A 284573-nucleotide genomic window follows, 5' to 3' on the forward strand; every position below is an offset into this window, starting at 1 on the left:
GTTAAAAAGACATTTGTGGAGTGGTTGAAAAACAAGTTTTAATGACTCCAACCTAAGTGTGTGTACACTTCCGACTTCAACTGTATATCTAGTGACAGCGGATGGTTTTAAGGCTGGGTCTTAACTGCTGAAAACAGCAGGATATGCCTCCCTCCCTGAGGCTTGCTTTCAGCGCTACCGAGCACTCTTCAGGAGGGTAAACATCGATGTATAATGTATGCAGAAAAATCACAGTATATTTTATACTCTTACTGTATGCAGAGAAACAACAGTATGTTGTATACTGTTACTGCATGCAGAGAAACCACAGTATGTTATATACTTTATGCAGGAAAATCACAGTATGTTGTATACTTTATGCAGGAAAATCACAGTATGTTGTATACTTTATGCAGGAAAATCACAGTATGTTGTATACTTTATGCAGGAAAATCACAGTATGTTGTATACTTTATGCAGGAAAATCACAGTATCGAGCAATCTGGCCTGCGAGAGCAGGCCTCTAGAGCTTAGGAACACCAGCTACTGTCGCTCTGCTGAGGTATAATATATTATAATATATGCCATTTACCAGACGCTTTTTGCCAAAGCGACTTACAGTAATATTGGTATACATTTCCGTATGGGTGACCACAGTGGGGATCAAACCCACGATCATGAGAGAAATTACCTTGGGAAGCAGAAAGAGAGTATGGGGTGCTAAACACTCAGCGTCATTCCAGATGTTCCTACTGTATGACTACCCAGATGGTAGAGGACTGCTGTAGTGGCACTAATTAAGGGGCACATGGTAATGGCATGTGCTTTAGTACAGTGCAACTTCAGATCGAAGTCTTTGTGCCCTGGACAATTACAGCTCTACCAAGTTGTGTTATCCCAGAATACATGATTAATAAAAAAGGGGGCAACATCTCAACTTAAAGCCTTTCATCAACTAACACTCTCAATTTACTTATTATTTTCTTACTAGCTCTGACTTTGCTGAAATCTACTTTATTGAGGAAAAATGTACTTACTATGACTGTGATATGTGGTTGTCCCACATAGCTATCTTAAGATGGACGCACTAACTGTAAGTCGTTCTGGATAAGAGCGTCTGCTAAATGACTAGAATGTCAATGTAAATGATTAACTCATAGCTTTCCGATAAATAGGGTTTTTAGAAGGTAAGTGGATATGACTTTTCAGAACTGGTCATTAGCACTGTTAGAAATTTAGCCCGTTTCTGGTTAACACTGATATACTGATTCTTGCAAAGGTCAGTAGGAAACGACAGGCATAAAGGAAATAAGAGAAGGTGAGTCTCTCACATTGGCACATGAGATGGCCATGTTTTACATCTTCCCCTGCTGACAAAGAGGTACATTGGGAGGGTGATCTAAGTCAAGACAAAAATAGATAGTCATCCAGAGATGTAATGTTTCTGAATGATGGATAGTAAGAGGAACCTAGAGTGATTATTGGCAGTATGCAAAAAATATATAGGCCTACAAGATGTTGGTTGTGTACGATGTGATGAACTCTCGTATAAGGAAGACCTTTCAGTCTTCTGTCACCAAATGAAAACATTATTGTTGCAACAGATGTACTACAAGACTGCCCTTTTAGATACAAAAGATAAGGAAACATAGATATTTTTTATAAAGGATTTAATAGATACAGTATAAAATCTCTGCTCATTGTATAAAAGCGATAATAAATAATATTCAAGTAAATAAATAAGACAAATTATTTAACTTATAAAGTGATAATGCTTGTGAGCGGAAGTTCAACGTCCCCCAGAATATAGTCTCTTTTCATAGTGGACATTTTATTGACTATTTTAAATCTCAGGGAGCTTTGGCAGAGGTCCTCCTCTGAGATGGCATCAAAGAAGAAATCCTCATTGAAGATGGGGTTACGACTCTTCCTGATGACTGTGCTACGCTGCTTCTGGACCTTTCCAGGCACCAGGGAGAGGCTGACACTGCAGTTGATACTCTTGGGGTCCACCGAGTGAGTGTATAGTCCCTCAGCACTGATGAGCCGCACCCGCAGCCTCTGGTTATCAGGACAGTACTCTGCAGAGAGGCGCAGGGTGCCGTCCTTCCCTATAGGGACCATGCTCTCCCTCATCACCCTTTCCCTGTGCAGAACCAAGTCTATAGGGAAGATGGTAGGAGGGGCCAGACTGAAGCTTGGTGGAAGGCCCTCTACCAGCCCATCTGACGCCCTCCTCATGAAATTGGGACTATTGTCTGTGGAGCTGCCCTCGTCTGTCGACAGAGAGTTGTTTCTGGACACCACAGTCTTCCTGATGTTTCTGGAAAGAAGCCTTTCATGACTCAGTGTTTTGAAGAGGGAAGACTTCGGTGGGGACCTGCTCAGCATTGGGGAGCTGAAAGGGGAGGACTCAGCTGAGGAGGTGGTGTCACTGTCCATTGTGCCCTGTCTGTTGAGTGTATACCCTCTGGGCGAGAGTCTGGAGGTCAGGGTGTGGAGACTGAAGGAGGAAGGGGAGGAGGATGGGGAGGTAGAGTGGGAGACTCTGGAGCAAGTGTTGGACCTGCTCCTGGGGAACAGTAGCGGTATGCCACAGGAGCCAGGGTCGTTGTGGAACAGGGACTCCTTCCTCCTGGTGTGGGGGCTCTCCAGCAGGGTACAGAAACCGTAGCAGGTCTGGGCTTTGGCCATGTGGGGCAAGGAGAGTGCTGCCTGGCTCTGAGGGTCTGCGTTGGTGGTCTCCTCATCACTACAGTCATAGGGGCTCTCGTCCACATTCTCTACCTGGATGATGTGTGGGCTGATGATTTTTCGTGTTGGCGCCTCCCTCTTAGGGCTCCCCCTCTCCCATTCACACAGGGACACTCTGATGATGGGGGCCTGGCGGCTCTGCTCTGTACCCTTCGGCTCCTGGAAGGACGGGATCTTAGGAGGGATGCAAAACTCTGGGATAGTGTCTGGGGTGATAATATTAGGACACAGGGAAAGTCTCTTGTGTTTGTCAGCTTTCTCTCCAAACATGTCTCCGATCCTGAAGCTGTATTCCGTTGAGGGGAGAGGCAGGTTGGTTCTCTCCACGGACACACGGATCTTCTCCACCACCCACATGAGTTCCCTGATAGGGCTTGGTAACTGGAAAAGTAAAAGTAAATCCTTGTTAGACAACACAAATCGAAACAAATCACAGGCAATCACATTTTTTAACACATGAAAAAGGAATTTAACTTTGCATTGAAAACATTGAGAAAAGGTCAATTATTCTCAAGTCATGATTATGATGTGATGCGTACCTTGTGTAAATGAGATGTCAGTAAATCCAACACTGTGTCCTTACAGACAGGCTTGTGAGATAGATAACGATGGTAGTAGTAAAGGTCTTGTAAACGATAGCTGAGGCTCTCTATAAGTAGCAGGCTCAGAATCTCTCTTGTTAAGAACAGCTCCTCTGTAAGCGACTGACTGAGAGAGCTGCAGGCTGTTTAAATATGGCCGGGTGGTGGGGAGGAGACCAGGACGACTTCCACACACCCTTCAGTGCTCTGACAGGAACCTCCCTTTCTCCTTGGCCACCCGTTCCCATGGAGACACCCAAGCCACAACACAGCGCTGTGTGCCCACAGCATGGGGAAGGACCAGCCAGATAAGCCAACTGAACTACTTTGAAAGTGAACATATGTATCTGACCAAAGGAAAACATGTTCATTGGTTTGTTTGATTTTCCATTTATGCATATGAGAGGGGGGACGTAACCTTGGGTTGTTCACACAAATAAAGTGAAATGATAAGATTATGGCTGAGGCCTGTTGGTGACCCTAGGTTGGCAGTGCTTGAAATGCTGGGACAACATTGGCTTCTGTTGAATAGAATGTGGATCAAACCTCTCTAAATCAACTAATTACAGGAAGAAACTCTTCCTTGCTTGAAAAATGTAAATGTTTACTTGACTTATTATTGACGTCAATACCTATTCATTGAGTCAAGTGAATCATTGTCCATTTATGTTGCTGAGAATATTTGTTAAATCCATATGCACATGTCCCTTTGGTCTTAATACTACTTACAGTATTGCTACGAATGAACTGTGACCTACTGTAAAAATAGCCTAAGGATGTTGCAAAGCCACACACTGAAATGGCAATATCCAACAAGTTTGTTTGCCATTCTCTTTTAGGGATTTTGAATGCAATGCACTTGAATAGTAGTATAATTTCACATCACATGAATACTCAATAGCCTGCTATAAGTATTTTCTATACAGGTACCCACCCTACTGTTGCCTATGTATAATGACTGTGATATTGACAAGAGGATTACAACAGTTACAACCAGACTAGTTGAGCAACTCTAAAACACAATGCTGCTTTGAAGACAAAACAGTGCACGTTCTCACATTATTTTAGACACTTTTAAATGAAAACACAAGCCCAATAGGTCTACACTCCACACAAAACAACGTCTTAATTCATGCCAACGGTACCCTCTTGTGGTGGGAGAAGGATCAGCTTTTCAGTCACAACGACAATTATATTTTGGACAGTAAAAAAATAAGAGTGCCAGTGGAGCACAGGCATGGACACCTCTAATACTTTACCCAAAGATCACTGATAAATCAATAAATATATGGAGTTCATTCTCACATCAATATAAATTTTTTCAACAACTCAATCCATACAAAAATCATGTCACACCTCACAGTAAAAGGCATGGTGTTAAATTCATGAGTCATATGGTAAATTGACATTGTGTAGGTGGATTAGTGTACAGTATAAAGCTACAGTACCGCTTGGATGTTCCCTTTGACGTTCCTCTCTGGGTTTCCTTTAGAAAAAGCTCAGTAATGGCCAAAGTTCAAGTTGACCATCTTAGTAACCCTGTGCAACCACACCATTAGACAGATGGTGAAATCATACCTAATGCTATCTCAAGAGAAAACATTGCAAGAGTGGAAGTTCTCAGAAATGTTGTTTTTAATCGTCCAAACTAATGGTTATTTCATCAGCTGAGAAAAAAAAAGGAGAGAAAGTTGCTTGAAAATGTTTCAACTTCAAGATAAAAAGTCAACATCCCTTATGATCTGTTCAGATTTGCGTTTGAGTTTATAAGCCTTTAATTTTCAAAGTCTCATCCTATTCGATTTTCTTTAGCTGAACTGAGGTTAAGGAGGGTTTTTTGACTCAGAAACTGAAGTGCGTGACCAGTTGTCTTATTAGCTGGATCTGGTATCAATAATCCTCCAGTGCTGCCATGTAATGAGGTACATGTGTTTAAGGGTCACCTCAAAACATATACCCCTCCACTTCAAACAGGGGGTCACATTTCAGTAGGATGATGTATTCCCCCTTCAAAGGGAAGATCTCAATTGCATAATCCTCACATCCTCTCTCCTTGTCTCCTTCTCAAAACCCATTGTAGAAGAAGGTCAGAGGGAAGGGACCTCTGGCTTTCTCATCCAATTGGTTTTGAGAAGGAGGAGAGGAGAGCAGAGAGGCCATAAGGAGGATGCCATTGAGATCTTCCCAGAGTGTGTAGCAGGCTGTCAGTCACCAGGTGGTGTATGTGTTAATTCATTGCAGCCAACAGAGGGCAGCATCTAGCTAGGTAGAAAACATAAATTTGCCTTGGATTTGACTGACTAAATTGAGATACTGGCTGTTATTCCGTCTATTACCCAATTTCAAATAGACTCCAAGTCGGTTGTAATTCCCATCTTCCAATACACTAGTAGACCTAACATAAGGACTGTAGATCTGAAGTCATGTGGTCACTGACGAACTTACCATTAGGCAGAAAAGTCAATTACCTCAGGCATCACGTCATTAAGGGGCCTTGTGAGCTGGGCATAATAATAATAACAAAATAAAATATAAATGTAACCGCTTGAGGCCCCCCCATGCTCCACTTGAGGCATAATAAAAAATAAAATAATAAAATCCCCATCAAAATGTGTCTGTTAAAGCTAGAGATTTCTGCTAGAGATATCTGCTGTGGAAGGTGTCAGAGCTACAGCGGTGTTTGTCAGACCAGGAGACATCCCAAAAATCAATCTTCTCACGAAGACGCCTGTAGCGTCTGAACGGTTTGGAAAGATGAGTCTCTCACGAACTGTCAGGGCGTGTTGTAGGTGTAATGTAGGAATCAAACGCAGGACTCAGACTGAACGTTCCAAAGGCTGTATTACTGGCCAAACTAAGGCAACAGGACAACTTAGCCCGAAAGCGAAAAACACGCACGAAGGCGAAAGGTAAATTGCGCACAAACAGGTGCGACAAAAATGTACTGTGCACACACAGGTGCGAAACTGCTCCAGCGCAGTGGAGAATAAGCTCAACCGAGCAAAACACAATACTGACGGAAATAATTACACACAACACTAGACAAACACAACGAGAAACTTATAGGACACTAATTACGCCAAAACAGAAACAGGTGTGGAAACAAACAGACAAAAGCAAACGAACATGAAACATACAGCGGTGGCAGCTAGAATTCCGGAGACGACGAACGCCGAAACCTGCCCGAACAAGGGAGAGAGGCAGCCTCGGCCGAAACCGTGACAGTACCCCCCCCTTGACGCGCGGCTCCAGACGTGCGCCGACTCCGGCCTCGGGGACGACCAGGAGGACGCGGAGCAGGGCGCGTCGGATGCACCCGATGGAATTCCGTCAGGAGCGACGGGTCCAAAACGTCTCTCCTCGGCACCCAGCACCGCTCCTCCGGACCGTACCCCTCCCACTCCACTAGATACTGGAGACCCCCCATCCGACGTCTCGAATCCAAGATGGATCTCACGGAGTACGCCGGTGCCCCCTCGATGTCCAACGGGGCGGAGGAGTCTCCAAGATCTCATCTTCTTGGAGTGGGCCCGCTACCACCGGCCTGAGAAGGGACACATGGAACGAGGGGTTAATACACTTATACTCCACAGGTAGCTGTAATCTATAACATACCTCGTTCAACCTTCTCAGGACTTTAAATGGCCCTACAAACCGCCGACCCAGTTTCCGACAGGGCAGGCGGAGGGGCAGGTTTCTGGTAGAGAGCCAGACTCGATCACCAGGTGCGTACACCGGTGCCTCACTGCGGTGGAGATCAGCGCTTCGCCTTCTGACGTCGGAGGGCCCGCTGCAGGTGGACGTGTGCAGCGTTCCAAGTCTCCTCCGAGCGCCGCGCCCACTCATCCACCGCAGGAGCCTCGATCTGGCTCTGCTGCCAGGGTGCCAGAACCGGCTGGTAACCTAACACACATTGAAATGGAGTTAGGTTAGTGGAGGAATGGCGTAGGGAATTCTGGGCCATCTCGGCCCAGGAACGTACCTTGACCACTCCTCCGGCCGGTCCCGGCAGTATGTTCTGAGAAACCTACCCACATCCTGGTTTACGCGTTCCACCTGCCCATTACTCTCCGGGTGGTAACCCGAGTGAGGCTCACCGAGACCCCCAACCGCTCCATAAACGCTCTCCAGACTCTGGAGGTGAATTGGGGACCCCGATCAGCCACAATGTCCTCGGGTACCCCGTAGTGCCGGAACACATGGGTAAACAGTGCCTCGGCAGTTTGTAGGGCAGTAGGAAGACCCGGCATGGGGAGCAAACGACAGGCCTTAGAGAACCGGTCCACAACGACCAGGATGGTAGTATTCCCTTGGGAGAGGGGAAGGTCTGTTATAAAGTCCACTGAGAGGTGGGACCATGGTCGTTGTGGAACGGGCAGGGGTAGCAACTTACCCCTAGGTAGATGTCTAGGCGCCTTACACTGGGCGCACACCGAGCAGGAGGAAACATAAACCCTCACATCCCTTGCCAACGTGGGCCACCAGTACTTGGCACTAAGACAGTGCACTGTCCGGCCGATACCCGGATGTCCAGAGGAGGGTGACGTGTGAGCCCAATAGATCAATCGATCCCGAACCTCGAGCGGAACGTACTTCCGACCCTCCGGGCACTGTGGTGGACTAGGGTCGGTGCGTAACGCCCGCTCGAGTTCAGCATCGACCTCCCACACTACCGGTGCCACCAGACACGACTCAGGCAGTATGGGAGTGGGCTCCACGGACCTCTCCTCCGTGTCATACCGCCGAGACAGCGCATCTGCCTTGCCATTCTGTGACCCAGGGATGTACGTGATCTTAAAAGTAAACCTGGTCAAGAACATACTCCATCTTGCCTGGCGAGGGTTCAGCCTCCTCGCCGCCCGGATGTACTCCAGGTTACGGTGGTCCGTCAAAATGAGGAAAGGGTGTTGAGCCCCCTCAAGCCAGTGCCTCCACACCTTGAGAGCCTGTACCACGGCTAACAGCTCCCTGTCCCCTACGTCATAGTTCCGCTCCGCCGGACTGAGCTTCTTAGAATAAAAAGCACAGGGGCGGAGTTTAGGTGGCGCGCCAGACCGTTGGGAAAGCACGGCTCCTAAACCGGCCTCCGACGCGTCCACCTCTACCTGGAACGGCAAAGAGGGATCCGGATGCGCCAGCACCGGGGCCGAGGTAAACAGGTCCTTCAGCCTCCCAAAAGCCCTGTCCGCCTCGGCCGACCACTGCAGACGCACCGGACCCCCCCTTCAACAGAGACGTGATGGGAGCTGCCACCTGTCCAAAACCCCGGATAAACCTCCTGTAGTAATTTGCAAACCCCAAAAACTGCTGCACCTCCTTCACAGTGGTTGGTGTTTGCCAATTACGCACGGCCGACACCCGGTCTACCTCCATCTTCACCCCCTGACGCAGACAACTGATAACCCAAAAAGGAGACCGACTCCTGGAAAAACAGACACTTCTCTGCCTTCACATACAGGTCGTGCTCCACCAGCCTCCGCAACACTCTGCGCACCAGGGCCACATGCTCGACACGGGTAGGTGAGGACACGAGAATGTCATCAATGTACACCACCACCCCCTGCCCCTGCATGTCCCTGAAGATCTCATCCACAAATGATTGGAAAACTGACGGAGCGTTCATCAACCCGTATGGCATGACCAGATACTCGTAATGGCCCGAGGTGGTACTAAAGGCTGTTTTCCATTCATCACCCTCCCTGATGCGCACCAAGTTGTACGCGCTCCTGAGATCTAATTTCGTGAAGAAACGCGCCCCATGCAACGACTCAGTCATGGTCGCAATCAGCGGGAGTGGATAACTATACTTCACCGTAATCTGATTGAGACCACGGTAATCGATGCACGGGCGCAAACCACCATCCTTTTTCTTCACGAAAAAGAAACTCGAGGACGCGGGGAAGTGGAAGGCCGTATGTATCCTTGTCTCAGTGATTCGTCTATGTAAATCTCCATAGCTTTCTTCTCCTCCTGAGACAGAGGATACACATGGCTCCGTGGGAGCGCAGCTCCTGCCTGGAGGTCTATCGCACAATCCCCCTGCCTATGGGGTGGCAACCGCGTCGCCCTCGCCTTACTAAACGCAATAGCCAAATCCCCATACTCAGGTGGAACGTGCAATGCGGGCACCTGGTTTGGACTCTCCACCGAGGTAGCCCCTACGGAAACGCCCAAACATCTACCCACACACTGAGCAGACCACTCCATCAGAGCCCTCTCTTGCCACGAAATAGCTGGGTTATGGGTACTCAACCAGGGCATGCCCAGCACCACCGGATACGCAGGAGAGTCAATCAGGAACAGCTGAATCATCTCCTGATGATCCCCCCTGCGCACACATCCTAAGTGGCGCCCGTGACCTCCCTGATTAAGCCCGTACCCAACGGACGACTATCTAGGGCGTGAACGGGAAAAGGAACATCAACAGGAATGAGGGGAATCCCTAACTCTAAACAAAACTTTTTATCAATAAAATTCCCAGCCGCGCCTGAATCTACCAGCGCCTTATGCTGGGAATGAGGTGCTACCTGTGGAAAACGTACAGGCATACAAAAATGGGCAACAGTGAGCTCTGGGTGAGTGGGGCGCCTACTCACCTGGAGGGAATCCCCAGTGCGGGACCTGTCGTCATCTCCCCTAGGAGGCCATCCCCAGCACCTAGCCGCGGTGTGTCCTCCCCGACCACAGTTGGTGCAGTGGATGGACCCCCTAGCCTGCCGACTCCTCCTCTCTCTAGCGCCAGCGCCCCGAGCTCCATAGGACACGGCTCGGAGGCGCTGGAGGGTGAAATGGGTGGACCCTCCGCAGGGACGTCCCGCGGGTAGCCAGTAGGTTATCCAGCCTGATGGACATGTCAACCAGCTGGTCGAAGGAGAGGCTGGTGTCCCTACAAGCCAGCTCCCGACGGACGTCCTCTCGTAGGCTACATCTGTACAGATCGATGAGGGCCCGATCATTCCACCCTGCATCTGCCGCTAGCGTCACGGAATTCGAGCGCGAATTCCTGGGCACTTCTCCTCCCCTGCCGGAGGAAGACCAGACGCTCCCCCGCCGCTTTCCCCTCCGGGGATGGTCAAACACCGCCCTGAAGCGGCGGGAGAACTTCGTTGTAGGTAATCGTCGTGGCGTCGATCTTCCTCCACTCCGCGTTGGCCCACTCCAACGCCTTTCCGGCCAGGCAGGAGATCAGGGCGGACACGCTCTCATGCCCTGAAGGTGCCGGGTGCACTGTGGCCAGGTATAGCTCCACCTGGAGTAGGAATCCCTGACACCCAGCCGCGGCTCCGTCGTAGGCCCTCGGGAGAGATAGTCGGACTCCTCGAGGTTCCGGCGCTGGAATGGGCGGGCTGGCCGATGGTGCTGGCAGGGCGGGAGGCGGTGGAGGCGGACCCCAGCCTCGGATGGTGGAAATCACCTCCTGCAGGGGCGGTCCCCATCTGCAGGAGCTGATCTTGTTGGTCCCGAACCTGGGCCTCCAGTCTCGTCTGGGCTGCTTCGGCTCCTGCTGATTCCATAGAAGGTGTGTAATTCTGTCAGGGCGTGTTGTAGGTGTAATGTAGGAATCAAACGCAGGACTCAGACTGAATGTTCCAAAGGCTGTATTACTGGCCAAACTAAGGCAACAGGACAACTTAGCCCGAAAGCGAAAAACACGCACGAAGGCGAAAGGTAAATTGCGCACAAACAGGTGCGACAAAAATGTACTGTGCACACACAGGTGCGAAACTGCTCCAGCGCAGTGGAGAATAAGCTCAACCGAGCAAAACACAATACTGACGGAAATAATTACACACAACACTAGACAAACACAACGAGAAACTTATAGGACACTAATTACGCCAAAACAGAAACAGGTGTGGAAACAAACAGACAAAAGCAAACGAACATGAAACATACAGCGGTGGCAGCTAGAATTCCGGAGACGACGAACGCCGAAACCTGCCCGAACAAGGGAGAGAGGCAGCCTCGGCCGAAACCGTGACACGAACACGATGGTGTTCTCGGTTTTGATCTACGACCCACACAAGTGTCACAGGACTGGACTGAATGTAACCCAGTACTGGGCCGAAAATGTTATTGAAGTGAATAGGGCATTTCCACATAAAGGTATAAGGCTAATTCCACTGTAAAAATGATATATTAATTCTCCTGAGCTTTCTTATATCACTCAGATATACGACAGACACTTCAAAACATACTTCCTTTTGATTACATTTTTGGCGTTCTGTTTTTCTATGAATCTGTTGCATTTCTATGGGCGTTTTTTTATATATACCTACAGGGGTCCTAAAATTCCAAATCAAATAGCTAAATGATCCTTGGTATGACCACCCTAAAACTATTCCATATGTTAGCTTAGTAGAAACCCAGCCGGGGCCCTTGAAGTCTAGGGCAGTGGTATTCAAAGTCCCTAGTGGGATCGTGGGGGAATTGCAGTGGGATAGCCAAACTTAAGAGTACTATTGTATGGGACAATATACAAATGTTTTTGAGAAAGATAATGAGAAAAATACAATTTTATTGACCACATGTATTTATTGGTTTCTTTTCATTTTGATAAGAGATGAGAAAGCAATGAAAGGTTAGTTGTTGATGTAAAAATCGAAATTTACAGATTTTAAGGTTGTGTCATTAGCTTTGGGGTGGGGTGGGGTTTGCGAGAAATTCTTGGGGAAAAAATGGGGTCCCCAGAAATTCTTGGGGAAAAAATGGGTACCCCGCTGAAAAAGTTTGAATACCACTGCTCTAGGGAGGATAAAGTACGCATCGTCGTCGTGGCAGATGCAGAGTACGTATCAGAATGTATCGGATGCTGTCTGGCAAAGAATAGTATGGCATGTCATACTCTTTTTGGCCAGACAGCATCAGATACATGCTCTATATATAGTAAGAGAGAGGGGCATTGTTTTGCTCGCTCGGATGCTTTCTCCGGTGAGGAAAGTTGGAGGGTGCACAGTGCACTGTTCGGATGCTGGAATAATTTCTGATGTACTGATACTTTTTTAAGTGATTTGTTTGACACTCAGATGAAAACATAATGACTGGTTGTGTTCATGGCACATTAAAAGGTAATACATTTTTACAGTTAAATTACATGTCTTTAATATAAAACCCATGAAAAGGGTGGTCGCTTACCTTCTCTTTGCCTTTTGATGAGGACAGGAAGAGCCATCCAGTAGAACAATCTCATATTCTGTATGTGCCATTAATCTCAATCTGGCATTCATTCAGGTTCTCTCCATTGATGCCTTCTTCACTTCTCTGTAAGGTACTCCTCACTGCCCAGAGCTACAGCTACCTCCTGTAGAGGAAGCAAAACGAGTTCAGAGGGGAAAAGAACATCTTCAAATACAGCTGAATATCCTTTCCAATGCATCATGTTTTAAAGTGTCTATGTTAAGTGGTAGGCCAGGCCTAAGCCAACTTGCAGTTGGGCGGTTTTTATTTCAGATGTAGGATCGTAATTTGAGCCAGTTTGCTAAAGCAGGAAAATAATCCTGCAGCAACTGCAGCAACAGGAAATGTGAATTATTATGTGGATTATAATTTATATACATTTTTTGTAGGGCTTGATACATTTTTTGTAAGGACAATTCCAGTCTGACATTTTAAAGTGGAAATTACAAACTTTAGAAGCCTTTTTAAACCTCGAATACACTACAAGTTTTTATTTCCTACTGTGTAGGAAAATTCTCAGAAACAAAATAGTAATCTATTTAAGATCCTACATCTGTAGGCTACACAAGTGGAATAGGGATTGTGTAATCCATCACCACCACTTGCGTGCGCAGCATTTCAAATTTGTGCTAATTCTCCTCCAATAATCCCCCTACTGTTTTTTTTAACTTCCTCAATAGATGGCTCATCTGTTAACTTCCTCTTCACTTCTCTTCCCTCTAGTTCCTTATACTGTCCCTCACTCTTTTGTCTCTCTCTCTGCTCTCTCTAGGTCTTCATTACATTCTGATGGGGATGAGTGCCCCCAACAAAAAAAGAAACACTTTTATTTATTTTTATTTTTAACCTCTTAAATGTAACTAAATGTAATCAAAAACATAATCTACGTAATCCCCCAAAAGTAATTATTTATCATGAGAAGGCCATAAACAATAACTAGTAATGCTGCATCCTACAAGAAAGGTTAAAATCTCACCTTTCTGGTAAAAATAGTTATAAATTGCTGAGGTGTAGTCACTTTTGAGGACACAAGCTCAAGTACACAGCACAAATATGATAAAATATGAAAATATGAAATATTTTATATGATGTACAGTATTTCCTATTCAACAAAACTGTATGAATAACACTTGAAATGACTTATATTTTTTCTAAATAGAGAATAATCCATTTATAAAATGACTAACTATAAGATTTCACCTTCCTTATAACTGTAAAATACATATTTGTTTATTTAGTGTTAGAGAAAATGTGCATATTTCCTAAAGGTCTCTCTTCATGAAAATGTCTGCCCCCATCGCTGTGAACGAATTAATTGGTATATACAGCCTGAAACGAATGACTGCAAAATCTTGTAAATGTTCCTTACAAGCCAGAATGTTTAATAAAATTACATTTGAACTTATTCTACCGGTTGTCTGTGAGGTTTGTCCTTCAGCCCCTCAAAATTTCAGACAAAATATCCACAGGAAAGTATTGTTTACGAGACTTTTTAGAGCGCGGGTACTGAAGTTGACATTTCTATCACCCGGCACATGCGCAAAACCATGTAAATACCTGCTGATTTCAGTTAATATGCATATACCTGCTGACTTCTCTGTCAGTGAATTCAATTTTGAATCATGTTTTGGCATAGCTGCAGGCTTAAATAAACATTAAATCATATAATTTGCATAGAAACCCAAATAAAGCATGTAGATAATGTCATGTATGCTAGAATGGAGGTTTAAAAACGACAGCTGCATATGCATATTAGCCAATACATACTATGAAACTATACTATGAAACAAAGATAAATTATATAAAGTTGATAGGAATGATAGTAAAAAGCGATGGAGCACCTTAAATGGCATTTTGGGCAAAAAGTCAAACTCAGCTCCATCATTCATTGAATCAGATGGCTCATTCATCACAAAACCCACTGATATTGGCAATTATTTTAAGGATTTTTTCATTGGCATGATTAGCAAACTTAGGCATGACATGCCAGCAACAAACGCCAAAACTACACATCCAAGTATAACTGACCAAATTATGAAAAGACAAGCATTGTAATTTTGAATTCCGTAAAGTGAGTGTGGAAGAGGTGAACAAGAAATACATATTTTTGTCTATCAACAATGACAAGCCACCTGGGTCTGACAACTTGGATGGAAAATTACTGAGGATGATAGTGGACGATATTGCCACTCCTATTTGCCATATCTTCAATCTAAGCTTACAAAAAAGTGTGTGCCCTCAGGCCTTGAGGGAAGCAAAAGTCATTCCACTACCCAAGAATAGTAAAGCACCCTTTACGAACCCTTAGTAAACTTTTGGAGAAAATGGTGTTTGACCAGATACAATGCTATTTTACAGTAAATAAATTAACAATAGACTTTCGGCACGCTTATAGGGAAGGGTATTCAACATGCACGGCACTTACACAAATGAAGGATGATTGGCTGAGAGGAATTGATAATAAAAAGATTGTGGGAGCATGATTTGTTAGACTTCAGTGCGGCTTTTGACATTATCGATCATAGTATGCTGCTGGAAAAATGTATATATTATGGCTTTACACCCCCTGCTTTATTGTGGATTGAGAGTTACCTGTCTAACAGAACACAGAGGGTGTTTTTTAATGGTAGCATCTCCAACATAATCCAGGTAGAATCAGGCATTCCCCAGGGCAGCTGTCTAGGCCCCTTACTTTTTTCAATCTTTACTAATGACCTGCCACTGGCTCTGAGTAAAGCCCATGTGTCTATGTATGCGGTTGACTCAACACTATACACGTCAGCTACTACAGCGAGTGAAATCACTACAACACTTAACAAAGAGCTGCAGTCGGTTTCAGAATTGGTGGCAAGAAATATATTATTATTTTTTAACTAAAAGCATTGTATTTGGGACAAATCATTCACTAAACCCCAACCAAATATTGTAATGAATAATGTGGAAATTTAGCAAGTTGAGGAGACTAAACTGCTTGGAGTAACCCTGGATTGTAAACTGTTACTGTCAAAATATATTGATGCAACAGTAGTTAAGATGGGGAGAGGTCTGTCCATAATCAAGTGCTGCTCTGCCTTCTTATCAACAATATCAACAAGGCAGGTCCTATAGGCCTGAGTTTTGTTGCACCTGGACTACTGCCAAGTGGTCAGGTGCCACAAAGAGGGACTGGTCCAGAACAGGGCATTACGGCTGGCCCTTAAATGTACACGTTAATAACATTAATAATATGCATGTCAATCTCTCATGACTCAAAGTAGAGGAGAGATTTACTTCATCGCTACTTGTTTTTGTAAGAAGTATTGACATTTTGAATGCACTGAGCTGTCTGTTTAAACTACTAGCACACAGCTCGGACACCCATGCATAACCCATAAGACATGCCATCAGAGGTCTTTTCACAGTCCCTGAGTCCAGAACAGACTATGGGAGGCGCACAGTACTACATACAGCCATGGCTACATGGAACTCTATTCCACATCAAGTAACTCACGCAAGCAGTAAAATCAGATTTAAAAAACAGCGAGGACTGTGAAGAGTCACACACACAGGTACAAACACACACATACAAACACAAATAATATACACACTATACATACACGTACACCTGGATTGTGTGTAGTAGAGTAGTGGTAGGATGGCACACACTTAATGTCTTATGAAATCTGTTGTAAAATGTTTCTAAATGTTAAGAAATTGTATTATAATGTATATTACTGCCTTCATTTTTGCTGGACCCCAGGAAGAGTAGCTGCTGATTTGGCAGGAACTAATGGGGATCCCTAATAAATACAAATACTGCATAGGCTAAACATATAGCATACATTGCAATACAATCTTCTCTAAAATAACTGTTGTACAATTTGCTCTGCAATAAGATAACCAGAGTTTGATTTCTAAACCAGATGATTTCAGTTCTCAAATAGCAGCTGCCCAAAACCATGGTGGGCATGCATAATGTTGGATGCATTGGAATATAAAGTATGGAGAATGATAAAGAGCCTGTAGGATTATAGAAAAAGTTGAGAAATGAATGTTTGAGTTTCAAATACTAAGATAAATGTTCAGTGTATGTGAGTATATTTAGATGGTTTGAATTATTAACTTTTCTACTAACCTTCTAAAACTTGACGGTGCCAGAATTTTGCCAATCCATTCATTATTCTACTAACTATGACTGAGTGTGAGACATGTTTTCCATAATGTACATTTCATGCATATACAGTACATTTGAACAAAGAACACCATCACAAATAGTGTTTCGCCATTTATTGAGTACGGAGACAAATAGCAAAGGTATGTCAGGCAGTATTTGAAGTATCTAAATATAGTGTTACCTACCAATCAAAATACAGTGCCTTCGGAAAGTATTCAGACCCCTTGACTTTTTCCACATTTTGTTACGTTACAGCCTTATTCTAAAATGAATTTAAAAAATAATAATCCTCAGCAATTTACACACAATATCCCCTAATGACAAAGCAAAAACAGGTTTTAGAAATGTTTGCTAATAAATAAAAAATAAAAAACAGTAATACCTTATTTACATAAGTATTCAGACTCGAAATTGAGCTCAGGTGCATCCTGTTTCCATTGATCATCCTTGAGATGTTTCTACAACTTGGTTGGAGTACACCTGTGGTAAATCCAATTGATTGGACATGATTTGGAAAGGCACACCCTAGTCTGTATAAGGTCCCACAGTTGACAGTGTATGTCAGAGCAAAAACCAACCCATGAGGTCGAAGGAATTGTCCCTAGAGCTCAGAGACAGGATTATGTCGTGGCACAGATCTGGGGAAGGGTACCAAAAAATGTCTGCAGCATTGAAGGTCCCCAAGAACACAGTGGCCTCCATCATTCTTAAGTGGAAGAAGTTTGGAACCACCAAGACTCTTCCTAGAGCTGGCTGCCCGGCCAAACTGAGTAATCGGGGGAGAAGGGCCTTGGTCAGGGAGGTGACCAAGAACCCGATGGTCACTCTGACAGAGCTCTAGAGTTCCTCTGTGGAGATGGGAGAAACTTCCAAAAGGACAACCATCTCTGCAGCACTCCACCAATCAGGCCTTTATGGTAGAGTGACCAGACGGAAGCCACTCCTCATTAAAAGCCTCATGACAGCCCGCTTGGAGTTTGCCAAAAGGCAGCTAATGACTCTCAGACCATGAGAAACAAGATTCTCTGGTCTGACGAAACCCTGATTGAACTTTTTGGCCTGAATGCCAAGCATCACGTCTGGAGGAAACCTGGCACCATCTCTACGGTGAAGCATGGTAGTGGCAGCATCATGCTGTGGGGATGTTTTTCAGCGGCAGGGACTGGGAGACTAGTCAGGATTGAGGCAAAGATTAATGGAGCAAAGTACAGAGAGATCCTTTTTGAAAACCTGCTCCAGAGCGCTCAGACTGGGGTGAAGGTTCACCTTCCAACAGGAGAACGACCCTAAGCACACAGCCAAGACAACGCAGGAGTGGCTTCGGGACAAGTCTATGAATGTCCTTGAGTGGCCCAGCCAGAACCCGGACTTGAACCCGATCTAACATCTCTGGAGAGACCTGAAAATAGCTGTGCAGCAATGCTCCCCATCCAACCTGACAGAGCTTGAGAGGATCTGCAGAGAAGAATGGGAGAAACTCTCCAAATACAGGTGTGCCAAGCTTGTAGCGTCATACCCTAGAAAACTCGAGGCTATAATCGCTGCCAAAGGTGCTTCAACAAAGTACTGAGTAAAGGGTCTGAATATTTATGTAAATGTAATATTTCCGTTTTTTTAATATAATATTTATAAAAACCTGTTTTTTCTTTGTCATTATGGGGTATTGTGTGTAGATTGATGAGAAGAAAAAAAAACTATTTAATCAATTTTAGAATAAGGCTGTAACATAACAAAATGTGGAAAAAGTTAAGGGGTCTGAATACAAGTGTCGTGAAGGGCACAATCTTACAATGTTGCGGTCCAGAAATGAGACCTTTACCATCTATACCAAAAGCCTGGGCTTCTCTCTAGGAGCATTTGTGTGCCCAGGCCCCATAGGCGTATCGAAAGAATCCCACCCTAGTCACCAATGTAGCTGACCGATGTAGAGAGAGACAAGTGCCTTAGCAGAATGCAATCTAAAGACTGTGTGGTCCAGAGACGAGAACTCTACCATCTATGGCAAAAGCCTGGGCTCCTGACGGGGACAATATAATTCTCACCACTGCATGTTACAATAGTAAAATAATCTGTGTGTCACCTGTCAAACAGATTTCTATATTGAATTTAGTCTGGGCCGGACTTAGTGATTTGGAGGCAGAGGCAGTCTGAAACAAATAGGAACCTTCTCACTATGTCTGTTATGTCCATTTTGTTTTATGGGTTTTATATTAAAGACGTGTAATTTAACTGTAAAAATGTATTACCTGTTAATGTGCCATGAACACAACCAGTCATGATGTTTTCATCTGATCATACAAATCACTTCAAAAAGTAGGTTACCTTCGCACGTCCATCCAAAATACTTCCAGCATCCCAAACAGTGCACTGTGCACCCTCCAACTTTCCTCACCAGAGAAAGCATCTGAGCGAGCGAAACAACGCCCCTCTGTCTTACTATATGTAGCCCATGTATCTGATGCTGTCTAGCCAAAAAGAGTATGACATGCCATACTATTTTTGGCCAGACAGCATCAGATTGATAGACTACATATACTGTATATGTCCTCTGCCTCTGCCTCGATGACGATGGCAGTATTATCAGCAGCTCCTGTCTTTTCACTAAAGAAATGCGTATTGTATCCCCCTAGAGCAGTGGTTTTCAAACTTTTTCAGCCAGAGTTTCTTGGGACCATCAAAGCAAAGGAATATAGTTTGTGAGCTAGAAAATGAACATCCTGACAGTCTGAGGTAGGGTGCTCTGTAATCATCCTACTCCCAACTATTGACAGGGATAACGTGGCATTTGTCAGTATGAATGAAATGAGTTGGTCCTGCCTTGACTGTATTAGCTTGACACTACTTGTCCTATATATTTTTGTAGTCTTAAATTATTACTTGGAATAAACTAATAGCTAAACCACTTATTGTCCCGGAATGACATGCTAGCTAGTGATATCTGCTCCTGCGAGCTAGCAACAGATCTACTTGTTGTAACTAGCTAGCTAACTAGCAAGCCAGCTACATTACTAAAGTTGCTGTGTTCTAAATTGGGAGTCATTTTACATCTTGCATTGATGGTATCACGGTTCTATAACTAAATAGTTAGCTAGATTACAAATAAATAAACAATTATTTACCAGAGGGGTATACTACAAAGCAGGATCAATGAGTTAGCCAGCGAACTTTGATAAACAATTAGAAATAACCACACATTTTCTGGTTCATTAAGAATACTAAACATATATTGTCGGATGGAGAGCTCTCTCTGTCATCAGCTGTCTGCTACCTTAGGTATGGACAGTGTTGCCAACTCCTCAGTAAGGAAAGTAGCTATTGGCTGTCCTAAAAGTCACTAGAAGTCGCTAAATGACGTCATCACCTAATTTGCATAATTGGCCATGTGCATGTAATTGTGATGGACGCTGTAGGAAAGAGGAATAACGTCGTGGGAGAGACAAAAAGTGAGTAAAAAACATCCTAAATATGTTTAGAACTACAAATGAACTTTCTTCTGTCGATTCTTGTTTTTTTTTATGTTACAATTCCAACCCTTCTCCTTTATCCGGGCTTGGGACTGGCAAAAGTGACCCAAAAGAGACAGTTTTTATTTATGTATTTATTTTTAGTTTAGTTTTCTTAAGTTTGGTTTGGTGTGGTTTTTAACTTTATGGTCCACTTAGGAGCCTACAACAAGTCACAGTAAAACATTTACATTTTTAACCATAACATTTGTAAAAAAATATATATATATACAATCTACATTAACAATCTAAATGGACCAAAAAGAGACAATAGAAAAAACTGTCAATGGCAATGTGAGAAAATGATGGTAACTAGTCTGGCCCTAATTCAGGTTAATTGTTTTTAAAAGGATCTACTTGCTCTCCCTCAAAAGCCTTGATGGCCTGACTTCAAAAAATTCAGATACAATATGTTTTGAGGATCACTGTACATGGAGTATAAACCCTCAGCCATGTAGCAGTGTTCACTGGACTTGGTAACTACGAAATGCAGCCTAAGCTTCTCCCACTGGTCCAAAATGCGTGAAACTGCAGGTTCAATGGAGAGCCAACGTGTGGCAAACACCTTGGTTATCTGTAAAGGTTTCTCCCCACAGTTGATGGTCTCATATATGGCCTTGTAGGCCTCCCTGCGCTTTGGAGACACTGAAAACCAGTTATAAGTCTCTCGTACCAAGTACTCCACACTACAGGGGATGATGTCATTGGAAGCATGACTTACAGCAAGTTGCAGAGAGTGGCACACACAGCGAAAAAGAACCAGATGTTTGAAGCCATACTCCTCCTTCAGCACTTTATGGACCCCATTGTTAATCCTCGTCATAACAGAGGCATTGTCAGTCCATATCCCCAGGAGTTTCTATTTTTTAAGACAACACTTCTCGAGGAAAGCCACAACAGCACGGGCTATAGATTTGGCATCTCCTCCCTCCAACTCAACATGCCCCAGAAATGTTGATACAATTGTCTGCTTGGTGTCACTAAAGTACCTTATCACAACCCCCAAGTACTTAGAAACACTTACATCTGTGGACTCATCGAGGAGGAGGCTGAAACGCTGGTCACCCACATCTGCGACCAACTTTTTCAGAAAGTATGGTGCTAGAACACCATTAATCATTTCTGTGCACTTTGTCCTGTGCATTTTGAAGTGGGTAGCAGCAGTGGAGTCTGAGAAAGTAGCTCTACATGCTTGTCCAATGTGATCACATGCCAGCATGGAACAGTGTTCAGCGATAGCTAATGCCATGGTGGCCTCAGCCTTTTTTGCAGAGTCAATTTTTTTAACCATAAATGGCAGCTTGTTTTGGGTGGAACTGTTATAAAGCTTTGCCTTTTGAGTATGTTTTTGAGTTGTCATGTGTTTTTTTACATCACTAAGTTTGGCGTAGAAATCAGCCTTACAATACAGGCAGTATGCCCGCGTATCATCTCCAATAAACGCCTTCATCCAGCCTTTGAATTCAGGGTTTGATTCCCACTCCTTTCTGTATTTTTGAGTGTACAGTTTAGACTGAGACCCCGCTGCTCGTTGAGAAGAGTAAGAACGATACGTGCTTTCACGTCAGTCTCCAAAAGTCTCCAATAACACCAGAAAAAGTCGCTAGATTTGTCGCTAGTCGATTTTTTGAAAATGTGTCGCTAGAGGGGTCTGAATACTCGCTAAATATAGCGACGTTTTTTTGGGGGGGTATGTGCAAGAATTGACATTGCCAACAAACGGAAATGTGTTCAGAATAAATAAATAAACACAATATGTTAAAAGTAGCTCATCTCGGAAAATAAAGCAAATAGCTTGCAACGGCTCACCACCTAGTTACTTCCTGGATCTGAACAGCTATTCTTCCGCACACTGCCAAAGGGTGTCTTCTTTTCTTCTTCTTCGGTGGTATTTTAGGGCGGACTACACTGGAAACGGTGTATTGTCGCCCACTACTGTCCAAAACGGAAAAGGGAAATAAACGAAAACATTTAATCCACTCAAACATCCGAAAATAAAATACTAAACAAAAACCCTCAGCCTTCAAAATACACTCAGAGCTCTATTCAGATGCAGTGACCTGAGAGGACGGAACTGCTGCTCCAGTCAGTAGGCGTACAACATGCAGCCCCTCACTCGTTACATCCTTCATTCCTAGAAGGGTTCAGCTGCAGATACCAATCTTTCTTGAGTTTTTATCCACTCCTGCAGTGCCCAAAATGTACATTCTTCACGACAAGGGTATCTGGATCCTGCACCTTGCGAACGGCACCCACAGCACTGGACTGCGGTGTCTCCACAGCAACAGAACCACTAGAACATTCTTTAACTTTTCTTGCTGCCTCTTCATAGGAGACAAGCTGAATAGCTCTTATCATTGCAATCTCTGCCTCCTTCACCCTTACAGGACATGATGGGAACTCATGTGCATGCTTCCCACCACAATTGGGACATTCCACATCATCATCTTCTACAGTAAAATAATCGCTCAAGTCATGCTCTTTGCAAACAATTGACACATGCCCAAATGCTTTTCAGTTGGAACACTGCAGTAACCTACTCTTACGCCTACTAGACAGCATTTTAACTTTTTAGTTTTTGAATTTTAGTTCTCTTTGGCTGTCTTTTAGCCACTGTAGTCCATCCAGTATTCTCATCACCTTCATTCTCACTCTCATCATTTCTAGCGCATGGCCATCAGATTCTAACTCAGCATCCGCTTCCGCCATTCTCTCGACGTGAATCCTCAGCACCTCCCACTGAGGTACACTATTAATACAAAAGTATGTGGATACCTCTTCAAATTAGTGGATTCGGCTATTTCAGCCACAACCGTTGCTGACAGGTGTATAAAATCAAGCACACAGCCATGCAATCTCCACAGACAAACATTGGCAGTAGAATGGCCTTACTGAAGAGCTCAGTGACTTTCAACGTCATAGGATGCCACCTTTCCAACAAGTCAGTTCCTCAAATGTCTGCCCTGCTAGAGCTGCCCCGGGCAACTGTAAGTGCTGTTATTGTGAAGTGGAAACAGCTAGGAGCAACAACGGCTCAGCCACAAAGTGGTAGGCCTCACAAGCTCACAGAACGGGACTGCCGAGTGCTGAAGCGCGTGGCGCGTAAAAACCGTCTGTCCTCAGTTGCAACACTCACTACCGAGTTCCAAACTGCCTCTGGAGGCAACGTCAGCACAATAACTGTTCGTCGGGAGCTTCATGAAAGGGGTTTCCATGGCCGAGCAGCCGCGCACAAGCCTAAGATCACAATGCGCAATGCCATGCGTCGGCTGGAGTGGTGTAAACCTTGCCGCCATTGGACTCTGGAGCAGTGGTTAATCACAATTTACCATCTGGCAGTCCGACGGACTAATCTGGGTTTGGCAGATACCAGGAGAATGCTACCTACCCAAATGCATAATGCCAATTGTAAAGTTTGGTGGAGGAGGAATAATGGTCTGGGGCTGTTTTTCATGGTTCGGGCTAGGCCCCTTAGTTCCAGTGAAGGGAAATCTTAATGTTACAGCATACAATGACATTCTAGACGATTCTGTGCTTCCAACTTTGTGGCAACAGTTTGGGGAAGGCCCTTTCCTGTTTCAGCATGACAATGCCCCCGTGCACAAAGCAAGTTCCATACAGAAATTGTTTGTTGAGATCAGTGTGGAAGAACTGGACTGGCCTGCACAGAGCTCTGACCTCAACCCCATCCAACACCTTTGGGATAAATTGGAACGCCGACTGCGAGCCAGGCCTAATCGCCCAACATCAGTGCCCGATCTCACTAATGCTCTTGTGGCTGAATGGAAGCAATCCACGCAGCAATGTTCCAACATCTAGTTGAAAGCCTACCCAGAAGAGTGGAGGCTGTTATAGCAGCAAAGGGGAGACCAACTCCATATTAATGCCCATATTTTTGGAATTAGATGTTCGCAGGTGTCCACATACTTTTGGTCATGTAGTGTATGTCCAGCCTAGGGGGCCTGAAGCACGCTCTCAACGAATCCTCCAAAGGGCCTTCTAACAGGTGCACACTGTTATTGATTGGTGTGGCACTTCGCCTAATATTCAATTATGTTGATTATTGGTTGTGTATTGGTAAATATGAATACTGAAGGCATAAATATTTACAGGAGATATTTTGAGATGATTACTGTTTATTTATCATTGATATAGGCTACTTACCTGTTATGAGGTTTTATGAAATGTACCCGTTATTGAACCAGATGGTATTGCCCAGGGAAGGGATAGTTGCCCTTATGATTTAAATTTTTTATTAATCATACATTCGAAATATGTGCTTACATTTTGTTTTTACTAGAAAGCTGGTGAATCTCTCTCTCTCTCTCTCTCTCTCTCTCTCTCTCTCTCTCTCTCTCTCTCTCTCTCTCTCTCTCACACACACACACACACACACACACACACACACACACACTCTCTCTCTCTCTTTCTCCCCCCTCCCTTCCTTCCTCCCTCCCTCCATCCATTCCTCCCTCACACACACATAGCGATTGCTGTATAATTAATGCTACTGAATATGCGCCAAGTCCTTTGGTATAGGCCTACATATACTGCATTAATGTCAACGTACTGTATGGTAAAGACAGGCTGGAATTGTATGGCGTGCGAGTGTGTGACTCACTTCCTATTTTCTGCGCACAGAAATCTGATTTTTTTTCTCTTCGGTCGTTAACGATTCCCCAAACTAGGAGGGGCTTGATACTGTGGAGGCATGACTGCTGCTGCTTACACCGTGACTCTGTGTACAACCAATTCAGCCCGCATGCACTAACGACTGACAGATTTCAGGTAGGATTTCAGGTTTTTTATCGTTCCAATGTGTTTTTAACACTGACGTTTTAGGTTAGTATGTATATTTTATTAGGCTAGGGTTTATTCACTTGTTTTCACTTAGGCTAGTGTGTTAATTTCATATGTCGTTTGCCCATAATTGAATGATGGTTGATTTCATTGCACCTGCAAACACGTAGGCTATTTAATATGGGACAATCTTATTACTTCATTAAACATAACTGCCTATTTTGAGTAAATATTTGGACTATAGTTTCCAGAACCTTATCTTGCTAATGAGAAATATTCAGGCCGTTATCCGAAGGATGTGCGAACTTGTGAGGCAATCCCCTATTGACCGGTGTTACCTTGTAACGTTTGATATTATGTAGGCTACATTGTAGGTTCCACAATCCACGGTCACTGCTGTCATCGCTAAAGGGTGAATTTGCAGTCATATTTTAATGGTATGCCCTAAACCTATCAATGCCACGGTCATGTTCCCAAAACTAATAGAATTGGGCTACTGTAGCCTAACCGAAAATGTCAAGCCACTACCCCACCACTACTACTGCTAAATGGCATATTATATTATTATACTCTACTACTTCTAGCCTACATCAAGACAACCATTTCTCAGATGATGAGATTGGGCTGTAACCTAATAAATGGTGTCCTTGGGCTATTTTAGAGCATCAGTGATTTAAAATGAGAACCGGAAGAAAAATATATTTATAAATGTTGCGTGTTTTACTTTAGACTGCATGTAGTTACATTGCAGGATAGCTATAAACGACGAGCCTCCCTCCCCCTCATATCCCTACATAAGCCAATAGCTTACATTAGTAGCCTATGATGCTGAGTGCATGTCGGAAGCAGCAAACCGGTTGCGATTCCTGCTGCTCCTGCCTTCTTGTTCATGTAGTTACAGACCCGAGTTGCGTCCAGATTTGGTCTCAGAAGGCTACGGGTTAGAGTCCTTCAACCATCGCCAGTGGCACTGCATGTTAATACAGCTGCATTGTATTTGAAAGACATCGTAGTAGCAGGTGTCCAAAGGCGCATCCCAACATGGGGTCATAATAGCGGCCCAAATTTACCAGTCGGAGATCTAATTTATATTTTTCTAGACGAAACCATTTGGAGTGGTAGGAGGACCCATATTAGCATGCTCCAAATATCAATACATGGTATTATAGACATAACTTGTTCATGCAAATGTGTAACTTGGTCAGACATCAAATAAATTAAATATATTGATAAGTGTGATAGCTTGTGGTCAGCTTTTGTCAACACACACACTGCTTAATAGTTGATATGCCTAAGGCATTCTGCTCCACAGTAAGCTTCCTTGTTAGGTAGCCTATATGTGGACCATTCATTTTAGTCGTGACAAGTTTTGTGCTAACTGGGATCCTTGGAACTTCCCTAACCTAAACCTTAACCCTTCCCAAACCCTAACCTTAACCCTTACCTTAACCATTTGAAATGTTAAATGGACTTGGACAGCATGGACCCCATCTGATATGCTGAATTCCAAATGTACCCTTAATTAACCCTTTCCCCCTAGGCACTCCTGTAGATCTGAAAGGATTGCTTATGTGTAATGGCAAGATTTCAACTAAGCCAATCAGATGGCAAGTTGAATAAAGTTTATATGAGCATATCACATTTGCTGTCAAATGAAAGATAATCTATATATTTGGGAAATGAAGGCATAGATACGTTTTAAAACAATTTTCCAACCAAAAAATTAGGAATAAGCAAAGGCTTTGATTTCTGGTCACACAGATGAAAAAGGGGTCTTAAAAAACATCTACTAGAAAAAGTCTTAAAAAGGTATTAGAAATACATCAAAACACAATAATGTGGAAGTAAAGGCCCCTGCTAACTAATATCAACATTTATATTTAGTTTTGCAGAAATTATTCTGCCTTTTATAAGTTTAAGAAATATTGCCTAGTGTCTTGTCATTCTGTTACCAAAACCCCACATATCTTTAAAATGTTTTCTAATTTCTCTCCCTCATGAGGAGGGAATATGATGAAAGTAAACAGAATTAGCAAGTCAAGGTAGACCTATCAATTAGTTAGTGTTTTTACTGATAACAATTTTCTTTATGAATTATTAAGTGATTAATATGCGTCACTCTGTTACCAAATCGGTAACAGAGTGACTGAAAAATAAGTAAGAATGACTGCAATTGAATTGGCCACAATGGGAAATCATAGTAGTCACAAACCACAGTTGCAGTAGAGCACAGTAGGGTAAAGTACAGTAGAGCACAGTAGAGAACAGTCCAGTAAAGTAAAGAGAAGTAGAGGTCAGTACAATAGAAATACATGAGTAGAGTACAGTATACTGTAATATACTCTACTCTACTGGACTCTACTGTGCTCTTCTGAACTGAACTATACTCTACTTTTCTTTCTTTCTTTACTGTACTCTACTGTACTGTGATGTACTGTACTATGCTCTACTCTGCGGTACTGTGATGTTTAAAACTTGTGAAACATAGACGTCCAACCACATTTGGTCTTGTTTGGGGTCTGAGCTCATTAGAATAATAGCCAGTGTGTGGAATAATATCCAAACATGCAAAGGAGAATATTACATTTTTCTACCTTTTGTGTACCTATTCAGGATACATCACCATGAAGAGAATGACGTTCATAACTATGCATTTCTGTATAGTACAGATCATTGACCCATGATGTCATTCTGTTACCCGGTGTTGAGCCACTTCACTTTCTGTAGTTCAATAACCAAAATAGATTTTTCAAAAATCTTTCTGCAGACATCTTTGAATCTGAATGCGAAGTAGATATTTAAGAGTTTTTGGAAAATGTGGTCACATAAAAACTGAGGGAGATTTTACTGTCATTCTGTTACCTTTGCATCTGCACTGTTCCTCAAGTAAATGTGTTTCAGGAAAATGTTCAGTGGCAATTGTTAAATGTAGACTTCTGCATATAGGTGTATGGTTTATTAAACTTTGCCAATCCCTGGTTTATGGTTGGCATACATTTTAAAGTGAAAAAGTGAGTCTCAGTGTCACTCTGTTACCGTGGAATTGTCCATATTGCCCTATCCAGCCCTTTCAGAGCTACATGAGCGCCTTGGGCTAGGGGCTCTGGTTTTTAATAAGGCCTAGACTAAGATGTCTATAGTACAACATTTTTGGCTTTACCAATCACATACATTCCATGCAGATTCTCTGCCTGCCCAGTGCCCAATCCCAATCCCAATGTCAGTTGGCAGTTTGCAGTGTGCCTCCCTAGTCCTGTGAGTCAGCTGTCTGTCTCTGCAATGCCACTTGAGGAGCTGGGACACAAGTCGTCAATAATGTATGTCAGTCACTGTTGGTGGCCAGAGAAAGGGCTCCCTGAAGATCACATTGACATGAGGTGCCAAGAAAGAGTATGCTTAAGACTTTGCTGCTGGAAAGGGTTGAAGAATTCTAAACATATTTCTGCAAAGGGATTGTTCTGGGTGGGTCAGTTGATGAGAGTGTGTTTTAATTTTACACTAGCCACTAGAGCAGGGATCATCAACTAGATTCAGGCGCAGGCCAATTTTTTTTTTTTCTGGAGCCAATGGTCAGGGGGCCTGAACATAATTACAAATAATTTGTAGACTGCAAATTGACTGCCCAAACAAATATATTTGACTAAAACATAATAATTTTAAACATTGCTTACATTTGTGTACGATCACATATTTCTCTCTATTATGCGTGGGAATACTTTGGAAAAGATTTCCAAAATTAAAATCACTTGGAGCTGATTTGCTGGTGTTTTTACAGTATTTTATGTCCAACAATTAAAAAATATATATTTATATTTTTTCTCCTAAAACTTGAGGGGCCAAATAAAAACACCCACGGACCAAATTCGGCCCTTAGGCCGCCAGTTGGGGAACCCTGCACTAGAGACTGTGTGCCATAATCAGACTTAAAATACACTGTAGGACTTTGCATAAAGTAATGATATCTGAATGTCATATACTGTTTGAAGAACAGGATGGTAAAGGCAAGCGAATGTCAACAGTGTTCAGGTGTTATGCATCCATACTGAACTGTTCCAGAGTTAACACTTGGCTAGTCCATGTTCAGAGCTAGAGTGGGTTCTCCCCATGATCCTACAGTACAGAGCATCTGTGCTCCATCAGTCTATCATGTACCCAGTTATAATTAGCTCACATTACCACAAGTGTCACAAGCTCAGATGGAGCATGCACTTGCCAACGGCAACCGATAAAATCCTATACAGTTAATCTAACATCACCTCATGGAAAACACTGAGGGGAATTTAGCAGCTTCCGATCCAGTGGTTACATCAGCAGGATGACCAGAGGTTACTATATCAGCAGCACTGTACCACTTTTAAAACTGGCTGAGCTACACAGCATATTTCTGGATCCTTCCAACAGAGTTAGCTAGTCAGATCCATGTGGGTGGCTCACAGGTAGAAACTCAATGTTCCTTACTACTGGATGGCTTTCATGATATTCTATCAGTTGTTGATGTAGTCATCACAATATGCAAGATATAGGCCTACCTACAGTAGTAGACTACCTGGTTTAGACAATAAACAAGTGAAGTCCTCCTGTCTCTGTCATGTGTGCAGTATCAGATTATATTCAACATACACTCAGTACAGTCAATACACACTGAAACCTGATATCAGGTCAGACAGTATGGCTTATTATATGTTTACCTCTTATTGTCATTTCCCCAACTGTATCGTAATCTAGCTGGAGTAATTAAACTTCAGCTCTCTCGTTAATGGTTTGTACATTGACTTTGCCTGATCACAAGCCACCCATTTAAGAGCATTATGGCTGTGTTTACACATGCAGCCCAATTCTGATCTTTATCAAAAGACCAATAAGTGGAAAAATATCAGAATTGGGCTGCCTGTATAAATGCAGCCTATGAAAATTACTCGGAATTATGGGAAGCTATTAAGGTCCCTGTTAAAACAAGCTCCAATTCATGCAAAATTGCCCTCTCTGTGTAAATTATTCAACTTGGAGGTTTATTGTATTTTGTGGAATTACTAGTACTTGAGATCCCATATGGCACGGGAAATGGCACACTTCAATTACCAGTGATCCATGCTAGAGCAATATTGTATTTTAATTTTAATTTTGGCAAATGAATGTGTTTTGTGGCATGTGTGTTAGATAAACAGGTGCTAATGACAGGCTAATGAACTGTGCTACTCTCTCTTCATCACTCATGATCAAAAGGATTTAATAAATCCAATTAATTACCCCTTCTGTGTTTACTTCCTTAGAGTAGGCCTCTGCTCCAGCAGAGCCATTCTGATTCTCTGGCTATTCTCCGGGCCATAGAGGAAGGACAGGATCCCATCAGTCAAACACATTTGAAGCGCAATGTCAGTTTGAGGAGAAATATGTGGGATAAGACTAATGTGCTTAGACATCGATAGGAGAGTTTTTTTGCAAAAAGAATATGATCATAGTGACAAAGGTCACTCAGTCAAAGGTTCATTAGAAACAGTCAGTTGTTCTTGATCTAATGTACAGTGCCAGTGAAGAGGACAAGCTGCTGTTTACAGTGTGTGAGATAAGGCCTATGTTTCCCTGTCATCCGTTAGAAAGTAGTTTTCCTCCCAGCTGTTGTAGTTGCTCCGTCACTAACATAACATTCCTGGACGGAATTCCCCAGGAAATGTTTAGTCAGAGGATTTGGAAGTAAGGGGTTGGGTAGGATTGGGGAAGTGAGGGTTTTGGAGTCATCGGAGAGTGTGATTGTTGAGCCATATGAATGCAAGATGATGAGTGTGTGGGAGTTGGAAACTGCAACACACCCTGTGCTATACTGTGCTACTGTGGCTCTGACCCTGCCTTTGTGCTCTCTGTTTACCACTGAAATAGATCTGTACTGCTTACTGCTCTCTATATGGTCACAGCACATCAGACTCCGTAGGGCTTGCTTGTTTTTTAAGGAACACAAGGCAGCTATCTTATTCTTTCTTCCTATGCTTTGGTTCAACCATATATACAGTGCCTTCGGAAAGTATTCAGACCCCTTGACTTTTTCCACATTTTGTTACGTTACAGCCTTTATTCTAAAATGGACAACAAAAAAATTACCCCATAATGACAAAGCAAAAACAGGTTTTTAGAGAGTTTTGCAAATTTATACAAAAACAGAAATACCTTATTTACATAAGTATTCAGACCCTTTGCTATGAGACTCCAAATTGAGCTCCGGTGCATTGATTATCCTTGATGTTTCTACAACTTGATTGGAGTCCACCTGTGGTAAATTCAATTGATTGGACATGATTTGGAAAGGCACACACGTCTATAGACAGTGGCTTGCGAAAGTATTCACCCCCCTTGGCATTTTTCCTATTTTGTTGCCTTACAACCTGGAATTAAAACAGATTTTGGGGGGGTTTGTATCATTTGATTTACACAACATGCCTACCACTTTGAAGATGTAAAATATTTTTTCTTGTGAAACAAACAAGAAATAAGACAAAAAAAACAGAACTTGAGCGTGCATAACTATACCCACCTTTTGCAGCAATTACAGCTGCAAGTCTCTTGGGGTATGTCTCTATAAGCTTGGCACATCTAGCCACTGGGAATTTTGCCCATTCTTCAAGGCAAAACTGCTCCAGCTCCTTCAAGTTGGATGGGTTCCGCCGGTGTACAGCAATCTTTAAGTCATACCACAGATTCTCAATTGGATTGAGGTCTAGGCTTTGACTAGGCCATTCCAAGACATTTAAATGTTCCCCTTCAACCACTTGAGTGTTGCTTTAGCAGTATGCAAAGGGTCATTTCCTGCTGTAAGGTGAACCTCCGTCCCAGTCTCAAATCTCTGGAAGACTGAAACAGGCTTCCCTCAAGAATTTCCCTGTATTTAGCGCCATCCATCATTCCTTCAATTCTGACCAGTTTCCCAGTCCCTGCCGATGGGAAAAACATCCCCACAGCATGATGCTGCCACCACCATGCTTCACTGTGGGGATGGTGTTCTCGGGGTGATGAGAGGTGTTGGGTGTGCGCCAGACATAGCGTTTTCCTTGATGGCCAAAAAGCTCAATTTTAGTCTCATCTGACCAGAGTACCTTCTTCCATATGTTTGGGGAGTCTCCAACATGCCTTTTGGCGAACACCAAACGTGTTTGCTTTATTTAACTAATTATGTGACTTCTGAAGGTAATTGGTTGCACCAGATCTTATTTAGGGGCTTCATAGTAAAGGGGGTGAATACATATGCACGCACCACTTTTCCATTATTAATTTTTTTCGCATTTTTCACTTCACCAATTTGGACTACTTTGTGTATGTCCATTACATGAAATCCAAATAAAAATCCATTGAAATTACAGGTTGTAATGCAACAAAATAGGAAAAACGCCAAGGGGGATGAATACTTTTGCGAGGCACTGTAAGGTCCCACTCCTCAGTAAATGGCACATAACAGCCCGCTTGGAGTTTGCCAAAGGGCACCTAAAGACTCTCGGACCATGAGAAACAAGATTCTCTGGTCTGATGAAACCAAGACTGAACTCTTTGGCCTGAATGCCAAGCGTCACGTCTGGAGGAAACCTGGCACCACCCCTACGGTGAAGTATGTTGGTGGCAGCATCATGCTGTGGGGATGTTTTTCAGCGGCAGGGACTGGGAGACTAGTCAGGATCGAGGCAAAAATGAACAAAGTACAGAGAGATCCTTTATGAAAACCTGCTCCAGAGTGCTCAGATGAAAACCTGCTCCAGAGTGCTCAGGGCCTCAGATGGGGCGAAGGTTCACCTTCCAACAGGACAATGACCATAAGCACACAGCCAAGACAACGCAGGAGTGGCTTCGGGACAAGTCTATGAATGTCCTTTTTTTTTTTTAGGTCATTTAGCAGACGCTCTTATCCAGAGCGACTTACAGGATCAATTAGGGTTAAGTGCCTTGCTCAAGGGCACATCGACAGATTTTTCACCTAGTCGGCTCGGGGATTAGAACCAGCGACCTTTCGGTTACTGGCACAACGCTCTTAACCACTAAGCTACCTGCCCCTTGAGTGGCCCAGCCAGAGCCGGGACTTGAACCCGAACTAACATCTCTGGATAGACCTGAAATAGCTGTGCAGCAATGCTCCCCATCCAACCTGACAGAGCTTGAGAGGATCTGCAGAGAAGAATGGGAGAAACTCTTGTAGCGTCATACCCAAGAAGACTCGAGGCTGTAATCGCTGCCAAAGGTGCTTCAACAAAGTACTGAGTTAAGGGTCTGAATAGTTATGTAAAAATGATATTTCCGTTTTTTATGGTGAATAAATTAGCAAAATTTTCTAAAAACCTGTTTTTTCTTTGTCATTATGGGGTATTGTGTGTAGATTGATTTGAAAAACAACAACAATTTAATCAATTTTAGAATAAGGCTGTAACGTAACAAGATGTGGAAAGTCAAGGGGTCTGAATACTTTCCGAAGGCACTGTATTTCTAGGATGGTGGATGGGTTTATCAATGACTAACAATGGGTACTATGAACTATCCCTTTGATTCAGTGGCAGTGAAAGGCTTGGATGTGGATTTTTAAATTAAGTTAACATGTTCTGTGTGGTTGTTGGCTTGGGTGGTTGTTGGGTGTATGTGTGTGTTCAGGTGAAAATAGCGAAACATTATTAGACTTAGACAGTGAAAGAAAGATATTCGATATTGTTCTGTCCACTAGATTTTGAGTATGGTGCATAATGGCATGTGGCTTGTCTCATTAGTCTCATGTGAGACACTGGTGGAAAAACGCGATCATAACCTTTCAGTTGAGCAGCAGATCTGTCAGGTGTAATTTCTTTACTCCAGTGGCTTTTCCATGGCATTTTCTAGAATGTCTATGCATGTTGAATGGAATGAAGTAAAAGTGAGTTCTACAGAACTAGGAGTGAGCTCACCTTGTCTCCTGGGAGGAATGAACTGAGTGGGGCTCATTGTTGGAACTATTCAGTCCTCATATACACATTTTCCAGAATCACTCTCCTCACTTCCTCTCTCGCAGTGTGTCAGAGCTTTTCCAGGGGAAGTCCTGGTAGAGGTCAGAAGGTAACAGAGTTAAAGGACAAGTACAGTAGAGAGAATGTTCCAGTGATTAAGAGGCCACTTACTCACTCTACACAACAGCCGAGCAATCGACCTCCACTTTCACTCTTACTTTGATATTATTGATGATGCAAAATTATAGCTACAGTCAAATGGAACACATCTTGCTACCGGAGTCTAAGATGTCAGAGGGGCCAAGGGACTGTTTTTGACCACTGCTGATGTGTGGTTGATTTTCTGGCGCTTTACTGCAGCCGAAGCGTCACCCGGGTGGGTGCTACGCTGTCGGCAATGGAGGATCAGCTACCTACGGAGGAGCGGCTACTATGGGGGAACTGGGAACGTCAGACAAAGCGATGGGCCCTGATGAAGAGCTCCTGGCCTGTCTGACAGACTGACTTTCTCCCTGGCTGTACTGTACCATAGATGTGCCCTCTGCTCAAGCCATACTGACTTTTACAAACTGCCTCAACTCCATTCTTCCATCTTTAATTTGTTGTTCATTTATGAATAAGGAATTTAGTTAACAAGAGGACCACGATGGAAATAAGTATCTAAACTTTTTGTGTTATCCACTGTGATTTAAAAAAAATGTGTTGTGTGGTTGTATTGTGTTTTTTTAAATGGTCAAATAATCATATAACACAAACATATTTTGATGTGGCTCCGCATTTCAAGAAAGACAGGGTCCTTGCTTTTCGGATGAATATAGAGATATATTTGAGTGGCATGACGAAGAAGAATAATCTATAGCTGATGATGAAACATGTTATTATCTGTATGTATATCAGTGACAGTAGTGAGTGGAGCTGTGGTAAACTCCGCCATAGCAGACATATGACAAGTAGGTCATACTGACTCCAGTATGGTAGGGCCCAGGTCAGGGCACTGGTACGTGCCATGCTGCCAGCCTGCTCATCTATGGGTCAAACAGGGTGCCCGTCTGAGCCAGCGGCCAATGTGACAACACTTGATATGTTCCCTCAAAGGCTCCGTGGCCATGTTTGTGTTCTCGCTAATGTGTTCTCTCTTTGTGTAATAACTTGAAGTAAAGTTGAATATAGCAGTATGCATGGTATCTTGAGGTGGGCTTCCAATAGGCAAGGATACAATTTTAATATTGAAAATGGAGAAGCTTTATTCTTTTTAAGATTCGGAAACTTGGAGGATGGTTGGGAACTGAGTGAATAATTTAATGACTTTCTGATAAGCACTTCTTCAGTATATATTTTCTATTTTTTTTGGGTCATTTAGCAGACGCTCTTATCCAGAGCGACTTACAGGAGCAATTAGGGTTAAGTGCCTTGCTCAAGGGCACATCGACAGATTTTTCACCTAGTCGGCTCGGGGATTAGATCCAGCGACCTTTCGGTTACTGGCACAACGCTCTTAACCACTAAGCTACCTGCCGCCCGCCCTATTGTTAATATTGTTAATTCATCAAGAATTATATATTTTATAGAATTGAATACAGCAAACTGTCATTTAACTTAAACTAGTTTTTGACAGTAATTATGCATGGCATTGTATGCAGTCATCATTGGTAAATATTTTCATTTTTTTTTTTTATCAACCTGATGTCAGAGGGAGAATTATTAACATGTTGTTAATGTGTGTATGTTTGTTTATAAAGATGCTGATTGTTGCTAGATAGAGGCAGTACTTATAGAGAGTTTCTCATGGGAAAAACTGGATCAATATATCTGTTGTGGTATGGAAAAGGAAAGGAATGCCTTTGGACATGGTTCTGCTCCCCTACAGGGAAATGTATTATCTGTGGTAAGGATCATGAGATGTCTTCTATTCAGCTGCATGTGAAAAGGGTGAAAGTTGAAAAGATCAACTGATGCTCCTCAGGGTTTTATATGCTTGTTTCTACCGCTAACGATTTGAATGAGTACTATTGAGTATCTGGCCACAGAATCACTGTGGTCAGTTATGGAGCCACTAACCAGAGCACATACATTTTACATTTACATTTTAGTCATTTAGCAGACGCTTTTATCCAGAGCAACTTACAGGAGCAATTAGGGTTAAGTGCCTTGCTCGAGCACATCGACAGATTTTTCACCTAGTCGGCTCGGGGATTAGAACCAGCGACCTTTCGGTTACTGGCACAACGCTCTTAACCACTAAGCTACTGTTCACCTAACATACACAGTTACTAGGGCATGATGTCTAAAGGACAGTGCTTTGCAATTCATAGAACAGAACAAGGTACTTGGCCCGCTTTGTTGGGTGGCAGGTAGCTTAGTGGTTAAGAGTGTTTTTGGCAGTAACCTGAAAGGTTGCTGGTTCTAATCCCGAGCCGACTAGGTGAAATATCTGTCTGTGCCCTTGAGCAAGGCACTTAACCCTAATTGCTCCTGTAAGTCGCTCTGGATAAGAGCGTCTGCTAAATGACTAAAATGTAGATGTAAATGTTGTATCCCGTAATGACTGTTTGTTCCCAGTGAATAATAGTCATCTTGTTGTGACCTGCCTGGGCTTTTTGTTCTTTAAGTATAGTGGACAAGACTCATGGCCTACTGTAACTCTGTTAACTCCTCTAATACTTGTATTATCTACGTAAGGACAAGGATTATATTTGACTCATGTTTACACTAAATAATTTATAGGAGTCTTCATTACACATGGGGCAATATTTGTGCTATGCTGTTGGAGCACAGAGTGTTTGTGACTGGGCCAACATGACCATGAGTGTACATTAGGAGAATTGAGTGAAAAAATACCATGATTTGGGGGATGTTCACAAAATGTGGTGTCATATGAAGCTTTGCAACTCGCTCTGTAATATGAGTAGTATTTTGATACCAATAACTGTTTTCTTTTTACATTTATTTATGAATATTGACATATAAACAAAAATGTTATTTGGCAAAAAAGAAGTATATATTGTTGAACATAATATACTCTACAGGTATATCAAAGTTCCAGTGGGATCTCTGCTACTGTTAGAGTTATGATCCAATTTGTAAGCATTACCAAGTGAGTGAATGTGAAAATGGACTCAAAATGGTAGCCCTCTGCTGGTGATTGGCAGGATGTGCAATGATGCATGTAAAAGGAGGTCTGTGATTGGTTACATTGCCTACTATGACAATTTCTCTGTATGAAATGGGCCATAACTCTAAAAGTAGCAGAGATCCCACTCTGGAACTTTGAAATGCCTGTAGAGTATATTACAGGAGGCCTGGGTATGGCCAAAATGTCATAAATATGTCAACTTTGATACATTATTTCTCAATGCTTTTAGATACAAATGTCAAATATATACAGTATGTCAACAATCCTTCCTCCAAAGGACCATTCTATGGATTACATTTAGTGAAATTCCCCTAAATCATGTTCTTGTTTTGTCCTGGTTTCCTGAGGAATCACTCAATTTTAGCAGCAGGCTCTGTGGGGTCCTGATGGCATTGCCTCCCTCCCTACATCAGCATGCTAGGAGTGCTCTGTGTTGGCAGGGTCTCCCACAGGAGCCCATAGTAGCCATAGGAGTGGGATGCTGAGACTGCTGATCGAGTCACTCATCGATCCGCATTAATAAAACATCACAGCTCAATATGGCAGAGCAGGAGAGCTGCTGGACATAGTCAGTTAGATTTGATTCATTTTAATGAATGTTGTTCTCTCTATTCTAAATGACATTGTCTATCAGACTTTCAAAATGTAAATACTGTATAGTTTGAAGTTCAGCCCACTGTTAGTGTGTCATTATGGCAGTGGGCCAGTGACTTTAAAGGCAGACTCACTGGACAACAGATGAGGCCAAGGGCTGGGGGAGCAGAGAGCTTGGATGGAAATACAACGAAAAATGAACCAACAACACAATTATATTGTTGTTGAACTGCACAGTTGATCTTATTTAGCTAGGGAAAATTGACAAGCCAATGCTTCCGGATCAGATCAAGGTCAATAGGTTCCTGCTTATCAGGCTCCTGGTGCAGGTCAGCTGTCAGGATATTTACATGGCTGTTTGTCTGCTGGAGACGACCCTCCTGTCTAAAGAGCACCACTGAAAATACTGCTGTCCTCTACTAAGATCCTCTGTATCGTGCTGCTCACTGTGATGCTGACCCAGTGACACCTTCAGGCTCCAGCCCTCTCTCTCTCCTCTCCAGAGCCCTGTGTCTCCCCCAGGCCAGCCCAGCCAGGCAGCCACTTTGCTCTGGCTCACGGCTACGGCGTCAGAACCTTGACTCACAGGGAGAGAGGAGCGTGGGCCACTTCGGCAGACAGCAAACAATTTTACATTTGGGAAGGAAATGCACTTGGCTGCCAGAAGCTGTGTTGAGTTGAATGCCTTGCTTTAGTCCTGTGCATTCAGCATATCATCAGTAACCTTGTCTTAAGGTCAGAGCCATTCTCAGGTTACCCACTGGGGAAAATGATATCTAGAATCACATCAGTAGCTTTGATCTGTAACAGTGACTAATGAAAGAGACTGATAAGACCTTTTTAATGATTTTATAAGCAATGAATTCACATATCATAAAAATATTACCATGTACCACCAATTTGAAACATTTGCTGGAAAATAGTATTTAATTAAGCCATAGTTTCTATCTTGTGTTGTTGGAGTGTTCAGCTTGTTTGTTGCTACCACTCCAGCTCTGGTGTTCATCATAGTTGTACTCACTGTGTGGTCTTCTCTCTCTAACAAAGGAGCATTCGTTGCCTTGTTTTGTGCGGCTTTGGTCTGACAGTCATTGAAGAGCTGGTTGGCAGTTTGTCTGTATTGTGTACCATGTGTTCTGTTCTTTTCTGTCTCTAATTGTGTCAAAAGGGCTCCTAGATAGAGCAGGAGCCCCCACAGCAGGCCCTGATTTAATCTATCAATCCTATTACTTATCCCCTCCATCCCTCCATCCGTATAGCCAGATACTATTAGCAACATCACACTCCTCTCAATTTGTTGTGTAGCTGAGGAACTGGATTGAGTGTTAATTTCTAGTAACCTGCCTGGGTATTTGGTGCATCTCTGGTAGGATTTGCTGTATTATTACTGAACTATGATCCAAGTTGGAATCACAACAGCTGTAAGGAAGTTAAGATCAGTACTGTACTATACTGTCAGTATACTGTAGGCCTATATCCACAGAAGCATGGGACTCTTCTAGTCTTCTGACCTATGTAGGAAAAAGAGATTGATTATTTAGAGCTAATGTTCAACAATGCTTGCATATCATATTACTCTACATTCTATTGTGCTCCCCAATGGCTATTTTTTGTTACATTTATTTGACATGCTTATTAGAAACTGTGGAGCTTCTATGGTAGATACGTGTTATTTATAGATTCTTTATTGCATTTTAAACCATAAATACCATTATTGATTATCATCAAAACAAAACAATTTTCATTTAGACCATTTTCTATCTAAAGCAGAGCTACTGCATTCATGCACTGTTCAGCACAATGTATTGAGCTCTATGAGCTGTGCTTTCTACTCTGTGAAACATAACAGCAGACCTGTTCTGGGAAATGATGACCTCTCTAGTGTACTTAACCTCCCAGCACAGCACCATGAACATGTCCCAATTAAATAGCTTCATCCTCAATTCCCACTTCAATCATGTCCATGCTTACACTCTGTCTCCTGTTCATCCTCTTGTGTGTGTGATGGTCTGCTCTTTCACTATGCAATATTTATGGGATGAAGCAGCCACAGCGTCGCTTTGAGCACTTTCCACATGTCCTATATGAACAGACGGGAATTCGCTAGAGACACTACAGCTCTCTATGTCTATCAGTTTGTTAGAAGTAGTTTATTTACAATGTCAGGATCTACTTACTTTGGTGCCAGATGCATTCAATAATGAGAAAATATCAAAGTAGTGAAGAAAAAAAAAAGACCTGTTCATGTTTGAGTTATATCCATTTATACAGTTCTGTAATGGGTGGGAAAGGTACAATTTGAATACCTACAGTAAGACACTGACTCAGTGCAGTCATACTGTCATTGTAGGGTTTTGAGTGCACAGTTGGGTACAGGGATATGTAATGTACTATGATGGATCATGCTATTTCATCATAATCTTGATGGAAGACATGTTCATTAGTCTGTTTTTTGTTCATCACTGCATGCATTTAATCATGGCTTTGAATTAATCATTAGTTACATAAATCCCCCCTTCTCTCGTTCCCTCTGTGTCTCTCTCTCATAATCTTTGTAATGTACACAAACTCAAATGCAATATTTGAAGACTATCTAATAAGGACGAAAATAAATTCATATTTAAGTAAAGGGCATTAAAAGGTACATTCAGCAACCAACCATTGCCTCACTGTAGATATCCACCCTGTCAAAGTAAATGCTTGTGTGCAGCAGAGCAGTGTGCTAAAAACAGCTTCAGTGGACATAGTGACAATGGCATGGTGTCTGTACGGTAGCTGTCACTGTGGAGAGCCTGTTCACACAGCACTTTACTGTACCAATAAACATTACCACTGCTTTCTCATGCACAACCTGTAATGCACAAACTACTGAGACTGCCTGGAGGGTTTTCTCCAGAAGACAATATCTGGGTTGTTCCAACGAAATGAGTGCCTTGTGAGTCACTTTTGATATTTTAAGAAATTGTGCACCAATATTGAATTTTTAAAAGCCTGTTATATTAAATGAAGTGCCCTTTAATATAGACGACATGGAGAATTCAATCAATCAGATATTATATATGAATAAAGACTTGCTAAAGTGCTAAAATTCAGCATTTTGACATGTCCCTCCGTGCACCCTCTGTGACTTCTAGGAAGATTTAAACCCACTTAACCCCAAATTGTCACCATTGTAAAGCCCTAGTTATTTTGTTGCCTTGACAGTCATATCTGAAGATTATTATTTATGTGATTAGTGATTCATATAAATGTCCCTCATTTTAAAGTCAACCCTGTTATGTCAACTGAACTCTCGTTAATAAGGTGAAGCTATTCCTTTAAAAATATTTTTTGCAAAAGAATCATTGAACTGGTTCTACTCTTTTTGGCCATTTGCTGGTATTTTGTGGTGGAAAACTGAACGGATCGAGTATAACACATTAACACTGTCACGTATAGACAGACAGGCTAGAAATGTTAACAATGTAACACTGTGAAGCTTGCATTCAATTGCCACTCCCTGTTCAGCTTCCATTCCCCCTGTCACAAGGGTATTTACGGTCAACCCTGTTTCTTTATTTGGCCCCAAATAGGCACTTACTATTGTCATTTTTCTATTTAACCTATTGAGAACATGTTTGTTTTTTTGTTGAACATGTGCTCTTTATGACAGAATATTACAATTAGGTGAAATCAAGTTACACTTCTCTAAAGGCACCGCATTGGTGGAACGACTCATCTAATATACAGCAGCCGACTGGCAATGCAAGGCGTAGTCAGAAGAGTAACTTTTTTAAATCTATGAATAGAAAAAAAGTAAATGCAAGCACTTTTTGTCTATTACCCAAATGGAAATGCTGTGTGTAGGTTTAAGATGATACTGTGTTAATTTCTTGCCTCCTTCTTGCCACCTGTTCAGTTTGCAACATGGCAGCTGCAGTCTATCCCATGTGGGTCTTCAGTTTCCACAGACGTGAGATGGCCCTTTACCCAGTGGTGGGTGGTGGGCCACCCGGGGTGGACAGGCTATCCTCTACCATCCCCAGGAGATGGCTCCTATCCACCCTGAGTCGTTCAGGGCCAGAAAGTGTAATGTAACACCGCCAGGTGCCAGTCTTAGGTCAAAGGTCATACCATCACTATGACCACTGTTGGTCTCCCGTTTTGATATACACTCATTGGCCAGTTTGTTAGGCACACCGTTCATGAAAATGGTTAGCTCCTACAGACCGTGAGTCAAGTGGTCGTGGCTTGTTATATAAAGCAGGCAACGAGGCATTCAGTTACTGTTCGATTGAATGTTAGAATGGGCAAAACTAGTGACATAAGCGACTTTGAGCATGATATGATCATCATGCCAGGCACGCCAGTTCAAGTATCTAAAATGTAAATGTAAATGTAAAATGTATCTCAGAAACGTCCGGCCTCCTGGGCTTTTCACGCACAATAGTGTCTAGGTTTTACAGAGAATGGTGCAACAAAGAAAAAACATCCAGTCAACGGCAGTCCTGTGGGCGAAAACAGCTTGTTGATGAGAGAGGTCGAAGGAGAATGGCAAGAATCGTGCAAGCTAACAGGTGGGCCACAAACAGGCAAATAACGGCGTAGCACAACAGTGGTGTGCAGAACGGCATCTCGGAACGCACAACTTGTCAGTCCTTGTCACGGATGGGCTATTGCAGCAGACAACCACACCGGGTTCCACTCCTATCAGCTAAAAAGAAGAAGCGGCTCCAGTGGACAATTTAAGGACTGCAAAAACATCACCTGGTCCGACGAATCCCGGTTGCTGTTGTGTCATGCTGATTTCAGAGTCAGGGTCAGGTGGTGTTATGGTGTGGAGAATGTTTTCCTGGCACACGTTGGGTGCTAGCTGCTGTGCTGGAGGCTTACCGTAAAGGGTAGCTGCCTCTTCTTGTCATGCGACAACAAAGGAACCATGGCAGTTCGCTCTGTACTTTGATGGCCGTAGCATGCAATCTGTTCACCTTCACAGGCTTAGGTTGTCAAGGTGGCAGAACAGAGTTTTTCAGAGCTTGTGTTTACCGCCTGGGGATCTATAGTATGTTAGACTGGCTTTAATGCTCACCACCGTTGCCTGCGACATTGATGCCAGTTGTCCTCTGTGTACCAGTAGCGTAGACAGAAATGTGTTGGTGGGTGGGCCAAAAGAACAGCTAACTTCCTGCAATTCTACACATTTTCTCATAGGGCAGAGAGGAAAATGTGCAGTTGATTAGCTCATCTCATGCTATTCTACACATTTTGTCATGAGGCTGAGAGAAAATATTGAATTTTTAAAGCTCAAATATAGGTGTGTTGACTGATAAAGGCACTGGATTATGAGCTGTCTTGTTTGCTAAATGAACAAATGAAGTAGGCAGTGGCATGGTGCATATAGCCATAGAAGCACCGTGACATACAGTATGCCCCATTGCGGTCATATTCATGGCTTATTGGGGGTGTGGCTTTCAGTTAGTTATTTTTGGCCACACAACCCATGAGAGTGAATGTCGTTCCAGTTAATCAGAATCTCATTCCAGTGTACTGCTTTTATATGAATTCCATCTGATGGTGTGTGCATGTTTAGGTAAAAAGACTAAGGTCCTGTTTGTAGAGGTGGGTACAGCACTGAAAATCTGTACTTAAGTAAAAGTACTGTTACTTAGATTGTAATTTACTCAAGTAAAAGTAGGTTTCTTAAGAAACTACTCAAGTAACAGTAAAAAAAAGTATCCAGTCAGAAAACTACTTAAGTAGTTACAAATTTAGTTTGGTAATTTTTTTACACCTAAAGGTAAACTGTGACAGTAAACAAAAACAACAACTTAGTGCAATTGATTTTACATAAATGTATTATTTAAGCCTGCCAGCACCATCTTGTGGACCCCAGGAATAGTAGCAGCTGCATTAGCAGCAGCTAATGGGGATCCTAATAAAAATAATAAATTACAGGTGTCCTCCAGCACAGGTAGTCTCCAATGAAGACTGACATTAAACAAAGTCCTTAGGCTGTCCAGTTTCAATTACAGTCTTATTCAAAGTTGATCTTAATATTGATCAATGTGCTCAATTTCATAAAAAGGTCAATGGTACTCGAGACATTGGAATAATTTCACAATTTCAATAGCATTAATGAACATTTATTTCACAATATAATTTCAAGTACATGTGATGGTGAATGCATACTAAAAAGATTTACAGCAAGTGTGATGTTTCATTTTTTTACTCAAAATGAAATATCAAGGATGATCAGGTAAGTTTTACAACAGTCAAACTATCAATCACGTTACTAGTATGCAAATCAGACACATTTCAGCATGGAATTAAACATCAAGGTAGGTATTCAGGTAATAAATAATCAAACAGTGCGGTTATCAATTGCCATAGTCAACTCAATCATCTTTTTGCTGCCAAGGTAGGATTTACCCTCCATCCTCCTTCTCTTCCGAACCTATCCTTTACACTTTGAAGGGTATTTTCTTTTCTTGGTTGGCCCATTCTCCTCCCCTTCGGTTGTGCCACTACAAGCAAAAATGTACTTAAGTACATGTAACGTGTTACTTGTAGCAGGATACTACCCACCTCTGCCCATTTGGAACACTGACAAGTAGAGAGCATTTTTTTGCTATAACTGATTGGGTGGGCCTGGCTCCCCAGTGGGTGGGAACGGGCCCACCCATGCCTACGCGGCTGCTGTGTACACTAGATCCAGTATAATGTAATATAATCTACCTCAGTGAGATGGATATGTCTGATTCCCTTCACAGCTCAGCACTGGTGCAGAGCTGAGAGGCTAATTGAATTACCCCCATCCCTATCCTTCTTTATCCCTCTCTGTCCCACGGGAAGGCACAACTAATCATTTGGGATCTATTTTTTTTCCAGGAAAGGGGGGTGGGACTGGAAGGGTGTGTATTTCTGCAGTGAGCAGGGGGGCAGGCTCAATGTGACCCTTGGTTCAATTTTCATGTTGGGATTAGATGGTGTCTCTCCAGAAGGCTGCTAACCTACTGACCTCTAAAGACGGCTGGGCCGGGACAGGTTGGCAACAGCTGCTCCCCAGATGTGCCCAACTTCTAGTTCTCTTATGAAAGACGATTTGAAAGTTAGAACTTGATAGAAAGAGCCTCTTGATGCCTCTTATGACACAATTCCTAATGGCTCATTTCACATGTCAGTCTGAGCATTTAAATGGTGGTTTTGGTGTGTTTTGTTCAGAAGTATTATTCGAGTGCTCTGCTCAGTTTTAATATTTGACCATGTTATTTGTATTTGTTTGATTAATTTATATAATGTGTCCTGTACCCTCTGTGGTTTAGAGAGCTGTTATAAGTACTCTACATTCTGAACTCACTTGTAAAGGAACACATACAAAACAATTTGGAGTTCCCATGATGTATTCTAATTGCTACAATTGGGATAAAAAACACCCAGGCTGGAGTGTGCTTCTTTATCCTTGACCTTTTTGCCTGAAGCTGTTAAAGCTGTGGCTAAGCATCAGTCGGCTATTATTGTTGCTAACATCCTAACATTTAGCAGCAGGTAATTTCCATGTAAAAGGACCCATGAGCACCAACATCTGATAGCATTTCAAATTTGCTGTCAAATGAAAGCAAATAGTCTATACCTTGGGGAAATGAAGGCATTTCCATCCCCAGAAATGTGGAACAAAACAAAGGCTTTGATTTCAGGGGTCTTTAAAAAAATCTACTAGAAAAGTCTTATAAGGTATTAGAAATACATCAAAACATAATAATGTTGAAGTAATGCCCCCCTGCCCACTAATATCAACATTTACTGTATATTTAGTTTTGCAGAAAGGATTTGCCTTCTGTAAGTGTCTTGTCATTATGTTACCAAAAATTCATCAAGTCAAATACATTTGTATTTGTCACATGCGCCGAATACAACAGGTATAGACCTTACTGTGAAATGCTTACTTACGAGCCCTTAACCAACAATGCAGAGTTTTAAAAAAGTAAGTAAGAAAAATATGCTAAAAAAACTAAAGGAAAAACAGGAACACAATAAAATAACAATAATGAGGCTGTATACAAGGGATACCGGTACCGAGTCAATGTGCAGGGGTACGGGTTAGTTGAGGTAATGAGGTAATATGTACATGGAGGTAGGGGTAAAGTGACTATGCATAGATAATAAGCAGCAGCTTATGTGAAGGAATGTGAATGTACAGTGCATTCGGAAAGTATTCAGACCCCTTAACTTTTTCCACATTTTGTTACGTTACAGCGCTATTCTAAAATTGATAAAATTGTTGTTTTTCTCATCAATCTATACACAATATACCCCATAATGACAAAGCAAAAATTAAAAATACAAAACTGAAATATGTAAATATAATAAGTATTCAGACCCTTTACTCAGTACTTTGTTGAAGCACCTTTGGCAGCGATTTAAAGCCTTGAGTTTTCTAGGGTATGACGCTATAAGCTTGGCACACCTGTATTTGGGGAGTTTCTCACATTCTTCTCTGCAGATCCTCTCAAGCTCTGTCAGGTTGGATGGGGAGCGTCACTGCACAGCTATATTCAGGTCTCTCCAGAGATGTTCGATCGGGTTCAAGTCCGGGCTCTGGCTGGGCCACTCAAGGACATTCAGAGGCTTGTCCCGAAGCCACTCCTGCGTTGTCTTGGCTGTGTGCTTAGGGTCGTTGTCCTGTTGGAAGGTGAACCTTCGCCCCATCTGAGGTCCTGAGCGCTCTGGAGCAGGTTTTCATCAAGGATCTCTCTGTACTTTGCTCCATTCATCTTTCCCTCGATCCTGACTAGTCTCCCAGTCCCTGCTGCTGAAAAACATCCCCACAGCATGATGCTGGCACCACCATGCTTCACCGTAGGGATGGGGCCATGTTTCCTCCAGGCTTGACGCTTGGCTTTCAGGCCAAAGAGTTCAGTCTTGGTTTCATCAGACCAGAGAATCTTGTTTCTCATGGTTTAAGAGTCCTTTAGGTGCCTTTTGCCTAACTCCAAGCGGGCTGTTATATGCCTTTTACTGAGGAGTGGCTTCCGTCTGGCCACTCTACCATAAAGGCCTGATTTGTGGAATGCTGCAGAGATGGTTGTCCTTCTGGAAGGTTCTCCCATCTCCACAGAGGAACTCTGGAGCTCTGACAGAGTGACCATCGGGTTCTTGGTCACCTTCCTGACCAAGGCCCTTCTCCCCTTATTGCTCAGTTTGGCCGGGCAGCCAGCTCTAGGAAGAAGCTCTAGGAAGAGTCTTGGGGGTTCCAAACTTCTTCCATTTAAGAATGATGGAGGCCACTGTGTTCTTGGGGACCTTCAATGCTGCAGACAGTTTTTGGTACCCTTCCCCAGATCTGTGCCTTGACACAATCCTGTCTCAGAGCTCTATGGACAATTCCTTTGACCTCATGGCTTGGTTTTTGCTCTGACATGCACTGTCAACTGTGGGACCTTATATAGACAGGTGTGTGCCTTCCCAAATCATGCCCAATCAATTGAATTTACCAAAGGTGTACTCCAATCAAGTTGTAGAAACATCTCAAGGATGATCAATGGAAACCGGATGCACCTTAGCTCAATTTCGAGTATCATAGCAAAGGGTCTGAATACTTATGTAAATAAGGTATTTCTGTTTTTTATTGTTAATACATTTTACAAAAATCTCTAAAAACCTGTTTTTGTTTTGTCATTATGGGGTATTGTGTGTAGATTTGATGAGGTGAAAAAATAATTTAATCAATTTTAGAATAAGGCTGTAACGTAAAAACATTTGGAAAAAGGGAATGCGTCTGAATACTTTCCGAATGCACTGAGTGTGTGTGTGTGTCCCCGTGTGGGTTTGTGTGTTGGAGTGTCAGTGTAGTATGTGTGTGTGGTTAGAGTCCAGTGAGTTTACATCGAGCCTGTGCAAGAGTCCGTGCAAAAAATTATAATACATAAGAATAAAATAAGGGTAGTCCGGGTAGCCATTTGATTAACTCTTCAGCAGTCTTATTGCTTGGGGGTAGAAGCTGTTAAGGATCCTTTTGGTCCCAGACTTGGCGCTCCGGTACAGCTTGCCGTGTGGTAGCAGAGAGAACAGTCTATGACTGGGTGGCTGGAATCTTTGACAATTTTTAGGGCCTTCCTCTGACACCGCCTGGTATAGAGGTCCTGGATGGCAGGAAGCTCGGCTCCAGTGATGTACTGGGCCGTACGCACCACCCTCTGTAGCACCTTGCGGTCGGATGCTGAGCAGTTGCCATACCAAGTGGTGATGCAACCAGTCAGGATGCTCTCAATGGTTTAGCTGTATAACTTTTTGAGGATCTGAGGTCCCATGTCAAATCTTTTCAGCCTCCTGTCGTGTCCTCTTCACAACTGTCTTGGTGTGTTTGGACCATGATAGGTCCTTAGTGATGTGGACACCAAATCCACGATCAGCTCCTTTGTCTTGCTCACGTTGAGGAAGAGGTTGTTGTCCTGGCACTACACTGCCAGGTCTCTGATCTCCTCCCTATAGGCTGTGGGTTAAGGTGTGGTTAAGGTTAGATTGAAAATCTGATTGTATGGCTTTGTGGGTGTGCCAGCTAGTGACCACTCTGCGGAGCTGCCTCAACAAGATTAATGGTAAAAAACGCTAACCTGCACCTCTTAAGGGGAAAGTAATCAGATTACTGAGTTTGGGTAATCCAAAAGTTACATTACTGATTACAATTTTGGACCGGTAACTAGTAACTGTAACAGATGACATTTTCAACGTAACCTACCCAACCATGAGTATACAAAAGTACCGGAGAATCTCTTTAAGAGCGAGAGGGCCGGGAAAATGTTTTCCTGTACACGCATAACCTAACCTCAGCCTACAGTTTGAAGTATGGTGTGGCAGGCTCCTCTCAGCTCCACTCGTCTGGACCATGGAGGCCATCTGATAGTGTCGGCTAATCCCTGTCAGGGATCTTTCCCCTCACAGCTCTGAGCTGGGCCTCACTGAGGCCGGTCCAGTTATTATAGGCCATTGGTAGAAACAATTCACTGCCTGTCTACCCGTTCTGATGTAGCTAGGGGAGAAGGGCAGGCTTGGCAGAGCACTTCTCCACAGCTCCAGTGGCCTCTGCTCTGATGGTGGCGGTATCACGTACAACATTAATGGCATTGGCACTGTAATAAAATCCACCACTGCAAATACAGTAGATAAATCATTCTCATTTAAAGTGTTTTCAATGTGCTTATGCCAGCTTTTCCTAATGTGGTTCTGTCCATGGGTGCATCAGTAAGTAGTATTGAGTTTGTATTGATAACAAGCTGATAAAGGCTTAACATGTGAGCTGTACATTCTGTTATAACTCTTCATAAGCACAGCATTGGATAACGTACCTTTTGTACTTTGATAAATCTGCAGAGTGGATGGTTTACATATATGTAAATGTTATACATAAAAGTAAGATAGATACAACTTGAAGAAGAACTAAGCTGCTTCTCATAATATCTTTCCTGCCCTGATATTGTTAGATCTCATTCTATAATGACATCTCAACAAAGGCACTCATATGGAGAGACACAGATTACTAAGTAGAATACTATGTACCCTTACAGTAAGTTACAAAAGCCCTATGGCTTATCTGTCCCCTCTCAGTATCCAAGAACCAATGTATTTTTCATGAAAAGAGACGTGATGCTGTATGCACTCGCTAACACACCCTCCTCTATTCTATACCATAATTCCCTAACTCTGGGTTCCTCAGTTCTAAGAACTGCTTCACATTGTGTTCCCCCTATATGTACTGTTCAAAACATAAGCCCTATACTGTAAATTGTATAAGCTGCTCTTTTGAGATTGTCATCTATATGAATATCCCCATTAAGAAATGCCATATGTCTTGTGATACTGTATGTCCATGGAATCTCTCTGTATGAAACATGCATAAAGATTGCATCTCAAGGAAAAGAATGCTGCAGTTGCCAACATGTCACCATTGAACTCATTGGTCCCAATTCATATTGTAGCCTATTTAAACCTACACTTTAAAAAAGCCAACTTAACCAAGTGCTTAATCAGCTTTATTCTGTGACTTGAGTGGACATCAAAAGTACAAGAATTTGAGATAATGTGTTAAAGTTTGTTTACTCAACAAACTCTGCTCGAAGTGAGCTGAATTTTAACAAGCAATTACAAATTCATGTTTGATAAAAACCACGCCCATAATTATCATATTTCCCAGCATGCTCTATTGCAGGTTAATTTTTAGAATTGATTGTTGCAATACCTGTGTTTTTGCATGTACAGTGCCTTCAGAAAATATTCACACCCCTTTACTTTTTCCACATTTTGTTGTAGTACAGCCTGAATTTAAAATGGATTCAATTGAAATCTTGTCACTTATTTACACACAATTCCCCATAATGTCAAAGTGGAATAAAACATTTAAAGCTTAAATATCCCTTTGAACATGGTGAAGTTATTAATTACACTTTGGATGGTGTATCAATACACCCAGTCACTACAAAGATACAGGCATTCTTCCTAACTCAGTTGCCAAAGAGGAAGGACACCGATTAGGGATTTCACCATGAAGCCAATGGTGATATTCAAATCAAATCAAATTCTATTTGTCACATGCGCCGAATACAACACTTTTCAGCAGGAGGGAGCTGTTGAGGATGGATGACTTATTGGTGAGTGTTGCTTACTCATTTTAAGTACAGTACCAGTCAAAAGTTTGGACACACCTACTCATTCCAGGGTTTTTCTTTATTTTTACTATTTTCTACATTGTAGAAAATAGTGAAGACATAAAAACTATGATAGAACACATATGGAATCATGTAGTAACCAAAATTCTTGGCATTCTCTCAACCAGCTTCACCTGGAATGCTTTTTCAACAGTCTTGAAGGAGTTGCCACATATGCTGAGCACTTGTTGGCTGCTTTTCCTTCACTCTGCGGTCTGACTCATCCCAAACCATCTCAATTGGGTTGAGGTCGGGGGATTGTGGAGGCCAGGTCAACTGATGCAGCACTCCATCACTCTCCTTCTTGGTAAAATAGCCCTTACACAGCCTGGAGGTGTGTTGGTCATTGTCCTCTTGAAAAGCAAATGATAGTCCCACTAAGCCCAAACCAGATGGGATGGCGTATCGATGCAGAATGCTGTGGTAGGCATGCTGGTTAAGTGTGCCTTGAATTCTAAATAAATCACAGACAGTGTCACCAGCAAAGCACCCACCTCACCATAATACCTCCTCCTCCTCCATGCTTTACAGTGGGAAATACACGTGTGGAGATCATCCGTTGACCCACACCGAATCTCACAAAGCCACATCTGTTGGAACCAAAAATCTAATGTCCCTTGCTCGTGTTTCTTGGCCCAAGCAAGTCTCTTCTTCTTATTGGTGTCCTTTAGTAGTGGTTTCTTTGCAGCAATTCGACCATGAAGGCCTGATTTATACAGTCTCCTCTGAACAGTTGATGTTGATGTGTCCATTACTTGAACTCTGAAGCATTTATTTGGGCTGCAATTTCTGAGGCTGGTAACTCTAATGTACTTATCCTCTGCAGCAGAGGGAACTCTGGGTCTTCCATTCCTGTGGCGGTCCTCATGAGAGCCAGTTTCATCATAGCGCTTGATGGTTTTTGCGATTGCACTTGAAGAAACTTTCAAAGTTCTTGAAATGTTCCGTATTGACTGACCTTCATGTCTTAAAGTAATGATGGACTGTTGTTTCTCTTTGCTTATTTGAGCTGTTTTTGTCATAATATAGACTTGGTGTTTTTTTGTGTGGTTTTTTTACATTCACTAAAGCCGCGTTCACATTGGCAGTTTGAAGTGACTATTTTTTTTGTTGCATATCTGATTCGAATCTGTTCTTTTTCCTGCAGTCTGAACAGCCAAAAAGCACATTGAATAGGATATTTCAAGCCACATTTCAAACCACCTACGAAGTCTGATACAAATCTGATTCCTGACCATGCGACTTTATTTGCCCTCAAGTGGTTTTTAGACTAATTTGGCATATCATGTTTCTTGATAGCTTCTCTGTTGACAGTTTGACAAGAACATGTTATAGCTAACTAGATTGATAGTTGTTTACAAACAAATTCCTGAATTTGCTAGAAAGCTAAATGGCTACCTAGCGTCCTAGTTGACTGCTGTGGCTAGCCAAAAAGGACTCATTTTGAAAGTTGGATCATCTTATCCATTGAGGCTTTAAACGTGTTCTCCATGATTTTGAACATTCAAAGCACTGGGAAACATCCATGGCAGGCATTGTTAGCTTGAAACTTAACTTCTGAGTGATAGGAAGCACGAGCACCACCACCAATCAGCCTACACCACTGTGCACAAACCCGTCATTACTATGACAACTAGCATAGCCATTTCAGCAAATGACTGCTGTCTGAACACACACATCCGATTTGGTCACTTATAACTTGCTGTTTGGACAGTCAGTATTCCAAAATGGATTTGAAAAACAAAACTGATTTGAGCATTAAGGCCTGCAGTGTGAAAAAGGCTTTAGACACTCATTTGGTGAAGGCTACAGGACTGAAAGCCATTGAATACAACAATAATGTCTCTGTCGCTAACAAATACAGTCATGGGTGGTAAATACAATTCGTCTGAAAGGCACACTAAGAAATATGCAAATAAGGTAGAATAAATTCTGAAGTTGAGTTGAGTGGAGATACAATTCAACTGAGATTGTATGTTGGTTCAGCTATATGCCCAAATGTTGAGCAAACTCTCAATCCTATTGCAGCTGTTTGGCTTACAATTGTTTGTTGAATAAAAAAAAACAACATATTTAAGTGTAGTTCAACTTGACCGTTTTCAGTTCTGTCCTATTTCTCAACTATCTAACTATGTAACATACAATGAAATACAGATGTGTTTGTCCATTAATAGATCTATAAAACTTGTTATGCAGTCTAGATATTTTCCATGCCCTAGAATGAATGTATTGATTTAACAGTAGGTGGTTGTGTATGTGGTCGAGATAATGAAATGTCACTATACTATGCTATGCTAAAATAGTAAGTATTGCATTCGATGCCCCCACTTAACTAATTCGAAGTCTGTGTCAGCGTTAATTAATTGTGAAAACTCATTAAGGCTATTAGTAGCCTCAGTAAGCAGCTACAGCAAAATGCTGAGCTCCAAATATTGAGACACTTATGATTGAAAGAGGTGTGAGGCTAAAGCTATGTGCTAAGCTGCTGCCAGTGTTATATGGATTTTGACAACACATAACAGCACTAGGTGCATGTTTACCACATGGATTATGGTGGGGAATTATGTTTTCAAGTGATTGAGCCTGAAGTGTGTGGCATTTAAGTCTGGGCTTGTTGTGGAAGAGAGAAATGTTGTCATATGACTAGAGAATTGGGATACCTTTAGCCCAGAATCAGTGGCAGATAATATAATATTTAGCCTATGCTGCTAAAGGAATGCTAACGGTGTCTACATGTTATGTTTTCACCCCAGTGTATTGTTTTTGGATAGAGCTGTAAAGAGTCTTAATCTGACTGGTTACCCTGTTCAGAGTGGTTCACTGTCACAACCTCAGTGTTGGCAGCTGTTTATTCTCTTGGCACCAGGTCTCACAGGCACCACTCTCACTGAACTGGGTGAATAAGAATAGACTAAGCTAATAATGACAAAGATGATATCTCACACAGGCCAATAATGCTTTCCAGATCATCACAAGGAAAAAAGGAAAAGCATCATTAGAAATCATTCAACACATTAATGATTTATGGTAACAGCTGACAGTTTTTTTCTTTTTTTTCTTTACATGTTAGTGATTTACTGCTGCTGCTGCTGCTGCTGCTCAAGCTTCAACTCATATTCCAAGTCACTGTATGCTCTAGCACCACAAACGTTCACAGGAACACAGAGAGATTTTGAATAAGGGTGTTTATTTAATCTAAATCAGCTCAAAGGCAGTGTTATCATTTGGAACACGTGATAAGATCTCTCTTACAATATAGTAACAGTTCACTGGCTGGATATAGCATGAGCCACAGATAGCTAACTGACTGAGGTATAGTAGCTAGAGAATGTAGCAGCAGCTATCTCACAAATGAGTCCCTTCCCCTGTTATCATGCCTTAAACCCCTAGACTTATCTGAAGCCAAAACATGATGAAAGTGACGGAGATAGTGTGTCAGGTATTATTTCCTGAATAATGCCTTATGATCTTATTTTACCTCTTCAGTCTACAAGCGATAGTTAGAAGACTAAACAAGTAAAGGTAATGTAGATTGCTGCTTTCCTTGTTGGGAGGATAAGGATTACCACCACCAGATTCTCCAGATGGATTGTCTTCATAAATGAAGTGCTGTTGATAGTAAACCTAATAAATTAAGGAAATACAGTATGAGCATGTTGGTGATCATATTTGTGATATTATAAAAAATAACAAGCAAAGTAGGCTAATACACATTTCATCCGGCAAAACTGACAGATGGTCTGCGTAAATAATTGTAGTACACAACATTCCTGCAACCACATTCGCCAAAGACCATATACTGTATGCCCTTGATTGTCTTGCCTCATGAAAGTGTCTGTCCCAGACCCATACAGGTATCCTTTTCATGCCCTCGGAATATCACGTCACTGAGGGGACCTTAGCTAATGTCACCAGCACCAAAACAGACAAAATAATCTATTTAGGCCTATCTCAATGTGCTTGAATTTCACTAACCTTGGTACATATTTTCACATGTGCTCCTCCGCGTCCCTGGAATCCATTCAGTGATTTTGTGTGGACATACCCTGAGTGTATAAAACATTAAGAACACCTTCCTAATATTGAGTTGGACCATTGATCATACACACGGGAAACTGTTGAGCGTGAAAAACCCAGCAGCGTTGCAGTTCTTGACACAAAACAGTGCGCCTGGCACCTACTACCATACCCCGTTCAAAGGCACTTAAATGTTTTGTCTTGCCCATTCATCCTCTGAATGGCACATACACAATCCATGTCTCAAGGCTTAAAAATCCTTCTTTAGCCTGTCTCCTCCCCTTCATCTACACTGATTTAAAGTGGATTTAACAAGTGACATCAATAAGGGATCATAGCTTTCACCTGGATTCACCTGGTCAGTCTGTCATGGAAAGAGCAGGTGTTCTTAATGTTTGGTACACTCTGTGTAGACAGTGATGTACACTTCAGGGGTATGCTTAGGCAATGCTACTTTCAGTGGGTTTTTAAGATAAATTCATAGAAAAGACAGATTGCTGTATATTTTGGGAACCATACAAATTGCCAGTTTGTGCATTTGATGGTTGTGGATTGAGTGCTGAAACATGCAGTAAGACCATATAATAAAAGATTGATCAGTCTTTCTAATCGGGGCTCATTCCATCAGACATGTCCTCCTCCCTTCTGAGCAGTGACCAGGCCCCAGCTTCCTCCAACAGCTGCTGCAGAGAGCCATCAGGAAGTACTCCTGTCCCCTCCTGGGTTAGCTCCATCCAGCCAATGTCAAGACTGGACTCTTCTCCCATAACTTCTCCATTACTTTTACTGCTTACGGAACATCTTCCTCTATGACGGCTCTTTATTCCTCCCTAGGAAGTTAAAGAATTATAAATCATCACAGTTTTATGGATTTATCTTCGAGACGATGACATAGGTTGGCTTCCAGAATGTACACCATGGGCAGGCAAGCCTCCGGTCTTTTACAGATGTGAGGAGTGGACTGTTTAACAGTTTGTTCCTTTCTACAGTAAGTGCTTCACTGTGCAGAAGGAGGAGGCGGTGTGTTAAATTTTTCTGAAGAATAAAATAACTACCCCTGTAAAGTGTATCTTATTTCATCTAATATGTCTACCTCCCTCATGTTCTTTCAGGGTTGTTGACATAGTACTTTAGTATGTGTTTGTTTATCTAGTGGGTGCACTATGCATATTTATTAGATGGCAGAAAACATTGCACTCCCCTGTGCCCAAACAAAGTGTATGTACTGTACAGCTTTAGGAATTGTTAGTAGTAATATTGGGACCACTACTCTATGGATACTTTTTAGCATGAATATCTATAGGATGTTAACCTATAACAACCCACAAGGGGAGAAAATAGTTTGGGATGACCCTCTTTGCTATTTATCATATTTGGGCAATACAGAATATGAGCAAAATCAGTTTTGTTATGCACTGTAACATAGACACACTATTTCACAATTAACCAGCACTTCTGCCTCCTAGAGCATTATGACACACTAATCCTGAACACTGTTGCAACTGTATTTTGTATAAGTATTTTGTGCATTCACTGCAGCTGCATTACTCTCTAACCCAGCACACTGAGTCCATATCTCTTGACCTTATTTTCTATGGCAGTATGGCAATTTCTGACATTTTGTCACGCATACTGAATTGTGCATAGGGACCGCTTGCATTTATTACCTGTATATCTCATACATTGAGTTGAATATGCATTGCCAGTGCATTCTCACCAATAAGGCACAATGAGGCCTACAGTTCCCCCGCTCTGATTAGACCCTTTCATCTGCCAATGAGGAAGTGATTGATGAAGGAATGCAGGCAGTATTTTTGTCTGCATGTGTGTCTGGTGCTGTGCATCTGCAGTCTCTAAGCTCATTACAGTAATCAGGTTAAAGACTGGGGTTCAGGGGAGCACTTGGCCTCAGGCATTCTTCCTGCAGCCTATGAGCCTGCCCCTGTGGTGAGGGGAGTTCCTATCACAGACCCAGTGTAGAGCCTGTCCCGCTATGGCCCTGTCCCACTCCTAATGATCAGCTCAAACAGCCTTGGTGCATGCAGCATGCACACTGCTATTCAACTGCACCCATGCTGTCATAATGACTTCCTTAATTGTAAGGCCCCACGGAGTCAGACATTCTTGTAATACAGTTGAAGTCGGAAGTTTACATACACTTAGGTTGGAGTCATTAAAACTTGTTTTTCAACCACTCCACACATTTCTTGTTAACAAACTATAGTTTTGGCAAGTTGGTTAGGACATCTACTTTGTGCATGACACAAGTAACTTTTCCAACAATTGTTTACAGACAGATTATTTCACTTATAATTCACTGTATCACAATTCCAGTGGGTCATACACTAAGTTGACTGTGCCTTTTAAACAGCTTGGAAAATTCCAGAAAATGATGTCATGGCTTTAGATTTTTCTGATAGGCTAATTGACATAATTTGAGTCAATTGAAGGTGTACCTGTGGATGTATTTCAAGGCCTACCTTCAAACTCAGTGCCTCTTTGCTTGACATCATGGGAAAATCAAAAGAAATCAGCCAAGACCTCAGAAACAAAATTGTAGACCTACACAAGTCTGGTTCATCCTTGGGAGCAATATCCAAATGCCTGAAGGTACCACGTTCATCTGTACAAACAATAGTACGCAAGTATAAACACCATGGGACCACGCAGCCGTCATACCGCTCAGGAAGGAGACGCGTTCTGTCTCCTAGAGATGAACGTACTTTGGTGCGGAAAGTGCAAATCAATCCCAGAACAACAGCAAAGGACCTTGTGAAGATGCTGGAGGAAACGGGTACAAAAGTATCTATATCCACAGTAAAACGAGTCCTATATCGACATAACCTGAAAGGCCGCTCAGCAAGGAAGAAGCCACTGCTCCAGTTTGGGTCCAGCTACGGTTTGCAACTGCACGTGGGGACAAAGATCGTACTTTTTGGAGAAATGTCCTCTGGTCAGATGAAACAAAAATGTAACTGTTTGGCCATAATGACCATCGTTATGTTTGGAGGAAAAAGGGGGTTGCTTGCAAGCCGAAGAACACCATCCCAAACGTGAATCACGGGGGTGGCAGCATCATGCTGTGGGGGTGCTTTTCTGCAGGAAGGACTGGTGCACTTCACAAAATAGATGGCATCATGAGGAAGGAAAATTATGTGGATATATTGAAGCAACATCTCAAGACATCAGTCAGGAAGTTAAAGCTTGGTCGCAAATGGGTCTTCCAAATGGACAATGACCCCAAGCATACTTCCAAAGTTGTGGCAAAATGGCTTAAGGACAACAAAGTCAAGGTATTGGAGTGGCCATCACAAAGCCCTGTCCTCAATCCTATAGAAAATGTGTGGGCAGAACTGAAAAAGCGTGTGCGAGCAAGGAGGCCTACAAATCTGACTCAGTTACACCAGCGCTGTCAGGAGGAATGGGAGAAAATTCACCCAACTTATTGTGTGAAGCTTGTGGAAGGCTACCCAAAACGTTTGACCAAAGTTAAACAATTTAAAGGCAATGCTAATTGAGTGTATGTACACTTCTGACCCACTGGGAATGTGATGAAATAAATAAAAGCTGAAATAAATCATTCTCTCTACTATTATTCTGACATTTAACATTCTTAAAATAAAGTGGTGATCCTAACTGACCTAAGACAGGAAATGTTTACTAGGATTAAATGTCAGGAATTGTGAAAAACTTAGTTTAAATGTATTTGGCTAAGGTGTATGTAAACTTCCAACTTAAACTGTATGTGTATTTATGTTGTTTATTTTGTTTTTGCAACAAGATATAAAGTAATTACATTTCCATTTCATGTTACTATGTCATCCAAGAATGAAGATAAACCACACACTGCTTTGATTGATCCCTGGGTGTATGTTTTGAGACTATACATGCTAGTATTCCTGGTTCATGCAGTAGCAATCTGGTTATGGGGAGAATCTTTTAGTAGGCTATAGTAACAGAATGTGCTCTGCTGAGAATCCATGATTCAGCAGTATTATATTGTCAGTTGTGCATATTACCTTCCTTTTTCTTACTGAGTCTTTGTTTCTTTCCAGCTGTAAAAACCTGCTGAAATCCTTGGCCATTTTATGCTTCAGCAATAAGGTAAGCTTTGGTATTTTCTCTCTATGATCAAGGGAAATCGGTGCACAATAATCAAATGAGAGTGAAGTTTAAATGAAAAGCTCACAAAATAAGAAATAAAGTTACTCTTCTAGACTCCAGTCACAATCTTTCACTTGAAGTGTTGTGAGTTTGTAGGCAGCGATTAGCTAGAGAAACTTCAATGACTATTGAAATTCAGTGGCCTTTGTCAGTCTTTCACAGCACCAGGCCCAAGCTAACAGCACAACAAAGGCCCAGTGCCATCAAAAAGGTGATTTTCCTGTGTTTTATATTTCTACACTATGAGGTTGTAATAATACTGTGAAATTGTGAAAATTATGATAATGAAATTTCAGCCTATTTTGGTCAGATGGAATTTTGGCCTGCCTGGTGACATCACCAGGCAGTAAATTGGTTACTAGACCAATAAGAAAGAGAATTCCAAACATCTCTGCCAATGACAGCTAGTTTTCAGTTTTCTCCTCCCCACTCAGACCACTTCCAGGCAGTCCTAGCAAAATTCTTGCTTAAGAAATTGTTCTTTGATAAGAAACTTTTTTTGTTTATTGTTGACCATTTTTATTGAAAACAATGATTTTACATTGAGATAAAAACAGTTGCATTGGACCTTTTTAAGGGTTTTTTCACTGCATGGAGCTGACAGAAGCCATCTGACCTGGGGATTTCCACAAAATGTTGTTGCTATGGCAACCCACAGATGTGGCGCATGAAAAAGTGTGCTTGCGAGTTAACTAAGGACGGCAGCATCCTTCACATACTCCAATCCCTAATCCTGTAGCTGCTCTTGTAGCTCCTCGGTGGGTCCGTCAGTCCAGCCACCAGCCCTGTCCTGCCCTGTCCTGCCCTGTCCTGGAGGGGCTCATTGTACCCTTCCTTATTCCCCTATAGCACTCTGTAGGGAGCCTACAGACCCAAGTACATCCCAGTAATCACCACACGGTAGCTCTCCTCAGATGACCCTTCAGATCTAAAGCATGTGTTGCACAATGACTGTGGGAGCGTAATCATGGTGGAGAGGGATGTGTTGAGCTGATCAGATGTTTGAGGTGGATTTCTGCTGGTTGTTTGTTTCTCTTAATCAGAAACGGGGCTAGGCCTAGGGTCTGGTCATAGGGCATAAATGCAGTTCTAGGGGAAAAGTGCATACAAGGGAGTTCTGATTTGATGGCTAGATGACTTTCAACATTTTAGAATTGCAGTGCACAACAGTATCAAATTCTGTGACAGAACTGTATGCCAAGGAATAAACACAAACAAGTCGATTACCTTTCCTCTCTGCTACATTGTGGAGGCAGATGTTCTGAAGGGAGTTTTTATGTTCTTTCCATAAAGTATGTTTGGAAATGTGGCCAGTACAGGTCATTGGTGCTCTGGTTGGTGGTCTTGAATCAGAGGGAAAATGTGGATGTTGGCTGGGTAGTTAATGGTTCTCAGCTGTCAGCTTGTGACACACCCAGACCCCATCTGAGACTAAGGATAACAAAAGGGGGTGAAATCGTATGGGTAAAATGCTTAATGATTGGGAGAAGGCTATGTTTCTTCCTTCTCCTCTTCCTCCTCCTCCTTCTCTCACTTTCTGCCATATTGTGCTCTGGATGTTTTGCTCGGACAAAGTGTGAAGTCGCAGATGTTGATGAACATGGTTTGTGCTAGTTTTCACTTAATAAGAAACATTACAAAAAATGAATCCTTATTTTAAATATATTTGAGTATTGGCATAACTGGGCTGTCAGGGTAGGAATGGGAATACATGTATTTTGGTATTTGTGTGTCTTCTCAGGGGATTGTATGGGAATATTGGAGGAAACAAAATCAGCCAAGTGTGTCTTTGCGTAGCTATCTTCAGAAACGGCTTCCAATTTGTCAGCAGGCCTCCAGCACACGGTACCCTTTAGGATAACTTTCTGAAGTCGATAATATTTGTTGCAGGAGAAGCTGTTTGTTTACACCTTTTCCAGCCAATTTAAACATTTGATTCTCCTTTGCTTTCAGACCGTGCTGCTGAGAGAAAAGCAAACCTGCTAGAAGTGGCACAGAGATGCAGTGTGTTTGGAATGTGCTCAGTGTTCATTAGATAATGGAGGAGAGGTGCTGTTGGTTTGCTTTGACCTTTTATTGTTCGCTCTGGATGTTGACCAATCATTAATCATCTTGAAAGGGAACATACAGTAAAACACTGCCTTCCTAATTCAGTTTGTGGAGAGGAGTCTTGCCTGAGTGCTTTATCTGCTGGCTGGCTGGCTGGCTTGTTTAGTTTAGTTTGGTTACCTCGCCTCCATGGCGTGTAGGAAAGTTGTACTTTGTTTTCAGGCCAAGTGAGTCCTGTGAGAGGATAATTGTTCCACAGCAGTAATCGTCTGTAGCCAGGGTCCTGGATCGATGTACAAGCAGTAGTAATGTGGTTAGATAAAGGACAGGTCATACCAGCTGAACACCAAATAAGGCCCCTCTGAAAGCAGTGGTTGTTACTTTTACCTTTTCACTTCAGTTTGTTTAAAGTACAGAAATAACAGGTCTCAGGTTTATACAATGTATAAACTTCTTAACAGTTTTATAATGCACTCTTACACAGAGCACCCTCACTGAAGATGACAGTTTTACTGAGAGGTGTATTCATTTTTCAGGCACACTCCGTCAAAATGAATCCGTCATCATTCTCAATCTCTTTTCCTGCCTCCGAGATGGCTGAGCTCTTAATACTAACTTTGTTTATCTGACATTTGAAAGCAGACTTTGTTTTAAATGTTAAAAGCACAGCAGTGAATGCTTTTGTGAGGATGACCTTGCAGGCAGTGGCAGCTCTGAACCTGTGGTAACTGAAGTGGCCCAGCCTGCCCCTGCTGTCCAGCCTTATATGTCCAGGAAAAGGTGGGCAATGCAGCGTCATGGCAACAGGGGGCAGAGTCAGTGAAGTGGAAACGATGGGCCAACAACATGCCCTCTCTCTGAACTTCTTCCATCAGAGAATAACAAGGTTTGACTCAGTTCTGAAGTTTTTTATGATTAATAAAACATTCACATGGATGTTGTTCAAAATACAGTATGCAACCTTTATCTAAATACAATTAGTCAAAAACCTGCATGCAGATAAGAAAATGAAATTATATTCCACAACAGTAGTGTGATGGTGATATATACTGAAAGAAAATATAAACCAACATGCAATTTCAACGATTTTACTGAGTTACAGTTCATATAAGGACATCAGTCAATTGAAATAAATTCATTAGGCCCTAATCTATGGATTTCACATGATTGGGCAGGGGCGCAGGCACTTGGGAGCCAGGCCCACCCACTGGGGAGCCAGGCCAAGCCAATCAGAATGTGTTTTTCCCCACAAAAGGGCTTTATTACAGACAGAAATACTCCTCAGTTTCATGAGCTGTCTGGATGGCTGTTCTCAGACGATCCAGCAGGTAAAGAAGCCGGATGTGGAGGTCCTTAGCTGGCGTGGTTACACGTGGTCTGCGGTTGTGAGGCCGGTTGAACATACTGCCAAATTCTCTAAAATGACATTGGAGGCAGCTTATGGTAGAACATGAATATTAGATTCTCTGGCAACAGCTCTGGTGAACATTCCTGTAGTCAGCATGCCAATTGCACCCTCTCAAAACTTGAGACATCTGTGACATTGTATTGTGTGACAAAACTGCACATTTCAGAGTGGCCTTTTGTTGTCCCAGCACAAGGTGCACCTGTGTAATGATCATGTTTTAATCAGCTTCTTGATATGCCACACCTGTCAGGTGGATGGATTATCTTGGCAAAAGAGAAATGCTCACTAACAGGGATGTGAACAAATTTGTGCACACTATTTGAGAGGAAAACGTTTTTTGTGCATATGGAAACTTTCTGGGATCTTCTATTTCATCTCATGAAACATGGGACCAACACTTTACATGTTGCGTTTATATTTTTGTTCGGTATAGATCTTTCTTTAGCTTAATGTCTAAAGATATCTAGCTATCACTTATAGAAAGTATCATAGTCCATCACACTTTGGGGCACAGCCACTGTTTATAAGTTATTTTCCAGTGCTTGATAATACAATCAGTATGCTGCTGGTAGCAGACAGCGGGTACATTTACATTACATTTTAGTCATTTAGCAGACGCTCTTATCCAGAGCGACTTACAGTTAGTGAATACATATATATATTTTTTTATACTGGCCCCCCGTGGGAATCGAACCCACAACCCTGGCGTTGCAAACGCCATGCTCTATCAACTGAGCTACATCCCTGCCGGCCATTCCCTCCCCTACCCTGGTACTCAGGGATCTGCCTCCTCTAGCCTTCTGACGGATGAGAGAGAGCGAGGAAAGCTGTGAGCTGCAGAGGAGAGGCTGGACCAGAGATTTCAGTTACCTGATTTACAGGACATGACACACTGGCCAGGATTTATATAGGGCGGCAGGTAGCTTAGTGGGTAAGAGCGTTGTGCCAGTAACCGAAAGGTCGCTGGTTCTAATCCCCGAGCCGACTAGGTGAAAAATCTGTCGATGTGCCCTTAAGCAAGGCACTTAACCCTAATTGCTCCTGTAAGTCGCTCTGGATAAGAGCGTCTGCTAAATGACTAAAAATGTAAAAATGTATATGATTGGCAGGCAATGCTCTGAGCATGCTGCTAAATACTGATGCTCTGAGGCTCCCAGTCTCTTGATCTGAAGGCAATGGGGATATACCTATCTCCCAGAGCAACACAGATTGACCTACTACAGTACATGTTGTGCTGTATTAATGGTGATTCAATTTCAAATCATAATTACCCATATGTGTAACAATGCACAACTAGTAATTCAATCACAAGATCCATTCATATTGTATTTCACTCCCGAGTGGCGCAGTGGTCTAAGGCACTGCATTAATGGTGATTCAATTTCAAATCATAATTACCCATGTGTTTAACAATGCACAACTAGTAATTCAATCACAAGATCCATTCATATTGTAGTTCACTCCCGAGTGGCGCAGTGGTCTAAGGCACTGCATCGCAGTGCTAGCTGTGCCACTAGAGATCCTGGTTCGAATCCAGGATCTGTCGTAGCCGGCCGTGACCGGGAGACCCATGGGGCGGCGCACAATTGGCCCAGCGTCGTCCAGGGTAGGGGAGGGAATGGCCGGCAGGGATGTTGGTAGAGCATGGTGTTTGCCACGCCAGGGTTGTGGGTTCGATTCCCGCGGGGGGCCAGTATGAAAAATAAATACAAATATGTATGTACTCACTAACTGTAAGTCGCTCTGGATAAGAGCGTCTGCTAAATGACTAAAATGTAATGTAAATGTAGTTGTTGGTATAAGATTCCCTGAAAAATAATTCTCTAAGCTTTGTTCCTTGTACGTCACTCTGTACAGTACAGTATGTGTTATTGTTACTGTAGGTGTACCTAAGGGCAGGGGAAAGCTCTGCCAGCCACATTGTGTTTGTATGGCGTCTGTGCTGGTTCTACTGTGTGTGAGGGACTGGAAGAGGGAGTATCCCAACTGTCTGTTAGCCTTTGGAAGCAGCAGCACACTGATTTCATACGCCCACTTGAATCAGTCCAGAGAGGAAAAGCATGTTTGCTCTAGAGCTGTTCACAGAGGGAGGTCATACACTCAGATGTTTGTTTCTGTAACCCCGCCGTAGCCATGATCTCTCCTTAATTACTGTCATATTACATGATTCTCCTCTCTCCCGCTGTCCTCTCCCTCTGGTAATAGTGCATATTACTCCAATTACGACCTGTGTCAAACTCTAGAGTTACTGTAGCATGCACCAGTCAGCTTCAGTGCAGGAGCAGAGAGAAGAGCAACATTATTGCCATAATTGAGGACTTTTTTGTTTTCGAGGAGATGGATAACTGTTTTTGACCTTGATTCCATTTAATTTATGAGAATACTCTCATTTTCTCTAAGCTTTTTGTTTGGCCGATAAATAATAGGAAGGCCGTTACCAAAGCCCTACAAATACTGTATATGCGGTCTGATCCATCTTGGATGTGCACCCAGTGGTGTTCGCAGAAGACAGTAAGTAGAGCAGGGTTTCCGTTAGCCGGCTTTTGGCCGTTGATTTTTAATTTTTTTAAAGCCAATAAATAAAATTGGCACGAACAAGCCTGGAGAAGAAGAAAATATCAAATTTCTAAATAATGCTTGTTAGCCTATTCATTTATGTAAATACCAGTAGATGTAAATACATTTGACCGGTCATGCTTATCGGTCTATAGGTTAATTTGCATAATTTAGTGGAATAAAATTGGCATGTGTGTATATTCACTATGTATCTTATTTATCACACGTGCACAGCATAACGATACAGAGCCTTTGAGTGGACAATCTGTCAGACAGCTGCTGCTACAACATCTCAAACAGCAATGCATAGGCAACGGAAGGCAGGCTTAATCAGCGCGTCACACACCATTTTGCAATGAGCTGGAGGCAGTATGCATTTTGAAAACATATACTTAAGTGTTGGAAACCTGAACATTTTACTACATATTTTGAGGCATCTATTACCTCGCTTTAAAGTAGCCTAGCCAAAATCTGACCATATCTGTGGAGGCAGTTGTTTTATATAAACCTAGTCATATTAGCAACCCATGTTAGTTGTTGCATATTAGATCTCCCTTCTGTCTACATTTCTAACAGATATTTTCATTTCTGTCACATGAAACAGCTGGCTTTTGACAACGTTTTCCTACTAATTGCATTATGAAATTAACATTCGGGCGTAGCCTACTGCCTTGTGCGCAGTGCTGCACTAATAATAGTTGATCAACATTTTAAGTTAAACATTCTGTAACCTAGGCCTACTGGTTGTATGAATTTAGGATCAGGTTACACACCCAATTTTCCTACCTGAAACCCTGCAGCAGAGCTGTCCCTGACTGACTGACATCATCATGACAGTGGCCTGAGGATGAGGGGGGATGATCTGTGTCACAGTTCTACTGTACCACTAACTCTGACTCATACTGCCAGCTGTCAGACACATCCATCCACATCCCTTATCATCCGCCACACCAATGATATTATTCACCTGCACCTGGTGTTTTCAGCTTTGAATGGGTTGAAATCTGTGAAGTGTGTGTGTGTGTGTGTGTGTGTGTGTGTGTGTGTGTGTGAGAGAGAGAGGGAGAGTATGACCTCATGCTGCATTGTGTGGGATGAGAGGAGAGAGCATGTCAGACGCAAGCTGATCTCTTGACACAAACCATACTCACTAGATCAAATCACTAACTTACAGTACACACTTATGTAAGACCAACATCCTATGCACTGGATATTCAGCAGAGATTTACAAAAGATCCAAGATGTTATCAAGAAAAGTTAGTACTCATTGACTTAGTACTCTAATGCTGCATGTAGATAAGCCAGGTAAGGGCTCTGTCTTTCATCTGTCTTTCTCTGCCCTCTTGACCAAAGGGACCACTCAGGCTTGAAGAGAGGAATCCAAATGGACCCTCCCACAGTCTTGAAGAGTGGAGCCAGGGAATCCAGTCAGGCTTGGACGCTGTGACTACCCTGGGTAGGCGTACAGCCCAGTCAGTGACTGACTGACTGCAGCTGTTGGGGTGGAGCTCTGCTCTGCTCTATTCTCTTATCCTCTAGTAGATCATCCTGCCTTGGCCTAGTCACAAGCTGATTCTTCATGTCTTACAATGTATACTGTATCCTCTGAGTGCCGGATCTATTCCCTCTAGGATTTTTTAAACATTACATAGTATATTATAAATCCCATGAATGTTCTACAATTATTTGGACAAATGTAAACTAATAAGCTATGCTCTTTTGAAAGTAGTCTAAGTGGAGCAAGTATCATTTTAGAACCACTAACATAATGATCATAGAGGATTGACTCTTTGTTTTACTTACAAAATCCTCAGATACTGTGTGGTATGTTGATTTAATCTAAGGATTTATCTTCATGATTTAGGAATAAAGATTTTTGACCTGATTTGAGTATCAATGGAGGTTTTGTAGAGGTAAACCATCATATTAGCTCTACTAAATGGCTGAGTGGTTTCCTCTTAAATGCTCAGGGAGACAGGAGTCTATTTATTGCATGTATCTCAGAGGATCCGTGTGAAGCAGTGCTGGAGGACGTTCTACTTTGCTGGGTATTTTTAGCTAGAATAAAAGGAGCTGCTTTCTCCCTCCCCGCTGCGACGAGGGCAAGATTAACCATTTCTGTCAGCATCTGTACCTTCAACTGACATTAGAGGAAAGCCTATATCCTCTCTGAGTCAGGGTCAGTGGAGACACAACAGATTGCGCCTCGTTACTGTTGGAGACATACTTCCTGTATGCAGGGTTCAAATTGTGAATTTGCTGGTGGTTTAATGTTGTTGGTGGCTGCACCTTAGTTATAGTACAGTGGGCCTCGACAACCAAAAACACTTCTACTTAGGATATTTTATTCAATTTATACTGTAACATGAAGTATGACAGTTCTTTCAAAGCCTCTCCTGATGACCTTACAATATCCTTGTACTGAATTAGATTTTGTGCAATGCATTTTCTGTAGAGAAGGCCGAACATGGTTCATTGTTCATGGGCACAAGGTCAGTCTGAAGATGTATTTTTCTTGGAAGACAGATTGAATTAGTTTCATCACGAAATTAGTGAAGGCCTCAGATTGATGGTTAATCATGGTGGTTGTATTTAGTTCAGGAAAAACAGAAAGGAAAACGCTGTACACTGCTGCTCATGCTCCCAGGTAATATTTATTTATAACAACGTTTCGACCCTTAGGTCTTCATCAGGCATGTATTTAGTACAGCACACAAATAGGCCAAACTATGGCTAAGTATTCTGAGAAGGGAAGTGGATTAAACAAGGACATCTTGATATGGAAAGACTATTAGGAAGGTATTGTGTTTGATTTTGCCGTTGCTTTCTGTATGCAATTGCTTTCTGCGAACCAAACTTGAGTCAAATGTACAGCATGTTTGTATGAATGTATATTAGTGGAACAGATAATCGTGTGATTTACAGTATGTTTACTACTTCAGATTTGCTCTCCTCCTGTCCATCCCATCCATCCAAAAAATATTTAGGTTCCTAAAACATCTCACTAGCTGCACTATAAATGTGAAACATGCTGATGTTGTGGGTGTATGATATGATAAGTGTGATGAGGATTCATCTGACAGAGTGAAGTAACTCCTGTCTCGTTTGATATTCACAACTCAGGGTAGTTAAAGGCCCAGTGCCATCAAAAAGAGGTGATCCCAGGAGACATGCCCTGGGCCTGCAGCAGATTTACCTATCTTTTAATCAGATGGGAATAGAAAGGGTGGCTAATTTAAAGCATGAGTGGAGAGATGAGAGAAAGGAACCCAAGGAAAGATGGCATTAATCAGCATATCCACCTCAGCACATGAAACCTTTAATCCTTCTCTCTCCCAGCCACTCAGAGAAATGCTGATGATGGATTTAACCTCATACCATTTCAGCATGCCAGGGACATATTTGTTTAATTAACAATCATAATGATTAGGTATGTGTAAAAAATTCATTTTTTTTTTTAAATGACTATTCAATGAATTTAAGATTAATGTACAGCTTAGGTATTTGCATGTTCTTAGACAAGTACATTAGATTGAGGTCTGAGGTTGTTTTAAATCTTATTAGAGCTTGTTAGAATCTCCTTCTCGTCCTTAACAATGACTAGGCTGGGATATGGAGCTGGTATGCTAATCCACCTTTGATCCTATTTACAACTAGTGCTGCTGCAGAGAGGGTTGATTATATTAGTAAAGCCAGAGAAATGCATTTAAAGCTTGAAATAGTATTATTCTTCTATTCCTATTTGCTAATAGAGGATGGGCGTTGTTAAGAAATGACATGTTTATGATCATTATCCAGTGATCTTTGTTTGCCATTAAGATTATGTTTGTCTTTGTCTCTGCCATGACCTTAAAATTCACTTAGTTGCTAAGGTGATGGGGATGGGTGTTTTTGTTTATCTATGTAGCCTAACAAGAATACAGAATTCAGTCTAGATTTTGGTGTTGCAAGAATAATTAATAGAATTGAGAGGTTTCTGTTTTCTGTTACTGCCTGATCTCATTTGGTTGTAAACCTTCATGTTTTATTATGGTGTGTGCACCGAGTGTATCAGTAAGGGATCATAGCTTTCACCTGGCCAGTCTGTCATGGAAAGAGCAGGTGTTCTTAATGTTTTGTACACTCAGTGTAGGTCAGGTTATTTTGGTATAGTGCTGAGCGATTAACCGAAATCTCGGTTATTTTTCGGTTTTTAAACAACTAATTGACCGACATCAGTTCAATTATTTTAATTCCATTTAGTTCTGTTTTTTTCTGTGAGCTTCTCTAGAGATAAATCAGATCAAGCATGAATTGTGCGATTTAGTAAGGAGTTGTAGTTTCCAACAGGCCAATATTCTACATACATTTAGCGCAGAAAACGTCTAATTAACAAATGGAACTGGTACATTTCTTTATTTATGCAAAACAATATGCTGCCAATTTTTATATTTAATAAAGGGCAGACATACAAGTTCCCTACCTTCTCCCCTTCCACTTGACTTCTCAATTTCTGTGGTAATGCTGTAAACAATTGGTTGTTACTTTGTATTGAGCAAACATTCCCATATATTTTCGATAGCTGCATGTGTGACAACTCCACTAGCTTCCCACTGGGCACAGACGTCAATTCAACATCTATTCCACGTTGGTTCAACGTAATTTCATTGAAATGACGTGGAAACAACGTTGAGTCAACCAGTGTGTGCCTAGTGGGTTATTTTTATTAGTATATTCATAATCACTGCACATTTTGTGCAGCCAGTCTAATTGGTTTTGAACACATTGAGAGGGTTCATCAGTACTGTATGTTTCACTATTGGGTTATCATTTGACTTTAAAGATCCTCTTTTAAGCCATTAAGCAGCTAGCTATCTGTAAGTGTGTAACAAACACAGCTTGAAGTCATGGCCATAGCTATCTTCCCATGTACCTTTTCCCATGTACCTACAGTCTGACTTTAATTTTGATAGGGCATGAGAAAATATTGGACTGAGCACGCCCCCATTCTCATCGATGGGGCTGTAGTGGAACAGGTTGAGAGCTTCAAGTTCCTTGGTGTCCACATCACCAACGAACTATCATGGTCCAAACACACCAAGACAGTCGTGAAGAGGGCACGACAAAGCCTATTCCCCCTCAGGAGACTGAAAAGATTTGGCATGGGTCCTCAGATCCTCAAAAAGTTATACAGCTGCACCATCGAGAGCATCCTGACTGGTTGCATTACTGCCTGGTATGGCAACTGCTCAGCCTCCGACCGCAAGGCACTACAGAGGGTAGTGCGTATGGCCCAGTACATCACTGGGGCCAAGCTTCCTGCCATCCAGGACCTCTATACCAGGCGGTGTCAGAGGAAGGCCCTAAAAATTGTCAAAGACTCAAGCCACACTAGTCATAGACTGTTCTCTCTGCTACCACACGGCAAGCGTTACCGGAGTGCCAAGTCTAGGTCTCACAGACCTGTTAGTTTTTCTTTAAGAAGCCCTCCTGTTCTCCACTCATTACCTGTATTAACTGCACCTGTTTGAACTCGTTACCTGTATAAAAGACACCTGTCCACACACTCAATCGAACAGACTCCAACCTCTCCACAATGGCCAAGACCAGAGAGCTGTGTAAGGACATCAGGGATAAAATTGTAGACCTGCACAAGGCTGTGATGGGCTACAGGACAATAGGCAAGCAGCTTGGTGAGAAGGCAACAACTGTTGGCGCAATTATTTGAAAATGGAAGAAGTTCAAGATGACGGTCAATCACCCTCGGTCTGGGGCTCCATGCAAGATCTCACCTCGTGGGGCATCAATGATCATGAGGAAGGTGAGGGATCAGCCCAGAACTACACGGCAGGACCTGGTCAATGACCTGAAGAGAGCTGGGACCACAGTCTCAAAGAAAACCATTAGTAACACACTACGCCGTCATGGATAAAAATCCTGCAGCGCACGCAAGGTCCCCCTGCTCAAGCCAGTGCATGTCCAGGCCGTCTGAAGTTTGCCAATGACCATCTGGATGATCCAGAGGAGGAATGGGAGAAGGTCTGATGAGACAAAAATAAAGCTTTTTGGTCTAAACTCCACTCGCCGTGTTTGGAGGAAGAAGAAGGGTGAGTACAACCCCAAGAACACCATCCCAACCGTGAAGCATGGAGGTGGAAACATCATTCTTTGGGGATGCTTTTCTGCAAATGGGACAGGACGACTGCACCGTATTGAGGGGAGGATGGATGGGGCCATGTATCGCGAGATCTTGGCCAACAACCCCTTCCCTCAGTAAGAGCATTGAAGATGGGTCGTGGCTGGGTAATCCAGCATGACAACGACCCGAAACACACAGCCAGGGCAACTAAGGAGTGGCTCCGTAAGAAGCATCTCAAGGTCCTGGAGTGGCCTAGCCAGTCTCCAGACCTGAACCCAATAGAAAATCTTCGGAGGGAGCTGAAAGTCCGTATTGCCCAGCGACAGCCCCGAAACCTGAAGGATCTGGAGAAGGTCTGTATGGAGGAGTGGGCCAAAATCCCTGCTGCAGGTGTGTGCAAACCTGGTCAAGACCTACAGGAAACGTATGATCTCTGTAATTGCAAACAAAGGTTTCTGTACCAAATATTAAGTTCTGCTTTTCTGATGTATCAAATACTTATGTCATGCAATAAAATGCTAATTAATTACTTAAAAATCATACAATGTGATTTTCTGGATTTTAGATTCCGTCTCTCACAGTTGAAGTGTACCTATGATAAAAATTACAGACCTCTACATGCTTTGTAAGTAGGAAAACCTGCAAAATCGGCAGTGTATCAAATACTTGTTCTCCCCACTGTATGTGTGTGTGTGTGTGTAGTCCCGTGTAGCTCAGTTGGTAGAACATGGCGTTTGCAACGCCAGGGTTGTGGGTTCGATTCCCACGGGGGGCCAGTATGAAAATATATGCACTCACTAAAAAACTGCTGTAATGATCCACCAGGCTGAGTAGCAGACAGTGCCTGGGTGTCCTCAGGAACAACAAATCATGTGACATATACTGTATCCCTTCCAGATGGCTCCCTACTTCAGCTCTTATTGAATTGTCCATGTTTACACTGCCCTCCCAGCTGCTCTTAGACACTTTCCTTATATTTTCAGATCTCTAATGTGTTGAGGACTAAACAAACCTAACTTAATACTGGAAGCCCTGTGGATGGAGGAGAGAAAGCCCCTTAGAATGGTGTAAGAGAGGACAGGGGGCTGGTAATACTATTTTAAGTCCACTTTGAAGCATCATGTTGCAGTGGATACAGTAGAAGGCCATTCGTTCTGTATGTTGATATATCTCTGGTTGCGGTCTGCTGTCTATGTTGTGTCCTCTCTGCCTAGTAATGGTTCGGTGTCGGCCTGAAAGCAGAGCTAATTAGAAGCTTGCTGCTGTTGAGTGTTTGCCAGAAGAGAGAGAGGAGATTAACTCAGTGAGAAATGGGTTCTCACGCTAGCTCCTACTAGCTCCGCTCCAGAGTAGTGATTATCCGCCAGGGTTTCATCATGTGGCTGCTCCTGATCTCTCTCGCTCTCTCTCTCTCTCCTCTCTCTCTCTCTCTCTCTCTCTCTCTCTCTCTCTCTCTCTCTCTCTCTCTCTCTCTCTCTCTCTCTCTCTCTCTCTCTCTCTCTCTCTCTCTCTCTCTCTCTCTCTCTCTCTCTCTCTCTGTCTCTGCTCTCTGTCTCTGTCTCTGTCTCTCTCTCTCTCTCTCTCTCTCTCTCTCTCTCTGTCTCTCTGTCTCTCTGTCTCTCTGTCTCTCTGTGTCTCTGTCTGTCTGTGCTGGCATTCACTTCAGAATATTTGTAATTTGCGGTGTCAAGGTATTTTTGAAGAAATTATTTCTGAATTGCCTACAACAGGAATGTTATCATTTTTCATGCATGATGTATTTATTTGATTCTCTGAAGCTTTTTTTATGATGGGTAACATCACAAATGCATACTGGCATATTTAGACAGAGCTTTGTGCCTCCTAATCCTGCTAGGTATAGATACCAAGGTCCCAATGGAATATACTGTACAGTTCCTTTTGATTATCCCCACACAGCTATACTCTACTGCACCCTCAGGCTGTGTGTGGCATAGACCATCCTCGTTGTGTGCACAAATGCCTGTGTGTGTGTGTGGCCTGGGCAAGCTGGGCCTCATGCGGCCTGTCTAACAGAGAATAAACATATATCTGAGCCACAAAGGTGTTGTAGGACTCCTGTGGCAGGCTGTATGGAGCAGGTCCCATGCAGAGCCATTACCTCTGGCTCTATGAAAGACTGCTAGTCAGAGGGGACATCATTCACAACCACATCATTAGAAATCATTTTCCTCTCCCTTTTCTCTGAAATGGCTCACAGAACAATTGTACGGAACACACCTCCAAAGTATGGGGAAGCATTTTGTCATGGGTATATCTAGACTCTAAATGGAGTATTCACAAGCACAGCTTCCATATGACCTTTGTCATTAAGAAGCACATAGAGAATGTCAACTCATATTATCCATAATACAGTGTTTTTTTTTATATCTAACATGAGAAAATGTAGGGTTGACTGAAAATCCTGATTTGACAGCGCACTCGGTAGAGGAAAGAATTCCTTAACTGTATTCTGAACAAAAAGGGAACTGTTGGAGAGATCCATTGTGAACAGTTTTCCCTCCCGGCTAAGGGAGATAAAAATAAAATAAATGGTGTCATTAGAGTTTTTGTCTGCATGTTTTCTCTTAAGTATGAATAAGAACTACAGTGTACTTCAATCGGTTTGCCCTTAAATGGGTGACATAACATCCACTGGTTTGACTCCGATGTCTGCTTGTAGGGGGAGAGAGCGCATAATGATGAATAATGTAATTTCATTATTCAGGTAGCATTTATGCTTTTTTTTCTTGCCGCTCAGCGGCTCAGTGTATGCTAAACACTGCCAGTTAGGAGTTCTACCTTCTTCTTCTAAACCTTTAAGAAATAAGGAGGGATGGAAACTAGCTGATGCAGTAGACTCCCTCAAAGCAGCACTTCTACAATGTACCTGCAGATAATAACCATATCCCTTGTATGCTGTTCTGATGTACACTACCGGTCAAAAGTTTTAGAACACCTACTCATGCAAGGAGTGTGCAAAGCTGTCATCAAAGCAAAGGGTGGCTATTTGAAGAATCTCTAATCTAAAATATATTTTGATTTCTTTAACACTTTTTTGGTTACTACATGATTCCATATGTGTTATTTCATAGTCTTCACTATTATTCTACAATGTAGAAAATAGTAAAAATAAAGAAAAACCCTTGAATAAGTAGGTGTTCTAAAACTTGACTTGACCGGTAGTGTATATATCCAGTGTCGTGTTATACACATTTCCTTGGCTAAGTCAGAGTTATATCTGAACTGATCTGTTTGTTTTTTCCAGGTGTGTAGGTTGGCAACGCCAATACACCACCAGTCAAGATGGTGGCCCTTTCACTGAAGATCTGTGTCCGCCAGTGCAATGTTGTGAAGACCATGCAGTTTGAGCCCTCCACTCCTGTGTATGACGCCTGTAGGATCATCAGGGAGAGGGTTCCGGAAGCCCAGACTGGCCAAGGTGAGAGATTGGGGAAAGCTACTGTTAATGGGTAATGTCAGAATGATTCACTTGCAAAAGGCTCACTTGCACTAAGAAAAAAATTGAAATACAAAAACGACACAATTACTTTGTACTAAATACACCAAGAGTGTCATTGTAATCCAAATGTCAAACAAGGCATTAGTGTCTGATCATTAGTGTCTGTTTAGCTTCAGAATGTATGTAATGAATAAAAGCTGTTTAAGCAGGAGATACAAATGGATGTCACCCACAGCATGGCTTTCTGACTACAGACAGACTGAAAACAGTTTCAAAACCGAACAGTCGATGCTGGTTCAATCTGGGTCTGTGGGCGGTATTCCTCCCTTTGGGAGGTGTTAGTTAGGCAGGTTGGAGAGGCTCTCTGTGGTGTTAGCTAGGCATCCTGGAGAGGCTCTTTAAGCTGTGCGCTCTCTTTAGGCTTTAGAACAGATTTATATCAGCTAGATATGTCTGATGGCAGACATGATTAACTTTCTTTCCCAACTGAATGTCATAACATGGATTATTCATATGAATGTCAATGAGATCAGAAAAAGAGGCATCCTCTGTATCATAAACAATAACTACATGAGATGCCGTTAAATAGCATTGTCTTGTCAACATGTGTTCACTTAGTTGGCTTTTGCCATTTAAACAGTCAATCGAGCAACTGTTCCCATTACTAAACGTTACCCTAATACGTTCTCCGCTGTGTGTTTCAGCTTCTGATTATGGCCTGTTTCTCTCTGATGATGATCCCAGAAAAGGAATCTGGCTGGAGTCTGGGAGAACTCTGGATTACTATATGCTCCGGAACGGGGTAAAGCCCAATCATAGAGCCCAGGGCAGAGTCCCATCAGACATTCAATCAAAGGAACTGCATCTCATTCCCCTCTTTCCTTGTTTCTCAGGATGTCTTGGAGTACAAGAAGAAACAGAGGCCCCAGAAGATCAAGATGTTGGACGGGGCAGTTAAAACTATCATGGTGGATGACTCTAAAACCGTGGGAGAGCTGCTTGTAACCATATGTAGTAGAATAGGTGGGTAACCTCTCTTCAACTGGAATCTATAACAGTCAAACCATCCACTAGCCTCTCAGAGTACAAGTGCTGATCTAGGATCTGTCCATATATTCTTATTCATTAAGATCTAAAAGGCAAAACAGATCCTAGATCAATACTCCTACTCTGAGACCTTTTGTGGATACGGGCCATGATCCTATTTATAGCTCACGGTTACTGGCTCCGCCATACATTATGGTTGCACATCCCTTAGCTTTTAGAACATGATAATTAGCTATGGTACTGGTATAGTCAACGTTTTATATAGATATTTTTGATAGGGGAAAAAGGCTTTTTTACACCATGTTGAAATTATGAGTGGTAATTGTGAAGCCATAGACTGTGCTGTCCTCCTGTCATGTAGGTGTTCCCACAGCCATATACTGTATTTCAATTACGCTGGGCTGCCTGTGCCCAAACTCAATTGGGTGAGGAGAAGAAAGACGTCTGGCAAATCTCTTTATTGGCTGGTGTTTGTTTAGAAAGGGCTTTCTGCTTGGCTTCTCCTCTTTTGAGTTCCCCCTTTAGTTTTCTGGCTGCTCTCCAGTTTCCCCCACTGGGGCTTCGGATATGGCACAGCTCAAAGTGCTGGCTCTGTGCTCTACACTGCTCCCTCTCTGAGAGTTTCCTGGCTGCCTCTCCTCTTCAGGAATCACCAACTACGAGGAGTACTCTCTGATCCAGGAGGCGGTGGAGGAGAAGAAGGAGGACGGTCATGGGTCGGGCACCCTGAAGAAGGACAGGACTCTGCTCCGAGACGAGAGGAAGATGGAGAAGCTCAAAGCCAAGCTTCACACAGATGATGACTGTGAGTTTGAAAAGCACTTCCAAAAGAAGACAAAATGTGTTGTTTTATAGTCCAGTATTACATGCTTCCAGTCATCACCTCTACCCCTCTCTCATTAAGTCCAATATCTCACTATAATAAGTCCAGGATCATCTCATTTGAACATGTTTTATCACTCAACTCAAAGTCATAGTACTGTATCAATGTTTAATGAAATGAAGATTGTTATCTTACCCCCAAGGAACAGAAATTACATTTGGAAAATATTCATATAAAAATCATCCTCAAACCATCACAAAATCGATCCTTATTCTCAGCAGAACGTTATGCAAATTACTGCCCTTGTGGTTTTAGACAAAAACAAATAATAATTTCCTTTTGGCATTGAGTTCTACCTGTCTTTCTGACTGTTTTATTTCACTGTCAGCATGCCCAATCCCAGTAGTAGAAGTGTATGCTACTGTGTATTATACATACGTGAGTGTGTGTTTCTCTGTTGCCAGTGAACTGGCTGGACCACAGCCGGACGTTCAGAGAGCAGGGAGTGGAGGAGAGCGAGATGCTGCTGCTCAGACGCAAGTTCTTCTATTCAGATCAGAATGTGGACTCACGAGACCCTGTCCAGCTCAACCTCCTCTATGTACAGGTCAGACTTATCTCTCTCACTGTGCTCATTGCTGTCCAACATGTAGTAAACTAAGCTCTTCAATATATTCACAAAATAATTGATTAAAAAACACTGTTTTGCAATGACGTCTACAGTAGCCTCAACAGCACTCTGTAGGGTAGCACCATGGTGTAGCCGGAGGACAGCTTGATTCCGTCCTCCTTTGGGTACAGTGCCTTGCTAAAGTATTCATCCCCCTTTGCGTTTTTCCTATTTTGTTGCATTACAATCTGTAATTTAAATGGATTTTTATGTGGATTTCATGTAATGGACATACAAAATAGTCCAAATTGGTGAAGTGAAATGAAAAAAATAACTTGTTTAAAAAAATTCTAAAACATAAATAACGGAAAAGTGGTGCGTACATATGTATTCACCCCCTTCGCTATGAAGCCCCTAAATAAGATCTGGTGGAACCAATTACCTTCAGAAGTCACATAATTAGTTAAATAAAGTCCACCTGTGTACAATCTAAGTGTCACATGATCTGTCACATGATCTCAGTGTATTATATACACCTGTTCTGAAAGGCCCCAGAGTCTGCAACACCACTAAGCAAGGGGCACCACCAAGCAAGCGGCACCATGAAGACCAAGGAGCTCTCCAACAGGGCAGGGACAGTTATGGAGAAGTACAGATCAGGGTTGGGTTATACAAAAATATCAGAAACTTTGAACATCCCATGGAGCACCATTTTAAATCCATTATAAAAAAATGGAAAGAATATGGCACCACAACAAACCTGCCAAGAGAGGGCCACCCACAAAAACTCACGAACCAGGCAAGGAGGGCATTAATCAGAGAGGCAACAAAGACACCAAATATATCCCTGAAGGAGCTCCAGAGCTCCACAGTGGAGATTGGAGGATCTGTCCATAGGACCACTTTAAGCCGTACACTCCACAGAGCTGGGCTTTACGGGAGAGTGGCCAGAAAAAAGCCATTGCTTAAAGAAAAAAATAAGCAAACACGTTTGGTGTTCGCCAAAAGCCATGTGGGAGACTCCCCAAACATATGAAGAAGGTACTCTGGTCGGATGAGACTAAAATTGAGCTTTTTGGCCATCAAGGAAAACGCTATGTCTGGCGCAAACCCAAATTCCTCTCATCACCCCGAGAACACCATGGTGGTGGCAGCATTATGCTGTGGGGATGTTTTTCATCGGCAGGGACTGGGAAACTGGTCAGAATGATGGATGGAGCTAAATACAGGGAAATTCTTGAGGGAAACCTGTTTGTCTTCCAGACATTTGAGACTGGGACGGAGGTTCACCTTCCAGCAGGACAACAACCCTAAGCATACTGCTAAAGCAACACTCGAGTGGTTTAAGGGGAAACATTTAAATGTCTTGGAATGGCCTAGTCAAAGCCCAGACCTCAATCCAATTGAGAAGTTGTGGGATGACTTAAAGATTGCTGTACACCAGCGGAATCCATCCAACTTGAAGGAGCTGGAGCAGTTTTGCCTTGAAGAATGGGCAAAAATCCCAGTGGCTAGATGTGCCAAGTTTATAGAGACATACCCCAAGAGACTTGCAGCTGTAATTGCTACAAAAGGTGGCTTTTTTTGTCTTATTTGTTTCACAATAAAATATATTTTGCATCTTCAAATTGGTAGGCATGTTGTGTAAATCAAATGATACAAACCCCCCAAAAATCAATTTTAATTCCAGGTTGTAAGGCAACAAAATAGGAAAAATGCCAAGGGGGGTGAATACTTCAATACAAAACCTAGGAGGCTTGTGGTTCTCACCCACTTCCATAGGCTTACAAAGTAATTATGACGTCCTCCAACCTATCAGAGCTCTTGCAGCATTAATTAACATGTTGTCCACCCAATCAAAGGATCAGAGAATGAATCTAGTACTGAAAGCATAAGCTACAGCTAGCTAGCACTGCAGTGCATAAAATGTGGTGAGTAGTTGACTCAAAGAGAGAGGAAGATAATAGTTGAACAGTTTTGAACAAATTCATTACTTCAAAAATTAAGAAGCAGTAGAGCTAGCTATATTTTCTTGTATTGCAGCAAATGCAGCTAGCTAGTTTAGCCTACTCAAACACCCGACTCAAACAGAGAGTGATGCTATGTTAGCTAGTTGGCTATGGCTATCCAACACTGGAACTCTTCCAAGTCAAGGTAAGCTTTTGGTTGTATTAATTTATTGCCACCGGCTCTCGCCGGTGTAACTGCTAAACTGCATGATTGTAGCAGGTTTACTAACACGTTAGTCAACATAGCTACTAGAACTATGACATTAATATGGTGACAACGATGTAGGTTAGCGGTTATAATATGAAGGTTTGGCCTAAAAAGATTTTTTTGCCTGGTCACAGACAGCTGATGAGTTGTGCACTGAACTCCACAAGCGAACGGAGACATTGAGAGAATGAGAGCACGTAGATGCTAGAAGGAATTGTACAACGATCAAAAGGATCATGCTAGGTTGTAGCATCCTAATGATGGGTATAGGGAACATTTGAGTATCATATATTAGCCTAACCTATCGATGTTACATTGAGCTGGGTGAATGGAATATGAATGATAGTCATCCAATATGCTATAATAGGAATAAGGCCACGCTCATTAAAAAAAATAATTGTCCTCCCCCATCTTAAACGTCACCGATGTATAGTCACTTTACCCCTACCTACATATTACCTCAATTACATCAAATAACCCATACCCTTGCACATTGACTCGGCACCAGTACCCCTTGTACAGTGGGGGAAAAAATTATTTAGTCAGCCACCAATTGTGCAAGTTCTCCCACTTAAAAAGATGAGAGAGGCCTGTAATTTTCATCATAGGTACACGTCAACTATGACAGAAAAATTGAGATTTTTTTCTCTCTCAGAAAATCACATTGTAGGATTTTTAATGAATTTATTTGCAAATTATGGTGGAAAATAAGTATTTGGTCACCTACAAACAAGAAAGATTTCAGGCTCTCACAGACCTGTAACTTCTTCTTTAAGAGGCTCCTCTGTCCTCCACTCGTTACCTGTATTAATGGCACCTGTTTGAACTTGTTATCAGTATAAAAGACACCTGTCCACAACCTCAAACAGTCACACTCCAAACTCCACTATGGCCAAGACCAAAGAGCTGTCAAAAGGACACCAGAAACAAAATGGTAGACCTGCACCAGGCTGGGAAGACTGAATCTGCAATAGGTAAGCAGCTTGGTTTGAAGAAATCAACTGTGGGAGCAATTATTAGGAAATGGAAGACATACAAGACCACTGATAATCTCCCTCGATCTGGGGCTCCACGCAAGATCTCACCCCGTGGAGTCAAAATGATCACAAGAACGGTGAGCAAAAATCCCAGAACCACACGGGGGGACCTAGTGAATGACCTGCAGAGAGCTGGGACCAAAGTAACAAAGCCTACCATCAGTAACACACTACGCCGCCAGGGACTCAAATCCTGCAGTGCCAGACGTGTCCCCCTGCTTAAGCCAGTACATGTCCAGGCCCGTCTGAAGTTTGCTAGAGTGCATTTGGATGATCCAGAAGAGGATTGGGAGAATGTCATATGGTCAGATGAAACCAAAATAGAACTCTTTGGTAAAAACTCAACTCGTCGTGTTTGGAGGACAAAGAATGCTGAGTTGCATCCAAAGAACACCATACCTACTGTGAAGCATGGGGGTGGAAACATGCTTTGGGGCTGTTTTTTCTGCAAATGGACCAGGACAACTGATCCGTGTAAAGGAAAGAATGAATGGGGCCATGTATCGTGAGATTTTGAGTGAAAACCTCCTTCCATAAGCAAGGGCATTGAAGATGAAACGTGGCTGGGTCTTTCAGCATGACAATGATCCCAAACACACCGCCCGGGCAACGAAGGAGTGGCTTCGTAAGAAGCATTTCTAGGTCCTGGAGTGGCCTAGCCAGTCTCCAGATCTCAACCCCCATAGAAAATCTTTGGAGGGGAGTTGAAAGTCCGTGTTGCCCAGCGACAGCCCCAAAACATCACTGCTCTAGAGGAGATCTGCATGGAGGAATGGGCCAAAATACCAGCAACAGTGTGTGAAAACCTTGTGAAGACTTACAGAAAACGTTTGACCTGTGTCATTGCCAACAAAGGGTATATAACAAAGTATTGAGAAACTTTTGTTATTGACCAAATACTTATTTTCCACCATAATTTGCAAATAAATTCATTAAAAATCCTACAATGTGATTTTCTGGATTTTTATTTCTCATTTTGTCTGTCATAGTTGACGTGTACCTATGATGAAAATGACAGGCCTCTCTCATCTTTTTAAGTGGGAGAACTTGCACAATTGGTGGCTGACTAAATACTTTTTTCCCCACTGTATATATATGTGTATATGTATGTATGTATGTATGTATGTATGTACTGTATATAATTTTTCTTCCACTTTCACGTTACATAGTATTTTGTGTAGATTGTTGACAAAATATGACAATAAAATCCATTTGAATCCCACTTTGTAACACAATAACATTTGAAGAAATCCAAGTGGTCCGAAATATTTTTGCAAGGCATTGTACAATAATACTGTACTGTACATCCATAGTTAACTCCCTCCTTGTAATCCAGGATGCCTCGGAGCTACAGCCCATAAATACATCTATAGTTAAGTCTCTCTCTTTCTCCCTATCCTCCCTTTCACTCTTATCTCTTCCTCTTGCCCCGACTCCCTCCCTCATTCTCTGTTTTTGCCTCACGCCCCCTTAATCCCATAAACATCCTGACATAATCACACACATCCACACCCGCTTACTCTGGCACACATTGCAGTGCAGTGCTCCATCATGCACTCCCTTCCTTTACAAACACAAGGCAATATCCTTTCACACAAAAACACAATTCTTCCCTATATCTATTCCTCCCTTTGCTCCTCTTTCAGCTTTCCCTCTCTCTATTTCTTTTTTTTCACTCGGTCACACACAGTCACACACGCGCATGCACACACACACACACACACACACACACACACACACACACGCAGAGAAAGGCTGTTGATTTCCTGTAGTAGTGGAGAAGAGATGTGTGTCAGGAGGGGAGTGTCTGGGAATTAAGGCTGGGGCTGTATCTGACAGAGACCCCCGCTGTGTGGAGGGGTGGGAGGATGAGATCATGGAAGCTACACATCATTAATAAACATTGGGGCTCATCACTAGGAGGCTCTCCCTAAGGAATGCCAGGGATGATATCATAATCTACACACTCACAAAATTAACCTACTAACTCAGATTCCTATGGTAATGGCTGCATGGGGAATGAGGACTGTTCCATCGTACCAGAATATAGACATTGACAGGAAGCATATATAGTACGGTCATGTGCTGGAGACGTGTCTGAGGAGAGCACTGCAAACGGCTCTTGGAAGGAGTCAGAGAGTGGATGTGGGGTCTGGGGTGTGTTCCAGCCTAAGAATGCTGCTACTCTTCTCGCTCTGTCAGGCCACTTTAATATTTTTCGCAAATTAGAGTCACTGGAGTCTGAGGCAGTGACATGTGGGGGGACTCTGTGTTCAGCCTGTGTGTGTGTGGCGCTAAAGTGTTTGAGCTCATTGTTTTTCCAAATGATGGGGTTGTGTCACGCTTTTGATCGTGTGTTCAGTATCCTGATTGCTAGATTATCATACAGTATGCAGTATATGTGTAGCCAGTCCAGTCTACAGGCGTTCTAAACCGAATATCCCTTGTGTTTTGTTGTCAAACAACGGTTCTCGTTATTGATATGCCAATTGATTGATTGGCTGGTTAGTCAGGTGAATTACGATGGTATTCATTAAACCATTTTACCTTTGTCAGCATTTATGTTTATGGCTGTAATATTCCGCCCAAGTGAATGGTTGAACTCTTTAGGGTACAGTACAGTGGGCTGATTGACATCAGTGTTACATCCCCAGGCTGAGTCGGGACATCTGGGCTGTTATGAAGCTCCTCCTCCAGTACAGTACAACCCTGCTTCTTCTAAAGGGGCTCAGAACTAGTTGTCCCTGAATGACCTTGTACTGGAGGGCAGATGGCCCCACCCATACTGATCAGCTGATCAGCACCACTCTAAAGAGGTGTTTGTTGAAGATTGTCTAAATCTCAGACTAGAAAGTGCTGTTTAGCTTGCAGTTGATGTAATGAGACATTAAAATGAGCTGGGCTGAGTCTGTGCCCTCTGAGGATTAAAAACACTGAGGGAGGCTTTCTCACTGTCAGTCAGGTATCTCAGCATTAGAAGCCATTAATATTGGGAGGGAGGGAGGGAGGGAGGGAGGGAAAACACACACACAAGGTACTAATTTGAAAGATGTCCAGAAGTACTGGGTTCCTCTCCACACAGAATCAATGTATCACCCTCAACTACCTAAACGGTTTTAGATAGTGTAGAGTAGACCACGTTTTGAGGTAATGCTTTAATGGATGGATGAGACATTGAAATGTAACAGATGTCTTAGATGATTGGTGCAAAATGGTACATTCCAACTAGGCTTTCATTGAAGTGTATTGAAAATATCATTCTTGTTGTGGCCAAACGAGACAGGTTGCTACAGTACATGGCTGCTATCAGGCATTATTGTGGCCTGGGTAGTCTTAATGTAGACTTTATTTACGTCCTGTTTATTGTTTTACATACACTTTGTGCATATTCTAATAATAAAAAACTAATACAGAATCACTCTAAAGTTGCTCTTTAACAGTTTATTAATGACACATTGTGGATCAGTCTGCAATATTGATGCAATATTCTGAGAAATTGCCATATTTTTTGACATCTTTGTGATAATACTGTACGTCACCATTGACTGTGATGATGAATGGTTGAGGCTGTTCGATTTTATATGTTAGCTAATGTCTTGGATTGCTATACAAACTAATCTTGTTTGGTTCCCCTGAGTCCATTACTCTCAGTAAAGTGTTTGTGTGATGTCCCTGCTCTTGGTTTACATTTATTCACTTAGCAGGCAATCTTCTCTGAAGCAACTTCCAAAACAGAAAAAGCAGCATTACTCTCTAGTTTGAACTCAGTATAAAGTAAAACTTAATCTGTTCTCTTATCTCTTCTGTCTCTCTTTCTCTCCTCTAGGCCAGAGATGACATACTGAATGGCTCCCACCCTGTTTCATTTGATAAAGCCTGTGAGTTCGCTGGAATTCAGGCCCAGATCCAGTTTGGCCCCCACGTCGAACACAAACACAAGCCTGGATTCCTAGAGTAAGCCCTTTTATCAGATGGCATTATCAACAATAACACTATTGTATCCAACACTACCATTCTATACATTTCAATCTTATTTAGACACAACACTACCATTGTAGTTTAGGGGAAATCCTTATTTTTGTCATACCTATTTGAGTGCAGTACTCAAAGGCATACGAGAATGTTAACACTTGTGAGTGTTTGTGTCTCAGGTGAAGAGGGTGGATCTGATCTCCATCACCTAGGACTTGACATAGATTAAATAGATTAATCAAATCTCACATTGTTGTCCATTTTTGCTCAATCTTGCATGCTTTCTCAAACAGCTGTAACTGTATATGCATTCGTAAATCAGGTCCTTTCTTGAGTTGGGCTCTGGGATGTAACAACCGTTGAGCATCTGATCTTATGGTTGATTGTGGAGGAAAGGGGTTGAGTGTGATGGAGTATGTGCGTGTATGTTTATCCCACATCTGTTGCAAGGGGGTAAGGATGTTAGCTCAGTTGGTAGAGCATTGCGCTTGCAATGCCAGGGTTGTGGGTTCGTTTCCCACGGGGGGCCAGTATGAAAATGTATGCACTCACTAACTGTAAGTCGCTCTGGATAAGAGTGTCTGCTAAATGACTAAAATGTAAAAAAATGTTAGGGAGAATATAGGATGAACCACAATAATTGTTTGCTAAAATAATAATTTTTTGTCAAAAATGTAATGTAATACAATGGCAATCCGGGTTATAGGTTAAAATCCTACGCATGAACTGCCAACATTATTACGCATATTAATCGATAATGATGGAAAATAAGATATGCAAGATATTTGAATGGATATATATTTTTAAATAGCTATATACACTGCTCAAAAAAATAAAGGGAACACTTAAACAAAACACAATGTAACTCCAAGTCAATCACACTTCTGTGAAATCAAACTGTCCACTTAGGAAGCAACACTGATTGACAATACATTTCACATGCTGTTGTGCAAATGGAATAGACAACAGGTGGAAATTATAGGCAATTAGCAAGACACCCCCAATAAAGGACTGGTTTTGCAGGTGGTGACCACAGACCACTTCTCAGTTCCTATGCTTCCTGGCTGATGTTTTGGTCACTTTTGAATGCTGGCAGTGCTTTCACTCTAGTGGTAGCATGAGACGAAGTCTACAACCCACACAAGTGGCTCAGGTAGTGCAGCTCATCCAGGATGGCACATCAGTGCGAGCTGTGGCAAGAAGGTTTGCTGTGTCTGTCAGCGTAGTGTCCAGAGCATGGAGGCGCTACCAGGAGACAGGCCAGTACATCAGGAGACGTGTAGGAGGGCAACAACCCAGCAGCAGGACTGCTACCTCCGCCTTTGTTCAAGGAGGAGCAGGAGGAGCACAGCCAGAGCCCCTGCAAAATGACCTCCAGCAGGCCACAAATGTGCATGTGTCTGCTCAAACGGTCAGAAACAGACTCTATGAGGGTGGTATGAGGGCCCGACGTCCACAGGTGGGGGTTGTGCTTACAGCCCAACTCCGTGCAGGACATTTGGCATTTGCCAGAGAACACCAAGATTGGCAAATTCGCCACCGGCGCCCTGTGCTCTTCACAGATGAAAGCAGGTTCACACTGAGCACATGTGACAGACGTGACAGAGTCTGGAGACGCCGTGGAGAATGTTCTGCTGCCTGCAACATCCTCTAGCATGACTGGTTTGGCGGTGGGTCAGTCATGGTGTGGGGTGGCATTTCTTTGGGAGCGCACAGCCCTCCATGTGCTCGCCAGAGGTAGCCTGACTGCCATTAGGTACCGAGATGAGATCCTCAGACCCCCTTGTGAGACCATATGCTGGTGCGGTTGGCCCTGGGTTCCTCCTAATGCAAGACAATGCTAGACCTCATGTGGCTGGAGTGTGTCAGCAGTTCCTGCAAGAGGAAGGCATTGATGCTATGGACTGGCCCGCCTGTTCCCCAGACCTGAATCCAATTGAGCACATCTGGGACATCATGTCTCGCTCCATCCACCAACGCCATGTTGCACCACAGACTGTCCAGGAGTTGGCGGATGCTTTAGTCCAGGTCTGGGAGGAGATCCCTCAGGAGACCATCCGCCACCTCATCAGGAGCATGCCCAGGCATTGTAGGGGAGGTCATACAGGCACGTGGAGGCCACACACACTACTGAGCCTCATTTTGACTTGTTTTAAGGACATTACATCAAAAGTTGGATCAGCCTGTAGTGTGGTTTTCCACTTTAATTTTGAGGGTGACTCCAAATCCAGACCTCCATGGGTTGATAAATTTGATTTCCATTGATAATTTTGTGTGATTTTGTTGTCAGAACATTCAACTATGTAAAGAAAAAAGTATTTAATAATATTATTTCATTCATTCAGATCTAGGATGTGTTATTTTAGTGTTCCCTTTATTTTTTGAGCAGTGTATATATATACAGTGGGGGAAAAAAAGTATTTAGTCAGCCACCAATTGTGCAAGTTCTCCCACTTAAAAAGATGAGAGAGGCCTGTAATTTTCATCATGGGTACACGTCAACTATGACAGACAAAATGAGAATTTTCTTTCCAGAAAATCACATTGTAGGATTTTTAATGAATTTATTTGCAAATTATGGTGGAAAATAAGTATTTGGTCAATAACAAAAGTTTCTCAATACTTTGTTATATACCCTTTGTTGGCAATGGCACAGGTTAAACGTTTTCTGTAAGTCTTCACAAGGTTTTCACACACTGTTGCTGGTATTTTGGCCCATTCCTCCATGCAGATCTCCTCTAGAGCAGTGATGTTTTGGGGCTGTCGCTGGGCAACACGGACTTTCAACTCCCTCCAAAGACTTTCTATGGGGTTGAGATCTGGAGACTGGCTAGGCCACTCCACGACCTTGAAATGCTTCTTACGAAGCCACTCCTTCGTTGCCCGGGCGGTGTGTTTGGGATCATTGTCATGCTGAAAGACCCAGCCACGTTTCATCTTCAATGCCCTTGCTGATGGAAGGAGGTTTTCACTCAAAATCTCACGATACATGGCCCCATTCATTCTTTCCTTTACACGGATCAGTCGTCCTAGTCCCTTTGCAGAAAAAGCAGCCCCAAAGCATGATGTTTCCACCCCCCATGCTTCACAGTAGGTATGGTGTTCTTTGGATGCAACTCAGCATTCTTTGTCCTCCAAACACGACGAGTTGAGTTTTTACCAAAAGGTTATATTTTGGTTTCATCTGACCATATGACATTCTCCCAATCCTCTTCTGGATCATCCAAATGCACTCTAGCAAACTTCAGACGGGCCTGGACATGTACTGGCTTAAGCAGGGGGACACGTCTGGCACTGCAGGATTTGAGTCCCTGGCGGCGTAGTGTGTTACTGATGGTAGGCTTTGTTACTTTGGTCCCAGCTCTCTGCAGGTCATTCACTAGGTCCCCCCCGTGTGGTTCTGGGATTTTTGCTCATCGTTCTTGTGATCATTTTGACCCCACCGGGGTGAGATCTTGCGTGGAGCCCCAGATCGAGGGAGATTATCAGTGGTCTTGTATGTCTTCCATTTCCTAATAATTGCTCCCACAGTTGATTTCTTCAAACCAAGCTGCTTACCTATTGCAGATTCAGTCTTCCCAGCCTGGTGCAGGTCTACAATTTTGTTTCTGGTGTCCTTTGACAGCTCTTTGGTCTTGGCCATAGTGGAGTTTGGAGTGTGACTGTTTGAGGTTGTGGACAGGTGTCTTTTATACTGATAACAAGTTCAAACAGGTGCCATTAATACAGGTAACGAGTGGAGGACAGAGGAGCCTCTTAAAGAAGAAGTTACAGGTCTGTGAGAGCCAGAAATCTTGCTTGTTTGTAGGTGACCAAATACTTATTTTCCACCATAATTTGCAAATAAATTCATTAAAAATCCTACAATGTGATTTTCTGGAAAAAAATTCTCAATTTCTGTCATAGTTGACGTGTACCTATGATGAAAATTACAGGCCTCTCTCATCTTTTTAAGTGGGAGAACTTGCACAATTGGTGGCTGACTAAATAATTTTTTTCCCCACTGTACATTACTCTTACTGAATTTCCACGTGGGCGAGGATATTGGAAATGTAATCAAAGCCTATTGGATGATAACTTGTTTTGAACTAGGACAGAGGAATTTATAGCTGATTTTTTCCGACATAACATAGGTACAGCAAATCCTCTTATTGAATGGGACACCTTTAAATGTGCCTTTAGAGGCCATGCAATTCAGTACTCATCTCGAAAACAAAAGCAATTTAGGTCAAAAGTGTCCACACTAACAAAGGAAATAGGTCTAACAGAACAGATAGATAGCAATAAAAACTGTAACATAGAGGCTCAGAATAAATTAGAGGAAAAACAAAAAGAAATGGAGAAACTTATTCAAGAAATATCAAGTGTAATATATTATAAAAATAAAGCAAACTGGATGGAATATGGGGAAAATGCACCAAATTATTTTTTAATCTTCAACATAGGAATGCTACCAAAAATAATTTATTGAAACTGGTTACAAATGACAGAGTCACCCATGATTTACCAAATTATATTTTGAAGGAGGAAACAAAGTATTTTAAGCATATGTTTTCGTTTCAGTCGCCTCCATCTCCTCTAACTGAAGCAAATTGTAGAGATATTTTTATATATAATGTAAACAGCCATACATAAAGACTCATGTGAAGGTGAAATTACAGTGGAGGAACTTCTGGATGCAATTAAAGACTTTAAGTCCGTGAAAACTCCAGGGCTGGATGGCATACCAGTCGAGGTATACCAAACCTTTTTTGATATACTCAGAGGATCGTTATTAGCATGTTTTAACCACTCCTATGTAAATGGTAGATTATCAGACACTCAAGAAGAAGGTCTGATTTAATTATTACTGAAACAGGATACAAGTGTAAAATATAAAGATCAGTCCATTAAAAAATTGGAGGCCCCTTACACTTCAGTGTTGTGATGCAAAAATTCTAGCAAAATGTATAGCGCATAGAATAAAAAGGTATTGTCGGACATTATTCATTCTAATCAGACAGGTTTTTTACATGGGCAATACATTACATTTACATTTGAATCATTTAGCAGACGCTCTTATCCAGAGCGACTTACAGTTAGTGAGTGCATACATTACGATACATTGGAGATAATATAAGGCAAGTACTGGAAACAATAGAACACTATGAAAAATCTGGGAAACCAGGCCTACTATTCATAGCAGACTTCGAAAAGGCATTTGATAAAGTACGACTGGGGTTTATATATAAATGCCTGGAGCATTTCAATTTTGGACAATCTCTTATAAAATGGGGTAAAATCATGTATAGTAACCCTAGGTGTAAAATAGCTCAGTTGAAGTCGGAAGTTTACATACACTTAGGTTGGAGTCATTAAAACTCGTTTTTCAACCACTCCACACATTTCTTGTTAACAAACTATAGTTTTGGCAAGTCGGTTAGGACATCTACTTCGTGCATGACACAAGTAAATTTTACAACAATTGTTTACAGACAGATTATTTCACTTATAATTCACTGTATCACAATTCCAGTGGGTCAGAAGTTTACATACACTAAGTTGACTGTGCCTTTAAACAGCTTGGAAAATTCCAGAAAGTGATGTCATGGCTTTAGAAGCTTCTGATAGGCTAATTGACATCATTTGACTCAATTGCAGGTGTACCTGAGGCTTTATTTCAAGGCCTACCTTCAAACTCAGTGCCTCTTTGCTTGACATCATGGGAAAATCAAAAGAAATCAGCCAAGACCTCAGAAAAAAAATTGTAGACCTCCACAAGTCTGGTTCATCCTTGGGAGTAATTTCCAAACTTCTGAAGGTACCACGTTCATCTGTACAAACAATAGTACGCAAGTATAAACACAATGGGACCACGCAGCCGTCATACCGCTCAGGAAGGAGACGCGTTCTGTCTCCTAGAGATGAACGTACTTGGGTGCGGAAAGTGAAAATCAATCCCAGGACAACAGCAAAGGACCTTGTGAAGATGCTGGAGGAAACAGGTACAAAAGTATCTATGTCCACAGTAAAACGTGTCCTATATCGACATAACCTGAAAGGCCGCTCAGCAAGGAAGAAGCCACTGCTCCAAAACCGCCATAAAAAAGCCATACTATGGTTTGCAACTGCACATGGGGACAAAGATCGTACTTTTTGGAGAAATGTCCTCTGGTCTGATGAAACAAAAATAGAAATGTTTGGCCATAATGACCATCGTTATGTTTGGAGGAAAAAGGGGGAGCTTGCATGCCGAAGAACACCACCCCAACCGTGCAGCACGGGGGTGGCAGCATCATGCTGTGGGGGTGCTTTGCTGCAGGAGGGACTGGTGCACTTCACAAAATAGATGGCATCATGAGGAAGGAAAATGATGTGGATATATTGAAGCAACATCTCAAGACATCAGTCAGTCAGGAAGTTAAAGCTTGGTTGCAAATGGGTCTTCCAAATGGACAATGACCCCAAGCATACTTCCAAAGTTGTGGCAAAATGTCTTAAGGACAACAAAGTCAAGGTATTGGAGTGGCCATCACAAAGCCCTGACCTCAATCCTACAGAAAATTTGTGGGCAGAACTGAAAAAGCGCGTGCGAGCAAGGAGGCCTACAAACCTGACTCAGTTACACCAGCTCTGTCAGGAGGAATGGGCCAAAATCCACCCAACTTATTGTTGGAAGCTTGTGGAAGGCTATCCGAAATGTTTGACCCAAGTTACATTTACATCATTTAGCAGACGCTCTTATCCAGAGCGACTTACAAATTGGTGCATTCAACTTATGATAGCCAGTGGGACAACCACTTTTTTTTATGGGCGGATGGGGGAGGGGGGGTAAACAATTTAAACAAGTTAAACAATTTAAAGGCAATGCTACCAAATACTAATTGAGTGTATGTAAACTTCTGACCCACTGGGAATGTGATGAAAGAAATAAAAGCTGAAATAAATCATTTTCTCTACTATTATTCTGACATTTCACATTCTTGAAATAAAGTGGTGATCCTAACTGACCTAAGACAGGGAATTTTTACTAGGATTAAATGTCAGGAATTTTGAAAAACTGAGTTTAAATGTATTTGGCTAAGGTGTATGTAAACTTCCGACTTCAACTGTAAATAATGGCTATTTCTCAGTAAGTTTTAAACTGTCAAGAGGAGTGAAACAAGGTTGTCCACTATCGGCATATCTATTTATTATTGCCATCGAGATGTTAGCTATTAAAATCAGATCCAACAATAATATCAAGGGATTAGAAATCCAGGGCTTAAAAACAAAGTTGTCATTGTACGCTGATGATTCATGTTTTCTTTTAAATCCACAACTTGAATCCCTCCACAGCCTCATAGAGGATCTAGATACAGTGAGGGAAAAAAGTATTTGATCCCCTGCTGATTTTGTACGTTTGCCCACTGACAAAGACATGATCAGTCTATAATGGTAGGTTTATTTGAACAATGAGAGACAGAATAACAACAACAAAATCCAGAAAAATGCATGTCAAAAATGTTATAAATTGATTTGCATTTTCATGAGGGAAATAAGTATTTGACCCCTCTGCAAAACATGATTTAGTACTTGGTGGCAAAACCCTTGTTGGCAATCACAGAGGTCAGACGTTTCTTGTAGTTGGCCACCAGGTTTGCACACATCTCAGGAGGGATTTTGTCCCACTCCTCTTTGCAGATCTTCTCCAAGTCATTAAGGTTTCGAGGCTGACGTTTGGCAACTCGAACCTTCAGCTCCCTCCAGGCCACTCCAGGACCTTAATGTGCTCCTTCTTGAGCCACTCCTTTGTTGCCTTGGCCGTGTGATTTGGGTCATTGTCATGCTGGAATACCCATCCACGACCCATTTTCAATGCCCTGGCTGAGGGAAGGAGGTTCTCACCCAAGATTTGACGGTACATGGCCCCGTCCATCGTCCCTTTGATGCGGTGAAGTTGTCCTGTCCCCTTAGCAGAAAAACACCCCCAAAGCATAATGTTTCCACCTCCATGTTTGACGGTGGGTATGGTGTTCTTGGGGTCATAGGCAGCATTCCTCCTCCTCCAAACACGGCGAGTTGAGTTGATGCCAAAGAGCTCGATTTTGGTCTCATATGACCACAACACTTTCACCCAGTTCTCCTCTGAATCATTCAGATGTTCATTGGCAAACTTCAGATGGGCCTGTATATGTGCTTTCTTGAGCAGGGGGGACCTTGCGGGCACTGCAGGATTTCAGTCCTTCACGGCGTAGTGTGTTACCAATTGTTTTCTTGGTGACTATGGTCCCAGCTGCCTTGAGATCATTGACAAGATCCTCCCGTGTAGTTCTGGGCTGATTCCTCACCGTTCTCATGATCATTGCAACTCCACGAGGTGAGATCTTGCATGGAGCCCCAGGCCGAGGGAGATTGACAGTTATTTTGTGTTTCTTCCATTTGCGAATAACCGCACCAACTGTTGTCACCTTCTCACCAAGCTACTTGGCGATGGTCTTGTAGCCCATTCCAGCCTTGTGTAGGTCTACAATCTTGTCCCTGACATCCTTGGAGAGCTCTTTGGTCTTGGCCATGGTGGAGAGTTTGGAATCTGATTGATTGATTGCTTCTGTGGACAGGTGTATTTTATACAGGTAACAAACTGAGATTAAGAGCATTCCCTTTAAGAGTGTGCTCCTAATCTCAGCTCGTTACCTGTATAAAAGACACCTGGGAGCCATAAATCTTTCTGATTGAGAGGGGGTCAAATACTTATTTCCCTCATTAAAATGCAAATCAATTTATAACATTTTATACATGCGTTTTTCTGGATTTTTGTTGTTATTCTGTCTCTCACTGTTCAAATAAACCTACCATTAAAATTATAGACTGATCATTTCTTTGTCAGTGGGCAAACGTACAAAATCAGCAGGGGATCAAATACTTTTTTCCCTCACTGTACATTTTCTAACCTCTCTGGATTACAACCAAATTATGATAAATGTACTATATTACGTATTGCATCACTAAAAATAAAAATTTTACATTACCATGTAGTTTACCAATAAAATGGTCTGATGGTGATGTGGATATACTCGGAATACATATCCCAAATGAAATAAATGATCTCACTCCAATACATTTTAATAGAAAGTTAGCAAAAATAGATAAGATCTTGCTACCATGGAAAGGTAAATACCTGTCAATTTGTGGAAAAATCACCCTGATTAACTCTTTAGTATTATCCCAGTTTACCTATTTGCTTATGGTCTTGCCTACGCCTAGCGAACAGTTTTTTAAATTATATGAGAAAAAAATATTCCATTTTATTTGGAACGGCAAGCCAGACAAAATTAAACGGGCCTATTTATATAATGAATATGAATGAGGACATAAATTATTAAATATTAAAGCATTAGACCTATCACTAAAAGCTTCAGTCATACAAAAGTTATACTTAAATCCGAACTGGTTCTCTAGCAAATTAGTAAGATTGTCTCACCCAATGTTCAAGAATTACCTTTTTCCCTTTATTCAGATTACAACCTCTCACTTTCAGTTATTTGAAAAGGAAATAATCTCCCAAATATCACTATTTCTAAAACAAGCCATAGAAAGTTGGTTGCAATTTCAATTTAATCCTCCAGAAACGACAGAACAAATTCAAATTAATCTCAAATATACTAATTGATAAAAAACCTTTTTTTTTACAAAATGTTTAACAAAGGTATAATCTTTGTAAATTATATTATCGGTAGGACTGGTGGAGTTATGTCGCACATGCAGCTAACAAAAACATATGGAAATGTCTGCTCTACCCAAAATTACAACCAAATAATTGCAGCATTACAGCAAAAATGGAAAAGGAAAGTGGAAGGGGGAAAATGTAAGGAACTTGTCTGTCGGCCTTGCATTAAAGAATATAATTGGTTAAAGAAAATTGTGATAAATAAAAAAGTATACCAGTTTCATTTAAGGACCAAAGGATTGACAGCCGTCCCATATAGATTGCAAAATAGTTGGGAAGAGATTTTTGACGTACCGATTCCATGGCATAGTGTTTATGAATTGATACGCAAAACGATACCGGATTCAAAACTTAGAATTTTTCTATGTAAATTATTATATAAAATTGTTGCTACCAATAACATTTTATTTATATGGGGGATACAATCTTCCCAGCTCTGCATATTTTGCTGCGAAGAGACAGAATCATTAGATCATTTGTTTTGTTACTGTCCATTTGTAGCTTGTTTTTGGACACAGGTCCAGGAATGGCTAAAGGATTGCAATGTTTACCTGGAGCTAACCCTGCAGATAGCACTACTGGGTGATCTGAAAAGTCATAGTCAATCGATCAATAATTTAATAATACTTCTAGCAAAAATGTTTATTTTCAATTTACGATCTGTAGAAACAATGAGAATAGAAAGGTTCAGAACTTTTGTAAAACATCACAGAACAGTTGAAAGATATATGGCAAATAGAATATAACACTTGTGAATGTAGGTACTGAGGCAAGAATGACCTTGTGTGAAAGCATGTTTTGGAAAGGGAATGTCTGTACATCATGAGTGTAAACTTGTAAAATGTGGTTTATCTCCATAGCCTGAAGGAGTTTCTACCCAAAGAGTACACCAAGCAGAGAGGGTCAGAGAAGAAAATATTTGTGGTATGTTCAGTATTATGCAATATGTTGTAGACATATGGATTCATATGTTATCAAAGGAAAATTAAAAGCTGTGAATTAAAAGCAATGCAATTCCCAAATTTGATATTGTTTAAACTCTAGGTTTCTATTGCTGTATCTATTTCCCTCTGACCCTCAGGATCACAAAACCTGTGGAGAAATGACAGAGATTGAGTCCAAAGTAAAGTATGTGAAACTAGCGAGGTCCCTTCCGACATATGGGGTCTCCTTCTTCCTGGTGAAGGTAAGATATAAGTAGAGAGGCTTGTGTTCTCCAACAGACAGTAAAATGAATGATTTACTGTGTAAATACAGCTTACTGCAAGGTTAAGATTAGGTTTGAGAGGTGTGTGTGTGTGTGTGTGTGTGTGTGTGTGTGTGTGTGTGTGTGTGTGTGAGAGGTGTGTGTGTGTGTGTGTGAGAGGTGTGGGTGTTTGTGTGAGAGTGTGAGAGAGAGAGAGTGTGTGAGAGAGAGAGACGCTCACACAGAAACAACAGCCAAAAACATAGATATACTGTAGGTAAAGCACATTTTGGGAATTTATTGCAACCTTCCATTTGTTATGTGTCACTCTTAAACCAGCTCAGTGCTCCAGAACAAGCCTTCCATAACTGTAAGGATCTTAGATATGATCAAAGTTTATTGGTTGCGTACACAGTTTAGCAGGTGTTATAGCGGGTGCAGCTAAATGCTTATGTTACTAGCTCCTAACAATGCTGTAAAATGTCAAAAAATTAAAATGTTAGGGATTTTTTCCCCCTAAAAAATACAAGAAATCAAGAAACGTTGAATGAATGATATAGAAGGCCTGTCTGTGATGGTGGGACTACGGCCAATAAAAGCTCTCTGACATTAGTTCAACCTGTGCTGCTGTGAGTCCCGACCAGCAGGTGTTTAAAAACCTCACCAACTTGCCTTGTATGAAATACAAGCTTACTGATTTAAGATACTATCTCTAACATGGCAAACCACTTCAGATTCCAAAATCTGACTTCCTGAGTTGAATACACTGTGAACAACTACTTGAATAAGCTAAGACAATGAACAATTGAAATAGTTCTCTATACATAGCTACCATGATAATCAAGATAATGTTATCTGCCCTTGTATAAAAAGCATTGAGTCTGTTCAAGCTGCTCTAAAGCTGTTACCTTGTTCTGTTATTGGAGCTCTACTTTTTGACCCTGAAATAAAAACAATAGCCTGGAGAAGTGAAAAGGTATTTTTCAACTCCCCTGTCCTCCTAACCATTAATTTTGTGTAGTGTTCAGCTTTGCTGGAGTGGAGCCAAGAGTAGGCTCATGTTCTGAAGTGAGGCGTAATGGATTGTGTGTGGGCAGAGAGGAGGAGGGCACTAGAGCCAGTCAGAGTCAGTGTGCTGCTGCTGGTGGAAGCTCCATCCTGCCACACTGACAGCCAGGTTGAGGCTCCCCTAGCAACAGAGGCCTAGCCTGGGGAAGGAGGGACTGGGGATGGCCTGTTCAGCAGAACAGCAGGGAGGCCCGGTTAAACAAGCCTGAACTCTGCAGGGTCAAACCCCATCCGCCCTCCTCCTCCTCCACTGGGGCTCCTGACTCAGGACAGACAAACAGAACAGCGCATGTGTGCTATCTATGGCAGGCAGCTTTGCTCTGCTGCTGTTTTCATTTCTCTGAGTAAAGAGATGCCCCCAGTTATTCATCTGTGTAGGCGTTGAACACCTATGAAAATATTGTCTCATGTCTTGTCTGTTAGGAAAAGTTGAAAAGCAAGAATAAGCTTGTCCCACGGTTACTGGGGATAACCAAAGAGTCGGTGATGCGGGTGGAAGAGAAGACTAAAGACGTGGTTCAGGAATGGCCCCTAACCACAGTGAAGAGATGGGCTGCTTCTCCCAAGAGCTTCACCCTGGTATGACCTGGTCTCAGTCCACTCCAATCCCACATTCACAGGAACACATTCTACACTCTTAAGGCTCACACACATCACACCGAATGTATATCTAGCATTCGTCTGGCGATCGTTCGGCGCGCTGTGTTTTAGGGACCACCCGCTGTAGACGTCTGACTGCCGCCATTTTTCACCGTGATTCTACATGGAATATTGGTGCGCAATTTACGTTCAGAGGTGCTAAGAACCCTCGGCCAGCAAACACTAGTGGTGTATCTGAGCCTTTAACCTCTCTTCTGTCCGTTACATCTCATTATAACAACAGAAATACACTATATATACAAAAGTATGTGGACACCCCTTCAAAATATTTCGGCCCGTTGCAGACAGGTGTAGTGTAACTGCAAAATAGTATGTGTTGTTGATACTACCCCCAATCCACAGTGTTATTGTGTTTTCTTTTCAATAAACAGTTATGTTAGTGTATATATTAGACTGTGTATACAAGGGATTTTACTGAAAGAATGTGAAGCACTTGGATGTTTTATTTATTTGAGTGCTTTTTCAATGTAGTATTTTGGTTGTTGTCAGCAGTGCTGTTTTTTTTGTTTGTTTGTTTTATCTCGGTTTATTAAGCCAGATTGCATTCAACTGAAATGAATAACCCATTTTAAGATTAATAGGGAGTACAATTTTTTAACATACTCGGAGGTACATTTGCCAACATTGATTTGAATGGAATATTACATTCCTGTCTCGCTTAGGAAGCCTTTGAAATGTGTGGAGTTATATATTGAAAACGAGTATGTCTCATATTTTATCAGCTCTTTGAAGAGTTCAGAATCGTAATGGAATGGAGTCAAAGTTTGTCTGTTCATTAGGAGAAGGAATGGTGAAGGTGTTGCCGACATACCATTAGTCCATTCAAAGCTTCTTTCTAAGCACTACCACATCTTCCTGTGCTTGTGTAGATGGAAAGGAACTTTGTGAAATTAGAGGCAAATAGCTGTGACACGTGAAAGTAGAAGGCCCTGGTTCAACCTTGATCTCTGAGAAAGCTGCTGTACTCCACATACGACAACACATACACTTCTCCATTTCCTAGAGGTATCACCAGAATACTATGAGCCTATGTACTGACAGATAGGGATTAGTTATGTGATGAAGTTATTGCTATGAGAGTAGTCCATTGTAGTGGGTCTGGACTGTAACTTCAGTATCTCTCCTGACAATCTGGTTGTACCCTGCAGGATTTTGGGGAGTACCAGGAGAGTTACTACTCTGTTCAGACCACAGAGGGGGAACAGATCTCTCAGCTGATTGCAGGATACATCGACATCATTCTCAAAAAGGCAAGTCAAAATAAACCAGAAATGAGCAAACCAGAAACACTTCCCACAAGTATTTTCTTTTGACACCTTTTGTTATTCCCTTCCACAGAAGCAGAGTAAGGATCGTTTTGGTTTGGAGGGAGATGAAGAGTCCACCATGCTGGAAGAATCTGTCTCTCCAAAGAAGTAAGGATCCCTCATACTGCACATACATAGGGTGCTGGCCTATTTACATTGATAATGCTGACCAGCCATATTCAGAGACTACAGACAAGTTATTCCTCATGTGAATGTAAACCTTGATTTTATTGTGCATATAATCACATTTCTGCCTGCCCGGCATTACACCCCTGAGAAAAATAACACGAAATGAGTTAGACTCTGCATCCTGAATTTCCAATAACATACAGTATCTGTGAGTTCATTTGTTCTCTGAAATATGATCACAGAATACCATCTGTCCCTCTCTCCTGAAGGAATATTAGCTTTTATTTGTATTTTCTCTAACCTCCATAAGAAAAATACCCCAGGGCAAGACAGCTATATTATTATTTTGCAAACAAAGATAATTTGTATCTACTTCCCCAGAATCAGATGAACTCGTGGAGACCATTTTTATGTTTTATGCGAGGGGGGGTGCATTGGGATTATTTAAAATACTCTTTGAAGAGGTAGGGTTTCAGATGTTTTCGAAAGATGGGCAGGGACTCTGCTGTCCTAGCTTCAGAGGGAAGCTGGTTCCACCATTGGGCTGACAGGACAGAGAAGAGCTTGGACTGGGCTGAGTGGGAGCGGGAGGGCCAAGAGACCAGAGGTGGCAGAACGGAGTGCTCGGGTTGGGGTATGAACGTAGTTTTGCAAGATTTTGCTAACTAGTGACTGGAAGTCTATGGGCATCTGCTAGTCAGTCATTACGCTAACACTAGTTTGCAATTGTGATAGCGCTAGTTATCAACTTCTTTCAAACTGCAAGCAGAGACATGAAAATGGTATCCACAAGTTATCTGACTCTGGGGAAGTAGATAAAGGGCCACATTGGCAAAATCCTGAAGTATCCCTTTAACATGTAATTTCTTCTCATCTCAGATGATCACAGCTGCCTAGTTTTTATCTTTGCTTGGCCTTGCAGCTCGACTCCTACAGGATATCTAATACAGATAGACTGTTGTCCTGTCACCCCGAGCCCAGACACCGGTTGTTATTGGAAACCTGTTTGTCTCATAGCGGATCCTGCTGGGATAGACACTGGGCATCATATCACTCCCTACTGTTTAGGTGCCAATTGACTCATGTTTTGTTTCTCAGCACAGAACATAATTGCTGCCTCTCAAAATAAGCAGTAATTAACCAATAGTGAATGTGACAAACTGTTTACAGGGGCAGTGGAACAGCTCTTTTCATATCAGTACTAACTCACTGTTATGGCTCTGTTACTGCTGTCCTATTGTAATGGAGAAAATAATGAGTATTATGTTTCCTTATCAGAAGATGTCCTATAAAGGTCCTAACATCTCTCTCTCTCTCTCTCTCTCTCTCTCTCTCTCTCTCTCTCTCTCTCTCTCTCTCTCTCTCTCTCTCTCTCTCTCTCTCTCTCTCTCTCTCTCTCTCTCTCTCTCTCTCTCTCTCTCTCTCTCTCTCTCTCTCTCTCTCTCTCTCTCTCTCTCTCTCTCTCTCTCTCTCTCTCTCTCTCTCTCTCTCTCTCTCTCTCTCTCTCTCTCTCTCCCCCTCCCCCCCTTCCCCTCTTCAGGTCGACCATCCTGCAGCAGCAGTTTAACAGGGTGGGTCGTGTGGAGCATGGCTCGGTGGCACTGCCAGGTATCATCCGCTCCGGGTCCATCGGTGGCCCTGACAACACCTTCAACATGGGCACCATGCCCTCTGCCCAGCAGCAGATTACCACAGGGCAGATGCACAGAGGACACATGCCCCCGCTGGTGAGCATGCCCGCTGGCACCCATGCCAATGTCACACAGTAGGAGCAGTGATGTGCAGAAAACCTTGCTTACACAATCACTAACTACGATCTTTGTCTGTTTGTACAAAAATCTTTAAAATGTGTGTGTGTTGTCAGAGCTTGGCCCAGCAGGCCCTGATGGGGACCATTAACACCAGTATGCAGGCAGTGCAGCAGGCCCAGGCTGATCTGGGGGAGGTAGATAACCTGCCTCCTCTTGGACAGGACATGGTGAGTTCCCTCCTCCATTCACTGGACTAATCCCCCTTCACACACCACAGCCACAAAATTACACCATTCAAAACTGCTCAACTTCTCCAACACTTTGAACCTTTTAGTCCACGCAGCCTAGTCAGTGAAGATTAATTCTATTTCTTTGTGTGTTTTTGGAAAATATATTTTTGTATCCCATTACATGTATTATTTTAAAGGTGCAAGTTTGGCGTTTTCCCTCGGTAGATGTGCTTAGCTAAGCATATAGAAGGGCTGACTTTATGTTAGTCTTTTTGAACTCCCATGTTTCACGTGTAATTAGGTGGTGGAAATTGACTGTAAATATGAAATATGCACTTTAAAGCTGGAAACTGGTGCTTCAATAGCTGTAGGAGTTGTGAAGAAGCCCTAGTCCTGATAACAAAATATATATGAGCTAAAACTCTCCCACTGTGATGAAAGCCAAAACCCGTCCTTCTCTCTCTCCTGAAAGGCATCCAGAGTTTGGGTTCAGAACAAAGTGGATGAGTCCAAACATGAAATCCACTCTCAAGTAGATGCCATAACTGCTGGAACAGCATCTGTGGTCAATCTTACTGCAGGTGAGTGCCCAAGAGTTTCCTTACAGATGTTTGGAATCATGTAGAGTTTTCTGTTATATTTTCACTAGAATCCTTGTTTATAAAAGGCCTCTAGACTTAGCTCGAAAATGACCTATTAAAAATAACAGGCGCTTATCTTCAAGGGCAAAACCCACAGGGATAGAATCAATACACACATTTTCCAAGCCGATGTGGAACACCCAGAGAGGAGGGGTCTGAATTCCGTTTACATAATGGAACATTTCCCATTTGCCCTAATAAATATTTCCATTGATGAATAAATAGTGAGCGTGTTGTCCTGAAGCTTAACTAGCTGGCAGCCTCTCACTGCCTCCTGGCTGGAGCTGTGCCATGCTGCTCCACACTGCTCCCTGCCAGCCTTTCAATAGGTTTTAATCTTTCCCAGCCATCTGTTGAATGGCACTGAGGCTCCCTGTTATCATCCAATAGAAACTTTTACCTCTCCATAAATAACTATCACTTCTCTCTCTCTGTGCTTATCTCCACAATACCATATCCAATGTGTTTTCATTGTGATGATGGTGACACTGATGTGTGTATTATTATGGCATCACTCAGGTTGCTGCTTGCGGTTTGGGCTGAGAGAGTGGAAGAGTAGAAGGTATAAGAAAGGGTTAACGAGGACTGTCTCTCTTCCCTAGGTGACCCTACAGACACAGACTACACGGCGGTTGGCTGTGCCATCACCACCATCTCCTCCAACCTGACAGAGATGTCTAGGGGGGTGAAGCTTCTGGCAGCGCTGGTGGAGGACCAGGTGGGCAGCGGGCAGAACCTGATGGGAGCTGCCAGGACCCTGACAGGGGCCGTCTCTGACCTGCTCAGGTCTGTGGAGCCTGCAGCTGGAGAGGTACAGACACAACACAGCACTGTTCTACCCATTACATCTGCTCTATTCTCCTTATTACAATGATTACACAGAGATTGATACGGACTGTACTGCATGTGGACTCCCTTTTAACAAAGACACTAGTGTGTTTCTTTAGTATGTTTTCTAAACAATAATGATGTGTTCTGTAGAAATAATCACTGGGAGCTGGTGAACTGTATCTGAGAGCAGCGGAGTGCTGTGATTGTGCTGTGGTGCCGCAGTGGGGTCAGTGTTGTGAATGTGGTGATGTCACCCCCTCCCATGCAGCCCAGACAGACGGTGCTGACTGCAGCAGGAAGCATAGGCCAGGCCAGTGGGGACCTGCTGCATCATATGGGGGAGGGCGAGACCGACGAGAGGTTCCAGGTTGGACTGCACTTTACTCACTATTTCTATAGTACTGCTGCCAAACAGGGAAACACACATGTTCCCCCAGTCCCTGTTTAAAGCTTCACACACACTTATGTAATGGTATCAGGCTTTGTTTTCTTTAGCTATTGCAATTGAATGGAGAGCAAAAAGTCTGCTCAGCTCTGCTGTGAGTCAGTGAGTGACGTTGATGAATGTGTTACAGGACATTCTGATGAGCCTGGCCAAAGCGGTGGCCAACGCAGCTGCCATGATGGTCCTCAAGGCCAAGAATGTGGCCCAGGTGGCAGAGGACACTGTGCTGCAGAACCGAGTGATTGCAGCTGCTACTCAGTGTGCCCTTTCCACCTCACAGCTGGTGGCCTGCACCAAGGTACTGTCCTGACTGACTGCCACACCCCGGTTCCCTGTCTCCTGTTGCCATGGAGGACAGCTCAGGGCAAGGACTGTGATAAGAGAAGAGCTGTCTTACTGAAATGAAATGGCTGTGTGTTTGTCCTATCTCTTGATTTCTAGTACAGGATAGCGTATGCTAAATTAGTTATGTCAACAATAACATTATAATTCTTGTACACGCCAAAATGAGTCCCCTAGCATCTCTGAATGTGTCGTTTAATTTTGAGTGGCCAGTCGAGACTGATCGTGGACTGTGTTCGTCCAGGTGGTGAGCCCCACCATCAGTTCTCCGGTGTGCCAGGAGCAGCTGGTTGAGGCAGGGAAGCTGGTGGACCGCTCGGTGGAGACCTGCGTCAAGGCCTGCCTGTCTGCCACAGACCACGGGGAGCTCCTGAAGCAGGTGGGTGCCGCGGCCAACACGGTGAGCCAGGCACTCAGTGACCTGCTGCAGCACGTACGCCACTACGCCAGCTGTGGTGAGCCCATCGGACGCTACGACCAGGCCACAGACACCATCATGACCGTCACCGAGAGCATCTTCACGTCCATGGGAGACGCAGGTGAGCTCTGGGAGAGGAGGGGAGTGGAGGGGGGAGGGGAGTGGTTGAGCACTTTTTGGGAGGTGGGGAGAGAACTTTTCACTCTTGATTAATCTTGCAAGTATTTTCACATTCCTGGCCAGTTCTGGCATCCAGCTGTTTGAGTCTCAAACCTTTAGCTAGCTATTATTAAAGGACGTAAGAATTATCATTCAAGTAGACAGGACTGTCCAGCCTGTTTCTTGTCTTTGATTTTCTCTAGACTTTCACTGTGGTTGTTCCCATGTATTTTGACTGAGTGGGACCAAAGATGTTTTCTGGTTATGGTTTATATTAACTGACCTTCAATACCCTGCTATTGAAACATTTTCAAGGCCTGAAGTGTTTGTTATGGGTTGCCCATGAGTCTGAAGAATTCCCAACCCCAGCCAATCCTCAAGGGGTCGTAGAAAGCATGTCATCGAAAACCCCTACAGAGCTTAAAATCTGCTCTCAATCACATTCAGTGCAGCTTTGAAATTTAACTGGAAACAAATGACCTTAAAATGTTTTATAGGGCTTAACACTCTGACTTTTGTAAAACATAGTCAAATAAAAACTGCAGTAGATCAGCCAAGTATCATTTATTATGAAATATGTCTTTAAAAGTCCCATTTCACTGATAGGGAAAAACATGTGTCTCTAAAGGCTGTAGGCTGTAAAGGACCCTGGATGTCATGCCTTTGATAGTCTTCTCTCCAGTTATTTCTAGCTGGAGGTGGGTGTTTAGCAATAACAGTTTTTATAGGCTGACTGGGGGAAATACAGTAGCTTCTATACAGCACTATAGAGGTTTTATAGTGCTTTTATTATTCTATTTCCTCACAGAAGACAAATTATTTTTTTAATAACCAGTGGGGAAGGCAAAAGTAAACTGCTGTGATACTATCAGTATGATACCAGAAGGTGAAAAGGAAATCATGTAGTGTACTATTGTGTGTGAGGTCCAATGAGGGATCAGTAATCAGTGAGTTTAATCTAGGCCATGTTTCTGTGTAGATAGCACATTTGGGAGGTATTGACCCTGGCTCTGTCTCTCTCCTCTCTCTCTCTCTGACCCTGTGTAGGGGAGATGGTGCGTCAGGCCAGGGTGCTGGCTCAGGCCACCTCTGACCTGGTCAATGCCATGAGGTCAGATGCTGAGGCAGAGGTGGACGTGGACAACTCTAAGAAGCTGCTGGCTGCAGCCAAACTCCTGGCTGATGCCACGGCCAGGATGGTAGAGGCTGCTAAGGTACGGGTACGGGGACAACCACTATGCTAGCCTACTTAGAGTTCTAGGATAGATTGTTGTATGCCACTAGTGTGTAAACTGTACAGTATGCCATGTTAGTGTATTATCATTAGTGTCATGTCTGCAACTTAAACTAGAATTGTACTGCTGTCATTTGTTGGAAAGGAGATTTATAGTATTCCTAATGTAGTCTGGGCTGTAGCTTCTCTTTAGAGCTGAAATAATGAAAGGGCAGGACCAATGGTTCTTAATAAGCCCTTGGTGCTGAAGACAAGTATAAATGAGCAGGATATTATCAATGTAAAAACGCCAGGCAAGTGAAACGATGCTTATGGCTTGTTAGATGCTTTTGATCTGTGACAGATTCATCACAACATTGCTGCTATTACAGAGGAAATGGGAATCTTGCACTGGCGGTTTCCTTGGAAACTGTCAGAAAGCAGAGTGTCTAATGCTGCTCTGCATTTAATGTACAGTCACAGTGTTGGGACATTTTTCAGAGTGCTAGTGAGACATTTAATGTACAGTCACAGTGTTGGGGGAAATGGTCAGAATGTTACTGAGACATTTAATGTACAGTCACAGTGTTGGGGAAATGTTCAGAGTACTACTGAGACTATGAAAGAGGGTTTGATATTCCCTTTGCCACTGCAGAACTATGATTGTAATTAGTGGTGTTTTTGCTTGTTGTGTCTGTGTGTGCCTGCGTGCATGTGTGTGTGCGTGAACAGGGAGCTGCAGCTTACCCAGAGAATGAGGACCAGCAGCAGCGGCTGAGAGAGGCAGCAGAGGGGTTACGTGTTGCCACTAACGCTGCAGCTCAGAATGCCATCAAGAAGAAGCTGGTCAACAGGCTGGAGGTGGGTTGGATGGAGAATGAGAGAATATTGTAACCTTTGTGCTAACTTTGAGTCCCTGTCCAGCTGTAGCTTTGTAGCAATGAACATTTGAGACTTTACACTAGTATGTCCTTTCTCACAAACAAACCCCATAAGTCCATCCAACACCATGACGCACCATTAAAGAGGAGAGTGTGTCAGACACCACGACCTAGATATGTGTGAAGATGCATAGATCCCCTCCCCCCAAGCCTTAGGAAAGAGCATAGCAAAAGAAAAATGTTGCACAAATTAGGTGTATTTAGCATATTCTCTACATTATTTCTGTTCCTGCAGCAGGAGTATGTGAATCCCATTATTTGTGTGAATGAGTTAATCGTAGTGTAAAGATCTGGGTTTAGCCCCTAGTATTAGTAGGCCCTTAATGACCAGACCCCCACTGCACTGGAGCTTCCACTGAACACACTAACCTAAGGCTGAATTCAGTTGGTTATCTGATGCATCTGTCTCTGTAGCCTGTAATACTAATGGGTTCCAGCCCAAAGAGGATGCAGAGATAATAAAAACAATTTAGAATGTAATGGGTTTAGATTAACTGACAGCATACCATCACCTGCCCATTCATATGGCTGAAATATCTCCTACTGATCTCCTAAAGCTTTGTATCTTTTGGGTTTCAACATTGCCATTTGTGTTGTGTCGCCCTTACCAGCATGCTCTGCTGTTAAGAGAATGCTAAATATGTAGTCTGTTTGTAGTTTATCTGTTTGTCTGTTTCACCAGAGAGAAATTAATTCTCTCTCGCTCTCTCTCTCTCTCTCTCTCTCTCTCTCCCCTCCCTCCATCCCTCCCCCTCTCCCTCTCCTCTTGAGAGATGTGCCAGACAGGCAACATTGTGCAGTCTGTTTGTTTTCCACAGGACAAAGATAGCATTGTTGTTCAGGTTCTTTTTCATCCTCCATCCTTCCACCCACAAAAGATGGAATCTCTTTTCTCTCGCCACTTTCCATTTTGTTGTTACTTCAAAGAAAGTAATCTGGGTGTGGATTAATGGCAATACAAAAAGTGTATTGTACAGTGCGTATGTATTGCATGTTGAGAAAATGTTGTCCTCATCCCAAAATACAGTATATATACACTACCATTCAAAAGTTTGGACACACCTACTCATTCAAGGGTTTTTCTTTATTTTTAATATTTTTTACATTGTAGCATAATAGTGAAGACATCAAAACTATGAAATAACACATATGGAATCATGTAGTAAACAAAAGTGTTAAACAAATCCAAATATATTTTATATTTGAAATTCTTCAAATAGCCACCCTTTTCCTTGATGACAACTTTGCACACTCTTGGTATTCTCTCAACCAGCTTCACCTGGAATGCTTTTCCAACAGTCTTGAAGGAGTTCCCACATATGCTGAGCACTTGTTGGCTGCTTTTCCTTCACTCTGCGGTTCGACTCATCCCAAACCATCTCAACTGGGTTGAGGTCAGGGGATTATGGAGGCCAGGTCATCTGATGCAGCACTCCATCACTCTCCTTCTTGGAAAAATAGCCCTTACACAGCCTGGAGGTGTGTTGGGTCATTGTCCTGTTGAAAAACAAATGATAGTCCCACTAAGCCCAAACCAGATGAGATGGTGTATCGCTGTAGAATGCTGTGGTACCATGCTGGTTAAGTGTGCCTTGAATTCTAAATAAATTACAGACAGTGTCACCAGCAAAGCACCCCCACACCATAACACCTCCTCCATGCTTTGCGTTGGGAAATACACATGCGAAGATCATCCGTTCACCCACACCGCGTCTCACAAAGACACAGTGGTTGGAACCAAAAATCTCCAATTTGGACTCCAGACCAAAGGACAAATTTCCATCAGTCTAATGTCCATCCTTTCCTGTCTGTGGTGGTCCTCATGAGAGAATACCAAGAGTGTGCAAAGCTTTTGTTATTGACCAAATACTTATTTTCCACCATAATTTGCAAATAAATTCATTAAAAATCCTACAATGTGATTTTCTGGATTTCTTTTCCTCATTTTGTCTGTCATAGTTGACGTGTACCTATGATGAAAATTACAGGCCTCTCTCATCTTTTTAAGTGGGAGAACTTGCACAATTGGTGGCTGACTAAATACTTTTTTCCCCACTGTATATGAGACAATTACTTGTTTACTATTCTAATTACGTTAGTAACCCGTTTATAATAGCAATCAGGCATCTCTGGGGTTTGTGGTATGTGGCAAATATATCACGACTAAGGGCTGTATCCAGGCACTGTATCCAGGGCTGTATCCAGGTTCTTACGCGTCGTGCGTAAGAACAGCCCTTAGCCGTGGTATATTGGCCACCTACCACAAACCCCTGAGGTGCCTTAATTATACCACCCTCATCTATGGTTCTGATGTAAAACACGTACCTACAACAATCTCTGTCAATATCTCTCTCTGTTTCTGGAACAGATTGCTGCTAAGCAGGCTGCGGCTGCTGCTACTCAGACCATCGCAGCTGCCCAGAACGCTTCTGCATCCAATAAGAACACTGCCTCTCATCAACAACTAGTACACAGCTGCAAGGTACAGTAATATGGATAGAGATTGAGCCACAGCGAGCAGGATCACTGTTAGATCACTTTGGTGAAATACCTACAGTATTGAACCGATTGCTACATTGGCAGCATTTATATTGCAGGTTTCATTACATTGTTTTAATCAAATGATATGTGTACTTGTAGGCAGTGGCAGACCACATCCCTCAGCTGATCCAGGGGATGAGGAGTAGTCAGGCTCAGCCAGAGGAACTCAGTGCCCAACTAGCCCTCATCATGGCCAGCCAGAGCTTCCTACAGCCTGGCAGTAAGATGGTGACGTCTGCAAAGTCAACCGTCCCCACGGTGACAGACCAGGCTGCAGCGATGCAACTTGGCCAATGTGCCAAAAACCTGGCAACCTGCCTAGCTGAGCTACGGACAGTCACCCAAAAGGTAAGTTCTGTACCCACAGGCGTAGCACACACCCCCGCACACACCCATGCAGCCCACAAGTTTTCAGGGCCCCCAATCCATGAGCTCTAAAACAGCAACATTTTCTCTCAGCCAGACAGCAAAATGTGTAAAATAGCATGATATTTGCTATAAAACTGAAAAATGTTCTCTCTGCCACATAGCGAAAATGAGCTACGCCACTGCCTGTACCCACAGCTACTGATGGTCATGTTTTCATACAGGACACACAGCCTCTGGGCTCTGTGTGAGAAAGGTTTGTGTCTATGTGCTTCTGCAGGCCCAAGAAGCCTGTGGTCCTCTGGAGATAGACTCTGCCCTCAGTGCAGTCCAAACTCTGAGGAGTGAGCTTCAAGATGCCAGGATGGCTACGCACGATGGGCAGCTCAAACCACTTCCTGGGGAATCGGTCAGTTCATTGTAGAATACATTGATTTGTTCCAATCATGCAAAGCAAATCTGTAGATGTGTGAAAAGGCGTGACTTGGTGCTCTTGTGTCGTCCCTACAGCTAGAGAAGTGTGCTCAGGACCTGGGTAGTACCTCCAAGGCTGTTGGCTCCTCCATGGCTCAGCTGCTGACCTGTGCTGCACAGGGCAATGAGCACTACACAGGTAGGAAAGCAAACAGAGTGCGCTGAGAATGATTGAGTAGTACAAGAGGAATGTTCACCTAAACTTATGGCAGACTTCATTGAGTAGCTGTGTAGAATGTTTTTGCTCGACTAGACTTAGTTAGATGTTATTATTTGACATTACAGTTTGCAAAATGTCACGATCAGCTACAGGGTCTCAGTAAAGCTCTACTCTACTAAGTGGGGTAAGAGAGGATATAAAGTAGGTAGCAGAATCCCGAACAATCATTCACTTTCCCTCCACCAATAGATATCAAAGTGTAATTCAATTTTTGATTTAGTGATGTTGTTATCACTATTGCCAATGAGCAAGCAATAAACCCAATGGGTCCTGCTGCACAGCTTGACATTTTCTTTAGCCTCCATTCTAGCTCCATTTAGTCTCTCAGGAGAATTGATAAAGACAGATTTGAATAGTGTATTCTAACAATGGCTGCTCCCTCCCTCCCAGGCTGTGCTGCTTCACGTTGGGGCACAGGGTGCTACTCTCTCCTCATTCATCTTATTTTTACTAGATTTAACTTTCCATCAGCAATGGGCTCCACTCGGCTGGATAATGAAATTTGATGCAATTTGCTGCATTCCCTCATCTCAGCTTTGTGTGTAATAAGTAAAGCCCCAATCCCACATGGTGCCTCGTTCTCCTATCTATCTAATTTGTTTTAACAATAGGGGTGCTTTAGGTTGGGCTCGCTGTGCTATTCCTACTGTTCAGTTACACATTACCAACAACTCGTTCTATTCATTTTGAGCACTAAAGCTTCACCTCTGAATGTGTGTATGTCTTAATGCAGGACATATTTAGTGAAGTGATAATGAGATTGAAATGAAGTAAGATTCAGCTTGGAGTTTGTCTAATGAATAAATCATGATGTAGCTATCCAGAGTCAGTAGGTTGTTTAACTGCATCTTAAAGAACAATGATGAGGTACAGTGGGACGTTGACACCAGGTTTTCCATAATTATTTCCTGGACTAGCTTTGTTATTCCAACTCCAAGACTTCCACTCACTCCAACACTGTCTGTCTGTCTGTCGCTATCGTGTGTAGGAGTGGCTGCCAGGGAGACTGCCCAGGCCTTGAGGACGTTGGCCCAGGCAGCCAGAGGTGTCGCGGCCAGCACTAAGGAACCCCAGTCTGCGGCGGCCATGTTGGATTCTGCCCAGTACGTCATGGAGGGCTCTGCCATGCTCATCCATGAGGCCCACCAGGCCCTGGTCTCCCCCGGCGACGCAGAGAGTCAGCAGAGGCTGGCACAGGTGAGGAACTCCTGACATGCTGACCAGACAGCTCACGTCACGTGCGTTGCAAAATAAATGTATACATACATGTTATTGAATCATTGCATCCAAACTGCTCGCGCGTGTCAACAAGCCAGGCGCTAAAATAGAACTTGGTTCCATTTGTGACGCTTGAAGCGCTGTAAGTCCCGCCTCTCCCATCTCCTCATTGGTTTTTAGGAGCATATACCCACATGGATGATTGAAAGATGAACTGAGGTCCACACTCCAGTCCAGTATGTGGTGGTAATGCACCTTAAAGTTGGTTGCCAACTGCCATAAAAAGTCCAAAGAAGAAGAAGAAGCCTGAAGGAGGAGACATTACTAGAAACTAACTCGGTTTACCCTTTTATCTGTGGATTAATTGTCGGAGTAGAGGACCTTGTGTATTTCAGGTAAAATAACAACCCAATGTTTATATCCCAGGACATATTAGCTAGCAACAGAAAGCTAGCGAGCTAAATTGTCATGAATGTTTAATGCTTTTCAAGCTGTCCTCAAATTAATATAGATGGTTCAGAGTTTGTTTTTGATATTTCAACCTGCGTGTCCTGATCGCGTCTGCTATTGGAAGGACAGAGTCAACATCAAATCAAATTTTATTTGCCACATTTGCCGAATACAACAGGTGTAGACCTTACAGTGAAATGCTTACAAGCCCTTAACCAACAAAATAAGTGTTAAGTAAAAAATAGATAAGTAAAAAATACAAAATATCAAATAATTTGTCGGAGGGCATAGCGGGATTTCTTATAATTTCTTTAAAGCGGCAACTCTACCCTTTACCTCAGTGCGGATGTTGCCTGTAATCCATGGCTTCTGGTTGGGGTATGTACGTACGGTCACTGTGGACGACATCATCGATGCACTTATTGATGAAGCCAATGACTGATGTGGTGTACGCCCTCAATGCCATCGGAAGAATCCTGGAACATATTCCAATCTGTGCTAGCAAAACAGTCCTGTAGCTTAGCATCTGCGTCATCTGACCACTTCTTTATTGACCGAGTCACTCGCGTTTTCTGCTTTCATTTTTGCTTGTAAGCAGGAATCAGGAGGATAGAATTATGGTCAGATTTGCCAAATGGAGGGTGTGGGAGAGCTTTGTATGCGTCTCTGTGTGTGGAGTAAAGGTGGTCTAGAGCTTTTTTTCCTCTGGTTGCACATTTAACACGCTGGTAGAAACGAGGTAGAACAGATGTAAGTTTCCCTGCATTAAAGTCCCCGGCCACTAGGAGCGCTGCTTCTGGATGAGTGTTTTCCTGTTTGCTTATGGCCTTATACAGCTCATTAAGTGCAATCTTAGTGCCAGCATCGGTTTGTGGTGGTAAATAGACAGCTACGGAAATTTGAGATGAAAACTCTCTTGGTAAATAGTGTGGTCTACAGCTTATCATGAGATACTCTACCTAAGGCGAGCAAAACCTTGAGACTTCCTTAGTATTAGATTTCGTGCACCAGCTGTTGTTTACAAATATACACAGACCGCCACCCCTTGTCTTACTGGAGTCAGCCGTTCTATCCTGTCGATGTAGCGTATATCCCGCCAGCTGTATGGTGTCCATGTCGTCATTCAGCCACGACTCGGTGAAACATAAGATATGACCCTTTTTAATGTCCCGTTGGTAGGATATCCTTGATCTTAGGTCGTCCATTTTGTTTTCCAATTATTGTACGTTGGCTAGTAGGACGGGTGGAAGAGGCAGATTACTAGCTCGCTGTCGGATCCTTACAAGGCACCCCGACCTACGTCCACGATATCTCTGTCTCTTTCTCATGCGAATGACGGGGTTTGGGGCCTTGTCGGGTGTCTGTAGAATATCCTTTGCTTCCGACTCGTTGAAGAAAAAATCTTCGTCCAATACGAGGTGAGTAATCGCTGTCCTGATATCCAGAAGCTCTTTTTGGTCATAAGAGACGGTGGCAGAAACATTATGTACAGAATAAATTACAAATAACGCAACAAAACACACATAATAGCACAATTGGTTAGGGGGCCGTAAAACGGCAGCCATCTCCTCCGGCGCGATGGCGCACGCACGCGCCCGGTCTAGTCAGCATGACAGATTTCCTGTATTGACGTCCTACTCAGACAGTAGTTAATGTTCCAAGCACAGTGTTTTCTGTCAGGCTCTTTCCTCTCCTCTGCATTCTGGCTGATAACCGATTTGTAAACCCTGCTACTTTTCATAACAATTATCTGCTTTAAGGGTTGCTATTTTCTCTTCTCAGTCTCCTGCTTAGCGATCCTCTCACAGTTACGTTAGCTCCAGTAAAACTGCTTATTTGCAGCGGGGCCCTTTGGGAGATAAACATATTGGTTGGCATATGTCTGTGACGGTAGCATAAATTAGTGACATGGATTGTCGTGCTCCGCTTGCAGGCTGATTTGCATTTAAGATGTTTTTCCTTCTCAGAGCTGTGCTCTGGGACTATGGAGCGTGGTTAGAATATGTAATGTCAGCCCACTGACTGGCTGATCTGTGCTGTGTTGCAGGTGGCCAAGGCAGTGTCCCACTCTCTGAATAACTGTGTGAACTGCCTGCCTGGCCAGAAGGATGTGGACATGGCCCTAAGAAGCATCGGAGAGGCCAGCAAGAAGCTGCTGGTGGACACTGTGAGTCCTGCTGCCATACCGGCGAGGCTGCAGTTTGGAGTGTTGACGTTTTATTACGCATCTGAACATGAGTGCTTATAGAGGGTCAAGTCAATGCTGTCCTCAACCTTAACACACATTTGGCATATATTACCTCTAGTCATTAATCATCTACACAGACATTTCACAACTATCCAGGGAAAAATGTAACATAAACATAACACAAATACCATACGGATTATGATGTAACAAATGATACCGATGAAAATGTACGGACTACTATACTTGTGTTTTTCCTGTGTCTCTCCAGCTCCCCCCCTGCAGTAAGTCATTCCAGGACGCTCAGAGTGAGCTGAACCATACTGCTGCAGAGCTCAACCACTCAGCAGGGGACGTGGTCCATTCCTCCCGGGGTACCAGCAACCAACTGGCCGTGGCTTCTGGGAAATTCAGTGAGGACTTTGATGAGTTCCTGGACGCCGGTGTTGAGATGGCTGGACACACTCAAGTAGGTATCATTATCTGTAGCAGGTCCCAACAGCCCCATATAAATATCTGATTAATCTCCCTGTGAAATAGGTGTGGATAAATGTTATGACACCTGAATATACTGTTGGTAGACAGGAGCAGTTTAGATTTAATAGGATAAAATGGAAATGCCTCTGAGCTAGTCATGTTGAGTAGCTTCAAATTTTTCTGTCGCTTGAGCACTTAAGCTATTTTGATTCATTTGTTAATTAGTCCTTTTCATCTAATTCACTTAGGCACATGATTGTCCCCGAGAGCGCTAACACAGTCAGACGTGATGAGATCTTTGATGATGTTCTGGTTATTTTGCTCATTAATTTGGATAGATTGTGTAGGAGAGCAGTTGATGTAGCATGACACACAGGCCTTAATCAGGCTTAAATGAATAGGGGACTGGCTGGCTGAGGTGGGGGACACCATTCACATGATGCCAGTTTCATAGGCCATTCCACCAGATAGACAGTGTGACAGTTGTTGACAATACGTACAGTTTCATTTTCCTGGAAAGATGTGACTTGAATAACATGTTGACCACACACACATATTTTATTCTAAGAAACAGCTGAGTTGTCTTGTGACTTTGTCTTTGCAGTCCCAAGAGGACCAAATCCAAGTGATTGGCAACCTGAAGAACATCTCCATGGCATCCAGCAAGCTCCTTCTGGCAGCCAAGTCCCTGTCAGTGGATCCTGGAGCAGCTAACGCCAAGAACCTGTTAGCTGCTGCAGCAAGGTGAGGCCACTCTATATGGAGCTGAATGGCATATAAGAATGTCTCTTATCACAACCTAGTTGAGTATAAGGAGGGTCTACATTAAGCACAAAGTAAGACTGTAAGGAGTGACTATATTAAGTCAGTTAGAACAAAAACATATTCATATACTGTATATTCTGACCCAGTTTCCATTCAAAGCCTCATAAAACAAGTACACTACTATCATAGTTTATATCCATGCTATGAAACATCTCTGCTTCTCACAGGATGTTGCTAGGCTGAGAGATAGACAGAGATAGTAGGGTAGAATCCCCCCTGGTGGAGAGATGGCAGGTAGCTGGCCCCGCTGGGCTTTGGGCCTGACTGACTTCCCTCTCTTTAATTAGGCAGATGGAAGCCATGGCTGGAGCTTGTCTGTGATCACTAAGCGCAGCCTCCACACTCCTGTACAGTGTTAGATTGTCACAGGGAGAGATGGGCGATGGGCTCTGCCATGCATGTGTAAAGTAGAAGTGTATGCGTGTGTGTGTATATAGAGAGATGTGAGCGCTAAAAAGCCGTGTGCTGCTGCTCTTGTGTTTCAGAGCGGTGACAGAGAGCATTAATCAGCTCATCACACTGTGTACCCAGCAGGCACCGGGCCAGAAGGAGTGTGACAACGCTTTGAGAGAACTGGAGGTAGCCGTTTTACTGTACACTACACAACCCTTTTTATGTTCATGCTAGCTAATATTCATGTTTATTTCAGTCTACACAAAATAAAGGGTTTTGATGTAGTAACTTTTTGTCCCCCACGATGAAATCAGGGAGGGAACTGTGGATTTGCCTCCATCTGTTAGTACATTTGTAAGTTCATACATTAGTCACATGCGATATCTCAGACAGCACTGGCCCGATGTTGTCAAAACTTGGGGGAATGATGCGTCTTGCCATAGAGATCCATCATTTACAAAATTACGCATATTGGCTCAAGGGGGGGGCTGCGTCATTCGTGGGGTATGAGATATTTACTGCTGCCTTGTTTTGTGTTGATTTGAATCCTGAAAAAGCAATGGTTTTCCATTACAATTCATTAATTGGGATGATATTTAACGGCTGAATGAGATGCATGTTGCTGAGGGTTTCTGTATTGACATTATTTTATGCACAGCATTGCTCTGTCTCCATGGGGAATAATTACCAAGTCGTTTACTTCCTCTGTGCCTTGAGCCCCTTCAGCCCATGTCCTCCCCTCTTCACGCTTTCTGATATTTATTATCGGTCTCTCTATGTATCCCTTCTGCTTAACATTGAATGACAGTCACCATTAATTTCAACCCCTGGAATACCACTAATGATGCTTTCATGTAACTCACAGATCTGTGGGTTATTCTCCTAAATTATTAAGTAATAATGCTTGGCGACATGACTTCCCTCTATAAGTTAAAGATTAACATGACTTCAAAACAGACCGATTAAAAACAGTTGGACTTGTTTTTCATGTAGCACACATTTTAATTCCCCCAAGTTGGCAATCAGATTGGTTCAGTAGTTTGTGCTCTCCTTATTGTTGAGCCCCTCTCCCGCTGCGTACAGGCTGTGAGAGGATTGCTGGAAAACCCCAGTGAGCCTGTCAGTGAGCTCTCCTACTTTGACTGCATCGAGAGCGTCATGGAGAACTCAAAGGTAAAGCCTTACAAAACAATCACATGCATCATAGACTTTAAATGTCAGTGATATATAATGGAATAGACAGTTGAAGAGGTAATCTTACAGTTTATTTCTATTTCCACATGTGCAGGTTCTTGGAGAGTCCATGGCGGGGATTTCCCAGCACTGTAAGACGGGCAACGTGCCGGCGTTTGGGGATTGTGTGGGGGTGGCGTCCAAGGCCCTGTGTGGGTTGACGGAGGCGGCTGGACAGGTGAGATCCCAGCCTAGTACTGACTGACTGGCTGGAGCTTCCAGCCTCCCTCCCACTCCTCCCTGCTATCAGGTCTGAGTCTGGGTCTGGGTCTGGGTCTGGGTCTGGGTCTGGGTCTGGGTCTGGGTCTGGGTCTGGCACACAACCAACACTCTATCAGCTCTAGACCTATATTCATGTTTAGTTACAGCACCTACATGCACCTCTCCCTAAAGCAGAAACGAAGCCATGAGCATTCCCCTCTCTCCTTCTCCCCACACTGCAGGCCTCCTACCTGGTGGGTGTGTCCGATCCAAACAGCCAATCTGGTCATGAGGGCTTGGTGGATCCAATCCAGTTTGCTAGGGCAAACCAAGCTATTCAGATGGCCTGTCAAAACCTGGTGGACCCAGCCAGCAGCCCCTCTCAGGTGAGAAGACCAATGTAGAGAGACATTTATTGACATATTGAGTCTATTATACGAATAGTGACTTAATCAAATGGATTATTACATTTGAACATCAACATCACATCAAACTTCTTCCCACCATATGCCTCTTTAGAGAAATGTTTATACTGCTTTGTTTGTCGTTTGGTTGTTTGTTTGTTAGGTTCTGTCTGCAGCAACGATTGTAGCCAAGCATACCTCAGCTCTTTGCAATGCCTGCCGCCTGGCCTCGTCCAAGACATCCAACCCTGTGGCCAGGAGACACTTTGTTCAGTCAGCCAAAGAGGTTGCCAACACCACAGCCAACCTTGTCAAAACTATAAAGGTATGTGTACTCTCTGCCATGGTCCACTCATAAATGGGATTATTGTCCTTTGTGCCTTCAGCAAAAGTAGATTTATTGATGTTCTCTGTTTCACTTAAAATATTTCCATCATTTGTAATGAAGACAGATGGCTATATTGTGTAGCTGAGTTGGGGTGTTGGCTAAGGAGGTCATGTCCTGTTGTTTTCTTCCAGGCCTTGGATGGGGACTTCTCAGAGGAGAACAGAAACAGGTGCCGTGTCGCGACAACTCCACTCATCGAGGCTGTAGAGAATCTATCCACATTTTCCTCCAACCCAGAGTTTGCTAGTATCCCTGCACAGATCAGCAATGAGGTTATTGTGCGATATATAAGCTCTTCAATGACAATGTGTATTTTCACTATCTGTATGAAAATGTAAATGCACATCTTGCTCAGAGTACTATTTTTTATCTCCTAAGAGATTTCTTCAGCCTACAGTGTCACGTTGTTTTATTTGTCTGGTTCCTCATACAGTGGGGGAAAAAAGTATTTAGTCAGCCACCAATTGTGCAAGTTCTCCCACTTAAAAAGATGAGAGGCCTGTAATTTTCATCATATGTACACGTCAACTATGACAGACAAATTGAGAAAAGAAAATCCAGAAAATCACATTGTAGGATTTTTTATGAATTTATTTGCAAATTATGGTGGAAAATAAGTATTTGGTCACCTACAAACAAGCATGATTTCTGGCTCTCACAGACCTGTAACTTCTTCTTTTAAGAGGCTCCTCTGTCCTCCACTCGTTACCTGTATTAATGGCACCTGTTTGAACTTGTTATCAGTATAAAAGACACCTGTCCACAACCTCAAACAGTCACACTCCAAACTCCACTATGGCCAAGACCAAAGAGCTGTCAAAGGACACCAGAAACAAAATTGTAGACCTGCACAAGGCTGGGAAGACTGAATCTGCAATAGGTAAGCAGCTTGGTTTGAAGAAATCAACTGTGGGAGCAATTATTAGGAAATGGAAGACATACAAGACCACTGATAATCTCCCTCGATCTGGGGCTCCACGCAAGATCTCACCCCGTGGGGTCAAAATGATCACAAGAACGGTGAGCAAAAATCCCAGAACCACACGGGGGGACCTAGTGAATGACCTGCAGAGAGCTGGGACCAAAGTAACAAAGCCTACCATCAGTAACACACTACGCCGCCAGGGACTCAAATCCTGCAGTGCGAGACGTGTCCCCCTGCTTAAGCCAGTACATGTCCAGGCCCGTCTGAAGTTTGCTAGAGTGCATTTGGATGATCCAGAAGAGGATTGGGAGAATGTCATATGGTCAGATGAAACCAAAATATAACTTTTTGGTAAAAACTCAACTCGTCGTGTTTGGAGGACAAAGAATGCTGAGTTGCATCCAAAGAACACCATACCTATGTGAAGCATGGGGGTGGAAACATCATGCTTTGGGGCTGTTTTTCTGCAAAGGGACCAGGACGACTGATCCGTGTAAAGGAAAGAATGAATGGGGCCATGAATCGTGAGATATTGAGTGAAAACCTCCTTCCATCAGCAAGGGCATTGAAGATGAAACGTGGCTGGGTCTTTCAGCATGACAATGATCCCAAACAAACCGCCCGGGCAACGAAGGAGTGGCTTCGTAAGAAGCATTTCAAGGTCCTGGAGTGGCCTAGCCAGTCTCCAGATCTCAACCCCATAGAAAATCTTTGGAGGGGAGTTGAAAGTCCGTGTTGCCCAGCGACAGCCCCAAAACATTACTGCTCTAGAGGAGATCTGCATGGAGGAATGGGCCAAAATACCAGCAACAGTGTGTGAAAACCTTGTGAAAACTTACAGAAAACGTTTGACCTGTGTCATTGCCAACAAAGGGTATATAACAAAGTATTGATAAACTTTTGTTATTGACCAAATACTTATTTTCCACCATAATTTGCAAATAAATTCATTAAAAATCCTACAATGTGATTTTCTGGATTTTTTTTCTCATTTTGTCTGTCATAGTTGACGTGTACCTATGATGAAAATTACAGGCCTCTCTCATCTTTTTAAGTGGGAGAACTTGCACAATTGGTGGCTGACTAAATACTTTTTTTCCCCACTGTATATTCTGTAATAAAAACGAGACGGCAAAGCTACTCCTACAGATTCCATGAATACATTGGTGACTACGGCATTCAATCCCCTTGAAATATCCCCTCCGATATAGAGCCAGTACAGAGTCGTTTGTGCAGGAAAGCTGGCGGGATTGGTTTGATGTACTATTTCCCTCTAATTTATTTAATGTTGGGAAATGGCTCAAGGAGAAATTGGATGTATTTTATGTTACAATCTAGCAGAAAGAGTCCTCACACAGCCCTAAAAGCTTTGACTGTTATCTGTTGGAGGGCAGTGTTTAACTGCCCTCTCTCTCAGCACAGCTGCTCTAATCTTCAGCATGTTAGTCTAACTGTCGAGGGAGGCTTTGGCTGCCATCATAAAGACTGAAGGTGTGCCTCTGCGTCTCCGTGTAAAGCAGAATAATATGAATAATAAGAGATCAGTGACAGCTGTGTAGTGTGTTGCTATTGAGCTGTTAGTTAGAGGCTCTTTAACCTGTGTTGTTTTATCACCTTCACTGTCCTCCCCTCTCTCCCTCTCTCCCATTTCCAGGGCTCGGCAGCCCAGGAGCCCATCATGCGTTCAGCCTGCTCCATGCTGGACAGCTCCACCCTGCTCCTGGAGACCGCCCGCTCGCTCATCATCAACCCCAAAGACCCGCCCACCTGGTCAATCCTGGCTGGGCACTCCCGCACCGTCTCTGACTCCATCAAGAGCCTCATCACCTCCATCAGGTCAGCACAGACCCCTCTGGTTCTGCACTATGGTGCTCTGGGTATTATCCTGTTAAGGCCTTGCCTGACAACTCACCCTGAATAGAATTCCACTGCTCTATCGATCGCTACATACATTCAGTCTGAATCTGCCATCCTAGAAGTTGTTTGTATGACTTCAAAAGTGAAGGGCGTTGTACAAAAAAAAAAAATCAGCGATTGGATCGTCTTTAAGAAATCTATCCAATCAGAGTATCAAAGTTGATAACAAATCAAAACAGTCAGAATGTGACAAGGTGTAAAATACAGAAGTCCAGAGTTTAATCCGTTTGCATAAATCAAACGCCCCAAGTGTCAAACGAAACTGTACAAGGGAAAACATCGACCTTGGCAATAACACAGCTCAACCGAGCTACACGCTCTCACAACAAAACAATCACTCACAAAGACAAGGGGAACAGAGGGAACACTTATACACATACTAATTAGGGGAATGAGCACCAGGTGTGTGTGACTGACAAGACATGACAAGTGGAGTGATGAGAATGGGATCGGCAGTAGCTAGTACTCCGGTGACGACGAACGCCGAAGCCTGACCGAACCCAGGAGGGGGGGCAGCCTCGGCGGAAGTCGTGACACAGAATGTGTTTGCATTCTAGAAATCGTAGGGGAGGGAGGCAAATCCAGACTCATGGTGGAGAAAAACGTCAGTTTGGCCAGAGCTATGGGGATGGGTAGCCAGGCTGGGTATGGGGGAGTTCAGCTATCTCTGAGTAACTGTCAGTTCCACTGAGTGGTGAGTCGTCATGGTAATTTATGGTGGCTGGGTTTCCACCTCCCATGTAATATGAAGAGGAATGCTCTAGGGCACTGATAAAGATGAGTAGGCAGAGTTCCGTGGAGGATCTGCTGTGCTGCTGGTGCTGCTTTGACCGCTTTCTTATACTGAGAAAGTCCCTCCTGCTGTTTTGAATAGAAGTGTCTCCCCTCATTATCTCACACCCACAGAGTAACTTGCCCCTTAGCTACAGAACATTTTGCATCTGGTCAACCTCTAGAGACCATGTTTGCAAAAAGTGTACCTAGTATACATGATTTCCCTTCTTTGAGGTCCTGTGATAATGCATTGAAAACCTGCTTGTAGAAGTACTGCCCATCACTAGCCGGCTACCAACCGGTTACTCAACCCTGCACCTTAGAGGCTGCTGCCCTATATACAAAGACATGGAATCACTGGCTACTTTAATAATGGAACACTAGTCACTTTAATAATGTTTACATACTGCTTTACTCATCTCATATGTACAGTACCAGTCAAAAGTTTGGACACACCTACTCATTCAAAGGTTTTTCTTTATTTTTACTATTTTCTACATTGTAGAATAGTGAAGACATCAAAACTATGAAATAACACATATGGAATCATGTAGTAACCAAAATATATTTTATATTTGAGATTCTTCAAATAGCCACCATTTGCCTTGATGACAGCTTTGCACACTCTTGGCATTCTCTCAACCAGCTTCACCTGGAATGCTTTTCCAACAGTCTTGAAGGAGTTCCCACATATGCTGAGCACTTGTTGGCTGCTTTTCCTTCACTCTGCGCTCCGACTCATCCCAAACCATCTCAATTGGGTTGAGGTCGGGGGATTGTGGAGGCCAGGTCATCTGATGCAGCACTCCATCACTCTCATTCTTGGTAAAATAGCCCTTACACAGCCTGGAGGTGTGTTGGGTCATTGTCCTGTTGAAAAACGAATGATATTCCCACTAAGCCCAAACCAGATGGGATGGTGTATCACTGCAGAATGCTGTGGTAGCCATGCTTGTTAAGTGTGCCTTGAATTCTAAATAAATCACAGACTGGTAACTCTAATGAACTTATCCTCTGCAGCAGAGGTAACTCTGGGTCTTCCATTCCTGTGGCGGTCCTCAGGGGAGCCAGTTTCATCATAGCGCTAGATGGTTTTTGCGACTGCACTTGAAGAAACTTTCAAAGTTCTTGAAATGTTCTGTATTGACTGACCTTCATGTCTTAAAGTAATGATGGACTGTCGTTTCGCTTTGCTTGTTTGAGCTGTTCTTGCCATAATATGAACTTGGTCTTTTACCAAATAGGGCTATCTTCTGTATACCCCCCCTACCTTGTCACAACACAACTGATTGGCTCAAACGCATTAAGAAGGAAAGAAATTCCACAAATTAACTTTTAAGAAGGCACACCTGTTAATTGAAATGCATTCCAGGTGACTACCTCATGAAGCTGGTTGAGAGAATGCCAAGAGTGTGTGCAAAGCTGTCATCAAGGCAAAGGGTGGCTGCTTTGAAGAATCTCAAATATAAAATATATTTAGATTTGTTTAACACTTTTTTGGTTACTACATGTTTCCTTATGTGTTATTTCATAGTTTTGATGTCTTCACTATTATTCAAAAAATTGTAAAAATTAAGAAAAACCCTTGAATGAGGAGGTGTGTCCAAATTTTTGACTGGTAGCGTATATACTGTATTCTATTCTACTGTATTTTAGGCAATGCCCCTCCAACATTGCTCGTCCTTATATTTATATATTTCTTAATTCCATTATTTTACTTTTGATTTGTGTATTGTTGTGAATTGTTAGATGCTACTGCACTGTTGGAGCTAGGAACACAAGCATTTCGCTACACCCACAATAACATCTGCTAAATATGTGTATGTGACCAATAAAATGTGATTCGATTTGTTCATATGTATCATGATACTGTTGGTAGGGACAAAGCGCCAGGGCAGAGGGAGTGTGACTACTCCATTGATAACATCAACAAGTGTATCCGGGACATCGAGCAGGCTTCTCTAGCTGCTGTGGGCCAGAGCCTACAGGGATGTAGGGATGACATCTCTTTGGAAGTAAGTTTGAATTGTCAAATGATCACTATAATGGCTTTTTCTTCATTTTCATTTTCCCCATCGTAATTCTTTGCTGCCCCCTTAGGCTTTGCAGGAGCAGCTGACATCGTCGGTGCAGGAGATTGGACATCTCATCGATCCCATCAATACTGCAGCCAGGGGTGAAGCTGCCCAGCTGGGGCACAAGGTACTAGTCTGGGACCATTCACCTATAGGGAGAAATTCATGTTTCCTAGATCTGTGTTTCATACTGTTACATGATACTGTCTCTCCCAGGTGACCCAGCTGGCCAGCTACTTTGAGCCCCTCATCGTTGCGTCTGTTGGCCTGGCCTCTAAGATTGTCGACCAGCAGCAGCAGATGAACATCCTGGACCAGACCAAGACCCTGTCAGAATCTGCCCTGCAGATGCTCTATGCAGCCAAGGAGGGAGGTGGAAACCCCAAGGTAATGTTACTGTATAACACAGTGCACAGAGGCCATGTTTGAGCAATGGAGCAGTACGTAATTAGTATAGATTTGTGTGCACCTCATTCCACAATCTATCATATTCCTTATTGTAGTTGCATAGCCATGTGTATTGTTATGAAGAAGATTGTTGAGTTTCACAGTGGTCTGGTGTATTTACTGCGTGTCCAGGCGGCCCACACCCACAACGCCATAGCGGAGGCTATCCAGCTAATGAAGGAGGCTGTGGACGACATCATGGTGACGCTGAATGAGGCGGCCAGCGAGGGTGGCATGGTGGGAGGCATGGTGGAGGCTATTGCTGAGGCCATGAGCAGGGTGAGTGGGGTTGGTGTCCTGTACAGCAGGGTGTAGTAGTGTGTATGTGTGTACATGTGAGTGTACAGTATATCACAGGAGGTTGGTGGCACTTTAATTGGGAAGAATGGGCTCGTGGTAATGACTGGAGCGGAATCAGTGGAATGGTAGCAAATACATCAAACACATGGTTTCCAGGTGTTTGATGCCATTCCATGTGCTCCGTTCCGGACATTATTATGAGCCATCACTGGTGTGTGTACTGTGGCCCCAAGCAGCTCAGGAGTAGAGCTCTGCTGAGAACACTCATCTCTTCCTACTGCTTTAAGATGTCTCCACCACGGTGGGCGGGCAGAAAAACATCCTCTAACTGACACTCATTAGTGAGATGGATGGGAAGTGTCAGGTCCAGGCCTCAGAGCTGTCAGCTGTCACTCATCCACTGGCTGTCACCCTCCTTCTCCTGAGATCTGTCACAGACTTGATGATGGAGCTCATAATAATAAATTATGCCTGCATATTTGATTGCCTGAATGCTTCTATCAGATGTTGTTCTCTATATGTTTCCAACCTATTGAATTCGATTTATGTTTCTGCATAGAAAATAACACATTGCGCAGCCTTATGTGGATATTTGCATTCTGCAACATATTTATGCATAGAGTTCATTGAATAAAGAAAAGCTTTATTCAAATGTGTGGTAGATGCTTGGTTGATATTCATATGTGTAGATTATGTACAGTAAGTAGCTAGGTTGAATATATTAAACGAGCCGTGGTTTTCCCTCTGCAGTTGGATGAGGGCAATCCCCCTGAACCAGAAGGATCCTTTGTGGATTACCAGACCACCATGGTGAAATACTCCAAGGCCATCGCCATCACAACTCAGGAGATGGTGAGCACAAACAACTACCCCCTAAATATGCAATGTATCCTTATAGATGTACCTCTTCATCATTTCTGAAATAACTATATCACAGTCATGTTATGACCTTGTTCTGATTGTGTCCCCAGATGACTAAGTCAGTGACGTGTCCAGAGGAGCTGGGTGGCCTGGCCTCTCAGGTGACTGTAGACTACAGCCAGTTAGCCCACCAAGGTCGCCTGGCAGCTGCCACCGCAGAACCAGATGAGGTGAGAGGTCAAGCGGTGCCTATGGGTGCACTGTCAAAGCAGGATACTGTTAAAATATGGGATAATTTTTCTGTGGTGCCCCTATAGGCAAGCCCTATGGGAGATTCTCAATTGGTTTGCTCAACTCCTCCATCCTCTTTCACCTTCCTCCGTCCTCTCCTCGCCTCCTTTTGAAAAAGGTAAAAGGTAACCGAGGAGAGGAGAAGAAATGTGGAAACAAATGTGCTTGTATGAAATGAGACTCTCCTTCTTCACTCGAGTGGCATTGTGCAAATTACGTTTACAGGGGTGGAATCTCAAATTAAATGTGTAAAGTAGTAAAAATAAATGTAGCTAGACATTTTATAAATAAAAGGATAAGTAGCATATTGTTTTTAAATATGTGTATAAGTAAACAACAGCTGATTCAAAGGGTGTGGCGGATCTCAAAAATCTTCCACGAAGGACTCAGGTGATACTCTTGTACTTCCTCGGCGGGAGGAGGCTATCGAGGAGACCAGGACACTCCTCTGTTTGCCCTAAAAACCAATTGACACTCTCCTTGACCCCTCAACCACTTATCGGTTTCCGGGTCACAGAGGAGAGAGGATGGAGGAGGAGAGGACAGTCTTTTTCCCAAATGAGAATCTCCCTTGTCTTTATACGGCAACATATCAAAAGAGATTTCAGATGCAAGAGACTTGCATATGCTTAGAAATTATGCAGAAATATCACACATATATGCAGATATGTCACAGGGTGGATGGCATTCTTTGAAATGATGCATCTTCCTTGAGGCTGTACTTGATAGTGTGAGATCAAACTCTGGAATATATTTCCACCTCTCAAACCTCATTCTCTCTGTCTCAGCTGCACCCACATAGTCTGTTTAATGCTCATCTCTGAGAGGGAGACCGCTATCTATTGTGTGTGAAAACATAGCCTAATCACCACACACTCTTATCAATTCTCTTTACATAACTGGATGCTGGAAACCCTTGTTACCATAGCGACATTGTACCCATCCAAGCCTAAAAGCCTATAGTGATGCTGGTAATGAAGTACCACCCACCCATTCATTTCTGTGTCAGGAAATTAAAGGTGTAGTACCATCAGTCCCTCTCAGGTGCTGGAAATCAGTTTTTACCCAGCAGCCTGATAAGAGGCAGTCAGTCAGTCAGTCAGTCAGTCAGTCAGTCAGTCAGTCGAGGACATGATGAAACATTGTCTGCTGTGTGGAAGGAGGCAGGGAGTGGGTGAGATGGCTCTGTAGTACTGATGGACTGGCTGTCTGGCTGTGCTTGCAGGTGGGCTTCCAGATCAAGACACGGGTCCAGGAGCTGGGCCATGGATGTATCTACCTGGTTCAGAAGGCTGGGGCCCTGCAAATGAGCCCCACTGACAGCTTCTCCAAGAGGGAGCTCATTGAGTGTGCCCGTGCCGTCACTGAGAAGGTAGGCTGGGAACGGGGCTGATATAGTATAATTATTTGCCTGAACCTTGTGGTAAATTGTGATAACTTTGAAGTCTTTAGGTTTAATTTATTTGCACCAGAGAAAATAAGTAATAAACAACAATACAGATTTAAAAAATAACAACATAAAAACAGTGTGGAGGTGTGGTTGGAAGCCCAAGGGCTTATATAAAAACCACACCACAAAAAAACAATATACAATACATAAGTAAAAAAAATAAAAAAGGTTTGCTAAAACAAATGAACTGATCAGCAATCACAAATAAAACAGTATATGTTTTGTTTAAATGTGTGGATTTGAGTGCGTGAGAGTTGGGCTATATGGAGGAGATTACTGAGTAGTTTGGTTCATCAGGCTGACCCCCAGTCTTTGCTTGAAGTTATTGAGGGATGATGAGGTTTGGTAATGTGAAGATAAGAATTCCAGAGTATGGTACCTCTGTATCTGGTAGAGAATTGACTATGTGAGGTGCGGCAGTGGGGAGGGTGAAGGTTATCAAAGTATCTTGTGTTATATAGATGGATTTCAGAATTAACCTGGAAGAATCCATTGAAGGGTTTAGGTAAACTGTCTGGGAGGGATGAGTATTTGTAGATGCATAATTGGCGGAAATGTACGTCGTAAATAGACAATATATTGCGTTTCTTAAACAAAGCCAGGTAATTAGAAGAGGTGGCTAGTCTTGCAAATGTATTTTGTATGATGAGTAATTTGTGTAGGTAGGAGGCATACAGGATGTACTGGCCCAGACAATGTACAGTAAATGAGATGTGGGTAAATTAAGCAATAGTAAAGAGTTAGGAAGCAAGCCTGATGAACCAAACCGCTAATCTAAGTCTGCAATGTTATAATCTGAATGCCAAAAAATAAATGTCAGTTGATTTGTTCTGCACCTTTGCTTTTGTGACTGCATATTAACATTACTAGGCTTCGAGGATTTCTACTTTAAGTGAAAGAGAGAATGTTATTCCCTTGAACGGCAGTTGCTTACTGTGTTCTGGGTCTGATGCCGGTAACAGAATCACTAAGGGGTTTTTGTGAAGAAAGAGTCCAGGTGTGAATGTTGTTTTGGTGTCATGGGAATAGCTGAGAATCGGCTCTAAGGATAATGGATTTTTATAATGGAGCATTCTCCACTGTGACTGAAAGACCTTATCCCCCTGAGCCCTGTGGCTGGGGGAAGAACTGTGGGAGTGAGTAAAGCAGACCTACATTAGCTGTGAAAACACTGTTTTTGCTATGTGTTGTACACAACTTGTGCTGTACAGTAGCTGTGAATATGAATATCAATTCAGTGCTTCAGTTCATACTCTCATGATTACACTTACTGTACATAGTGAAATTAGACCAATTAATCATTTCTGTGACCCTAGCACTAGCAGAAGATATAGCTGATTTTCAATGAGTCTGCATTAGAATTTCTCTCCTCACCCACCGTATGATTTCATTCAAGACTAATTTCAGACATGAATAATTTGTGGCCTCATGCATGTGGGGAGCTGGACCTTGAGGTGCCTCATTTGAATGCTTGTGAGGGACTGTAGACGTCTGTCTCTGTCTGGATTAGGAAGGATAGAGAGCACTGTGTGATGCAGCGTCCAGAGTCATTAGTTTAATGTGTCTGTGCAGCAGTAGGCTCAGGGCTAATGCACGGTTCCCCCTCTCTCTCCTGCTGCCAGCTCCCTGCTCAGTCCAGCTCTCTCAGATTGCCTCACAGTCGGCCCTCCCATTACCTTGATTCAGATCTTGATTTGAATGCAAATGGGAAGCTTTAATCAAATTACGATTTCACCAACACATTATTTGGTGATGGTGGATCATGAACTGTAAGCCGTGGATCCTGAGTGGTGGTTGTCATTCACAGATAATATCAGATGATATGCCACAGCTCCTTTGTTTTCTCTTAACAACATAAGGTCAAAGGGAATGATTAGTTTATGATCATGCTGTGTTTGGATGTTTATTGAGATAGACCCGGAGGTGCTGCTGTTAATCCACACCACTCTCTCACTTGAGTATCTTACCTAGTAATTTTTGGACAAGAGGAACACCTACGTGAGAATGCTATTCATTGACTACAGCTCAGCATTCAACACCATAGTGCCCTCAAAGCTCATCACTAAGCTAAGGATCCTGGGACTAAACACCTCCCTCTGCAACTGGATCCTGGACTTCCTGACAGGCCGCCCCCAAGTGGTAAGGGTAGGTAACAACACATCTGCCACACTGATCCTCAACACGGGGGCCCCTCAGGGATGCGTGCTCAGTCCCCTCCTGTACTCCCTGTTCACCCATGACTGCATGGCCAGGCACGACTCCAACACCATCATTAAGTTTGCCGACGACACAACAGTGGTAGGCCTGATCACCGACAACGATGAGACAGCCTATAGGGAGGAGGTCAGAGACCTGGCCGTGTGGTGCCAGGACAACAACCTCTCCCTCAACGTGACCAAGACAAAGGAGATGATTGTGGACTACAGGGAAAAAAAGAGGACTGAGCACGCCCCCATTCTCATCGACGGGGCTGTAGTGGAACAGGTTGAGAGCTTCAAGTTCCTTGGTGTCCACATCACCAACGAACTATCATGGTCCAAACACACCAAGACAGTCGTGAAGAGGGCACGACAAAGCCTATTCCCCCTCAGGAGACTGAAAAGATTTGGCATGGGTCCTCAGATCCTCAAAGAATTCTACAGCTGCACCATGGTATGGCAACTGCTTGGCCTCCGACCGCAAGGCACTACAGAGGGTAGTGCGTACGGCCCAGTACATCACTGGGGCCAAGCTTCCTGCCATCCAGGACCTCTATACCAGGCGGTGTCAGAGGAAAGCCCTCAAAATTGTCAAAGACTCCAGCCACCCTAGTCATAGACTGTTCTCTCTGCTACCGCACGGCAAGCGGTACCGGAGTGCCAAGTCTAGGTCCAAAAGACTTCTCAACAGCTTCTACCCCCAAGCCATAAGACTCCTGAACAGCTAATCATGGCTACCCGGACTATTTGCACTGCCCCACCACCCCATCCTTTTACGCTGCTGCTACTCTGTTAATTATTTATGCATAGTCACTTTAACTCTGCCCACATGTACATATTACTTCAACTACCTCAACTAGCCGGTGCCCCCGCACATTGACTCTGCACCGGTACCCCCCTGTATATATAGCCTCCCTACTGTTATTTTATTTTACTTCTGCTCTTTTTTTCTCAACACTTTTTTTTTTTTTTTTTTTTTTTTTAACTTTTTTGTTAAAAATAAATGCACTGTTGGTTAAGGGCTGTAAGTAAGCATTTCACTGTAATGTCTGCACCTGTTGTATTCAGCGCATGTGGCCAATAAAATTTGATTTGATTTGATCAAATGTTTGCTCTTTTTGTAGCTTTGGCAACTGTGTGTGTTTTCTATACCTGTTCGCTCGTCTCCCTATAGGCTTTACAGACGCTCCCCACCCCTTGGCTGCAACACTTCTAATTTAGTGTACCCTGCACGCACAACCCATGTGGAATTTCGGGTCTCTGGCAGCGTTTGGAACTGCCAATCTGTGGTCAAGAACACCAAGTTAATCTCAGCCTATGCTGAGAGAACACTGCTACTCCAGCTGCTCTTTTTTCATCTGACTACGTTTTCTCTCATAGTCCGAGAGCATCTGGTCGTCGCGGTAGTGGCACAGGTCTACTCATTTCTCCTTAGTGGAGATTTTCTATTTTCTCCCTCTCTCACCTGTCCATCTCCTCATTTGAATTCCATGCTGTCACTGTCACTTGTCCACTCAAGCTTAACATTATTGTCATTTATCGCCCACCAGGTGCTCTTGGAAAGTTCCTCAATGAGCTTTACACCTTGATAAGCTAATTTCCTGACGATGGCTCACAGCTCTTCGTACTTGACGACTTCAACCTCCCGACGTCTGCCTTCGATTCATTTCTTTCCAACTCTCTCTTTCCACTCCTTGCTTCTTTATGCCTCACCCTTTCCCAGTCCCCTCCAACTCACAAGGCAGGCAATACGCTTGACCTCATCTTTACTAGAGGCTGCTCGCCTACTAATCTCACTGAAACCCCCCTCCAGGTCTCTGATCACTACTTTGTTTCCTTTTCTGTCTCCCTTTCCTCCAACCTCAACACTCAGCCCCTACCCAGATGGTCATACACCGTCGCAATATTCGCTCTCTCCTCTTCTATCCTATCATCTTCTCCTCTTCTATCCTATCATCTTTCCCTTCTGCTAAATCTATCTCCCTCCTGTCTCCTGATTCTGCCTCTGTCGACCCTACTCTCCTCCCTTTCCGCAACCTATGACTCGCCCCGACCCCTTTACTCCCAGCTGGCTCGGCCCTCCCCTCCTACTCTGTGGCTGACTCAAACTAAATGCATGCTCTTCAATCGAACGCTGCTGGCACCCGCCCACCCGACTAGAATAACTACTCTCTGCGGGTCTGACCTAGAGTATGTGGACAACTACAAATACCTAGGTGTCTGGTTAGACTGTAAAATATCCTACCACACTCCCATTAAGCATCTCCAATCCAAAGTTAAATCTAGAATCGGCTTCCTATTTCGCAACAAAGCCTCCTTCACTCATGCTGCCAAACATGCCCTCGTTAAACTGACTATCCTACCGATCCTTGACTTCGGCGATGTCATTTACAAAATAGCCTCCAACACTCTGCAAATTGGATGTAGTCTATCACAGTGCCATCCGTTTTGTCACCAAAGCCCCATATACTACCCACCACTGTGACCTGTACGCTGTTGTTGGCTGGTCCTCACTACATATTCGTCGCCAAACCCACTGGCTCCAGGTCATCTATAAATCACTGCTAGGCAAATCCCCGCCTTATCTTAGCTCATTGGTCACCATAGCAACACCCACCCGTAGTATACGCTCCAGCAGGTATATCTAACTGGTCATCCACAAAGCCAACACCTCCTTTGGCTGCCATTCCTTCCAGTTCTCTGCTGCCAATGACTGGAACGAACTGCAAAAATCTCTGAAGCTGGAGACTCTTGTCTCCCTCACTAACTTTAAGCATCAGTTGTCAGAGCACCTTACCGACCACTGCACCTGTACACAGCCCATCTGAAATTAGCCCACCCAACTACCTCATCCCCATATTGTTATTTATTTTGCTAATTTGCACCCCAGTATCTCTATTTGCACATCATCTCTTGCACATCTATCATTCCAGTGTTAATACTAAATTGTAATTATTTTGCACTATGGCCTATTTATTGCCTTACCTCCATAACTTGCTACATTTGCACACACTGTATATATATTTTCTGTTGTATTTTAGACTTTATGTTTTGTTTACCCCATATGTAACTCTGTGTTGTTGTTTTTTATTGCACTGCTTTATATTGGCCAGGTCACAGTTGTAAATGAGAACTTGTTCTCAACTGGCTTACCTGGTTAAATAAAGGTGAAAAAAAAATGGTGCGCTTACTGAACAGGGCTGCGGGCAGCTGAGCGAAAATTGAGGAAAACTAAACTTCCAGAGGACCTATCATCCTTTCACACCCTCCTCTCTACATTCTCTTCCTCTGTATCCACTGCTAAAGCCCTAGAAAACTATTTTCCACCTTCTCCTCCCTCCTTAATCCTCCACCCCTCCCCCTCCCTCCTCCCTCTGTGGACAACTTTGTCAACCACTTTGAAAAGAAGGTTGAGGACATCCGCTCCTCATTCACTCAGCCTATTGAGTCCACTGGTCTCACTCACACAGAACTACCCTACGTCTTGACCTCTTTCTCCCGTCTCTCTCCAGATGACATCCTGCGACTAGTGAGGTCTGGCCGCCCGACAACCTGCCCGCTCGACCCCATCCCCTCCTCCCTTCTCCATACCATCTCTGTGGACCTTCTCCCATTCCTTACTTCCCTCATCAACTTATCCCTGACCACTGGCTGTGTCCCCTCTGACTTCAAAATAGCCCAAGTCACTCCCCTCCTCAAGAAACCAACACCGACTCATCGACATAAAAAACTATAGACCTGTATCCCTTCTTTCTTTTCTTTCCAAAACACTTGAGCGTGCTGTCTCTGATCAACTTTCTCGTTATCGCTCACCCTAACCAATTAGGTTTCAAGACGGGTCACTCAACCGAGACTGCTCTTCTCTGTGTCACGGAGGCTCTCCACACTGCCAAAGCTGACTCTCTCTCCTCTGTTCTCATCCTCCTAGATCTATCCACTGCCTTTGACACCGTGAATCATCAGATCCTCCTCTCCACCCTCTCAGGGCATCTCAGGCTCTGCACACTCTTGGATTGTATCTTACCTGGCAGGCCGCTCCTACCAGGTGACGTGGAGAGGATCTGTGTCTACACCACATAATCTCATTACTGGTGTTCCCCAGGGCTCGGTTCTAGGCCCTCTCCTCTTCTCTCTATACACCAAGTCACTGGGCTCCATCATATCCTCACATGGTCTCTCCTATCATTGCTATGCGGATGACACTCAACTACTTTTCTCCTTCCCCCCCCTTCTGACACCCAGGTAGTGACATGCATCTCTGCGTGCCTGGCAGATTTCTCAACTTGGATGTCGGCCAACCGCCTCAAGCTCAACCTCGACAAGACGGAGCTGCTCTTCCTCCCAGGGAAGGCCTTCCCACTCAAAGACCTCTCCATCACAGTTGACAACTTCACAGTGTCACCCTCCCAGAGTGCAAAGAACCTTGGCGTGACCCTGGACAACACCCTGTCGTTCTCTGCAAACATCAAGCTTCTGCAGGTTCATGCTCTACAACATCCGTAGCGTACAACCCTACCTCACACAAGTCCTAATCCAGGCACTTGTCATCTCCCGTCTGGACTACTGCAACTGGACTACTGCAACTCGCTGTTGGCTGGGCTCCGCGCTTGTGCCATCAAACCCCTGCAACTTATCCAGAACGCTGCAGCCCGCCTGGTTTTCAACCTTCCCAAGTTCTCTCATGTCACCCCGCTCCTCCGAACACTCCACTGGCTTCCAGTCGAATCTCTCATCCACCACAAGACCATGGTGCTTACCTACGGAACAGCAAGAGGAACTGCCCATCCCTACTTTCAGGCTATGCTCAAACCCTACACTCCAACCCGAGCACTCCTTTCTGCCACCTCAGGTCCCCTACGGGAGGGCAGCTCCCGCTCAGCCCAGTCCAAGCTCTTCTCTGTGCTAGCATCCCAATGATGGAACCAGCTTCCCCCTGAAGCTTGGCCCTCCCACCCCTATGGGAGGACAGCAGAGTCCCTTCCCATCTTCCAAAAACTTCTCAAACCCTACCTCTTCAAACAGTATCTTAAATAATCCTCCTCACCTAGATTTTAACACCCCCCCCCTCTCCCCCAAACCCTCCCCTCCCTTTCTCGCTCTGACTCTACTGATAGCTAAACATTTACTTTCTATGCCTGTGATATGTGGTTGTCCCACCTAGCTGTCTTAAGATGGATGCACTAACTGTAAGTCGCTCTAGGTAAGAGTGTCTGCTAAATTACTAAAATGTAATCATGTGTTGTATGTTGCGTCCCCTGTCTGTCTGCTGTCCATGCAGGTTTCCATGGTGCTGTCTGCACTGCAGGCAGGTAACAAAGGTACTCAGGCCTGCATCACAGCAGCCAGTGCTGTCTCAGGCATCATCGCTGACCTCGACACCACCATCATGTTCGCCTCGGCTGGAACACTCAACCCCGAGAAAGAAGAGACCTTCGCTGACCACAGGTGAGACTAGAGCAGGTCACAGTAATGAGGTGAACACTAATCTGTTGAGGAGATTACCTTGGGCCAAACTCATTATGTCCACAGAAACCACAAGTCAAGTAGTGGTCAATGAAGCAATAGAATAGAATGCATGGACTTTGACCTCATACAATATGTCTTTCTTTTAAGGAAAGGGACTGTCTCTTCCCATGAACTGCAACTGTATGACTATAGAGTGTTCAATTCAATAAATCTTTATTTATCCCAATGGGTATTTGACAAGATGTTGTGTGGTGTCCCTCAGGGAGAGCATTCTGAAGACAGCCAAGGCTCTAGTGGAGGACACTAAGCTGCTGGTGTCTGGGGCAGCGTCCAGTCAGGACAGACTGGCCCAGGCTGCCCAGTCCTCAGCCAAGACCATCACCATGCTCACTGACGTGGTCAAACTGGGAGCCACCAGCATGGGCTCTGACGACCCAGAGACTCAGGTAATACACTGACCACACCATGTTGGATAGAAATGACAACACATAAATGTAACGCTACAACAATCTTTCATTCTAAATTCAAAAACTAATTTTTTCCCCTGATAAATCTGTCCTATTTCTATATGTCCACATATTTATATTACACACCTCTAAATAGTCCAATAGTGATTTAACATGTATGCCCATGTATTCTATAAAGGTCACCCTGATAGACCTGTACTGTTCTGTTAGTCTTTTGTCATTCTGTCTAGCCATTCTGTAATCAGGCCTTTTGACACATACTTTTCCTCCCTGTGTATCTCTCCCCTCCACACTATCAGAAGCATAGCTCCAGGTAGAAGTGATAAGGCCAGGCTCTGTTAAAATCTTTACCTCAGGTAGGCATGATAAACCTGTACTCTGTCCATTGTATTGTATTAATGTGGTCTCTTTCCTTCTTCTCCCTCCCTCCCCTAAGGTGGTCCTCATAAATGCGGTGAGAGACGTGGCCAAGGCTCTAGCTGAGCTCATCGGCGCCACCAAGTGTGCTTCAGGCAAGCCAGCTGACGACCCGTCCATGTATCAGCTGAAGAGTGCTGCCAAGGTACTGTAAGACAAACACTGCTCTAACATAGAGAATACCACACAGAATGTTACACACTTTGGAGTGTCTATTTGTCTATTCAGCCGCCCTTGTTTTACAGAAATGAAGCAGATCATATCTATACAAGATGCTGTCTCTGTGTCATGGCAGTATGTTCTCCAGGAAACACATATGGTCCTGTTTCCAGAAGGATATGACAGTTCCCTTATCATTGTGTGTGTGTGTGTGTGTGTGTGTGTGTGTGTGTGTGTGTGTGTGTGTGTGTGTGTGTGTGTGTGTGTGTGTGTGTGTGTGTGTGTGTGCGTGCGCACCCTTGAACGTGCGTGCCACTGTAGCAGTGTCACTGAGATGGGTATCAGGGTGTGTGTGACTCATGCTTGTCACAGGGGGTGTGAACTCTGAGCAATCTGTGATCACCACTGTGACTAGAGGACTAGAGAGGCTCCTTATCTCCCACACTCTGTGGAGAGAGAGCCACTGACTGGGGCTTTTACTGAAGCCCCGCCTGCCGTGTCCTTTCTACTCAGAATATCCAAGGAAAACTAGTTTTTTGGGGTTTTTGCTTCAAGGTTTTTTCCTCCTGGTCTGAAATGTGTATAGTATTGTCCTTCTTTACTGTTGCCATTCTATCTGGGCTGTGTCTACTGAGACCCCATTCTGGTCTCTGGTGCTAGTGGGAGACAATTCCACCTGCTGGCCTGACTCTCTGTGTTCAGTGAGTGTCACATTTCTCTCTCTCTTTATCTCTGACAGGTGATGGTTACCAACGTGACGTCCCTGCTGAAGACTGTGAAGGCAGTGGAGGATGAGGCTACTCGCGGGACGAGGGCACTGGAGGCCACCATTGAGTGCATCAAACAGGAGTTGACAGTAAGACGCCCTGAAAGTCTCCCCTCGCCACTCTGTACTAGTGGGATATCATAGAGGAGACACAGGCTGCCAGGCTGGTTAAAGAAAGGGAGGTGTGGCGGTGTACCTAAGTGTTTTTTACTCAACCTTAAACTCTCTGATATCTAGTCCACCTTTGCCTCCTCTCCTCCTTTCCACTCCTCCCCAAAGCCCTGCAGTCTTCTCATTGCTCTGATCAGGGATTGTGTAGCAGACACAGGGGGAAAGAGAGCATGAAATGTTCATCAGCTTTTTTTTCTAGTGATTTACTGCTAATCCTTATCAGTGCACCCTCAGGACCACAACAGGCGTTACCTAGGCTGCAGCGGCAAAATCCAAATCAAACACAGCTCACTTAGCTCACAATTACAGTGGCATCAATAATACTAGGACATTTGTCCACCTCACTTGTTTACTCTAACAGTGGTCATGACCCCGGGCTGACTGTTGACAGTTCTAGACTAACAATGATAAAGGCCAGGAGTATTTTCTGGTCAGGTCATATGGTCAGAAACAACTCCTGTCCTTAGTAATGATGAACCAACCTGTAAATGAAAGTAGATCACCCTCAGTGGCTGTCAGTGCAGTCACAGTGACTCATGCTGTGTGTGCACAGGTGTTCCAGTCCAAGGACGTCCCCGAGAAGTCGACCACACCAGAAGAGTTCATCCGCATGACAAAGGGCATCACCACGGCAACGGCCAAGGCTGTGGCAGCAGGAAACTCTGCCCAGCAGGAGCACGTCATCGCCACGGCCAACCTGAGCCGCAAAGCCATCTCTGATATGCTGACCACCTGCAAGGTGATAATCCACCCCAGCTCTGCCAACTAAGGCCTCACATCCTCTCACTGACACCACATCACTCCCATATTGCCGCTTTGCCAGGAAAAAACATGAAAGCAGGGCAGCAGGGGCTAGTTCATATGGCTGGTGTGACTCACACTGTTCAATGTCACTCAGTCTGGAACGTTAGTCATGATGTCCTTCAGGCACATCACAAAAGTGGACAGTAAGTGAACAGACCAGGGAAAAAGGAGAAAAAGGCTGATGGCGAGCTTAACAAAATGACTTTCGCTGCCCCACATATCAATGATGTAGCAATGCAGTAGCGATATTAAGGCTGTAGTTCTAAAAAGGAGAGCCTAGTGGTCTTCAGCATACCTTTTAGACACCTTTTATATATTACTTTGCCTTGATAGTCAACATCATTAGGCAGAGAACCTTATTTTCTGCAAATAATATATAAACGTCCAGTCTCTTGTATGTTTTGAAAATGTTGTTGTTGTCTCGCTTCCCTCTAGCAAGCGGCCTGTCATCCAGAGGTGAGTGAGGAGGTGAGGAATAAGGCCCTGCACTACGGGTCAGAGTGCACCACTGGATACATCGACCTGCTGGAGCAAGTACTGCTGGTGAGATGGAGAATACAATACATCACACAGACAACACCTAACCTCTGTTCGCTTGGCCTGATAACATGTGGCTCCATGATTGTTGTGTGTGTGTGTGTGTGTGTGTGTGTGTGTGTGTGTGTGTGTGTGTGTGTGTGTGTGTGTGTGTGTGGGGTGCGCGTGTGTGTCCAGGTGCTCCAGAAGCCCACAGCGGACCAGAGGCAGCAGCTGGCGGTACACTCCAAGTGCGTGGCGGGGTGTGTGACAGAGCTCATCCAGACTGCTGAGGCCATGAAGGGTGAGGCTGCCACACACACATTCACCTAGAGAAGCATAGTTAGACCAGACTACAGCATATTGCAGAGACCCAGTATACCATTCTGACAATTTATTCAAACAGTAGCACACAATGTAAATGAGTTTAGAGATGTTTTCTTCCCAGGGCCTATAATGGCCTTGTGTGAGTAGAATATTCACAATAATTAAAATACCAAAACCACCCCATTTATCCACAGGTTATGTAGACAGATAATATAGAACATGTGCTGTAGAGTGGGCCTAACATCCTGAGTCATTGCAATGTAGATTGTCAACATATTAGATCAGTAGGTTGGAATGTATGTATACCAGGAATGTATCCTCCAGAAGCCCTGCTGCCTGCCTTCCATATCTCTGACAGGACTAATATATTGTGTTTGGGTGAGAATTGGATCCCAGTGTACAGCCAACAACCCACTGGGGCTATCCATTTCAAATCTCTAATGCCTCTTGTTTTCCTTCTCTCTTTCCTGCCTCAGATGGAGGTAAGTGAGAGATGGGGCTGTTTGGTTCCTGCTGATCACTGTTCACACAGGCACATAGGGGAGGTAGAAGAGTGGGGGAGGGGGATGGGGGGAGAGGGGAGAGGTACTGAACAGATTTCCCCAGGGTTCAACATAATCTGGAAAAACATAATTCCATCTGCTTTTCCAAGTTGTTCCCAAATAGTCCTGTTTTATGGCCACTTTAAAACCTATAAAGAGTGACAATGATCCATTGAAAGTACACTTCTTCAAACTCTTATTCAACCTTATTTAACTTTGAGGCATTAGAATCACTATAAATCTATCAAATGTATTTATAAAGCGCTTTTTACATCAGCAGTTGTCACAAAGTGCTTATACAGAAACCCAGCTTAAAACCCCAAAGAGCACGGAAAAACTCCCTAGAAATGCAGAAACCTAGGAAGAAACCTAGAGAGGAACAAGGCTCTGAGGGGTGGCCAGTCTTCTTCTGGCTGTGCCGGGTGGAGATTATAAGAGTACATGGCCATTAAGGCCATATCATTCTTCAAGATGTTCAAACATTCATAGATGACCAGCAGGGTCAAATAATAACCACAGTGGTTATAGAGGGTGCAACAGGTCAGCACCTCAGGAGTAAATATCAGTTGGCTTTTCATGGCCGAGAATTCAGGGGTCGAGACAGTAGGTTCAGTAAGACTGACCCTAGCCCCCCGGCACATACCTAGACTATTGCAGCATAGATACTGGAGACTAAGACGGGAGGGGTCGGGGGACACTGGCCCTGTCTACAGACAGAACTCGGCAGAGTGAAAAACTTGCATGGTAGATCTGCTTGGCGTTGTATGTTCAGAGGTATAATGCTTGTTATCATTGCATGTGTGGAGTTGTGCTTGTGTGTTCTAAATTGGTGGGTTGTATTATGTGTGGTGGCATTTGTATAGAAAGGGCTTAAGTGAAGTGGCTTTGTCTGAACTGGTGATCTGCCTTGGTGGTGTATGCTTTGGTTATTTTTGTGTCTGTGTTAAGAGTTGTAGGATTTGTATAATGTGTTGTGATTATGATCTCTCGTGGTGTGGTTTAGGGTTAGAATGGGTGGACCCTGAGGACCCAACTGTCATCGCTGAGACTGAGCTGCTGGGAGCGGCAGCCTCCATCGAAGCTGCAGCCAAGAAACTGGAGCAGCTGAAACCCAGAGCCAAGCCCAAGGTAGGCCTACCAGTCCCCTTCTCAACCACTTCCAACACCTCCCTCCAACACCTCCCTCCAACACCTCCCTCCACACCTCCCAGACCTCCACCACAGAACACACCTGTCTACTAACCTATCTACTCACTCATCAGGAAGGCTACAAAAGTTCACATTGTCTTTGAAGTACGGTAATCTGTTAGTCTCAGAGCTGCTTTTAGAGGTTGTGATATGTTGGGAGGGAATAGAAATATTGTGTGAACTGTAGCCTACCTCTAAAACTAAGCTGACTCAAGACAGCCTACTTGTGTGTTCTGTGAGCTCGTAGAATGTTGATGTATTTACATCTGTTGGAAGGTTTTGTCTGGGGAGAAATCTAGTGTTTTTAGAGAGAATCTGTAGAGCCGTGTTGCCAGGAGACTCAATTGCATTACTGGGACCTGAAGCTTAGGTTGGAATGAGTTCACATTTGTGATGATCTGTCTGAAGCCTATTGAAGGAAAGGTCCTCCTCCTTGTTGAACCTATTTCATTTGTTTTATTACAGCATTATTTTGTTTTTACACAAAAATGAGAGGGGCCTTTCTCAGCCCAAGGTATTCATCCACTTCATGGAGTGATATTGCACAAACCAACGTAACTTCTCTGAAAGAAACAACTGTCTGTAAGAAAACTATGAACATCTTTGTGAGCTTTGTCTGAAATTGAAGTACAAACGTTACACAGCTAGTATGTAAGGTTTGAGCTGTATAGATCTGTGTGTGTGCATATGTGCATGAGGGTGTGTGTATACCGTACCAGTGTACAGGTACGTGTGTAGATTGGACCTCAGATCCTCCCAATACTCTTCCTTCCCTCCCTGTAGTGCTGTGTGGTCTACTTGTTTTGTGCCTTTGGTTGATCAGATCTGGTCCCTCTCTCCAGCTCTCTGGTGCACAACTGAACCTGGCTGGAGAACCTCCTGTTTTCATTAGAAACTTCCTGATGGCCCTCCGGTTCAGATTTCAGCAGGGCCCAGTGTTTATAAGATGGAGGTGAAGGGTGGTTGGCGTCTTTAGGATGTCAGTATCTTGCTGCCCTCTAGTGATCTGTTAAACATAGTGCATGCTTTCTGCTTCCACAAGGCAGAGAGGCAGGGCAGAGATTTTGAGATCTTTTTTTTCTATCATGAAACAATCATTCTTACCAGCTACAGTATACTATGTTTACTACTATATCATGCAAGGTGTAGATTTACTTAGACCTCCAAATATCAAGCCCACAGTACAGCGTGTGAAAGGGACACTGTGTAAAACATCTAAATGATGAGGTACTGTCTGACTGGTTATCTACAACCCCTGCTGTTCACCTTCTGCTCCCTCCTTCCATCCTTCCCTCTCTGTGCCCCTTCTCCCCTCCCCAGCATGCTTCACTCTCCCTCCATTCTCTTGAGTTGTAGACCTGGAAGCCTTCTCTGCAGGCCTCTGTCTGATATGTTTGATATATTAGGTTGTTATTCAGTCCAACTATATATCAAACATATTCCTACAGTGTCCCGCCCTGTCTCCAGCCACGTGTGCCTTGTGTGTTGATGATGCTGGCATGATCTATGGTCACTGACTGGTGTAGTCTACTGAGACAGGAATGACATTATTTGTAATTCCCAAGTAATTCATTATCCTTTTAGAATGGGTGCTTCTCTACTGTATGAATCTTGCAAAGTGTTTGGTTTGGATTTTCCAACAGCAAACAGTATTTGAAGATCTGTTGGAAGGATTCCCCATTATGAAATGTGTTGGTGGATGTGATTGGCCAGTTACTCAACATAGCACCATAAAACAACCAATGGAGTTTGTTGTTTTGTCTTATTGCCACAAGATGTCCCCCTAAGTGCATTTCCATGGTTAAATGTGTGGTTTTGCCATAGTGATAGATAGAGGCCTCATCTTTGTATCTGGGCCATTATAGCGTCTGTGACAGCATGGGCATCTTCATTTTGAAGTAGTCAATTTTCTTCTTCACTATTGGCTGATCGCTCCTGATGACTTGGTCTGGCCCAGACCTAGTTCACTGATTTTAATTTGGTATTGTGATCAGGGTCACCAGGAGGGATCAGCCAATGAAGTTGGTAGTCCCACCCAGTTGACTACATTAAAATGGTGGAAGCCCTCAAGGGCGCTGCCCATGCTAATACAGCCTTTTGGCCACTAGAGGCCTCTATCATTCTCTATGGGTTTTGCTTTCAGCAAGCAGATGAGACACTGGACTTTGAGGAGCAGATCCTGGAGGCAGCTAAATCCATCGCTGCAGCCACCAGTGCCCTGGTGAAGTCTGCTTCTGCAGCCCAGAGAGAGCTGGTGGCACAGGGCAAGGTCAGTTACAACTGTTTTAGAATCATCAGTGTCTGAATGTAACCTCAGCAATAAACTAAATATGTATGTGAAATGTTACACAGTACTGTATCTTTCTCACTCTACTCTCCAGGTGGGATCCATTCTTGCCAATGCTGTGGATGATGGCCAGTGGTCTCAGGGTCTCATATCTGCTGTGAGTTTCCATCATTGTTTCTTTTTATATGTAGTATTATGACAGAACTTTACTGTGAAACTGTGCATGGTGAATCAGCCTCATATCTACTGAGTTGTGTCTGTCTGAGGCCGTACCCTGATGTATGGTTGCTGTTCCCTATAGGCGCGGATGGTGGCGGCAGCGACCAGTAACCTGTGTGAGGCGGCCAATGCCTCTGTGCAGGGCCACGCCAGTGAGGAGAAGCTCATCTCCTCAGCCAAGCAGGTGGCAGCCTCCACAGCTCAGCTCCTAGTGGCCTGTAAGGTCAAAGCTCAACCGGACTCCGAGGCCATGAGGAGACTGCAGGTATAACCCTGTCTCTCTGACTTCACCTCTACACACTATGATGGCATTAACCAAGGGCTTTGTCTCCCTAAGGCTGCTGGGAACGCGGTCAAGCGGGCATCAGACAACCTGGTGAAGGCGGCTCAGAAAGCTGCCTTTGACAAAGCTGATGACAACAGTGTGGTGGTCAAGACCAAGTTCGTGGGTGGCATTGCTCAGGTGAGACTTTAGAGTTTAGATTCTATATGTTACTTTGTTCATTTTCCACCTCTACCTCCTCAACTGTTCCCAGCTTTAATGTTGCTTTCACATGCAAACATTTCCTCTCTAACTAAATGGTTCTGAAATTGAGTTGGGCCACTACAGTATGACTGAATCATACATCAGCTGCATTTCAAATCTGTGGTTTAGCAGGCATCCACAGCTGCCTCAAGATCAAGTCACAAAGAGTTATTCTGCCCCAGCAGACTACTTATCCACTCCCTTTTAATCCATGGCTAAATGTAGAGTAATTGAAGAGTGGATGTCTACCCCATAGCCTGTGGTGTGTGCGTGTGTGCGTGTGTGTGTGTGTGTAACACTGAAAGTCTCCGAGCCAGCACCCCTCCGGAGAAAGCAGGTCTCTCTCAAGTGGGCCAGTCAACACCCACCCACTGCCATCTCCCAAATCCATAAGAGCTATTTGCTTAAGAAAATAAATACTGCATACTTACATTTAAGACATTTCACTAGTTACCACAGAAGAGTTATGTTAATTGTAGGTTTTCCATAACCCGCTTTAAAGAAACCTACTGAGAAATCTGGGAAATGAGGATGAGCTGTATTCTAAATGTTTTGAAGAAAGTATTATTTCCTTTGTATTTGTAGAACTCATATCAATCAAGTCCATGTTCACTAAAGGGACTGGAGGAAATTATTTGATGATATTATAATCTGTTGGGTTGGAGAGTTACAGGACAGATTTAAGATGAGCAGACTGAAGCATGTATTTAACCATTTCCTCCTCTCCTCAGATCATTGCAGCCCAGGAGGAGATGCTGAGAAAAGAGAGAGAGCTGGAGGAGGCCAGGAAGAAGCTAGCTCAGATCAGACAGCAGCAGTACAAGTTCCTGCCCACTGAGCTGAGGGAGGATGAGAGCTGATTGGTCGAGAGTAAAGTAGATGGACATCTGATTGGAACCTTTTGTTACACAGAGATGTAGCTGACTACAGTGATTGGCTGTTTCTCTCTCACACGGGTGGAGTGTATAACATATTTGGGCCAGGCCTGTTTCATGAGTGGAACGGGCCAGGCCTGTTTCATGAGTGGAAATAGTGCGTGCTTGCGTGTGTGTGTGTGTGTGTTTGTGTTTCACAGAGGATGATACTGACATTATGACATAAGGACCAGCTGGCTATAGCTGTACTGTATTAGCGGGGTTAGGACCTGCAATCTTAAAATTGAGACAGATTATTTTACTGATTTTATGGTAGGATACATGAATAAGGACATCACAGTTAAATGAACACTACTGGATCCAATAATGGTAAATACTATTAATACTTTTCATGGATACATCTCTAAATCAGTTGAAGGTAGTTTAAAACTTGTAAAAGCTAATAAAAAGGCATAGCTCACTCTCCAACTGGCACAGCTGACATAGGGATCCATAGCTTCAGTTCCTCACACACCATCTTAGTGTTGATCTACTGTAAGTATTGCAGTACTCTAATGCTTCATTTGAATCATTGGCCTGCATGCACCATTAAAACTAGACAGGTCTGGTATCTTAATTAATTTGATCACTCTGTTGCATAGAATTTTCCTACGCAGCAAGAAATGCAAATTGTAGTGTATTCAAGGTTTAAAAAGGCTTCTAAATTTTGTAATTTCCACTTTAAAATGTCAGACTTGATTTGCCCTAATGAATAATGTATCAACTCCTACAAAAATGCCCATTAATTATAATCTACACAATAATTCAAATGTCCTGTTGCTACAGGATTATTTTCCTGCTGTGAGAAGCAGGGTCAATTTAAGATGCATCTGTACATATCAATAAAGCTACTAACCAATAGTTTAGCTTAGAATTGGGCATTTGTAATATGTTAGTATATGAATGTGATCTTTGGAATTGCTGTTGCATAAGTAAATGTTTCGATTTTATGTACTATATTTAATGTAATAGAACTTCAGCTTCACACCAAATTCATAGTGTCATTGAGTGTGTCTGAGTGGATAGTAAAGCCAACAGCAGACGCTAGTTCATCTCTTACAGCATCATAATACCTTTTAAAGTAATACTTCTCAAAGTAATAATGATCCCTGGTGTGTCAGTAGGGTGATCACTGCCTCGGCTCCCATGTTTGGACTTTCGGCTGTCACTCATATTTCAGGAGCAGGGAGCAGTCACGGGCAGAGGGTTGTTAATGGGTTAAATCTCGAGGTCTATGTGCAATCTTTTTGCCAGACTGGTATTCTCTCCCCCCAAGCCCTCTCACACTCTTTCTGGGCTGCCTGGTGCCTGCAGGTGGAGGCTCTGTTTACATTCTTTCTCATGTTTGTTCTCTCTTGTCTTTGTGTTTTAATGCCAGTCTAATTGACAGTAGCCAGAGTTTGGTTGGGAGTTCCACCATACGCACGCAAGAGCAAAGCTATGCTCTGTCTGTCCATGGCCTGTTCATCTGGTGGTGTTTGGTTTATACTTATTATAGATTTCATTGAATTTGGGAGATGATCTTATTCTCGTGTTCATGTTCTTATTGTTACTCTGACCATAGCAATACATTAACACTCATTATACTGTATCAGACTGATGACAGGGCAGCACTGATTGGAATTGTGTATGCAGCTGTGAATGGCTTTTTCCCACTTAAACATGTAGGAATCTGTAGGATGCGGTGTAGACTGGCACTGAGATGGCTGGTATAACCTTATGCACTGAGGAGAGCAAGCAATGCCTTCAATGTTCAACCAGGATTACTACTAACGCTCCTGTCAAATGTATTAGGGATTAAACCACATACAGTACAGTCATGACTAGGGCCGGGACGATACCAGTATCGCAATACTCGTTAGTATAGTGGCAAGGAAACAAAACACGAAGTGGATTAAACTTATTTAGGAAAACAGCCCTAATGTTGGAAACAAACATCATTATGTTGTCATCCAGAGTCATATGTATTTATTTTCCAAGCTATAACACACAATATTTTACAGGACCAAAGAGTTGTGTCTGCTTCGTGTTTTCATTTTTGCCATGGAAAAAAAATATTGCGATACTGGTATCGCCCTAGCCCTAGCCCTGAGTAGGTAAATAGTTAATTTATGTTATTCCAGTATTGGTGTAGTATAAGGTAATTAGTATTGTGTCCACTCCAACAGCTCAGTCCCTCATTGTCAGGCTGTGGTCTGCATTGTGTACTAGTGCCTTAATTGATTCTGCTGTACCAACATCTAAAGGCTTGTCCTTCTGGATAAGAACATTTATCCCGTCTAACCCAAACTCTCTCTGGGTCATTAACTATCACCTAGTCCTATGCCATAACACAATGTATTGCCTTGGCTGGTAGCCCATCTGCCTGCCGTAAACCATGCTGGTATATAAAGTGCATCCATGGATATGTTTAGGTTATAGACAATATACAGAAATTAACACACACTACACTGCATTCCATGAGCATGTGGCAAGTTGTTATTGAACTCTTAAAGATGAGAATTTGCTCTGCCTTTAAATTCATTCAACATACACATAATCCTTATAAATAGGACTAAATAACGTCCTTCTTTCATTGTTAAACCACTATAAATTAAGTTTTTATCGATAAATGTAACGACTATCCTGAGATCATGTATATTGTCTAAGCAATTTGTCTATAAGCATTAACTGGAATAGGAAAAACGACTAGCTGTTATTCAAATGTAGGTGTTGTGCTTTCTTTAACAGACTGAATTCATCAACAGTTTAACTGATGCTGTATGTATAATATTTATCTTGTCACAAAAGTATTTTTTGTATTCACTGAAAATAAAGAGTTTCAAACAAACATGGCCCAGTTTGTTAGTGGTCATTGTGATTAATTTACTGTATGTATCATTCATTCATGAACAGGAATCCTGAATTAACTGAAAGGAAATTGAATAGCTAAATGAAGCAAAGCCTTTATCAGCTCACCAACATTCTTTCCAGTAGATGTCACTGTTAGTCTTTTCAATGTAGAGGTTGGGGTCACTGGGTGTTTTGAGACCTATGCTGTAGTGGATGGAGAGTGCAAATTCAGGCAGACCAAATATGGTCATACAGTATGTGCTGTATTCCCCTGGTTCACAGACCAGACCCTGAACCATGCAGGGACTGACTGCCATTTTAGCTGTTTGTACTTTTAGTTCACTTGAGTAGATTCCCAATAGATTCAAATGAATTGCCCATTTCTGTAATGTTGTCTGTATAAGTCCTCTGATGTTAAAAGTGATGCCATGCAATTCAGATCAGCTGTTCTATGTCTAGTAGACCTTACGTTGGCAGTGAGCACATTCTCCTCAGGTGACAAATCTTCCAGTAAGTCTGGAGCTCACATGCCAGTCCTCCTCACAGTGCCCAGCCCTGGGCTCCCCAGGACAGACTATATGAAAGACGGTCAGAGCAGAGGTGCCCAGCAGTACTATACACATAGCCAGCCTAATGAACACCATATTTGGCCGTTTGACTGTTTTGGTCTCATGCGAGGCCACACAGTGGAGAGGGGAAACTCAAGCCATGTGTCCAGCAAGGAAGGGAGTGCCATTCCATCGCAACTTAGACCAGAGGAAGAGGATGATGTTTGTTTGGGGAGCTTTGGCTCAGGAATAGGACTATCAAAACCCTCAATGGGATGAGTAATGCTTTGAAGAACCCACGATCTCCAGTGTGTCCGTCCTCTTATGTCACTGTATTAGAGTAGCAATCAAGATCTGCAAAATTTCTGTTTGGCACACCAGCATGAATAACTTCATGACTCCAACATGATTGCACTAATAGTGATTTTTCTTTGTTTAGTACTTATTCCACATTTTGTTGTGTTACAGCCTGAATTCAAAATTGATTAAATATTGTTTCTTCTCACCCATCTACACACAATACCCCATAACGACAAAGTGAAAACATGTTTTTAGACATTTTTACAAATTTATTGAAAATTAAATACAGAAATATCTCCTTTAAATAAGTATTCAAGTAGATTTAAGTCAAAACTGTAACTCGGCCACTCAGGAACATTCAATGTCTTCTTGGTAAGCAACTCCAGTGTAGATTTGCCCTTGTGCTTTAGGTTATTGTCCTGCTGAAAGGTGAATTCATCTCCCAGTCTGGTGGAAAGCAGACTGAACCAGGTTTTCCTCTAGGATTTTGCCTGTGCTTAGCTCCATTCTCTTTATTTTTTATCCTGAAAAACACACCAGTCCTTAACGAATACAAGCATACCCATAACATGATGCAGCCACCACTATGCTTGAAAATATGGATAGTGGTACTCAGTAATGTGTTGAATTGGATTTGCCCCAAACATAACACTTTGTATTCAGGACAAAAAGTAAATTGCTTTGCCACATTTTTTGCATTATTACTTTAGTGCCTTGTTGCAAACAGGATGCATGTTTTGGAATATTTTTTATTCTGTACAGGTTTCCTTCTTTTCACTCTGTTAATTAGGTTAGTATTGTGGACTAACTACAATGTTGTTGATCCATCCTCAGTTTTCTCCTATCACAGACATTAAACTCTGTAACTGTTTTAAAGTCCCCATTGGCCACATTGTGAAATCCCTGAGCAGTTTCCTTGTTCTCCGGCAACTGAGTTAGGAAGGACGCCTGTATCTTTGTAGTGACTGGGTGTATTGATATGCCATCCAAAGTGTAATTAACAGTGGTGGAAAAAGTACCCAATTGTTAAACTTGAGTAAAAGTAAAGATACCTTCATAGAAAATGACTCAAGTAAATGTAAAAGTCACCCAGTAAACTTCTACTTGAGTAAAAGTCTAAAAGTATTTGGTTTGAAATATACTTAAGTATTAAAAGTAAATGTAATTGCTAAAATATACTTAAGTATCAAAAGTAAAAGTATAAATAATTTCAAATTCCTTATATTAAGCAAACCAGACAGCACCATTTTCTTGTTTCTTTAATTTGCGGATAGCCAGGGGCACGCTCCAACACTCAGACATAATTTACAAACGAAGCATGTGTGTTTAGTGAGTCCGCCAAATCAGAGGCAGTAGGGATGACCAGGGATGTTCTGTTAATAAGTGCATGAATTGGACCATTTTCCTGTCCTGCTAAGCATTCAAAATACTTTTGGGTGTCAAGGAAAATGTATGGAGTAAAAAGTACAATTCTTAAGGAATGTAGTGAAGTAAAAGTAGTGCAAAATATAAATAGTAAAGTACAGACACCCCAAAAAACGACTTAAGTAGTATCTTAAAGTACTTTTACTTAAGTACTTTACACCACTGGTCATTAATAACTTCACCATGCTCAAAGGGATTTTCATTGTCTGCTTTTTTTCCTATTTTTCTTACCAATCTGCCAATAGGCGCACATCTTTGTGAGGTATTGGAAATCCTCCCTGGTCTGTGTGGTTGAATCTTTGTTTGAAATTCAGTGCTCAACTGAGGGACCATACAGATAATAAGTACAAACGTTACACACTATTATTGCACACAGAGTGAGTCTGTGCAACTTATTATGTGACTTGTTAAGCACATTTTTACTCCTGAACTTATTTAGCCTTGCCATAACAAAGGGGTTCAATACTTATTGACTCAAGACATTTCAGCTTTTCATTTGTAATTAATTTGTTTAAAAAATTGAAAAACATAATTCCACATTGTCATTATGGGATATTGTGTGTAGGCCAGTGACAAAAAAAATCTCAATTTAACCAATTTTAAATTCAGGCTGTAACTCAACAAAATGTGGAAAAAGTAAAGGGGTGTGAATACTTTGTGAAGGCACTGTATTTATTAGGGCTGTCGGGTTAATCAGTTAACTCGAGTTTACCTTTTTGTAATTTTTGTGAACACATTTTTTGTGATTAATTGCATTGTCTGAAAGTGTTCAAAATACACTGAAAACATCCAACATACAGAATCTATACAGCTACTGTAAAAACAACAATGCCATGTCAAAACAAGTTGACATTGAGGTTAAAAAAATTATTTATCAATTTACCTTGGACATAATCAAGACATCAATATTCTTGTAATGCTTTTTGTATACAAAATCTTAAATTACAGCTCAATTTGAGCAAATTCTGAATTTGCGATTAATCACAGCAAATCCTGCGATTAACTAAATTAAACATGTATCACTTGACAGCCCTAATATTTATGCAGCACCACCCCCTCCTCTTTCTTTCACTCACTCTCTCACACTCAATTGTAGCTCAATTGGTAGAGCATGGCGCTTGTAACCCCAGGGTAGTGGGTTCGATCCCCGGGACCACCCATACATAAAAATGTATGCACACATGACTGTAAGTCGCTTTGGATAAAAGCGTCTGCTAAATGGCATATTATTATTATTATGTAAACACACACTCATCACTCACACGCTAACTCTTCTCTAGTCTTGACCAGGTCCATCCAAAGGTAAGAGTGGAAGCCTAGAGAGAAAGCCATCTGTTGGTGTTATAATATAGAAGTGGAGTTTTTTGCCCACTCACCCCTGTCAATCCTGCTCACTCATGTATGGAGGCCAGCTGCACCTGGTAGTAGTTTTGATGTCTGATCTCTTACACAAGGGAGTTTGTCATTAATATCCAGAGAAACCTCTGAAGGGCCCCTGTGGGTGCCTAGAGGCTCATGGACATCCAGTAATCCCAGGCACCCACACCAGGGAGCTGTGACCCTCCAAATGTGTTACATTAACAGTGTGGAGTGTTTTTATTAGAGGGACTGTGGCTTGTGCCGTGCCTAATCCCCACAGCCTGGCAGCCATTTACTCCCTGCTTTGTTCCATGCTCAAGTTCACAGAGAAGGGGCCATGCTAAGCCATGGCTAAACTGGATGAAAATAGGTCAATGTTTCGCTTTCATTTATGCACACAGATGATATTCATCAATGTGTAATAAATAAAGTATGTAGCACTTCATACACCTTGTAAAAGCAACAATCAGAATTTGACTGGACTATTGTCTTAATGCTTTTGTGTTGTTGACCAGTTAGTTGAGATAGATAGTTCAGTCATGTTTCATTTTGTAAATTAAACTGAACTGACTCAGAAATGGCTGACATTAGTGTAAATGGCTGGTGATAGATGTATCCATAATTATTGTGCTAAGGAATGTCTTGGTAACATGTCTTACTGTCATTGCTGATGATTGCCTGGAGATGGTACCAAGGATTGAGCAGTGCAATCCCACAGCATTCTTCAGAAAGTTTATTTGTCAGGATGTTGCTAATTATATTATTTGAAATGGCTGGATATTAAACATTTATATTGGTCTCTGGTGGTATTGCTTATTGAGTTATATTGCAAGACTAAACAGAATTAAGGGATCTATAAAATGAGACAGCAGCACACACTAAATTCTTGGGATAGAATAAACCCATTGTCTGTGAATGGGCCCTGTCTGGTATGCAGAATTTTCCTCATGAAAACTAGTCCAAGATAAGTAAGGCTGAAGTTGGACTGAGTTCAGATAGCATCATGCTTTTTTTCTCACTTACAGTATATCAATACTGAAGCAGTAACTGCTCTGAGCCAAACGGATCTGGTTCTACTCCTGCTGTAGATATTGGAGAGACAGGAAGCAGAGAGTTTGAAAAATGTTTTGTATGTCAGGAAAGGAATATTTTTTGGTTTAAGCTATGCCTTCTTCAACATCTCGGGGCACTACAGACATGAAGTTATATAGACTGTCAAAGTGTAGGCACTGAAGCTATGAGTATGTGGCGTGAAATCAAATGTTGAATGTGAAACTAAAGAGAAAATCCTAAGCTAACCGAACTGACAAAAGAGCTGAAACCATTATTGTTCTTAGGTAAAATGCCATGTAGCGAGTGTTTAGATTTTGGTTATTTTTGTCAGGATGCTCCATTAAATGCAGCCCAGAGCCTGGAGCACAAGAATGGTGGTGTAATAGTTTATTTGAACTGGCTCCCCAAATCCAAGTCGCAGGTTGATATGTTATGGTGAAAAGCCCTTGACAAGTCATAAACAAATTATCCAACTCTAGTGAAGTTTTTTTTTTCTGGCCTTGTCTGTTTCAATTATGTTTTTACAGCTGGTTTCCCAACTTCATTTTGTATTTCTTCTTTGTCATCTACTTAATGTTATAATACTCTGTTATCTTCGACAATGCTCTTATATACTGTACCATTAAGCATTTACAATTGGCCTTTCTCTACCTATAACACATGACAAATAGCTAAGTGATGTCTTGCCTAAGTCAGAGTGAGTGAGGTCATTGTGACCCTGCAGAGAATGGATGACTGTAAAACACGTTTCGTCTTCTTGTATGGACTAAATGTAATCTGCTTGGAGAGGTATTTCTCTTTAACATAAACCCAGGTGACAGCAGCTAATGGATGAGCGAGAGGATTCTGCTTTGCAGCGCTGCACATTACTATTTTAGGCCATCAATGGGGGGGCTCGCCCAACATCCTGGCTTTCACTTAACAAACATACAACAAGAGTCTTCTCAAGAATACAGAACATAGTTCCAGTGATGCCGTCAGTGGTTTCATAAAATGAGGCGCTGTCTATGGTCTTCCACATTTTGATAATCTCTCACACTTTCTCTTTCTCTCTCTTTTCCAAAATGTGATGTGTGGTATTGACTAGGATGGTTGACTTGACAAGCCATTACATCTTTCAGTTATAAAGCACTATTTGTAAAATGTTTTTGATCTTAGATGGAGAGACCGGCACTGAACTGTATGGCTGGCTGAATACCACTCCACAGAGCAACACTTTGGCAAGATACAGTATACTATAGGAAGACATTTTGAAATGGCTGGATGAGGAGTGTAATGTCCTCCAAGAAGGAAATCTCCCTTTGAGCAGCAGGCACTGGACTGGAAGAAAATATCATAATACAGTACTGTCACGATCGTCGTTAAGAGAGGAGGACCAAGGCGCAGCGTGATGAACGAACATGTTTATTTATCATTAGCGATAAACACGGACAGTAAACAAAAACAACAAACGACTCGTAACGTCCCAGGGAACATAGACCAACACGGAACAAGAACCCACAAACACAAAGGGAAAAACAGACAGTTTAAATATGGCTCCCAATCAGAGACAACCAGCCACAGCTGACACTCGTTGCCTCTGATTGGGAGTCACTCAGGCCAACATAGAAATAAACAAACTAGAACTCCCAACCTAGAAATACATCACATAGAAAGAACACACCCTGGCTCAACATATAGAGTCCCAGAGCCAGGGTGTTACAGTACCCCGTCCCCCTAAAGGCGCGGACTGCGACCGCGCCTCCACTAGAGCAAAACAGGGGAGGGCTGGGTGGGCATTCCTCCTCGGCGGCGGTTCTGGCTCCGGCCTTGCCCACCACCCTCCAATAAACCCCCCATAGCGCCCCTGGTCCGGTCTGGCCCCGCTGGCTGGAGCTGAACTGGACGTAGCAGGAGCGGCTAGCTTCAGCTCCGTAGTGGAGCAGTTGACCGGTACCTTACCAGGCACCGGTGACCCAGGCACGGGTTGTGCTGGACTGACGACGCGCACCCCTGGCTTGGTGCGTGGAGCCGGAACGGGCCGGACCGGGCTGACGACTCGCACCCCTGGCTTGGTGCGTGGAGTAGGAACGGGCCGAACCGGGCTGACGACTCGCACCCCTGGCTTGGTGCGTGGAGTAGGAACGGGCCGGACCGGGCTGACGATGCGCACCCCTGGCTTGGTGCGTGGAGTAGGAACAGGCCGGACCGGGCTGGCGACGCACACCGTAGGCTTGGTGCGAGGAGCAGGGACAGGCCGGACCGGGCTGACGATGCGCACCCCTGGCTTGGTGCGTGGAGTAGGAACAGGCCGGACCGGGCTGGCGACGCACACCGTAGGCTTGGTGCGAGGAGCAGGGACAGGCCGGACCGGGCTGGCGACGCACACCGTAGGCTTGGTGCGTGGAGCAGGGACAGGCCGGACCGGGCTGGCGACGCACACCGTAGGCTTGGTGCGAGGAGCAGGGACAGACCGGACCGGGCTGGCGACGCACCCCGTAGGCTTGGTGCGAGGAGCAGGGACAGGCCGGACCGGGCTGACGATGCGCACCCCTGGCTTGGTGCGTGGAGTAGGCACAGGCCGGACCGGGCTGGCGACGCACACCGTAGGCTTGGTGCGAGGAGCAGGGACAGGCCGGACCGGGCTGGCGACGCACACCGTAGGCTTGGTGCGTGGAGCAGGGACAGGCCGGGCCGGGCTGGCGACGCACACCGTAGGCTTGGTGCGAGGAGCAGGGACAGGCCGGACCGGGCTGGCGACGCACACCGTAGGCTTGGTGCGAGGAGCAGGGACAGGCCGGACCGGGCTGGCGACGCACACCGTAGGCTTGGTGTGTGGAGCAGGGACAGGCCGGGCCGGGCTGTGGAGACGGATAGGAGACCTGGAGTGAAGAGCTGCCACAACCCGTCCTGGCTGAATGCCTACCTTCACACACTCTGTGTGAGGCATCAGCACAGGACATACAGGGCTGTGTACCCGTACTGGCATAACAGCACGTGACACTGGCGCAGGATATCCGGGACCGAGGAGAGGCACTGGAGGCCACGAGCGCTGAGCCGGCACACTCCGTCCTGGCTGCATGCCCACCTTCGCACAACACGTGCGGGGTGCTCGCACAGGACGTACCGGACTATGCCGGACCACTCGTGGCACAGTACGCAGCTCCGCATACCCCGGAACCTGACCAGTCTCATGCTGCCATGCCTGAGTACGGGGAGTTGGCTCTGCTCTCCATCCAGGCTCCGCCAACCTGCCTTCTGGCCCCCCAAACCCGGTGGCCTCCTCTCCAAATCGCCCTGTGGCAGCCTCCTGCTGCCCAGCCGCCCATGCCATGTGCCCCCCCCCAAACATTTTTTGGGGTTGCCTCTCGTCCGTCCGACGATGACACTGCTGACGCCGCTGCTCCTCTCTCGCCAGGGCCTTAATCCTAGCCCATGGCCCTTTGCCCCCGAGCATGTCCTCCCAGGACCACGATTTGCCCACCTGGGCCATCGCCAACCTCTCCATCTCCTTTCCCGGTGCTTCCTCCCATGTCCAGTCTGCCTGCTCCTGGACACGCTGCTTGGTCCTTGTATGGTGGGTTCTTCTGTCACGATCGTCGTTAAGAGAGGAGGACCAAGGCGCAGCGTGATGAACGAACATGTTTATTTATCATTAGCGATAAACACGGACAGTAAACAAAAACAACAAACGACTCGTAACGTCCTAGGTAACATAGACCAACACGGAACAAGAACCCACAAACACAAAGGGAAAAACAGACAGTTTAAATATGGCTCCCAATCAGAGACAACCAGCCACAGCTGACACTCGTTGCCTCTGATTGGGAGTCACTCAGGCCAACATAGAAATAAACAAACTAGAACTCCCAACCTAGAAATACACCACATAGAAAGAACACACCCTGGCTCAACATATAGAGTCCCAGAGCCAGGGTGTTACAAGTACAGTGCCTTCAGAAAGTATTCATACCCCTTGACTTGTTCCACATTTTGTTGTGTTAAACCCTGAATTCAAAATTGATTCAATATAATTTTTTCTCACCCATTTACACACAATACCCCATAATGACAAAGTGGAAACATGTTTTTAGACGTTTTTGCACATTTATTGAAAATGAAATACATAAATATCTCATTTAAATAAGTATTTACACCCCTGAGTCAGTACTTTGTAGAAGCACATTTGACAGCGATTACAGCTGTGAGTCCTTCTGGGTAAGACTCTAAGAGCTTTCCACAACTTCATTGTGCAACATTTGGCCATTATTCTTTTCAAAATTCTTCAAGCTCTGTCAAATTGGTTGGTGATCATTGCTAGACAATCATTTTCAGGTCTTGCCATATATTTTCATGTAGATTTAAGTCAAAACTGTAACTCAGCCACTCAGGAACATTCACTGTCTTCTTCGTAAGCAACTTGTAGATTTGGCGGTGTGTTTTAGGTTATTGTCCTGCTGAAAGGTGAATTCATCTCCCAGTGTCTGGTGGAAAGCAGACTGAACCAGGTTTTCCTTTAGGATTTTGCCTGTGCTTAGCACCATTCCATTTATTTTTTACCCTGAAAAACTCCCCAGTCCTTAATGATTACAAGCATACCCATAACATGATGCAGCCACCACTATGCTTGAAAATGTGGAGAGTGGTGTATTGGATTTGCCCCAAACATAACACTTTGGTTCCTCAGCTCTCTCCCCGGCCTGGTTCATTACCTCCCCGGCACCTTTATTTTTCTCACCAACACCTAATGCACCGTCCAGGTGCATCCTTGTTCTCTGCCCTGAAACTTCATCAACATCCGCCCCATCTCCCCGACCCAGCTCCAATGGCCGGAAGAGGAAGACTGCTGAGGATCCTTTGGACACTAACATTATGCAGCGGGTGGATGACTTAAAGAAACGGCAGCAGGATCCAGCAAAGGCCGTCTACGACGTCATGGTACCATGGATGGTGTCAAGAGGCGACGTGTATGCGGTGAGTGAGGTCAAGTGCAGGACACAGAGATACTAGCAGACGTACTTTACTAATAGTAAATAACATACAAAACCTCCTAAACAGGGAGGAAAAACAAATACACGTATACGTCAAAACAGCAATGCCGATACAGCCTAGACACAAACAATAACACACAATACCAAACGAGAGACATGGGTAAATATAGGGACTACAATCAAACATAATAGCGAACAGGTGTAACCACTCAAGACAGAACAAGACAAACACCGAAACATCGATCGGCAGTAGCTAGTACTCCGGGGACGACGAACGCCGAAGCCTGCCCGAGCAAGGAGGAGGAGCAGCCTCGGCAGAATCCGTGACAGTACCCCCCCCCCTTGACGCGCGGCTCCAGCCGTGGGCCGACCCCGGCCTCGGGGACGGCAGGAGGACGCGGAGCAGGGCGTGTCGGATGACTCCGGTGGAACTCCGTCAACAGGGAGGGATCTAGGATGTCCCTCCTAGGGACCCAGCACCGTTCCTCCGGACCGTACCCCTCCCACTTCACGAGATACTGCAGACCCCCCATCCGACGTCTCGAATCCACGATGGAACGGACTGAGTACGCCGGAGCCCCTTCGATGTCTAGTGGGGGCGGAGGAGCCTCTCGTATCTCATTCTCCTGGAGTGGACCAGCTACCACTGGCCTGAGGAGAGACACATGGAACAAGGGGTTAATGCGGTAATTTATGGGCAGTTTTAACCTATAACATACCTCATTCAATCTCCTCAGGACTTTAAATGGCCCCACAAACCGCCGACCCAGCTTCCGGCAGGGCAGGCGAAGGGGCAGGTTTCGAGTCGAGAGCCAGACCCGATCTCCAGATGCATAAACTGGACCCTCACTGCGGTGGCGATCGGCGCTCGCCTTATGCCTACTGATAGCCCGCTGCAGATGGACATGCGCAGCGTTCCATGTCTCCTCCGAGCGCCGAAACCACTCATCCACCGCAGGAGCCTCGATCTGGCTCTGATGCCAGGGTGCCAGAACCGGCTGATACCCCAACACACACTGAAAAGGAGTAAGATTAGTGGAGGAGTGGCGAAGTGAGTTTTGGGCTATCTCTGCCCAGGGGATATACCCCGACCACTCCTCCTGCCGGTCCTGGCAATAGGACCTCAGAAACCTACCCACATCCTGGTTTACTCTCTCCACCTGCCCATTACTCTCAGGGTGAAAACCTGAGGTAAGGCTAATCGAGACCCCAAACATTCCATAAACGCCCTCCAGACTCTAGAGGTGAACTGGGGACCCCGATCAGACACTATATCCTCAGGCACCCCGTAGTGCCGGAAGACGTGGGTAAACAAGGCGTCGGCCGTTTGTAGGGCTGTAGGGAGACCTGGCATCCGAATGAGACGGCAGGCCTTAGAAAACCGATCCACAACGACCAAAATCGTGGTATTCCCCTGGGAGGGGGGAAGGTCCGTGACAAAATCCACCGATAGGTGAGACCACGGCCGTTGTGGAACGGGTAGAGGTTGTAACTTCCCTCTGGGCAGGTGTCTAGGCGCCTTACACTGAGCGCACACCGAACAGGAAGAAACGTAAACCCTCACGTCCTTAGCCAAGGTGGGCCACCAGTACTTCCCGCTAAGGCAGTGCACCGTTCGACCAATACCCGGATGACCAGAGGAGGGTGACGTGTGAGCCCAATATATCAGTCGATCACGGACCTCGAGCGGCACGTACTTCCGCCCCTCTGGACACTCAGGAGGAGTAGGGTCTGTACGTAACGCCTGCTCGATCTCCGCATCGACCTCCCACACCACCGGTGCCACTAGACAAGACTCCAGAAGTATGGGAGTGTGCTCAATGGACCTCTCCTCTGTGTCATATCGCCGGGACAGGGCGTCTGCCTTCACTTTCTGTGACCCTGGTATATACGTGAGCTTAAATACAAACCGGGCAAGAAACATGGCCCACCTAGCCTGACGAGGGTTCAGTCTCCTCGCTGCCCGGATGTACTCCAGGTTACGATGGTCAGTCAGAATGAGGAAAGGGTGTTTAGCCCCCTCAAGCCAATGCCTCCACGCCTTCAGGGCTTGAAACACTGCTAGCAGCTCCCTGTCCCCCACGTCATAATTGCGTTCCGCCGGACTGAGCTTCTTAGAATAAAAAGCACAGGGACTGAGTTTTGGAGGCGTGCCCGAGCGTTGAGACAGTACAGCACCAATCCCCGCCTCGGACACATCCACCTCAACTTGGAACGCCAAAGAGGGGTCCGGATGTGCCAGCACCAGAACCGAGGTGAACAGGTCCTTCAGATGTCTAAACGCCCTGTCCGCCTCAGCCGACCACTGCAAACGCACCGGGCCCCCCTTTAGCAGGGAGGTGATGGGAGCTGCTACCTGTCAAAAACCCCGGATAAACCTCCGGTAGTAATTGGCAAAACCCAAAAACCGCTGCACCTCCTTAAACGTGGTGGGAGTCTGCCAATTACGCACGGCTGAAACGCAGTCAATCTCCATCTCCACTCCTGACGCGGACAACCGATGTCCCAGGAAGGAGATGGACTCCTGGAAAAACAGGCATTTCTCCGCCTTCACATACAAGTCATGCTCCAACAGTCTACCCAACACCCGACGCACCAGGGACACATGCTCAGCTCGTGTAGCGGAGTATATTAGAATGTCATCAATATACACCACTACACCCTGTCCATGCAAATCCCGGAAAATCTCGTCCACAAATGATTGGAAGACTGAAGGAGCATTCATTAAACCGTATGGCATGACGAGATACTCATAGTGACCCGAGGTGGTACTAAATGCTGTTTTCCATTAATCTCCCTCCCTAATGCGCACCAGGTTGTAAGCGCTCCTGAGATCAAATTTTGTGAAGAATCGCCCCGTGTAATGACTCCGTCATACTCGCAATCAGAGGGAGAGGATAGCTGTATTTAATGGTAATCTGATTGAGACCACGGTAATCAATACACGGGCGCAAACCCCCATCCTTCTTCTTCACAAAAAATTAACTTGAGGACGCAGGAGAAGTGGATGGCCGTATGTATCCCTGTCCCAGAGATTCGGTGACGTATGTCTCCATAGCTGCCGTCTCCTCCTGAGACAGAGGATACACATGACTACGAGGAAGTGCAGCGCCTTCCTGGAGGTCTATCGCACAATCCCCCTGTCTATGAGGTGGTAATTGAGTCGCCTTCTTCTTACTGAAGACGAGTGCCAGATCTGTATACTCAGGAGGAATGTGCATAGCGGGCATTTGGTTTGGACTTTCCACCGTCGTTGCCCCTACGGAAACACCTATACACCGCCCGACACACTGATCAGACCATTCCCTGAGAGCCCTCTGTTGCCATGAAATGTTGGGGTCATGAGATATTAACCAGGGAAGCCACAACACCACGGGAAATGCAGGAGAGTCAATCAAATACAACTGTATAATCTCCTCATGACCCCCCTGCGTCTTCTTCTTAAGTGGCGCTGTGACCTCCCTAATCAATCCCGACCCCAAAGGGCGGCTGTCTAGGGCATGGATGGGGAAGGGCACATCAACTGGTAAAAGGGGAATCCCTAACTTAGACGAGAAACAGCGATCGATAAAATTCCCAGCTGGGCCTGAATCGACTAGCGCCTTATGCTGGGAGTGAGGAGAAACCTCGGGAAACACAACTTTAATACACATGTGTACAACAGAGAGCTCTGGGTGAGTTGGGTGCTTACTCACCTGGAATGACTCATCAGTGCGTGGCCTGCTGCCTCGATCCCTAGGAGACCCTCCCCAGCACCGAACCGCAGTGTGTCCTCTGCGGCCACAGTTGGTGCAGGGGACGGCCTCTCTCTTGGTCTCTCTCCTCTTCTCTCTAGCACCAGCACCCCCAAGCTCCATAGGGCTCGGCTCGGAGGTGCTGGGGGATGGAATGGACGGCCCCAACTCCGGACATCCGCGGGTAGCCAACAGGGTATCCAGACGAATCGACATGTCCACCAGCTGATCGAAACTTAGGTTGGTGTCCCTGCAGGCCAACTCTCGGCGAACGTCCTCCCTTAGGCTGCACCTGTAGTGGTCGATAAGGGCCCTCTCATTCCATCCCACATTGGCAGCCAGAGTCCGGAAATCCAGTGCGAATTCCTGCGCATTCCTCTTCCCCTGTCTGAGGTGGAACAGACGCTCACCCGCCGCTTTCCCCTCTGGGGGATGATCGAAAACCGCCCTGAAGCGGCGGGAGAACCCCGCATAGCTGACTGTAGCGGCGTCTATTCCCCTCCACTCGGCATTGGCCCACTCCAGTGCCTTGCCAGACAGACAGGAGATGAGGGCGGAAACGCTCTCGTATCCCGAGGGCGCCGGGTGGATGGTTGCCAGGTAGAGTTCTACTTGGAGCAGGAAATCCTGACACCTGGCCGCAGTGCCATCATAAGCCCTCGGGAGCGAGAGCCGAATCCCACTGAACTCCGGAGATGGAACGATGGGTATGGCTGATGGTGGTGGTATCGTTGGAGGAGGTGTGGGCAAACCTCCTATCTCCCATCGCCTCAAGGTGTCCATCACCCCTTGCATGGCGGTGCCCAGGTCCTGGATCATAGCCGCTTGGTGGATTACGCGCTCCTCCAGTGATCCCGTTGGCACCGCCGATCCTGCTGACTCCATGATGGTGTGTTATTCTGTCAAGAGGCGACGTGTATGCAGTGAGTGAAGTCAAGCGCAGGACACAGAGATACTAGCAGACGTACTTTACTAATAGTAAAGAACATACAAAACAAAACCTCCTAAACAGGGAGGAAAAACAAATACACGTATACGACAAAACAGCAATGCCGATACAGCCTAGACACAAACAATAACACACAATACCAAACGAGAGACATGGGTAAATATAGGGACTACAATCAAACATAATAGCGAACAGGTGTAACCACTCAAGACAGAACAAGACAAACACCGAAACATCGATCGGCAGTAGCTAGTACTCCGGGGACGACGAACGCCGATGCCTGCCCGAGCAAGGAGGAGGAGCAGCCTCGGCAGAATCCGTGACAGATGGTGTCTATTCCTGCTGATCAATGTCTCCCTTTTCTCAGGGACATGACGATGTACTTTCACAGAACCATTGATCAGTAATGTGTTTTCGCTCCGTCCGTCTCACCCCAAAAACTGGTCTTGTGTACTTCTCTTATTCATACGTTAGGGTGGTGGGCAATTTACTGGGGGTATTTCTGCATTTTTTTCATATTTATTTCCTCATTCCCGTGTTACTGGTGTTTACTTTGTGTTTTTTTCTCTTATTTACCATTTGATTACACTTTCACATGTGTATTACATTGTTTTACATTGAACTATTTTCCTAAATAAATATCTAAAACGTCTGCAAATGTTTTTGTCTGGTTATTTGTACGTGGCATAAAATATTACTGTTTTGAATCAGTCACTCAGTAAACTTGTACCATGTAGATGAGGTTAATGTCTTGGGGGTCTGTCCTTATTGTCTACAGCTGGACACTCACCCCATGTACCAAAGCAGGAAGGTCTCCATTGAAAGGCCACAACACATGACCATGTACAACCTTGTGTTATGTTGTTTAGGTAAATGTCTTGAGGGTCTAGCCTAATTGTCTACAGCTAGACAGCCATCCTCACTCACGTACCATCCATGTACCATAGCAGGAAAGTCCTCATTGAAAGGCCACTACACAACACAAGGTTAGGTAAATATCTTGAGGGTCTAGCCTCCAAATAATATATGACAAACTAAAAGAAGAAGGATAAAGTTATTGTCATTATGGTAGTCTTTATTGTTATTTGTAAAGTGGGAATAAGAAAAACTGCAAAACCAAGTGTGTAGCTCACATGATATATAAACTGTCATCAAACAGAGGAAGAGAACATATGTGCACATGTTTTCCAAACCAAACTCCAACATTTAATGTAAGGTGCCACGTGTCATGGCAGCATCCTGGATAGACACTTGACCAGCTGGTGTGTGGAAGTAGTCCTTGAGGTTGTTGCGCACGTCTATAGCAACTCTGGTTGCCCTGTCTGCCAACATGTTTCTTGGGTCCAGGAAGCTAGTGTCCCCTTGTACCACCTGTCTCCACTCTCCTGGACACAAGTCCCCAGTGGGTGTGGAGTGGTCAACAAACGTGGGGTTGATGACTCGGTTGACAGTATTTGTAGTGGAAAGGTAATTGTAGACGGCCACGCAGGCCTTCACAATGGTCTCAGCTTTCTCTGGGGCAACCTCAAGGGATTGTCCCAGGATCCTCCATCTTGCAGGAAGGATCCCAAAGCAGTTCTCTGAAATTCTTCTGGCTCTTGAGTGGTGGTAGTTGTAGATCTTCTTGGCGTCGTCAAGACCAGAAGAACCTTTGAATAAAATAAGCGTTTCCATTAGTATTGAACAGGAAAATTAAGGCTATCAAATGTGTACTGTAACAACTGTGTTGCCTATGCTTTGGACATAGGCCCCCATCCTCAGATCACCTTTATGTGAGGCATATAATTACAATGTCTATATTGGTATAATTTTCACATCATATGTATAGTCACATGTATTTAGCTTATCTTACCTGGATATGGTTGCATCAGGTTTACCATCAGAGGGAATGCCTCATCTCCCACAAAGACATGGGCTCAGTGTTTGGGTCCCCGGCATTGACTCTGGCCTTGGTAGCGGCAGCTGGCCTGCTATGAATTGGGAGCCGAACTTGCTTCATGAGAAGATTCCTGCATCTCCCTCCTGACTATGCGCCCACGTCGATCATGGTGAAGCCCATTTTGCCACGGAGGGATAAACAACAAAATCCTCCTTCAGGATATGCCAGATAGCGTGGCACACTTTCGTGACGATGGCACAAACTGTCGCGATTCCTAGCTTATAACTTGCAGTGATACTTTGCTGTGTGCTGCCACTCGCCATAAACCGAAGGGTCACAGACATCCTTCCTGTAGCAATTACGGGCAACCTGTGAGTTCTTTCATGCGAGATGTGAGGGGCAAGCCGTTGAAGCAAGTCGTCAAATCTGGTAACCGACATCCAAAAGTATTTCAAATGTCTTTCCTAGTCAATGCTTCGCATAGGTTGGACAAGAGACGTGTATTCCCCCATCGTCCCCTCTTGTCGTGTTCAGTGGACGAACTCGCCATTTTCTCAGGGGGTTTTTCTTCTCCTCCTGAGTAGTAAGAGCAGTTCAAGCTCTTGCTGTTCAAACTCTAGCAATTGCAATTCATAGAGAGACATGTTTGCTTCTGCTTCTGTGGCTAAAAAGTAGCACCATAAAACATAGAACACCAGACTAGCTTGACATGTAGATAGCTAGCTAGCTAGTATTTGTAAACAGGCATATAACACCGGATCCGGAAGTTCAAATGTCGTCGCTAGCTAGAGTAAAAAAAAGTGCCTCGCCCCTCTTGATTGGTAAGCTACTCTGGCTCCCCAAGCCCCCTAGTGGATATACACGACACAAGGCGGACTTCCTCTCTGGGTGGAACGCAACTAAAAGAGTCCGCTACTCCCAAAAAATTAGTCCACCCACTAACAGATCTATGCACGTAAACCGTCTAGCCGCCTTTAGCAGCACCCAGTCCCCTGCTCTGTGACGGTAATGGATGCCTCTCTCAGTCTTAGGCACGGCAGCTCCTTTAGAGGGGGGGTGTAAGAAAGAGACAGCCTTTCTGAGTCAGCAGTGCCGTAAGAGCTGAGCTATATTGGGCCAAAGCTATGAAGCTCAAATCTTCAGGGGCTAATTTTGGACACCTCTAAAAACTAAGGAGGTAATGTAAATGTATCTGCTGCAGCTGGTCTCAAATAAATAATAGCACCTATAACTGCCAACCCATACTGAGCCTAATACCAAACCTGGGTTTTGGATGAGATGGGATAGTTCAGCTGGTATCTGATACAGACCCATGATGGTGAGCAGTCGGAGAGCTCTGTCTCAAACTGTGCTGCTGCAGACTGAAACCGAGCCACAGTGTCCCCAGGGATTTAAGCTGTCTCAAATGAAATGTAACACTCATCCTTTCGTCCCTTCCCCTTCTGGAAACTTTGCAGTGCACACTAGATGAGAGCCCAAATTGGCTGCACACAAACGTCCTGGCAGGGCTGCTTTTTTCTCTCAATTCCATGGCTTCCCCTCCATGTATAAAGCTGAAAAAACAGTTACTCTGGATACTCAGCTGTTTTTTCTCTCTTGACTGATGCCATTTTTCTTGACAGGGTTTAGACTGTGTTGAACTAGAGTGATTAATCGGTGACTAAACTCTACTCTCTATTACTCTGAGAGCTTGGCTGTCCACTCTTCCAGTGTACTGTTCACCCAGCAGCTCTGGCTGATGAGACTGACCCAGAGACTGGGCTGGTTGAGGAAGTGGGATCCTGGGATAGCTAGCTCCAAGAGTTTTGTCAGACTTCCTCTTTCATCAAGCCCTTTCCCAGTTTCTTTACATGTGACTCGTGATATGAGTGTTCCTCTCAGCAGCCTCAGGAGATAATGACAAGAATCATATGCTGTTATCTCTAACAGTGTGGCCTCAGGGCAGGGATCACTCAGACCACACCTCCACCACCGGATGTCTATTGTCACGTCTATGCATTCAGACAGTTGTTTTATTACTTTTTCCATGTGCTCTACCTGACGGGGAAGTCTAAATGTGACGGGAAAACAGTCACAGCATCTGAACAAACACAGACAGGGTCACAGCCAGGCTTTGGTATGAGCAGCATACAGTTACTATAGATATGTGGGTTCCTGTAGCATTCCTTGCTGTAGGGAGACTGCTGGGCCAGGTCATAGTATGAACACTCTGTCAGCCTTTCACCAGTCACTCAAAACCACACTGGAATGTATCATTGCCATAGATTCTCCCGCAAGCTCCAAATGACTGTTTTACTTTAACTTTAAAAGTAATTTTGGGGTTTGCAGTTCATTCCCCAAATCTAGTTTAAAACCCCCACTTTCTGATTTTATTTTAGAAATGTTATTTAACAAGGAAAAAGAAAATTTCACATTTTGGGGAGATGAGGCACACAGTAGTACAAACTGGCCCAGATTTCAGTTTGAGAACTGATCAGATGGGCTATGCCAATCTATGTACATGTGCTGGCCATACTGCTCATTGTGACAATAGATTGCCATTATTCCAGGTTAACTAGCAATAATGCATTTGTACCATATATGTATGTAATTGTGACAAAGTACAGCATAAAATATTAGCAGAAAAGTGGTTCAGTAAGTATTCCATAACAAACCCTTATTCTTATTCTAACATTCGCTTCCCCTTTACTTTGCTTCTTCATCTGTCTCTCTCTGTTCCAGTAGGTTCTGAAACAAGCAGGAGAGTATTGGAGAAGAACAGTGGCTCATTTGTAAGTGCATACCGAAGAGTTTTATAGCACTGTGGAATGGAAAAATATATAAAGTAGGACTTAGACCTCACAAAAAGGCTCTCCAACCTAGCCCTCCACCTCACACACACACAGAGGCTACAGCACAAGAGACTCCATATATGGACACGTATGGAAGCGTCTCTCTGTGTGTGTAGACACAGAAAGTTCTAACCTAGTGACATTAGGGATAAAATAATTTAGGCAACAAGATGCTAGGCTACAAACTGTGTAAATGCAAAACTTGTAGTTTGACAATATTCGTAAGAGGGTCAACCATTCAGAACGAGAAGTTGTCAACACAAGACCACTCGAAGAACAGTGGGTTTTCAGTTCAACCACTTGTAAAGATCTTCCCCATATCAGTAGCTTTCAACATCCTCTGATCCATGGAGGGAGAATTCCTGACTAGGACACGGCCCTGATGATGCTGGCAAGGAATCTCTTATCTGAAACTTGGAGAAATTCAAGCTGCCAGTAAACAGTCATTTACTTTCTCCTCCCCCTTGTTGGCTTCCCCATTGGAATTTGAACGGGGTTACATGAATATCTGCCATAAGAAAGCCCAAGTTAGTGTTTTAAAAGTGAATGATAGGGCTGATATTGGTATTAAAAAACTTTCAGGCTTGTATAACTTTTATTTTGTATTTGGGTTAAATTGTGGTACTGGCACACACTATGACTTAGAAATTAATTATGGCGTTTCCCCCCTCATTTATTTCCCCCTCTTTATGACAGAGCTGCATCAGATATGCCTGACATTCTTCCCTCTGTGTCTTCCCAGATGTGTAGGGGGAACACAAACAAACGCTTTGGGAGGAGTCCTGGCTAGCCCACAAATATTCCACCATTATGGCTACCACCCGCAGTGGTCTTTTTGGAGCAGAAAAAGGACATTCTTCACATGGGTTTCTTTACCTCAAGTTCTTCATGTTTCTATTCCATGTACTCCCAGCTAGCACATTTCGTTCCTTGGAAGTTGTGGGAATGTACATTTTTCAATTAGTGGGCTCGGCCAACACACCTGAACAAACTTAACAAGATAGAGCAGGGGCAGGCAACCCTGTTCCTGGAGTGCCGCAGGGCACCACACTTGACCAACTGAGCTAATTTGTCATTTCAGTGATTGCCTAAATTCAAAACACCTGGTCTTCTAGGTTGGGCAAATCAAAAACAGGGTTGCCAACCCCTGAGATAAAGGATAGAGAGAGTTTTGTTGATGCTGAGAACATATTGTATATGTTTATAAATAACATTCTTAGAACATTCTCTGAACGTTTCAAAAGTTTTCTTGTGATTTTTATGGAAAGTTTTCTTGACATTCTGAGAACGGAATGTATGTTTTTAAGTAACATTCTTAGAACGTTCTCTGAATGTTACTAAAGTTTTCTTGTGGTTTTTATGGAAGGTTTTCTTAACATTCTCTGAACAATTTGAGAACATTACTTTAAATAGAACCATGAGGAAACCTGTAGGAAACGTATGCTGAAGTACTGAAATTCCCACAGAAGAATGTTGTTTTTTAACGTTCTCTGAACTATTTCTCCAAACCAGTTGGAGAATGTTCCTAGAACATTAGCAACATTGAAATTAAATGTAACCATGTTTGAACTTTTAGGAAAAGTTCTGTTAAAGTAATGAAATACCAGTAAATAAATACAAATGTTGTCAAGTTCGTTAAGTGCTAGCTGGTCTCTTTCTGTCTGTTTGAAGTGCACTGGAGGCTAGATGTAGGCTTATTACTTTACGCTAGACAACATATGAGTTTGAATTAAAACAGAAAAAAAAATACATGTTTCTTTACTTCAACTATGACAGATTGATTTGTACCTCAGGACAGAGTCTGCCCTAAAACAGCATATGAACTACACAGGTCAACCTAAGACAAAAAATAATAATGTAGACTTTGAGGTTAGCCTTGATGAGTTTCATAATGGTTTGTGCTACTTGGAAATGTCTTTCAGTGGCAGACAGGGACTCCAGTGAGGACAAAGAGGGTGCCCCATTCCTGGCCCATACAAGACTCACCCAGGCAAGACACAGTTTGAGTAGTGAAAGAAACCTCATATAGCAAAATACCTGGCACAGGTGGAATTCTGTGCAGCTTTAATGGGGCACCTCTAGCTGAAACATGACCTCCCCACCCCTGAGTCTGTCTCTAATTTCTTAGTCATGATAAGTGAAAATGTACCTGGTTGTGAAGGCATTGGCTGTGGCTAGATGTCGGTCTATGCTAATTTAGTGTGTGAGATCTGTAACTCAGTGGAACATAATGTGCAGAGAGACCCGGGACTCTATGACACCAGGGCATTAATAGGCCATGGCACTCAGGTTACAGGAGGGTAGGTTTACGCCCCCCCCCCACCCCCTCCCCTCCCCAACATACTCTCTCCATATTTGCTGTTCTAAATGTATGCCCGTGCATGGCACTGTAATCCTTCGGGAGCGGCCACAGGGATCCAATGGGCTCTATATATATCTGGACCATGTCTGTAGAATCCTCAAATAGTATTTTACGAGGAGCCTTCCAACACTGCACTCCTCAGAGACTCACAGAGACTGACTTGCTGTATAGTGGGTTCTAAACCAACTGTAGGGTACCATCCGGACTGGGCCTCTGCTCTCAGTAACATTCTTGTCTGTCTGACTAACTGACTGACTGACTGTAGTCAACATGGCTTGGGTTCACACCATGGACCACTTTATTGTGTGTCAAATGGTAGATGTGATTTTGTCCAGACAGGAGACAGCACAGGTGTACAAAGGTTGACATACAAACAAAGCGAGCCCAAACAAGCAAGTCCCTTACCACTGGTGAAATAATTATGTAATATTCATAGGTAACACTGTACTCATGAAGTCCTTGCCTTTTCAGCTACTGGCTCTGGCTGGTACAGTATCCTCAACCTCTGGCCTAGAGGACTGCTTCCCAGATGTAAACCACTGCAAGCACGACAAGAGTAAACTTCATTGTTTGCAGGCTTGACAGTATTGGACAGGCGTAACGATTTCATTCAATTTTCTTCCTATGCATATATAAAGTTGTGTGGGATATGCTACTTAATGTATCTACAGTATATTTACTTTCCGAACAGAGGTGGCAATCCGACACACTGTGAAGTTTGGAGTCCACTTCCTGTGAGGCTCTGAGGCCGAGTGATTGGCACGTGCGACGCAAGAGTATTTTCAGCCATGACAAAGTCCCATAGCTTCTCTCCCATGGGCTCTCTGGCTTGGATAAACAAGCTCTCATACAACAGTCCAGTGCAGCTCAGCTCAGCTCCTCCCTATGCAGCCAAGGAGGGTAACTGGACATTTCATACACACAGGGGGCCCTTACTGTAAGAGATCAGCAGACCTGATAGACCCTCACTATCATCTTCATTAGAGTATGAAAATGTATGCACTCACTAACTGTAAGTCGCTCTGGATAAGAGCGTCTGCTAAATTACTAAAATGTAAAATGTAAAATGTAAATGCTGAAACAGACCTGGCTGTGGTACCAGTCAAACAGACATTATTCTCATGATTCAACCCGTCTGTAATACTCTTCCTATGTCTTGTCGGATTTGTGTCTCATTCGACTGGTCTGGATCTGATCATGTCCATAATCACAACCTAACAGAGTGGTATAAACCCATCTCTGGAGGAACTGTCGTTGTGAATTATCTTACATGCTGCCCGACACAATATAAGGCAAGCCAAAGGAATGAGTTCTTCATCAGGTATCACTTAATTGGAGTAGTACAGCTGTCTGACTCCCTAAAGCACTGGTAAAGCGTGAGGATCCCCAGCTGATCCACTGTGATCTCCATGTATGCCAGGCATGCTGCTATGTTGTACTGGGCTCAGACAAAGCCAAGTGTCAACTCTCTCACATAATAGAAATTACAACCTTAGTTTGACAGAGGGTGACATGATGGGAGCCAGGGGAGAGAGTGGTGGTAAATGACCATGAAAGTTAACCCAATGCACTCTGTCTGAAACTATTTATAATGCATTTATGATTTAAAAATATAATTTTAATGGAAAACACTTTATTATTTAATTATTTATTTATTTATATTTTTTCGCATTGTTTGTAACTTATTTTGTACATAATGTTGCTGCTACCGTCTCTTATGACTGAAAAGAGCTTCTGGGCATCAGAACAGCGATTACTCACCTTGAACTGGACAAACAATTTTTCTTTAATGAGTCGGACGAGAGGGATTTGCTCCAGACACCCTACAGGGCCCTCATCCCCGTCATTCATGGTAGAAAGAAAATGAGATATCGCGGAAGGAGATCAGGGTGCTTTGTTAGGAGCCGGCGACGAGTGGCTAATCTGCCTTTGCCAGATTAGCCACTCTTACACTCTCTATTGGCCAACTTACAATCATTTGATAATAAAGTGGACGAACTACAGGCACGAATATCCTACCAACGGGACATTAAAAACTGTAATTTCTGTAATTTCTGGTGCACGATGTCTAAGGAAGTCTCAAGGTTTTGCTCGCCTGAGGTAGAGTATCTCATGACAAGCTGTAGACCACACTATCTACCAAGAGAGTTTTCATCTATATTCTTCGTAGCTGTCTATTTACCACCACAAACCGATGCAGGCACTAAGACCGCACTCAATGAACTGTATACGGCCATAAGCAAACAGGAAAACTCTCATCCAGAGGCGGCGCTCCTAGTGGCCGGGGACTTTAATGCAGGGAAACTTAAATACGTTTTTCTTAATTTCTACCAGCAGGTTAAATGTGCAACCAGAGGGAAAAAGACCACCTTTACTCCACACATAGAGACGCGTACAAAGCTCTCCCTCGCCCTCCATTTGGCAAATCTGACCATAATTCTATCCTCCTGATTCCTGCTTACAAGCAAAAACTAAAGCAGGAAGCACCAGTGACTCTTCAATAAAAAAGTGGTCAGATGAAGCAGATGCTAAGCTACAGGACTGTTTTGCTAGCACAGACTGGAATAGGTTCCGGGATTCTTCCGATGGCATTGAGGAGTACACCACATCAGTCAATGGCTTCATCAATAAGTGCATCGATGACGTCGTCCCCACAGTGACTGTACGTACATACCCCAACCAGAAGCCATGGATTACAGGCAACATCCGTACTGAGCTAAAGGGTAGATCTGCCGCTTTCAAGGAGCGGGACTCTAACCCGGAAGCTTATAAGAAATCCCACTATACCATCAAACAGGCAAAGCGTCAATACATGACTAAGATCGAATCACACTACACCGGCTCCGACGCTCGTCGGATGTGGCAGGGCTTGCAAACTATTACAGACTACAAAGGGATGCACAGCAGCGAGCTTCCCAGTGACACGAGCATACCAGACAAGCTAAATTACTTATATGCTTGCTTCGAAGGCAAGTAACACTGAAACATGCATGAGAGCATCAGCTGTTCCGGACGACTGTGTGATCACGCTCTCCGTAGCCGATGTGGGTAAGACCTTTAAACAGGTCAACATTCACAAGGCCGCAGGGCCAGACAGATTACCAGGATGTGTACTCCGAGCATGCGCTGACCAACTGGCAAGTGTTACTGACATTTTCAACCTCTCCTGTCAGAGTCTGTAATACCAACATGTTTCAAGCAGACCACCATAGTCCATGTGCCCAAGAACACTAAGGTAACCTGCCTAAATGACTACCGACCCGTAGCACTCACGTCTGTAGCCATGAAGTGCTTTGAAAGGCTGGTCACGGCTCACATCAACACCATTATCCCATAAACCCTAGACCCACTCCAATTTGCATACCGCCCCAACAGATCCACAGATGATGCAATCTGTATTGTGCTCTACACTGCCCTTTCAGACCTGGACAAAAGGAACACCTATGTGAGAATGCTATTCATTGACTACAGCTCAGCGTTCAACACCATAGTGCCCTCAAATCTCATCATTAAGCTTAGAACCCTGGGACTACACACCTCCCTCTGCAACTGGATCCTGGACTTCCTGACGGGCCGCCCCCAGGTGGTAAGGGTAGGTAACAACACATCCGCCTCAGGGGTGCGTGCTCAGTCCCCTCCTGTACTCCCTGTTCACTCATGACCGCATGGCCAGGCACGACTCCAACATTAAGTTTGCCGATGACACAACCGTGGTAGGCTTGATCACCGACAACAACGAGACAGCCTATAGGGAGGAGGTAAGAGACCTGGCCGTGTGGTGCCAGGACAACAACCGCTCCCTCAATGTGATCAAGACAAAGGAGATCATTGTGGACTACAGGAAAAAGAAGAGGACCAAACACGCCCCCATTCTCATCGACGGGGCTGTAGTGGAGCAGGTTGAGAGCTTCAAGTTCCTTGGTGTCCACATCACCAACAAACTAACATGGTCCATGAACACCAAGGAGACATAAAATATTTGGCATGGGTCCTCAGATCCTCAAAAGGTTCTACAGCTGCACCATCGAGAGCATCCTGACTGGTTGCATCACTGCCTGGCATAGAACTGCTCGGCCTCCGACCGCAAGGCACTACAGAGGGTAGTGCCTACAGCCCAGTACATCACTGGGGCCAAGCTTCCTGCCATCCAGGACCTCTATACCAGGCGGTGTCAGAGGAAGGCCCTATAAATTGTCAAAGACTCCAGCCATCCTAGTCATAGACTGTTCTCTCTGCTACCGCACGGCAAGCAGTACCGGAGTGCCAAGTCTAGGTCCAAGAGGCTTCAAAACAGCTTCTACCCCCAAGCCATAAGACTCCTGAACATGTAATCAAATGGCTACCCAGACTATTTGCATTGCTTCCCCTCCACTACTCTCTGTTAATTATCTATGCATAGTCACTTTAATAACTCTACCTACAGTACATGTACATATTACCTCAATTACCTCGACTAACCGGTGCCCCCGCACAATGACTCGGTACCGGTACCCCCTGTATTTAGCCTCACTATTGTTATTTTTACTGCTTCTCTTTAATTATTTGTTACTTTTATTTCGTATTATTTTATATTGTATTTTGTTATTAGTGATTTTTGGGGGGTATTCTTTCTTAAAACTGCATTTTTGGTTAAGGGCTTGTAAGTAAGCATTTCACTGTAAGGTCTACACCTGTTGTATTTGGCTCATGTGACAAATACCATTTGATTTGATTTGATTTGATCCTTCTAAAAAAGTTCACAAAAGCTTTGAATTACACAATAGTTATCAAGAGTTATTTTAATTATTAGATTCCAATCAAACGCATAATTATACCACTTTAGATTTTTTTTTTGCTTGACTTCAGTGGCAGGGAAATAGAAATGTTGGGTTCTGCAGCTATAAAGAGCTACCAGGACTGAAACATGGTTGACACACTAAGCCAAACAAAACACGGACTACTCTCTGCGTTCTGAAACTTGCATTACAAAATCATATTCATGTGTCGATTTGATAATAGGGGAAACCTTTGTTTTCCACAATTACAATAAGACCTTTTCCTACTCTGACCATTCTAATAATTGTAGAAAACATCATAATAGAGCTTATTTTCTTTCCCAGAATACCGCTGCAAATTCAACATGCCACCACAAACTTCCTCTTCCTGCTCCACACTGAAAATACTGTAGGGACAATTGAAGAACAAGGTCATACAATATTAAAATCAATCTATATAGTACTAGACATAACTTTGCTATGACAGCCTTGCAGTGTCTGGTATGAATTGAGGTAAATGTTGTATATGTTGCAGCTGTAGTGTATATCTATGAGCACTGATGACCCGTCATTTAGGGCAGGTGGGGCAGAGCCCCACATTTTTAGCAAATAAATAAATACAATAAAAAATAAATAATAGTTTTTTGGGGGGTGGGCTTGCCTGTTTTGCATGTTATTTTGGCATTAATACGTGTCACATATCAGTTTGCAAACAATGTTTAAAAAAAAGCTGCGTACAAACATGGTCTCTTTATTGCTTTCTTGAGTAAGGCAGCTCCAAAATGCAGGTGTTTCAGCCTAGCTCAGTGTGGTGGTGGGGCAGCCAGCGGAAAATAAGGAGCGTAGGTGTTGGTAATGTTCTCTAGTTGCGCCGTGATTGGCTCAGTGTTCTGTCACTCATGGGGACACTACATCCCGCCAAGTCTAAGGGTAGAACTCGAAAATTCAAGCCCCTTGGGTGCTGCCATAGAGTTACATTAGAAGTGCCCATCCAAGAAGGCTCAAGGTCATTGGTCACAGATAAAATGACGTCAAATCACGTTATATCTACAGTAGCTTTGATTGGACTGATCATGTCAACATCATACTTTCAAAATTTTAGCTAGCAGTCAACATCATGAACCAAGTCGACAATCTACTGGCAAATCCTTTTTAATCCTTGTCATATGAAGAGAAATTATAGATAAAACACATCGGTGTTCATCGGCCATTGGACATAAACATTACACAACAAGTTGGAAATCGCAAATTCAACAATGAGTGGTTTGGAAGGAATCAGTGGCTAACTGCAAGCATTGCAAAGCAATCACTAGCCTGCTATTCAGTGGAGTGGCTGTGTGGTCCCAAATCTGGGATTAAGGGCCTCTTTTCCAAGTTTAAAATGATAAACATTCAACATTGGCCATGTTGTCAATGAAGCATGATTTGTGCCGCGTTCAAAACAACTGTTTACTCGGAACTGCGAAAACTTGACTTCAGTGAGTTCAAGACAACTGGGAACTCGGGGGAAAAATGAGCTCCGACTGGGAAAATAAGTTTTGAACGGTCATCCCGGAACTCGGGCCTCTTTCTAGAGCTACGACCTGAAGATCACTGACGTCATCATGATTCAACCTTGTTTTTTTTCCGAGTTCCCAGTTGTCTAGAAAGCACCATAAATCCAGAGAATGCTAGACTTTGATGACAAAATTTTCCCACGAAGGACCGCCGCGCCACCTTCCTGTTCAAGTGAGCGCAGCACAACAAGGTGAGTCCAAAAATGTATTGTGTGCTGCTGCATAAATGATGTAATATGTCAGGGAGATATGTATACTGTAGCTAAGAAAGTAATACTAAGTGTATGTTGTGTAGTAATTAATTTTGCCTACGACTTGGTGGTGCACATGTAGCCTATAACCTGTTTTAGAGAAATGTAATCAACGAATATTGTAAGAGCTTTCATTGTCTGCTTATATGCCCCCTTTATTTATCCTACGGTTCTGACTTGGTGTACAGGGAGAACACTGTAAGAAAGGCCCATGTTTTGAATTCTGTCGCTGTACATTTCAAAAGTGCTAAACAAATAGTTAAATTGACTACGTCCGTCCTAGCTTGCTCATTAATGTCTTAATCGAAATGTACGGATTGCCTCTTATCCGCTTGTCGTCCCCTTATGACATAGTTTGTACATCTCAATTGTCAGTAGAAACCATATTTGTTTAAGCAAGTCAGCCATATAAGCTATGTTTTTTTTAAAGGCAGTAAATGAGGCTGAATTAACTGTTTCGCTGCCAGACAAGGCTCCGCTGATAGCCAGGTGTAGCAGTGGTAAGGATTCACTCCATGGTACTGAAAAGAAAGCTCTGCTGTTGGGACAGCTAAATGTAGGCCTTAACAATTTGTGGGCACCATTTGTCACCGTTATAGAGCAATTAATGTATTGTTTAGTGTTGTGTTGTGTAGTAGCTTTGCTGGCATGCATCTAAAAAAAATGTGGGGGGTTTGCCCCACCAAGTATGTATAGACTATTGTACTGGCCTGTGTGGTACTCTTTCATATGTGATGTAGTTTGTTGCATCGTATTGCTTAGTTTATCATTTGTGTCAACTTTGAATTAAATCTAAGCCACAGATTGTTAAATTCCTCAATTGTGTACTTTACCTTTATAGTCTCCAATGGTCCCAGTACTGGTTGATGTGCTACCTAAGTGACCACACACACTCAAATTGACCTACAGCTGGGGTAAGATTCTTTCATCATTCACACACAGTAGACATAGTGTAAACCACCATGTTGTCAACAAAATGCTGTCCTCTATGCTTAAGTTGTATTGTGTTTGGCTCAATTTGTGGAAATGCTGGGATTACTCATCGTCTTTGGAACTCTCCATCTTATCGCTATAAACCCACCCTACCTTCACCCATTTTCCCTATTCACTTATTCTTCTCCTGATTTGATAACATCTAGACTCAGTAACACGTTTAAAAGTTGTGTGGTGTACTGTTTTTGCTACCTTTTTTTCACCTTTGTAATGCTGTCCTCCTCCTGCTTATTCTGGATTTCAGACTGAATGCAGTGGTAAATCTGCTGCTCACAATTGACAGCAGCAACATGGACAAGAAGAGGGTTGATATAGCTGCGTTTAGGCATGGCTTCCTTGTTTTGAGTCTGTTAAGTGTGTTTCTCATCCTGCTGGAGTTCACCTAGTATTTTATATTAAACCTACCTTACGCATCCAGTTGTTTCTCCATTTGTAACTCAACCATCAAAAATCACTAAATGCTGTTTTACATTTTGTGTTATTCGTGTTGGTCTAATTCCTATAATGAAAAAGCAGAAGAATCTGTGCGCTCTCGGATAGTATTAATAGTTCATATGGTGCTCTTCGATGTCCCAGGTTTGTGGCATTGATTAATAGATAATTGTATTTGTACTTTCAAATCAGATGTTTATATGTTATTTTATGTTTAAAAGGCATATGTATGCATTGTCTACTGTTTTAGATTTATTTAAAACAATATAATTGTTGGAGTTCAGGTGTTTGATGTGATTGATGGGTGACTAGGTGCATTCTTGTCAAATAAATATGCTTATTCATTCATGATTCTTAATACATTCTGCAATGAGTTAATCTGGCTTTGAATCTGCAACAGAACATGTTAACAAGTTAGTTGACACCATGCATTCTGTCACCATGAATTTAAATAGATTTCACCTCTTTCATATAGTTGGCAGAAATTATAAGGGATTAAATATAGACCTCAACCGGCTGAAGGAGAAGAGGATCTGGTAAAATAAAGGTAGCCTATGTTGCTAATATCATCTAGGCAAATAACTATCCTAGTATTCATGGCACATTGTAAATATCTGACTGCTACTAGGATAGTATTCTGTACAAGACACAAGACCAAATGCATAAATAAACCAACACATTTTTGTTAAATAAAATATGGAATAGTAAATTAAATTGTTCAATATATATTTCATTTTGGATCAAGGTAGCTTCCTGCTAGCTAGCTGACAGCAAAGATGGCCTGCAGGAACTTGCAGGGATTTGTAGTCTTGCATGATGTCTACTTTGATGCTAGTTACCATTTTCTAATCTGAGATTAAATAAAGTGGAATATATTGATAAAAGTCACCTTGTCCGAGAGACATTTACACGGTTTTCAAAACATCACACCAGGGAAAGCCTGCATGAAACACAAACCTTGTTTAAAGTGGTTCTAAATTTCCCCATGGGAAAAATGAATGATGAAAAAATGATTTAAATCAAATGTTATTTGTCACATACACGTGTTTAGCAGATGTTATTGTGGGTGTAGCGAAATGCTTGTGCTTCTAGCTCCGACAGTGCAGTAATATCTAACAAGTAATATCTAACAATTTCACAACATATACCCAATACACACAAATCTAAGTAAGGAATGGAATTTAAGAATATATACATATATGGACAAGCAATGACAGAGCGGCATGGACTAAGATACAGTCGAATATTATAGAATACAGTATATACATATGAGATGAGTAATGTAAGATATGTAAACATTATTCAAGTGACTAGTGTTCCATTTCTTAAAGTGGCCAGTGATTTCAATAGGCAGCAGCAGCCTCTAATGTGCTAGTGATTGGAACCATTTCCGTGTTTGACCTCTAGGTTTTATGAGTATTATGATGCGTTCACTGTGGGGCTCTATGGTAGACTGTGACAGAGCAGGTAAATGTTGAACTGGAATGCATAAAATGCACTGAAAAGTTACTTACTGGCCCTATCGGGCCAGTGAGTGACGAGATCCACTGGCCCGACACATGTTTTACTTGCCCCGGTGTGCCATCGTTAATGTCGGACCCTGCATGCGAATGAAAATAAATGAATGTGCCAGAAAACAATAGGCTAAGTGGATTTTGACTCATTGCCACATTATATGGGATGTGCAAATTCACTCACATTATATGGGACGTGCAAATTCATGCTCTCTCCCTCCATGTAAAAATCTGCAACCACAGCGCACACAATACACACCCGTGAATGGCAATCAACCTATGCCAGTTGCTGTGATAATAAAAACAGCCCAAAGCCAAAGTGAACAGCATACGAAATACTTTTATTATTTTAGAGGCTTATCTCATAGGGTTTGGCCCGAACACTTGGCATAGTGACTTAGTTGAACTTTACAGACCAAGGCAGGTGCTTGAAGAAGGCAATCCTAAAAATATCCTCATAAGAATCTTGATGAGGACAAGGACAGACTCAAGAAGGCCTCAGTCTAAGCCTATGTTTCTTTCAGCTTTCTGTCTACATTACAATAAGATATATATTTACACACTAATAATAATTAGGGATTACTCAATGGAATTACATTTCATTTTCCCAATATCAACTTTGGCTGTTCGGGGTCTTCACGAATGGCTTGCCTCTACTTTTTGTCAACTGTGGCAAATTATCTGTTCAATTGATATGGTTAGCCTTCAGTGCTATGGATGATATGAGAGATAGTCAAACTGATCAATCCATTGATTAATCAATATTTCTTTAGGTTAATTTCCAAACTTAAACAATTGCTAAAAACCTGTAATGTACTGTACATGTCCATTTTAAGTAACTCTTTCCCTGTAGATAGTGTTTTACGGTTACTCTTCTTATATCCATGTTCAACAGTCTGAACAGCAGTGACAGTTATCTAACATTAGAACCAGGGGCACAACTTTCACTGGGGACATGTCCCCCCCACATTCTGAAATTGCATTTTTGTCCCCCCCAGTTTTATCATTGGAATGTGATACAAAACAAGGCAACCGTGTGCTTTAGGACCATGCGGACGCCTCTGAGCGATCGGTAGGCTGTTTGGAGTGTTTATCAGACTGGATTTTTGTATTATTAAAAAATAATGATATATCCCCCCCACTTCTAAAACCAAAGTTGCACCCCTGATTAGAACTACAGTATATGGCTACTGTAGATTGTCAAAGGGAGCAGAGGGCTGTTGAAATACCATCACACTTCAGTATCCCATGGAGGCTGTCTGCCTACAGCCAACTAATACTTAAAGAGTTAGCAGGGAGGCTACTTGATACATTATCTGGCAGCTCTTTCCTATCTTACGCCTCTCAGATTGTGAACAATGCCTCGAGGGGCTGGTTGACCTGAGTCTTTCACCAGCAGTACCTCTTCACTGACTGTACACTTGACCTGAGCTAATACAACACCTCCCAGTAGGACACCTTCAACACAAATGCTGATGGAAATAAGCTGATGTAAGCCCTGCAGACAGCTCCATGGATAGTACTGGGCACTGGCACAGTTATGGTCCAGTATCCTGGGACAAAAGGACAAAAAAACATTAAACAGGATTCGATATTAAATCAACTAACAATGACATGAGGAAAAAAATCTCAATACATTGTATTTACTGTAGCATGGCCCACTGCCAACATGCTGTTTCTAAACAAACTGTTTATAAAATAGACTAATGCAACTGTATAAGAATGTGTAAACTTGTAAACTCCATAGGGTAAATGTGCATTTCTGTCCCAGTTCCTGCCATCTTCTTGGGATAGTGTCAAAGCCAGATTACCGAACGGGCACACAGAGCAAGTGCCCCAGGGCCCCCGACCTCCAGATAGCATATGATAGCAAAATGTGTATAATTGCAGGAAATTAGCTTTAAACCTGTAACATGTTCTCTCAGCCTCATGTCAAAATGTGTAGAATAGCAGAAAATTAGCTTTAAAACTGCAAAATATTCTGTCAGCCTCATGGCCAAATGTGAACCAAAGCATGAGATGAGCTATAAAACAGCAACAACAAAAAATATCTTCCCCATGGCAAAATGTGTATAATTGCAGGAAATTAGCTTTAAAACTGCAACATTTTCTCTTAGCATCATGACAAAATGTGTAGAATAGCGTTATAAAACAGCACATTTTGTGGTAGTCCTGCCCTGGATAGTGTCCTTCCCAAACAGCAGCATGTACTACCTTAGAAATGGGAACGTACATCTTGAAGGGGCTGCTCTCCTACCCGTCAAATCAGTCATGTCTAGATGGGATACAGCGTTTGTCAAATTTGAAGTCAAACATGTTATTTTTGTTTGCATTTTTGCTAACCCTAACCCTTTACCTAACCTTAACCTAATTATACTAACTTGCTACGTGAATTATCATAACCTGCTACGAAAAGTCAATTTTGACAAAAGCTACATCCCTTCTAGACAAAACCCATCAAATCCCATATATAGTCATATCAATGGTCAAATGTCTGAGAGCAGCGAATCACCGAGCAGATCCATAAAGAAAGATACGGCAAGGGGAAGCGACCCCGAGATGCCGTCTCCAAAAAAGTATTGGATGTCCAAAGGAATTTAGTCGCCTCCCCTTCTTGACAGTACATATTTGACAGGGCACATTCAAAAAGAGCTTGCACTCCAGCGCAACGTTCAGTTAAGCACAGACGCACAGTCTCTCTCCTCGGGTCTCTTTCGAAACATTTGGTGGAGCCAAACAAAAAATAAGCAGCCATGGATGCCATCAAGAAGAAGATGCAGATGCTCAAGCTCGACAAGGAGAATGCCTTGGACAGAGCTGAGGGAGCCGAGGGAGACAAGAAGGCAGCAGAGGACAAGAGCAAACAGGTCTGCATTATATATGGAAAATCTAAATGATCCTAGAAAAGGCACCTGAATACCGGTGGCTCTGTGCGCCGCTGTCTCTAAACATGGATCGATCACCTCTTCAATGTGGATTTATCACTTTTACGGATCATTCGAAATAAGGAGTATTTAAGTGATATTTATGAATAACATATCACAGCGGGTAGGCTAATTAGTGACCTGGGTATGAATTATCTGAATAATTGTGTTAATTATTATGTCCATGTCACTAATTGATGGGTGGGTGAAGTTTTATTAATGTAGCCTAATTATAATTTGGAAAATATGTGTATAGGAAAATTACTGTATGCTAATTAGAAGTAGGCAATATAGAATAATTACTGTGAGGAATATGGATAGGCTATTGAAAAACATGTATAGGCTTCTTTCAGCAGAAATGCAATAGTCTATTCACTTGTTTGATGTTCTATTCAACTAAATAAAATGTTGTCCTTTATGCATGTGTAGTTAGAGGATGAAATAAGTGAGTTGGAAAAGAAATTACGGATCACCGAAGATGAACGAGATAAAGTGCTTGATGAGTTCCAAGCCGCCGAGGAAAAGTTGCTGAGCGCGGAGGAGGTAGCCACCAAGGTATTTTGTGTGGCTCGCATGATTTTCCCTAACTTCTCTCCTCTCTCTCTCCCTTTCTCTGTCTGTCTGCGTTCTTGCGCCCTGTGCGCGCTCACGCCCTCTGTTTCCCGCTGATCACCCCTGTGAAACTGTCCACACTAAAACAAACCTCAGCTCGAGGATGACTTGTTAGCTCTGCAGAAGAAGCTGAAGGGAACAGAAGATGAGTTGGACAAGTACTCTGAGTCTCTTAAGGATGCCCAGGAGAAACTTGAGGTGGCTGAAAAGACAGCCACGGACGTAAGTAAAGGGCACAAAATCACCATTCCTGCACACTGCTTCCCACATCTGTCTCACAGATCAAATTGTAAAATATGTAAAATGACAGTTTTACGCGAGAGGCCTTTATTCGGCCTCATCACTCGGTTTAAAGTCCAATCTCAGATTACCAAATGTAGGTAGAATACTATTTAGGTGTGGCGCACCTGTCGAGCCCTATATGTCTATGGGCCAGCTGGAATGTAGCGTATTATGATAAAGGAATAATATTTAAATCACATAACCAATCATGATGTCATGCCAGATATTGTTGAACTGTCATTTTATATATTTTGTTTATGGTTGTTTGTTTGTCTGTTGTCAAAGATCACAAGTCACCTAAGTCATATCAACATAAAGAACAAAAGTGTTCTTGTGTTTGAATCTCTCCACATAGATAGCCTACATATGAGACCCCTAAACTATAGGCTGCGTCAATTTAAGACAGTAAATCAGATTCCTCTCCACAGCTCCTTAAAGTGGGGACATTTATGAGTGGAAACTGAATTAGTTAAACGTGCAGTCTCCAAGTAGAGAGCGAGCGCACCGCACGGATAAATATAGCCCACTGCTTTATATGGTCATTGGTCAAGTTAGAGCTTACTTTTTTTGGGCTGTGCCTGTTTCTTGCAACAGAACAGACTAGGCCTACAGTAAATTAGTTTCCATTGAAAATGTAATTTTCTAACTATTCTACCATCAACCTGAAGTATTTTTTAATAATGAGCTATTTACTAATTAAATCCACTTTTAGACCTATGGTATTTTTTGCAAGATTATTCTTCTATTTTTAAAGACAATCTATCTTATTATTAATGTATTTTATGTTTATTGTTGTTATTTTGCGGTAAATTTTGTTAAACTCATACCCTACAGTGTAATTTGGCTTCCATACAGTGTAATTTGACTTCATGCAGGGAAGAACTTGAAATTAGGGAAATGCTCCATAAAAGGAAAACTATGCGAAACGTGTGTATGTAGATTCATGCGTGACACCAGTAGCTGCTTCCAGGGGCAGAAAAAAAATGTATAAAATACCTAGGCTTATCATGTTATGGCAATAATATTAACAAAGAAAAAACATTAGCAAGTCAAGTTAATCCCCCTTCAATAATTAAGAAGTTATCAAATTAGATGTGACATTCAGTTGACAATTGATTTTCATTTATTGAAAGTGTCTATAGGGTAGCCTACATCACAATAGACTAAAGGGACTTCCTATGCTCATCTCCTTTCCTTTATCTGCACTGATATGAAAGAGTTAAACTGTTAAAATATATACATTATTGGTAGGCATTCACCTATCATACGTTTTCATATCACTGCAAATGAAGGAAAGGAGATCAGGAAGAAACGCACTCGTTGAACTCCGTGAGTAAAATTCCACAAATACGTAGAGGGCCTCCTCTTGGGGCTCTTAAGGAATTATACAGTCTGAAAATCTTGTCAGTCCCATGTGTACTGTCTAGATAATACCAGCAGATGGTGCTATATACCAGTGCAAGGTACCTGGTGAACGCTTGTACTAACTGGGCTTGCCCTTATCATTACAGTACGGCTAACACAGATACACTTTTTATTATGACCAAATGTTGGTTAACCATTATTATATTACGAAAACAACAAAATAATTAATGTTTAGTATACTTTCAATATATTTTCGTTTGTTGTAGGCTTGGACTTGGTTATGAAAACATGGTTACTTCCGGTGTAATGCTCGGTTGTTGCTGTGTGCGTTCCTCACAGACGACCGCGGGCAGCCTCCCTCCATTTCCATTCCAAGGAAAGTCTTAAAAACGTAGTTTTCTTAGCAAGTTCAAATAATGACAGGTATAACATCACTGGAGGCCGTTAAACGGAAAATAAAAATATTGCAACAGCAGGCAGACGGTGCTGAAGAGAGAGCTGAAAAACTACAGAGAGAATTGGGTTTGGAGAGGAAAGCCAGAGAATTCGTAAGCATGTCATAAAATAACTGCGAAGTTGTAAAATTGCTCCAAACTGTGTGTTGTCAAGTGCAACAATGATATATTCATTTTGCTAAGTTTAATGTCCGAGTGAGTAGCACAGCCTTTTAAAATGCATGATGATGCACGCAGTACTGACATAGTGGAATTTCTCTGACATCCCGCTGTGTTGGTAGCTAACAAGCTAAATCTGTCATGGTCATTGGTTACGATTCGTCAACTCGGACAGATTACGAGTTTGAGGCGAATTGGATGATTGCCTCGTGTAAATAGTGTTTAGCTGTGGCGGTAGAGCACTTAGAGCACTTCAGGCCTTTTTGATGGATTTCAATGATACTGTAACCACCATGTTTCTGATATCGTAGTCCGTTAATATTTTATCTTCATTGATGGCCATGATGTACAAAGGTAACTGTTGTCACAAGCAGTTGTTATTGGATTCAAACGTTACATTCTTTAATGGTACTGCATCATCCCAACTATTCATCTCCTGGGTATGCTAGACTTCTATGCACATACTTTAGTGCACATAACCTAAAGTAAATTATATATTTTTTACATAATTGCATCAGAGTTAAACTCTAAACTCTTTGAAATTATTTTCCATTTAAACAGGAACGAACGTCAAACAATGCTACAACAGAGCTGAGAACAATATCAATAGCAGAATGTCGTTTTAAACAAGGTTTTCCTTATAAGGACAAAACGTTGTCGCATGTTCTAAAGAACGGGGCCAGCCTCTGAGCTATAGAAACAGGAAATAAAGCCTGTCTGCATTTGCCATTAAGAAGGTTAATTGCCGTCATCAACATGGTCACTTCATGTTAGTTTATTTAAAGGAAACGTTTTGGGTGGGGTTTGAAAAACCACTAGATGAACTGATAAAGTTATCTTAATTTCACTGGCTAGTTTCCATATCTCCCTTCACAACATGAGATGGACTTTGACCCCGCACCACTCTTGTGTTAGTATGTGATCAGGCCTCTGTACGGTTAACCAGGTGCAAAGATGTCTCATGGTATGGTGGGGTATGCAAAATAGGTAAACTCTGAGCACCTTTATCTCTTGAATGTTTTGGCATTCAGGTCCAAAAAGTCACTTTCTGAGGCCTTCTACAATGGGCAAATGTGTATGGAAGGTTTCATTCAAATCAAAAGGGGTGCTGTCAAAAAGTGATTTAAGTGTTTTTAAAGATTCAAAATAAGTTGTATTTGGTGCATATAGAAACAACAAAGAATAGAGCAGTGGCTGTCCATATCAATGTTCTGCTATCAAATGTTCTGTTTTATTACCACTAAAGCATATCTGTAGCATTGTAACTGAGTTTTTACTTCCTCAGTATAAAGTATCTTATAAAAAATAGTGTGACGGTTCCATAACTTATTGTTGGTTCTAGTGGTAAGCTAATTAGAACAGTAGGGGGATAAACTTGATAATAAGTCATACCACCACTCACCAGTAAAATAACAATAAAAAGTAGCCATTTAGAGAGGATGAAAGGCTGAATTTAATCTAATCTTCAGATTTGGTCCACTGGGGACTCTTCTTCACTGGTTGTGTGTGTGTGGCCTTTGACAGTGTAAACCTCTTTGGCCCACCATGACTCCTTGTTAATGTCCCCTCTGGAGTCCAATAATGAGGCCAGGTATTCAGCCTGTGTCAGCCAGGAGCATTGTTGTCATTACACACAGTGTGTGGAGTGCAGCTCAGCACAGGGGAATCCTCCTGGGAAGGCCCTTTTCTCTCCCCAACAGGTGACACTCATTAGGCTGGCAGATGGAGAAAGCACCATTTTAAATAGTCATTACCCAGACCTCTCACCTATAAAACACACAAGACACTGAGGTGGAAAAGTCACCAGCATTCTTTATGTTGATATTTGTGTGTCCATGTTTGTACTATATATTTGTCTCTCTTAATGGATTTTACCCCAAGATTTAAGTTATTCTTCTCTTCTCTCCTAGGCTGAAGCCGATGTCGCTTCCCTTAACAGACGTATCCAGCTGGTTGAGGAGGAGTTGGATCGTGCTCAGGAGCGTCTGGCAACTGCCCTGACCAAGCTGGAGGAGGCTGAGAAGGCAGCTGATGAGTCCGAGAGGTATGTACTTATGGTGGATAGGGAGTTAGACCATAGAGTAGACAGAGTTTCTCTTGCCCCTTACTCTATTTGGAGTTGTTATGGCCTTTAGCGAAAGTCATGACTGGCAGTGCCACTGACCGGTTCCAACAAACATAAGCTGTTTCAGCGGAGACTATGAAATCCTGAATAAATGGGCCATGAGGCTCTGTTTCCATTCCTTTGTTTGGTGTATAAACAACCCCTCTGTGCTGTACAGCCCAATGCCTGAATGTCTGAGACTGTAGATCAGACCCTGTGTAGGCTGGGCCTGCCCTGTCATCCCCAGTGATATAGTGGTGCAGTATTTCCCCCTCAGTCCCATAAGAAAGCTGTCAGGCCCAGGCCTTGACTTTGAAAGGGCATATTCAAGTTCACCAGCAGCCATCTAGCCAGTGTGGATGTGCACTGGGCGTACGCGGCACTCCCAGAGAGCTGCTTGCAGTGTGTCTGCAGTGGTGCCTGCTCACCCAGGTTTAGTCTGGGCTGGAGCTATTGATTTGAGTCATTGAGTTACAGCACAGTGCTTCTGTGAGCCTGGGAATGGGACTCTTCCTAGCCTAACATCTGCTGCCTGTCTCTCCCCTTCCTCCCTACAGAGGCATGAAGGTCATTGAGAACAGGGCCTCCAAGGATGAGGAGAAGATGGAGCTGCAGGATATCCAGCTGAAGGAGGCCAAGCACATCGCTGAGGAGGCTGACCGCAAATACGAGGAGGTGAGTCTCTCAGCTGCTGCAGCTGCTGGCTGCTTTCCAGTTGTCTCTACAGCCCAGCCCCCGCACACCCTGCCTTGAACCTACCCTAATACCACACAATAACGTAATGGCACACACTATGATTGAGTCCACTTGTCTAGCAAACATGGTGGTTTAGTCATCTCTACCCTGACGTACCCTAATTCGTATAGGGTATATGTCCACAGATATTGGGTGTATATACACAGCCATTCTGTGAATAGAGTGTAACTCCTTGGTGTGCTGTACCTAAAGGTTGCCCGTAAGCTGGTCATCATTGAGAGTGATCTGGAACGTACAGAGGAGCGCGCTGAGCTTTCAGAAGGGTAAGATTTTTCACTGTCACCTAAGAGTAACGCTGCACTTTATTAGCATGCATGGATGAAGTTATTTAACGTACTTTTTATTTTGGACGTGTTGCTCACTCTTGTTGTTGCATGTACTATTAATTTGCATGTGTTCCATGTTTTGAATGGCCTTTCGTTCACAACATCCACTAACAGACGGATTCGAAGAGAGGAGGACGAGCTAAGAGTTTTGGAACAAAGCTTAAAATCACTTACAGCTTCCGAGGCAAAGGTACTGCAGACTAACAAAGTATTCTGTCAGGTCTATCTTTAAAGACTTATGTACTACTTCCTCTTGTCACGTTCATTCACTCTGCTGAATGAAGCCTCTCTTTCCTGCCAGCACCTTGATCTGCTTTGCTACCCTTTCCTATGTTTGGGTTTATGCTCGGGATATCCTAGAACTATAACCTTTTACACCTCTAACCTGGCAGGAACTGTGCAAGAATAATATTTTTCATATGCTATATTAGCATTCTTAATCTAACCAAATCTGCAAGCTAAAAGGCATTTACAAAAGTGTCTTTGTAGTCTCCACCTTTGTTGTCGCATTCCTGCTGTGTTAAGGCACTTTGGTCTCCTTCCTGTAATTCCCCTAGTTTGTATTCATCTTGTTTTGTTTCTCCTCCCCTCTCCTGCTCTCCCTCTGTCCATCCTGCTTCCATTTGTCATCGGTGTCTCAATATCCCCCTCCTCCATTTCGGCACAATTTCCTCTGGACCATCCTCCACTTCCTCCTCTCCTCCGCACCTTCTCCCCTCTAAAACAACAGCAAATGCTCTGAGCTTGAGGAAGAGTTGAAAACTGTGACCAACAACCTGAAGTCACTGGAGGCCCAGGCTGAGAAGGTAGGTAGTCTGCCGCTGTGTTCAGACCCAGGCATGCTGTCCAAATCCCAGATTCCCCAGAGCCATACAGGAGAATGAATGGATGGAACCTGAAGAACCATTTACAGCAACACTTGGCTCATTGGATACAGTATCTGGCTTACGAAATTGGCCTGGGCTAAGATTAGTCAAACATTGTACTTAAAGAAGATGTCAGGCAAAAATACCTTTTGGTATTTGTTCTGTTAACTGAAGATAAACCTATTGTTGCTCATTACGTTTTTTAGAACTGTTTGATAAAAAATCATTAGATGTAAGGTCTTTGTTTCATATAAAATATTAAGTGGGAGTGTTTTTAGGCTCTGCCTCAGTCTCTGTAGACTGGCGGAGATGTAACAGTTATCTGTGGGTCGATGCATGACTCCTGTTTCTGCTTCTTTTGGTCCACAGTACTCACAGAAGGAGGACAAGTACGAGGAGGAGATCAAGGTCCTCACCGACAAGCTGAAGGAGGCAAGTTTCACAACCCCCTTTAGCCTGGCCTCTGGCCAAAGTCCCCAGATATTTCAGTGCTGTGGATACTGTCGGCCTACAGTATCACACTATCACTCTCTGTGTGACATTTACAGACTGTCTGATTCTTAAGAACCCGTCTCTCTCTACCACAGGCTGAGACTCGTGCTGAGTTCGCTGAAAGATCAGTAGCCAAACTTGAGAAGACCATTGACGACTTGGAAGGTATGACTTTTTTTGCAGTTAATTTCAAAACTGTACTTTAATCTGTATGGAGTAGGCCTACATTTTATAGTGTCAGTGGGTCTCATTCATGGCAATTCGGTAAGTGTCTATACTTCTTTCAAAATCCCTTCAACAAAAGGAGGAAATCCTCTTCCCTTCTATGCTACACCTCGTCAATATACTCTAATCTGTGCTCATCTTTGCTACCTCTCATCATTTCCATTATTATCATCTTTTATATTTTGAGCAACACGTGCCCCTGATTGAGTCAGTGTACTTTTGGGGCACATCTGAGTGGTAATGACTTTGTTAGTTGGACATTTGACGGGTCATCCTATTCACTCTATATTTACGTTTGTTCATAGATTGGGTTGTTTCTGCCGGTTGATCTGCAACAATTAAGTTGCATTGCATCTGCTTAATGAGAATGAGCTATTAGTCACAGTAAGGGATATGCTGCCCTATAGCTGCTTGTTACAGTAAATCATCCATCTGTAAGTTAAAGAATATATCATGAGGCTGTCATAGTAATTAGAAGGGCTGAAGTTGCAGCCATATGGTAATGACATCTCTGACATGAGATGTCCAGGACTCTGTTCACTATTTCTTGATGATGTTGAGGAATTTGTCATGGCCTCAATCACATTTCTGTTCTATCCTCTTCTGGTATAACGTTTGTTTTTTCCTTTTCCATTCTGTCCATCTCTCTCTGTCTCTGTCACTCTCCCTGGGCTGTCTCACCCACCTCCCTCTGGGTTCTTGCTGATGACCCGGATCCCACACACCCCTCCACCTCTGCCCCCTCCTCCTCCCTGTCTGTGCACTTGGCCCACATCCCAATAGATGAGTTGTATGCCCAGAAACTGAAGTACAAGGCCATCAGCGAGGAGCTGGACAACGCCCTCAACGACATGACTTCCATGTAATTCTTCATCTGCGCTGCCTGCTTGTGCCTCTGTCGCCTCCTCCTTGCACCTCACATCCCCATTGTCTAGCCATCACAATCTTCTGTCTCTCTGAAATTCTCCATCCATCTACTGTTTCTGTTTGTACAAGATAGTGGTTCACGTTACTGTTAGAAAGCAGCTAATTATTTGTATACACTAGGTAGGTAGTCTTAAGGTCATAGTCAAAGGATAGTTAAGGGGGGTTGTATATTGTAAGTACTGGCCAACTATGGAGAAAGTGTTTTTAAGCTCACTCAGTGCTTTCCGTTCTCACACTTAGACTTGATTGTGGTTGTGAGGACGTTCTCTCCATAAGTCAGTTACCATTTTAGCAGTGCAGTAGAGTACTTGAACCTAGAGACTTGTTTTGTATGAACAGAATACAGCATGGAGGTTCTTTATTTACCCATTTGGACTTACATTTTGCTAACTACCATATTGTATTACTTTTTACATCAAGAAAAAGTCATCGTAAATCATTTTGTGATAGTATTTTAAATGTACATTGTTCGACCAACAAATTAATGTCTTAATTTCAAAATATTCATAATATTTTGTCAACCCTTAATGCATGTGAGGTGTCTATTGAAATGCAATATAATTGTTTTTGCATTTCAATGTGAGCCTTCTACTGGGTCTTAAACTGAGTTTCTCCATATAGTCAATGTGCTTTGTGTTTGTCTTCTGTACCTTTTCAAGTGTAGCCACTTGTTTCTAAGATGTTTCTACTACTAACACGGTCTACTTCTGTGTGGAAGAAAGGCCCATGCATCCCCCTTCAAGTTCCTTTTTGTTCATAACCGCAGTTGAGGGTTATCTGTCACAATCTACAATCTGGTTGCCTTTGGAAGTTGTCTTTTTGTTGAGTTTTGTGCCGTGCCCCTTTGGCATCTGAGAAGATATCAGATGTGTCAAAGCTGTACGAGGAGCACCACGTATGACTGTTTGGTCACCTGATGCTCCTCATGACTCCTTGGAAAGGTCTTCATGTGATCAGAGCGGTTTGGTCCAACCTTTGTTTTGTGTTTGAGGTGGTTGCTGCAGTAGTTGCTGTACATTGTCTGGATCCCTCACTGACAATACCTCACAGTGGGGCATTGTGGCTCTAGCCTGTCCTTTGTGCTGTCGCGCCAGTAGCGCTGATGTGTTACTGCCTTCTGTCTACCAACAGACCCCCTATAGCAGTACCTCACTGTACCTCTTCTCTTCCGCACAGATAAATTGTTTACACCTCATCAAAGACGCCTCCCGCCAGCTGAGCAGCATCTCTCTGCTCTCTCCAGCCTTTCTTCTATTTCCCAACCCTTCTGTCCATGCGTTCCTTTACTCCCCATGTTCTCATCCTCTGTCAGTGTTGTATCCTATCTCTTGTATAGAACCTTTGAATCTTTCTGTGTTGTATACAAATAAACCTCCTTCCTTCTATGTAAGCTTTATCTCCTTATTCTACCCTTTTCTGTTCCTTTTTCATTTCTATTTATTTTCAAGCGGCTCTAATAATAATAATAAAACTAGGAAGCCCTGATGTTAGTAATGTTTTCATCGTTTTTTAATGTCTTATGAAACCATAAATAAATGTTATGGTGCTGACATTCTTACAAGTTCAGTTGAAGGTACCTCTGTTGATTTAATGTCCATTGGTGTTGATTGACAATCAACATTTTCATTCATTTTGAGAAGCGAGATGTGTAATGTGCACTCAACATTTCTTGCAAGTAGGCCTACTTACAGCCTTAATGAAGGTATGTTTTTAGGAGCATCATGGCATTACACATACTGTTGTTAAAACAAATGTAGCTTCTTAGGCAAGTGTAATTTGGCTTAATACAGTATGGTTAATGTAATGTTTTGATAGGGAGGTGGCACATGTTGATGTTGGATTGCTGTTGAACGGGTAGGGGAAAGTAGTAGGCGTGAAGAGAAGCACAGTATGTAGGATTGTCTGCCTCTGCGTGTGGAAAGTGAGTTGGAAAGAGTAGTAAGATTGTTGACTATTGAGATGTTGATGACATGAAGTCTGCAATTTGCAATATCTTTTATTGTTGAAATAAATTAATAGATATGCACTTTCTGAATCTTTGTTTTCAATTAAAAGCGAACATCACAGGCACTAGCACTGAGTTAACTGCACCCAACTAGCAGTATTCATTCAGACAAATTGTTAGCCATTTTATGTGTTCCAAGCACTTAATTAATTCACAACAAGACTGTTACAGAGCGGGTTGAATGTCCAGGCCACTCAATGATATGGCTGTTCTCCCACAGTCAGGGTTTCATGTAGAACCATGTGGTGTGAAATGGGCATGTGGAATATCCTGGGCATTTATGACATCAGGAGGTGGTCCTCCATACAGGGCTGGAATTTAGCAGCTTTTATACTGCCTCAGTTGCACCTATAAGACTTTAAGCAGGATCTGTACAGTACATGCCTTCTGGTGCTGGAAGGTATATTTAGACATTGAGTAGAGCCCACTAGGCAAAAGTAGTCTGGCAATTTTTACTCATTTGCTCAATTATCCACCCCAGAGAAATGTTGTTTGTGTCTCCATTCGCAAAGTTCAGAGGTATTCCACCCATCCCCTTCTGCTGTTACTGCGCCACTGTTCTGTGGAGAGTAGGCTGTCTATATATCTATACCATTTTCAAACAAGGTAAGGTATCATCAGGTGTGAAGTGATCCCTCTTCAGCTCTCTAGTCTGTTACTGCACTGATTTCCTGTTTTCTTTCTCTCACTTTCCTACCTGCTTTCTGACTGCAAAGATCGCCTCTACCAGCAACTTGAGAAAAAACGCCTTCTTTCTAATGAACTAAGAGTGGCCTTGAATGAGGACTAAACAGTGTGAATGTTTCATCCATGTGAATGTTGACATTTTAATGCTGTGTAAGAAAGATACATGCTTGTGTTGTTTTGTATGATGCCCATAATGCTGGAGATAAGTGTTACTGCTGGCGAAACAAGCTATCCACAATATAATGGGTTGTGGGTTCATCTCTATAATCTCTATATTTACTGTATACACTTACTTACAACTAGGTACCGTAATGTGCCTTTATATACCATTTAAATGTAGTATACTATACGCACCACTATTGTTCATTTCCCCAGTTTAAAGCATGGTGAAGGCAATGCTATAAGAGTTGTGTGTACTGCCTGTATGGTTACTGTTACAGCATAGTTACAGCATTGTTTTTTCTTTTAACTGAAAGCATGTTGCTTTTGATAGCTAATTATGTAGCTCTGTCTAACAGTACATTTAATGAATAGCCAAGGCCATCTTGAATATTGATGGGCCGTAGCCTGCTGTTGTGTGATGCTAGCTTGGATTTTAATATTTTTGTTTTATTTGGTGTTTAACAGAGAAACTGGCACATGCTAAAGAAGAGAACCTCGATATGCACCAGATGCTGGACCAGACTCTAATGGAACTAAATAACATGTGAAAGCCTGGTTTACCCACTATGGTTTTGGCTTTCTGTATTTGCACCTCGCATGCCATGAACCCTCCTTCCATTCCATGCCCATGTTGAGGAACACATAAACAGATGCTTTTCCTTTTGTACCGTCCTGCTTTCAGTGGAACTCAACAAGGGAGCAGAACTAAAGGAAAGGTACAGCATTTCCTTAATGAAGCCCAAATGAGAAACACTTCTATTTCTGCCAGCTGATTTATAACGTCAGCATTTTGTAATCATTGAGTTTAGTTTGTTTTTGACAAAGTTATCAGGTGAAATTACGTGCCATTTGCTACAAAGGTTATTTTAATCTGCATTTGATAGATTGAAGGGGATGACTCTGGTACATACCCATTTCACCCTGGTTATGCACATACCTTACATTTCAATCAAAGACAAAGTGGAAAAATGTTGCACTTAATTCAACTTCAATGTACGCACATAATTAGTAGTGTAGGAGAACACATGCTTTTAGTTTTTGAAGACTTCTGTATTTCTTATTTAAAGTTTCCTCAGAAGTGTTAAGTATACATTGGATAAGCCTGTCCACATGTATATTGGTGCTGTGTCGTCAAGCAGTTGGGGGGTCGTTCCACTTATTCGGTGCCTTTTTGAGAAGTGTAACTTGATTTTACCTAATTTAAACATTCTGTCATAAAGAGCACATTCATGTTCAACATTTTCCCATCTCAAGAGGAGAAAAAAAAGACTGTGTCAAATAAAGTAACAGGGTTGGTTTGACCGTAACAGGGTTGGCGATTTCATCTTAAATCAGCCATAAATCCCCTTGTGACATGAGGAATAGAAGCTTGTTGTGTGCAACGTTTCTAGCCTGTATCTAAGGGTAACAGGGTTGATGTGTTATGCTCAACCCACTCGGTTTTCCACCAGAAAATTGCCAAAAATAGTAAAACCAGCGCACCTGCTTTTACACTATGATGTGACTATTAGATGTTCAATGTTTCTTTCTTTCTGTCAAAGCTACAAAATAACTAGGGCTTTACAATGATGGTGGAAGTGTAGACATTTTGGAGTTAAGTGGGGTAAAATCTTCCTAGAAGTCAGAGGGTGCACGGAGGGACATGTCAAAATGCTGAATTTTGGCACTTTAGCAAGTATTTATTCATATTAAAAATCAGATTGATTGAATTCTCCATGTGGTCTATATTAAAAGGCACTTCCTTTTAATATAACAGGCTTTTCAAAATCAATATCAAAGGGATGCAAAAGGCACTCTTTTCGTGGAACAACCGTAGGAAATATGTCTGTAGGCCAAAATTCATTTTGTTTGTATACAGATGATTATTATGTTTCTTGTTTGGTGGCTATATTAACCCCTGGCTAGAAAGGGATCTACCTTTACTTCTGGAGTGTATTTATTTTTATTTTCATCATTAAACACATTACAAAATGTATGGCAACATTCTTGCAAAATGCATTCCTTGTTTTTTTTGTTTTTGTTTAAACCATGGTTTGAAACATTTGACTTGTCTAGCAATATGATTTCAATCATGTGGGTCTGCCTAGTTTGTTTTACTATTGTTTTATTAAATATAGATGTTTTAAATGTATATCATCTGAAATGTAAAAAATAGTGAATATAAATAAAATGGCACAGTTTGAGATTTTCTAAAGAGTGGAGTATTTTTATTTGGGTATTGTGTCCTTGAAATCTGTTTTTTATATATTGAAAAGTATCCTCAATGTTTAACCCTCAGCTTCATGTGTTTCCAGAACAAATGTCAATCTGTTCATCTGCCAGCCTTGACTGCTCACTCTGGTCTAGGCCTTGGTTTGACTCCCACAGAAAGAGAGAGAGAGAACCATGTCATAAGTGTGCATGCTTATAGATCACTGCAGCTCTGAGCACTGGACTGCAAGGCAATGCAGCAAAAATAGTCATGTTAGTCATACAAGAATATAGTCTAGTCTACCCATTGTACACTGAACAAAAATATAAACGTAACATGTTTACCAAGTGTTGGTTTCATGAGCTGAAATAAAAGATCCCAGAACATTTCCATACGCACAAAAGGCTTATTTCTCTTAGATTTTGTGCACAAATTAGTTTACATACCTGTTAGTGAGCACTTTTCCTTTGCTAAGATAATCCATCCACCTGACAGGTGTGGCATATCAAGAAGCTGATTAAACAGCATGATCATTACTCAGGTGCACCTTTGTGCTGGGGACAATAAAAGGCCACTCTGAAATGTGCAGTTTTGTCACACAACACAATGCACCAGATGTCTCAAGTTTTGAGGGAGTGTGCAATTGGCATGCTGACTGCAGGAATGTCCACCAGAGATGTTGCCAGAGAATGTAATGTTAATTTCTCTACCATAAGCCGCCTCCAACATCGTTTTAGAGTATTTGGCAGTACGTCCAACCGGCTTCACAACCGCAGACAACATGTATGGCGTTGTGTGGGCGAGCGGTTTGCTGATGTCAACGTGAACAGAGTGCCCCACGGTGGGGTTATGGTATGGGCAGGCATAAGCTACGGCCAACAAACACAATTGTATTTTATCGATGGCCATTTGAATGCGCAGAGATACTGTGACCAGATCCTGAGGCGAATTGTCATGCCATTCACCTGCCGCCATCACCTCATGTTTCAGCATGATAATGCACAGCCCCATGTCGCAAGCATCTGTACACAATTCCTGGAAGCTGTTCTTCCATGGCCTGCATACTCATCACCAGACATGTCACCCATTGAGCATGTTTGAGATGCTCTGGATCGACATGTACGACAGCATGTTCCAGTTCCCGTCAATATCCAGCAACTTCGCACAGCCATTGAAGAGGAGTGGGACAACATTCCACAGGCCACAATCAACAGCCTGATCAACTCTATGCGAAGGAAATGCGTCCCGCTGCATGAGGCAAATGGTAGTCACACCAGATACTGACTGGTTTTCTGATCCACGCCCCTACCTTTTTTTAAAGGTATCTGTGACCAACAGATGCATATCTGTATTCCCAGTTGTGAAATCCATAGATTAAGGCCTCAAATATGTATTTATATTTATTGATTACCTTATATGAATTGTAACTCAGTAAAAGCTTTGAAATTGTTGCATGTTGCGTTTATATTTTTGTTCAGTATAATTTGTCATCTATTTTTGGTACTAAAGCTTGGTTTCATAGCTGTTTAATTTAAATGTCATGCATTTGTAATATGTCAATTCCAAGCCTAGTGCTGTGACACCGGTCACTGGATTATAAATGACCCATCATAACACAACTAGTTGTATGCCTGGTGAGATTGCAAGGAGTGAAAATGTAAACAAGCTCATACAGAACAGAGGGCATTGTTACTCTCTAGGTGCTGACAGGAGCCATGTCCTGGCATGTGACCTCTGAGAGAGTACTTTGTCACGCTGGGGACTGGGTGATAAACTGAAGTGAAGGTAAGGTGAGAGGACTGTCAGCCAAAGAAAGGACATAGGCCTAGGCCTACTACTACTACTGGCACGTCACCTCTCAGAGAGAGATGGTCATCAGTATTAATAACAATCCAGATAAGGAAGGATACTCATGAAAAAGCCGTTATGGGGCCATCCGTCTTTCTGGTCCCTTTTTTATGGACATACGTTTTGTTTATGGCTTTTTATAGACCTGAGTCCTAGTTGTGATGCCGATATTGTCTTGAGATAATTTGATGATGTGAATGGTTGTGTGTGGTGTGTCATTGCGGTTTGGTTGTGGTATGCTGTCATGTTGTTGTTGTTGTTGCAGATTTACAGTGCCCAAGTAATTGTCCCTCGGAGATAAACATTTTGATTGAAATGAATAAAAAAAATCATGCATGAATTTGATACATTTGGAATATTCCGTTCTAGAACAAATGTTGTCATATGTAGGCCATGCCTTTATAAAGTAGTAAATCCGTTGAAATTGTTGATTGCGGCTAGTGCTGTCTGAATCGGGGATTGATTAACGTTGTCTGACGCAAGCAGGGGACTCAGGAAATGTTGCAAACTCGATTCGATTGTAGCGATTTTCTACAGTAAAACAAACGTCAGTCGGTCGATAGTCTACAGAAAAGTCAATATGTCGCGGTTACTATACTCGCCATTCAAGCGTTTTTGTGTGAAGTGTAAAGATTGTCCTGCAGTGACTGCGCGCTGCTATAACTCTTTGTTGACTTCAACTCGCTTCTCCCAGCTGTCAAAACAACAGACCTTTGTAGTGTTACAACAGCAGCAGAGAAAATGTTTCGGACCTTCACGTCTAATAACTTATCGGTTTTACTCAAGGTCAAGGTTTTGGATTGGGGGAATCGGTGCGGGCGTTGTTTTAGCTTTGGGATTGAAATATCACACTGACATAGCTGAGCTCTCATGTGAAGAGGACTTCCAACATACTGGAAGATATGGTGCTGCCATTCAAGTTAGTAGAGACCTTGTTCAGCGGATAAAGGTACAGGTATTTGACGTTTTTTGCATTCAGAATGTTTTTCTCCTGAAATTAAATGTTTAATTTCATAACATTCAGTTGGCGCATGCAGCTCAAACTCACCATGTCAGAACATGTTCATGCATCATCTGTCTGTATCTCTGTCCATCACCTCTTTCTTGCTTGGTGTGACAGGATGAGGTTGGGGCTCCAGGGCTGGTGGTCGGTGTGTCTGTGGATGGCTCTCAAGTCTGGTGCGAAGGTTGGTGCCATGCAGTACCTTTTTAGGTTCACTGTAGTAGACAATACACTTTCTCCTCATATGTTCACACAGTAATCCAATGCATAATGCTGCTGTGTCAAACAGGCTCCTAACTAACTGATGTCCATGTTGCAGGACTTGGCTATGCTGACTTGGAGAACCGTGTGCCCTGTGGACCAGAGACGGTGCTGAGGATCGCCAGCGTCAGTAAACCCCTAACTACAGCAGCAGCAGCCCGCCTGTGGGAGGAAGGGAAGCTGGACCTCGATGCCCCTGTCCAGAAATATGTCCCTGAGTTCCCCCAAAAACAGTTTGATGGAGAAGATGTAAGTTGAGTTTCTGAGAAGTACTATTTTCCCAAACATTTTCCAAATGTTTGGTTTTGTGTGGTTCTTGAGGGTGTTTTTTTCTCTTTGACATATAGGTGATAATAACTCCACGGCTGATTCTCTCTCACCTGAGTGGCATACGGCATTACGAGAAGGATGCCAAGAAAGTGAGGGAGGACAGGGTGAAGGCCAAACAACCTTTAAAACTGCCTGGTAAAGAGGAAAAGAGCTTGTCTGAAAACAAAGAGAACCCCAAGACAGAGGACAGCAGCACCAGGAGCAAGGAAAACAAACAGACTCAGAAGAAAAAGGAGTTTGAGCAAGAAGAGTACTACCTGAAAGACAGCTTTGAAAGTGTAATTCACTCCTTGGACCTGTTCAAAGACGACACTCTCGTTTTCAAACCTGGTAGGAGCTATGGAAGAGTTATCCCTGTCAATCAAATGAATCCTATGTGTATTCAAATGAATTGACATGAAAGTAAACTAGTGGTTTGTCATCTGCAGGCACCACCTTCCTGTACTCGACCCACGCCTTCACCCTCCTCAGTGCCGTGGTGGAGAGAGCTGCAGGCCAGCGCTTCCTGGATCACATGATGAAGATGTTCAGGGAACTGGGCATGTTCAACACTGTGCCAGATGAGAATGACCCCATTATCTATAACCGCTCAAGGTAATGAGTGACCAATCTCCATTTTGCTTCACTGCATATCAGTGGTCGATTGGTCTAAGATCAGCTTGGTTATTGTGTTCTGTTTTTAAAACAAACTATTTTTTGTTGTTGCAGGTTTTATCATTTCAGTAAGAAAGGACGCATAGTAAACTGCCCTTACGTGGATAACTCCTATAAGTGGGCAGGAGGTGGCTTTCTCTCCACTGTGGGAGACCTGCTCCTGTTTGGGAATGCTCTGCTCTACAGCTACCAAGTGGCCTACCTGAAGGATGGCACAGACCTCCTGCCTGGCTTCCTCAAACCAGAGACAGCCCAGGCTCTGTGGGCCCCTGTGGACAAGACAGAGGCCTCCTGGGATAAGGATGGGCTGTATGCACAGGGCTGGCTGGTGGTGGAAAAGGAGCAGAAGTATGGCCAGTGCAGGAGCCGCAGGCATTATGTCTCACACACAGGGGGCGCCGTGGGGGCCAGCAGTGTCCTGCTGGTGTTACCCAGCGAGACAGCACAGCAGCCCGAAGGATTGACTACAGCCCTACCTCAGGGAATAGTGGTGACCATCATCACTAACATGCAGTCTGTGGGACTCAACAGCACAGCACTGAAGATCGCCCACGAGTTTGACAAAGCCAGAGGCTAATGAGAGTTGATATTGTTTACAAATATAGAAGGTTAAAACTACCACAAAGTATCAATGCACTGCAATATCTTTTCCAATGGCAGTGGATGAATGATTTATCAAAAGCACTCATTTTTATATTTGAATTTGATACTGCTTTTTATACATTTCGGCCTGTTTTGTTCAGTAATAAAAGACAATGTTCTACATGTGTGTGCATTGAGTAATAAGTCATTAGTTTGGAAGTGTTGTTGTAAATCTTGATGCAGATGAGTGACAACCGTTCTCACCTTTGCTCAACTGAGCCTACTAATCTCGCCACTAGGTGGCAGCAGTATACTGCTTTGCTATAAATAGGAACCAGTGACTTCTGAAATCACAGTCTGTTCAATACTGATAAGTACCTAAATGGTTTAATCTACTTCAGCAAACTAATTGTAGGTCATACTGGGTAGGAAGAGCATGATGATATTGGGAGGCCTGAAACTACCCACATAGTCAGCAGTTTGCATTAGGTCTTAAGTGTACTGTCTGTTGAATCGAAATTAAATTCACCCCAACCCTGGTTTGCCTCATTACTACTCATCACATATGAAACACATCAGGCTGAGTGGTGAATTGGCGTGGTCTTAATGGGCCGTGAATAGATGACTTGAGTACTAGTAGTTCATTTAAAGATGAGGGACTCTTAGCACCATCTGTTGGTTGGGTCTCAAATGTGCATCTGAAATGGAACTGGGGATATCTATGGATATTATAATATACCACTCACTATCTAAATCTGAATTCTCTATGATCCAGACTCATTGATGAACCTCTCATGAATGCTAATACCACAATGTAAACCATTGTATTTATAGTGGGAATTATAATCCTTATAGCTCAATTACATCACTTCAATAGTCTTGATTGACATTGATTACTGAAGAAGACAATACCTTCTTTCCTCATACACAATTACAAGTAATGTACGATTTATTATTGTGGTTTGTGATATTGCACATTATGTACATTCATTCAATAATACAAGAAAGATGCTTACTGTAACTAATGCTCACTTCATGTTTGACTTGTATGAAAGTTGAACAAATAGATGCATTATTGATACATTGAGAAAAGCATGTAAATTCTACATGAAGTATTCTAGGTATTGCCCCACTGTACTCTAATCTATGGTATCACAGGCTTAGAGAAAGCGCACATTAACAATTTAACTTCTACACACTCAATTACTTATCTGTCAATCAAAGCAAAGACTAAGCAAACATTTTACAGTCATAGTTTTCCTTTGAGTGAAGGCATCAGGTTTCCATTCCATCCACCAGCTTTTAAAGCATGTATTGTGTCAGTGGGAAATAGCCAATGGCATGAAACTCATTGGCTGCGTTTACACATGCAACCAAATTCTGAATTATTTTCCACTAATTGGTCTTTTGACCAATCACATCAGATCTTTTCACATCAGATCTTTTTCAGAGCTGATCTCTGATTGGTCAAAAGACCAGTTAGTGAAAAAAAGATCAGAATTGGGCTGCCAAAACGCAGCCATTGTAACAGGTTGTAATCAGTCCTACACCCAGTCACACAGTCTCGAGAAAAAGTATTGTGGCTGACTGGCTGTGTGTCTACAGCAGCTTCAGCTTCTGATGGCCACTCAAACAGGCTGCAGCTTGACATTTGGCGCTTGCTGCAGAATGTTTGTGGATATACGTCTCCTCTGTCCTCCTGGTCCTTCATAGCATCTCCAGCAGCATCCAGACCCACACCATATCGCACCACCGTCCATGAAACATTTTGTTATACAATCCAATGTCCCCAAAACAATATGTAACAGGCCTCATGCAGGCCTCATACCCTGGGCTCTACTCTCCAATACTGTTGTTCACTGCTTTTCTGCTGGTTCTTTGGTTTGGCCTTCCATACCCTAACAATAAAACAAATACAAGGAATGACACAGACGTAGAAGAAACTGTATCAGACCTGAAAACACTATTCCTGCATACTTGTGGATTAATTAATCAAGCTAAATGAATGTGTTACTTACTTGCAGGTGTAGTAGATTACTACTGCCAACATGACTAGAATAAGAAGGACAATGATGACCACAGCAGTGATCAGTCCTGTCTCCCCTGCATCATGTGCAGTGGTGAACAGCTGGTACTGCTCACACCGACTGCCTTTGTAGTTCTCACTGCAGCTGAGGGAGAAGGAACCGCATTATTCTCAAGCAAGCTGTCACCAGTTGAGAACCAAGAGCCAGGGTAGGTCTACCTGGTCTGAGCTGAAGTAAAACAAAGGCTAAAACACCATGCAGAAGTTCCCAGAACTTCCTTAGCCCATTGCCAAGCAACACTGTACAGCTGCTCATGGCTGACACTGTTAGAGACATTAGAGAATAGTGATGAGAGAGTAACTTACACACAAGTAAGTGTATCCATAAAAGGAATTTTAAAGCATTTTCCTCCATTCATACAGTAAGAAACCTCTAACTCGTTACATGGGTCACCATGGTCTACAAAAGAGAGAATAGAAACATTTCAGAATAACAGACACATAAAACCAATACAGTTACATCATATGGCAATTCTCAATAGCATTCCTGATCAAATGATTTTGCCAAACTCTTTTACCTGCCATCATTTGAATGTTTATTTTCCTTGTTTCTATCAATCAATCAATCAATCAATTTTATTTTATATAGCCCTTCTTACATCAGCTAATATCTCGAAGTGCTGTACAGAAACCCAGCCTAAAACCCCAAACAGCTAGTAATGCAGGTGTAGAAGCACGGTGGCTAGGAAAAACTCCCTAGAAAGGCAAAACCTAGGAAGAAACCTAGAGAGGAACCAGGCTATGAGGGGTGGCCAGTCCTCTTCTGGCTGTGCCGGGTGGAGATTATAACAGAACCATGCCAAGATGTTCAAAAATGTTCATAAGTGACAAGCATGGTCAAATAATAATCAGGAATAAATCTCAGTTGGCTTTTCATAGCCGATCATTAGAGTTTAAAACAGCAGGTCTGGGACAGGTAGGGGTTCCATAACCGCAGGCAGAACAGTTTAAACTGGAATAGCAGCAAGGCCAGGCGGACTGGGGACAGCAAGGAGTCACCACGGCCGGTAGTCCCGACGTATGGTCCTAGGGCTCAGGTCTCTCAGTTGGCTTTTCATAGCCGATCATTTAGAGTTGAAAACAGCAGGTCTGGGACAGGTAGGGGGTTTCGTAGCCGCAGGCAGAACAGTTGAAACTGGAATAGCAGCAAGGCCAGGCGGACTGGGGACAGCAAGGTGTCATCATGCCCGGTAGTCCTGACGTATGGTCCTAGGGCTCAGGTTCTCAGAGAGAAAGAGAGAACGAGAGAATTAGAGAGAGCATACTTAAATTCACACAGGACACTGGATAAGACAGGAGAAGTACTCCAGGTATAACCAACTAACCCCAGCCCCCGACACATAAACTACTGCAGCATAAATACTGGAGGCTGAGACAGGAGCGGTCCGGAGACACTGTGGCCCCATCCGAAGAAACCCCGGACAGGGCCAAACAGGAAGGATATAACCCCACCCACTCCGCCAAAGCACAGCCCCCGCACCACTAGAGGGATATCCCCAACCACCAACTTACAATCCTGAGACAAGGCCGAGTATAGCCCACAGAGGTCTCCACCACAGCACAAACCAAGGGGGGCGCCAACCCAGACAGGAAGATCACGTCAGTAACTCAACCCACTCAAGTGACGCACCCCCTCCCAGGGACGGCATGAAAGAGCACCAGCAAGCCAGTGACTCAGCCCCTGCAACAGGGTTAGAGGCAGAGAACCCCAGTGGAGAGGGGAACCGGCCTGGCAGAGACAGCAAGGGCTGTTCGTTGCTCCAGCCTTTCCGTTCACCTTCACACTCCTGGGCCAGACTACACTCAATCATATGACCTACTGAAGAGATAAGTCTTCAGTAAAGACTTAAAGGTTGAGACCGAGTCTGCGTCTCTCACATGGGTAGGCAGACTGTTCCATAAAAATGGAGATCTATAGGAGAAAGCCCTGCCTCCCGCTGTTTGCTTAGAAATTCTAGGGACAATTAGGAGGCCTGCGTCTTGTGACCGTAGCGTACGTATTGGTATGTACGGCAGGACCAACTCGGAAAGATAGGTAGGAGCAAGCCCATGTAACGCTTTATAGGTTAACAGTAAAACCTTGAAATCAGCCCTTGCCTTAACAGGAAGCCAGTGTAGGGAAGCTAGCACTGGAGTAATATGATCAAATTTCTTGGTTCTAGTCAGGATTCTAGCAGCCGTATTTAGCACTAACTGAAGTTTATTTAGTGCTTTATCCGGGTAGCCGGAAAATAGAGCATTGCAGTAGTCCAATCTAGAAGTAACAAATGCATGGATCAATTTTTCTGCATCATTTTTGGACAGAAAATTTCTGATTTTTGCAATGTTACGTAGATGGAAAAAAGCTGTCCTTGAAACAGTCTTGATATGTTCGTCAAAAGAGAGATCAGGGTCAAGAGTAACGCCTAGGTCCTTCACAGTTTTATTTGAGACGACTTTACAACCATCAAGATTAATTGTCAGATTTAACAGAAGATCTCTTTGTTTCTTGGGACCTAGAACAAGCATCTCTGTTTTGTCCGAGTTTAAAAGTAAAAAGTTTTCAGCCATCCACTTCCTTATGTCTGAAACACAGGCTTCTAGCGAGGGCAATTTTGGGGCTTCACCATGCTTCATTGAAATGTACAGCTGTGTGTCATCCGCATAGCAGTGAAAGTTAACATTATGTTTTCGAATAACATCCCCAAGAGGTAAAATATATAGTGAAAACAATAGTGGTCCTAAAACGGAACCTTGAGGAACACCGAAATGTACAGTTGATTTGTCGGAGGACAGACCATTCACAGAGACAAACTGATATCTTTCCGACAGGTAGGATCTAAACCAGGCCAGAACTTGTCCGTGTAGACCAATTTGGGTTTCCAGTCTCTCCAAAAGAATGTGGTGATCGATGGTGTCAAAGGCAGCACTAAGGTCTAGTAGCACGAGGACAGATGCAGAGCCTCGGTCTGACGCCATTAAAAGGTCATTTACCACCTTCACAAGTGCAGTCTCAGTGCTATGATGGGGTCTAAAACCAGACTGAAGCATTTCGTATACATTGTTTGTCTTCAGAAAGGCAGTGAGTTGCTGCGCAACAGCTTTTTCTAAAATTTTTGAGAGGAATGGAAGATTCGATATAGGCCGATAGTTTTTATATTTTCCGGGTCAAGGTTTGGCTTTTTCAAGAGAGGCTTTATCACTGCCACTTTTAGTGAGTTTGGTACACATCCGGTGGATAGAGAGCTGTTTATTATGTTCAACATAGGAGGGCCAAGCACAGGAAGCAGCTCCTTCAGCAGTTTAGTAGGAATAGGATCCAGTATGCAGCTTGAAGGTTTAGAGGCCATGATTATTTTCATCATTGTGTCAAGAGATATAGTACTAAAACACTTAAGTGTCTCTCCCGATCCCAGGCCCTCGCAGATCTGTGCAGATCCAGGACAGCTAAGCCCTGGAGGAATACGCAGATTCAAAGAGGAGTCCGTAATTTGCTTTCTAATGGTCATGATCTTTTCCTCAAAGAAGTTCATGAATTTATCACTGCTGAAGTGAAAACCATCCTCTCTTGGGGAATGCTGCTTTTTAGTTAGCTTTGCAACAGTATCAAAAAGAAATTTTGGATTGTTCTTATTTTCCTCGATTAATTTGGAAAAGTAGGATGATCGAGCAGCAGTGAGGGCTCTTCGGTACTGCACGGTACTGTCTTTCCAAGCTAGTCGGAAGACTTCCAGTTTGGTGTGGCGCCATTTCCGTTCCAATTTCCTGGAAGCTTGCTTCAAAGCTCGGGTATTTTCTGTATACCAGGGAGCTAGTTTCTTATGACAAATGTTTTTCGTTTTTAGGGGTGCAACTGCATCTAGGGTATTGCGCAAGGTTAAATTGAGTTCCTCAGTTAAGTGGTTAACTGATTTTTGTCCTCTGACGTCCTTGGGTAGGCAGAAGGAGTCTGGAAGGGCATCAATGAATTTTTGTGTTGTCTGAGAATTTATAGCACGACTTTTGATGCTCCTTGGTTGGGGTCTGAGCAGATTATTTGTTGCGATTGCAAACGTAATAAAATGGTGGTCCGATAGTCCAGGATTTTGTGGAAAAACATTAAGATCTACAACATTTATTCCATGGGACAAAACTAGGTCCAGAGTATGACTGTGGCAGTGAGTAGGTCCAGAGACATGTTGGACAAAACCCACTGAGTCGATAATGGCTCCGAAAGACTTTTGGAGTGGGTCTGTGGACTTCTCCATGTGAATATTAAAATCACCAAAAATTAGAATATGATCTGCTATGACTACAAGGTATGATAGGAATTCAGGAAACTCAGAGAGGAACGCTGTATATGGCCCAGGAGGCCTGTAAACAGTAGCTATAAAAAGTGATTGAGTAGGCTGCATAGATTTCATGACTAGAAGCTCGAAAGATGAAAACGTCATTTTTTTTTTTGTAAATTGAAATTTGCTATCGTAAATGTTAGCAACACCTCCGCCTTTCTGCGGGATGCACGGGAATATGGTCACTAGTGTAACCAGGAGGTGAGGCCTCATTTAACACAGCAAATTCATCAGGCTTAAGCCATGTTTCAGTCAGGCCAATCACATCAAGATTATGATCAGTGATTAGTTCATTGACTATGACTGCCTTTGAAGTGAGGGATCTAACATTAAGTAACCCTATTTTGAGATGTGAGGTATCACGATCTCTTTCAATAATGGCAGGAATGGAGGAGGTCTTTATCCTAATAAGATTGCTAGGGTGAACACCACCATGTTTAGTTTTGCCCAACCTAGGTCGAGGCACAGACACAGTCTCAATGGGTATGGCTGAGCTGACTACACTGACTATGCTATTGGCAGACTCCACTAAGCTGGCAGGTTGGCTAACAGCCTGCTGCCTGGCCTGCACCCTATTTCACTGTGGGGCTAGAGGAGTTAGAGCCCTATCTATGTTGGTAGATAAGAGGAGAGCACCCCTCCAGCTAGGATGGAGTCCGTCACTCCTCAGCAGGTCAGGCTTGATCCTGTTTGTGGGTGAGTCCCAGAAAGAGGGCCAATTATCCACAAATGTTATCTTTTGGGAGGGGCAGAAAACAGTTTTCAACCAGCGATTGAGTGCTGAGACTCTGCTGTAGAGCTCGTCACTTCCCCTAACTGGGAAGGGGCCAGAGACAATTACTCGATGCCGACACATCTTTCTAGCTGATTTACAAGCTGAAGCTATGTTGCACTTGGTGACCTCTGACTGTTTCATCCTAACATCGTTGGTGCCGACGTGGATAACAATATCTCTATACTCTCTACACTCGCCAGTTTTAGCTTTAGCCAGCACCATCTTTAGATTAGCCTTAACGTCGGTAGCCCTGCCCCTGGTAAACAGTGTATGATCGCTGGGTGATTCGTTTTAAGTCTAATACTGCGGGTAATGGAGTCGCCAATGACTAGGGTTTTCAATTTGTCAGAGCTAATGGTGGGAGCCTTCGGAGTCTCAGACCCCGTAACGGGAGGAGTAGAGACTAGAGAAGACTCAGACTCAGACTCCGACTCGCTACATAATGGGGAAAACCGGTTGAAGGTTTCTGTCGGCTGAATGAGCGACACCGGTTGAGCATTCCAACAGTATTTCCCTCCAGAAGCCATGAGAAAGTTGTCCGGCTGCGGGGACTGTGCGGGGGGATTTATACTAACGTTACTGTCTGTACTTGCTGGTGGCACAGACGCTGTTTCTTCCTTTCCTACACTGATATTACTCTTGCCTAACGATTGCGTCTGAAGCTGGGCTTGTAGCACAGCTATTCTCGCCGTAAGGCGAGAATTCTCCTGTATATTATGAGTACAGCGACTGCAATTAGAAGACATCATGTTAATGTTACTACTTAGCTTCGGCTGTTGAAGATGTTGATGAACCATGTCCAGATGAAGCGTCCGGAGTGAAAAAGTTGAATAAGGGAAAAAAAAAAAAAAAAAAAAAAAAAAAAAAAAAAAGTTGCGATGGAAAAAAGGAAAATAACGTAAAGTTGGCAGCTAAAACGCACAGGAAAGTGACTCTTCTGTCTCGGGATAAACGTCCGGGGTGAAAAAGTTTAACGAAAAAAGATGAGTGAGGACAAAACTAAAAAGTTGGTAAATTTGTTGAACACAGAGATTAATTAAACGTTTATTAAAAGTAAAACGTGAATAGTTTGGCAGGTAGCCAAGTAGCAACAAACAGCAGAGCAGCACGGAGACAATGCGGAAGAATGTGACAGGGTTATCTTAGATCCCCACCTAAGAATGATATACAATGTACAAAAGTAACAGCTCATTATTAATCTACATAGACAACATTATGAATTTACATAGACAACATTATTAATCTACATAGACAACAAGATAATCAGAAAAAAGGCTTAATGTTTTGTACTTTCTTTCTACACTAAAACAAGGTATGACAGAAATAAACTGGTTATGCGTCCTTAATCATATCACCGTTGTATGAAAATAATAAAGTGGTTTGTTATTCTCTTACAAATAGTATTGTTATGAATCTGTACTTACCACCTCATGAAATCCCAGTTTGTGGTAGGGTTAGTGCAAGTTTCCAAGGTGAATCACAGAGATAGACTGTTGAAAATAACTCTGACAACTGCTTTTTGTTGGGCCTTCAAAGGCACTAATGTGGGCGTGTTCCTTTGAGCCCAGAAATGTTGTGATAGCTGTTTGTCCACATTGTAAATGGCATTTATGTCCGGATTTTCTCTATTGATTCTGACTCATTTTGGTAGGATGCCTGATATAGTGAAATGGGGTCGTTTTCAATGACTGCCTCAGAATACAATATTCCCACTATAGAGTAAGTAAACAAAGGCTTTTATGAGTCACTTGTGGAAATGATAGATACTTTTACAATGTTGACATTTCACTAAGAGAATGTGCAGTGGTGGTTTACCTTCATACAGACAATAGGTGTCTGCAGTCACTGTAATGATACAGGAATGGATTAGTTTGTCAAAGCCAAGTAATTATGATTGGATCACACAATCTATCCAGGTGGGGTGTGGATCACCTGGTGGATCACCTGTTTTCTGTGTGACTTCAACTTGGCTTTAAATAGACAACCTGTGGGTATGGTGAGAGGCAATGGAATGACTGGTATGGTGAGAGGGAATTGGAACAAACAGCACCGGCATAGCTAGAATCGTGGGAACTTTGCTTTGCTCTGGGAATCTTAATGACATTCCTCCTGCCTCAACACTTCCAGCATTCTTGTAAACATTGTTCTGTGGACTTCTTCAAAACCGTTAGCAGTTCACTTATCTACCTAGGCAGCTTTGGAGGACCAATACAATCCTATTGATATATTGTCACATTGATCAAATAACCCATATGCTATGTTGAAAAACACTATTAGGGAGTGATCATCTTGTCACATAGTGTTGAGAATTTAACTGTCAGGTCAAACACTATAGATTGTAGATTGGGAAATGTGTCTATTCAGAATAGTTGGTTATCATGCAGTTTATACTTCACAAACATTCAACGTTAAAATACACTTATGTCAGAGATAAAAGTCAGGGATAAGTGCTACCTCTTGTAATCATACTTACTATGTAATGTTTAAATGGGCAATCTGCAGTTGCTTCATCCATTTTTGGACTTCTGAATGAATGAAATGTACCCATTGATTCTTAAAGAATGTAACTTATGAATGTCTTACCCCATCAGAACCCAAAATATAAGTGTTTTTCATTCCAATGTCTGTAAACAAAGTAAATGTAAACAAACACTATATAGCCTCAAACGTGGTTAAAACTATCATGTTGATATCATGGATGGTCAGTCCTTGCATTCATAGCTCTGTCTATGAATTTGAGAGTGGTTACATTCCTCCAGCCCTATCCATCAGCTTTTTACGGAAACAGGGGTGGCGAGAACGCTTTTTTGTTGTTTCAACTACTGATTGCCGCTTTAAATAGGCCTACTACTTTTTTAAACTACAAGATTGCCTCAATGTTAGTCATAATCTGAGGAACCTATAGCCCTGCATACTAGATCTATGAAAGTTCTGTGATTGATTGTTTCTTTACACCATGGTTTAGCCAATTGTCTCATAGACAAAATCCGTTTGATATTTTATCAGAAAAACCTTGAGAATAGTGACATGCAAGCCTTTTAGCATCCCGTTAATATTTAGCAAGGTGACTGGAACTGGAACTGTATGCTGTCCTGCTATCACTGCGACATTATCGCGAGGAACACAGATTAAGCTCTGAAGAGGTGAAGTGAAGCGAGAGTGTTTTTACATCGACGCTTCTGGGGGTGGTTGGCATGAAAAAGATCGGTATGACTGCCATAAAGACGTCAGTTATTTCGGATTTTCATCTCACATTTCATTGTGAGAGATAGTTTGTTGTCTCGCTTCTATGGATGACGCGGGATCACAATTCAGCACCTGGACAGCTCCTGGTCATGAACCTATTACTGGGCACATGGAGTCCCTAGCGTGATTGTAGGGAAACCCTGTGAGCAGGCGCGATTTGGGCACTAAAATGCCCTCCTTCTGAAAGATGACGTTTAACTGAATATGTGGATAGTGGTGGACATTTAAAAGCATCTCCGTGAATGATGATGCTTACAGTAAGGATCGGGCTTTTTCGTTGTGCCCTGTATTCTAAGCAGCAGAACGGGTCGTTAGCCAATCCAAATCTGAAGAGGATAGCAGCAGCCTACACACAGCAACCGAGCCTCGCTCACACTGATCATCGGCAAGGGAGACATTACCATCATCATTAGGAGGGCATGAGTCAGGACCATACTTTCAACAATGTAGAGCATAAAAGGTAGGTTTATTTGTCAGAATTGCATATTGATAAATCATTTTGATACTTCCTGCCTGTGACTTCGGCTCCTTCATCCATTCCTCCCCTTTTCTTTTATTGTCGCCTTAATGACCACAATAATTGTCTTATTCGGAATTTATCATTGCTGCATTGGCTTTGCTAAATTATCAGGAAAACATATAATGTACTATGTTTAGTATCTACTGTGTAGTAGCAACCTATATGTCTGTTGTTACACGTGCTTTGAATCAGAATAATAGTCATTGTAGAAAGCTGTCCAAGGCCTTGTGAAAAATAATGGAGACATAGTAGCCTTAATCAGTTTAGCAGGGATCAGTGTTGACACGTCTTTGAGGTAGAACCATGTGTTTGTTGGGGGAACTTCGGATGTAGGATACATTTGGGGTTCTGATTGAGGAGGTGGATACTAAAATGTAGACAGTAGACTATTGGGAAGTGAAGGGTTTGGACAATATGAAATGGTTGCATTGCTGTATGTCGTAATTTCCTGGGGAAACCATTTGAAAATCAATTAATTATAGTCTGTATGGAGGAATGCAAGAGCTATGTTGGAGACAACATGGATATATGGCAACAGTTCATCTACAGCCTGCTAGAGGGATCTCTTATCTTGATTATGAGTATACAGAAGTGTAAGTATTTACTAAAGTCTTGGAATTTATGGATGTTTTATGCAATATTCTACCTGGTCCCAGAAAGCTTGTCTCAAAGACCTAACTTGTTTGATAGGTTGTCAAGTCAAGTCCAGCCCTTGAATTATGGCCACATCCATCCATTAGGAACTGGGATTGACTGGTTTAAAAAAAAAAAAAAAAGTCCTCCATACAGTATCTCCAATGCTTTAATTTCACTCACTTGTCTTTTCTGCACAGGTCGAACAACCTTTCCACCGCATAGCCTACACTATTGCCTGTGCTGTGGCCATATTTTATATAGGTGCCAGTTGTGTGCAGTCTTTTATCTTGGGCATTGCAGTGATGCAATATTACACTCTAGTCCTTGAATGACCTGAATTGATTTATCTTGAATGACATCTAATCTGCTGTGCTACATTACTCTGTTCTGCTATAGCTCCGAATACTGACTCCACACCACACATCACAGCTCGTGTGTCTGAAGGTTTTCCCTTTGCCTTTGTTTGTAAGACAGACACTACCCTGACTTCATACAACTGAACCACTCCTCCCACCCAGCATTTAAATGATTGAAGCTCAGGTTAAACGACCTCTACAGCCCATACTGCTTACTGATATGTGTTTATATTGCCGCTGACAACTTCATCAGACTTTTCAAAAGTGAGGCACTTGCAAATTGAGCTTCAGTTTATACCTGCAATGTGGGGAATGCAGCTGTCTGTGCAGTAATATCCCTTTTCAAAGACTTAGATATTTGTGATTCTGTCTGGGTAAAGCCTATGCACCTGGCTGTTCTTCACTCATGTTTACTCTGTGGAAAGCTGATGGAATGGACTGGAAATGAACTCTTCAATGTATCTATTCCATTTCCATTTTTGTCATTTCCAGACGCTCTTATCCAGAGTGACTTACATTATATATTTCTTCATACCGCCTGTGGGAATCGAACCCACAACCCTGGCGTTGCAAACGCCATGCTCTATCAACTGAGCTACATCCCTGCCGGCCATTCCCTCCCCTACCCTGGACGACGCTGGGCCAATTGCGTGCCACCCCATGGGTCTCCCGGTCACGGCATGCTACGACAGAGCCTGGATTCAAACCAGGATCTCTAGTGGCACAGCTAGCACTGCATCGCAGTGCCTTAGACCACTGTGCCACTCGGGCCTATTGCATAAAGTGTTCTCATCCTTCCTTACTTGCTATGCAAGTGATGTGATGTTTCTGAGCCCCTGGTGCAGAGTTAAATCTGTCATGAGAATGTTTATGTTAATATCAATTGATTGTTTTCGAGCTATTCTGTCAATTCATAAAACATTTCATGAACATGACATTCAAAACAAATGTTAAATAGTTAAAAGTATAATGAACAAGTGTTTATACATGAGATGTGTATACTATACTGTTGTCAGAATGTGAATAGTTATGGAGAGACTGTGACTAACTTCCTTGTTTTCTAACCTTTCTTCACAGGTGTGGTATGAGCCAAGTCTCTACTCTCTGGTTAAATCAAGAGTAACAATCTTGTCGACGTCCATTCACAGAAACAACACAGCAACATGAGCAACCCCCAGTAAGTAAAACAAATGACTACTGATGTTAATATCTGTTTAACACATCAAAACCTCTCAGCAGCAGGGGAATAGCGGGGCAACAGCGGGGGAACAGCAGGGAACAGCAGGGAGCAGCAGGGGAGCAGCAGGGAAACAGCAGGGGAATAGCAGGGCAACAGCGGGGGAGCAGTGGGGGAACAGCAGGGGAGCAGCAGGGGGGAACAGCAGGGGAATAGCGGGGCAACAGCAGGGGAGCAGCAGGGGGAACAGCAGGGGAATAGCGGGGCAACAGCGGGGGAGCAGCAGGGGAACAGCAGGGGAATAGCGGGGCAACAGCAGGGGAGCAGCAGGGGAGCAGCAGGGGAATAGCAGGGAAACAGTAGGAGAATAGCAGGGCAACAGCAGGGCAACAGCAGGGGAGCAGCAGGGGAGCAGCAGGGAACAGCAGGGGAATAGCAGGGCAACAGCAGAGGAGCAACAGGGGAGCAGCAGGGGAATAGCAGAGGAGCTGAGTTAGCCTGAGCTAGGCACTCCAAGAGAACTACCACCAGTCACCAGACTGCCTCTGCTGCTGTCTCTTAGCATGTAGGAGGGATTTTCACTTGTCATTTTCCCTTATTAATAATGAGTCGCTATGTGGTCCCCCAGACAGCCTCTGCATCCTGATGACAGTCCTGGTTATGGCCAAGGAAGGGGAGGGAGATGGGGGGTGAGGTGGGAGGAAGATGTGGGGGAGGTGGGAGGGAAATGAGGGTGAGGTGGGAGGGAAATGAGGGTGAGATGGGAGGGAAATGAGGTTGAGGTGGGAGGGAAATTAGGGTGAGGTGGGAGGGAAATTAGGGTGAGGTGGGAGGGAAATTAGGGTGAGGTGGGAGGGAAATGAGGGTGAGGTGGGAGGGAAATGAGGGTGAGGTGGGAGGGAAATTATGGTAAGGTGGGAGATGAAGGTGAGGTGGGAGGGAGATGGGTGTTAGGTGGGAGGGAGATGGGGGTGAGGTGGGGGTTGAATGTAGAATTGGTTGAATCAGCTGCATCTTCTGTTTAAAGCCAGTCCTACAGAGATCTGTCTGAGCTCAATGCAGACATTAAGGTTATCAGAATTGTGTCCAAATGGAGCCCGTTTGAAAGAAAACACAGTGGGACAATATATTGGCCAATGGGCGACAAACAGAATTGTGATGTGTTTTCTGGTTAACAGGAAGGCGTGAATTAATGATGTCAGTCCTCAGCGACACCCTGGTGAAATGACAGATGGGATCTCTTTGTGTGGTGTGATCACGTCTGCAGAGATATTTTCCACACTGTTCTTCTCATTCTAGAATAGTCCTTTAAATCATCTCTCCCTCTCTGTGGTGTATTTCTGCTCACACTAAGAGTAACAGGAGACATACTGTAGTGAGTCAGAGATGGAGAAATACACTATATATACAAAAGTATGTGGACTCCCCTTCAAATTAGTGGATTCGGCTATTTCAGCCACACCCGTTGCTGACAGGTGTATAACATTGAACACAGCCAATGCAATCTCCATAGACAAACATTGCAGTAGAATGGCCTTACTGAAGAGGATGCCACCTTTCCAACAAGTCAGTTTGTAAACTTTCTGTCCTGCTAGAGCTGCCCCAGTCAACTGTAAGTGCCGTTATTGAGAAGTGGAAACATCTAGGAGCAACAATGGCTCAGCCGTGAAGGCCACACAAGCTCACAGAACAGGACCGCCGAGTGCTGAAGCGCGTAGTGCGTAAAAATTGTCTGTCCTCGGTTGCAACACTCACTACCGAGTTCCAAACTGACTTTGGAAGCAACGTAAGCACAATAACTGTTCATCGGGAGCTTCATGAAATAGGTTTTCATGGCCGAGCAGCCGCACACAAGCCTAAGATCACCATGCGCAATGCCAAGCGTCGGTTGGAGTGGTGTAAAGCTTGCTTCCATTGGACTCTGGAGCAGTGGAAACGCGTTCTCAGGTGTGATAAATCACGCTTCACCATCTGGCAGTCCGACAGACGAATCTGGGTTTGGCGCATGACAGGAGAATGCTACCTGCCCCAATGTAAAGTTTGGTGGAGGAGGAATAATGGTCTGGGGCTGTTTTTCATGGTTCGGGCTAGGCCCCTTAGTTCCAGTGAAGGGAAATCTTAACACTACAGCATACAATTACATTCTAGACGATTCTGTGCTTCCACCTTTGTGGCAACAGTTTGGGGAAGCCCTTTCCTGTTTCAGCATGACAATAACCCCGTGCACAAAGCGAGGTCCATACAGAAATGGATCGGTGTGGAAGAACTTGACTGGCCTGCACAGAGCCCTAATATCAACCCCATCGAACACCTTTGGGATGAATTGTGAGCCAGGCATTATCGCCCAACATCAGTGCCCGACCTCACTAATGCTCTTGTGGCTGAATGGAAGCAAGTCCCGCAGCAATGTTCCAACATCTAGTGGAAAGCCTTCCCAGAAGAGTGGAGGCTGTTATAGCAGCAAAGAGGGGACCAACTCCATGTTAATGCCCATGATTTTGGAATGAGATGTTCGACGAGCAGGTGTCCACATACTTTTGGTCATGTAGTGTAGTTACTATAGATAGTAACTACAGATTTGTTTATATATTTCACATTAAGTTTATAATTGAACATGTTAAAGTTATGAAAGCTTTTATTTCTTCATTTTCTTTTCCAATTGTATTCAAAGGCAGTTTTAATTGATTGACACAAACCAGTGAGGAACATTTACTGACAAAAAGAAGAATAAACTGCATTGCCTTTCCGAGTGTCATCCAATAATATAATTTTCCATATTAAATCCTATTGAATAAACTAGCTGTAGGCTCTTCTCATTGCAGATGATCCATGCTAGTTTGATGACAAGTACTCTGTAAGAGTAGTGGTTGGTGTGTGCTTTATATGTAGTAAGACCGTTTTCTTTCTCCGAGCCCTATTCAGAGTTATTTGTACATATTGTTCCATTCAGCACACAAAGATAGTACACTACACACCCTGCAGAGTCATGTGTGTTTTAAACAGGCCAGCTAACGTTTACTGTAACTAACTTCTGTGGTCACGTGAGCCCCTGTCTTAGTGCAGTTAGTGTTTCTGTCATACAATGTCTTGATCCTGCCTCATTACAACAAGATGTGCTGATTAGCAGGTCACCGTTCCCACATTTAACTCAAAAATGGGATGTTTAAATCTCCTACAGATGATGTTACATGACATTACATAACATTTTGCATGTTTTGCAGGCAGATGGATCCAGCACTTCAAACCATAAGTCCCATGGGGTATTTACTGAGACAACAAGGCTACTACGACCAACAGCATTAGTCAGAAATACAGCACCAGTGTCAATACTCTGATTTAAAGCCAGTTAATTGTGGTTTAATAGCTCAGTGAGTTCCTTTCCCTTCAAATCCACACAGCTCCTCAAAACATTGGTTTCCGAGAACGTTGAGTTACACATTATAATATTCTTTACTGTGTATTATCCATTGAACAGTATGTTATAAAGCCTATTGTAGTAAATTAGATTAGTCTATGATCATCAATAATATAATAGCTCACTATTGGCTGGCATTTTTATAGCTTGTTGCTTGACTGCTCTATGTAGCAGCTGGTGGTGGAGGTCTGACAGATGTTGTTGCAGAGGTTTCTGCTGAGCCTGACATCACATCCATGTACACACACATCTCCTCATCTCTCTATACACACATCTTCTCTGTCTGCTGATAGAGCGGCCCATAGCTGGCATGGTACAGCAGCAGGAGGAATTAGCTTTATCATATATTAACCCTTATAATGACAGCAAGCTCTTTGAGAACGCAAGCTCATTCAATGGCACAAGTCCTCAGTCTGCTCAAGTTGACGCTCACAATATTCAGGATGAAGATGGGGAAAGTGCTCCCAACACATGCACACTTTGTAAAGTGAAGACGACCATATTGATTTTTCATTATCTTATCATTATCTTATTACCTAAAAGATCTGATTTTACAAACGTGCTGGTGTATCAATGTCCCCAAGCAATGGAGTCAGGGGCGGTGGCTGGAAATGTGGCTTAAATTTGGTACATTGGTGTGGCTTTCCTGGTGGTATCAGAGCACTGAATTCCTTTTCATTGAGGAACAGCCAACCAGTCTTACATGCTTATAGAGTGAGACATTGTGACAGAGTTGTAGACAGCAGGCCAGAAACAGTGTGGTGGTGAGCGCTCAGAATGACAATGATACGGATGCCCTCTACATAACATGAGGCTTTGCTGAAGCAGCACTTTGTAATCCTATGACAGACATGGATGGCTTTATTTTACAGTGAGAGCACTGGAAATAATGAGAACACTGTATGAGCAAATGGGAGTTATTTTATTTAATGTTTCAATTAGGATTGCAGTTTTTATTTACCCCTTGTTACACAAGGTTGCGTTAGTCTGCATTTCTTTAGTTCTTTCAAATGAATAGCTCTATCTTTTTGGGTGGCAGAGTGTGTATTTCTACAGGAAATTGAATAACATTTGCAAAACAAAAATTTTATGTGCATGTAATACTGTATTCAGTCCTAGATAATAAGTACAGTGAGGGAAAAAAGTATTTGATCCCCTGCTGAATTTGTACGTTTGCCCACTGACAAAGAAATGATCAGTCTATAATTTTAATGGTAGGTTTATTTGAACAGTGAGAGACAGAATAACAACAAAAAAATCCATAAATGTTATAAATTGATTTGCATTTTAATGAGGGAAATAAGTATTTGACCCCCTCTCAATCAGAAAGATTTCTGGCTCCCAGGTGTCTTTTATACAGGTAACGAGCTGAGATTAGGAGCACACTCTTAAAGGGAGTGCTCCTAATCTCAGTTTGTTACCTGTATAAAAGATACCTGTCCACAGAAGCAATCAATCAATTAGATTCCAAACTCTCCACCATGGCCAATACCAAAGAGCTCTCCAAGGGTGTCAGGGACAAGATTGTAGACCTACACAAGGCTGGAATGGGCTACAAGACCATCGCCAAGCAGCTTGGTGAGAAGGTGACAACAGTTGGTGCGATTATTCGCAAATGGAAGAAACACAAAAGAACTGTCAATCTCCCTCGGCCTGGGGCTCCATGCAAGATCTCACCTCGTGGAGTTGCAATGATCATGAGAACGGTGAGGAATCAGCCCAGAACTACACGGGAGGATCTTGTCAATGATCTCAAGGCAGCTGGGACCATAGTCACCAAGAAAAAAATTGGTAACACACTACGCCATGAAGGACTGAAATCCTGCAGCGCCCGCAAGGTCCCCCTGCTCAAGAAAGCACATATACAGGGCAGTCTGAAGTTTGCCAATGAACATCTGAATGATTCAGAGGAGAACTGGGTGAAAGTGTTGTGGTCAGATGAGACCAAAATGGAACTCTTTGGCATTACATTTACATTTTAGTCATTTAGCAGACACTCTTATCCAGAGCGACTTACAGTTAGTGCATACATTATTATTTTTCATACCCCCTGTGGGAATCGAACCCACAACCCTGGCGTTGCAAACACCATGCTCTATCAACTGAGCTACATCCCTGCCGGCCATTCCCTCCCCTACCCTGGACGACGCTGGGCCAATTGCACGCCGCCCCATGGGTCTCCCGGTCACAGTCGGCTACGACAGAGCCTGGATTCAAACCAGGATCTCTAGTGGCACAGCTAGCACTGCGATGCAGTGCCTTAGACCACTGCGCCACTCGGGAGACTACGGCATCAACTCAACTCGCCGTGTTTGGAGGAGGAGGAATGCTGCCTATGACGCCAAGAACACCATCCCCACCGTCAAACATGGAGGTGGAAACATTATGCTTTGGGTGTGTTTTTCTGCTAAGGGGACAGGACAACTTCACCGCATCAAAGGGACGATGGACGTGGCCATGTACCGTCAAATCTTGGGTGAGAACCTCCTTCCCTCAGCCAGGGCATTGAAAATGGGTCGTGGATGGGTATTCCAGCATGACAATGACCCAAAACACACGGCCAAGGCAACAAAGGAGTGGCTCAAGAAGAAGCACATTAAGGTCCTGGAGTGGCCTAGCCAGTCTCCAGATCTTAATCCCATAGAGAATCTGTGGAGGTAGCTGAAGGTTCGAGTTGCCAAACGTCAGCCTCGAAACCTTAATGACTTGGAGAAGATCTGCAAAGAGGAGTGGGACAAAATCCCTCCTGAGATGTGTGCAAACCCGGTGGCCAACTACAAGAAACATCTGACCTCTGTGATTGCCAACAAGGGTTTTGCCACCAAGTACTAAGTCATGTTTTGCAGAGGGGTCAAATACTTATTTCCCTCATTAAAAATGCAAATCAATTTATATGCGTTTTTCTAGATTTTTTTGTTGTTATTCTGTCTCTCACTGTTCAAATAAACCTACCATTAAAATTATAGACTGATAATTTCTTTGTCAGTGGGCAAACGTACAAAATCAGCAGGGGATCAAATACCTTTTTCCCTCACTGTACCCTAGGTCAGGGCTGCCCAATCCTCTTCCTGGAAATCTACCGTCCTGTGTAATTCTGTTGAGGTCAGCAGTATTTGAGAAGATGAGGATGTATGTACTTTGAGCACCTCTCCTACAGCAGACTGCAGTCTACTAACCCAAGTATCTGTTCCCAAGAAAAAGGTATTGGGGTAGAGGCTTCTAAACAGCTTCTACCCCCAAGCCATAAGACTCCTGAACATCTAATCAAATGGCTACCCAGACTATTTGCATTGCCCCCCCACCCCCCTCTTTTACGCTGCTGCTACTCTCTGTTTATTATCTATACCCCCTGTATATAGCCTCGCTATTATTATCTTTACTGCTGCTCTTTAATTATTTTTTATTGTATTATTTTGTGTGATTTTTTGGGGTATTCTTTCTTAAAACTGCATTGTTGGTTAAGGGCTTGTAAGTAAGCATTTCACTGTAAGGTCTACACCTGTTGTATTCGGCACATGTGACATGAAATTGAGGGTACTATTTTTTCACCTCATAGTTTACAGTACTTAATCTTGTCTTTGGTGTGCTATCTTGTAATATACAGTGCATTTGGAACCCTTGACTTTTTCCACATTTTGTTACATTACAGCCGCTATTCTAAAATTGATTAAATTGTTTTTTCCCCTCATCAATCTATACATAATACCCCATAATGACAAAGCAAAAATAGTTTTTTAGAAATGTTTGCTAATGTATTAAAAATACAAAACTGAAATATCAAATTTACATAAGTATTCAGACCCTTTACTCAGTACTTTGTTGAAGCACCTTTGGCATTGATTACAGCCTCGAGTCTTCTTGGGTATGACGCTACAAGCTTTGCACACCTGTATTGGGGGAGTTTCTCCCATTCTTCTCTGCAGATCCTCTCAAGCTCTGTCAGGTTGGATGGGGAGCATCGCTGCACAGCTATTTTCAGGTCTCTCCAGAAATGTTAGATTGGGTTCAAGTCCGGGCTCTGGCTGGGCCACTCAAGGACATTCGGAGACTTGTCCCGAAGCCACTCCTCCGTTGTCTTGGCTGTGTGCTTAGGGTCGTTGTCCTGTTGGATGGTGAACCTTCGCCCCAGTCTGAGGTCCTGAGCACTCTGAAGCAGGTTTTCATCAAGGATCTCTCTGTACTTTGCTCCGTTCATCTTTCCCTCGATCCTGACTAGTCTCCTAGTCCCTGCCAATGAAAAACATCCCCACAGCATGATGCTGCCACCACCATGCTTCACCATAGGGATGGTGCCAGGTTTCCTCCAGAGGTGACGCTTGGCATTCAGGCCAAAGAGTTCAATCTTGGTTTCATCAGACCAGAAAATATTTTTTCTCATGGTCTGAGTCCTTTAGGTGCCTTTTGGCAAATTCCAAGCAGGCTGTCATGTGCCTTTTACTGAGGAGTGGCTTCCATCTAGCCACTCTACAATAAAGGCCTGATTGGTGGAGTGCTGCAGAGATGGTTGTCCTTCTGGAAGGTTCTCTCATCTCCACAGAGGAACTCTGGAGTTCTGTCAGAGTGAGCATCCGGTTCTTGGTCACCTCCCTGACCAAGGCCCTTCTCCTCCGATTGCTCAGTTTGGCCGGGCGGCCAGCTCTAGGAAGAGTCTTGGTGGTTCCAAACTTATTCCATTTAAGAATGATGGAGGCCACTGTGTTCTTGGGGACCTTCAATGCTGCAAAACATTTTTGGTACCCTTCCTCAGATCTGTGCCTCAACACAATCCTGTCTCGGAGCTCTACGGACAATTCCTTTGACCTCATGGCTTGTTTTTTGCTTTGACATGCACTGTCAACTGTGGGACCTTATATAGACAGGTGTGTGTCTTTCCAAATCATGTCCAATCAATTGAATTTACCACAGGTGGACTCCAATCAAGTTGTAGAAACATCTCAAGGATGATCAATGGAAACAGGATGCACCTGAGCTCAATTTCAAGTCTCATTGCAAAGGGTCTGAATACTTATGTAAATAAGGTATTTCTGTTTTTTATTTTTAAAACATTTGCAAAAAACCTGTTTGGTGTATTGTGTATAGATTAATGTTTTTTTTTTAAATCCATTTTAGAATAAGGCTGTAACGTAACAAAATTAGGGGTCTGAATACTTTCCGAATGCACTGAGTGTACAAGACATTAGGAACACCTTCCTAATATTGAGTTGCAACCCCTTTTGTCCTACGAACAGCCTCAATTCATCGGGGCATTGGCCTCTACAAGTTGTCGAAAGCATTCCACAGGGATGAAAAATCCTTATTTAACATGTCTCTTCCCCATCATCTACACTGATTGAAGTGGATTTAACATAAAAACAAATCAAATCAAATTGTATTTGTCACATGTGCCGAATACAACAGTGAAATGCTTACTTACAAGGCCTTAACCAACAATGCAGTTTTAAGAAAAATAAGTGTTAAGTAAAAAATAGAAAATAATTAAAGAGCAGCAGTAAAATAACAGTAACGAGTCAATGTGTGGGGGCACAGGTTAGTCGGGGTAATTGAGGTAATATGTACATGTAGGTAGAGTTAAAGTGACTATGCATACAGTGGGGAAAAAAGTATTTAGTCAGCCACCAATTGTGCAAGTTCTCCCACTTAAAAAGATGAGAGAGGCCTGTAATTTTCATCATAGGTACACGGCAACTATGACAGACAAATTGAGGGAAAAAAATCCAGAAAATCACATTGTAGGATTTTTAATGAATTTATTTGCAAATTATGGTGGAAAATAAGTATTTGGTCACCTACAAACAAGCAAGATTTCTGGCTCTCACAGACATGTAACTTCTTCTTTAAGAGGCTCCTCTGTCCTCCACTCGTTACCTGTATTAATGGCACCTGTTTGAACTTGTTATCAGTATAAAAGACACCTGTCCACAACCTCAAACAGTCACACTCCAAACTCCACTATGGCCAAGACCAAAGAGCTGTCAAAGGACACCAGAAACAAAATTGTAGACCTGCACCAGGCTGGGAAGACTGAATCTGCAATCGGTAAGCAGCTTGGTTTGAAGAAATCAACTGTGGGAGCAATTATTAGGAAATGGAAGACATGCAAGACCACTGATAATCTCCCTCGATCTGGGGCTCCACGCATGATCTCACCCCGTGGGGTCAAAATGATCACAAGAACGGTGAGCAGAAATCCCAGAACCACACGGGGGGACCTAGTGAATGACCTGCAGAGAGCTGGGACCAAAGTAACAAAGCCTACCATCAGTAACACACTACGCCGCCAGGGACTCAAATCCTGCAGTGCCAGACGTGTCCCCCTGCTTAAGCCAGTACATGTCCAGGCCCGTCTGAAGTTTGCTAGAGTGCATTTGGATGATCCAGAAGAGGATTGGGAGAATGTCATATGGTCAGATGAAACCAAAATAGAACTTTTTGGTAAAAACTCAACTCGTCGTGTTTGGAGGACAAAGAATGCTGAGTTGCATCCAAAGAACACCATACCTACTGTGAAGCATGGGGGTGGAAACATCATGCTTTGGGGCTGTTTTTCTGCAAAGGGACCAGGACGACTGATCCGTGTAAAGGAAAGAATGAATGGGGCCATGTATCATGAGATTTTGAGTGAAAACCTCCTTCCATCAGCAAGGGCATTGAAGATGAAACGTGGCTGGGTCTTTCAGCATGACAATGATCCCAAACACACCGCCCGGGCAACGAAGGAGTGGCTTCGTAAGAAGCATTTCAAGGTCCTGGAGTGGCCTAGCCAGTCTCCAGATCTCAACCCTATAGAAAATCTTTGGAGGGAGTTGAAAGTCCGTGTTGCCCAGCGACAGCCCCAAAACATCACTGCTCTAGAGGAGATCTGCATGGAGGAATGGGCCAAAATACCAGCAACAGTGTGTGAAAACCTTGTGAAGACTTACAGAAAACGTTTGACCTGTGTCATTGCCAACAAAGGGTATATAACAAAGTATTGAGAAACTTTTGTTATTGACCAAATACTTATTTTCCACCATAATTTGCAAATAAATTCATAAAAAATCCTACAATGTGATTTTCAGGAAAAAAAAATCTCATTTTGTCTGTCATAGTTGCCGTGTACCTATGATGAAAATTACAGGCCTCTCTCATCTTTTTAAGTGGGAGAACTTGCACAATTGGTGGCTGACTAAATACTTTTTTTCCCCACTGTAGATAAATAACAGAGAGTAGCAGCAGCGTAAAAGAGGGGGTGGGGGTGGGGGGGGACAATACAAATAGTCCGGGTAACCATTTGATTAGCTGTTCAGGAGTCTTATGGCTTGAGGGTAGAAGCCGTTAAGAAGACTTTTGGACCTAGACTTCAAATCAAATCAAATTTTATTTGCCACATGCGCCGAATACAACAGGTGTAGACATTACCGTGAAATGCTTACTTACAGCCCTTAACCAACAATGCATTTATTTCTTAATAAAAAGTAAAATAAAACAACAACAACAACAACAAAAAAGTGTTGAGAAAGAAAGAGCAGAAGTAAAATAAAATAACAGTAGGGAGGCTATATAATCTCTCCCGAGTGGCGCAGTGGTCTAAGGCACTGCATCGCAGTGCTAGCTGTGCCACTAGAGATCCTGGTTCGAATCCAGGCTCTGTCGTAGCCGGCCGCGACCGGGAGACCTATGGGGCGGCGCACAATTGGCCCAGCGTCGTCCAGGGTAGGGGAGGGAATGGCCGGCAGGGGATGTAGCTCAGTTGGTAGAGCATGGCGTTTGCAACGCCAGGGTTGTGGGTTCGATAAAATAATGTATGCGCTAACTGTAAGTCGCTCTGGATAAGAGCGTCTGCTAAATGACTAAAATGTAAATGTAAATATACAGGGGGGTACCGGTGCAGAGTCAATGTGTGGGGGCACCGGATAGTTGAGGTAGTTGAGGTAATATGTACATGTGGGTAGAGTTAAAGTGACTATGCATAAATAATTAACAGAGTAGCAGCAGCGTAAAAAGATGGGGTGGGGGTGGGGGGGCAGTGCAAAAAGTCTGGATAGCCATGATTAGCTGTTCAGGAGTCTTATGGCTTGGGGGTAGAAGCTGTTGAGAAGCCTTTTGGACCTAGACTTGTCGCTCCGGTACCTCTTGCCATGCGGTCTGTAAAAGTCTGTAACTAGGGTGGCTGGAGTCTTTGACAATTTTTAGGACCTTCCTCTGACACCGCCTGGTGTAGAGGTCCTGGACGGCAGGAAGCTTGGCACCAGTTATGTACTGGGCCATACCACTACCCTCTGTAGTGCCTTGCGGTCGGAGGCCGAGCAGTTGCCATACCAGGCAGTGATGCAACCAGTCAGGATGCTCTCGATGGTGCAGCTGTATAACTTTTTGAGGATCTGATCCCATGACAAATCTCCTGAGGGGGAATAGGCTTTGTCGTGCCCTCTTCATGACTGTCTTGGTGTGTTTGGACCATGTTAGTTTGTTGGTGATGTCGACACCAAGGAACTTGAAGCTCTCAACCTGCTCCACTACAGCCCCATCGATGAGAATGGGGGCGTGCTCGGTCCTCTTCTTTTTCCTGTAGTCCACAATCATCTCCTTTGTCTTGATCACATTGAGGGAGAGGTTGTTATCCTGGCACCACACGGCCAGGTCTCTGACTTCCTCCCTATCAATAAGGGATCATAGCTTTCACCTGGATTCACCTGGTCAGTCTAATGTTTTGTACGCTCAGTGTATGTCCTTTTACATAATTTATCAACATTATCAGGCAAGTCCTTTCATGGTTATAGTATAGTATATAAGGCCTTTTTTCTATGTTATTTGCTTTCAGACCTCCAGATTCTGACAATGGTAATCAACTATATTAATCATTGAATTAGACAACGCATTGGTGAAATTCATCAATACTATGAATCCATACTCTGAACCATAATTTCAAAAGCTTTTGCTGTATGTTTTTGTCTTTTTGACAAGCTGCATAAACAATTCCTCCTTCAGAGACAATGAGTTGGACTTGGAAGGTTCAAGTCTCAGCCGGGTATTTTATTTTTATATTTCTATTGATCGTTGTGTGGTGATTTATGTCCCAGTGGTGTAAATACACTGGGGGCAGAGCCATGGATGCCTTTTATTATAGGGGAGTCCATTCTTGGCAATGATTACATTCCAGAAGGAAAGGGTCCTCCTAAAAAAGACAAAGCAACTATTAAAACCATTACAAAAAATATAGAATGTTCAAATGGAATTTCATGTCGAAGTCTAATATATTTTCCTTTATTACCTACATTATATCTGTCATGAGATACTTCTTACATTAGAACATATGCATTGCACCATGTTCTTTAAACTAAGGTTATCTGGTCCCGGGTACAGTGTTATTCAGATGGTGTGACTATGGAAGGTAGATCTCCCTGAGTATCGAGTGCCCTATGTTTAAGCTTCCTTGTTGCATTTGCTAATATTATATGTCTTTGAAAATATTTATAGCCTTTGGTGTGCTGGGTACCCTTGCCTTGCCTGCCAGGTGGAACAGCCTGGTCTCATAGACTAGACGTAACATAGTAAAACTAAATCCAGGATAGTAAATCCGGGATAGGGCTGTTAAGGTGACCTTATTACTGCCACACCGGCGGTCAAATTCCACGTGACCGTTTAGTCACGGTAATTAGTCTTCTCCAAGCTCTGATGCTGCTGATGTTCATCAGTAGCTTACCAAACTGGAATTAAAATGGATTTTTGGGGGGTTTGTATCATTTGATTTACACAACATGCCAACCACTTTGAAGATGCAAAATATTTTTTCTTGTGAAACAAACAAGAAATAAGACAAAAAAAAACAGAAAACTTGAGTGTGCATAACTATTCACCCCCCCCCCAAATCAATACTTTGTAGAGCCACCGTTTGCAACAATACAGCTGCAAGTCTCTTGGGGTATGTCTCTATAAGCTTGGCACATCTAGCCACTAGGATTTTTGCCCATTCTTCAAAGCAAAACAGCTCCAGCTCCTTCAAGTTGGATGGGTTCTGCTTGTGTACAGCAATATTTAAGTCATACCACATATTCTCAATTGGATTGAGGTCTGGGCTTTGACTAGGCCATTCCAAGACATTTAAATGTTTCCCCTTAAACCACTCGAGTGTTGCTTTAGCAGTATGCTTAGGGTCATTGTCCTGCTGGAAGGTGAACCTCCGTCCCAGTCTCAAATCTCTGGAAGACTGAAACAGGTTTCCCTCAAGAATTTCCCTGTATTTAGCGCCATCCATCATTCCTTCAATTCTGACCAGTTTCCCAGTCCCTGCCGATGAAAAACATCCGCACAGCATGATGCTGCCACCACCATGCTTCACTGTGGGGATGGTGTTCTCGGGTTGATGACAGGTGTTAGGTTTCCTTGATGGCCAAAAAGCTCAATTTTAGTCTCATCTGACCAGAGTACCTTCTTCCATGTTTGGGGAGTCTCCCACATGCCTTTTGGCGAACACCAAACGTGTTTGCTTATTTTTTTCTTTAAGCAATGGCTTTTTCTGGCCACTCTTCCGTAAAGCCCAGCTCTGTGGAGTGTACGGCTTAAAGTGGTCCTGTGGACAGATACTCCAATCTCCGCTGTGGAGCTTTGCAGCTCCTTCAGGGTTATCTTTGGTCTCTTTGTTGCCTCTCTGATTAATGCCCTCCTTGCCTGGTCCGTGAGTTCTGGTGGGCGGCCCTCTCTTGGCAGGTTTGTTGTGGTGACATATTCTTTCCATTTTTAAATAATGGATTTAATGGTGCTCCGTGGGATGTTCAAAGTTTCTGATATTTTTTATAACCCAACCCTGATCTGTACTTCTCCACAACTTTGTCCCTGACCTGTTTGGAGAGCTCCTTGGTCTTCATGGTGCCGCTTGCTTGGTGGTGCCCCTTGCTTAGTGGTGTTGCAGACTCTGGGGCCTTTCAGAACAGATGTATATATACTGAGATCATGTGACAGATCATGTGACACACAGGTGGACTTTATTTAACTAATTATGTGACTTCTGAAGGTACTTGGTTGCACCAGATTTTATTTAGGGACTTCATAGCAAAGGGGGTGAATATATATGCACGCACCACTTTTCTGTTATTTATTTTGTATAATTTTTTGAAACAAGGTATTTTTTTCATTTCATTTCACCAATTTGGACTATTTTGTGTATGTCCATTACATAAAATCCAAATAAAAATCAATTTAAATTACAGGTTGTAATGCAACAAAATAGGAAAAACGCCAAGAGGGATGAATACTTTTGCAAGGCACTGTAGGTCAACTTTTGTACTATGGGGGATAGAAGATTGACATAGGCTAGTGCTTTTGCTGTTCATTAGGCCTACTCATCTTGTTGGCTGACGAAAAGTAAGTGTGAACAGTTCTTCCAATATCTTCAATATGCACCTCGGAATTGGATAAGGACGCGCGCAGTTGCGTCCCCGATGGGTCTGTCTTCACTTCCCCGATGGGCCTGTGAGAAAGATCCGATCACCTGATGGAGAGCCATGTGAGTGAGAGGTGCACTCAGGGAGATTATCATTATTATATTCAGCCCACGGCACAAAACGGCAAAAGGCATAGATTTTTTAAAGGGGCATTACAGCCACACAAAGGGGATGCCGCATGGGAAATTCGAGGCATTATCAAGTGCTTGTCAAATTGTGAATGAGAGACTGACGAAGTGTGTACAGCCTGCGCAAAAAAACTAAGCAGAGCTCATGCCTTTCATGCGGCTTTTTTCAAATCATCATTAGAGTTGCATCATGCAGCCTTACAATGTATTAAAAATCAAAACATATAGCCCAACGTTTATAGAACAACTAAAGTTACATTAATAACTCTAAATTAAGCATATAGGAGTACCTATTTCTTTGTTAACCGCTCAACACAGAATGTCTGCTAAATGAACTAGTGTAGCCCACAGCCATATGGCATAGCCAGACGAGGACCGAACATAAGGACAACTGATATTCTGTTCTTCTGAAATAGACTACATTTACTTCATATCATGTTTCTTTAGACCTGTCTAAAATAAAATTATGGATTTATTGTGAAGGTGTAGGCTGTATTACATGGATTTATTAGACTTGTAGATGTTCTAAAGGTCTGCATCAGTGTCATACGCTATGTGTGGAAGCCAGGAGCTGCTAAATGTGTTTATGTAATTAATGCTCAATTACTGTGAAACCGGCAGTTATTTGTTTTACAATCACCGGCTGACAAAATTTATTGACTGCCACAGCCCTAATCCAGGACACGCAAATGAGTATGATATGTTGTTTGGTATGGTTACATAAGAAAGAATGTTACTTGAGGCAAAAAACGAAAGGAGGGTGGTTGGTCGGGGTGGATGGGTAGGAGTTTAACGTGAACATCTAGCAACCCAAATTTTAGCTAATTAGCAACTTTTCAACTACTTACTACTTTTAAGATACTTTGTAACTACCTAGCATGTTAGCTAACCCTTCCCCTAACCCTACCCTTAACCCTTTTAGCTAACTCTTCCCCTAACCCTAACCTTAACCCTTAAACCTAACTCCTAACCTTAACCCTGCCCTTCACCCTAACACTAACCCTAGCCTAGCTAACGTCAGCTAACGTTAGCCACAACAAATGTAATTCATAACATATCATATATTTAGCAAATACGTAACATATTGTATGTACGTTTTGCAAATTCGTAACATATTGTACATTTAGCAAATTCGTAACATATCATACGAATTGTAATATGTAAAATATCATACGAAATGCATGATGGACATCCACAAATTAATACATACCATATGAAATGTAACATATCATACTAAATGGACTGTCTCGGATTTACGTACAGAATAATACAAAATGCTCTGAAACCAGGTTGGGTGGAATGGAGCAGTATACCAATGTGCAGCCAGCCACCCCCTCCCCAGGATGGCAACAAGCCACTGAAGCGGCCTCTGCACATAATGGACCCTGGTCTCGTCTATGATTGTTTGGAAATGTGATTTTGATGCAGTGAACATTTTGTGTCTGTCATGACTGATTAGCATCTTTGTTTTTCAGCTAGTAAGGAGAGCTGCCAAGTGTACAGATAATGTTGGAATGCACTGGCTCTCAATGTTGAGCATGTGAGGTATGTGGGGGCATTCTTCCCTGAGGCAAACACATCCCAGTGGCCAATTGTTAGTTACAGCATCATATCACAAAAGAGGGTGTGTCTGCTCTGTGGAGTGGAGCACAGTGAAATGCATAGACGTAGTAAGGACTTATTTATAAGAGTACTATTACACCACCCTGTCGGACACTGTGTCTGAAATTATTGTGGGTACCTATGCAGATAAGAAAGTAACCTTTGAAGTAAGCAGGTATGTTAAGTAGGGATTAGTCATAAGTCAGTGAAGAGCAGGGGATGTTTTCCTCTCGAGGGCTGACTACATTAACATTTCATAGGTCTCTCTCTCTCTCTCTCTCTCTCTCTCTCTCTCTCTCTCTCTCTCTCTCTCTCTCTCTCTCTCTCTCTCTCTCTCTCTCTCTCTCTCTCTCTCTCTCTCTCTATCCTAGTGTGTACACTATTTACCTCCACATATCACCAGGCTGTTAGTCCCCAACTATCTACAGGCTCTCCAGCACAATATATTTTGTTCTCTCTGGCTTGTAATCAATGACCTCCCTTGCTAAGCTCTGGGGTTATTGATGTCTTCACATTGGCTACGCTGTGCCGAGTGCCAAGCAGGTTGAGACTCCTGTTCTTTGTTTGACCTCTTCTCGTCTTTACTGGCTGAGCTGGAGAGCAGATGGGGTCCTACCCACACCTGGGTTTTAGTGTGGAAAATGAATAGGAGAAAATAAGATTGCAAGCTAATGCATATTTCTGTCAATTACTGTCAAACGACAAAGTACAGCCATTTCATTATCAATGTTCTCAAAACAACCACTTCAGTCAGTTTGCAGAAGTGTACACAGGTGTACTGTTTGTCCTGAAATTTAAATAAATATTACAATTCCAGAAAGCAAATGTGCTTCAAATCCTTCAAATCTATCTATCAAGGCAAACAGTGCTAAATGTTATTCTTCTGTTTTCTTTTTCATATTTTGATATAAATCACACTAGTTATGTAATTTGAATAGGTACTTTGTTATACTGTTGTGCAGGGGTATTTAACGCTTAACCTACGAGGTCCAGAGCCTGCTGGTTTTCTGTTCTACCTGATAATTAATTGCACACACCTGTTGTCCCAGGTCTAAATCAGCCCCTGATTACAGGGAACAATGAAAAAATGCAGCGGCGCTGGCTTCCAGGTCCAGAGTTGAGTTTGAGGGCTGTAGTGGCAATATGCTGATATTTACTTTTAGATAATAGGTTTCACTATCTGCCTTGCTTATTTAGGTCAGGCTCTTCTAACAAGAAAACACCATTGTTGTGGATGTTCTATCTGATTTGCCATCAGATGAAGTACAGTTTGTGTAACCCTTTATTTGTATCCACTATGTAGGTTGTAATGTACTATTGTCCCTACATATCTCTGAATAAATGTGTTATAATAGATATTTTCCCTTGCCTTTTCAGTGAAAACCTAAACTCTGAAGTACTGTTACCATGAGATTGTGAGAAAATATTAATTTGCTTAGTTGAATATGTGAGCACTACTCACAGAGTGTCCATTGTGTTCTGTACATTGTGTCCTCCAGGGCCCCTCCCCAGGCACAGGCCAGAGCCTCAGAGCTGGAGGTGATCTCCCAGCAGGTGGAGGAGGACAACCAGTGTCACGCTCCGGTTCAGGTGGTCAGCTTTGCTTACAGAGACCTGCCTCTGGCCGCGCTGGACATCTCCCTGGCTGGATCCCAGCTCATCTCCAACCTGGACGAAGAGGACAACAGAGAGGGGTAGGTGGACACATAGATTGTACCTGAAAACATCTCCCCTGGGTGTTTGATAATTGTACTATTACCATAACTGACACAGAACTAAGCACAATCCATAATCTACCTTGACAGAGAAAATGTCTGCCTTCATTCTCTATCATGCTAGTAATAGCTCATCATAATGGTACCTGACGATACTGAGTCACTCAAATTCACCTCTCATTATAACGGTGGTGAGGGATCCTCTGAGGATATGTGTCTGTGAATACTTCAGTGTCATCCTTACATTGTCAAGGCATTAACTGACATGCCAGTGAGCCTACACTATTTGTCTCAGTGACATAATTTATCTTTGCTATAAAAATATTCCTCCCTTCAACGTGCACTTTTGGCTCACAACAAATAGTTTTTTTAGTGTCTTATTGTTCCTGAAATGTCAAGCGCTGGTGGCTGTGTTGTCTATGCCCATGGGCCTGGTTCGTCCTGGCTGGACATGTTTCTCACATGGCCCTATCACTGCGCTGTAGGCTGAGTGTGTGTGTACAGGACACACCCCCTCTCATTCTACCTGTCCTCTCAGGAAGCGTGACCCACAGGCCGTTGGCACGCGGCAGCATGGCGCTCTCATCTGTGCAGAGAAAGTAGACAAACACCACAAGCTTCATTAGAGCATCCGCCCACCACGACACACCATCCAAGGCCTGCTCTGTTAGCTGACCTCACCACGCCCTGCTGGGACCTGGCCCAGCGCAGGACTCTGTGGGACGCAAGGGGGGACAGATGGGTCATAGACCCACGCCACACATCCAGGCCACAGAGTGCAGGAGCTGGCAGCGCTGGCATCACTGTGGGCATCTCAGGAAAACATGTCCATATGACACTCTATCACCCCATGATAGAGCACACAGTGATGTGGAAAAGTCATGGTATATCAAGTTGCGTCTCTAAGGGATTTCAGAAGTCAGACTTTTCTGGTTCAGACCCTGGCTAAATAGCTATTTGTTTTGATGAAAGGGAATTAAATGATTTTCTTGATTGGAATCATATTTCCCTCCAAGCCTTAGAAATATTATTTTGTCCTATAGCGCCATCACACTAGTAAGAAGAGGCAGAGGTGCCAGTGAAGCTGGAGATATGGCATGTTCATTGAACTCTTTCGATTGGAATTCCACAGATTACCAAACCACAGGCATTCCAAGGCCTACTCATCACCAGAGTTTCATTGTGGGCTCATGTTTCCATCCATTGGAATCATTTGTGGAAACAGAGAAATATGCAGCTACGTCATGGTTTCTTGTTTACTCTGTGACTCATGTCTGTAGCATTAGAGGAATGACAGAGAGCTAGGTAGGTATTGCACATTGTCATTCATTACACTCATTTAAATATAGACTGAGTGTACGTTCTGATTATTTATAAAGCATTGTTATCCCTACACTTATGCACATTATGTTCCTTAACCATTAATATTATTTCAACCTTGTCTTAATATATTTAAAAGCAAGCTCTCCAAAGTATAATAAAGTGCTTTCTCTAAATGTAGGGCCTTATGTCAGGGTCAATATTTGGCATAAACACAGGAACTGATTATGTACAAAATCACATTTTGATGATCTTTTTCCTGATACTACCTCATGTTTGTTCTTAGATGTCCATATAAGATTAGCTTCACAATTCTGCTAAACGAGACTGACATTCCAGACAATGACTAAACATAGTTTTAAACCTGACAGAACACATTTCCTATCCCAACACCAAGTATGAACACAAACTGACTATTATTGGTCCACATGATCAAATGTGGGTCTTCATCAACACGTTTCTTTATGTGTGATTTAGTTATCAATCACATATAATAACATTGGATTTCTTAGCTGAATGTGTTTACCATCAGCACTGGGAAGACTTTGGTAATGTTGATATACGCCATGGTTAGGTTTTTAGGTCTCTGAAACTGGCCTGAAATCAGGCTGATTAACACTAAATGGAGCCCAAACCTTTAAAGAGGGCTTTGTTGTGCTCTGTATATCAGTGAAACAGAGGAGATGTGGTGCATGTGGTAGGTTTTGCATTGTATCTAGCTGCTGCACATGGCTTTCTATCAGCAGACGTGGGCGATTATGTAGGAGGTGGATGTTCTTGCGGACTACAGGGGGCACATACAGTACTAGCAGATTCAGAGCAGTGTTGAGCTCTGTGGAGTTATTAATAGATTCCTGGATGGAGCTACCTTCTTGCCCAGAACATGCTAGAGACTACGGTGATGTGGCCTGCTGCTTTCCTCTCCTATCACCTTATTCACCTCTTCTGATTAACCTGTCGTATGCTTTTGTCATGTTATGACATTCAGCTTCTGAAAATCATCAGCATCATCACAGGGTTGTGGCATTTCAACCTTAGACCATAGAAAGCAGATCCCAGCCTTTCATTGGTCAAACGTACAGTCTGGTTGTTAGCAGTTTATGAGTGTAAGCGGATTATGTAAGGTCTGTTGGTCGAGATGTGAAGCTGCAGCATTAAGGTGAATTAGTGAGAGTGACGCCCTCTTAGTGACCTATATGGTGGGTTGACCCTTCAGACCAAGACTCAGTGGAGTCCAGGAACGTCATTTATAAACGTTGCGCATGTACAAAATATACCCCAAAACAGTTTTCCCTCAAAAGTTGGAATTTATAAAAAACTAAACTTGCTGTGAGAATGTCCTTACCTCCATGCAAACTTTAGACCATGCGTACACACATTTTTCTAGTGGTTGAAGTATTGTATTGCAGGCAGGCAAGTAAGTATTTTGTGCAAATGGCGCACAGGATGACACGCTTATTCATAAAAAAAATCAACAAAAGGAAAACATAATAACAAGTTGCAGCCATTTGCCGTTAGTAAGAAGAGAGAAAATCTATGTGTGTTTTATTTTTGGAATCTTAAGTAATTAGACATAGGAATCTATTTCCTATTTATTTTATTTTCATAACCATTGCAGAATAAATTCCTCACCTTTTCTGGCCGTGATGGGTTCATATTCCCGAAGTAGCCATACAATGAATTACCATGCACATCTCTCATTTGGGCCTAGTAGCCTTGTAAAAAGGCTATGTATTTCAAGTTTTGCGGTGTACGATCCCATAGGCAGCACGGTTTATAATGCACAGTCAAATTTAACATGAGAACAGACAGTTGATATTTTACATTGAAGTAAAGTGCCTTCGGAAAGTATTCAGACCCTTTGACTTTTTCCACATTTTGTTATGTTACAGCCTTATTCTAAAATTGATTAAATAAAACATTTTCCTCCGCAATCTACACACAATACCCCATTATGACAAAGCAAAAACAGGTTTTTAGAATGTTTCGTTATTTTAGTAAAAATAAAAAACAGAAATACCTTATTTAGATAAGTATTCAGACCCTTTGCTATGAGACTCGAAATTGAGCTCAGGTGCATTCTGTTTCCATTAAGCATCCTTGAGATATTTCTACAACTTGATTGGAGTCCACCTGTGGTAAATTCAATTGATTGGACATGATTTGGAAAGGCACCTGTCTATATAGGTCCCACAGTCGACAGTGCATGTCAAAGTAAAAACCAAGCCATGAGGTTGAAGGAATTGTCCGTAGAGCTCCGAGATAGGATTGTGTCGAGGCACAGATCTGGGGAAGGGTACCAAACAATTTCTGCAGCATTGAAGGTCCCCAAGAACACAGTGGCCTCCATCCTTCTTAAATGGAAGAAGTTTGGAACCACCAAGACTCTTCCTAGAGCTGGCCGCCCGGCCAAACTGAGCAATCGGGGGAGAAGGGCCTTGGTCAGGGAGGTGACCAAGAACCCAATGGTCACTCTGACAGAGCTCTAGAGTTCCTCTGTGGAGATGGGAGAACCTTCCAGAAGGACAACCATCTCTGCAGCACTCCACCAATCAGGCCTTTATGGTAGAGTGGCCAGACGGAAGACACTCTTCAGTAAAATGCACATGACAGCCCACTTGGAGTTTGCCAAAAAGCACCTAAAGACTCTCAGACCATGAGAAACAAGATTCTCTGGTCTGATGAAACCAAGATTGAACTCTTTGGTCTGAATCCCAAGCATCTGGATGAAACCTGGCACCATCCCTACGGTGAAGCATGGTGGTGGCAGCATCATGCTGTGGGGATGTTTTTCAGCAGCAGGGACTAGGAGACTTGGCTTTGGGACAAGTCTCTGAATGTCCTTGAGTGGCCCAGCCAGAGCCCGGACTTGAATCCAATCTAACATCTCAGGAGAGACCTGAAAATAGATGTGCAGCAACACTCGCCATCCAACCTGACAGAGCTTGAGAGGATCTGCAGAGATGAATTTGAGAAACTCCCCAAATACAGGTATGCCAAGCTTGTAGCGTCATACCCAAGAAGACTTGAGGCTGTAATCGCTGCCAAAGGTACTTCAACAAAGTACTGAGCAAAGGGTCTGAATACTAATGTAAATGTGATATTTAAGTTGTTGTTTTTGTTTTTTTGCGAACATTTGTACAACCGGTTTTTGCTTTGTCATTATGGGTATTGTGTGTAGATTGATGAGAAAATAAAAACAATTTAATCGATTTTAGAATAAGGCTGTAATGTGACAAAATGTGGAAAAAGTCAAGGGGTCTGAATACTTTCAGAATGCACTGTATACATGCACAGTATGCTACAGCTGTAACTACTGTAGGAAAATAAAAATAAATACACTAGCCTAGTCAATGTTTCAGAATTCAGTCCAGCATATTCAGGTTGGGGGAAAAAGTTGATGCAAAACATTGTTGAATTCAAACATTCTTCTGACAGGTCCACAACAATTTGCCATAGTTTTTTATTTCAGAAACTGTCACAGTCCTTTGCCAAATACAGAATAAGTTAGTGCAAAAGATTAAAAGATTCTGCCAACACCTCCAAAAACATTTGATAAAAAGTAGCTTAATTCCAATAGTTCCAAATTATACAGCATTCTTGTCACCATAAAAGGTGAATGGAGGGTGATTTCCAGGTGGAGTTATAATGCTCATTCACACGCGCACAGTTTAACACAGTTTTACTACGGGTCTGATTTATAACAGGAAACATGCGTATATGTGGCGTGCGCCAAGTTTATAAATCTCAATATTTTTATACGTACATATTATTTTCAGAAATGGCGCATGCAGATATTTAGTGTAAAATTCATGCAAAGGTTATAAATGAGGCCCCAGGCCCCTCCAGAGCTGCCCCATGGGCCAGGGCTCCTCTCTGAGCTGCCAACCCATGCCCACAGCCCCTCTCTGGGTATATCAACGTCACAATCAGCATGCCACCCCCAGCCCCAAGCTTCCAGCAGCAGGAACAGCAGCATATGCCACTGATCTCAACAGGCCAGTGTGTGAAGTGTAATGCGCCACAGCAATGACAGATGGTTCATGTGGGTCAACCTGGCGCTGTGACTGGAGGAGAGCGAGAGAGGAGGGACCCTCACCCTGCTCCCACAATCCCATTCATTCACAAAGCTGCCTGCCAAAGGTTATTGGGAAATGGCTCCATTTGATGAATGTGGACTGGTCTCCATGTTGGGTGGAGGTGGAAGGATTGACTCTGTGGTGTGCTGTGCTCTGCAGTGAGAAGCACAGGGCTGATACATACAGTGATGGTGAGAGGTATGGTGCTAGATTAGCTTACGCATGGCCAGACTAGTGCAGGGTAGATTGATTACAAATTTGCTGTGAGTGCCCTACTGGGATCAAGTCCTCCGGCTACTTATCCTGCAACCGTTGAGACATGACTGTTGCTCAGCAAAAATGTTACAAACGATGCAGTTAATGATACTCACTTGTACATTTCAACAGACAGTAGAATTAAGATTGAAGTGATATGAACATCACAGAATGTAAGAATACAGCACAGAATTAATTTTAACTGAATCTTGACAGGAGTAATATATAGCAGAAGCCAGAGACATATTCTACTTAACTGGTCTCTGTAGATGGATTTCTGAAAAGAGTAGAGGGGACTCTATTTCAAACACACAGAGGAACAGTCCTCTTCATCAAATTGGCTGTGCAGCAGGTACCACATGCCAGGTAGCACAATAGATGACATTTATGGGCATTGTTTAAGGGTTTGTTAATATTCACAGACATATAAAAAATATATATACAGTTAAAGTCGGAAGTTTACATACACCTTAGCCAAATACACTGCTCAAAAAAATAAAGGGAACACTAAAATAACACATCCTAGATCTGAATGAATGAAATAATTTTATTAAATACTTTTTTCTTTACATAGTTGAATGTGCTGACAACAAAATCACACAAAGATTATCAATGGAAATCAAATTTATCAACCCATGGAGGTCTGGATTTGGAGTCACACTCAAAATTAAAGTGGAAAACCACACTACAAGCTGATCCAACTTTGATGTAATGTCCTTAAAACAAGTCAAAATGAGGCTCAGTAGTGTGTGTGGCCTCCACGTGCCTGTATGACCTCCCTACAACGCCTGGGCATGCTCCTGATGAGGTGGCGGATGGTCTCCTGAGGGATCTCCTCCCAGACCTGGACTAAAGCATCTGCCAACTCCTGGACAGTCTGTAGTGCAACGTGGTGTTGGTGGATGGAGCGAGACATGATGTCCCAGATGTGCTCAATTGGATTCAGGTCTGGGGAACGGGCGGGCCAGTCCATAGCATCAATGCCTTCCTCTTGCAGGAACTGCTGACACACTCCAGCCACATGAGGTCTAGCAGTGGCTTCTGGAGCAGTGGCTTCTTCCTTGCTGAGCGGCCTTTCAGGTTATGTCGATATAGGACTCGTTTTACTGTGGATATAGATACTTTTGTACCTGTTTCCTCCAGCATCTTCACAAGGTCCTTTCCTTTGATGTGCACTTTTCGCACCAAAGTACGTTAATCTCTAGGAGACAGAACGCGTCTCCTTCCTGAGCAGTATGATGGCTGCGTGGTCCCATGGTGTTTATATTTGCGTACTATTGTTTGTACAGATGAACATGGTACCTTCAGGCGTTTGGAAAATGCTCCCAAGGATGAACCAGACTTGTCTACAATTTCTTTTCTGAGGTCTTGGCTGATTTCTTTTGATTTTCCCATGATGTCAAGCAAAGAGGCACTGAGTTTGAAGGTAGGCCTTGAAATACATCCACAGGTACACCTCCAATTGACTCAAATTATGTCAATTAGCCTATCAGAAGCTTCTAAAGCCATGACATCATTTTCTGGAATTTTCCAAGCTGTTTAAAGGCACATTCAACTTAGTGTATGTAAACTTCTGACCCACTGGAATTGTGATACAGTGAATTATAAGTGAAATAATCTGTCTGTAAACAATTGTTGAACAAACAACTTGCCAAAACTGTAGTTTGTTAAAAGTAAATTTGTGGAGTGGTTGAAAAACGAGTTTTAATGACTCCAACCTAAGTGTATGTAAACTTCCGACTTCAACTGTATTTAGTACTTAGTTGGTTTTCCTCTCTCAGGGACGGATTCTATTGGCTGTGATGATGACACAGATGATTCAGCAGTGGTCTCAGGGATTCCGCTAGTTGTTACATTGACATTTGCTTTTTTTGGAGGAAAGCAATGCCTTTTTTTAAGTGCTTGGATAGGTAGTGGGTTTGATGGTTGTCACAGGAATTGAATATTATATACTGTCAGGAAAAGACAGCAAGAAGCCTTTGCAGATGACAAGGACAGAACTTCCCCAAACTAAAGTTTGCTGCAGCCTGCAGGCTCACAGTGCTAGTCCATTTTCCTCTGCCTATGCATGCTGAGTTCAGCAGATTGGTGTGAATTGGTTGGAGTTTGTACACGGAGAACCCATAGAGCTATGGAGTTATCAGAACAGAGGGAGAAGTATTAGACAGGCTTGGATGGGTTTAACAATCATTTCCTATTGTTGGTGAAAATATCTCACATCTACCTCATTACCATATATTTACAGGTTTTAAAATTGAGGGAACAACAAGGCTGGCCCAATCCATTTTCCACAGACTTCTTGGAATCAACAGTAATGGTGTGACTGCTGCCATAGGTCTGGTTCCTAATGCCTTGGAGTTTTTCAGTGAGAGCAGACTGGTTCTGGTGTAAATGTGCAATTGAGACATCAATCAAGAGCTCTGATCAATTTCAGAACATTGGCACAGCACACTCAGTTCTGAGCTCCCCATTTAGCCCTTTTCATACTTTCACTTTGGCTTCAATGGAGCTTTTCTTAAGGATGTTGGTCTACTGTTGCCTCATTCATACTCTTCATGGGTGAAGTAGGCCTAATTCTGCTCTTGTCAATTTCCTTTCTTTTTCGGCATCAGACATGCCTACTTCTCACTTAAAATGTAGTTTTTGTGTTTAATTTCTATGTTTTTTTTTACACCAGAAGGTGATTACACAGTATTATAATATAACATTACATTTGGCAATTTCAAAATGCAAAAACCTGCTAATGTGTGTCATCTATCTTTAGTAAAAGTACAATAATGTAGTTATTAGTATTTATTTAATGTTACTGTCACGATCGTTATGAGAAGCGGACCAAGGCGCAGCGTGATAGGCGTACATACTTTTATTAAGTGTACACAACACGAACAAAAACAACAAAACGGTACGTGAAGTCCTAGGTAATACAACAAACCATACGGAACAAGATCCCACAAAATACTAGTGCCAAACAGGCTGCCTAAGTATGGTCCCCAATCAGAGACAACGAGCTACAGCTGCCTCTGATTGGGAACCACCCTGGCCAACATAGATCAAAACGAACTAGAACCAAAAACATAGTAAATAAAACATAGAAAATCCACACCCTGGCTCAACATATAAGAGTCCCCAGAGCCAGGGCGTAACAGTTACTGTGAAATATTAACGGCAGATCTTCCAGAGGGAAGCGCAAAACCAGAAAACCAGCCATATCATCCTCCAATGGGGTATGCGAGAGCTTCACATCTGAACCCATTGTGATGTCACGAGAGGCTGTGTCCTGGAGGGACGTTACATCCCCCTGAGGTGGCTGCAAACCCAGACAGCTATGGCTCCATCTGCTGGTATGGTCGGGAACTCCACCCCTCTATGGCCAATCTTCCCACGCAGCTGAAACAAATGAGGAGCTGATGAGCTGAAGGTTTGGGGGGGGTGAAGAGACACAGTCTCCAAGCTGGGCTCTCTGGAGGACAAGAGTGCTGCACGTCCACTTCCATGAGGAATATAAGGATTTGGAGATACTTACCTTTGGGAAATACTCACCTTTGGATATATGCACCTGTGGAAATACGTGTGGGACATTTGGAAGGACGTTTTGCTGGGTTGGCCACTAGCTGCAACGTGGAATACAGTAAGACTGGGGAAAAGTTATTTGAGCGAGGGAGAGTTATGATTTTGGATGTGGAAGAGACATCCCTGAACTGTTAACCCTTAAAGAGCCACCAGAGAACAGAATTGTGTTATACTTTCGTTAGTTTCCCAAGACCTTTAATAAAATCCTTGTTTTGGTTGAACCTGGTCTCCTTGCACTACTTGAGCAATCCCGCTGAAAGCTGTGTAGCCTCTCGTGACATCGCAGATGGTGGAGAATACGGGCACGCTCAAGCGTTAATAGTGCATGTCAGAGGAGGATACCGAAGGTTTGATCACCCAGTTTTCCAAGTTGGCCGTAGGCTCCCCGCCGACTGAAATGGAGGACATATTGAAAGCCCTTGTTGCTGGCCAGCAAGCCCAGATGCAAGCAAACGTGGCTCTCTTGGAGGAGCAAAAGAAAGCCAACCTTCTGAAGGCAGAGGAATTGCAGTTGCAGAGACAGAGGGTGGTCCAAAATACCCGCCCAATAAAGGCAAGTGACTTTATATCTAAGATGGGAGCTACCGATGACATTGAGGCATACCTGCATGCATTTGAGGCCACGGCCACTAGGGAAGCCTGGCCCAAGCAACAGTGGGTTGGTCTGTTAGCCCCCCTTTCTAACCGGGGAATCGCTGAATGCTGTCCGGGACCTGGGCCCTGACCAGGTTACTGACTATGATGCCCTGAAGTCTGAGATCCTCAGCAGATATGGACTCACAAAGTTTGGTATGGCCCAGCGCTTTCACAGCTGGACCTTCCAACCAGACCAACCTCCTCGGGCGCAGATGCATGAACTTGTCCGAATCGCAAGGAAATGGCTGGATCCGCAGAGGAATACAGCAGCGGCGGTGGTGGAGGCCGTTGTGGTGGATCGTTACCTACGCGCCCTGCCTTATGAGGCAAAACGGGTCATCAGTCAACAGGCCTTGACCACGGCTGATCTGACCGTGGAAGCTGTGGAAAAGTACCAGGCCACAGCAGAGATGCTGAATGCTTCCCGAAAAGACCCCAGGAGGGCGGCCCCACCACAAATGGGAAGAACCCGTCCAAAGGACCCCAAGGTCTCGAACCCAGCCACGTCCGGACTTATCCCGGCTCCAGGGGGAGCCAGAAACCAGGCGGGTCCAAGAAGAGTACACCAGGAGGGGGAAACTCGACAGTGTTACCGGTGTGGGGAGATGGGACATATCTCCTGGCAGTGTGGGAAACCAGCCGATGAACCTATGCCCACTGCGGAGTCCTCCAGCTCAGCACCCACACACCGTTTTGCCTCGCTCTTGGGAGTCGTAGATGGCGGCCCAGATCGACCCCCCACCTGCCCGGTAACTGTGAATCACCATGATGTGGAGGCCTTACTGGATTCTGGTAGCCGGGCCACCCTGGTGCGTAAGGATTTTTTGGGCCCAACGTGTCTGACCCCGGGGAAAGTCCTCCCAGTTTCCTGTGTCCATGGGGACACCAGAGAATACCCCATTACTGAACTTACAATGACCAGCACACGGGGAACCATACACACGACGGCGGGGGTGGTTGATTCCCTCCCCGTCCCTGTCCTAATTGGACGAGACTGCCCAGCCTTTTACCCACTCTGGAGAGAGTCTCAGGAGAGGATAACCCGAGTACCTCGGAAACGGAGAGGCAAGACTCATCCTGGGAAGGCTCCGGTGCAATCCTCCAAATTACTCACTCCCGCCCGGGCTCTGATAGGGATGGCAGGTGCCCAGACCGACACAGAGACGGAGCTACAGAATCTGGACAAAGAACTGTCTGGTCTGAAGGGGACCGCTGAGAGGTATCGTTTGTTAAAGCAACAGTTAGACATGAAGACAGAAGAGTTAGATATCCTCCAGGCTAAACTCCAACAGAGCTCCTTCCATAAGCAACAGGGGGAGCTGGAGAGGCTGCGCAGGACCATCGAGGAGTGTGAGGAGACCCTGCGCAGTAGTAAGGAGGTCCAGAAGAAGGCAGAGGAGAAGTACAAGGTGTTGGAGAACAAGATGAAGAATGCGGAGGCAGAGAGAGAGAAGGAACTGAAAGCTGCTCAACAGAAGCTAAACTCTGCTAAAACCAAGGCTGATGCGTTCAGTAAGAAACTCAAGGAGAGACAACAGGAGGCTGAGTCCCTGGTCCTAGAGTTGGAGGAGTTGAAGAGAGAGCAGTCTGGCAAGCACCACGGCAATGCGGACGCCCTCTCCCGGCGTGATGCCTTCTTCGCTGCCTTTACCCGACGAGGACGTCGGTCCCGAGGAGGGGGATGTGTGATGTCACGAGAGGCTGTGTCCTGGAGGGACGTTACATCCCCCTGAGGTGGCTGCAAACCCAGACAGCTATGGCTCCATCTGCTGGTATGGTCGGGAACTCCACCCCTCTATGGCCAATCTTCCCACGCAGCTGAAACAAATGAGGAGCTGATGAGCTGAAGGTTTGGGGGGGTGAAGAGACACAGTCTCCAAGCTGGGCTCTCTGGAGGACAAGAGTGCTGCACGTCCACTTCCATGAGGAATATAAGGATTTGGAGATACTTACCTTTGGGAAATACTCACCTTTGGATATATGCACCTGTGGAAATACGTGTGGGACATTTGGAAGGACGTTTTGCTGGGTTGGCCACTAGCTGCAACGTGGAATACAGTAAGACTGGGGAAAAGTTATTTGAGCGAGGGAGAGTTATGATTTTGGATGTGGAAGAGACATCCCTGAACTGTTAACCCTTAAAGAGCCACCAGAGAACAGAATTGTGTTATACTTTCGTTAGTTTCCCAAGACCTTTAATAAAATCCTTGTTTTGGTTGAACCTGGTCTCCTTGCACTACTTGAGCAATCCCGCTGAAAGCTGTGTAGCCTCTCGTGACATCACACCATCAACAAGATACAATTTGAATAAACAATACAGTTTGAAGACTCACTGTAAGAATATTTTGCTACACACAGTATCAGTGGAAGGTGTCATTCCAAAAGGTGGCCTTTGCACAAAAAGTCATGAAACTCCGTGACATCCCGTCCCAAAGAGGGCTTATGTTGAAAAATCCTAAATACTTTTTACAGTGTATCATACACTGTGATTGGCGGAAGCATGGGAAAGTTATGCTCTTTAAAAGTTGATAAACTTGTTATCCCACTTAGGAGACAAGTAGGAGAAAATGCCCTGAAAAGATTTTGTTGAGTGATAGAGAGCTCTTCTTTGCCCATTCCGCATCGTTCACACCCTCTTAAGCCATAGACCCACCCATCTCTTTAAGAAACATGTAAACAAACGCTTGGCCAACCGTCAGCATGGTCAACCCCTCCATTATCTCAGCCAATCATGGCTAGCCAGGAAGGGTTATGTCTTTCTCCCTATATACTGTAGCTCAGTACTTTCTGCTTGGCTAAACTAGGCTCATAATTTAACATTTTTATTCATATTTACGGCTCCCATACAAGTTTGTAATTAAGGCACATGAAAGTTCACATGTTTAAGAAGGCATGCCTGCAAAAACGGCCCTACTGTGAAGTAGGAACTAGTGTCATCCGTCCCCGTGGGCTGGCGTGTCACATATGAGTTGGCATAGGAATTGCATGACAACGACCAAATAAATAGTTTTAAATTGTACATTTGGCATGATAATGACCATAGGAGTTAAACAGATCTGGGACCAGGCTACAATGGTGGTGGATGGGATGAGTAACCACCATTAACATGGTCCCAGGAGCTCACAGCACAAACCCCCTTTTCCACACCCACCAGAACAATAAGCAGGCCTAGTGCCTTAACTTTGTCTTTAATCTTGGCTCGATTAGGACTGACTGTAAATGAAAGCAGTATTTTCCAGATAGGCTCTTTTCAGTAAGACTAGCAGGGGCCTGAGCCAAGCCCAGCACAGCCTGTGGAACGGAGCAAGAGTAAGGGCCACCGACAGTGTGCCTGAGTGTGGTCAGTCACACACCTACTCCCTGACACACAGTGATATCTCTGTCCACTCTGTCCTCTGTCCTCTCTTTCTGCTGTGAGGGCTGTATCAGCTGATGTCATGTCCAGCAGCTCACCCCCTCTCCTCTCCTGGGCTGTATTGATCAGTCTCATGGTTTAATCCTCCTCCTCTGTTTTCTACCACAGTTCAATCTCCCCTCGCTCCCTCTTTCACTACCGCAGCTTACTCCTGATGCCTTTATAAACCTTTTTGGTCCATACCCCTCCGCAGCTCTCATTTCCTCCTTGCAAAGACTGTGTGTGTGTGTGTGTGTGTGTGTGTGTCTGTGTGTGTGTGAGGAGCTCCTTGAAGTATTGCCTGTTCTATTGCCTCTCTCACTCACAGAGTTTTACCACTGATACTACTTCAATTCAATTCTTTAGTGCTCCAGGTTTAAAATGATTTCCCAAAAATTGTATTTCTGAGCTTCGAGAGGTCGGGGGGGCATTTACACTGCTTCCAGACAAGGTTTCTCTTTACCATTTTATTAAATTAATACATTTTCCTCCTTTGCTGGAGGGAGCCCTGTAAATGAATTATGAAACCATATATGTTAAATTAGCCTTTTTAATCCAGAACTTTACAGAGGTGTTTCCTAAAACAAAAGTGCTGTGTTACTGTGCTACCCTTTCAAATAGTTGTGGCAGAGACGTTTTTAACTACTGGCCAATAAATGGAATGAATGAATGTATTTTCTGCTATCACATAGAATCCTCCTCTAATTCCCTGTCACCTCCAGTGTTGCGCTCCTAATCTGTTGGCACGGCTTGGCTCAGAGTGACTGGCAGTGGTGCAGTGGGCAGCAGCGTGTGCCAGTTAGCCCCTGGGAGTGATCATTGACACAGCATGGCCCTGCTCCAGCCCCCAGCCCCTCTGCGGACCTTGGCACCTGGTCGACAGGATATCTAGTCCTCCACCGGAGGTCCAGCTGTAGCCGCAAACTGGCTCCTGTCACTGGCTCGAACCTCTCTCGCCCACCCCACTCTCTCTCTCTTCTCTCTCTACCCCTCTTTGCATAGCCCCGGTGGCTTCAAAATAACTGCCTCTCTGTCTGTTTGCCTGCTCTGTCCTGAAGCCTGGAAGTAGAATATTTCTTCCTCTCTTGTGCTTCGAGACGGACGTTGATCATGGTATTTCTTCACTCGGGGAAAGGTGACAATGACAAAGTGCTGTTTTTAAAAGAACATACATCTTTCACAGTCTGCCCCTAAGAAGCAGCATCCCTATCCTGCTCTCTAACTGGAAATATCAGTGTAGTTTTGTCTGTGTAGAATACAGAGTAGTGACAGGGAAGTAAAGCCCAGTCTGCCTTGCACAGATCTGTCATTATTTATTGACCATAAATCCCTGGGAGCCTCTCTCAGGCCTACTGTCTGGTAGGAGGAATACAGAGGGGAGACAAGTTGGATTTAAGGCAGACACAATGTACCTAGACAAGCGACCAGCTCACCTGGGAAATGCCACTCTTATGTCCACACATGAAAATGCATGGCCATGTACAGGGAGGAGGATCACTGAAGATTTACTGACATAGGTGTCATGAGATGTAAAGGCTGAATTTTATTCATCACATGCTTCGTAAAACAACAGGCGTAGACTAACAGTGAAATGCTAATTTACGGGCTCTTCCCAACAATGAAGAGAAAGAACATAGATAAATAATAGAAAAGTAATAACACGTGATAATAAAAGTAATAATAAATACACAATGAGTAACGATAACTTGGCTATATACACAGGGTACCAGTACTGAGTCGATGTGCAGGAGTACGAGGTAATTGAGGTAGATGTGTACATATAACTAGGAATACAGTGGCTAGGCAACAAGATATATAATAAACAATGTGATGAGTAAAAAAAAGTTTGTGCAAAAAGGGTCAATGCAGATAGTCCGGATAGCTATTTGGTTAACTATTTAGCTAACTATTTAGAAGTATTATGGCTTGGGGGTAGAAGCTGTTCAGGGTCCTGTTGGTTCCAAACTTGGTGCATCAGTACTGCTTGCCGTGTGGTAGCAGAGAGTAGCAGAGAGAACACTCTCTGCTAAACAGTCCCACAGCCAGCCAGCATGGAGATGGCTGGAACACAACACAACAGAACAGAGTCTGCTCCCAAACAGAATGAGGCACACTGAGCACAGACATCTGGCTGGGAAATATCTATCTTTATATCTCTAATTAAAGAGATCATAAAAAGTGGAATCAACATCATAGTTAGAGTTCTATGGCTTCAACATACTGCTTAGCTCTCGAAAGTGCCAATACATCTTGTTTGTAAAGCTGAGTAAATATGGCCATGTGGTGAGTGATGCCACAAGGCAAACACAAGCTCTGTGTTGGCCAACAAACTTTGTCACAAATCAGTAGTATCTGTAGTATTTGTGTTTGGATGTGTATTGTATGTGTTTGTGCCTGATTGGAACGCTGCCCTCTGCTGACTGAAATGGAGTATAACACAGAGTAGAAAGCACTTCTCAGCGACTCCACTATATACAGTGAGGGAAAAAAGTATTTGATCCCCTGCTGATTTTGTATGTTTGCCCACTGACAAAGAAATTATCAGTCTATAATTTTAATGGTAGGTTTATTTGAACAGTGAGAGACAGAATAACAACAAAAAAATTCAGAAAAACGCATGTCAAAAATTGAATAAGTATTTTTTTTTACACATTTACACTTGAATACATTTCCATCTCTGATTTCCATTTCATTACATTCTGCTTTGTTTCTGCATCCCCCCCCGTCTCTCTCTGGTGTCAGGTCTAACTGGCTGAAGCCATGCTGTGGGCGAAGGGCAGCCCTATGGCAGGTGTGTCTGCTGAGCGCAGGCTTCAACTGTTTCCTGGTGGCCTGTGTCATCCTGGTGGTGGTGCTGCTGTGTCTGGAGCTGCTCATCGACACCAAGCTCCTGCAGTGTGAGTGACCCTGGACCTGTCTCTGTATTAGAACCTGGATCTAGGCTTATAGATACATGAACATTTGAGTAACGTGCACATATCTTCAATTGTGGTTCCACCCTTAGTGAAGTTAATACACACAAAACAGCTGTGGAATTTGTGGTCATTTGGAATTTACAGAAATGCACATCTGTTGTTAGGAATGTAGCTAATATTGGCACTAGGCCTGTTGTATAATAGAGTATGATTATGCAGTGACAGTGACAGGTCCAGGACCTGGGGCTGTGATCTCGCCTCTCTATAATATCAGCATCATTAGTATTCCTCAGTAAACAGTGTCAGGTGGTCTAATGCTACTGTGACCAATAGCACATGGAGATGACCTCATCTGCATGATCTGGAGGTGGGTGTCCTCATCTTTCATGGGTTATGGTCAGGAGTCCCCACTTCTGTGGTGTCACAAGCTCTATGAAGGATGGTAGGGCTATATGGGTTACAGGTCAATGTGGATGTATCTTAATGCTTCCAAGTCTTAACAAGTCCCTGGAGGCAGATTGAAGAGAGGGGATGGTTGGGAGGTAAAGAAAGACAAATGCATAGAGGGAGATTAGTGGGCAAATAAATGGGGAGATAGAGGGTGTCTGTCTGCTGGGTGAATGTACGGAGCGAGGGAGGGATGGAGGAAGATGAATGGACTGATGGACAGATCAGTGAGCACAGCAAATAAAGACAGAAGGGAAGTGGCGCTTGAAGAGGAATGCTGTAGCTGACAGCCCAATGTAGTACGATGCTGGCCACGAAGACAAACCTGTGCATGCATTTCTTTGCCTATATAATATATACAGTATATATATGCCATTTAACAGACGCTTTTATGTATGAGCGGACCTGGGAATCAAACACACTATCCTGGTATTACAATGGCCATGCGCTACACACTGAGCTATGGAGGGCTATGTGTCTGTGCTTGGGTCTGTCTCCAGTATTTAACAAATGAGCTGAACCGTGAGTAAACTAGTCATTTCTAAACATTGTCTATGCTGTGCTGTCTTCACAGTTAACAACGCGTTCCAGTTTGCCAGCATCATCCACTGGATTAGCCTGGTCATTCTATCTGTGTTCTTCACTGAGGTGAGCCCCTCTCCCTCTCTCTCTCCCCCACAGTCACAACAGTGGTAGCAGGCTCACGTAAAGCTGATGCAGCTGAGGGTTGATTTAATGCTATAGTGTGCAGTAGGAGACAAAGGTGAGCTAGAGAGGTGCAGTGGTATTAAGCCCTGCCCTTTCCCCCATCAACACATTATTGACTAATTAGGGTATTGGTAAATGGACTCTATTGGTCCATCACATACAGTATATTGTCAAATGTAAACACAGCTGTTTCATTTGCTCCTAATGTTTGTTCACAGCATTACAGCCTCCACTATCTCACTCATTCTGATACTATTTCCCTTCAAAACTTGCTGTGAGTGTTAATACCTCTTTATGTATTGTGTTTCCTCAACACAATCAATTTGATCTAAAATGCAGATAGAGCTTTTCTGTTGCACCGTAGCTTTTAACTAACGCCAGAGCCTCATTGATTACAGTTTCCTCAGGCCTAGCAGCATTTATCTTAGTTGTTCTCTGTTCACCGGTCTGCTGCTCCATTTGGTTGAGAAACAGTATGTGTTTTAGTTATTGATGAAAGCTAACCCTTAGTGATTTATGTACGTATTGGATGTGGCAGGACAGCCTCTGCTCAGGTGGAATCCTGAATATGTAAAAAGAGGGGAGAGGAGTGCAGTGGCCTTCTGCAGCCCTTGCTGAGTCAGCTGTAGCTGGTGCAGGGTGCAGTGTGTGTCTCTAATTGTTTGGAGGAAATCTGACCGCTGTGGTAGTGAACTGTAGGAATATGCCATTGATGAATTGCCAGTGGATAGATGAAAGAAAACTGCAATTCACTTTTGCTGAGACGTTAGGATTTTTAGGGGTGTGTTTACAACTATGGAAATTAATGATATCGCTATGGTTCTCTTCCCCACTCCTTTTTACCCTACCTCCCCCACTCTCTCTATCTCCCTCCCCACTCTCCCTTTCTCTCTCTCAGACGGTGTTCAGGATTGTGGTGCTGGGGATCTGGGATTACATTGAGAACAAAGTGGAGGTAAGCTCCCTGGGGGGCCATTAGTCCTGAGGTGGGGTTCAGAGCACCCCACCACTTCCACTGCAATGTCATTCTCCCAATGTCAGACCTGTGGGAAATCACCCACAGGCCTGGAGGAATATACTGTAATGGAGTACTCACTGAAATGTGGTCATTCAAATATTGTTGAAAAATTGACGTTTCCATTGTCTGCTTGCTAATATCTTTGTTTGTGTGTAGTGCGTACCTAACTGTCTGTGTGTGTGAATGCGTGTGTGTGCTGGTGCATGTGTCCGTGTGTGTGTAGGTGTTTGACGGTGCAGTCATAGTCCTGTCCCTGGCCCCCATGGTGGCCTCAACGGTGGCCAATGGCCCCAGCAGCCCCTGGGACGCCATCGGCCTCATCATCACCATGCGCATCTGGAGGGTCAAGAGGATCATCGATGGTGAGGCTGGGAGGGCCTGGGGGTAGATGGATGGGGTGCAGGGGGTGTATGTCTCCTCTGTATCATGTCCTTAACTGTCAGGTTGCAGAGATGCGACAACAATATTTCTGCAGCTCCACCCCTATGGATGTCATTATCCTAACTGGCTTTTTACTGAGCTTTACGGAAAATGTTTTGCCATGCTTATTACCAACCACAATCAATACTTGCTTTACAACACAATGACGAATACATGCATAATCTGATACAGATACACACAGATCTTGTACTGTTTCTTGACTCTGAGCTGTTTTCAATCAATGTTACGCCCTCTTGTGGAAGTTCCATGTTTCACATGCAAACACACTAATTTAAGACAGGAAATTAAGCCAGGTTAAACAAAAATAGTACTGATCATAATCCCTCTTATGTGGCCTACTACGGATATATAAAGTTATGTCAGTGTGACTGAGTTTATCCCTACAAAGCGGTCTCTATAACAGTCTGTCCTGTGTTCTGTCCCAGCCTATGTGCTGCAGGTGAAGGTGGAGATGGAGATGGAGACCCAGCAATATGAGAAGGCCAAAGCTGTCAGGGAGGAGCAGCTGGAGAGACTCACTCAGATCTGCCAGGAGCAGGCAGTATGTTCACACACCTGTCTAACTAGTTACCATTGCCTGTCGTACACACCTTGGACCAACAGAGGACAGCAACGTGCCATAAAGAAGAGATGTGCACTTCCAATACATTATGTGTAGATTTGAGAGAACATAATACATTCAAATTCACACACTTATAAGTGGAATAACCAAACCTTTAATCTGACAAACACTGAGTTGTGTCACACTGACCCTTGAACACATAAATACATTACATATCCTTAATAGGTGATACTATCAGGTTCTGTATTCAGTCATAATTCCCACGGGGGGCCAGTATGAAAAATGTATGCACTTACTAACTGTAAGTCGCTCTGGATAAGAGCGTCTGCTAAATGACTAAAATGTAAATGTAATAATGCGTCACAACATTCCTGTTATTCCCATCCTGGGATTTCCATTCAGGAAAATTATCCAGTCACATTTGTCCCGTCCCGTCCCCCCCCCCCCTTCTCGCTCTTTCTCTCTCTACCTTCTCTCGCTCTCGCTCGCTCTCTCTCTCTCAGTTTGAGATCAGGCAGCTGCGGGCCCACCTGGCTCAACAGGACTTGGACCTGGTAGCAGAGCGAGAGGCTGCCATGCAGATACACCATGTGTGGGGCAAGCAGAACAGCAGCTTCCAGGAGGTGGATGGCCTGGCCCCTGGGGGCCCCGATCAACGCAGCCAGGCTAAAGCCAGGGAGGCAGCGGCCCCTGGAGGTACCACACCCTGATCCTATAACCCCACCATTTACTGAAGTATTACATCCGAGAACTGCAGATTGCCTCATCAAGATAGAACCCTATGACATTGTTATATCTCTATGGATTGCCTGCTGGCTGTGGTTTCTAACCAAAGAGGGTCTCTCTTGAAGCTAGGGGAATAGAGGGACGTTCTTGCCATGTCAGATCAGATTTTCCAGGCAAAGTGGTTGAATGAACAGAGTGCTCTGTGCTTTGGGTCATGTTTGTTAAACAGAGGTTGGCTTGGTTGAAAATATGTTCTCCGTTCACCTGGAAACCACAACAGACATCTAACAAACCACACCAGATTCCAGGGAGGATAGAATAGTAGATTACTGTACAAGGAAAATCATTTCCCTAGAACAGCAGCCTGACGAGAGGCCTAGCAGTGTGGGACCTCTGAGTCGTAGACCTCAGTGCTATGGGAGTGCTGTTTGAATGAGGACAAGATCCTCTATGTAAATATACACTCCCCTACGTATTTATTTGGACAGTGACACACTTTATGTATTTAGTCCCACCATTTCAAGGTGTCATAAGTATTTGGACAAATTCACTTAGTGTATTACATTTAGTCAAAAGTTTCGTATTTGGTCCCATATCCCTAGCCCGTAATAACTACATCAAGCTTGTAACTCTACAAACTTGTTGGAGGCATTTGTAGTTTTTTTGGTTGCATTTTGGATTACGTTGTGCCCAATATAAATTCATGGTAAATAATGTATTGTCATTTTGGAGTCACTTTTTTATTGTAAATAAGAATTTAATGTTTCTGAACACTTCTACATTATACTAACTGTAAGTCGCTCTGGATAAGAGCGTCTGCTAAATAACTAAAATGTAAATGTAATGTGGATGCTACCATGATTAAGGATAATAATGAATGAATCGTGAATCATGAGGAGTGAGAAAGTTACAGATGCACAAAGATCATGCTAACCTCTCACCATTACCATTAACGGGAGGATATCATTTTTGAGGGGGTATGATATTTATGCCTCTGTAACTTTCTCACTCATCATTATTCACAATTTATTCATTATTATCCATAGTAGCATCCACATTAATGTAGAAGTGTTCAGAAACATATTATATTCTTTTTTACAATAAAAGTGACTCCAAAATGACACAATACATTATTTACCATTAATTTCTATTGGGCACAACGTAATCCGAAACACAACCAAAACAAACTGCAAGTTTGTAGAGTGATAAGCTTGATGTAGTCATTACATGCTAGGAATATGGGACCAAATACAAAAATGTAGACCATTTTATACACTGTGTGAATTCTTCCAAATACTTATGACACCTTCAAATGGGGGGACTAGATACATAGAGCTTTCATTTCTAAATGTTAAAACAGATATGTATGAAAACACCCTAAAATAAAATGTGACATTCTGTACTGTTGCCTCATATAAAACATTTTATTTCAAATGCAAAATGCTGGAGCATGGAGCCAAATTTGCTTCACTGTCCAAATAAATACATAGGGGAGTGTACCTGTAAACAATACACCAAGAGATTGGTTTAATATGATGTCCCACCTTCGTATGATGACCATTGTATCTAACCTAGGCCGGGATTCAATCCGATCGTGGATTATAGCATTACTGCTTTTAAAGGTTATGAATTGTCAAAATCATGTTTTTCATAACATGTGATGATATTTGAAGGAAACCAGATCAAAGTATGACTAATGACTGTTGCTTCTACATTGATAAAGTTTGATCATAAAGTTACTGGTCCTCTCCCCATGTCAAACACTTGGATTAATTTTTAAGTGGACAAGGTGACATCACCTTAATTTCATTTTAATACACCAAAGGTAAAATGATATTCTCTTAGCTAATTTAAATAAGTACCGCCAAGTAACCAACATCGGAAAAAGTGTGTTTACAGCTGGGTGTGGTTTATATAGCTAGATAGCTACTCTACTTGTGCCAAAATTTGACTGTAGGGTGTCAGCAAATATCATTAAAAGTTTACCCTGTTCATCTATGGCAAAGATACTTATGGTTCCCCTTTAATCTGTGTCTGGTGTTAGCTAGTTACTGGCTAGCTAGGTCTTCAGCCAGCATGGAACAAAAGGGGGGAATGGTCGTTCAAAACTCTGACGCAGTTGTCATGTCAACACATCCGTCATTGCTGCTGTGAACTGCATCACAAGAGACATGTCAAACGGGAATGTATGGGGCCTCCCGAGTGGCACAGCGGTCTAAGGCACTGCATTGCAGTGTTAGCGGCGTCACTACAGACCCTGGTTCAATCCCGGGCTCTGTCGCAGCCGGCCGCGACCAGGAGACCCATGAGGCAGCGCACAATTGGCTCAGCATCGTCTGGGTTAGGGGAAGGTTTGGCAGGCTGGTATGTCCTTGTCCCATCGCGCTCTAGCAACTCCTTGTGGCGAGCCAGGTGCATGCACGCTGACTTCAGTTGCCGGCTGTACGGTGTTTCCTCTGACACATTGGTGCGGCTGGCTTCCGGGTTAAGCGAGCAGTGTGTCAAGAAGCAGTGCGGCTTAGCAGGGTCGTGTTTCCGAGTACGCATGGCTCTCGACCTTCGCCTCTCCCAAGTCCGTACAGGAGTTGCAGCGACGGGACAAGACTGGGGGTAATAAATAAAAACAGGAATGTATTTTTAAATTTTTTTGTTTCAGTTGCTTTGTGTATCAACAAATTTGCTTGATGATTTTACTGCAGCACTGCTCACTGCATCCAAGTTGCTTGACATAGGCATTTCAAAGAGCTGTCAGTCTAGGCGAGCTCATGAATATAAGCTCCCTGCTCACTCAGCCTGTCTCTTCAAACTTCCTGGTAGTCAGCCATGAGAGAAAATGTACTTTTCAATCAATCCTATTAGCCAATCTTCAATCATTTGAGAATAAATTGGATGACCTAAGATTACGGTTATCCTACCAACGGGACATTAAAAACTGTAATATCTTATGTTTCACCGAGTCGTGACTGAACAACAACATGGACAACATACAGCTAGCGGGCTATACGCTACATCGGCAGGATAGAACGGCTGACTCCGGTAAGACAAGGGGTGGTGGTCTGTGTATATTTGTAAACAACAGCTGGTGCACAAAATCCAATACTAAGGAAGTCTTGAGGTTTTGCTCGCCTGAGGTAGAGTATCTTATGCTAAGCTGTAGACCACACTATTTACCAAGAGAGTTTTCATCTATATTTTTCATAGCTGTCTATTTACCACCACAAACCAATGCTGGCATTAAGATTGCACTGAATGAGCTGTATAGGCCATAAGTGAACAGGAAAACGCTCATCCAGGGGCAGCACTCCTAGTGGCCGGGGACTTTAATGCAGGGAAACTTAAATCCGTTCTACCTCATTTCTACCAGCATGTTAAATGTGCAACCAGAAGAAAAAAAACTCCAGACCACCTTTACTCCACACACAGAGACGCATACAAAGCTCTCCCTCGCCCTCCATTTGGAAAATCTGACCATAACTCTATCCTCCTGGTTCCTGCTTATAAGCAAAAACTAAAGCAGGAAGCACCAGTGACTCGGTTAATAAAAAAGTGGTCAGATGACGCAGATGCTAAGCTACAGGACTGTTTTGCTAGCACAGACTGGAACATGTTCCGGGATTCTTCAGATAGCATTGAGGAGTACACCACATCAGTCACTGGCTTCATCAATAAGTGCATCGATGATGTCGTCCCCACAGTGACCGTACGTACATACCCCAACCAGAAGCCATGGATTACAGGAAACATCCGCACTGAGCTAAAGGGTAGAGCTGCCGCTTTCAAGGAGCGGGACTCTAACCCGGACGCTTATAAGAGATCCCACTATGCCCTCCGACGAACCATCAAAGAGTCAATACAGGACTAAGATTGAATCGTACTACACCGGCTCTGACGCTCGTCGGATGTGGCAGGGCTTGAAAACTATTACAGACTACAAAGGGAAGCACAGCCGCGAGCTGCCCAGTGACACAAGACTTCCAGACGAGCTAAACCACCTCTATGCTCGTTTCGAGGCAAGCAACACTGAAGCATGCATGAGAGCACCAGCTGTTCCGGATGACTATGTGATCACGCTCTCCGTAGCCAATGTGAGTAAGACTTTTAAGCAGGTCAACATTCACAAGGTCGCAGGGCCAGACGGATTACCAGGACGTGTACTCCCAGCATGTGCTGACCAACTGGCAAGTGTCTTCACTGACATTTTCAACATGTCCCTGACTGAGTCTGTAATATCAACATGTTTCAAGCAGACCACCATAGTCCCCGTGCCCAAGGACACTAAGATAACCTGCCTAAATGACTACCGACCCGTAGCACTGACGTCTGTAGCCATGAAGTGCTTTGAAAGGCTGGTCGTGGCTCACATCAACACCATTATCCCAGAAACCCTAGACCCACTCCAATTTGCATACCGCCCCAACAGATCCACAGATGATGCAATCTCCATTGCACTCCACACTGCCCTTTCCCACCTGGACAAGAGGAACACCTACGTGAGAATGCTATTCATTGACTACAGCTCAGCATTCAACACCATAGTGCCCTCAAAGCTCATCACTAAGCTAAGGATCCTGGGGGGTTGCCCCTAGGTGGTAAGGGTAGGTAACAACACATCTGCCACACTGATCCTCAACACGGGGGCCCCTCAGGGGTGCGTGCTCAGTCCCCTCCTGTACTCCCTGTTCACCCATGACTGCATGGCCAGGCACGACTCCAACACCATCATTAAGTTTGCCGACGACACAACAGTGGTAGGCCTGATCACCGACAACGATGAGACAGCCTATAGGGAGGAGGTCAGAGACCTGGCCGTGTGGTGCCAGGATAACAACCTCTCCCTGAACGTGACCAAGACAAAGGAGATGATTGTGGACTACAGGAAAAAAAGAGGACTGAGCACGCCCCCATTCTCATTGACGGGGCTGTAGTGGAACAGATTGAGAGCTTCAAGTTCCTTGGTGTCCACATCACCAACGAACTATCATGGTCCAAACACACCAAGACAGTCGTGAAGAGGGCACGACAAAGCCTATTCCCCCTCAGGAGACTGAAAAAGATTTGGCATGGGTCCTCAGATCCTCAAAAACTTCTACAGCTGCACCATCGAGAGCATCCTGACTGGTTGCATCACCGCCTGGTATGGCAACTGCCTCCGACCGCAAGACACTACAGAGGGTAGTGCGTACGGCCCAGTACATCACTGGGGCCAAGCTTCCTGCCGTCCAGGACCTCTATACCAGGCGGTGTCAGAGGAAGGCCCTCAAAATTGTCAAAGACTCCAGCCACCCTAGTCATAGACTGTTCTCTCTGCTACCGCACGGCAAGCGGTACCGGAGTGCCAAGTCTAGGTCCAAAAGACTTCTCAACAGCTTCTACCCCCAAGCCATAAGACTCCTGAACAGCTAATCATAGCTACCCAGACTATTTGCACTGCCCCCCCACCCCCCACCCCATCTTTTTACGCTGCTGCTACTCTGTTAATTATTTATGCATAGTCACTTTAACTCTACCCACATGTACATATTACTTCAACTACCTCAACTAGCCGGTGCCCCCGCACATTGACTCTGCACCGGTACCCCCCTGTATATATAGCCTCCCTACTGTTATTTTATTTTACTTCTGCTCTTTTTTTCTCAACACTTTTTTGTTGTTTTATTTTACTTTTTAATTTAAAATAAATGCACTGTTGGTTAAGGGCTGTAAGTAAGCATTTCACTGTAAATTTGATTTGATTTGCTATATATCTGAGATGAGATATCTGAGGTTTCACTACAGCCTTTTAAGTGGGCCTGCTCCTCATATGTTCATGTGTTATTAATCACAGAGTGATTGTCTATGACGCCACATTTTAGTCCGAGCATCCCCTGCCTTCTTGGGACAGTTTTAAAATTAATATTTGAAGAAGAAACATAAATAAACCCATCTATCTAGCGGTCCTGAAGGAATATGGATGGTACTTAGAGGTTAACTGTGACAGGTCAGGGGTGCCAGCCACAGCCACAGGCCCTTCTACCCACCACCTCACCTCTTTTTACATTCCTTGCTTTGCTCCTATGGGTTCAACCTTCTGGTCAGGAATATCTGACTGATGCATTCTGGGAGATCTTTACAGAACAGATTTTCAAAATCTCTATTAGATAAGGGTACCAAACATCCAACTCATTCTATTGTTTCTGAGAAAGAGTACATACCTAGTTTGTTTCTTATTTCTTTCAGATCATGTTGTTCAAGATGACATGAACAACTACATCAGCCAGTACTACAGTGAGGCAAGCAGTGGTAAGAATAAACAACTGTCTACACCCTCACAGGTTTGTTTGTGTACTTTGCTTTGCGGACAGTCAGCAGGATCATGTGTTGAGTCCAAGTTGTATGTGATTCTTGTAGATGTTGGGATCCCAGACCCAGCTCGTGTCATCACCACTGCAGCCATAGACGTGCACCTGCCCAACAACCCCAGCCAGCTGCCCTCATCTCTGGTGAGTGCAGATGCAGTGTCCAGCCGTCTGCAGCGGACGGGCAGCTCCGTGAGCGAGGCCTCCAACACCACCGTGTCCCGCTCCCGCTCCAGCTTCAGCGCCCACCAGCACAGCATCAGCAGCCACACCCTGGGCTCCACCACCGACTGCAGCTCCACCGTCCGCGAGGCTTCCACCTCCACAGACTCCTACAGCGGCCAGCGCTGTTACCCCCCGCCCTACTGCAGCCCCCTGGCCCTGGGCTTGGGCACACAGCCTGGCCCCAGAGGACACCCCAGCGCCGTGGTGCAGGAGCTGCTCTCCTCCCTGTCTGATGATTCCTGTCTGGGCCAAAAGGGCTTGGACCCTGTCAACCTCAAACTGCCCAGTCCTGCTGGCTCCACCAAAACTAGTCCTGAGCTGGAGCACAGGCTCAACATCTACAACAAGAGGAACCAGGAGAGCCGCGGAGGCTTCCACACCAAGCCCCTCATCCACCTGCAGGCCAGGGAGCCTTTCATGGAGGAGAAGTACAGGCTATCTCAGGCAGATGCCCCTGTCAGCCGTCTGCCTGAGACATAGGAAAGGGCTACAGGGGGTATTGTATCTCTTAGCCAGCACTGACTCACTCCTCAAAGACCCTCCTGAAACTCACTGACTAACACTAAAGATGAACTCAGAGCCATCCTCCTCATCGCCAAAGCACCTTGGAACTGTGAATGGCAGCTCTGCTAGCGCAGCACATCATCCATTGAGGACAGGGAAACGTGCTTTAGGCACTGAACATCTATCAGGAATTGCCACAATAAATGAGTATATGGAGTCACCAAAAGAAACCAGCATTGGGGCATTAGCCCGAGCTCTGAGACAGCAGGGATCTGCAGAAATGTGACTGGCTGATGCTTTTGAATGTGATATCATTTAGTGATGGGGCTGGGTATGTGTGGGTGGAACTGGGTGCTTTGTTTGTCTGATATACTTGCTTAGGGATTGGCGACAGTAGACTGATCACAAGACAACTACTAATTGGCAATCATATTATGATGTATGAGCCACACTAAACAGATATTTTACAAACAAACCATACTGAAAGTCAACCTGGAGTCTCCAGACCCCAACATTAAGTACAGTCCTCTCTGATCGGACTACTGCAGGGTACATTTGATCTGTGTTCTAATGTGTTGAGCTCAGCTTATTTCTTACCTTTGTCTTTCTACATTATCTATGCTAAAGTTTGTATTCAAATTATATTACAAAATATTTTTAAGCCAGACACGTGAGCGACTGAGGGACGTTTCAGCTACCAAATCTCGAGGGGTTTGTAATTGAAGATGTGTAAAGTGTTGGTCAGAAGAAAAAGTATTATAGCATGAACCTTTAAAAATATCTGCTTTTAGACATGGCAAACTAACCCTGCGCACTTGAATGTCAACAGGCATTTTGTAAATTGATCATGAAGGGAATTCAGTGCAGAGTAAAAGCAATTAAAAGGCAAACATGGTAAAATAACAGTCATTTACAGTCAGTTTTATCATTGATACCAAGAGCCTTTGGTGAGCTACACATGAATAAAAGTGAATTAGTGAGGAGGAAGGTTTAGACTTCCCGAAGATTACCTTTATTGTGACGCTACGTTAAATACACGTTACTAATAGGGAGAAAAAAATATCACCTACATCAGGTAAGCCAAACGTTACTGGTGGCATATCATACCTACGTACATAAAAACAGAAGTCCAGTTTATAAACTGAGAGTGTTGTTCTGTTTCCATTTAGGAAGAAGGATGATAACATTATTAGTGTTCCCAGAAGAGTAGCTCTAGAAACAGTTTAAGGCAGAGATTGGAGGAGAGTTGTAACTGTGTGGTCTTGGTACCCAGGTAGTGATGGGATGGCTGCTTAGCTGAATGTTGGCTCACTTGCTCAACGCTGCAGTCATCTCAGGGACAGCCTAGTGAGACAAAGACAAAACAGTAGCTTAAGATGGTTGCACCCCCTAACCGGGCATATCTAGCAAGGTTGACACAATGGACATGGTGTGTGCTTGCAACATGGAAATGGAAGGTTGAGCTTTTAGATAAATGTAAGTGTTTAGTCTCACGGTTTGGGGTGACACCATTTAAGATCAATTCATTCAAACCAATTCAAATCTGAGAGTAACTGATTTAAGGGACATGAGCAGGGTTGTCTGATGAATGACATACTGACAAACTATATCAGTAGCACACGAGTCTAATGTGTCCCACAGATCAGTTTTCAATTGAAGGAAGAGGAGAAAGCCCATATATTTTAATCAGTTATCTGAGGAGTGATCAACTCTGCTGCCACAAGCTATTATTACCAATCACTTTTACAGAGTTTACCCAGAACACCTGGGCCTCTCACGCACCACCACCGCCATAGTAAAGAAAAGATGAACAACAGGACACACACATTAAAATAAATGCTACTACACTTTCACTGAAAGCACAGGCCCTCTTGTTCAAGAGTGTGCCAACCCTCTGGCACACATGTGCCAGCCAGACACTAGAAGGCAGCTAAGCATGTAAAGTCCTGGCACTAGGGAAGAGAAAATAAAACCGGAGAACTTATGGTTTGAAGGAGCGCTGTTGTATCTCTACACAGCAGCAAGCTCAGACCACAACTCACCTCTGATTAATTCAGCACCTCAATAATTCAACACATTTCCATTAGGTGGAATAATAATGGTTCTTGCAACATTGATCAGGGAAATGGTGAATGTAATATTCCGACTGTCACAGTTGTCATGTCTTGGTTATTGAAATGTCGGTGTCTTGCTGATCAGCTATTCATGGCAAGAGTGTTTGGTAATGTTTCCTCATGGGTGAATATTCCTCCAACACAGTCGGCCTGCTATCTCACCTTGAACAGATCAGCCACCAGACCATAGTCAGCCACCTGGAAGATGGGAGCCTCTGGGTCCTTGTTGATGGCAACAATAGTCTGTAGAGCAAAGGAAAATGTGTTTCATAATAATGCTGCATGCCTATTCTGTATACATGATAGAACATTCTGGTATAAAGGGACAGGGAAGAAACAAGCAAGAATGCTAACTGTACTGTACCTTGCTGTCCTTCATCCCAGCCAGATGCTGAATAGCTCCAGAGATACCAACAGCGATGTACAATTCCTGCAGAGAGAACAAGATGACAAACAAGCTGTATCAGCATAATACAAGCGCTTGGTGCACAGCCACATCTATGTAGTCCCAGTTGTTTCAGGCTGCTGAACACAGGTAAGACACCTTATTGCAGGAATGCTGCAACTGACTCAATACCGGTAGTATAATATGTGGGCCTACAATATTTATTGAATAACTTTTTTTCCATCAATCTCCAGAAAACCATCATAACACCACTAAGGCCGTCATTGGCACCCTAGTACAGATGCAGCTGATTGCAGGACAGTTCTGGGTTTCCTTAGAGTATGGGGTTGTTCTAGTGCTGACCCTGACCAAGGCTGTGTAATCTCTCAGAGGGAGAGTGCTGGGGGGTGGTGTAGCAGAGTGTAGGACCCTCCAAGCATCCACCTCACCTATGGGAAAAACACATCAGAGGCTTTCAGCTTAATGCACTGCCATATGAATATTTCAGTGCTACTTAATGTTATTGGAGTAGTCTCAGAGGAGCAGAACATCAATTTATGATGTTCTAGTCTGCCAACGACTAGAAGTGAGGACCGATATTTCACAATGAGAGGCACTGTCCTGTCCAGCAAGTGTACTGTCCTTGCAGAGATAAAATGACCACAAAACATGGTGTATGTTGTAGTTCTCAAGTATCACTGTATGGAAAGATCAGAGTACATACAAAAAGACGAAAATAAAAAAACTAAAACAAGAAGGTACTAGCAAGAGTCCAATGTCTAGCCTATTTGGAGAATCTTCTCATAGTTCTTCTCTTTATGCTCTTTTAGCAGCTTTGTATGTTCAATTAGAAGGCCAGACAGGGCCACCTGCTGTTGTGTTGCTAAAATAGCATTAAGCGCTGTTTCAGCCTACTATTTCACACCCAGCTTTCCCTCAGGTGTGAAAGCAACTCCCTGCATGCAACATGATTGTATTGCTAGCTAGTCGTTCAAGTGTGGTGATGCTATTGTTAACCGATAAAAACAACAAAAGACCGCAACATGACAACCTGGCTGCTCCGTTGCCAAGCTGTTCCCCGAATGTGGTACTCGCCTGAAACGTTGCTCAGGCATGACACCCACAGCTTAGATTACATAAACAATACAATGGCACACTGTCTGTAAACGTCAGGACAGTAGGGTGAAGACAGTCTTATAAAGAGTTTAGGCTACTGAATGCTAATGTGACGATCCTTCGATATACATAAATATGCAAAAGCTAAACTGTGAAATACATGCTGACATCTGTGATGTGACATTCTTTCAAATTTCATTAAGTTAATTTCAGCAAAACTATAACTGGAGCAGTTCAATACTGGATAGAACTACTATTTAAAGCCTGCAAATAGTTGATTCGCTAAATATTCATTCTGTCAAAAGCGGTTCATTCAAATACACATAACAAGAAGGAACACAGTTTTGTGCTATTCAAGGGGACATTTGTCAAATAAAAAAGATGTCAGACAGTCAGTCACACTGATATGACATGCATGGTTCTTCTGTCCTAACCATGCCTGAAGGTAGCGATCAAAAATGAACATCTAATACTTGAATCCTCTGAATGGTTTGCATGAGGACTATGAACAACTGACTGACAAATATGAACAGGATAAAAATACTGCCATTCAAATGTTATTGAATACATTAAAGCTGGAATCCGTAATGGTGAAACTGCCACGTCCGTTTGCGATATTACAACAACAATGAAGTTATTTCAAACAACGATCCCTCAGACATCATTGCATAAGCGATAGAACAGCACTAAGTATGTACTGCAAAAAATGTTTACCATGATGCTGGATGCTCCTCTCCTCCGTTTCATAAACTAAACAAAAACAATAAATGTGCTGGAACGAACATTGGCCCTTACGCGGATTTCAGCTTTTAGCCCACATTTGACAAGCTTCTCAAAACATTAGCAAAATCCAATTTGGGCAAAATGGCCTGGTCTGTGGCTCTGAGCAGATACCCACTGCACTGTGCTGTGCTGTCCTCTGCTCTCTAATGGATCAGCTAAATCATTTAGGAGCATAAATGTGCCATTAACTACATTTCAAATGTGTGGATAATCACAGCTGGGATATCCCATTTGAATCGGATAATGGGAATTTAACCTTTTTAAAAGGGCAAAGGGATCCATCTTTAGAACATTGAATTCCAGGAATTGTGTTTGCATCTAAAGTCACAGGCCTTTGTCAAGCTGCGGGCAACTTGCACAATAATCAATACTGGGTGGGTAACTCCGCAGAAAATATATCTTCACATTTTCAGAACTATTTCTTTGTAAGTATACACCCATGTTTCTACAAAAGGTTTATCTTGAATAATTGTGCAATATTATTACAGATGACACCATTGTGAGCACAACATTGCCTATCAAAGAATAGGATGAATGTTAAATTATTCAGAGTTTGTCACTTACAGGGGCCACAATCTTGCCAGTCTGTCCAACCTGCATGTCATTGGGGACATATCCAGCATCCACAGCAGCTCTGGAAGCACCAACTGTGGGGAGAATCAATTGAAACCTACTTTACTGCTGTCAATCAAATTCTTTCACCAATATTTTTATTGTAAAGTTATACCGTATAAAAAAAGAAATTCACGACAACTATGATGGAAACAGGAAGTTTCAGTACAATTGTATAAATGCAGACAGATAATTTGTTCGTTTGACATGGTGGGATCTTTTTGTGTCTGTAAAATGTATTATGCGAGAAATGGCGGTGCCTTTTGCGCAAATATTGATATCCAGTGGGGGGAAAAAGTATTTAGTCAGCCACCAATTGTGCAAGTTCTCCCACTTAAAAAGATGAGAGAGGCCTGTAATTTTCATCATAGGTACACGGCAACTATGACAGACAAAATGAGAAAAAAAAATCCAGAAAATCACATTGTAGGATTTTTTATGAATTTATTTGCAAATTATGGTGGAAAATAACTATTTGGTCAATAACAAAAGTTTCTCAATACTTTGTTATATACCCTTTGTTGGCAATGACACAGGTCAAACGTTTTCTGTAAGTCTTCACAAGGTTTTCACACACTGTTGCTGGTATTTTGGCCCATTCCTCCATGCAGATCTCCTCTAGAGCAGTGATGTTTTGGGGCTGTCGCTGGGCAACACGGACTTTCAACTCCCTCCAAAGATTTTCTTTGGGGTTGAGATCTGGAGACTGGCTAGGCCACTCCAGGACCTTGAAATGCTTCTTACGAAGCCACTCCTTCGTTGTCCGGGCGGTGTGTTTGGGATCATTGTCATGCTGAAAGACCCAGCCACGTTTCATCTTCAATGCCCTTGCTGATGGAAGGAGGTTTTCACTCAAAATCTCACGATACATGGCCCCATTCATTCTTTCCTTTACACGGATCAGTCGTCCTGGTCCCTTTGCAGAAAAACAGCCCCAAAGCATGATGTTTCCACCCCCATGCTTCACAGTAGGTATGGTGTTCTTTGGATGCAACTCAGCATTCTTTGTCCTCCAAACACGACGGAGTTGAGTTTTTACCAAAAAGTTCTATTTTGGTTTCATCTGACCATATGACATTCTCCCAATCCTCTTCTGGATCATCCAAATGCACTCTAGCAAACTTCAGACGGGCCTGGACATGTACTGGCTTAAGCAGGGGAACACGTCTGGCACTGCAGGATTTGAGTCCCTGGCGGCGTAGTATGTTACTGATGGTAGGCTTTGTTACTTTGGTCCCAGCTCTCTGCAGGTCATTCACTAGGTCCCCCGTGTGGTTCTGGGATTTTTGCTCACCATTCTTGTGATCATTTTGACCCCCACGGGGTGAGATCTTGCGTGGAGCCCCAGATCGAGGGAGATTATCAGTGGTCTTGTTTGTCTTCCATTTCCTAATAATTGCTCCCACAGTTGATTTCTTCAAACCAAGCTGCTTACCTATTGCAGATTCAGTCTTCCCAGCCTGGTGCAGGTCTACAATTTTGTTTCTGGTGTCCTTTGACAGCTCTTTGGTCTTGGCCATAGTGGAGTTTGGAGTGTGACTGTTTGAGGTTGTGGACAGGTGTCTTTTATACTGATAACAAGTTCAAACAGGTGCCATTAATACAGGTAACGAGTGGAGGACAGAGGAGTCTCTTAAAGAAGAAGTTACAGGTCTGTGAGAGCCAGAAATCTTGCTTGTTTGTAGGTGACCAAATACTTATTTTCCACCATAATTTGCAAATAAATTCATTAAAAATCCTACAATGTGATTTTCTGGATTTATTTTTCTCAATTTGTCTGTCATAGTTGACGTGTACCTATGATGAAAATTACAGGCCTCTCTCATCTTTTTAAGTGGGAGAACTTGCACAATTGGTGGCTGACTAAATACTTTTTCCCCCACTGTAATAACCATAATATCGAAAGTGAACTTAGTCACGCAATGATATGGTGTGTGGTCCTCCCACTACGACTCGGGAAACCATGCAGTTTATTATGCTACATATGAAATGTGATGATGAACTTCACAGGAAGATGAAAGTGGATGGTGATCTTGATGCTCCTTTCGAATAAATATTGAGGGTCTTATTCTGGTGACATGATGATCGATGCTTGACTGCCGTTCGACAAATACAAATATTCTTGCTGTTATCCATAATAATCTCATCATGTAGACTATACCCGCACAGCCTACCCGCACTGTATCTGCTAGCTGTTGGCTAGAGCGCACGGGCCAAGACCAGAGTAGGCACATTTGCTATTTAACGCAACTGTTTTTGTGACAAAACTATCTGTAGAATTGAAAATGTGTTAGAAACATATTAAACTTCAGATTTTTATGCGGTACATGAAAACGTAAGCGAAAAAGTGAATTTTGTGTGCACTACGTCATCACACACTGATTTCTATCCACAAAATGTCAATTTGGTAGATTCTAGAGTATTTGCATGAAAATCTGTCGCCAATTGGATGAAAACCTAGCTACTTATACAAATACAGAACGTAATTTTTTTGGTCAACATTCAAAGACTCATTCTAATCACACACTTACCTGCGGCATTCATTTTGTCAGCAAGGTCATACAGCAGCTTGAAGTTGTCTCCACTCTTCAGGCCCCTTCCTAAAAGAAGGGCAAGACAATAGTGATTTCTTTAAACATTTGGCATACACATCAATTAATTTGTCAAGTAAAGGCAAATAGTATGAAGTAAGGTGGCTCTCACCTCCGGACACCACAACCTTAGCACTGGTCAGCTCTGGACGGTCACTCTTGGTCAAGGACGCTTCCAGCCACTCAGACATCCCAGCGGGAGCGGACGCAGCAACTGAAATAAACAAACAACAATGTGAGGAAACATCAGAGGATCATATTAAACAACAAAACTGCATCTCAAGGACAAACTGTCTCATGTCTTCTTACTTTTAACTATACCCTGAAAAATATGTTATCCAGCCAGGAAATTAAACAATTGATTTTTGAATGATAAACAAGAACAATGGCTTTTGTATGTGTGCTTTTCAGGTGTGTATCAGTACATGGTTAGTACTGTAGCTACCTTCCTCTGATGTAGCACTGCCTCCCTCCACCTCAGCGGGCTCAAAGGATGTCCCTCTGACAGTGAAAACCTTGACATTTTCATTAGACTTGACAGTGCTGAGAGCATTTCCTGTGAATGAGACAAACAACAGTGATGTTTTGTAACTCTTTATTTCACACAGATAGTCTAATTTGGAATAAATCTTCTGGGCTCAAGGTACACCTATTTGGACATGACAAACAGCAAAGGTTGATTTATCCATAGCCCATTAGTGCAATTGAGAAATTAGGCTTTTGGGATCTAATCATAGCTGGTATTGCCAAAAGGCTGATTTAGCTATAGATTTACAAACAAACCGGTTCCCTATGGTACATGTAAGTATTGTGTACATGGAGAATTGGTGCGTTACTGGTGAAATTCGTAAGAGCAGTCCCACATCCAAATGATTTCCCATGATAATTTCAAACAAGATCCACATAGAGTACCAAAAAATGTCTAAAGCAGTCTAAACTGCATTGGTGATATATAATGTGCTCAAGAAATCTGAACGCCATCTTAGGTTGGCTTGGGGGGGAAACAATACGTACAAAAGTTCAAATGTACTGTATCTTCTCATAACACGTTCACAAAAAGCTAGTTACCAGCATAGATGGTTCTGACAAAGGTGTCAGGGGATTTGATCTCAATGATGTCTGAAATAGGAGCAACATCCAACTTGGCAGCCAGTCTGGGGAGCAGGTTCTACAAAAGACAGGATGATAAATAAGCAGGGATATAAGGCAATCTGTAACGATCAGCCAAAGATGCCCTACAAATAACTTCCAGAAACCATGAATGAAAAATACAGCATACTGATAACAGCTATGTTTTTTTACACTAGCCTTATGAAACCAAATCCATTGTATGAAATCATCTGCAGGCAGACAGCTTTGCTGAGGAGTGACAAATGACCTCACTGAATTATGAATATAAGGGTGTTATAATCTTACTTTCCCAAAGGCAGATGCCCCAGCACAGATATGGGTGAAGTTGAACTGCTTCTGGGTTGCCAGGATAAGTGGAGTCAACGCCTCTGTGGAAAGACATGCAAGTTGCAGTTAACACTACATGCAAATTGACCGAAAATAACCCTCAAATGTAACATACTAACTTTACATTTTCAAGTAAGACACTGTAGAAGTAAAACTTCTTCCAACTCATTTACAGCTTCAGTGAATCTGTTTGCTGCATCTGCTTCACACTGTGGATATACATACCTGGCAGAGAGCCTTTGTAAGCATCATTTTGAGCAATCAAAACTGTCTTCACACCCAGGACTTTGCTGATTTCCTGTGCAACCTGAAAATATTATAAATATACAGCAAATCAATCCCTTGAAGAAAAAAAAACTAACAGGGTAGGTCTGGACATCAATTTTCAACAGGTTATTTGTCTGATGATCAAACCCATGATTTTAACTGACCTTTGTACAGTCTGTTCCAGCAACCAAACAGGACACATCTCCTCCCAGTTTCTTGGCTGCAGTGATAGCATTCAGCGTAATGGGGGTCAGCTTGTCATTGTTGTGTTCTGCCACCACTAAGGTGCTTTGAAACCTCTGGAGGAGACCAGACTACGGGGAAAAGGTATTTTCAATAAATAGGACATAACATAAACATAATAGTCAGCCCCGGTCCTGGCCGTTCTGCCACCCTCCTCTTATCCCCACAAAACTAGAATAGTGTAGCCTACAGTGTCAGCCTGTAATGCAATTGTATGAATGCCCATCCATGTCGTACCGTCTGATTCATGACCATGGCTTAAGACTAGGCCTAATTATTTTGGCTATTTAATATCTGCATATCAGCTACCCAGGTTTATCAGGAGTTATTCTGAGTCTATTTGCAATGAGAATCAATGTGTTTACACAGCGGGAAATGCAGAAGTATTTTCTTCTTCGCTATGATCAGCTCGTCAAAAATGTATGAATAGGCCTACAGTTGAAATCAGTGGTTCATGACAATTTAGCCCACGGAGTGAAATTCCAGGACAGAAGTCGTGAGTAGCTTAATTTCATTCTATATTGTCCATTATATTTTAACCTGTCCTGTTTTTAGGATATGGTGTTTGTTAACATGTTAAGTCATATTCAAATCGAAGCGCTTTTTCTTTTTGATAGGGTGCCATTTAGGCTATTTGATAGGAGACACGTGCATGATGTGAAAGATTGTGTCTCATAACATTGTCAGAAATATGATCTCCAGTCCAAGCTTCAGAAAAACCACATAGGCTACTACACTTTCTACTATGGTTACATCAAATCAAAAACCAAAAATGTCACATGCGCCGAATACAACAGGTGTAGACATTACCATGAAATATTTACTTACAAGCCCAACAATGCAGTTCAAGAACGAGTTAAGAAAATATTTACTAAATAAACTAAAGTAAAACAACATTTAAAAAAATACAATGTAACACAAAATAACAATAACGAGGCTATATACAGGGGGTACCGGTACTGAGTCAATGTGCGGAGGTACAGGTTAGTTGAGGTAATTTGTACATGTAGGTAGGGGTAAAGTGACTATGCATAGATGGGGGGGGGGGGGTCAATGTAAATAGTCCGGGTGGCCATTTGATTAATTGTTCAGCAGTCTTATGGCTTGGGTGTAGAAGCTGTTAAGGAGCCTTTTGGTCCTAGACTTGGTGCTCCGGGACCGCTTGCCGTGCGGTAGCAGAGGGAACAGTCTATGACTTGGGTGACTGGAGTCTTGGACAATTTTTTGTGCCTTCCTCTTACACCGCCTAGTATATAGGTCCTGGATGGCAGGAAGCTTGGCCCCAGTGATGTACTGGGCCGTACGCACTACCCTCTGTAGCGCCTTACGGTCAGATGCTGAGCAGTTGCCATACCAGGCGGTGATGCAACCGGTCAGGATGCTCTCGATCATGCAGCTGTAGAACCTTTTGAGGATCTGGGGACCCATGCCAAATCTTTTCAGTCTCCTGAGGGGGAAAAGGTGTTGTTGTGCCCTCTTCACGACTGTCTTGGTGTGTTTGGACCATGATAGTTTGTTTGTTATGTGGACACCAAGGAACTTGAAACTCTCGACCCGCTCCACTACAGCCCTGTCGATGTTAATGGGGGCCTGTTCAGCCCGCCTTTTCCTGTAGTCCACGATCAGCTCCTTTGTCTTGCTCACATTGAGGCAGAGGTTGTTGTCCTGGCACCACACTGCCAGGTATTTGACCTCCTCCCTATAGGCTGTCTCATCGTTGTCTGTGATCAGGCCTACCACTGTTGTGTTGTCAGCAAACGTAATGATGGTGTTGGAGTCGTGTTTGGCCACCCAGTCGTGGGTGTACATGATTTATGTTAGATGATTTGAGCGTTGGTGGAGAGCCGCAGCGCTGCGTCTATCCAACAGCACCCTGGAGATGCATGCTGGGTATGGACAAGATAAATATTTTGCGCCCCTGACAAAGTTGGCAATGCTTAACATGCGGCGGCATCAGCGCTCACCTAAATAGCCCATATGCCACTGGGTGAGAGAAGTTTTCATTGTTTTTGGGCAGAATTATGTGAGGTGTTATGTGTTGTTGGAGGTGCGTCTTGGTCAGTTTAGCTCGGAAAATGCCTCCCTCTTCAGGCTGCCGCCTAATCCTGCCTAATGGACGAATCGACCTTGATAACATGGCTCTAATGCCTATCAAACTTAAACACCCATGCTTAAAAGCTACTAATAATACAACAGCATTTTGGGTAGTCCTATAAAGAGCAAGGCAACATTAATATTGAGTTCATACCGGATACTACTGGTTCTGTTTAGGTGTAGCTTTTTGGGAAAACAACATCTAGTGGGTTATTTATTGGAGGTAAGTTATAGCAGAAAGTGTGAGCTATAACACCACCTGATGGGAGGAGGGAGCTGTGAGAACCTTCAGTAAACAATGACATAACATCAGAGCTAAACATTGGCTTATACAACCTTTGACAGGGAGTATCAATCCTATCACCAAGCTAAAACATGACAGTCAGTACCAGCTGCTCTATCTGAACCTGTGTCTGAAAGGCAGTTTCTAGAGTAGAGGTCATTCACAGCAGTCTAGCCAACGTCACAGCACAATACAGGTTTAATAGATTTAGCATATATTAAATGATTGTCTTTATTGAAATGGTGCTTCAATGTCTTTAAAATCATTGCATGGCCATTTTTTTAGTTTCTTAAGTGATCGTTTACGAGGTTGCATAACTGCTAGCTATTTTCAGCTAGCTAAGGACGCTAGCTGTGCCATCAACTATGATCAGATGTTCAAACTGTGGCAATCGACTTTTTTATTTTTATGAATATAGCAAAGGAAATCAATGCCATTTTAACCTTGTTCTGTTTTCGTGCACTGTGCACTGCTAGCTAACATGCTAGCTTCCTTGCTAACATTACGTGTCTATCAGGCACCAGCAACATTGTACTATTTGTGCTTATTTGCATTTGCCACATTGCGAATGAATAGCAAGTTACTTAGCTAGTTAATATAATATAATTATATGCGTCTATCGTGTACTTACCAACTGTTTGAAATGTGTTTTGTTGACAGCTCTATGCATCTTGGACCCTACTCTTCGATGCTGCCAATACTACTTTCCTAGAACGAACTATGACAGCTGTAGAATGTTCTCGCGAGACAAAACTATGGTTGGACTACAATCACTTCCGTTTTGGGTGGGAGCAGAATACAATTTTATTTCAGAGACTGTCATAGACGATTTCCACTAGTAGCTTCCATAGCCACAAAGTCAGATTCCACAGCTTCTTTTTGGTCTTAATTTAAGGTTAGGGTTAGGCATAAGGTTAGCAGTGTGGTTAAGGTTAGGGTTAGGTTTAAAATCAAAAGTTAAGAAGATAAATTGTAGAAATGACTTTGTGTCTATAGAAGCTAGTGACGACCGTGATAGACCCTGTCACCCTGCAGACCTTGGGTGCATGATGACTGGGTAGGTGTGTGTGAACAACAGGGGAAACTAGATAGGCCTACTATTATCAACAACAAAATCATTACGCATAACCATTTAATCCAGATCTGTAAACATACTCATTTAAATGAGTAGCCTGTGTGGCTACTAAGTTCTATGAGAAGAGTAAAGGGACCGACATGGAACCTGGAAATCAAATCAAATCAAATTTTATTGGTCACATGCGCCGAATACAACAGGTGCAGACATTACAGTGAAATGCTTACTTACAGCCCTTAACCAACAGTGCATTTATTTTAAACAAAAAAAGTAAAAATAAAACAACAACAACAAAAAGTGTTGAGAAAAAAAAAGAGCAGAAGTAAAAATAAAGTGACAGTAGGGAGGCTATATATACAGGGGGGTACCGTTGCAGAGTCAATGTGCGGGGGCACCGGCTAGTTGAGGTAGTTGAGGTAATATGTACATGTGGGTAGAGTTAAAGTGACTATGCATAAATACTTAACAGAGTAGCAGCAGCGTAAAAAGGATGGGGTGGGGGGGCAGTGCAAATAGTCCGGGTAGCCATGATTAGCTGTTCAGGAGTCTTATGGCTTGGGGGTAGAAGCTGTTGAGAAGTCTTTTGGACCTAGACTTGGCACTCCGGTACCGCTTGCCGTGCGGTAGCAGAGAGAACAGTCTATGACTAGGGTGGCTGGAGTCTTTGACAATGTTGAGGGCCTTCCTCTGACACCGCCTGGTATAGAGGTCCTGGATGGCAGGAAGCTTTGCCCCAGTGATGTACTGGGCCGTACGCACTACCCTCTGTAGTGCCTTGCGGTCGGAGGCCAAGCAGTTGCCATACCAGGCGGTGATGCAACCAGTCAGGATGCTCTCGATGGTGCAGCTGTATAATTTTTTTGAGGATCTGAGGACCCATGCCAAATCTTTTTAGTCTCCTGAGGGGGAATAGGCTTTGTCGTGCCCTCTTCACGACTGTCTTGGTGTGTTTGGACCATGATAGTTCGTTGGTGATGTGGACACCAAGGAACTTGAAGCTCTCAACCTGTTCCACTACAGCCCCGTCGATGAGAATGGGGGCGTGCTCAGTCCTCTTTTTTTTCCTGTAGTCCACAATCATCTCCTTTGTCTTGGTCACGTTGAGGGAGAGGTTGTTGTCCTGGCACCACACGGCCAGATCTCTGACCTCCTCCCTATAGGCTGTCTCATCGTTGTCGGTGATCAGGCCTACCACTGTTGTGTCGTCGGCAAACTTAATGATGGTGTTGGAGTCGTGCCTGGCCATGCAGTCATGGGTGAACAGAGAGTACAGGAGGGGACTGAGCACGCACCCTGAGGGGCCCCCGTGTTGAGGATCAGTGTGGCAGATGTGTTGTTACCTACCCTTACCACCTGGGGGGCGGCCCGTCAGGAAGTCCAGGATCCAGTTGCAGAGGGAGGTGTTTAGTCCCAGGATCCTTAGCTTAGTGATGAGCTTAGAGTGCACTATGGTGTTGAATGCTGAGCTGTAGTCAATGAATAGCATTCTCACGTAGGTGTTCCTCTTGTCCAGGTGGGAAAGGGCAGTGTGGAGTGCAATAGAGATTGCATCATCTGTGGATCTGTTGGGGCGGTATGCAAATTGGAGTGGGTCTAGGGTTTCTGGGATAATGCTGTTGATGTGAGCCATGACCAGTCTTTCAAAGCACTTCATGGCTACAGACGTCAGTGCTACGGGTCGGTAGTCATTTAGGCAGGTTATCTTAGAGTCCTTGGGCACGGGGACTATGGTGGTCTGCTTGAAACATGTTGGTATTACAGACTCAGTCAGGGACATGTTGAAAATGTCAGTGAAGACACTTGCCAGTTGGTCAGCACATGCTCGGAGTACACGTCCTGGTAATCCGTCTGGCCCTGCGGCCTTGTGAATGTTGACCTGCTTAAAAGTCTTACTCACATCGGCTACGGAGAGCGTGATCACATAGTCATCCGGAACAGCTGGTGCTCTCATGCATGCTTCAGTGTTGCTTGCCTCGAAGCGAGCATAGAAGTGGTTTAGCTTCGTCTGGTAGGCTTGTGTCACTGGGCAGCTCGCGGCTGTGCTTCCCTTTGTAGTCTGTAATAGTTTTCAAGCCCTGCCACATCCGACGAGCGTCAGAGCCAGTGTAGTACGATTCAATCTTAGACCTGTATTGACTCTTTGCCTGTTTGATGGTTCGTCGGAGGTCATAGCGGGATTTCTTATAAGCGTCCGGGGTTAGAGTCCCGTTCGCCTCTGAAAGCGGCAGCTCTACCCTTTAGCTCAGTGCGGATGTTTCCTGTAATCCATGGCTTCTGGTTGGGGTATGTACGTACGGTCACTGTGGGGACGACATCATCGATGCACTTATTGATGAAGCCAGTGACTGATGTGGTGTACTCCTCAATGCTGTCTGAAGAATCCCGGAACATGTTCCAGTCTGTGCTAGCAAAACAGTCCTGTAGCTTAGCATCTGCGTCATCTGACCACTTTTTTATTAACCGAGTCACTGGTGCTTCCTGCTTTGCTGGTTCGGGGCCAGTTCTTGCTTTGCCATAAATTACTTTAGCCATACATGTATGTTGGAGAGATGTAACCAATACGTAGTAGCCTAGACCATGCCCAGCAAACCTAGTGGGTATTCGGTGGGCAAGGTGGTCACAGGCTTGCCCACACCAAGCCCACACTAGCCCAGCACGGGCTAGCCCACAACATGCCCAACAAAGGCCAGACAATATTTTGCTTAGGGCCCCCAAAAGGCTAGATCCAGCTCTGACTGCATGTGTGGGTATGGATGTGGGTACATAGACCTGCGAGCCACTGCAAACCCTTATGATGAGTTCAGATTTTTTTGTGGCCCCCACCCCCATCAAAGTTGCCCATCCCTGCCCTAGACCAGGGTTTCCCCTGGGTGCACGTTTTGGGTTTTGACCTAGCACTACACAGCTGATTTAAAGAACCAACTCATCATCAAGCTTTGATAGTGCTAGGGCAAAAACCAAAACGTGCACCCAGGGGGGCCCCAGGACCAATTTTGGGAAACCCTGCCCTAGACCATACCCAGCAAACATTACCCCATTGGCCCCTGTGGGTATTTGGTGGGCAAGTTGGGCACTGGCTAGCCCACACCAAGGTCACACCAAGCCCACACCAGTCCAACACGGGCTACCCCACAGCAAGCCTAACACAGGCTAGCCCACACCAATCCCACATCAGTCCAACATGGACTAGCCTATACTAACCCAACACAGGTTAGCCCACACCAAGCCCAGCACGGCAGTGGAGGCTACTGGGAGGAGCTACAGGAGGAGGGGCTCATTGTAATGGCTGGATTGGAATCGATGGAACAGTGTCAAACGTGTTTTCCATATGTTTGATACTATTCAATTTATTCCATTCCAGCCATTACAATGAGCTCGTCCTCTTGTAGCTCCTCCCACCAGCCTGCTCTGCAGCACGGGCTAGCCCACACCAAGCCCAGCTAAAGGCGGCGGCTCATTAGAATATTTGGGGGCGTGGTTTGCACGCAGTTCTTTTTTTGCAACCATTACTGAGTGTCATTCCACTTCCAATTTAAGGGTTCTGTTATGCCCATTTTTGTTTTATCTTGTACAGTGATGAAGTCTTTAAAAATAATTAAATAAGTGCATGTGACATATGAGAAACGTATATATGTAGGCCTATTACTTACAGTATATAAAATATAGGCCTATGTATGATAGCAACAACTTGGTTGTATTTCTGATACAATGAATCATGTTCCCTAAATACCTTTAAGGCTTGAACACTATACAATTTATGCACTGAATTAAGTGTCATAAATAAATTATAAATATATAAATTCCTATTAAATAGCAAAGGCGCATAGGCCCAATGTGGGCAGCCTACATGGGGCCAATGTTTGAGCCCGCAATGGGCCCACATCGTGCCAAAGTGGACATGTTTACTGGGTAAGTGCAATAAGGGAGAACTTTACACCCAGGCAAAAGCTCAGTGTTATCTTAGATCTTAAACTGTAGGCAATTTTGAATGCACACTGGGGAAACATTTGTTGAATCAACGTTGTTTCCACATCCTTTCAACCAAATAAATATATGTGATGAAGTTGAATCAACATGGAAAACTGATTGGATTTGCAAAAAGTCTTAAATGTAAGGGCATTTCGAATTTTTTTCACCAAACTTTTAAACTAAATCCAATGACATTGTGATTTTTTTTGTTGATTTCACTTTGAAGTCACTTTAGTTGACAACTCAACAAATGTAAATCAAAACTAGAAGTTAAACTGATGTCTATGCCCATTGGGCTGTCTGTCTTAAGTGTTTGATTGCAATCTTGGGACAGGTCTAGATCGTGATGAATAAATGTATAAATGATTGTAGGAATTAGACTTTTAATTTCAATGGGATCATCCGTTGGCTATCTAGGCCTAATAGATAACGAAATAAATGATAAATTAAAAAAATAGGCAGCCTATGAAGACGTTTTCTTTAAACCATGGTGGGATGGATGTCAATAAAATTATGATTTTGATAAACATTAGTTATGCATTGTCAACTCAAATTGGACAGATTTGCGGTTTGAATTGCAATTTATTCCATATAGCCTATTCAATTTGTGAGTTTTGTTTTGTGATTGACTGGCCTATATGTCTATAAATGCAATTGCTTTGAAATATAAAGCATTTAATGGATTAGGGTAATCATAATGATTGGTAAACGTTTTCTTATAATAATAATAATAATATGCCATTTAGCAGACACTTTTATCCAAAGCGACTTACAGTCATGTGTGCATACATTTTTTTACGTATGGGTGGTCCCGGGGATCGAACCCACTACCCTGGCGTTACAAGCGTCATGCTCTACCAATTGGCCTATCTATTTCTAATGCAACTTTTTTGCTCAATATTTATTTAAACGGCTTTGGAATGAAACTCAAACAATGCTTCAAATAAGAAAATATGTTTTGTTTTTTTTGATTCATTGTTGTCTCCATGAACGACATCGACATCCTTATATCCTAATTACATTTGTAACTTAAAATAATTTGTATCTGTATTTGTATCTGGGGTGAGGGTCAATGTCAAAGTTGAGGTTCGAGACACGGTCACAGTTTGATTTTCGGGAGAAGGTTGATGTTGCCACATGGCCTTTTGAATAAAGACATCTTGAACAAATAAACCGGTAATCTGATATCATGCATTTCTTCGCGATAATTTATTTATTTATAGCACATGCACAAAAGTGGATGGATTTTCCATTTCAAAACGTGTCTTAAAACGTACTGAAAACGGTATCTAAAGATTTATTTATTTATATATTCGGACAATACTAATCGAATTTGAATTTGGATTATACAACATTGCAGAATGGGAACATTTATTTGAGTAGTCAGTTCAGGAAATGCATGTCAAAATTGCTTCGTCATTTACTATTTTGGAGGGATTTGGTTTGCTTTTTATAAATTGACTACATAATACTATTGACGAAAGAATGTAGCTGTTATTGAAAACATAAACAACAAAATGGTCCTTTCTGCTCCTTTTCCAGTAGAGGGCTCACTCATAGAACACTCTCATAGTTCTCTATGAGGTTTCTAGTCTAATCTTACCTTTTGAAACCCAGGCTTTCAATATGATTATGCAATGCATATATATATATATATATATATATATATATATATATATATATATATATATATATTTTTTTTTTTATTTTATTTTTTTGGTCACCAGGAAAAAATATTATAATAAAAATAATAATATTTTAAATATATAAATAATCATCATCAGATAATCATTATCACAATAATAAGTCTAGAAGCATAATCCTAACAATAAAGTTTCACTTTCCACTCAACATATGTGTGAAATAAAACTGTTTTTAGTTTAATAAAATGTGTCTTATCATTATATGATGCAAAAATAGTACCATCAAAACTACAAAATGACATAACTCAGTTTCTAATAGCTTTTAATTACATTTAGAACTTTTCTTCCACTTTCATGCTTTTCAAACAAAAAAGCAAACACAGGCTTGGACCAAAAAAAAATGGAGGGGTCAATGTTGATCTAGTATTGTTTCATAGTCAAAGACTTTGCATAGTTTACCCCACCCCAAACGCACAGAGGTCCAGGTTTGCATGTGACGTCACTCTGCGCGTGGGACATTGCTCTTTTCCCACCTCTCACTCGAGGAATAGAAGTTGTCAGGCAGGAACGGGACGGGGCAGTCTCCCACTCCATTTCTTCAGCTATCGGCCTGCACTATCCCTCCTGTATGGTGGATATTATATTCAATTCTTCTTTCTTGGGTGATATGGGGGATCATTCCAAAAGTAAGTAAACATTTGCGTCTCTCTTTTTTTTAAACTTTAACCCAGGCACATTTATGATTGATTTTATCATTAATAATATTGGGCTACTATTGAAACATTGTATGTACAATCCTATGCATATGTTTAGCGTTAAACAGACCCAGTGAATCGAAAGCAAGGCCTTTATCGTTGGTAATGGTGATATGAATACATTTTAGTAGAGGTCTATGGTCAGTTTTAAGCGTAGGCTACGGCCCTTCATTCTGGAAATGACAAGGATGACAGAACAGGACAAGCTGCATTGACAGGCGACAGAGTGGACACAACACAAAGCGAGTATGTCTGGGGGATTACATGGGTGTACGTGGTGGTAGCATAAATATACAATGTGTATTCCACAGAGAAGTCTGGAATCGCAATGTGTGTGGGCTGTGGGAGTCAGATCCACGACCAGTACATCCTGCGGGTCGCCCCGGACCTGGAGTGGCATGCTGCGTGTCTGAAGTGCGCGGAATGCAGTCAGTACCTGGATGAGACGTGCACTTGCTTCGTCCGAGATGGCAAGACATACTGCAAAAGAGATTATGTAAGGTAGGAGTTGACTAACTTTCCTCACTAACGTTATTTCAGAGCTTTGGAATGTCCAAAGGCCAAAATTGTGATTTGATTTAGCTACTGTACAAGAAAGTGGAAATGTATTAGAAGCTTGTTGACATTAATGCAAAAAAGGATCTATATGAGACACAATAGCATATAGGCTAGTCAAAGTTTCTGTTTGTTAAAAAAATAATAAAAAATAAATAAAAAAGTTGTCTTATCGTAGGCATGTTTTTGGGATGATTTGAGCCTAATGTTTTATGATTGGAAAGAAAAGTGTGTAATATATAGGCCTAGTAGGTACAATATGAATTCCCAAACTGTTTTGATGATTTTTTTGTGGATGATGGCTATCCTTGAAATACATTTGACTTACTCAGCCAGGATCATAGACATTAAAACCAGGCAAGGATGCGTGAAGCCATTCCTGCTATATGCCCATGCATTATAACATATTGAGACCAATATTCCTATGTCCTTTTCAGATTATTTGGGATTAAATGTGCAAACTGTAACATTGGCTTCTGCAGCAGCGATCTGGTGATGAGAGCTCGTGACAACGTGTACCACATGGAGTGTTTTAGGTGCTCGGTTTGCAGCAGGCATCTCCTGCCGGGGGATGAGTTCTCTCTGCGGGACGAGGAGCTGCTGTGTCGGGCTGATCATGGTTTACTGATGGAACGGGCCTCAGCGGGAAGTCCCCTAAATCCGGGAATTATTCACTCCAGGTCTCTTCATATTGCAGGTCAGTAAAATAATAATGGTGGTAATAATAATAGCGATAGTATAATATTAATAACAACGTTAATAACAACTAAAGGATATAATATAATAATAGTATAATTATTATTATTCTTGTCTGTATAATTGTCCTTTCACTGAGCAAGTTTGCAGACTTTTAAGCCTACTAGTTTATTAAATTACATTAATTGGTAGACTAAACAAAGTACAGCCTATTGTGTGCTGTTTTTATCTATTACATTTGTTCAATTATTAGACTAAAATGTAGCCTATCTAAATGCGTTTATTTCGAAAACAATAAAGGTAACATTTAGGCTGTGTGAAGGGGGTATTCTGCAATGGTCGATATATTTTTGGTAATTTAGCCTATATAGGCCTACTGAACGTTTAGAGTTTGTAGGTGTGAAGTTAGAAGAAGAGAGAATAAAAGACATCGATCGAAACATAGGGCTAATTCTACAACAGAAAAATTATTAATGTTATTTCAATGTATTTTTTAAAAATATATATGTAGTTCACAAGTATGTTTTTTGAGTTAGTAGCCTATTTGCAAGGAGATGCAAACCTATATAGCCTATAGGTTTAATTAAAGTTTAACAAAGCATCTAATTACTTAGGCTATCACAAAATTACATGATTAGACTCCCAGTAGTATAATCGTTAGCCTATTATTAGCTGAATAGGGAGAAGAAGGGTATCATCAGCCATTTTCCTTTTCGATGCATTTCTAAATTGGGATCAGTCAGTGGAAATTCAATTTTCAAAAGGTATTTCCTTTTGAATATTTGTCCGACAGATCCTGTGTCCGTTCGACAGCCTCCTCATCGGAACCACGTCCACAAGCAGTCTGAGAAGACCACTCGGGTGCGAACAGTATTGAACGAGAAGCAGCTCCATACCCTGCGGACCTGTTACAATGCCAACCCAAGACCAGACGCACTTATGAAAGAACAATTGGTTGAGATGACCGGTCTTAGCCCAAGGGTCATCAGAGTTTGGTTCCAGAACAAACGTTGTAAAGACAAGAAGAGATCGATATTCATGAAGCAACTTCAACAACAGCATCACAGCGATAAAACGGTGAGGTTATTGAGACTTTCCAATGCAACATAAACATTTTGGTCTACTAAAAAGAAAGGTGCAATTTAATGGAGCGTGCCAAAATGTTGAGACAACCAGATGGTGGTGAGATGTTTGTTGTGATACATTTTCGTTTTCTCTGTAGAATCTTCAGGGGCTGACGGGTACGCCTCTGGTGGCAGGCAGTCCAATTCGACACGACAACACGGTCCAAGGGAACCCAGTAGAGGTGCAGACTTACCAGCCCCCATGGAAGGCCCTGAGCGAGTTCGCCTTGCAGAGTGACCTGGACCAGCCAGCCTTCCAGCAGTTGGTAGGCACCCACACGAAAAAGAAAAAGAGAGCTGCACACTCTAGACACACATACACACACAAACAGACACGAGAATTTTGAAATAAATGAATGTTTATTCACGAAGCTAAACACCATCCACTGTATCTCAATTCAGATTAGAGACTGCTGCTTTAGTCACTCAATCAATTTCTAAATAGTAAATTAATGCTTCTAAGCATTACATTCAAATGCTGATCGATTTACATTATGGGCTGTAATAGGCTACACAAATTCTTATTGACATAAATAATCTTTGTATTGGACTTAATCGAAACATAACGCCTGTATCACACGAAGCAATTTGTACCCAATTTCTGCTGAAAATGTTTTTTTTAAACCTTTATTTAATTAGGCAAGTCAATGCAAGTTGCAAGTGACATCATCTAGAGCAACTTTTCTGATACAATTCAAACGCAATTGAAATTGCATGCAACATCCAATCCTGTCATAAATCACGTCATGGTTTCATAAAATGATTTGTTTGGTAATTGTAACAGCATCGATAGACAAACTGCTATCTGTACAATTTAGCTAACTAGCCAAAATGTTGCCTATTTGCCAACCATGTTTTAACAATATAGCTAACTTGGGTAGCTAACCAAGCTAGGGATGACTAGCCAGTTCATGTTGAACCATTTCAGTTGAAACTGGACAGAGAATGGTCTGGGTTCACTTCTAAAATGACATTTATTGTCTGCCAGACCATGTACATAACCCATGACTAGCCATGATGTCTAGAATGTATACATACCCCATTTGGCATGTATTTTCTGTCTCGGTTTGCAACAGCACTGACAGCTGTGTTGACATGACAACTGGTTGGAGTCCTGAACAGAACGATATGAGTTCTGCTCACTGATTGGACATTGCATACAATCAGTTGCATGAAATAGGATTGATTTCTGTCTTGTGATGCAATGCAACTAAGACACACGGAGCAACAGGGGGGTGACACACGGAGCAACATACATTGCGTCCAGATTGCTTCGTGTGGCATCGGCTTTAGGGTCCATATTAATAGGCTATACAATAAACACTTTTTTTGTTGCAATATTGGGGAGGAAACAACGCTTATTAAACACTTGTTTCCATCGCAGGTGTGTTTTTCTGAATCGGGCTCCATGGGTAACTCCTCGGGCAGTGATGTGACCTCCTTGTCGTCGCAGTTGCCGGACACCCCGAACAGCATGGTAGCGAGTCCGGCAGACACGTGAGACCAGCCCAACAGGTCGTTTCGAACCCCAGCATGCTCCCGCGTGTCCTGCATGAGAACTGGCCAGCTCACAGCATGGATAGGGAAATGATTTAATCTTATTTAAAGAACAATATCGTTGGAATGGTCTACGAGGATACCAATTGTTCACGGATGGACCTGTCCACAGCATTGTTCGGGATCAGATGAATTTCAAGGTACCAGTGTGACAACCAAGGCCTATAACTAAAACAGAGTCTGAGCTTCGGATCCTACATGGTTGGACATACTTGAGGATTATATCTACAAACATTCAACTTTATTATGAGCCACTGACTTATAATGTACATATCAGAACATTATCCATAGTGGCCAACACGGCCATCATTGTATAGTTTCATCTAAGTTTCTTATGCCGGGTTGGGATCATATGGAGCCCCATGTCTCTGTAGATGTGCATGATTTCTAGAGATGATGAATATCAAGTCTTGTAAAATATTGTAATTAAGTGGATGAGATACAGATTGTTTGAGCCTTTTAAGAAAAAGTAAGTTATTGTTATTTATTGTGAGGAAAGACAGGCAATCTTAATAAACCCCTATTAATTGTTTCATGTTTAATGAACTGCATGCGAAAACTCTGCAGTAATTCATTAAAATATTCACCGAAATTTCAATTGACAAAATAAATCACTTTATATATTTATGAAACGGCTATTTCAGCACTTTATGGTGGGTTTAGGCCTAATTTAAAGTATGTAGCTTTTAGGATGAAAAACGTCAGACTTATAATAGGCCTATATAAATCACTGATTTGATGTCAGTTTAGAGGACCCTATTTCTGAAAATCGCTTGGGTTGTTAGACAAAATCAATTTGTAAACTTGTAATTTTAATTGTATTGGCTATTCAAAATGGATAAAGGAGCAGCATCATAGCGGGTCAAATTCAAGCGTTTGAGGCCTGTTAATCACTAATGAGGCCAAATTGTTCATTGAATTGGCCTCCACATATGGATTTGCGATGTGATCATTCCAGTTTCACAAGTCTAGACAGAGGACAGGGCTAGGCGGCTCCTTATCTATGCTTGGCATCACCTGCAAACGATACATTGAATGGAACCACAACAAACCCACCTCTCTGTCGCTGGATTCAGTGCCAAAGGGGACTCCCACCCTGCGAACGCATTCTGGAGTGTCTTGGGTTTATTTTCATTTCAGCCGGAATCCCGGAATGGAATAGCCTCTGGACATGGAGTACGTCAAGCTTGCCTACGACTGACATATAGCCAACTAGACATCAACAATTTGTTGTCGAGGATGAACTTTCTGAACAGAGGATGCAATAGCAGTCTAACCTATTTATCACGACCTGAAACAGCAATTGAAAGAAACATAGTAGGCATGTGACGTCTGGCATCAAATCAAAAAGCCATTAGGTCTATACTCTATCTTGCCATGTCAATTATGTCAATAATCGCTATGCATCCAGTAGCCTACTGACTAATAAATCCAGGTTTCCTGCCATTATACTCCACCTAATTATTCGTCTGGAAATATTTCATTATCGTAGTTAAAAACTCAGATATTTTAGAAACAAAGCATATAGCGTGTTCGAGATACTGGCCTAATCAAATTAATCGCAATTTAAACCTTATTTAGGCCTAATACACATTCATAATTCACTTTAGAAATGTTTTGTATATAAAAGAAGGCAATGTCTAGAATAAAGGTTTAAAAAAGGAGTCGCACAGAAAATAACAGCATAATTTCCCTTTTATCAGATAATTATATAGATAGTTTACAAATCTACATCTCACAATCTCCATCTAAATAGGCTAGCTGTATCCGATACACATCATTAGCCCAAACAAAAGCATCGTTAATCCACTGTTGCGCCACCGATGCGAAAATAGATAGCCTACTGTAATTTCCTCCTGAGGCATTTCAGGACTTCACCCTACGGATAACAAATGATTGGAATTTAATTTCCCATACTAAAGTCATCAATTGTCCTAAACAATGGACTCAAAGCATATAACATGCTGTATAAATAATTAGGCTACTCTACAGGTTGATGCATAAACAATTGGGGTATAGTGGTCCTCTGTAGCTCAGCTGGTAGAGCACGGCGCTTGTAACGCTAAGGTAGTGGGTTCGATCCCCGGGACCACCCATACACAAAAAAAAAAAATGTATGCACGCATGACTGTAAATCGCTTTGGATAAAAGCGTCTGCTAAATGGCATATTATTATATTATTATTTACTTCTTCAGGGAAATAATAGGCCTACTTTTCAAGCACCTGGTAGGCACCCAACCTAGACAAGGGCGGATTAAGTGATTTGGAAGACCCAGGCAGATGCCAGTCTGAGGCCCCGCCCAGAGCAGTCTCTAGCCTTTGTGGGCCCTAAGAGAGATTGGAGGTCGGGGGCCCCCAAAATGCGCCCTTCGGTAATTTAGCCATGATTACAAGGTTTAGATAGCTGGCTAGATCATCAATTTACCTAGCAATCTATAAAATGTCAGCTGACATGGGCTAATTGAGTGACTGTCAGTGAATGACATAAGAGAAAAACTGCTGCACTCCCAAATTTCTAAATTGCAACCTTGTGTATTCTACTATTCTAACTCCCAACGGTAAGTTGAGACCCCGACTGAGTTCCTACATTTTTTATTCACGAGGCCCCCGATGATGTGAGGCCCCAGGCAATTGCCTAAAGGGTAAATCCGCCACTGACCGTAGTAGCGCTTGCAGGTGAATTTCAGAACTTTGCCGGAGAGCATAAGTTTATCACAGTATGCAAAGTGCATGAGTAATGTTTTATGCATTTACTATCCCTTAATATGAGACCTCTTAAAAGTTGAAGAGATGCTTGGCATGTAGGAAATGCTCAACAGCAGTTACAATGAACACTTGGTAACATTGTGAGAATATACCCTGCCCTGTATCGGTTTACACACACACTGAAAATAATTATTAAAATTGTGCATTCATTTATATGAACGTTTTCTTTCTAAAAAACTATCCACTGGTAAGCCTCCTTGCTGGGAGCTATGACATACAGTGCTGAAAGTCTACACACCCTTGCACTGTTCTCACATTTTTACACTTTAAATTTAAAACCAAAAAAGGGATTAAATTAGCATTTCCCCCAACTGATCTACACAACCTACTCAACATTTTCCAAGTAAAATATATTCATAGAATTGTTCTGAAATGAATAAAAAACTAAAAACTAAAGTTTTGATTGTGAAGATCTTCACACCCCCTGCTGTGGCACATCAAAATAAGCTCAGGAGCAAATGTTTTCATAGAAAATCACAATTTGTTGAAGGAGGTCCATGTGTTCGCAAAAGTGGTTCTCATGATTTCAGAACAACTTCCCCCGTCTCTGTATGGTCCCTCAATTGGAGGGTGAACGTCAAACAATGATTCATCCTCAGAGCCACCAATGTGCTTTAAAAGTATGTCTGGGATACATTTTCAGACAGGCATAGATCAGGGGAGGTTAAGAAATAATTCCAAGACACTGAATATTCCTTTGAGCATGGTCAAGTATGGTAATTAATCTGTGGATGGTGTATCATATCACCCAGACACTGCAAAGATCTGGCCATCCTTCCTAATGGAGCTGCGAGAGAATGGAAACTACTCAGGGACATCCCTATGATGCACTCCAGGCTCTTTTCCCCCTAATTTACTTAACAAAGGCACACCTCAATAGGTGGTCCAGGTGGTCCTGTGTGGCTCAGTTGGTAGAGCATGGCACTTGCAACGCTAGGGTTGTGGGTTTGATTCCCACGGAGGACCAGTACGAAAATCTATACACACTACTGTAAGTCGCTCTGGATAAGAGTGTCTGCTAAATTACGAAAATGTATGACATGGCACAAGTGTGTGTGTGGGAATCTTTCCTCTTTGGTCTTCTATTGTTCCCGCAAGCAAGGGGGGAGGCCGATGACATCACATCAGACCAACTCCTTGAAGTTGTGTCCAAAACAACAAAAACACTATTTGGGTAATTTTGTTATACCCTTAAAGACATCCTCCTGCAATTTATGGACTTTTACTGTTGAAAAGCGATATCCCAAGTATAAATACAGTAAAGCACACACACACTAAAGGGTAAAAAATATATATGTTTTCAGCACAATAGTGTTTTTTAGACAACTGGAAACTTCAAGGAGTAGGGCATTCAAGGTTTTGGTCTGATGGGAATCCGTGATGTCATCGACCTCCCCCCTTGCTTGAGGAACAATATAGGACAAAAGGCCCACCCCCCACTTGTGCCATGTCATGATTTATCTGAACCACCTAATGAGATGTGCCTTTTGTAAATCAGGTGTTAAAATGAGGTGAAAAGGAGACTGGAGTGTCATTTTAAGTGTGTGTACATGACAGTACACAGTGCATTTGGAAAGTATTCAGACCCCTTTACTTTTTCCACATGTTGTTACGTTATAGCCTTATTCTAAAATTGATTAAATCGTTTTTTTTTCTCACTCAATCTACACACAATACCCCATAATGACAAAGCAAAAACAGGTTTTTAGGAATGTTTGCAAAAAATAAAAAAATAAAAAACGTAAATATTTCATTTACATAAGTATTCAGACACTTACTCAGTACTTTGTTGAAGCACCTTTAGCAGCGATTACAGCCTCGAGTCCTCTTGGGTATGACGCTACAAGTGTGGCACACCTGTATTTGGGGAATTTCTCCCATTCTTCTCAAGCTCTGTCAGGTTGGATGGGGTGCGTCGCTGCACAGCTATTTTCAGGTCTCTCCAGAGATGTTCGATCGGGTTCAAGTCCAGGCTCTGTCTGGGCCACTCAAGGACATCCAGAGACTTGTCCCGAAGCCCCTCCTGCGTTGTCTTGGCTGTGTGCTTAGGGTCATTGTTCTGTTGGAAGGTGAACCTTCGCCCCAGTCTGTGGTCCTGAGCGCTCTGGAGCAGGTTGTCATCAAGGATCTCTCTGTACTTTGCTCCATTCATCTTTCCCTCGATCCTGACTAGTCTCCTAGTCCCTGCCGCTGAAAAACATCCCCACAGCATGATGCTGCCACCACCATGCTTCACTGTAGGGATGGTGCCAGGTTTCCTCCAGACGTGACGCTTGGCATTCAGGCCAAAGAGTTCAATCTTGGTTTCATCAGACCAGAGAATCTTGTTTTTCATGGTCTAAGAGTCGTTAGGTGCCTTTTGGCAAACGGGCTGTCATGTGCCTTTTACTGAGGAGTGGCTTCCGTCTGTCCACTCTACCATAAAGGCCTGATTGGTAGAGTGCTGCAGAGATGGTTGTCCTTCTGGAAGGTTCTCCCATCTCCACAGAGGAACTCTGGAATTCTGTCAGAGTGAGTATCGGGTTCTTGGTCACCTCCCTGACCAAGGCCCTTCTCCCCCGATTGCTCAGTTTTGCCGGGCGGCCAGCTCTAGGAAGAGTCTTGGTGGTTCCAAACTTCTTCCATTTAAAAATGGAGGTCACTGTGTTCTTGGGGACCTTCAATGCTGCAGAACTGTTTTGGTACCCTTCCCCAGATCTGTGCCTCGACACAATCCTGTCTCGGAGATCTACGGACAATTCCTTCGACCTCATGGTTTGGTTTTTGCTCTGACATGCACTGTCAACTGTGGGACCTTATATAGACAGGTGTGTGCCTTTCCAAATCATGTCCAATCAATTGAATT

The 284573-nt window shown here is 43.2% G+C and overlaps 8 protein-coding genes across 17 annotated transcripts; 5 read left to right on the forward strand and 3 right to left on the reverse strand.

Annotated features, from left to right (window-relative positions):
- Nucleotides 1-1681: 1681 nt before the first annotated feature.
- Nucleotides 1682-22089, reverse strand: LOC121531345 (C2 calcium-dependent domain-containing protein 4C-like). 3 transcript variants are annotated; one of them, XM_041836582.2, is made up of 3 exons: nt 21957-22089; nt 12450-12615; nt 1682-3114 (listed from the first exon to the last, which is right to left on the reverse strand). In XM_041836582.2, exon 3 carries the CDS (start codon nt 3088-3090, stop codon nt 1738-1740), a length of 1353 nt encoding a protein of 450 aa, XP_041692516.1. In that variant the 5' UTR covers nt 3091-3114; nt 12450-12615; nt 21957-22089; the 3' UTR covers nt 1682-1737. The 3 variants fall into 3 exon arrangements, 2 of the variants coding, with proteins under 2 accessions (XP_041692516.1, XP_041692517.1); XR_005994128.2 differs by lacking the exon at nt 1682-3114 and adding an exon at nt 6820-6858; XM_041836583.2 differs by lacking the exons at nt 12450-12615; nt 21957-22089 and adding an exon at nt 3273-3409.
- Nucleotides 22090-24629: 2540 nt separating this feature from the next.
- On the forward strand, nt 24630-142862 carry LOC121531907 (talin-2-like). 3 transcript variants are annotated; one of them, XM_041837450.2, is made up of 58 exons: nt 24630-24935; nt 58366-58414; nt 73871-74044; nt 74770-74867; nt 74959-75088; nt 75759-75917; nt 76400-76542; nt 83626-83753; nt 94320-94383; nt 94541-94645; nt 96137-96292; nt 97522-97623; nt 97712-97788; nt 99350-99536; nt 99674-99787; nt 100263-100371; nt 101034-101242; nt 101531-101629; nt 101838-102005; nt 102294-102588; nt 103674-103840; nt 104572-104700; nt 107149-107262; nt 107421-107669; nt 107968-108096; nt 108198-108300; nt 109370-109578; nt 112097-112216; nt 112506-112703; nt 113316-113455; nt 114022-114115; nt 115013-115102; nt 115218-115340; nt 115606-115749; nt 115931-116092; nt 116287-116427; nt 118735-118916; nt 121651-121786; nt 121872-121973; nt 122063-122233; nt 122426-122572; nt 123344-123445; nt 123565-123684; nt 124971-125117; nt 132672-132838; nt 133122-133305; nt 133763-133888; nt 134642-134758; nt 135393-135578; nt 136079-136186; nt 136358-136463; nt 136963-136968; nt 138032-138156; nt 140360-140485; nt 140598-140660; nt 140805-140987; nt 141060-141185; nt 141980-142862. In XM_041837450.2, the coding sequence occupies exons 3-58, from the start codon at nt 73909-73911 to the stop codon at nt 142106-142108; spliced, it is 7650 nt and encodes a 2549-aa protein (XP_041693384.1). In that variant the 5' UTR covers nt 24630-24935; nt 58366-58414; nt 73871-73908; the 3' UTR covers nt 142109-142862. The 3 variants fall into 3 exon arrangements, with proteins under 3 accessions (XP_041693384.1, XP_041693387.1, XP_041693386.1); XM_041837453.2 differs by having other exon boundaries at nt 136367-136463; XM_041837452.2 differs by lacking the exon at nt 136963-136968.
- Nucleotides 142863-178543: 35681 nt separating this feature from the next.
- Nucleotides 178544-190814, forward strand: LOC121531908 (tropomyosin alpha-1 chain). Of its 2 annotated transcripts, XM_041837454.1 has the most exons (10): nt 178544-178771; nt 179537-179662; nt 183612-183745; nt 184363-184480; nt 184754-184824; nt 185618-185693; nt 186123-186185; nt 186341-186410; nt 187254-187332; nt 188574-188782. In XM_041837454.1, exons 1-10 carry the CDS (start codon nt 178658-178660, stop codon nt 188575-188577), a joined length of 855 nt encoding a protein of 284 aa, XP_041693388.1. In that variant the 5' UTR covers nt 178544-178657; the 3' UTR covers nt 188578-188782. The 2 variants fall into 2 exon arrangements, with proteins under 2 accessions (XP_041693388.1, XP_041693389.1); XM_041837455.1 differs by lacking the exons at nt 187254-187332; nt 188574-188782 and adding an exon at nt 190717-190814.
- Nucleotides 190815-194716: 3902 nt separating this feature from the next.
- LOC121531346 (serine beta-lactamase-like protein LACTB, mitochondrial) lies at nt 194717-197303 on the forward strand. Of its 2 annotated transcripts, none has more exons than XM_041836584.2 (6): nt 194717-195245; nt 195411-195477; nt 195613-195803; nt 195902-196214; nt 196313-196478; nt 196593-197303. In XM_041836584.2, exons 1-6 carry the CDS (start codon nt 194871-194873, stop codon nt 197113-197115), a joined length of 1635 nt encoding a protein of 544 aa, XP_041692518.1. In that variant the 5' UTR covers nt 194717-194870; the 3' UTR covers nt 197116-197303. The 2 variants fall into 2 exon arrangements, with proteins under 2 accessions (XP_041692518.1, XP_041692519.1); XM_041836585.2 differs by having other exon boundaries at nt 194719-195239.
- Nucleotides 197304-198594: 1291 nt separating this feature from the next.
- Nucleotides 198595-205778, reverse strand: LOC121531347 (pro-neuregulin-4, membrane-bound isoform-like). Its single transcript, XM_045205161.1, has 6 exons — nt 205716-205778; nt 205411-205445; nt 199725-199762; nt 199513-199606; nt 199139-199291; nt 198595-199018 (listed from the first exon to the last, which is right to left on the reverse strand). Exons 3-6 carry the CDS (start codon nt 199732-199734, stop codon nt 198943-198945), a joined length of 333 nt encoding a protein of 110 aa, XP_045061096.1. The 5' UTR covers nt 199735-199762; nt 205411-205445; nt 205716-205778; the 3' UTR covers nt 198595-198942.
- Nucleotides 205779-207439: 1661 nt separating this feature from the next.
- LOC121531909 (transmembrane protein 266) lies at nt 207440-256763 on the forward strand. Of its 2 annotated transcripts, XM_041837457.2 has the most exons (11): nt 207440-207997; nt 210127-210226; nt 228291-228485; nt 244503-244657; nt 245697-245770; nt 246729-246785; nt 247072-247210; nt 247715-247830; nt 248355-248547; nt 254794-254856; nt 254965-256763. In XM_041837457.2, the coding sequence occupies exons 2-11, from the start codon at nt 210213-210215 to the stop codon at nt 255615-255617; spliced, it is 1659 nt and encodes a 552-aa protein (XP_041693391.1). In that variant the 5' UTR covers nt 207440-207997; nt 210127-210212; the 3' UTR covers nt 255618-256763. The 2 variants fall into 2 exon arrangements, with proteins under 2 accessions (XP_041693391.1, XP_041693390.1); XM_041837456.2 differs by having other exon boundaries at nt 254794-256763.
- Nucleotides 256615-268326, reverse strand: LOC121531910 (electron transfer flavoprotein subunit alpha, mitochondrial). Its single transcript, XM_041837458.1, has 12 exons — nt 268219-268326; nt 265132-265281; nt 264926-265007; nt 264659-264741; nt 264311-264410; nt 263688-263798; nt 263355-263456; nt 263183-263251; nt 260604-260686; nt 258120-258185; nt 257918-257998; nt 256615-256985 (listed from the first exon to the last, which is right to left on the reverse strand). Exons 1-12 carry the CDS (start codon nt 268255-268257, stop codon nt 256950-256952), a joined length of 1002 nt encoding a protein of 333 aa, XP_041693392.1. The 5' UTR covers nt 268258-268326; the 3' UTR covers nt 256615-256949.
- A 6421-nt stretch (nt 268327-274747) lies between these two features.
- On the forward strand, nt 274748-279493 carry LOC121531911 (insulin gene enhancer protein ISL-2A). Of its 3 annotated transcripts, none has more exons than XM_041837459.2 (6): nt 274748-274960; nt 275341-275530; nt 276022-276281; nt 277074-277357; nt 277503-277670; nt 278789-279493. In XM_041837459.2, the coding sequence occupies exons 1-6, from the start codon at nt 274903-274905 to the stop codon at nt 278903-278905; spliced, it is 1077 nt and encodes a 358-aa protein (XP_041693393.1). In that variant the 5' UTR covers nt 274748-274902; the 3' UTR covers nt 278906-279493. The 3 variants fall into 3 exon arrangements, with proteins under 3 accessions (XP_041693393.1, XP_041693395.1, XP_041693396.1); XM_041837461.2 differs by having other exon boundaries at nt 276067-276281; XM_041837462.2 differs by lacking the exon at nt 274748-274960 and having other exon boundaries at nt 275443-275525.
- The last annotated feature ends 5080 nt before the right edge of the window (nt 279494-284573 follow it).

The sequence above is a fragment of the Coregonus clupeaformis genome, chromosome 19 (assembly GCF_020615455.1).
Source record: "Coregonus clupeaformis isolate EN_2021a chromosome 19, ASM2061545v1, whole genome shotgun sequence".
In the NCBI taxonomy this organism is placed as follows: Eukaryota; Metazoa; Chordata; class Actinopteri; order Salmoniformes; family Salmonidae; genus Coregonus; species Coregonus clupeaformis.

Bases quoted from the DNA above. Each gene is read 5' to 3' on its own strand.
- LOC121531911 (XM_041837459.2), top strand. From the start codon at position 274,903: ATGGTGGATATTATATTCAATTCTTCTTTCTTGGGTGATATGGGGGAT. The intron at 274,961-275,340 runs GTAAGTAAACAT...TGTATTCCACAG, and splicing joins TATGGGGGATCATTCCAAAA to AGAAGTCTGGAATCGCAATG. The intron at 277,358-277,502 runs GTGAGGTTATTG...TTTTCTCTGTAG, and splicing joins AGCATCACAGCGATAAAACG to AATCTTCAGGGGCTGACGGG.
- LOC121531908 (XM_041837455.1), top strand. From the start codon at position 178,658: ATGGATGCCATCAAGAAGAAGATGCAGATGCTCAAGCTCGACAAGGAG. The intron at 178,772-179,536 runs GTCTGCATTATA...AACAAACCTCAG, and splicing joins CAGAGGACAAGAGCAAACAG to CTCGAGGATGACTTGTTAGC. The intron at 185,694-186,122 runs GTAGGTAGTCTG...TTTGGTCCACAG, and splicing joins TGGAGGCCCAGGCTGAGAAG to TACTCACAGAAGGAGGACAA.
- LOC121531346 (XM_041836584.2), top strand. From the start codon at position 194,871: ATGTCGCGGTTACTATACTCGCCATTCAAGCGTTTTTGTGTGAAGTGT. The intron at 195,478-195,612 runs GTTGGTGCCATG...TCCATGTTGCAG, and splicing joins CTCTCAAGTCTGGTGCGAAG to GACTTGGCTATGCTGACTTG. The intron at 196,215-196,312 runs GTAGGAGCTATG...TGTCATCTGCAG, and splicing joins CACTCTCGTTTTCAAACCTG to GCACCACCTTCCTGTACTCG.
- LOC121531907 (XM_041837450.2), top strand. From the start codon at position 73,909: ATGGTGGCCCTTTCACTGAAGATCTGTGTCCGCCAGTGCAATGTTGTG. The intron at 94,384-94,540 runs GTATGTTCAGTA...TCTGACCCTCAG, and splicing joins CAGAGAAGAAAATATTTGTG to GATCACAAAACCTGTGGAGA. The intron at 112,704-113,315 runs GTAGGTATCATT...TTGTCTTTGCAG, and splicing joins AGATGGCTGGACACACTCAA to TCCCAAGAGGACCAAATCCA.
- LOC121531909 (XM_041837456.2), top strand. The intron at 245,771-246,728 runs GTGAGCCCCTCT...TCTCTCTCTCAG, and splicing joins TATCTGTGTTCTTCACTGAG to ACGGTGTTCAGGATTGTGGT. The intron at 246,786-247,071 runs GTAAGCTCCCTG...GTGTGTGTGTAG, and splicing joins ACATTGAGAACAAAGTGGAG to GTGTTTGACGGTGCAGTCAT.
- LOC121531345 (XM_041836582.2), bottom strand. From the start codon at position 3,090: ATGTGGGTGGTGGAGAAGATCCGTGTGTCCGTGGAGAGAACCAACCTG.
- LOC121531347 (XM_045205161.1), bottom strand. The intron at 199,292-199,512 runs GTAAGTTACTCT...CTTCTCCCTCAG, and splicing joins ATGGATACACTTACTTGTGT to CTGCAGTGAGAACTACAAAG. The intron at 199,019-199,138 runs GTAAGTAACACA...TTTTATTGTTAG, and splicing joins GTAATCTACTACACCTGCAA to GGTATGGAAGGCCAAACCAA.
- LOC121531910 (XM_041837458.1), bottom strand. From the start codon at position 268,257: ATGCATAGAGCTGTCAACAAAACACATTTCAAACAGTTG. The intron at 265,282-268,218 runs GTAAGTACACGA...TTTTCCCCGTAG, and splicing joins AAACACATTTCAAACAGTTG to TCTGGTCTCCTCCAGAGGTT. The intron at 263,457-263,687 runs GTAGCTACAGTA...TGTTTATTTCAG, and splicing joins CAGTGCTACATCAGAGGAAG to TTGCTGCGTCCGCTCCCGCT.